Here is a 288,358-nt window from a genome sequence, read left to right on the forward strand (position 1 = left end):
AAATTCTTTGAAATTATTAAAAATTATTTTTTATTGAAATATAGTTGATTTACAATATCATATAAATTTTAGGTGTACTACCTACTGATTCACAATTTTTAAAGATTATACTCCAGGGGCTTCCCAGGTGGCGCAGTGGTTGGGAGTCCGTCTGCCGATGCAGGGGACGCAGGTTCGTGCCCCGGTCCGGGAGGATCCCTCATGTCGCGGAGCGGCTGGGCCTGTGAGCCATGGCCGCTGAGCCTGCGCATCCAGAGCCTGTGCTCCGCAACGGGAGAGGCCACAACAGTGAGAGGCCTGCGTACTGCAAAAAAAAAAAAAAAAGATTATACTCCATTTATATTTATTATAAAATACTGACTATATTCCCTGGGCTGTACAATATATCCTTGTAACTTATTTATTTTATACATAGTAGTTTGTATCTGTTAATCCACTGCCCTTACTTTGCCCCTTCCTCTTCCTTCTCCCCGCTGGTAACCACTAGTTTGTTTTCTATATCTGTGAGTCTGTTTCTGTTTTATTATATTCACTAGTTTGTTTTACTTTTTAGATTCCACATATAAGTGATATCATACAGTATTTGTCTTTCTCTGACTTATTTCACTAAGCATAATACCCTCCAAATCCATCCATATTGCTGCAAATGGCATTATTCCATTCTTTTTTATGGCTGAGTAATATTCCATTGTATATGTGTACCACATCTTCTTTATCCATTCCTCTGTTGATGGACACTTAGCTTGTTTCCATGTCTTGGCTATTGTAAACTGTGTTGCTATGAACATTGGGGTTCATGTATCTTTTTGAATTAGTGTTTTTGTTTTCTTGGGATAGATACCCATGAGTGGCATTTTGGGATCACCTTGATGTTCCCAAAGCCTGTGCTTTCCCTACTGTAGAATACATGCTGCTGTCTGACTCATGTCTAACTCACCTCCCACTTTTCTCCAGAAAGTTCAGTTGCCTTAGATTCCTCCAAAGAACTGAAAATAATCACTATCTTTTTGGGTGGTGGTGTTGGTGGTGGTTTTAGTGCAAACACTTTGTTGTGTTTCTGGGGATAGTCAGGTATAATGCTCGGGTGACAGGATGGACACTGGCCCTGAGCACAGTCTGGGGTCACAGAATGTAAAGTGTGATGTCCACATAGAGGGGACACTTTTCCCCTTCAGCACACCCTTCTTCCTCATGGCCAGGTGTTGCTTTGGGCCAAGTCATTTCCCTCAGAGTCACACCATGTGAAGCTCTTTCCCCTTGTTTCTCTAGGCTGTCGGATTTCATTTCCCTCTGCTTGGGTTGACGTCTTTACCCCAGGATGGCTGATGGCTGATGGTGCTAGGAGGTAGGCAGAGGGGCACCTACATCCAGAGTCCAGCAGAAAACCCTCTCCTCGTTTTCAAAATTACCCACTGCCCGGGACTTCCCTGGTGGCGCAGTAGTTAAGAATCCACCTGCCAATGCAGGGAACACGGGCTCCATCGATCCCTGATCCAGGAAGATCCCACATGCCACGGAGCAGCTAAGCCCGTGTGCCACAACTACTGAGCCTACGCTCTAGAGCCCGCGAGCCACAACTACTGAAGCCCACGTGCTTAGAGCCCGTGCTCTGCAACAAGAGAGGCCACTGTGATGAGAAGCCCGCGCACTGCAATGAAGAGTAGCCCCCGCTCGCCACAACTAGAGAAAAGCCCACGTGCAGCAAGGAAGACCCAACGCAGCCAAAACAAAACAAAACAAAACAAAACAAGGAAGATTACCCACTGCCAGAAGGTTTCCTGGTCCCTGTGGTTCTGAGGGAAAGTCTGGTGCTTACATTAGAGGCCGTATCACGTGTGCCTTTGAACTACATTTCCCATCATCCCTGGTGGGTTAGCGCTTCTGGAGGCCAGGAATTGCTGACATTGGGTTTTCTCCTCAGAGCCCCGCAGGCACCGGGCTTGACGTCAGCTGATCCAGCCTGCACGTGGCGGATGGACTTAGGCTGTCCCATGAGAGGTGACTCGAGGGGAAACTCCCAGGACAGAAGTCACCTCTGCAGGGGCCTTCATTCTCCTCACAACCCAGTTGCACAGACGTCTGCGTTATTAGGGGAAAAGGTCCTTTTTCTTGCAGTTGCCACAGCTGTGGAGCAACTTGGGAAAACAAGTGGTGACAGGGGAGGCCAGCTGGCTGCCTGGGGCCTCCAGCACCTTCTAGAGCCTTGTGAGAGGGACGGGCAAGGTCCTCTCACAGAGAGGATGGTGCGGAAATTTCCCTGGAACACCTTTGCCCTCCCACCCCCTCCCCTTCCCTGTCCTTCCTCAGTTCCCCCTACTTGAACTAGAAACACTAAATTGCTTTGGGAACCAGCCAAGCTCTCCCTTTCTGCCCTCAGGGAGGCGGGAATAATGCCAGAAACTTGCTGACATCAATTAGAGCCTGTGCCTGTGCAGTGTTCTCTTGTGTAACCTGCTGTTCATTGTCATGGCATCTTTGTGTGATAAGCAGGGCAAATACGACTGTACCCATTTCCTGGATGGAGAGGCTGAAACTTAGAAAGGTGTTTTCTAAAGTGTTTTCTCCTAGGTTAAAAGAAATGGGATGAAATCACCCCATTTCTCTTTCATAAGGGCCTGGGGAAGGGAGATGCCTTTACAAGCCAAACAGAATAGCCTGAACTCACACTTTTAGTTTTCCCTTTAAAACAAAGACCTACCTGGACACTTTTCCCCTCAGAAGGTTGAAAAGACAGGGTCAGTCCTTCCTGAGAGGTCATCCTCAAACCCCTTCCCCTCAGCCGTGAGGATCCATCCTGCCCGGGCTCTTGGAGTGTACCCACCCCCGCTTCTGCAGCTTCTGACACAGTCCCCACCCAGAGGGAAGCGGGATGCTCATGAAAACCGGGGAGCCGAGGGTGAATGACGGGGAGCATTGCTGCCTTTGCTCGTTAACAGTTTTCACCATTTATCAAAGGAAATGAAAAAGAAACGGCGCAGGATTTTAATTACTCTGCATGGAAGAGGTGATCAAACACCCAGTGACTTTAATTATGGAATCCAGAGGCAGGCAGCTCCCAGGCGGCTGCTGCAGCCCTGCCCTGGGCACCCTCTCCCTCTATGGAACCTGCCTCCACGGCCCCCAGACCTGAGCTTCAGGACCCTGGCTCTCCCTTTGTGTCCTGAAGCACATCTAGAAAGAGGGAGATTTGGTCTTGTTGGGAAGATTGGAGATCGGGATGAGTGGGAGGGTTGGGGCAGCGGTGGGCTGGAGTGAGGAGAGGGAAACAAGTAAAAGGCTGTAAGAAAAAACAAGTGTGAGTGGGGAGCCCTTTTGGAAGAAGCTCACAAAGCAGCAGCATCCCAGGGCTCAGCCAGAACCAGTTGGCGGACAGACTATTCGGTGCACCTTTGGCAGATGGACCGCTTTCTCTGATGCCTCAGGAAGGCTACTGCTGAGCTGATCTCCCTGGGCCTTGAAAGAGGCTGAAGTCCAAATGTTGGAATTCCAGGATCCACAGACGAGGAGAGGCCCGCATCTTCCCTGCGTGGAGCCCATATGCCAGTTGGCTTCTCCCTCCTTTTGACACCTTGCCTCCTTGGGAGCTGGTCCTAATTGATGCTCAGCTCTTTGTTCAACACATCTTCACCCTCAGTGGACCCCTCCAACCTTTTTTTTTTTTTTTTTTTAAACTAGCAAGTGCATTTAGCCTGGGAGGTTGAATCATTTCCTAACAGGTTTTTTGAGATTCCCTGGACAGTGAACACGGCTTTTCACCATGTTCTCGCGGCGGTCTCTTGGGGTTCTCACCGTGTCAGGACTCTTGCCTGAACACGAGCAACTGTCTTGCCTGCAATCAAATTACAGGAGGCGGCTATGTTTGCGGAAGTTGTCACAACCTGCAGGTCTGATCGAACATTCACCAACTTTAGCAGAGGCTGCGTTATCTTCCAGAAGCAGCAGAGTCGCCAACTGGCAGGCGGGAGACACCAGAAACCCGAGGGCAGGGTGTCTGTAATTGCCTGGAGATACCCATTAATAACTTTCAACTTGCTGTCCTCTTCCGAGGGCAGTCTGCAGAGTGGTGGATCTCGAAACGAGACTATTTTCTCTGGAGAAGCCAAGCTTTTGAAATTAATAATGATGCTGCAAATGTTCTCTTTGATGCTGTTTGGCTGTATTGATCTGGGCACAGGTCCAGGACGTCCGCACACTTCTTTCCCGAGATGATCCAAGTCCCAGGGAGATGGGGGAACGTTGAAAGGTGAAGCTATGAAGGGCTGAGGATGCGATATTTATTGGTGAATGATATTCAGCTCAGAGCCTCGCTCAGCACCTGCAGTCATGTTATCTGGCACTGAATCTAAGGCAGCCTCTCTCCCACTGCGCGAGCATTCGGTGTCTTTGCTTTTGTCTCATTGATGCACTGAGGTCACCCCTTGGACCTTCCCCTGGGAGAAGCGTTATTTCTGCTCACAGCAATGCCACAGGTGCCCGAGTCCCGACCCTGACCCTGCCACGGACAATGTGACCCAAGGCAAGTCCCTTTATTTCTCAGACCCTCAGTTTCTGCTCTGTCAGGTGTGAGATAAAGACACTCTTACTACCTCAAGAATGTTTAAAATGTGATGTTGCTCTGTGGGGTCACTTCCAAAAGTTAAAAGTTTTGTTGTTAATGCAAGGTCAGCCATTATTTCATTTAACTGCGATGTTTTCTTTCTCAGTTTCTCCTTCTTCATCACTTTGCCCTTGTCACTTCTGCTGGTTGTATCCTTGGGCATTTTTCAGAGGCCCCTGGGCTGGGCTGAAGATGTTCAGTGTCACTGGTTGGGCTTTTGCTAAATTGCATCAGTGCCAGTTGTGTGAGTCCTGGTTTTCCGGATGCTGTGTCTACACAGCCCATAAACTCTGGGGGAGGAAAGAGGGGACCAGGTCCTGAAAGTTAGTGCAAGGTCCTGCTGGGTTTGTTTTCCAGTCATGCCCCCAGTTGCCCCACCAACCAGAAATCATAATTGGCAGCAAGTCCATTCAACCGATTTTTTACTTCACTGGTAGACCAAGAGCCTCTTGTGTCACCAGGAAGTGGTGGTGACTTGCCTGCAGGCACAGATTCCACAGAAGGAAGACAAAGAACAGGCTCAGGGGTGACCCTTGAGTCTGTGGAGCTGGCAGGCTGTCGGAGCTGCAGGCTGGTGAAGTATCAGTGTTGAAGGCTGGAGCCTTGCTGCTTGCTGCTGCTGCTTCAGAAAGATCGGAGGAGCGGTTTTAGCCCAGCGGGTGGAGGGGATGTCTGGGCCACGGGCAAGCCTCCTCTCCCTGGGAAGATGGGGATCACGTTGGTCTGTTCCTCAGCTCTGGCCCAGTTCTACTCTCCTTTCCCACTTGCAAATGCAGCCTAGCTGGACACAGCGGTTCGTGACATCGAGCTGGGTCTCTGATCCCGCAGCACTTGGTAAATTATACTTTCGGGGCCTGTGTCAGGGAGCTGTGGAGTTCAGCGGTGACTGGAGAGGTGGCCCATGTGGATGTAATGGAATGAGGGGTATAGTTCCAATGTACAAGCCCGATCCCAGCAGTGGAGGGCTCTGAGGCAGTTTGGCTCCCAGTTTGGGAAGAGTCAGAGGGAAACCCAGAGTGTTTCCTGACTTTGCCTTTCTGTACAAAACTCCCACTTCAGGGCTGCAGCTGTTTGGGAGGAGTCTTTAAAAGTGTGTAATTTATAATATTCTGTTGGACTCTAGGTGCCTGAAGACCAGCCAAGGACTAGCCAGATTGGAGCTGCATAATGATTCCCTTCCTCTTGCAGAGATTTTAAAGTGGATTAAGTGATTACAAGTGCCTAATTACTATGGACTCCCTTTATGGCAATGACACTGGCAGGTGAAGACAGCTTGTAAATTACTGCTTTCTCCTGACCCCCCAAATCAAGTGCAGCAACCCAGGCAGGTCTGTGACAAAACCAGGCAGATGGCAGCTGTGGCTGTCTGGGCCTTTCCTGACCATGAGATCTGGAATTCCATCAGAGCCTCAAATTCTCTCTCCTTTTGGCAAGTGCAAAGAAAGGAAGGTTTTAACAAGGATCAGGAGACCCCTAAAGCAAAAGCTGAAACAACAGTTGATTTCAAAGCTCTGGAAAGCTCTGGAAAGCTCTGGAAAGATGGCTGGACTTGCAGTCAGGAGACACGGATTCGAGTCCCTGGGACATGAATTTGAGTTCCTGCTCTGTCTGTGTTAGTTATGCTGACCTTCCCTTGGGGCTGTCATGTGGGCTTTCTGGGCCTCAGTAAGCACCTCCCAGGGCTGTTGTCATTATGCGTGTGGCATGAAATTCCTGCTCAGTGTGTTAGATTCCCAGAAATCAAGGTGTGAGCAGGATGCTGCTGTCTCTGAAGGCTCTAGGGGAGGATGCTTCCTTGTTTCTTCCAGCTCTGGTGGTTTCTGGCATCCTTGGTTTGTAGACGCTTCGCTCCCATCTCTGCTTCTGGTTTCACGTGGTCGTCTCCCCATTTGTCCAAGTTCCTTCTTAAAAGGACACTAGATATTGGATTAGAACCCACCCAGATTCTTTTGTTTTTTTAACATCTTTATTGGAGTATAATTGCTTTACAATGTTGCGTTACTTTCTTCTGTACAGCAAAGTGAATCAGCTATATGCATACGTATATCCCCATATCTCTTCCCTCTTGCATCTCCCTCCCACCCTCCCTATCCCACCCCTCTACCTGGTCACAAAGCACCGAGCTGATCTCCCTGTGCTATGCGGCTGTTTCCCACTAGCTATCTGTTTTACATTTGGTAGTGTATATATGTCCATGCCACTCTCTCACTTCGTCCCAGCTTACCCTTCCCCCTCCCCGTGTCCTCAAGTCCATTCTCTACGTCTGCGTCTTTATTCCTGTCCTGCCCCTAGGTTCATCAGAACATTTTTTTTTTAGATTCCTCCAGCTCACTACAAAAAACTCAATTTCGTTTCTTTTTATGGCTGAATTGCTTTACAATGGTGTGTTAGTTTCTGCTTTATAACAAAGTGAATCAGTTATACATATACATATGTTCCCGTATCCCCTCCCTCTTGCGTCTCCCTCCCACCCTCCCTAACCCACCCCTCTAGGTGGTCACAAAGCACTGAGCTGATCTCCCTGTGCTATGCAGCTGCTTCCCGCTAGCTATCTATTTTACATTTGGTAGTATTTATAAGCTCATGCCACTCTCTCACTTCGTCCCAGCTTACCCTTCCCCCTCCCCATGTCCTCAAGTCCATTCCCTACATCTGCGCCTTTATTCCTGTCCTACTCTAGGTTCTTCAGAACCTTTTTTTTTTTTTTTTTAGATTCCGTATGTATGTGTTAGCATATGGTATTTGTTTTTCTCTTTCTGACTTCACTCTGTATGACAGACTCTAGGTCCATCCACCTCACTACAAATAACTCAATTTCATTTCTTTTTATGACTGAGTAATATTCCATTGTATATATGTGCCACATCTTCTTTATCCATTCATCTGTTGATGGACACTTAGGTTGCTTCCATGTCCTGGCTATTGTAAATAGAGCTGCAATGAACATTGCGGTTCATGACTCTTTTTGAATTACAGTTTTCTCAGGGTATATGCCCAGGAGTGGGATTGCTGGGTGGTATGGTAGCTCTATTTTTAGTTTTTTACGGAACCTCCATACTATTCTCCATAGTGGCTCTATCAATTTACATTCCCACCAACAGTGCAAGAGGGTTCCCTTTTCTCCACACCCTCTCCAGCATTTATTGTTTGTAGATTTTTTGATGATGGCCATTCTGACCCGTGTGAGGTGATACCTCATTGTAGTTTTGATTTGCATTTCTCTCATGATTAGTGATGTTGAGCATCCTTTCATGTGTTTGTTGGCTGTCTGTATATCTTCTTTGGAGAAATGTCTGTTTAGGTCTTCTGCCCATTTTTGGATTGGGTTGTTTATTTTTTTGATATTGAGCTGCATGAGCTGTTTGTATATTTTGGAGATTAATCCTTTGTCAGTTGCTTTGTTTGCAAATATTTTCTCCCATTCTGAGGGCTGTCTTTTAGTCTTGTTTATGGTTTCCTTTGCTGTGCAAAAGCTTTTAAGTTTCATTAGGTCCCATTTGTTTATTTTTGTTTTTATTTCCATTTCTCTAGGAGGTGGGTCAAAAAGGATCTTGTGATTTGTGTCATAGAGTGTTCTGCCTATGTTTTCCTCTGAGAGTTTTATAGTGTCTGGCCTTACATTTAGGTCTTTAATCCATTTTGAGTTTATTTTTGTGTATGGTGTTAGGAAGTGATCTAATTTCATTCTTTTACATGTAGCTGTCCAGTTTTCCCAGCACCACTTATTGAAGAGGCTGTTTTCTCTCCACTGTATACTCTTGCCTCCTTTATCAAAGATAAGGTGACCATATGTGTATGGGTTTATCTCTGGGCTTTCTATCCTGTTCCATTGATCTATATTTCTGTTTTTGTGCCAGTACCATACTGTCTTGATTACTGTAGCTTTGTAGTATAGTCTGAAGTCCAGGAATCTGATTCCTCCAGCTCCATTTTTCTTTCTCAAGATTGCTTTGAGAAAGCTATTCGGGGCTCACCCTGATTCTATATGACCTCATTTTAACTTCCTTACATCTGCAAAGACCTTATTTCCAAATAAGGTCACTTCCCAAGTCCTGGGAGTTAGGAATTCAACATACCTTCTTTAGGGACATGATTCAACCCATAATAGTCAGTTAGCAGTGACTATGGTGACGAGTATCTAGTAGCATTTTCCCAGATGTCCCACAGATGTGGTCTGAACAGTGGATGAGGCTAAATCCAGGCCGTGGGAGGGTGTGGCTCAGAACAGAGTTGCCCTGCCTGGGCAGAGGCAGAGTTGGTGAACTCACTTGGTCCTCCTGGGATGTTGCAGTGCATGAAGGGACATTTATTCCTCTTTAGTGTTATCTCCGGTTCCAGCAGAGACCCATTGTGCAGCTGGGAGGTGAGGCAGGAGGAGGGGAGGCTGTACTCACCACTTCTTCCAGACCAGATCACAGAGGCCTCGTTTTCTAGTTAGAGGGTGGAGCCCCTCTGTGGGCTCTGAGAAACTGACACATCTGCACTGGTAGGTGGGCTGCCTGGCTCTCCCTGGAGAAGACCTGCCCAGGGTAGCCCAGGGATGTCCCAGGGATGCTCTTGGAGTTGTTTTCTTTGGGACCATCCTCTGGGCTCTGCTTAATAGTTTTCAGGATAACACTCAAAGAATAGAAACAACAAGTTCTCTTTAGACATCTCTTTAGATGGCCACACCAGTGCATTTTAGTTTTGCTGTTTCAACCCAAGCTGACATGCTTAGAACGGCTTCCAGTCCGTGGGGGAGCACAGCACACCAGGGGTGCAGCATATATTATATCTGTTATGTATATGTGTACACCGGGAGCTGGGAGGACCTAGAAAAGGGTCCCTAACCCAGCTTGGGTGAGAAGAAGAGGAAGCACGTCCCAGGGAGGTGACGCCTAAACACCTGGATCAGTGGGGTGTTGGAGAGGCGAGAACACAGCCTAGCAAAATGGGGGGACGAGCGTGCAGGGCACACTGTTTGTGATGCGTGGCGCGCCTTTGGGATGGCTGGGATTTGTTGGCTAGTGCAGCGTTAGGAGCCTTGTCTGCTCCCTGAATGCATTTACATTTCAGTGGGAGTTAACACTTGTTCAGGTTTCAAACTGGTTCTTATCAGAAACTGTAAAAGCAGCTAAGGTCCTGGAGGAAAACCAATCAGTAACAGCGGCCAGCACCTCTTCTGGTGTGTTGTACCACGTTTTACCCGAGGGTCACCCTGACTGTGGGTCTAATGACATCTCCAGGGGACATCTCTTACTGTAGGACAAAAGAACCCGTGCAGTCTCTTCCTGCCCCGTGACACCAGCATCCAATGGGTTCTATTGTATACAGTTCCCATTTCATAGGGCGCCATCGAAGATGAGCCAGGGATCTCCCCCAGGTGCCAGGTGGCTTGAAATATCTCATTAGGAATAGCTGTGTGGGAAGAAACAATATTTTTAGCCGTGGGTAGGCAGTGTTACTGAAGTATGAGTTATTTGACATTATGGAACTTAGAAGCATCAGTTCAAGTCAGATGGTGTGATAACTGTAACCACAGTGGAGACCATAGATCAAAGGGCTGGGAAATGGGATTCAGCTCTGGCATATTTCTCTGTTTTGCATATTATTACATAGTACTGAGCCAATCTCAGGATACAGCGTTACCAGAGGCAATTCTTGCCTCAGGTTGTCTGAAGTTTACTCTGAGGATGACTTGCTGGGCTCCCAGAGGAGTTCTAGGGCTTCGGGAACTGATCAGGTCTCTGAATTTCTGATGAGGTGGGGTCCACAGTGGGGCTACGGTGTGAGGTTTGCCTCCTGGGGAGAGAAGCAAGGTCCATTTGCGGGTTTGCCAGGAGGTAGACCCTGCAGGGTTTAGTGCTTGGGATGTTTACCAAAAGTGGCACCTGGGATGGACATCGTGGAAGGGAGGGGCACAAGCAGGGTCGGGAAGCGGATGCCACAGCCTCTCCACCTGCGAAAGAGGGTCCAGGTTGAGACCGTGTGTGCGACTTGTCCCATCCTAAGCCTCAGTGGCTGGTCTTTTCACCCTGCGTCCATCAGCGGCTGGGTGTGGGCCACCCTGGCTGCGAGTGTGACATTGGACGGGGTGACTGCAGCAGAAGCCATTCCCAAAGGGCAGACAGCTGAGCCCCAGAGCCAACCCCACTCCCAGCAGTTGGGGCAAGAAGGTCTTCCCTGAAAGGGCATCTGGACCTCTCGTCTCCCTGTCCACCCCAGGAGGCTCCAAGTACTTATTTCAGTGTGGGTCCAGACCACTGAGTCAGTAAGCACGTCATGGCCCATCGACTTGGGAGGATGGCCTATTATTCTGGATGGTGAGAAATCAGAATTGCTGCTCGTGATGTGAATGCACGGCTAGCGTAGGTGAAATCGATACTTAAATCTCCTTCCCTCTCTGACCTGACATCTGCACGACTCACAGGTCCCTGGGCAGGGCGTTCTCATTCCTGACCAAAAGGGTCAGTCACCACAATCTGCGAGCCTGGTGGGGGAGGCGAGGCCCCCAACCCAATGCCCCTCCCCTCCTCACAGCCCCTCCCACCTACCTCCCAGAGGCCGACCCAGAAGGTGGTCTTTGTTGGGCATCCCTGATTTGCCAGGTCCCGCACGTGTCTGGTTCTCCCTCCTAATTTAAAAGGGTGGCTTTGGTTCCTCTTTGCCCAAAATGCTTCCTAAAAGGAAAACAGTGAACATTCTGGACGGGCAGGGAGATGTAGGAAAAGGATGTTACTGTACGAGGGTGGGGATCCCCAGTTTGTGTTTGCTCACAGGGGTCACCTAGGGGTAAGTCACATCATCTTCCTGCGTGTCTTCTCTGTTCTCTCTGAGTATGGAGAAGAGGGCAAGTGGTCCCTAAGGTCTTTTCTACAGCTGTGATTTACCTTATTCCTGTCTCCACCGTGGGATGTGGTCTTATTCTGTCTCCAGTCCCCTCAGTTCTGGGCGGCGAGTCCCATGTCCCCTGACTTTGGCAGCCCAGTGTTCACACTGCCCTGTTTCCTTGCAGCCCTTCCAGACACTGATGTGCTCTTCCGCTGGGCAGCCCTACCTTCCTCCCAGCAGGTGGGGAAGGTGGGTAGGAGGGAGGCTGGGTAGGGGCACTGATTTAAGGTCAATCCAGTCTGGGTAGGTGAGCAGGAGAGGTGGAGGGGCTGACAGTTCACTGCCAGGCTTGGGGCAGGGGTACGACTACAGCGATGCAGGGGGAGGGGACATGGCCTTAGGAGGGCATCCCTCCGCCCATAGTAGATTCGCCCCTCTTTTCCCCAAAGCCACAAACTGCTCAGCCAGGTGATGCATCTATATTTAATATCGTTTCATTTTCTGGAAACTGCCCAACCCCAGCTCAACTCAGCTGAAAAGGCAAGAAACACTGATTCAGGGCAAGAATTTGAAAGTGCAACTACATTAGGAGCTGGAGTGGTGAGATGGGAGCTTCTTCCCAACATCAGGGCTGATGCCAGACGGCCAAGCTGTCGTTTCTGGCGAGGTGACAAGGCCCCGATGCTCTGACGTGAGGCACTTGCTCATTACCTGGCATCCCTGTGGCCATGGCCATCTGCTTGGTTCTCCTCCCTCACAAGACAGCAAAGCAGATCGCACAAGACACCAGTGCCAGCATGCCGGGCATGAGGAGGGTGAATGCGCTCAAAGCCGGACAGAAACAGAGTGGCCTTCCTAGAAGGTGCCACTGGTATTTGAAAAGGGCTCTTAGTTAAAATACATGAAAAGGCCCTTCTAGTCAATGTACCAGTACATAGGCTTTGTCCTCAAATGGTGTGATACTTTTTCATAAATTGCTTAGTTTTTAGATGCCATAAAAGCACCACATCTCTTCAAATGAGGAAGTGATTGGTACCGGCCCGAATAAGCATTCTCGGGGAGACCTGGGCTGCTTAATGCCGTCACCCAGAGCACACAAGGGACAACGTAGAGTTGAATCTCTCAAGTTTAAGACCCTTGAAAGTCTGGCTTTTTCCAGCTCCCTCAAAAGCACGTAAGAGGTTTAACTGGTAAAAAGTATGCTTCTGGGTAACTGTTTTCCAGCCATGTCATGGTGCTTGTGTTTGAGTTGAGTTCGCTAAGGTCATGCTAGGTAAACCCTGGGGTTGTAGTGACTTAGCGCATCAGAAGTGTATTTCTCAATCCCATAACGTCCAGTGGGCACCAGGGGTTAGGGCCGTGGGGCTGCACTCCATGTGGTCACTCAGGATCCCAGGCTTTCAGAAGTTTCACTTCTTTAACACGTGGCTTCCAATGGACTAAGGCATGAGCATCCAACCCTCAGGAAGGAGAGCAGATAGAAGATCGTGCAGCCGGCTTTCCAGGCCCGCCTACAAGAGTGCAGTTTGTTTTTGCCCAGATTGCATTGGCCGGAACTAGTAGAAGGCAAACTAACTGTGAGAGAGGATGAGAAATGCAGATTATCTTTTGTGGCTGGGGAGAAGGAAAACAATATAACGGTGTCTCTGTTATAGAGGGTGTGGAGGATTTGTTTCCAGAAAATTCTCTCTCATCATTGGTGCATAGATGGTATCTATCTATTTGTCATCAATCTATCCATCTGGCATCTATCTAACCTCTATCTATCTATCATCTATCATCATTATCACTATCATTTACCGTCTTTAATAACAATGAGCCCCTGTATAACACCTTTCAAAGCAAAGTTAAGATCTGGCAACAGCTTGCATCCAGTCATGTGTCTCCCTCATCCTGCCCGTCTGCACTAATCACCATCCTAAATCCTGTCCTCATTTTTTTGCTAAACATTTTCAGAGTTGTATCTTCTCTACATGTATCCTAAAGATGTATCTTTTTTTTTTTTTTTTGCGGTTCGCGGGCCTCTCAATATTGTGGCCTCTCCCATTGCGGAGCACAGGCTCCGGACGCGCAGGCTCAGCGGCCATGGCTCACGGGCCCAGCCGCTCCGCGGCATGTGGGATCCTCCCGGACCGGGGCATGAACCTGTGTCCCCTGCATCGGCAGGCGGACTCTCAACCACTGCGCCACCAGGGAAGCCCAAGATGTATCTATTTGTATTTCAGTTTTTTACTCGTAGAAAGGATCTCGTGTACATGCTCTTTGACTTACTTTTTCCATGTAAACATTCGACTGCCACGGTTCATCCATATTCTGGTGGGTTGCGGGACAACACTCATATTGTGATTCTCCCTCAATTTATTCATCCCGCCTCCGGCAGATGTGCATTGGGCTGATTGCAGGTTTTGCTGTTTGAACAATGCTACCATCCTCATCCTTTACACGCCTCGTGTTGTGCATGGAGCAAGAATATTTCTTGCCTGTCAACTGGAGTGCTTAGCTTGATGAGATAATGCTTAACTTTCAAACTGCTCTTCCTATCAAAAGTGTGTGAAAGACCCTGTGTGTCCATACCTTCACCCACACTTGAGATAGTCAGATATTTTCATTTTTACTAATCCCTTCATTGTTTATTAATGTGCATACCACACACAGCTTTTTTTGCTTAGCTTCCCCTGGTAGCTGGATTCCCTAAGCTGTCATTATATTTCCTACTTCTTGCTGCATCCCAAAGCAAGAGGTGGTACACGATCTCAAACCAGCTCTCAGATGGGAAAGAAGCTCTGATTGAAAGATTTCATGGAAGGGGCGGACCTGCAGGCAGGTTGTTGTCACCTTGCGGATGGGCGGCCCCTACCTTTGCAACATTTAATTCCTGCGTCTTTTCATCTTGGCCACTCCAGATACTATTACACAGCTCTACAATTTTGCTGATGTTATGAAAAGCGGCACAGAAATCGCGACCAAAGAGGAATCTCCTGTGGAGCTAAGGCAAGTTAGCAGGCTGGAGTAGGGAACAGGGCTGAGAATGTCTGCTGGCTGAGGGACCGCCACACAGCGTCCTCGGAGTATAGATTGGAGTAAAAGTGATCGTTTTCCCCGCAGCGGCTCGGTCTGGCTCATCTGCGCTTGGTTACAAGTGCAGAGCTATGCCCCCAAGCCCTGGATGTGATACCCGCATTCACATATGCCCTCAATCTGCCTGGTTCAGTAGGGGCAGCCTTGTGAAGATAAATCATGTAAACAAGTTGCAGTAATGGAATATTTACTTACAAACTGTATTTGCAAAGGCTTGTATCCACTGTTGTGTTGTCTTGCAGCTTGTTAAGAAAATCCACCTGTTTTAAGGGTGCACCTGCTCCACCCAGGCAGCTGGCACCCTGGGAAGTGAGGAACCCACATCGGCTTTCTTCCTTCACGTCGGGGTGGGCAGGTGGTGGTGGTGGGAGGGCGGGAACCTAGTGTTTAAGATGCGAGTGGCTTTTCCATCTGGGTGCCCAGCCCTTCAGTTTGGAGCAACAGAAAACATAAGGGGCGTGTTCTCCTCGCCCATATTTTCTCCTGCCCTCTCCTCCTCTTTGTGGCTTAGTCATTTATTTTTTTCTATCTGCCTCTGGCTTTCCTCCTGAGATGGGGGCTCTGTGTTGGTGCCGACGGAAGGGATAAACAAAGGGAAAATCTGAGTTCTCCATCCACCACCCCTGTCTCCCCTCTGATGTGGCAGAAAGCCAAAGAAAATGCCTCTGACCCACTGTGACTGGCAGAGGTGCTGGAGTGTACCCATCCATATCCCACGGAAGGAAATGGTGCTTCTCCTGACAAAAGTGCTCCGTCAGGCCACTCAGACCCATCAGCTGGGGGCAGTTGGGCTCATTGCCTGTTACTGCCGGCCACCTTGGGCCCTCCCCACAGCTGTCTCCCGTAGGGCCTTTGGGAAACCCAGACGGAAGGGCTCTCACCGTTTGGAAACCTGTTCGCCCCCTGCCTCTGCCCACATCTCCCATCTCTACTGTTCGCTGGAGACAAAAGGTCCAACCCTGAAATCTTAGCAGGGACTGTTAAGCCACAGAACACGCAGAGATTCTAGAATGACATGAGAGAGAGATAGAGCCACTGCCTACTAGCTAGTATGAATATTTTATTAATGTGTGGAAGGAGATAGGGATTCTGTGTGTGTTTCTGCAGAATGGTGTGTACCGAGTCCAGTGTGTGAGCCTTCTCGTGAGATCAGAACCTTGGAGGAGTTGTTCACTGCAGCAAACCTAGTGCCTAGAGGGGCACCAGCACAGAGTAAATGCTCAGTAAACCCCGGGTGATGAGTAAAAGGGGGATGCGAGCGAGGCTGTAGGATATGCTGGACTTGGGCAGAGGCCGTTTTGTAAAGGCCATAGAAAATCTGAGGCGCTGGGGTTCCTGGAAGCCTTGGGCTCCACTCAGCCCCCTGGTGTCTACAATCCAGACTCACACATCCTGACAAGGCACAAGGGGCCGGAGAGGGAGAAGTGGCCAGGGACCAGGAGCACACATGTGTGCCCTCAGAGGCTGGCCCAGGCTGGGGGCATGTTTGCTTCTCTCCGCCCCAGATGTCATCGGCCAGCCCGAGCCATATGTGGACAAGACTGACAGATATGGTTCCACAGCCCAGGGCCTGGGATGAGGCGTGTGTGCCCAGCAGAGGCAGATGCCTCTGAGTCAGGATCACAGTGCCCGGTTTTACAAGTGAGGAAAATGGTGCCATTAAAAGACAGTTATTCGAGTGGTGTAAGTCAGCTTTGCAGCTCCTGGCGATGCCAAGCAGAAGAGAGAGAAGATAGTGGTGTGGGGAGTTCTCTCTCTCTCTCAAGCTCAGGCTGGAAAGCAGAGCTTGCGCCTGCATGTGGATAATCTATGGTGAGGGGCCTGGACTGCCAGATTCCTTTACCTGAGCATCATCAGGAAAGGGGGGAGGCAGCATCCGATCAGCAGAAAAGGCTTCATCCCAAGAAACAGGGAACCCGAAGTTGCTTCAAGCTGGTTGTATATCTGACGTTCGTCCGGATCTCAGCCACTTCATGGAGGTTCCAGGTCCCCTGTCTGGCCACCTGGGGGTGTGCGGTGAATTAAAGGAGGACACGTTGGGTCTGTGGCCCCGAGAGCTGGGTTCGGGCATCACTTCATTTGTGTGCTCCCGGCCCCCTTTCTCTCTCGGGTGCGATTTCATGGAAGTCCAGTGTGCTTCCATTTCTGGAGCACTTTCCACGGTGGTTTTCGCTCAGGCTGCTTGGTCTGCTGCCATGGCAACCAGCCCTGGGTCCCCCGCCATCACATGGAGGGAGATGTGAAGGGACAAGACAGACCCAGCTCATCTGTAGGATTGTTGGTCCCTAGAGGCAGGGGTTAGGGTGAGGGGTCTCTGTGGAGATGTTTCCAAAGTCACGTGTTTGTCTCCAAATCTTTGTCTGCTGATGCCAGGAAGGCTCCCGGGGGAGGCGGTTTATGTGCCCCAGAAGGACAGTGGCAGGGCCTGAAAGGGGAAGGGAGCACAGATCAGGCCACAGACACGACAACACCAAAAGAGGGCTCCAGTTCAGGGCCCTTTCGCACGTAGAATAAGAACTCAAAGTACCACAGAGAAGCAGACCAAGGCTTATTTGTTTTGCCCCGAAAATGAACCAGCCCCAATTCTCATAGCTTTCCTCCTTCTGAGTAGAACTTGATGCCCTCCAGTATTGGTAAGAACAAAACAGGAACCATTTCAATATTCTTTTTGATGTTAATAATTTTAATTTTAGAATGTGGCTGATTGTAAACAGCAGCAGGCTTCCTCCTGTCAGTTTCGATTTCATAAACCAGGGGAAAGTTCATTTTCATTGGTGGCATTTTCAGTCAACCATTCAGCTTGTCAAAATTGAAAGAGACAGGGCTTCCCTGGTGGCACAGTGGTTGAGGGTCCGTCTGCCGGTGCAGGGGACGCGGGTTCGTGCCCCGGTCCGGGAAGATCCCACATGCCGCGGAGCGGCTGGGCCCGTGAGGCATGGTCGCTGAGCTTGCGCGTCCGGAGCCTGTGCTCCGCAAGGGAGAGGCCACAGCAGTGAGAGGCCCGCGTACCGCAAAAAAAAAAAAAAAAAAAAGCGATAAAAAAAAAAAATTGAAAGAGACAGAAGTCTAGCCTCTCCGCACAGGGCACTGTGGCCGCGGGAGTCCAGCCCTTTGCTGGGGTGGGCACGGGGCATAGAGTGGAGGGTCCCAGCCGGATGAAGAGGAGCCAGCCAGGCTAGACAGAAGGGTGGGCTGGTTTTGCAGGGTGTCAGGCCAAATGGGAGAAGTAGGTGCTGAATCTGAGGGTGAGTCAGGCTACCGATGTGCAGGCAGAACAGAGGTAGAAGGTGCGGGAAGACGGTATCACCTCCCAGTTTGATAGATAAACGCAGGTAAAAGCGTCTGGACCCTGAGGTCAGTTCCAGCTTCCAAGGTTCCACCTGAACAGTTGGGGCTCCCCAAGCCACAACGTATGAGTTCTGGGCAGGATGTCTGCCCGACACTTTCATTTTCATATATATATATATATTTTTTTTTGTTGTTGTTTTGCGGTACGCGGGCCTCTCACTGTTGTGGCCTCTCCCGTTGCGGAGCACAGGCTCAGGACGCGCAGGCTCAGCGGCCATGGCTCACGGGCCCAGCCGCTCCGCAGCATGTGGGATCTTCCCAGACCGGGGCACGAACCCGTGTCCCCTGCCTCGGCAGGCGGACTCTCAACCACTGCGCCACCAGGGAAGCCCCATTTTCATATTTTTAATGCTGCTCCCTAGACGGGCGATAGGAGAACAGACTGAAAGGCTCACCGCGCTGAATTCCACCACAGGGAGGGAGCCAGGGTGAGGGCTGAGCGGATGCGCACAGAGTCAGCCCCAGCTTGGTACCCCACGGCCACTTACAAACTTGTTACTCAATCCAAAGCCTTAGTTACTCATCCGGAAAATGAGGCTGATGACGCTACCTGCCTCTTGGAGGAACTGAATCAGGTGGTAAGGCCCTTAGCCCTACGCCCGACTCAGGAGCACCACTTAGTATGTTTATAGTAGTAAAATAAAATCTTCATTCCTTCTGGGTCTAGAGTTTTCACAAGAGTCAAACGCTATTGAGAGTACTTTTTTTTTTTTTTTAATTTTGGCTGCGCCGTGCAGCATGTGGGATCTTAGTTCCCTGACCAGGGGTCGAGCCCATATGCCCCCTGCAGTGGAAGCGCGGAGTCCTAACCACCGGATGCCAGGGAAGTCCCATGTTGGGAGTATTTTTAGATGCAGTCCCTGATACTGATGAGTGCACAAATTCAGATGGAGTGGCAGTTTAGAGATGCAGAAATATGCCCCTAAAGGTAAGAGTAAATAACACTTTGGTTAAAATTGCCATGAGTCTTAAATCGTATTTTTTTTTTTAGAAGATGTTGGGGGTAGGAGTTAATTAATTAATTAATTTATTTTTGCTGTGTTGGGTCTTCGTTTCTGTGCGAGGGCTTTCTCTAGTTGTGGCAAGCAGGGGCCACTCTTCATCGCAGTGCGCAGGCCTCTCACTATCGCGGCCCCTCTTGTTGCGGAGCACAGGCTCCAGACGCGCAGGCTCAGTAGCTGTGGCTCATGGGCCTAGTTGCTCTGCGGCATGTGGGATCTTCCCAGACCAGGGCTCGAACCTGTGTCCCCTGCATTAGCAGGCAGATTCTCAACCACTGCACCACCAGGGAAACCCCTTAAACCCTATGCTTAAAGGGCTAGTGAGGGGAGAGAGTGACTGAAGAGTAGGTTAGGTTATTAGATCTTATAGATGACCTTCGGAAGGAAAATGCCAAAATCTGTGACAGGATACCCAGCGGTGGGGATCACCGAGCCGAGGGCTTCTCTCTCCAAGGGATGGGAGCCGAGATGCCACCCTGGGGAGTGTGACAGCTGTGGCCACCGCAGGGCCACCACAGTGAGTGGCTATGGGTGCAGAGAACTGGTCTACCCCCAGACTTTGGGTGGAGTGTGCTTTTCCTTTGCGTCCCCCCGGGAAGCAGTTCTCAGCGAGAAGAGCACACGTGGGCAAGACAGAGGGTAGGGCATAGTTCTCATCAAACTGCTCCATCTGCAAGTATTAGCACCTCCCAACAACAAAAATAGATTTTAAACATTCATGAAGTATGGGGTCTTCACAAGCATAAGACCTGAGTGTCAGCTGGCAGTGGAATCAGTAGAAATAAGACATTTTTGTAGATGAGATTGTTAATACAAAAGAGAAAGCCTGTGAAGGCAATAAGAGCTATGATTTCAGCGCACCGACTGTGTTATCTTCCCCCTTAGTCTTGAATATGGTTCTATTTATTTCTCTGCTTAAATATTTACAGCATCCCTCCTGAAAATAAGAATAATGATAATGTAAAATTAATAATATTCATACCAGTGGCGGTAACATCTGTCTTTGGAGCATCTGCCACACGCCACAGTCTTTGTTAGATGCTTTCAATCTTCACCTTCTCTTATCACCGCAATAACCCTGTGAGAATGTTTACCCCATTTCACAAATGAGGAAAGCAGGGCTCAAGGAGGATATGTAACTTGCTCAAAAACCTAGTTGACAAGTGACCAAACCTGGATTTGAACTAATGTCTTGTTTTCCTCTGAAGAGTCCTGCATGGGTTTTGGGATCTTTCAGTCAGAAGCTGTTTTAGCATTATTAGAAATGGAATGAAGAATATTCATCTCGGCTACGAAGCCTCAGGTTTCTTTGAATTTTCAGCCAGTATTCCTGAAATCTACTCTTGGGGGGCAGAAAGAAGCAGAAAGGAAGGCTTCACATCTGCATTTGAAGGTCCTGAGAAACGCCATTCCTTGCACCTTGAGAAATGTGTTGGGACCTGGCTCTCTTGCTTCCATCTGGACCTTGAAGTTTGGGTACCCCTCTCTTCCTTGCATTTTGCTGCCTTTCCCCCTCATGTTGCATAATCCCAAATAAGCCCACCAGTGCCCTTCTTTTTTTTTTTTTTTTTTGCGGTACGCGGGCCTCTCACTGTTGTGGCCTCTCCCGTGGCGGAGCACAGGCTCCGGACGCGCAGGCTCAGCGGCCATGGCTCACGGGCCCAGCCGCTCCGCGGCATGTGGGATCTTCCTGGACCGGGACACGAACCCGTGTCCCCTGCATCGGCAGGCAGACTCTCAACCACTGCGCCACCAGTGAAGCCCCATATACATCTTCTTATACTACTGATAGTAGGATTTTCTCCTGTGCCAGGGAAAAGAATTAGCTCCCGAGTTGGAACCCGTTTCTCTCCACTCCAATTCTGTCCATCCTTAAGTTTCAACTTTTATAGAACCTCCTTGAAGAGTTCCCTGTAATACCTCTTGTCTCTTCAAATCCTGTAGCACTTTTTACCAGCCAATTACACTTGCTGCCTGTATTTGGTGGGTATCTCTCTTCTCACTCAATAGCTTATAAAGATTTGGAAGACAGAATCTGTGCCTTCTGTTATCCTGATGCCTCACACATAATAGATGGTCAATAACCATTATTGAATGAACAAAATCTCTCCCCTCCAAATTTTCTTTATTTATTTTACTGGACTACACCTCTGAGTCTTACCGTGTCACCGCTACACATTTAAATAGGTCTGTTGCTGTATAGAGACCTAGGACGGCCAATGAGAATCTGACCATGTTCCTGTTCTAATACTGCCTCCAATTCTACTCTGGGCCTTTACTTTCCTACAATACAGGCCAGCCCTTTCCTCTGTGAATACTGAAGAGTGATAGAGAGGTTATTCAAGTCTTCAGTGTTTGCTCTGGAATGTGCCAGGGTGGGGAATAGTGAGGAAGCTTTCCTTCAGATCAGTTTCAAATTCAGGACATCAAACTGCTTCCCTTACTCTTGTCTCCCTCCTCACAGTGCCCCAGTGCCTGGTCAGAGTTCAGTACAATCAGCATGTTCTTAGCGTCTGGGGGTGGGGGGGGTGGGGGCGTGTCACCACACATTGGCCCTGATGGACAGTATGACTGACCAATAAGTGATCAGTGGCCTAGCCCCGTCTCAGCTCTAGCCAATGATTCAGCGCCATGGACAAGGTTAAGGAAAGACAGTCAAGTCTTCCTTTTTCTTCCCAGCTCTCCTGTGCTTCTGAGGGCCAGCGAAGCTGGGAATCCTCTTCTACACAAGCTGGAGGAGAGGCTCAAGTGGCAGCCTCCCCTCTTGGGACATCCACTCTTTGAATCATAAATCAGACCCTCTGCTTGTCTAACGTGACCTACGCAGAAAGAGTTCTCTTTTCTTGGAGTAAAGGTCTCATGCACAAACCAGGCTGACACTTGTCCACTGATAGCCTCCCACTGGAATTTAACTCGTGCAGGCATTCTACTCGGGCCGTGTCGATTTCAGAGGGGTCTTTATTACCATTGTACTGTATGTGGGCTTGTTCAAGTCAATATTCTTATATAAAACAGTGGAAAAAGCCAGGATATTCTCTTCTTCTTCCTTTGAATTTTTTTTTTTTTTTTTTTTTTTTTAGGATACACATTTTATATTCTGCCTTTAAAGCTATTTCTGCTGCACAGCTGCTTTACCGAGACTCAGACTCCTACGGGCCCTGCTTGGTCCGACATGTACCTTGAATATCCTTTCACACTGTTTGATTTCTGCAGTCAGTTGTATAATGAGGAGGGAGTGTGCATTGAGTTTGGAGATTCCTATTAACCGGGTCACCCATGAATCTATTTTCGTGCTTTTCTTTATTAGAAATAGCAGGGAACACGATAATATTTAAACACAACTACTTATAGGAGCTTGGCTTCAAAAATACACCTTACCGAGTTTTCTTTTCCCATTTGACATTTCAAAACGTTGTACTACATTTTCACATCATCAAAGCACTTCTTCTCCATTTGCGCTCTAGGCTGTGAATACAGACCATTGCAAATGACAGTGGATGTTGGAGGGTCATTTGGATTTGCGATCCTCTGCCGACCTATTTGGAGTGTTTCATTCTGCTCTTGGCATTGCCTTTGAAGATGGTCCATAAAAAGACAGACACAGACCAAGATGCTAAGGCAGAACAGGTGTTGGGAATAGATAGACGAGAGCTATCTTCAATACTTGAGGGAGGGGATCTCAAGAGAAAGGGGAGTAGAATGATTCTGTGTCGTTCCCAAAGAGAATCAATGAGTGAAATCTATAGGGGGACAGATTTTGAATCAACCTAAAAAGTACCTAAATTCTAGAGCTGCCAGGCTCTCTGGAACAGGCTGCCATGGGAGGTCATGAGCCTCCAGGCACTGCAGGTGCTGTCCTCCAAGTTGACCGGGCTGTCTGCCCGGAACGATCCTTCCAGAAATAACAGGTCCATTTCAGCTGTGAGAATCACTGGTCCTTACTCGTTGGCATTACTGTTGGGACTCAGGGCATTGGAAACCATAGGTACTCTTGTCTCCTGGGAGCAGAAACTGTGAATACTTTTGAACTGCTTAATACAAATGCCCTAACAGGCCAAGATAGCCAAAGAGAAGGTAGAAAGTGAGTTTGGAATTGTTGAGGCAGGCAGCCTTTTATTTCAGGTGGATACTTTACTCTCATGACCGAGCTATTTAGATGAATTTTTTGCATGTCTTAAAATGGACCACAATCCTTCATCTTGTTGCATTAATCAAGACTTGCCCACTGTCTTACCAACATCGGGATGTCAGTAAAAATGGGATAGTGATTCCCATTCAAATAAAAGGAGCTTTACAGTTTATACAGTACCTTCTTCTAGATTTCTCCTTTTGCTATTCCCCACAGTTCTCTAAGGAGGCCTGGAAAATGTTGTTTTCTCAACTTTTTTAGGGAGAGAACTGAGACCTAGAGCGTTTAGTGACTTAGCATGTCATGCAGCTTGCAGGTTGTGCTCGATCTGGGCTGGAGACTGGGAATTGGGATCAGGGAAACTGGGCAGTATCTGTGGCCATGCCAAACGTCAGCAGTGTGACTCTGGACAGTTTCACATGTACGGTGAGGGTGTTGGAGTAGGATGAACTCCAGGGTGCCCACCCTACCCTGCTGTCTCGGCTTTTCAGGCCTCTTCATACGCATGGCCTCTGGCACAGTCCTTATTCTTTGCTTGGCAGGAGGAGGTAAGATGAAATGAATTTTTGGGTTAGAGAAAAGCATACTGATGTGCTGGGGTGTGTTTCCAGGGTGGTGACATTACATTTCAGCTGCTGTAAGACACCTCTGTGTTAGCTCACTTTCACAAGCTTGAGAACTTTGGCTGCATTTTGGTTTGGGGTTTGGAATTTGAGGATATGTTTGTTTACCTTTGTGGGCTCACTTGTGGTGTGGAGCGGTGGAAGTGGCCTTTATGAATTTCCTCTACCCTACATGTAGAAAAGTCAGCAGGAATCATGAGGGCTCCTCACTTTACAAGGTATAGACTTGCAAAGAAAGTGATACTTTAGTCTGATTTTACTTTTTAACTGTCTAAGTAAAGCCATTGAACTCAAAAATCAATTGGATATTGCTTATAAGTCTTTTTACAAAACTAACCTGTTTCCATGTACTGCAAAAGCAATCCATGTTCATTGCAGAAAATGTAAAAATAAGGAAAATTACATGATTACCTATAATTTCCCAAAGACAACTGCTATTAACATTTTGTTAAAATTTCCTGGAATGGTTTTCTGCACACCTACACCTGTTTTAAAAGAAATTAGTATAATACTGTAATACTGATTTGTAAACCTTTTTTGTTAATGGTAAACTTTTTCCTATTTTACTAAATATTTTCTTGAAGGATTTGATCGGAGTTTGGATTTGGGAGCCATGTAGTATTCTAGTGTGTGGTTGTATCAAAATTTCATTTAACCTATTTCCTACTGTTGGCTATATTGGGTGCTTACAATATTTTGCTAATATGAATCTTTTTTTTTACATCTTTATTGGAGTATAATTGCTTTACAATGGTGTGTTAGTTTCTGCTTTATAACAAAGTGAATCAGCTATACGTATACATATATCCCCATATCCCCTCCCTCTTGCGTCTCCCTCCCACCCTCCCTATCCCACCCCTCCAGGCCGTCACAAAGCACCGAGCTGATCTCCCTGTGCTATGCGGCTGCTTCCCACTAGCTATCTACCTTTACGTTTGGTAGTGTATATGAGAGAGGCATGAATCATTTTTGAAGATGTCTTTTCACATAAATTCCTGACAATGGAGTAGATGTAGTTCTGATTTGTCAAATAAAGAAAACTAAAGCTGGATTTCCGTTTTTCAGGGTATCAGCCACGCTGTCGAGCATTTATGAGAAAATGGTCACCTATACGCTTTCTAAGGTCGATTGACATGGTCACCCCAAAGTTTTGGGGAGATCTCCCCCACTGTCACCATCACTGGATCTGGTACCGGGCTGCTGGCTTTTTCACACACTTAGTGTCCTGCTTAAAAACCAAAGCAGTGGATTCATCTTGTCTTTCTCTTCTCTTGATTCTCTTTTAGCCTGATGAAGTCCTCCGATATCGATCAGGATTTATTTACAGACAGTTACTGCAAGGTGTGCAGTGCACAGCTGATATCGGAATCTCAGCGCGTGGCCCACTACGAGGTAAGAAAGCTTCTCCCACTTAGTGTGTCAAATGGAAGCAGGAGAAGCCTGGGTCCAGGCTGTGGGACTTGAGGGTGCTGCTTTCTGGACCTGGGGCAGATCTCGAGAAGCACAGGGCTTGAGCCGGCGAGTCTGAGATCAGGCCAGGACAGATGTGCACGCGTGGGGTTGGAGAGAGCGCTGGGGATGTCACTCTCAGGCCCCTGGCTGCTCCCCAAATTCTGCTTTTTTCTTTGTCCCTCAGCCCCTGGGGACCCAGTGGGCTTTCTCTACTGGTTAAATCTGTCATTGCTCATCCCTGAAGTCCCTTTCAGGGACACAGCCCAGGTTTCATTAGTGCCAGCTTCTCTTTCCTTCTCTGACCCCGAAGAAAAGCTCAGAGGCCCTTTCTTCATCACTGGAGGGAAACATAGCAGCATCAGTGGTTCAGCACCAAATTCCTTCCACCTTCTGGCTGCTGCCCCCAAAAGTGTTTATTAGCGAGAAGACATCCCCCCGCAGGGGGATGCCCAAGTTTTAAAGCCCGAATACTCTTGAAGGACATAATTCATCGGCTTTGGCTTTTTAGGATGGAAGTTCAAGTGGCTGCTTTTTGATCTTTTATTGGGAAGAGAGGAGAGAGGTCGACCAGTTTCTGAGGAGGGAAAGGTTGGGGGGGTCACGCGTGGAGAAAAGGGGAGCCTGGGCCCCCAGATGCTTCTCAGGGCCGTTAGCTTTGCAAGAGAACATATACCAGCGAGAACGTGAGCTTTCAAGGGCAATAATTTGTAAGTAATTTTAGCTTAGAGGGCTTAGCCAGCAATTTTCTTTTTGTCTGACAAATGCCAGTTGTCCCTGTCACTCACCAAACTCCTCTGAGCCTCAGATTCCTCCGCACACGAGGAAAATAATAATAATCACATGCACACGCCGAGCGACGCATTCATCGGGTCATGTGTAATCCTCAGGGTTCTGTGGTGACCAGAGAGACCCCTTGAAATAGCATTTGTGAAAACACTTCAGAAGCTGTACAGTGTGGCAAACGTGCAACATTACATTATTGCTCGTTATTAACTCCGTGGCGTCAATATTTGGATGAAGGCAAAGAAAACTTGCTCTTCAGAGAAAACTTTTAAAAATCAGCCTCTGTGAAAAAAGTCAGCATGTTCTTTTGTCAGTAGGGGGCTGAGTGGAAGAGGAAGGAAATGTGGATGCAGAAGAATGATCAAAATGGAAGATAGCCATCTTTTGAAATTAAGAATTTCTAGGGCTTCCCTGGTGGCGCAGTGGTTGAGAGTCCTCCTGCCGATGCAGGGGACACGGGTTCGTGTCCCGGTCTGGGAAGATCCCACATGCTGCGGAGCGGCTGGGCCCGTGAGCCATGGCTGCTGAGCCTGCGCGTCCGGAGCCTGTGCTCCGCAACGGGAGAGGCCACAGCAGTGAGAGGCCCGCATACTGCAAAAAAAAAAAAAAAAAAGAATTTCTAAATTCTGTAGATGTTGCTTTGTAAACATATATGGTTTTTATTAATTCCATTTCCCCAGTGAAGGAAAATCAGGGAATTTGTTCCTGCTCTGAAATTCCACAGCCTCCTCTTATGTCCTCCCTTTATTAGACTTTTTGGGTTCCATTTTTAATCATCTTACTAGATTCTTGAGACCAGAAAGAGAGTTTTATTCATTTGATCTTCCATAATTCCTGGGACAGCATGTGCCCATCAGAGCTGTTCAGTGAGCTTTTGTTTACAAAAATAACCTGGTGACACTGTCCAAACACTGCTTTGTTGTTACCTGAGTTAGAAAAGTAATGTCAGAAAATCGAAAACAACAAAAAAATTTTCTTAAAGGAAAAACATCTTAGCTGCTCAGTTACGGGTTTAGTTATTTGAACTCAAGTCTTCCTGTTACCACACTGGACCAGCTGTGGCATAACTTAATTGTTTAGAGGATGCGTTAAGATTTGTTGCGTGTAGCGTAGATGAGAGGGAGAAGAGAAAGCAATCAGAGCAGATTTGCAGTTAACCCAGTTACATATCATCAGAACAACATGAAATGTGTCCCTGTTAACCAGGGATGGGAACTCTGGGCAAGGGTTCATCCCCTGCTTCCAGGTAGAGGTGGGTACTTGCTTCGGGGGAAACACACATGCAGAGCCGCTGCGAGTGCGGAAAGGGTGTAGCTGGGACTGAGCACACCTTGTGTGGTCTCTGGTCTTCCAGCTTCGGGTGGAGACGTTCTTCATCTCTAGGAGGATGGCTCCTATCAGATGATCTCAAAGGCCATCTGAGAACTGGTATTTTCATGCCATTCATCCCTCCCCCCACACCCCCACACCCCCTCTGCTGAAATTGCACATAGATTGGGTCTCTGTGAGTCCTGTTGCCAAAATCTGACCACTATACACCGCGGCCGGATTAAATCTCGGAGACAGAGTTTTGGGGGAAGTAGAAAGAAATAGTTTTATTGCTTTGCCAGGCAAAGGGGGCCTAATGCCCTCAAGACTGTGTGTCCCACCCTGGTGCGGGTAGTGAGGGGTCTTACGGTGTTCAAGGAGCAGGGTGTGGTGAGCACGTGGACATCCTTCTGATTGGTCGGTGGTGAGGTGGGTGGGAATCAGCATCCTCAGCCTTCTGGCTCCAGCCGGCCTAGGGTCTGTGTGTTTGTGGGCAGCACACAGTTAACTTCTCCCACCTGTTGAGGGTTTCAGTATCTGCAAAACAGCTCGAAGGACATGGCTCAGAATATTATTTATAGTCCTGGAGGAAGAACTAAAGGTCCTTGACTTTGTTTAATGGTTAAAGTATTGTTATTTGTCTTGCTTGACCATTTTCCTTTCTTTCTGCATTTTCTTGCTTCTCTGATTAAATTTATTCTTTGACTAACATTCTCCTACAGACAAAGAGGCAGGCGGAGGACATGGGTGGGTGTCCATTCTGGGAAGGTCTCATAGGGTCCAGCTCCGTTACGGTCCCAAGACCAGTCAGTTCATTGAAAATAGGGCTACGGTTATTCTCAGTGCTCTTTCACTGATTTATTGCTGGAGTATGATTTTACTCTCAGTTTGACCAGATCATATTCCCAGCCTCCCTACAGGGCAAATCAGTGGGAATCTTCGGTGTATTTTCTGCATGCCCAGCACTATTAGCGTTTGATATTGCAGGCGGTTCTGGGTTATGTGAGGAATAGTCCCTGCCTCCAAGAGGCTCATAAACTTCCTTGGAAAGGAAAAGCCATGGCTAGTTCAGTGTGGTATCTATGTGTGTGATACCGAGAACAGGCTCTGTAGATTCTGCTCCTAAAAAGAGGCTGATCTAACTTGATATAAACAGAATGTTCATTCTTCTGCCCATTGGACTGTCTGATGTATATGCTATGTGGTGCTGTTAATTTTTTAGATCTTTGCATATTCCAAATTCAAAAGGGTGAGTCATCACCAAGAGCTATTATGGTCAAGAGAGATTTTTGGGGATGACATGAGTTTTCGAGGTTTCAGTGGATGGGTTAAATTTAGAGGTTACTAGAATAAGAAGCCTTGGAATCTCCAAGGAGGCTGGCCTGGCTGGACTGGAAGATTTGTGTTGGAGAAGAGAGGCTGGCAGCACCTACAGGTAGGGTGGGATCAAGGGGTAAGGAAAGGGGAGTCTGGACTCTTGTGAGGCTCTTAAGTATTTGAGAGTGTAAAAAATCATTGTGCATTTCTGAGTGACAGCCCATCGATGGTGGTCAAGATGTATTGTTGGGAAAAGAACAGCTCTTGATATGACTTTTGCCCAGAAACTAATGTGCCAGTCCGCTGAAGTTGGAGGAAAAAAAACAAAGCAGACGTGTAATGGCTAATAGCTTCATGTCCCATTTAAAAGCCTGAACCTTTGTACAGGAGGACACAACCTAATATATGTCTAATGGACCAAACCCTTCCATGCTATACTTTTAAGATCTCTTTTTACATATGAAGTCCTGGGCTGAAAAAAAGGGGAAACATAAAGACATTATTGTTTTTCTTACTTGCTAAGCATTAGTAACATGTAATGTTTCGGTGGAAAATATAATTAGATGTTGTCTCTGCTCACTGGTTGAATAGTCTGAATCAATAGAACAAGTAGACACAGACACAGAAGGGAAGAGAAACTTTTCAAATGGATATGCCTGAATGTTACAGAGGTTAGAACTTGTTTCCCCTTGAGGCCATGAGGGAAGGGCTACTTTTCTAAGTGTAGGAAGAAGAGGATTGGAAGACTATGAGAACTGAAACCAAAAGGACAGAAAGATTATTTTCTGGAGTAAAACTAAAGGAAAAAGATGAATGATCAGATCTAGCAGGGGAGAAGAAACCCTTGTTAGGCAGACCCAAGGGAGCCAGCCATCAACGGGCCAGCCCCGATTCCTTGCCCGTTTTGTGTTACTTTGCCGGCTGTGTAGTTAATCACTGCTTGTGAAATCCGTGTCTCAGAGGCACCTCCAAACAAGATTGCAAGCTTCCTGAGGGCAGGCCAGAGTCATGCACTGTGTTTCTCATTTATTTCCACAGCTTGGCCCCTGGTTGTTGCTCATTGGCACTTCGAGGGTGATGAGGAGGTTGCGGTGGGGACTGGCAGGGGGAAGCCATGGGGCAGGTGTAATGGAAGCGTTTGTGGGTGCACCAGACGACGCGATGGTGTACGTTCGGAGTCGCTCTGTACTCTCGGAGCAGCCTTCAATGTAGAGGAGACAGTTCTGCAGTTATAGGAAAGGCGGTTCTCTAAACTGATGGGGAGCTCTTCAGACATCTCTGAATCTTGTAGTAATGTCAGTCCTGGCCCTATCAGTCCCCCCGGGAATGTCAGAATCTAGCGGCAGGTGCATTGGGCCTGCAGGGGCATGCTGAAATGGATTTTTCAGTTTCACCTGTTTTGATGGCCTTCCAACAGAACTCTGCCTTCCTTAGCTTCTGTTTAAAGTGGGGAATAGCTGAAGGGCACTCTCTTAGCCTCTATAGGTCCAATAGTGAATGGGGCATAAGTGTTTCCTGGGTAGAGACAACAAGGTAAACATGAGGTCTCCAGTATATGCTGATTAGTGTCTTGACTTTTTGGTGTTACCAATGTCTTTATTGCCTTCTCCCCTTAGTCCCTCACACCTTCTTCTCCACTTTGCTTCTTCCTTTTGCTAATTGCCTGAGTAAGCATGCAAGCTGGACAACTCCTGGCATATGTGTGAGAGTTGGGGGTCAATGTTGTGTTGTGTTTCTGCATCAGTCCTGCCAGGTACCACACTAACTGGGCTTGAATATCGGCAGGGCTCACTGTATCCTCACACCATTCGCTTCTTTCCTGGGTACCACCAGTGATGTGCTCCTGGAGATGCAAGTACTAACTGTGTGAGGACAATAAAGGATCCTTATTGCAGGGTCCTGTGGAGATGCCTCCTTTGCACTGTACGCTGAGATTTGCTGTTTTCGTCTCTTCAGATCTCTTATAGTTATGACATGCTTAATTTCTCCCAGATGCTCTTACTACAATTATTGGTGCATCTGCCCAGGCTAAAGCAATTCTTACTGCCTTTCCTCATGTCCCTGATTGCCTGATACTCTTCAATGTCTGTTTCTTGACTAATTCCTGAAGACTCTTGAGCTTCTGTGAAATTTGTTCCTATTATGTTTTTCTATTGTTTATTCCAGCAGGTCTGGCCAGTTTACCTTTTATCACTTATTATTAGTCAATACAGTTTACTGGAACATAAAATAAATGATTAATAGAGAAGCTACAGTGAAGTAGACAATACCAGGCAGAAGAACACACTCGACTCGGGACAACACAGACATTGACCAAGAGCAGTTGTCAGACGCTGTGCTTACTGCTCTTTGGTTAAGATCAGGTGGTTAATGAGTTCTCATTTGCTGAGAGCATATGACATCACACAGAGGACTTTAGGAGCCAGGCCACACTCCATTGGCTGGAACTCAGTCACATGGTGGTCCCACTTAACTACAGGGGAAGTTGGGAAATGCTCTTTCAATGTTTAAGGAGATGAAAGGGGTGCAGTGAACACACAGGATCATCTCTGCCGTGTCAACCCCTTTGGTCACCATTACATTCTCCCTGAGGCACGTGGAACACATGCATCCCATCTCCATGGGAACAGCCTCCAGGTGCTACCCAGTCACTGCCTACAGCTCAAATGTCAGGATCTCCAGTAGGGGAGTGGCTTTCTCTATCAGTTGTGGATGTGAGTCCTTTTGGTTCAGCCACCAACGAACAAAAGAGAAATGTCATCTCTCCCCCTCTTACACTTTAGAGTGGTGATGACAGCAGTAATGTTTTTCATCTGAAAAAGGAAGAAAAGAAGGCAAAGAGTAACCACTAGCCCATAGCAAAGTCGACATCCTGCAGGGCAGGCATTGGGAAGTTTCTCTTTCTCTTTACCCAAATAGATTCTGATCTTCCCCTCTGGGAGGGACTTTTTGTTCATTTTCCCCAGTGATCCCTGGCTCTGCCCCCAGAGTTCTTCCCTGTCCGTCCATGGTCCTCCTTGACACACGTGAAACGGATCCTGGGTCTTCCATCCTCCTTGGGGACCACCAGCACTCACAGCCCACTTTCTGCCTGAGATTGATTTAAGGTTTGGAGACTATTCAAAGCTTTTCTAATTCCAGATCATAACAGCTTTAGTAATACAATTCTCTCAGTAATATAGAAGGCTTCTGATTTGTTTCCTTTCAGAAAGCTCCTCATGTCACAACCATACAATGTTTCCCAGACATAATTTCAAGGCTGTTTATTATATTGCTTCCTCACTTCTGTGCCTCTATTTTTCAGTTTCATCGTGGCTACCTTGAGGTTATCTAAAATGGGTGGAAACGCGGGCCTCTCACTGTTGTGGCATCTCCCGTTGCGGAGCACAGGCTCCAGACGCGCAGGCTCAGCGGCCATGGCTCAGCGGCCATGGCTCATGGACCCAGCCACTCCGTGGCATGTGGGATCTTCCCAGACCGGGGCACGAACCCGTGTCCCCTGCATCGGCAGGCGGACTCTCAACCACTGCGCCACCAGGGAAGCCCCTTTCTTAGAATTTTAACCACTTCCTCGTGCAGAACCATCCAGTTCTAGCACCATAAGCTATGGAGGCAGGTCTGCCCTCCAGGGTACTATAGGCAGTAGCTTTGCCCATATTTTGTCACTGTGTATCCCGGATCTGCTGTATCTGTACCCTCCCCACCTAACTCTCCACCTGCTAAGCCAATGCCAAATATTTGGTGTCTTGTTATGGGAGAACCCCCATTTCTATCTTAGACCAGGTAGGCTAACTGCAGTCACAAAAATCTCAGCATCTTAGAAATAAAAATTTCTTTACTGCCTGCGTTATAGCCCATTGTGGGTTAGCAGATGGGGTTTTGTACCACGTAATTATTTAGGACAAAAGTTGACAGAGGCTCCACTGTCTTTGCTCCTGACAAAGATGATAGAGCCATCAGTTGCTCTGAGTATCAAAGTCCAGCTGACATTTTAGGGACCGATGGGCAATGTGGGTGACTGTGCAGGACATTTTAGGGGCCAGGTCTGCAAGTGACAACACCATATTCACCCACATTCCGCTGACCAGACCTCACGCCTATGTTTTCTTCTGACTTCATGAGGAGCTGGGCAACCAGTGTGGCTTAGCTGGGTTCCCTGGAGGAAAATGGAGCCTGTTTGGTGAACATACAGCACTGCCTCTGTGCACTGCATGTGTGTGACACCAGAGGGACATTGTGACTAGGACCTGCTGTGGGTTCGTTGGGGATGGAGGGGGGCACGTGGAGAAGAAAGAGGAAGAGAGGAAAGGCTGTACATCCCCAAGGGAGTGCTCTTGACAAACAAACATGTAAAAAACAACTCTGGGAACTTCCCTGGTGGCGCAGTGGTGAAGAATCCGCCTGCCAATGCAGGGGACACGGGTTCGAGCCCGTGTCCGGGAAGATCCCACATGCCATGGAGCAACTAAGCCCCTGCGCCACAACTACTGAGCCTGCACTCTAGAGCCTGTGAGCCACAACTACTGAGCCCACGAGCCACAACTACTGAAGCCCGTGCGCCTAGAGCCCATGCTCCACAGCAAGAGAAGCCACTGCTCGCCGCAACTAGAGAAAGCCCGCGCGCAGTAATGAAGACCCAGCACAGCCAAAAATAACTAAATGTATTAAAAACAAACAGACAAACAACTCTGGCAATCACGTGTCTGGGTGCCCCTGTGAAGTTGATGCCTATTTCATTTCCATGATGTGTGGAAAACTGAAGCCAACATGTGTTGTTTGTCTGAGACAAAGAAATACAATGCTATCAAATGAGGATTTTCTCTCCAACTCCTCCGACTTAATTGGTCAAGCCCAGAGATTTTCCATTTGGAATTTGGAGCCTGTGTTCTGAGCGGCATGTCTAACTGGGAGGATCCCCCTCTGCTCTGCCTTTTTGGGCCCCGCCATCCGGTCTCCCAGGCTCTGAGCTCTGGGGGGCCCAGGTGGTGAGTGGCCTGCCTACCCCACACTCAGGGGCTCTCCATCTGTGGGCAGAAGCTGGGGATCTGTCCTTGGTATCTCAGCATCTTCTAAAGATGGATGTTTGGGAGAAATTTCTCTTTGCTCTCCCTTATAAGAAAAGGTGTTCTTCTGCTTGAGAGGCTGCTTTATCACAGGCCCTTGACTCTGATCTCGTTTCCTGCTTTGCTTTATCCACCAGATTTATGGCCACATCCAGCAACAGGATTTTGTGTGCACATTTTTTGCGCTCACTTTACCTCTGGATGTTATTTTCTTTCCCCTTGTTTTAATTTAAATCTGTACCTCTCAATTATTTATTTCATCCTTTTGCGTTAGAGGTGGATGTATTTTGATATGTCTTCTTAAAGTCTTTGAAGAAAAGAGCAGGGGATAAACATATCAATATTTAATCTTTTTATTTTTAACATTTTATTCATTTTTTTTTGACGAGGGGGTAAATTTATATGACTCAAAATTCAAAAAGGGTGGAAGAGTGTATAATGTGAAAATTCTTCCACTTACTCCTGTTTCTCAGCTACGCAGTTCTCCTTCTCAGAAGAATCCTGGGTGACCGATTTTCTTTGAAATGATCTATGCATATTGATGCAGCTTAATTTTTTAAAAAAAATTTATTAGAGTTGATTTACAATGTTGTGTTACTTTCTGCTGAACAGCAAAGTGTAACAGTTATACATGTACATATATCCACTCTTATTTAGTTTCTTTTCCCATAGAGCTCATTACAAAGTATGGTGTAGAGTTCCCTGTGCTATACAGTAGGTCCTGATTAGTTACCTGTTTTATATATAGTTGTGTAAATATGTCAGTCGCAATCTCCCAGTTTATCCCTCCCCACCACCACTTTCCCCCCGGTAACCATAAGTTTGTTTTCTACATCTATGACTCTATTTCCGTTTTGTAAATAAGTTCATTTTTTTTTAGAGTCCATATATAAGTGATATCATATGATTTTTGTCTTTCTCTGTCTGACTTATTTCACCCAGTATGACAATCTCTAGGTCCACCCATGTTGCTACAACTTAATTTTTCCTTTTCTTTATTTTTCACAAACGGCAGCAAGCTAGCCCCTCCACTTTTTTTTTTTTTTTTTGCGATACGCGGGCCTCTCACTGCTGTGGCCTCTCCCGTTGCGGAGCACAGGCTCCAGACGTGCAGGCTCAGCGGCCATGGCTCACGTGCCCAGCCGCTCCATGGCATGTGGGATCCTCCCGGACCAGGGCACGAACCCATGTCCCCTGCATCGGCAGGCAGACTCTCAACCACTGCGCCACCAGGGATGCCCCGACCCTCCACTTTTTGTTTGTTTTAATTGTGGCTTAGATTCTCATGATATGAATATACCACAGTTTGTAAAGAAAAAAATTACTGAATTGACTGATGACTCCTTGGCAGGCTCGATAAAACTCTGGTAGCAGGAAGATGCTCCTGGCTCCTACTGAATGGTTATTGACAGTGACAATTTTTCTTCCAGTTTTCCGTTCCCGGCATTCCCTTGAAAGCATACGCATTTCCGACTTCCGAGTCATTGAGCCATCTGGGCTTGTTGATTTTTTTAAGATGTTAGCAGACAGGGGAATCTTGAAGGCTAATGACCTAAGGAAGTGGGTTGGAGTGTTGCTGTCAGCTGTGGTGTCTTGCCCACGTTTCTTCTGATGCTTGGAGAAGATGTTGAGGGCATCATATTTCCCTCCCTCTCTGTGATGTGAGCATTTAATTCGTTCCTTTTAGCTTTTACTAAGATGCTTTAATTTTTTTTTTTTATTATTTTTTTTTTATTTTTTTTTTTTTTTGTGGTACGCGGGCCTCTCACTGTTGTGGCCTCTCCCGTTGCGGAGCACAGGCTCCGGATGCGCAAGGCTCAGCGGCCATGGCTCACGGACCCAGCCACTCCGCGGCATGTGGGATCCTCCCAGACCGGGACACGAACCCGTGTCCCCTGCATCGGCAGGCGGACTCTCAACCACTGCGCCACCAGGGAAGCCCAGATGCTTTAATTTTGAGTGGAATGTTTCTAGCTTTGAATTCCATCCCTTTCCCTGAGGATCATACAAAGGCATAACTGTATGTACTCAGGCAGGATCCCTACCACCTTCAAATTGCCCCCTCCTGCCTGCAGCCCCCTTCTCCCTGCCCCATCCTTCAGGTTTCCTGGCCTCTGGGCACATCTGTGCCACCACGATGCTAGCTGCTGGGAAGACTCTCCTGTCCACACACTCTACCGACTCAACTATAGAAACAGTCCCGCCCTCACCTTGTAAAACCTACAGGCAGATGGAAAGTTTTAGATTTTACTGAGAAAATAGGAAAAATAGAGCAAAACTCTCTTCTATCTCTGCCCCAAATATTCCTCCTTCTGCTCTGGCCTTGCAGTCCCAGATGTTGCCTTTGACTTGGGATGTTTCTCCACCTTCCGGTTCCAGAAATCCAACCCATCCCTGTTTTCATTAATTCCTTGTAGCTCTTGACTTACTGGGTTTGGCCCTAAATGATACCTCTCATCTTACTCCCCAGTTTTCTGTGGCCCTAAAGCAGCCCCTGTGTTTAACCTGGGGAATTCTATGGGATTCCGTCACTTACTTTAAAGCAGCAAAGCAGCATCTTCTTTTTCCGCTTTGTGGAAACATTCATACTCCTTCTTGGCCCACCTGCTAAATTCCCCAGTTTGTAGCTGTGGAGTGAATTCACTCAGTTTATCCTCAGAGCAGGCAGAGTTTGCCTGAGGTAGGAAAAGAGCCTCCAGTGTTCTCAAGGTCAGAGACCTGCGTTGTAAATATAATCCTAGCGATGTCACTTCACCCGTCCAGAATTTAGTTCCCCCTTCTGTACTCTGAGAAAGTTAGGGGTCTTCTTTCTTTTACCCCCATTCCTTATGCCCATCTCCCCTGCATCTGCACAGGTAACCATTTTATTAGGGTTGACGTATTTTTTTATTTGTATATGGTCTTTGAAATGTATGTTGCTTTGTGGGCATGTATATTTTATTTATTTAATTTTTTGTTTATTTTTAAAATTAATTTTTATTGGAGTATAGTTGCTTTACACTGTTGTGTTAGTTTTTGCTGTACAGCAAAGTGAATCAGTTATATGTATACACGTATCCTCACTTTTTTAGATTTCCTTCCCATTTATGTCACCACAGAGCACTGAGTAGAGTTCCCTGTGCTATACAGTAGGTCCTTATTAGTTACCTATTTTATACATAGTAGTGTATGTATGTCAATCCCAATCTCTCACTTCATCCCACTCCCCCTTGTAATAAAAAGCCAAAATATGCAATCTTTTTTCCCTCCAATCCTTAAGCTTCATTTTCATTACCACATCTTCTTTACAAAGTGCTCTAACATTCGTTATGGAAACTTTTATTGTTTTAGGTGCTCCCATGGTAGTCTTCTTTGATCTAAAGAAAAACAACATTTTATTTTCGTAAAAGAAAAGTCATAGTAGATCCTCCTTATTTTGTTAGTGACATGTCTAATCCCTGCCCTATTGGCTGTTTTGCTTCGTGTCTCCTTTTCAATCTATACGGTGAGCCAGAAATGTGATTTGACTTGCACCCTATCCAAATCCATATAATAAATTTATATGATAATGAAGTTCTCCATGTTGAAAAGCTGCTTTAATCTGTGTCAGTGTGCAAAGAATTCATCAAGTTATTTGGCTTAGGAACTGGGTGTAGTGGAAATAATTCAAAGCTGGATAAAACTGAGGGCACTAAAAACGCATGGTATCCCTTGGCTCTGGTACTTAAAAAACCCAGGTGTCTTTGGAATGGCTTGGCGTGCCTCAGATGAGACATGGGTGTGTGGTATTTATGTGCTGGTTTTGTTGAAACAAAGTTTGGAAGTTAATCTGATGTCACTGGGCTTCTATGACATTTAGAAATTTTCTTGAAATGTTTTCTGGGTGAAGGAATAAGAAGTGATGTTTACTACCTTAGCATCTTAGAGACCAAAATGTGTTTGCCCAGGAAAGCGGTCTTGTAGCTAAAATATTAATGTGGCAGAGCTACACGTTCTCTGTTTAATAAAAATGAAGGGCCACTCCGGGTGGTAAGGACCAGGGCTATCCCTTCAGTCTCTGGAAGACGTGAAACACCAAGTGCATAACTGGTTTCATCCCCGCTTAGCCCGCCCAGCGTTTTAGGGTTGACTCCAGAATTCAAGAGGGTCTTATCCTCTGGAAACATTCATCTGGGAAACTGCAAGTCTCTTAAGCTTGTTTCTGTGACAGCGGTGGACAGAAGGCACACTGGTTTGTGTTCTGATATTTAGGTCAGCCAAGTAGTGTAGGATTTAAGAGGTGGCTGACTCACTGCAATTTCTGAACATTTTCTTCTAAGTCTAGAACCTGGTGATGAACCCCCTGATGTTTGTCTGCATTTATGCTCCCAATATATTTTTTGAACATCTACACTGTATAAATGCACCATAATTGATTCCATTTTCTTCCTCTTCGGGGATCCCTAGATGAAAAAGACAAAGCTCTTGCACTCATTTGGATAGAGCGGGAATGACACCCGTACAAATGAGAAGGTGTAAGGAGCATTAGGGAAGCGCAGGTGTGTGTTATTCATTACAGAGATTAGGGTGACTTGGTTAGAAAGAAGATTCAGTTGGACTTGTCCTCTATTTTTTTTTTAATTAAAAAAATTTTATTATTATTTTTTTTTACATCTTTATTGGAGTATAATTGCTTTACAATGGTGTGTTAGCTTCTGCTTTATAACAAAGTGAATCAGTTATACATATACATATGTTCCCATATCTCTTCCCTGTCCTCTATTTAATGAAGTGTGAAAACTAAAAAACTTCCTGTGTCTTTTCTGTGGACTAGATTTGTACATATAATATATTTAATAATTAAAAGGGGAAAATATGGTTGCTTAATAGAAGAACAAAGCCCTGATTATGGCAGCACATCTCTGAAAATTAAGGTCACTCAAAGTCACATTCAGGGAACCTTGCTTTTCTGTCCTTGGATACTTGTCGTGTGTGATCATGAGGAAGTACATATCCATGTCTTTAGGAAATAAAGTAAATTCAAATGCCCTGAATTAAAAAAAAAAGAAAGAAAGAAAGCAAAACCCTGACAGTGGTGCCCTGTGTCTGCTTCCCTGGAGGTTGAGGTTTGTAATTCTGAGATTCCAGGGAGTGTTGACACACTGTTGACTGAACCGTCCGGATGCAAGACGTTTAATGTTCCTCACATTTGGCACATAGATGTAACCCTGGGGTTCTACAAATTCTTTCACTTTTCAAAATTTTTTTAATAATTTTTTTTTTTTTTTTTTTTTTGCGGTACGCCAGCCTCTCACTGTTGTGGCCTCTCCCGTTGCGGAGCACAGGCTCCGGACGTGCAGGCTCAGCGGCCATGGCTCACGGGCCCAGCCGCCCCGCGGCATGTGGGATCTTCCCGGACCGGGGCACGAACCCATGTCCCCTGCATCGGTAGGCAGACTCTCAACCACTGTGCCACCAGGGAAGCCCTTAATAATCATTTTTAATGCATCTATTTTGGCAGGTATAAAGATGAACCATTCCCCTTTTCTGTGTTAATAAAAGATATTTTTATGGAATAAGACTTTAGATCATTAAATTACTGTTTCTCAGACAGGAGTCATCAGATCCTTAAGAATTTTGTTCTTGTGGACACTTGAGAATTTCTTCTTTTACTTGTCTTTGAGACACATTGCATCTTAGAGCCCACTCTTCGATTACTCTTTTGGGGGCTTAATAATTTTAAATTGCTTTTGTGTCAATGATCTCCAGATTTGGTGAGCCAATGATTTAGATTATTAAGATGATCACTAGATTGACGGATTTAACAATTGATTTTACCTATTTTCCAAGTACGTTGGTGGTGTTTTTCTTTTATACTTTAACATTTTGATTAGCTGACTTTCTTTTGTGTATTCAAAGTGAAAATCACTTAGGGACTTCCCTGGTGGCACAGTGGTTAAGCATCTGCCTGTCAATTCAGGGGACGCAGGTTCGATCCCTGGCCCGGGAAGATCCCACATGCTGCGGAGCGACTAAGCCCGTGTGCTACAACTACTGAGCCCGCGCGCCTAGAGCTTGTGCTGCGCAGCAAGAGAAGCCACTGCAATGAGAAGCCCACGCACCGCAACGAAGAGTAGCCCCAGCTCGCGGCAACTAGAGAAAAGCCACATGCAGCAACAAAGACCCAACACAGCCAAAAATAAATAAATAAATTTATTTTTTAAAAAAACCAAACCGCTTAGGAGAGCCTTCAGAGACCTCAGGAGAAAGCTCCAATAGTGAAGGGAACAGATCTGTGAATCTGGAATAAAGAAAAAAACACTTTGTTTCCATTCTTATCTGACTCTGTTTCTCTCTTTCCCCTAGATATGTCTCTGCCCGTATATAAGAGAGAGAAACAGAAACAGGGTTTGATGATCTGTTTCCTATCATCTATCTATCTATCTATCTATCATCTATTGAGGGACAGAAACAGACAGACACAGAAAGGGAGAAGCTAGACTAGATGGTAACAAAGGTAATTGAGCCAACTGAAGAGAGTTTGGTTTGAAAAAAATCCTTCGAAATGGTAGAAACAGTTTAGAAACACGGAGTGGGGAAGGAGGTAGGGGGTAGAGGTGGTCTGTGCAATAAGGTGCCTCTAATTTTAGCCGCTATTTTATTCACTGATAAAACACTGTGTTGGCCCAGGATGAAACCCTAGGAAGCAAAGTTGAGGAATAGCAGCAAGGCAGTAAAGATAAGGGAAAATTAATCTCAGCAGAGTGCTGCTTTGGTAGCGCAAGTACGAATTACCTTCTTTGTCAATGAAGTTTTCCTGTCAGAGCCAAGAGAAGCTGGGAGGGACTGGGACTACGAGGGACATCCACGGGCGCCTCTGTGGCTCTAAAACAGCCCAGGTTTATGCCGCATGTGGAAACTCAAGGCAGCTCTTAGAGGTAGAATCAGTCAAGGTATAGAGATGCTGATTAGTTTCTAAGTGTTCTCTTCTGCTTTTCAGCAACGTCTTTTTTCAGATAGTTGCAACAGGGCTTGAGAAATAAGATGTCCTGCCCTCTGTGGGTTCTCATGCATTAACAGCTGGGGACCAGGACCTTGGAACCGAGCCCTACAGGTTGGCAAGACCACATCCCACTGCGGGGCTGCATGAATATTTGCCAGGGGAGAAGAAGGAGGAGAACAGCGGAAAGTTCTGTCTGAGATGTGTGGGGGGCATTACGTGCAGATCAGGCTCTGAGCGGACCTGCCCCGGTTCATGCTTGGATTTAAAGTTTTTTTTGCACAGATTCAGAGGAGGCAGGGGAATGAGCCATGGACGGATCCCTCAACCTGTTGTAGAACCCCCTTCCCAGATGGTAGCTGAGCCCTCCTGTCTCCCTGCTCTGAAACTGAGGGGGGCAGTCGAGACCGGGGAGGGGGAGAAAGGCTTGGACCACTGACACCTTCCCTTAGGAGCTCACCCAAGGGACCTGCCAGTCTTCCTCACATCCTTGCCTGTTGCAGACCTGGCTCACCCCTTGGAGGGCTTTGGCCTGGACTTCGAGGTCTTAGCCTGTGTCCCAAGGCTGCCTGTTCTCATGTAGTTGCCACAGACCCGTCTCACCATGGAGGAGGCTGCAGGTGAAAAGTGTGGGCTGGCCGACCACTCCCTGCCTGATATGCTTCCCTACCCAGGCTCTTTTTTTTCCCCGATACGCGGGCCTCTCACTGCTGTGGCCTCTCCCATTGCGGAGCACAGGCTCCGGACGCGCAAGCTCAGCAGCCATGACTCACGGGCCCAGCCGCTCCGTGGCATGTGGGATCTTCCCGGACCAGGGCACGAACCCGCGTCCCCTGCATTGGCAGGTGGACTCTCAACCACTGCGCCACCAGGGAAGCTCCTGTTGTTTTCTTTTTTTTAAACACTAAAGCTGATTTTGTTGTTTGTTTTTGTCGTTGTTGTTTATTTATTTATTTATTTGGCTGTGCCGAGTCTTAGTTGCAGCATGCGGGATCTAGTTTCCTGACCAGGGATCGTACCCCGGGCCCCGTGCATTGAGAGCGTGGAGTCTTAACCACCGGACCACCAGGGAAGTCCCTTGTATTGTTCTTTTAAGGACTATCAAGTGGTAGATATGGTGATTTTTCCCTAGTCCTTTGAGGAAATTGCAGTTCAGAGAGGTTAGGTAATTTGCCCAGGTGCAGTAACTGGACTCTGTTATGTAGGAAATTCCGCAAATACCACCTTCCTTGGTCCTGTCACGCTGTCTCCTTTCTCTGTCTGAGAAAAGTCAGGTGACAATGCAGTTGAGTCCAACTGTGTTTTCTTCAATTCAACAAGCATGTACTGTGCTCTTAGAAAATGCTGGGCACTGAGCCTGGGGCCCAAGAATACAAGGATGAATGGTGGTGTCTCTGTGATTGCCTGGGGGCTCCCAGAGAGCAGGGATGGATGTGTGAGTGATTGTTATACATGTTAGGTCGCCCCAAGGGTTAGGTCAGACCCACCCTGACCCCTGGACAGGTGCTGGGCTGTGTTTTGGTGGGTGGGACATGATGGATGGGGTGGGATTCGCAGAGGAGAGGTGAGCAGGCTCTGAAGCTTTCAGCAGTTATAGACATGGGAAAAAGGAGGCTCCAGGCTGTTGGCACAAAGCTCCAAAGTCAGAGTGAATACGAAAGGCGTGCAGCCTGGCTTTGCTGGAGAGAGGACCAAGCCCAGTGAGCCTGGAGGTAGAGGTCAGGGGACTGGCTGACCCCAGAGGTGAGGGGACCCTGTGTGGGACTGGAAGACTTGGTGCTGTTGTGAATCCTGCCTGGGGCCAGTGAGTTCTCCAAGCACAGCAGGTGGCTATTTGGCCTAGAACTTCATGCAGCTTCCCAGACACCCAAAAGGAAGAGAAAAAACCAAGATGGCCTTTGACTGAAATGGGCAAGAATTCCAGACTGGATTCGATGAAGAAGCAAAGGCGATACTGTGAAGACTGTGTCAGGCGTGCACATCTAGGCACCTTCTCCCGTCTGGGCGGCAGCTGTGTGGGGCAGCCTGGAACTGAAGGAGACACCATTCTCGCTAGTGCTTTGGAGGCAGCACTGCAGCTCTGAAAGTTTTCTTTCTGTCTTTTTCTAAATACCACGGAGACAGTGATAAACAGCGAGGTGAAATTCAAGGGCGGTGGTTAGCAGACAGCATTGTGAATTGCTCTGTGAATTGCTGATTTAAGCACTTGCTCTTTACCTTCTCCTGAGCTAAACGGCACACAAAGAAACATCCTGAGATGGAATATCAGTGTTCTCATTTTCATTTCTGCGCTGATCTGAGTAAATCCTGCAGGACCATTCCTTTAAAGGGAAAGGTGGGGGAGGGTGGAGGCTGCTGTAGAGTTTGGGCGGGACGGGCAGCGGTGTTGCCATCCCCTCTCACTGCGTGCATCTTGGAGCCCCCCAGGTGCATGCACCACGGCAGGGGCGCGCTCCACGGTGGTGCACGCTGCCTGCCTTGACCCCGTTTCCAAGGCAGGGTTACATATGGCGTGAAAACTTCCCCTTTCTTTATAGCCTTGCCCGCCTCTGCCAGCCAGAGAGAGTGAGGTCATTCTGGGGAGAGGGATCACAGCATAAACCTCTCCATCCCCTCACGCATGCTATTTGAGACTCAAAGTGCAAAGAAAGGGGGGAAAAACAAAGAAAAAGAAAATGTGGGAAAGTCATAGCCATATTTTTAAGTACTTCTTTTGCTTCTCAGGTCCATTTTGTAATAGGAAGGGATGAGATCCTGTGTAAGCGGTGTCTTGTAAGGTACTTGTCGTGATGGTGATTGGAATATAAAGCATCACTTTGGATGCTCAAGAATGCCATTTGTTTGCAATTTGCAGAATGGAGAATGCTCATTATAAAGTATGGGGAGATTTTTATATACAACATTAATGCCATGGATTGTATCCAGTAAATCTGGGGAGAAAGTCTGAGCCCCAGAGCCTCAGCCCTTTAAATCAATACCGCACTCCACTGCTGAGAACAGTTTCCCAATTGATGTATTATCAGTGCAGCCAGTGAAAGCAAAAAGGAAGCCCCTGAGGAGGAAGCAGGTGTGACACTAAATTCTCCCCTCAGCTTAGGGACAGCCGAGGCTCTGAATGGCATCTCTGTAAGTTCTAGAGTTAACTAAGTTGGCTAGAAATTGCACTAAAGAGCCGTCTCTTGGTCTAGTGACCATGGTGTGTCATAAGGGTAGCTTGTACCTTTCAAATGCCTGATGGGTTGATGCAGTGGGCTTTCTATTTGTGTCTTTAGGATTCAGGTGCAGAAGTGCCTCTTCGCAGGAGGGCAGTGCAGGGACATTCACACCATTGGCCACAGCTGCCCAAGAGGTCTGCCCCCAGGTCAGGTACTGTGATGGGGTGCACAGCCATCAATATGGCCCAAGGTTAGGGCTTGCAAGGCAAGGGCCGGGTCCAGAGTAGATTCTTGATTGGACGGTCTGAGGGTGACGATGACGGCAGGATCATGAGCTAGGACTGCTCAGGAGTCCGTAATGAGCAGATCTGGAAAAAGAAGCATGGAGGACTCCTGGTGGCTCTGTCTGGGTTTCCAAGACGATACAAAGTGTTTCTGCATCTGTTCCTTTCTGTTTTCTGAGCTTCCTCCTCTCTGTCAGGATGATGACATTACATTGGCCACTGTCACCCAATCTCCCTCCTGCCCCATCTACAAGTTCTTGTTTTCCCATTAACGTAACCATTGTCACGCTAGAGCCCAACACGTCTGTGATGACAGCTGTCCATCTGGGAAACCAGCTGAGACACACCCAAGGAGAGAGAACAGAGGCTGCAGGGAAGGGAGGTCCCTGGGGCTGGAGACACCCGTGTCCATAGGAAAGGGAGGGTCAGAAGGCCCCAGGGACAGTGCAGATCTGTTTTGTGCCACCGTGTGGTGTCCTGATCCAAACAGCATACACCCCTTAATGAGGCAATAAAAGCCCAAGCAAAGTCCTTAAGAAGAAGCCTGATGTAGAAACCTGACTGTTGCCTCCCAGCAGATAGTGCCTGGGTCACTGGGCTGGTGAAATACTTTGTGAACTGCAGCACAGTATGTGTATATTTCCTCTCTAGGTGCCCCAAGTTTGAGTTAATATCCACAATGGAGGCGGGTCCTGCACTCTAGCGTGTTGAGTAAACACAGTCCTACATTGTGAATCAGGGCAGATCCCAATGCCTCTCTTCAGCTGTTGGTGCAGACAAGCTATTTCCCATCCAGGCTCTTGAGGGCAGTTTCTTCCTTAATGTGTCCTGACCTCCTGATCAAGCTGCTGAGTTTTGTCAGCCCAGGACTGTGTCATGTTACAGACCCACATGAACAGATCAATGGATTTTATTTAATGATATTTATGTTTCAGTTCAAAACAATTCTGTTAAAGGTAAAAATAAAAATGGCCTTTTGACCTCTCCTGAATCAGCCCACAGATAACTAATTCCAGGGAACTTCTCTTCGGTGAAATTGGCCATTCTGTTCAACCGAATGAGAATATAGGAGAATGGGGAGAAATAAGCATGTTTTGTTTTCCATGGATGGAAGACCTTGAGGAATGTACAGATCTGGGGCAGAAAATACACAAATATGTGCTTCTATTATGATCGCAAAAAGAGGGGCAGGGGCTTCCCTGGCGGCGCAGTGGTTGAGAGTCCGCCTGCCGATGCAGGGGACACGGGATCGTGCCCCGGTCCGGGAAGATCCCACATGCCACGGAGCGGCTGGTCCCGTGAGCCATGGCCGCTGAGCCTGTGTGTACGGAGCGTGTGCTCCGCAATGGAAGAGGCCACAACAGTGAGAGGCCTGCGTACCACAAAAAAAAAAAAAAAAAAAAGAGGGGCAAGTCTGTCACACTTTTCCTAAAGGAGGTGACAAGAGGAATCCAGATGGATTGTAATGACAGATGTCACATCTCAGGGGACCCCTCAACCTTGGGGGAAACCTCAGGGCAAGAAAAATGACCCAGATAAAATGGGGTGGTCCCTGTCTTCCCTGACGTGCAGGTTTGAAAACACTGGGGACATTGCTTGTCACAAGCTATTCATTTTACTTGGAAATGTTTGCAAGTGTTGGACTTTTTGTCATGACTTGGAGATGAGATTAAACACTACCAGAGCTTTAGAAACACCCCCCAATGGAAAATTTGTGATGCTTGAAAGGAAGCAGCAAATTTGAAAAAGGATTTCCAGGCTGCTGTGAAGTCATGCTGTCAGGAAAGGAAGGTCAGCCTTAGGCAGATTGGAAAGTCGTTGGAGCGTGTCTTTGGGACTGGTCTGAACTCCTTTAGGGCCCCTTCTGCAGACATGAGGGCTGCCTCCCCACCAGGTGCACATAGCCTGTCCCAGGATTTTTCTCCCTGAGCTCATCTGTCCTTAATGTCTGTACTTGGCCATGAAAGGCAAGGTGTTTTTTTTTTTCTTTTTAAATTAATTGACTTAATTTTTTAGAGCAGTTTTAGATTTACCCAAAGAATTGAGCAGAAAGTGCAGCGGGTTCCTGTATATTCCCTAACCTCTGTGTTTCTCCTACGGTTCACATCCTGAATTGGTATGGTCATTTGTTATAATCCATGAACCTATGATGACACATTATCACCCCAAGTTTGTAATTTACTTTGGGTTTCACTGTTTGTGTTATTCATTCTATGGGTTTTATGTCTACCATTACAGTACCACACAGAATAGTTTCACTGCCCTAAATACCTCTTGTGCTCCACCTGTTCATTCCTCCCTGCATGTAAGCCCTGGGCATCTACTGAGCTTTTTAACCATCACCATAGTTTTGCCTCTTCCAGAATGTCATATAGTTGGAATCACACAGTATGTAGACTTCTCACGTTGGCTTCTTTCACTTATTAATATGCGTTTCAATTCCCTTCATCTCTTTTCATGGATGTATACTATTCCATTTCCTAGATGTACCACATTTATTTATCCATTCACTTACTTGGCAAATTTTGTTGACATCTTGGTTGCTTCCAACTGCTGACAATTATGAATAAATCTGGTGTAAACATCTATGTGCAGGTTTTTGTGTGGACATAGTTTTCAATTTAAAAAAAATCAAGATGTATTTTTTCTGATTATCAAAGTAATATAAGGTTGAAATTGCCAATATATGATCTTCTTCACTTACAAATAAAGTTATATATGGTTCAACATAATATATGCTCATAGTATATAACTCAAATACCAAACTGTAGAAAATTGAAATGGGATTTTTATTATAGGTGAAATTAACATAAGACTATGTTATGCCTCAGGATCCATCCAGACTTGTTTTGCCCTCATACCTAGTCGTAGCTGGAACTTTGTCCACAATCCCAGAGAAGGTGAGCTTTCACTGCTTGTCTTGGTTGGGCAGCAAAACAGCCCTCCTCACCCTGGAGACATCACTGCCCAGCTGTGCAGTGACACTCTTAGCTAGGCCAGTAATGCTTACAGACTTCTAGTTTCCAGAATTGTGAGAAAATAAATTTATGTTGTTTAAGCCCACCGGTCTGTGGTTATGGCATCCCTAACAAACTGATACAGTAAGTGGATGTTTGACTTTTAAGGAAATTCCCAAACTGTTTTCCAAAGTCATTGTACCACTTGACATTCCCCCAGCAGTGTATGAAAGTTCCAGTTGCTCCAAATCCTTATCAACACTCGGTATGGTCAGACATCATTATCTTAGTATTCCAGTAGGTATGTAGTGGTATCTCATTGTGGTTTTAATTGGAATTTTCCTAATAGCAAATGATATTGAGGCATCTTTTCATGTACTTATTTGAGATTTGTAGAAATGTCTGTTAAAATCCTTTGATTATTTTAAAAAATCTTATTGTGTGTTTTCTTATAATTGAGTTTTGAAAATTCTTTATATATTTGCATACAAGTCCCTTATCAAATATGCGATTTCCAAATATATATTTTTTCAGGTGGTGGCTTATCTTTTAATTCTCTTAACTATAGATTTTGCAAAGCAGTACTTCTTGATTTTAATTAAGTCCAAATGGTCCATTTGTTCACACTCTATGGATTGTGCTTTTCATGTCATATCTATAAAATCTTTTTCTGATCCATGATTTCAAAAATTTTCTATTTTTTCCCAGAAATTTTATTGTTTTAGGTTTCACAATTGACCATTGGACCATTTTGAGTTAATTTTTTAAATTAAGTTATTTTTTAAATTGAACTGTAGTTGATTTACAATGTTGTGTTAGTTTCTGGTGTACAGTGAAGTGATTCAGTTTTTTATACATATATGTGTGTGTATATATATATATGTATATATGTACACATACATATACATATATGTACACATATATACACACACACATATATATATCTGAAAAAGTATATACTTTTCAGATTCTTTTCCATTATTGCAACATATTGAATATAGTTCCCTGTGCCATACACTAGGAACTTGTTTTTTATTTATTTTATAAATAGTAGTTTGTATCTGCTAATCCAACCTCCTAATTTATCCCTCCCCTATTTCCCCTTTGGTAACCATATGTTTGTTTTCTATGTCTGTTGACTCTGTTTCTGTTTCTTAAATAAGTTTATTTGTATCAATTTTTAGATTCCGTGTATAAGTGATATATGATATTTGTCTTTCTCTATCTGACTTACTTCACTTAGTGTGATAATGTCTATGTCCATCCATGTTGCTGCAAATGGCATTATTTCATTCTTTTCTTATGGCTAAGTAATATTCCATTTTGTGTGTGTGTGTGTGTGTGTGTGTGTATATATATATATCTATATCTCTTACATATTCTTTATCCATTCATCTGTCGATAGACATTTAGGTTGCTCCATGTCTCGGCTACTGTAAATAGTGCTGCTATGAACATTGCATGTATCTTTTTGAATTAGAGTTTTCTCTGGATATATGCCCAGGAGTGAGATTGCTGAATCATATGGTAGCTATATTTTTCGTTTTTTAAAGGAACCTCCATACTGTTCTCCATAGTGACTGCACCAATTTACATTCTCACCAGCAGTGTAGGAGGGTTCCCTTTTCTCCATACCCTCTCCAGCATTTATTATTTGTAGACTTTTTGATGATGGCTATTTTACCTGGTATGAGGTGATTGAATTAATTTTTATATGGTGTTAGTTGTGGATCAAAGTTCATTGTTTTGTATGAATATCCAATTTTTCCAGCACTTCTTGTTGAAAAGACTGTTCTTTCTCCACTGAATTTCTTTTGCATATTTGTTAAAAATCCAATTGACCATGTATGTGTGAGTCTATTTCTGCCCACTCTATTCTGTCCTGTATTTTTCTATATTAATGCCAAATCCACAGTCTCTTGATTACTGTAGCTTTATAGTCTCAATCAGGTAGTACAAGTCTAAATCTGTTCTTTGTTTTCAAAGTTGTTTTGATTATTCTAAGTACATTGCATATTCATATGCATTTTATAATCAGTTCATCGATTCATACAAATAAAAAGGCTACACAGATTTTTTATTGGAAGTTTATAAATAACTTACAGGAGGAATAGACATCTTAACAATGTTGAGTCTTATAATTCCTGAATGCAGTACGTCTTTTCATTTACTTACTTTTTCTTTAATTTCTCTCAGCAATCTATTATAGTTTTTAGTGCATAGGTCTTGCACATAATTTGTCAGATTTATCTCTAAGCATTTAAATTTTGATCTATTATAAATAGTGAATTAAAAAATCAATTTCTGATTGTCACTAGTACATATGCAATTGATTTTTGAATATCAATCTTGTATCCCGAAACATTACTAACATAGTACCCAGTTCTAAGAGCTTTTAAGACAGATTCTGTAGTCTTTTCTACACATAACTCTTGTTGTTTGTAAGTAAAAACAGGTTTATTTCTTTCTTTTTTAGAAATAAATGAAGACCAACCAAAAGAGAACAAGCAAATGCTGTTTATTCAGAGATTGCTATAGCAAGGGAGTCAGTCACCATCACTTGTGTTTGGCAGAAACTCAAAGACAGGCAGAGGGGTGATAAAACTTTATAGCTGCAAAAAAGAGACTCAGACATATCCTGATTAGAGGCTCTTAGCAATGGGGAGGCTATAGGTGGGTTAACTATGTGATTGATTTGGGACATATATTTGTCTTTCTCCAGTTGGTCCTAAATTGGAAGCATGGGAAAAATTAGAGAGACTTCAGTTATTAATTATGTTCTTGCAGTTTGGGTCTATTGCTACAGGCATTACTATTTGGCTTCTCGGACTGGTTGCCATGAAGACTAGTTTGATTTTCTGGATTGGTTACTGCAGATAGTAGGTTGACTTCTAGGACTGGTTGCTATAGCTATGGGTCAGAGTTCTATAGTTATACATGGTTTGGCCATTGTCCATTTGTATATTTAGTCTTTTACTTTATAACTTGGATACATTTTCTTTTTCATGCTATATTGCACTGGCTAGAACCACTAGTACAATATTGCATAGCAGCAGTGAGAGTGGACATCATTGCCTAATTCATCTTGGGGAAAACATTCAATCTTCCACCATTAAGTATCATGGTAGCTTTTGTTTTTTTATAGATGTCTTTGATCAATTTGAGGGCATTCCCTTCTATTCCTAATTTGCTTTCAGTTTTTATCAGGAATTGATGTCAGATTTTCTCAAATGCATTTTTTTCATCTATTGTGATGTTCACATAAGTTTTCTTCTTTTCTTTTTTCCCCCTCCTTCTATTTATTTTTTTATTTTTTTATTATTATTATAAATTTTTTTTTTTTTTTTGCTGGTAGGTATAGTGAATTCTATTGACTGGTTTTTAAAATATTAAACCTACCTTACATTACTGGGGTAAACTCCACTTGGTCATGATGCATTATCTTTTTTATACATTGTAGGATTTCACTTGCTGAAAATTTGTTAACAATTCTTACATCTGTGTTCATGAGGAATACTAATCTGTGGTTTTCTTTCCTTGTAATATCTTTATTTTTGGTGTGAGAATAATGCTGGTCTCATAGAATGAGCTGGAAAATATTCTTTCCTCTTCAACTTCTGGAAACGTTTGTGTACAACTGATGTTATTTCTTCCTTAAATGTTTGGTAGAATTTCCCAGTGAAACCATCTGAGTGTGGTGTTTCCTTTGTGGAAGGTTTTAAACTACAAGTTCAATTTCTTTAATAGATATGCTATTTGGGTTATATTTTCTTGAGTGAGCTTCAGTAGTTTGTATTTTTCAAGGAATTTTTCCTTTCATCTAAGTTGTAGAATTAATTGGCCTAAAGTTGTTCATAATATTCTTATTAATATTTTAATATCTGTAGTACCTGTACTGATGTTAGCTCCCTCATCTTTGATATTGGTGATTTGTGTCTTTTATGGGTTTTTTTTTTTGGCTGATCAGTCTGACTAGAGGCTTATCAATTTTACTGATCTCAAAGAACCAGCTTCTGCTTTCATTGATTTTTCTCTATTTTTTTGTTTTCTTTCTTGATTTCCACTTTGATATTTATTTTTTTATCATTTTTACTTTCATTAGGATTAATTTACTTTTTTTTTCTGATTTTTTTTTTTTTTTTTGCGGTACGCGGGCCTCTCACTCTTGTGGCCTCTCCCATTGCAGAGCACAGGCTCCGGACGCGCAGGCTCAGCAGCCATGGCTCATAGGCCTAGCCGCTCTGCGGCATGTGGGATCCTCCTGGACCGGGGCACGAACCCGTGTCCCCTGCATCAGCAGGCGGACTCTCAACCACTGCGCCACCAGGGAAGCCCTCTGATTTTTTTTTTAAGGTAGAAACTGAAGTCATTGACTTGAGACCTTCCTCCTGTTCTAACATAAGCATTTACTGCTCTAAATTTGCAATGGCATTTTCAATGTGTGTATATCATGAATCACAGAGTGTTACCATTGATTGGGACATTAAAAATTGTCATGTTCTACCTTTGCATTTTATAGTTAAGAGACCATAAATTAGTCAACATCTTACAGTTAATGTATGTTCCTTCACTGGCCTTTAAACAACTTCTCTCATGAACCCAATTTTGGAAGGTTAATGTATCTTTATACTCACCATCTAGCTTTCTGTTCTGTTTTAATCTTTGTAACAGATTTCAAAATTGCATTCTACCTATTCATCCTATTTGAACCAAGAATAGTCTTTGGCAAAATGCAACTCCAATTTTCTTCTGTTAGCACAGCCTGTATTTGTATACATCTATTCTAGGCCCCAGACTCTTGAGGAAGGGGAGTGCTATTAGACATACCAAGTCAAAAGAAGATCAAGAAGTGTCAGGCTGCCGAAGGATAGCTGAGTGAATTCCAGCCAGTAAGTTGGGAAGCACAAGGACTGAGTAGATGTTCATGGAAGGTGATGCTGAGATTTCACAAGAGAATAACTAGATAGCGTATGCTGGATCATCTTCCTTTCGGCAGCATCTCTTTTTATAGCAATAACTCAACCCAGAATAATCCACATGCCACGTGACTTGTGGAGGTGGGTTTTGACCCTAGCCTGTACGTATTACACATCAAGAGTTTGGAAAATAAATGAGTGAATGAATAATTGTTGTGTAATTGTTGGTACTGTTTACCTGCCACAGTCCATATAACTCTTCTCATAGCTGAACTATCATGGGAATTTTTTGTACAGTTGGTTGAATCCAGTAAAAGGAAACTAGAAAATTAATGGGGCATGAATATTAGTTAATTTCCTCCCTCATCTTGGCCCAGTTTCATAACTTCACTCTCAGCTGAGATGAATAAGATTTGAAACACCAGGAACTGGATTTAAATGTGTCTTAGCATCAACATATCACCCCTTGTTGAAGTCCAGAAGAAAAGAGTGCATGGAGAACAGATGGTTGTGTTGAAGGCACTAATTTCTGCTGGATTCCTAATTCAGCAAAGAAGAAAGGAACCCGCAGCCGCAGCACCCCGTCCCCCTGCCTTGGCTGCTGTGTTTTGTCATGTAAGCCAGAAACCACTGCAGTGGGCTGTGGGGGAGCTGAAGACAGCTAAACCCTCTATCTTTTAAAAAAAATTATAGTCATAATTTTTCCACCCTTATTCATCAGTTTTCAAAATTTCAGTCCATTTATATGAAACAGCCAGTCACTCAGGAGGTGAAAAGAAGTGGGGAAGGCTTACTTGAAATTTAGTTAAGAGCAGGTGGCAGAGGGAAAGGGCTCCGCATGGTGCTGCATAATCATGGGATGCCCGATAATGTTAGGATGAAGATGTTATTATTTTCCTTGGATGAGAACGTGTCCAGCCTGAATGCATGATTACACTGGTTAAATACTTCTCAGTAGTCTTGCGCTATCTTTATATGTGCATATTTATCTGTGGGCTGACTTTCGGGAAGAGATTCTGAATCAAAATTAGATTGTCAAGAATGATGAGGGGAAGGAAGAAATTATAGAATACTGACCATGTGTTTGAGAAAGACAAGCAGAACTGAATTTGACAGTCAGTTCTGTTTCCTTTGCTTTAACTTGTCTCGAGACAGCGAGACTAATATACTATCTGTAATCTATTCAAATCGAGGGGTGGGTGCTGTTTTGACACCGACTGTACACTCTGCCTTGTTCTAATATAGAAGATTCATACATTGCCCTTTGCCAAAGTAGTTGTGGTTTGGGGCTACATGAGTTATGCTGGATGGATAACTACATATGCATTTGATATTGCTGAGGAATATTTTATGAATTGCTTAACTGAAAATAATAAAAAGGCTAAAATATATGGTAAAGACAATGAGAGCTGTGGGATTTACAAGTAGGATGAAATTAGTTTCTGGAGCAACTGGGGAAGAGTCCTTAGAGGGGTCAGTCTTGGAATAGACATAGAAGGGTTATTATATTCAGTTATGTGATGAGAGGCGTACGTGTATATCAGGAATTGGGAAGAGAATCAACAAATATACAGAGACAGGAATATGCATTTTGTGATCTTAGGATGGTAAGGGGAAAGTATCCTGTGGTACAGCATTGTAGTTAAGACTTTATTTAACCTCTGGAATGAGAAAGCCTGGGTTCAAATACTGGCTCTATACAACCTGCTAGTTGTGTAACCTTGTACACAACCTACTAAGTGTGTAACCTGAATTAGTTAATCGCATTCAGAATGCATAAAGCCTTCTCAAAACCGGGCTATGCAAGGTCCCTCTCCTGGTATTTATTTATGTTCTTTTCTCCACTCACCCTGGGAAGGACCTGGCCTTGGGGATCCCTGAAAGAGTTGACAGCTGAGGACTGGCTGCTGACAATACTCCCAGAGCAGGGGCCACACGTTCTCCATGGAAGGGGATCTGGGCAGTGCCTCTCCACATCCATCAAACCGACTAGACTCTCCTACGAGTTCTAATGGTCTGTCTGTTGACGCTGTCAATTTTCTTCTAGATACATTTTTTATTATTTGCCAACAGTGAGTCTCAGCTCTCCCCTTTCTTTGCCCAGATCTCTTTTTCTTTTACTTTCTTTATGGAGTTGATGAGGCGCTCCAGTGCTGTGTGCAACAGCAAGAGTGACAGTGGTCATAGTCTTTAAAGAAATACAATAAAAATTTCTCCAGGGCTTCTCTGGTGGCGCAGTGGTTGAGAGTCCGCCTGCCGATGCAGGGGACATGGGTTCGTGCCCCGGTCCGGGAGGATCCCACATGCCGCGGAGCGGCTGGGCCCGTGAACCATGGCCGCTGAGCCTGCGTGTCTGGAGCCTGTGCTCCACAACGGGAGAGGCCACAAGAGTGAGAGGCCCGCGTACCGCAAAAAAAAAAAAAAAAAAAAAAAAAAATTTCTCCAATAAGCATACCGGTCGCTATAGATTTTTCATACAACCAGTGTGGAGGCAAGAATGCTCCTGTCTTTCCCTAGTTTACTAAGTTTTTAAAAGAATATAAATAGGTGCTGGATTTTATCATATGATTTTTTTGTATTGGTTGAGATAATGATTTTTCTCTTCCTTTAGTCTATTGGTGTGGTAAATAACATTGAGCTTTTTGAAGCTGCGCCATGCTTGCACTTCTTAGATAATCCAGTATTGATCATGATACATTACTTTTTAAAAAAACCCACAATGTTGTATTCAGTTTGTTAATTTTACTTAAGGGTTTTGGCATCTCCATTAATCTTTTTAATTTAATAGACTTAATTTTTTAGAGCAGTTTTCAGGGTCACAGCAAACTGAGAGGGAGGTACAGAGAGTTCCTATAGACTCCCTACCCCACAACAGGAACAGCCTCCGCCATTTCAACATCCCCCAACAGATGGTACTTTTGTTACAACTAACAAACCTACACTGACATCATCATCATCCAAAGTCCATAGCTTACCTTAGGGTTCATTCACTCTTGCTGTTGTACCTTCGGTGAGTTTGGACAAATGCATAATGACAACCATCCACCCATCTTTTTTTTTTTTTTTTTTTTACGGTACGTGGGCCTCTCACTGTTGTGGCCTCTCCCGTTGCGGAGCACAGGCTCCGGACGCGCAGGCTCAGCAGCCATGGCTCACGGGCCCAGCCGCTCCGCGGCATGTGGGATCCTCCCAAACCGGGGCACGAACTCGTGTCTCCTGCATCGGCAGGCGGACTCTCAACCACTGTGCCACCAGGTAAGCCCCATCCACCCATCTTTATAATATCATATTGAGTAGTTTCCCTGTCCTAAACATCCTCTGTGCTCTGCTTGTTTATCCTTCCCCCTCTGTAACCCCTAGCAACCGCTGATCTTTTTACGGTCTCCATGGTTTTACCTTTCCCAGAATGTCATATAGTTGGAATCATATGGTATGTAGCCTTTTCACATTGACTTCTTTCACTTAGTAATATGCACTTAAGTTTCCTCTAAATTTTTCATGGCTGGACAGGTCATTTATTTTTAGTGCTGAATAACATTCCATTGTCTGTATGCACCACAGTTTATTTTATCCATTCACCTAACTAAATGACTTCTTGGTTGCTTCCAAGTTTTGAAAATTATGGATAAGCCTTCTATAAACATCTGTGTGCAGGTTTTGTGTGAACAAAATTTCCATTTTGTAAAAAAGATGTATTTTTTGTCGATTATCAAAGAAAACTGAAGTTGAACCATATGAAATTTCCAATATTTGATTGTTTTTCACTTAGAGAAATAACAGATTCACATAGTTCAACAATCATGGTTGCGGTATATTACACTGATGGATTTTCATCTGTTAAAGCAATAAACTGCATACAGTCATGCTGTGTAATCCTATTACCTAGTGTTTCTGCTTTTTTATGATTTCATGTTTTTGTTTCATATTGGTAATATCTTCTCAACTCCTTAAATATATTTAGCATCCTTATTTAACAATTTCGGTTGGTATTTTCCAATATTTTTGCTTCACTTGGTTTTGTGCCTGGTTGCCTGCACGAACACTTGTATTCCAGACAAAGACAGAGACACTGAAAAGGGGACTAGACAAGGAAGAAAGATAATGACTTCTCTTTGGAAGTACTGGGTTTGAGCAAGACACTGGCTGGACCTACAGGGGATGTTCTGAAGGCCCTTAGGAAGAGGTAAATGGAGGTCGGGAGGAGATGGTGAGAAGTGGAGTCTCAGAGTCTGAGAGCTGAGAGATGTCAGAGCAGCATCTCTGTGCCACGCAGCAGCCTCTTTCGAGCTCTGCACTTCTCAGCCTGCTCTTTGCAGGTCCCTGGGAGGTTGGCTGAGACCGGCTCTTCCAGATTTTGCTTCACACTGAAGTGCAATCTAGCTAAAGCTGGAGGTAGCTCTCCCAGTCTGTTTTCTTTTTCTTTCAATCTGGGCTTGGCAGCCACAGAAGGGAAGGGGAGAGGAGCTGATTAGAAAGGAGGGAAAATAGAACCGGGTTTTCAAAAATCCACTTGCCTTCTAAGCACTTGGGGAGCTGCAAAAAACCTAATTCCTGGTCCCTTGGCCCCTAGCAATTCTTGTGATGAGGTCTGAAACCTTCCTTTAAAAAAAAAAAAACAACCCTATGATTCTGAAACAGGTGGTCCAGGGACCAAACTTTGGGAGAGATTGGAAGGAAAAGAACTACTCCAGGTCTGGTCTGTATGCAGAGGGGTGGGCGGTTGGGTGGAAACTAGGGATTCCTGCGCCCCTCCCTGCTGTCCCCGAGAGGCAGCACGTTGCAGTCTGTGGCAGATGGATGTGCAAACCTCTGCTTGCTTTAGATTGTGTGTCCCTCTGGTCCCTCCAGCTGAGGGAAAGGAGTGACATAGGGACTCTGGAGCATCTGGGGAGTATTTATTGAATACAACCATCTTCCACTGACCAAGTCTATCTCTCTGAACCACCTGGCTAGAGAGAATGGATTATTTCAGAATTCCCTATTTTTCTTTAATCATGCTATCAGTTCAGAGCAACCTGCAAACAGATTAAAATCTGGGACTTTGAATAGGCAAATAGATAAGCTGAAATGCAGCTGGTGGTGAGCTGGTGGTGGTGAGCTGGAGGTGACAGCAGATTTGCAGCTGGCAGCCATGTGCATGTGTGCCCTGAAGGTCTGGAGAGCAGTATTAAGCAAAACAGGTATTTCTGGAAAAATAAAATATGCTTCCAGATACTTGACTCTAGGGATTCAAGGGAAAAAAATTTCTGTTTCCCTGTCATTCAGTGAAACCAAGTTATTAACCTATTTTTCGACTAGTGGCACGGCTGGACCCTCAGGATTTCAGCAGTGCTGAGGCTTCCCAGCCCTGCCCCACTTCAGCCGGCTAACTTGGTGTGCAAAAATCTAGCTAAACATGGAGGGGGGGACACTAGGGTGGGAAGAAATAGACAGTCCACTCTTTGCACATTATTTTACAGTGAAAAATATTCCTAATAAATTTGCTGATTACTTTTCTCAGATCATAAAAGTTATATGTACCTACAAGTATTCTTGAAAATAGGATGAATGCACAATCTGTGAAAATAAAATCACCTTTCAAGTGTACCAGAGGAAACTGACTTTAAAAATTTAAATTTTCTTGTACGTGGAAGAATCTCTTTGTTAGGCAGATACTCTGTTTTGTTTGTTAGTCCAATTAAAAATTATTATTATTTACTATCGCTGCATTCAAAGTGAGGTCTGTTGGAGTTATGTTCTACAGTAAAAGTCATCTGGCCATTTATTTATTTATTTCAGCTTTATTAAGGTATAACTCACAAATACATTTGTAATATATTTAAAGTGTACATCATGGTGATTTGACATATGTACACATTTATGTGCACATTGTGAAAGGAGTCTCTCCATGGAGTTAATTAACACATCGATCACGTCACATATTTATCATATTTATCTATTGTTTATGAGATCGACTAAGTTCTACTCTCCTAGCAATTTTTAATTATACAGTACAGTGTTATCAACTATAGTCACCATGTTTTACGTTAGATCCTCAGACCTTATTCATCTAACAGTTGAAAGTTTGTACCCTTTTACCAACCTCTCCTTATTTCCTTCACCCTGCAGCCCCTGGCAACTACTTCTCTACTGGTTCCGTGAGTTCAGCTTTTTACTGATTGATTGATTCCACATATAAGTGATTTCACGTGGTATTTCTCTTTCTGTGTCTGGTTCATCTCACTTAGTGTAATGTCCTCAAGGGCCATGATTGCGTCTCAAATTGTAGGATTTCCTTCATTCTCGTGACTGAATAATATTCCTTTGTCTGTAAATACCACATCTTCTTTAGCCATTCATTCATTGATGGACATTTAGGTTGTTCCATATCTTATGATTTATGAATATTGTAAATAATTGTGAATAATGCTGCAATGAACATGAGAGTGCAGTTACCTTTTTGATATCCTGTTTTCATTTCCTTGGGATATACGCCCAGAAGTGGAATTGCTGGATCATATGGTAGATCTATCTTTAATTTTTTTGAGGAACCTCCATTCTGTTTTCCAAAGGGCTGTGCCAGTTTACCTTCCCACCAACAGTGCACAAGGGTTCCCTTTTTCTAAATCTTTGCCAACACTTGTTATTTCTTGTCTTTTTGATGATGGCCATTCTGAATGGTGTGAAGTGGTACGTCAGTGTGGTTTTCATTTGCATTTTCCTGATGGTTAGTGATGTTGAGCATCTTTTCACATGCCCACTGGCTACTTGTATATCTTCTCTGGAAAAATGTCTGTGTAATTCCTCTTCCCATTTTTAATCAAATTGTTCTTTTTTTCTTATTGAGTTACATGAGTTCTTTACATATCGTGGCTGTTAAGCTTTATCAGCAATATGATTTGCAAATATTTTCTCCCGTTCCATAGGTTACCTTTTCATTTTGTTGGTGGTTTTGTTTTGTTTTTGCTGTGCAGAAGCTTTTAGTAGAAGGAAAGAAATATCAAAGATCAGAGTGGAAATACATGAAATAGAGACTAAACAGACAATAAAAAAAGATTGATGAAATTCAAAGCTGGTATTTTGAAAGAGTAAACAAAATAGACAAATTTTTAGCCAGACTTACCAAGAAAAAAAGAGACAGCACTCAAAACCAAAATTATAAATGAAAGAGGAGACATTACAACTGATAGCACAGAAATACAAAGGATCACAGAGACTACTGTAAACAAACAATGCCAGAAAACTGGCCAGTCTAGAAGAAATGGATGAATTCCTAGAGGAGTACAACCTACAAAGGCTGAACCATGAAGAAACAGAAAATCTGAGCAGACTACAGAAATTGAGTCAGTAATCGAAAACCTCCCAGCATAGAAAAGTTCAGAACTAGATGGCTTCTCTGGTGAATTCCACCAAATATTTAAAGAAGAATTAATACTAATCCTTTGGAAACTCTTTCAAAAATTAGAAGAGGAGGGAACACTTCCAAACATACTTTACGAGGCCAGCATTACCCTAATACCAAAATCAGGCAAGGACACTACAAGAAAGAAAATTACAGCCTAATATTTCTCGTGAACATAAATGCAAAAATCCTCAACAAATATTAGCAAACCTAATTCAATAATACATTAAAAGGATGATATACCATGATCAAGTGGGATTAATTCCAGGGATGTAAGGAAGGTTGAAAATCTGCAAATCAATCAGTGTGATACACCACATGAACAAAATGAATGTTAAAGTCATTTGATCATCTCAGTAGATGCAGAAAAAGCATTTGATGAAATTAAACATCTATTCATAATAAAACTTTCAACAAACTGGGTGTAGAGGGAATGTACCTCAACATAAGAAAGACCATATATGCTAAGCCCACATCTTAACATTATACTCAACGGTGAAACACTGAAAGCTTTTTCTGTAAGATCAGGAATACGATAAAGATGCCCACTCTCACCACTTTTATTCAACATAGTATTGGAAGTCCTAGCCAGAGCAATTAGGCAAAACAAAGAAATAAAAGGTATCAGATCACAGAAGAAGAAGTAACACTGTCTCTATTTGCAGATGGTCTGATATTATATGTAGAGAACCCTAAAGACTCTGCCAAAAATACTGTTAGAACTGATATGCAAATTCATTAAAGTTGCAGGATACAAATCAATGTACAAAACCCAGTTGGTTTCTATACACTAACAATGAACTATCAGAAAGAGAAATTAAGAAAGTAATCCCAGTTACAATTGCATCAAAGAGAGTAAAATACTTAGGAATACATTTAAACAAGGAGGTAAAAGATCTGGACACTGAAAGTGACAAAACATTGATGAAAAAAATTGAAGAAAACACACAAAAATGGAAAGATATTCCATGTTTATGGATTGGGAGAATTAATATTGTTAAAATGTCCATTTTACCCAAAGCAATCTACAGGTTCAGTTCAAGCCCTATCAAAATTCCTATGCATTATTCACTGAAATAGAACAATTTCAAAATTTGTATGAAAGCACAAAAGACCCCAGGTAACTGAAGTGATCTTGAGAAAGAAGAATAAAGCTGGAGGCATCACACTTCCTGATTTCAAAGTATATTTCAAATCTTTGGTAATATGTATACATATAGCTGATTCACTTTGTTATAAAGCAGAAACCAACACACCATTGTAAAGCAATAATACTCCAGTAAAGATGTTTAAAAAAACCAAAAAAACAGTATGATATAGGCATAAAAACAAACATACAGATCAATGGAATACATAGATCATAAATAAACCTTTACATGCATATGTGATCAAGTAATTTACGACAAAAGAGCCAAGAATAAAGGAAAGGATAGCCTCTTCAATTAATGGTGTTCAGAAAACTGGACAGTCACATGCAAAAGAATGCAACTGGACCACTATCTTATTCCCCACACAAAAATTAACTCAAAATGGGTTAAAGACTTAAACATAAAATCTGAAACCATAAAATTCCCAGAAGAAAGTATAGGGAGTAAACTCCTTGAGACTGGTTTTGGCAATGATTTTTTTTTGGGGGGGTGGGGGTTGACACCAAAAGCAAAGCCAACCAAAGCAAAAATAAGCAAGTGGGACTATAAAAACAAAAGCAGACTACAGAACAAAAAAGCTTCTGTTCACCTGAGTATTTAAGTAAGTAACATGCTTTTATAGAAGAACCAATCTGTGCAGAACTTTTTTTTTGGGGGGGGGGCGGTACACGGGCCTCTCACTGTTGTGGCCTCTCCCGTTGCGGAGCACAGGCTCCAGACGCGCAGGCTCAGTGGCCATGGCTCACAGGCCCAGCCACTCCACGGCATGTGGGATCTTCCCGGACCAGAGCACGAACCCGTGTCCCCTGCATCGGCAGGCGGACTCTCAACCACTGTGCCACCAGGGAAGCCCTGTGCAGAACTTTTAAAGGTACATAGTGGGAATGGATCAGGACTATAAAAACAACGAAAATTGAGGATTCAGTCATAACAACAGAGTTCAGTTTGAGAATAATTGTATGGTACATGCCAAGGAGTATAAAATAATAGGGTAAAAAGAGAATCAAATGTAAAAATGTTACACAGGGTAATGAGGCCACATTAAACCTGCTCCTGCTGCCTTGCTTGTTGGGTTTTCTCGGTGACTGTCATCTATTTCAGAAGACCAGGGACTCGGTTTTATCTTGGTTTCTCCACCACCTTAAACCTCACTCCAAACAAATAGATGGAGACAAGTGTTTGCCCTTGGCAGTGGTTGGGTTAATCTTGGCAGACCTCATAAAGCCATGTTTTTATAAAGTGCTAACCTTTTTCTTATTCCAGGCATGAATTTTATAAGAGAAACCAAGAGACCTTGGGAAATGATTGCGCAGGATTGGCTTGTGTTTAAGCTTTCACACTGCAGAAGGCTTTGGTAGCTTTGTTGCTTCAAATCACCCTGTCTTCTCTGACTTTAATCACTGATCTCACTGGCTTTATTTTTTCTCTCATCTCTAACTTTAACTTCTTTACAGGAGCTTCTGGAGGGGAAAAAAAAATCATTTTTTGTTTTATTTTCCCAAACAGCAAAAGTGAGGCCTAGGTGAGGTATAATGCATTTTTTATCCTCCAGTGTTCTCTTATTTCTCCTGTGATTCTGCTTGAAATGTGCAGACATCTTGGAGAAATATTTAGCTCTGCCCTCACGCAACAGAAAAATTGTTCCTCTGTACTTTGGTGGTAATGTAATTTTTTGAGTTGCAAGACTTTGATTTAAAATTGTAATGCACTGATGTAGGCACTTGAGTAGGCAGACGGAAGTAACAGATTTAGTGCGAACGTGTTTACACAATCATGAATGCTGCCCAGCCCACCCTATATGGTTTTCTCCAACAAAAATTCACTTTTCTCAAAACTTGTTTAAGATAAGCATTTCTCATTTCAAATGCTCTTTTAAAAATATTTCAGAAACATAATAAAATGACCTAATTCTAGAAACTTTAAGGCTATCCTATTTGCTTTTGGGAAAGGGACTGATTCCTGTGTACAAGAAGAAAGACCCCCAAAGAGCACCTGGTGTGGATAGATGGCATGTGTCTTAGTCACCTCAGGCTGCGAGACAAAATAGCATCGCGTGGGGGCTTACACAATAGACATTTGCTTTCTCACGGTTCTGGAGCTGGAAGGCTAAAATCAAGGTGCTGGCGTGGTTTCTGGTGAAGTTTCTCTTCCTGGCTTGCAGAACTGTCAGCTCCTTGCTGTGTCCTCACATGGCCTTTCCTCTGTGCACGTGTCCTCGTCTTAGAAGGATGCCAGTTCTACTGGATTAGGGCCCCACCCTTCTGTCCCCTTTCAATGTTAATTACCTATCTCAAAATACAATAATGCTGGGGCGTGGGAGAGGGTGGTTGGTGAGGGCTTCCACATATGAATTTGGGGGGTGGGTAATACAATTCAGTCCATAGCAGCACAAATGCCCGGGATCCTATGATTAAAAACTAAGTGACATATCACCCTAGGCCACAGCCTGTGTCTGACCACAGGTTAAATGAGATTTACTAAACCAACGTCTGGTGGATTGGGATTCTTGGAAACAGTGGAGGAGTTGGCTCTGCCAGTCCCAAACATCATCTTGCTCAACCACCTGGATCTGCATGTGTCACGATGGCTGCAGCAAGAGGGCTCGCTCTGGATCTGGACTTCTGTACCAGCTGCAGCAATTCCTCGGTTTCCTTGGAGTTTTTCTTCAAGCTCAGCTGTCCTCAGGTCCCCTTGAGAGTTTTCCTCTAATGTGTACAGTCTGCAAAATGCCTGCAGGAGCTGTTGCCAGAACTCTCTCTGGTCTGCACGCTCCCTTCTCCTCTTGGACCTGCCCTGCCCGTGGGGTTCAGGGATGGTAAGAACGGGGAGGTGGGTTTGATTTCATTTTCAGAGTGGAAGGGAATCTATAGCAATGATGTACAGACACTTCCACACAATCATGGAAGTGTGTGTACATCAGGAGTCTTGGGCTCTGGTTCTGGATCATTTCTTTCTTCCATGCATGCGTTCAGTCCCTCAATCAACAAACCTTTCTTGAACGCCGACTGTGTGTCATGATGCTAAATGATGGGGATGCAAATGAACAAAATAGGTGTAATCCGTCTTCTCTGAGGATTTAGAAGTTGTGATATCATTGTCCTCATCTTAAGGTAAAACAGAATGGTAAATCATCAAAACTGGAATGAACCTATAAATTGTGATTTTTTTCCCCTCTAATTACTGGAATGACTAGTTTCCTTAAGGAATTTGGAAAATTCAAAAATAAGCATACATTGAAGTCACCTGTGACCCATGGTAAAGAATATTAATCTTTTGGTGTGTTTCTTCGTAGACTTTGGCCATGTCTATGCACACAAACGTGTATAGTACACATAGATATTTTTGTTTAAAAAATTTGGCATCTTTTATTTTCTGGTTTGAAACAGACTTTTTCTTAGTGTTATTGCATAGATATTTTTCATGTCATTAAATATTATTAATATGCTTGTTAGTGGCAGTTTTGGTGATCTATCATATATATGTCATAACATTTATCTCTCTCATTCAGGACATTTAAATTATTTTCTCATTTTCACTATTATAAATAAATGACAGTACATGTCTCCGATTGCTTTCTTAAAATGAACTTGTAGGAGTAGCATTTTGGATCAAACAAGTTTTTGCCTTTTGAATATATATTGCAAAATTTCCATCCAGGAAGATTGTATCAATTCACATGCCTATTAGCTATGTACAAGAGTCTTAGTTTTCTTGTATCCTCACTGATATGGATATGTATATTTTATAAACCTTTGCCAATTTAATGGGTGAAAATACATATGTATTTTAAAGTAAGTAATATGAGGTAGAATTTGGATGAACTTCTCTTTATGTATCTTTTAGCTATTTTCATTTCTACAATTCCTATTTATATCTTTTGCTTATTTTAATATTATTTTTTCTTATAAATTTGTTAGAACACTCTTTATCTTAAAGGTATTAGACCACTTTCTTTTACATATTGCAGATATTTTCCTACTTTGTGGTTTGCCTCTTACATTTATGTATTTCAGATTACAAACATATATATATATGTATATGTATATATTTAGCTGTATCTATCAGTACTGCTTCTTTTGCTTTGTTGTTTAGAAAACTTTCCAATCACAAAGTTAGATATATTTTCCTAGTTTTCTTTTTGGTCCCAAACTATTGGGTCTATTTTGGGAGTCTTTTCCTATTCCATTTTTTTGTCTTATTTTTTCTACGGCTAAAGCTGCACTATATTTGTCCTGGTCTTTCATATGTCAGATCTCCAATATCATTTTTTTCCTACTTCTTTATCCTATTCTTCTGCATTCTAGGAAGTGACTCTATCTGGACTTCACACTGACCTGCAGTATTGATTCTGCTCTTGCCCTGCTGTGAAAGGTCTTCCAAATTAAGCTGTGATATTTTTAATAGCTTTATTTTATTAACTCAGATAGTACATCTTCATCTTAATCAGTTGTCTTATCTCATCTTTGAGCTTTAATCCTCAGTCCATATTTTCTGAAATTAAATGGCCCAATACATCATGCCGCTTAAAACTTACTTCTATTTATTGTGGTAAATATTTTGCAAAGAAAAAATTCCTTGATGTCTCTTCCTTGAGAGTTCTGTCAATGTCTTCTTTTGAGTCATGTAATTTTTTTCTGTATGCCACTCATCAGTTTAAGGCCTGCCACACGTCCCCAGTGTGTGTGGATCAGCCTTGGATCCTTTCATAGTCCACCCAAAACTTCTTAGGATCTTCTGATCCAATTTCAGCTGTAGGACTGGATGACAGACCATTTCAGTAACCCAGCAGCCTGGGTAGAACATCTTGCCTTGGGGCCTTGGGCAGAGGAGTTTTATTTCTTCCTTCTCTGTGTTGGTAAAGCCTTTCTCTAGGGGGTCAGTCTTCTCTTCCTAGATTTCCAGTTGGTCCGTCTTTCACTATAGGTTTCTGTATCCAACCAATCCGGATGCACCAATCTGGGAAAGAGCCCTACTCATCAGAGGGAATCTCCGAGACTCCTGGTTTCTCTTGGTTTATCTGCATTTAACCTTGACTTCCTAGTGGAGTTGCCCCCCAGTTTTTCTGGGGCTCAGCCCTGGGACCTCAACTTCAGAATGTTAAGTGGGGATCTGCCAGGGCAACCTCTCCTCCTTCCTGAGAGATGGAACCCCCATCTCACATCGGGCAGACATTCTTGGGCAGCTGGGGAGTTAAACCTTTGGTATGTTTTGTCTCTGCTCTAATCAGCTGCTCTTTACCCTAGAATGAGTGGAAATACTTCAAAAATTGGTGGCTTGTGAGAATCACTCTTCTGTAATGATCAATCCGTTCCAGGTTTTCTTTTTTTCTTGTAGTTCTTGGCTTATGTTAGCTGGTTTCTGGAAGAGGTATAATTAGATACCTATGATGAAATAAGATGGTAAAGATTTAACTAGGAAATCAGCAATGGATCTTAAAGCTTATTTGAAATAACACATCTCCTGCCAGCCTCACAGCGGTGATTGGAGGATAAAATGAGAGGATAAATGTGAAAGGACTTTGAAGGCTGTTAGGAACATTATGCAAATACAAAGTTGCTTTGCTACCGCCACATTTTATGAGACCAGAAATCAGTAGCCCTGTTGGAAGCAAATGTGAGTTGCCAGTTTTTTAAGGAATGTGTGATAATGGAAGATGGTTATTTAGGTGAAGCAGAGAGCCGTTCTATTTCTATGTGTTTCGCCCTCTCCTTTCACAGCGATAGATCTGAAATAGAGGTTGGTCTCGTTCTTTATCCCTGCAAAGAGAAGGCTGGCCTGAATTTCCACTTTAGACTATTTCTTACAGTGCCAAGAGATTGTTTCAGCCAAAGAAACTAATCTGCAGATAGGTCTGCCCACGCACAATGCCCAGCAATGGGGGCAAAGGCTTTAATTAAAATGGAAGAGTTGGTCATTTCTGTCCTACCTGGGAAGCTTAAAGTTGATGTGGTTTGAATGAAAGTAATGACTTTCGCTTAAAATGCGAATATTAATGCAAGAAAGAACCTGGGTTTGACTCTGAGTGCAACTGAAAGAGACTGCAATTCCTTTTTCATGTTTTTTTCCCCCTGAAAGGAATGGTCCTTTTCCCTCTTGGAACTCCGTAAGGTATACATTTAACATATAAGGTATATATTTTTTTCTTTTAAGTTCCTTTCAGTTGGCTTTTTAAGCTCTTAAAAGCAGTGTAAATTTTAGATATTAATGCATCTTTGAAAAAGTCCTAACGACTTGCTATTGTTCGTGTTTATTTGGATGACATAAGTCAGTTTCAGAAGTAGCTTTCTTCCAGGGCTTCTCAGTTTGGTTGTCTGGACAGCACTTACCATCCCATAATCCAGCGCTCCACAGCCTGCTAGGGACAGGGCCGCACAGCAGGAGGTGAGCGGTGGGCGAGCCAGCCAAGCTGCATCTGCGGCTCCCCAACGCTCCCATTACCGCCGGAACTGTCCCATTTCTCCCACCCCCACCCCGACCCCAGTCCGTGGAAAAATTGTCTTCCACGAAACCGGTCTCTGGTGCCAAAAAGGCTGGGGACCGCTGCCATAATCTCCATTCACACACACAGAAAGCTAAAGAGACCACACTGTGAAAAGTACACATATTTACCATTGAATTTGTACGTACCAAAATCGAGTTTTCAGTTTTGAAGTAGCACGTGCTACCCTTGGGTTAAGTCGGCTCCACTAAATAACAATTATTGCAATGAAAAAAATATGCATTTTGAATGTTGATAAGGGTAGATGGAAACGTGGTCCGTTATATCAGTATATGTTAAACGCATTCCAGATCAGTGATGCTTTTTACTAATTACAATTATTTTGCATATAAAGTAGACTTAATGAGGAATTACAAAGGCTTGAGCATTGTGAAGTTGTTATTATTTTTATGTTAAAGATGAATCTGTTATAAAAATTAAGAAGGAAAACCATCCAGCCTCCTTCTACCCTAATAAATCATGCTTTTTTTCCTTTTCCCTTGCCACTTCTTCTTGGTATACTTACGAATTTTTATTTAATTGTCATCATCGTATACAAGCCATTTTGAGTTTAGCATTTTCCATCCAACATTCATTACGTAGAAAGCATTTTTTCCATTTCCAACCGAACATAAGGGCATTGACGGCGGCTTGAACCCATCCCCTGTTGTCAAAAATGTAGCTGTCTCGGGCTTCCCTGGTGGCGCAGTGGTTGAGAGTCCGCCTGCCCATGCAGGGGACATGGGTTCGTGCCCCGGTCCGGGAGGATCCCACATGCCGCAGAGCGGCTGGGCCCGTGAGCCATGGCCGCTGAGCCTGCGCGTCCGGAGCCTGTGCTCCGCAACGGGAGAGGCCACAACAGTGAGAGGCCTGCGTACAGCAAAAACAAAAACAAAACTTAAGATACAACCTAGAAAGGACTACAGATATATTTTAAAATCACACTTCAGTACTTTTTAATGTCTCTAGTATTTCTCATGTTCCAATAGCACTTTTAAACCCATTTAAAGACAGTCCAGGGACTGTTTGGAAGCACAGTCTTTGTGCTCCAGGAAAAATGAAGGAATTAAAAAAGTGATAAATGAGGAAAACCAGACAGAAAGGATTTATACTACGTCCTGTAAACAAGATGCAATTTGCTGTGTATTCTCTGAAAATCACTTTGCCTTTGTGGCTAATGCATGAAGGCAAACCATTATTCAGGAGGTCGGCTAGAACCCAATTGTAAAGAATGACAAGTGGAACCAAGGACTGGAAAAGAAGGAAAAAAATCTCTGAGTAAAGGAAGGGGATGGGGGACTTGGAATCAGGTAGCAAAGGATTCAAGGAGAGTTCATATCATGGAGATCACATAGAACTCGAAGTTAGGACCGATGCAGTCTACAGTGAGCGATGTTTAGCATTATGTGGATTACAGTGTTTCCTATACAATGTCTCTTTTTTTTTTTTTTTTTTTGAGGTACGCGGGCCTCTCACCTTTGTGGCCTCTCCCATTGCGGAGCACAGGCTCCGGACGTGCAGGCTCAGCGGCCATGGCTCACAGGCCCAGCCGCTCCGCGGCATGTGGGATCCTCCCAGACCGGGGCACGAACCCGTGTCCCCTGCATCGGCAGGCGGACTCTCAACCCCTGCGCCACCAGGGAAGCCCCGGTCACATTGTTTTAAGCTGTCTCTCTCTTTTTTAAAAATTTATTTATTTATTTATTTATTATTTTTGGCTGTGTTGGCTCTTCGTTTCTCTGCGAGGGCTTTCTCTAGTTGCGGCGAACTTCTGACTCTTTCATTGGTGTTTTCAGCCCACCATCCTGCCTCAGGTAGCAACTGGGAAGTTAGAACTGCAATGTTGTCTAGAGGTGAGGGGGGTTTGGATGGGCTCTCAGTTCAGCAAAGGAGGAAAGATGGAAAGAAGAACGGCAGGAATAGAGACGCAGACATAGAGAACGGACGTGTGGACGTGGGGGTGGGATGAGCTGGGAGATTGGGATTGACATATATGCACTACCATGTGTAAAACAGCTAGTAGGAACTTGCTGTATAGCACAGGGAGCTCAGCTCGGTGCTCTGTGGTGACCTAGATGTGTGGGATGGGGGATGGGAGGGAGGTCCAAGAGGGAGGGGATATATGTATACATAGAGCTGATTCACTTCGTTGTACAACAGAAACTAACACAACATTGTAAAGCAACTATACCCCAATAAAAATAAATAAATAAGAAAAAAAACCCAGAAAAGGCAAAAAATAAAGAAAGAAAGAAAGAAAGAAAGAAAGAAAGAAAGAAAGAAAGAAGGGGTCAGTTTGTCCACACTGGACACGGAGCAGTCAGGACAGATGGAAATTCATAGTCCTGCTAGTCTGCAGGAGGTGGGGCTTGATTTGTTCAGTTGCATCTGCCTGCTGGCGTGTAGCTTGGCTCTGATCAGGCTTTGGTTGGAGGTGCCGTGTGCGTGTCACCATCCCAGGACGGCGTTGTCCCTGGCTGCTTAGGGCTGGGCAGCTGCAGTGAGAGAGGGGCTGGGGACCTAGCTCTTCATCACAGTTGGTCCTTGTATTATTCCCTCTGCTGACCTGGTCTTACCTTTGAAGACAATTAAACATTCACTCCAGGCTAAAAGATCCCAGTGGTTTCACCTTTCTTCATTAACTCTGTTTTCTTATCCTGAAATTATATTGGCTTGATGACCTTGGGCAAGTCACTTAACCTATCTGAAACTTCACCCCATGGGACCCATAGGAACGTGCTCAGGTGTTTTCTTTTTTTTCAGTTTTAATATTTTTTAATTGAAGTATAGTTGATTTATAAAGTGTTAATTTCTGCTGTGTAGCAAAGTGATTCAGTTACACATATATATACCTTCTTTTTAAAATATTCTTTTCCATTATGGTTTACCATAGGATATTGAATGTAGTTCTCTGTGCTCTGCAGTGAGGACCTTGTTGTTTCAAGTGTTTTCTAAGCAAAGTCCTTTTGGGCATTTGCAGTCACTGGCTATGTGTCCAAGGATTCAGAATGCCTTCTCTTTCACAGTATCTGCTTCTTCTGCTTTTTCTTCCCAGAGTCGAAAACATGCCAGTAAAGTCCGACTATATTACATGCTTCACCCCAGGGACGGTGGGTGTCCCGCAAAGAGGCTCCGATCAGAGAATGTGAGTATCTGATGCCACATGTTATCCTTGGATAATTTGTTCTGTTTGCTAAAAACTTTGCAGGTCTGGGAATTGCAGTTATGTCCAGCTAAGTGAGTTGAAATCTTTCGCATTAAATATTACAGAAAATATGACATGTAAGCAAGTCTTCTCCTTTTTTCCTGCCAGAACTTGCCAGTATCGGGTTGGGAGACTTTTTGATGGTACTGTGCTGGGACCTCACAGAGAAAAGAACAGACAGAGGTGCTGAGACAGACAGAGGCTGGCTGAGGGGAGGCGGGCACCTTCAGAAGACGTGACCTAAGGGCAAACCTGTCAGAAAGATCAGATGCTTTGCTTGCTACATAATGTATGTTTCCTTTGGTGTGTAAAACAGAATGCCGTTTGTTCATTTATAATGAAAGCTGTGCACATCTTGCAAATAAAAATATTCAGGGCTTTGATCAGCGTCACTTTTCCCTGAGGGAATGTTTACTTAGGAAGACAAATGACAATTAGAAAGTTGCTTTGAGGGTTTAATGTCAGAGCAAAGGGGTTCCCTTAGCCAGGCCAAGGCCAAGACTGATGAGAGAAATATTGCTTCCTCCCAGCAGGGGACCCTTTTCCTAATAAGTGGAATATTCTTACCCACCCGCGGCAGAGACCCTCCATGATAAAAACTGCCGATGAAACACAGAAACTCCTCTCACCCTTTGAGGGCTGAGAGGCTGAGGATGTAGCATTCACACCCCACGCTCTCACCGTGCTTGTGATCCTGTTTTCTTTCTGCTGCCATATCAGTGCCAGTCTTATTAAAAATTAATACATGATCATCAAAGAGACTGGACAGAAACCATACTTGTTTGTTGTCACAGAAGAAACAGAGAGAGAAAGGTAACTGCATATGACCAAAGGTAGCAAGCAGTGTGGCTGGCAGGGTCCACAGATTCCAAGCCCGTGTCTCAGCATCACAAAATGAGGTGCTCACGTATAGACTCATCTGGATGCTGTGGATTTTTCTTTACTGCCCGCTGAGGAAACAGAGACACATAAGCCACAGACCTGTGGCTTTAAAGAGACTTAAATATAGTGAGAGAGGTTAACGTTGTATAAAAAATAGCTCTGATGCCACAGTGTGGGTGTTTGTTAACATTTGTACAAAGCCCCACGGAGACAAAGGGCGGGTGAGTCGTGCCAGGGCCATCTGAGCAGGGAAGGTGTTACTGCAGGGTTGGCCTGTGAGCTGGGGTCTTTGGGCTTGAATGGGTGGTACCGGATGGAGGCATGAGAGTGAGGGGAGGACAGGTGTTTTCTTGGGTGCATCCTTAGCCAAAGAACCTGTTAAGACACAGGAAAGTTGGCCTAAGTCAGCTTTTATGTGATCTCAGAATCCTGGGACCACGTTGGAGTCCCGCCCTCCATCAGCTGTCTATTACAGAGAGAACAGAATTAGGTTTTTTATTTCCTCTTGAAATTATTCAGCGATGTATCCCTTTATTCAATAGCCATTTAGCGTCTAATCCTAAGAGTCAGAAACAATAGGATTCACGGACACTTGACAGTTAGCTCTTGGAACACAGATTATTTTCTATCCAGTCAAATTCTAATCATGAACGTTGCACTTATATCTGCGCTCCTAGCGAGTCATCCATCAGGTGTAGGGGAGGAAAACCTTTCCTTTCTAGGTTCCTTGGCTGGTCTGATGATTAACATGACATAGAACACATGAACAGAGGAAGAACAAATTTCATTTCATACATGTGGGAGCCCCAAAGATAGGAGACTCAAGGAGATGACCGAAACAGGCAACTTTGATGCTTTTTAGACAAAGAAGCAAAGCAATACATTCGTGAGGAATTGACACGACAAAGGCTTTTGGGCTTGGGGTAGCAAAATAGTGAAGGAATAACAAGGTTGGTTTATACAGGCTTCTCCCCGCCATGAATTCCGTATCTTTGGTGATACGCATGTCTGTCTACCTCCTGGTACAGGGAAGGTGCCTTTTCCATGGGAGATTTATTTCCTGCTTTCAGGGGGACAAAGGATGGTCAGAGTATCCTTCTTGGACCTTGCTGTTTCTTAAGTAACTTCATTAAAAAAAATCAATATGCCAAAGTGGCTTATTTTGGGGTGGGCTTATTTCTGTTTCCCTTCACAAGCAAACAGAAAGGGGCACTGTGACTCCAGCTGTGACCTTGAGGACACGATCTTTGCTGCTCTGGTCAGATCCATGTTTCACCCCACTCAGGCTGCGGTTCTGCCAGACTCCTCGGTGTCAGTTGATAGAGGGGAAAAGGTTCAGATTTTACAGAAGGAAGTGTTTGCAAGGGTACTTTACCAAAGGCCCCTTTGAGACCTTTTTCCTGGATTTTGAAAACTTAGCTCTACCAGTGATTTGTTGATTGCATCATTTTCTGTGACTTGTTAATCATTGTCTGGAAGCAAATAAGTAAGTAGGAAAAGCAACATAATGATCTTACTTTTTAAAAGAGATGGTTGATGCCTTAATAGGCTGTATGGACATTTCACAGGAGGAATAGATCATTTCCATTAGGCGTCTTGATGCGTTGGATGCTGTGTGGAAGGTACGCCCAGCCCCTCTCCAGGGCCCTGAGCGTTGATGTGGGTAACTATTTGGGCCAATTTTCTCTGGTACAGACTCACACCTAAGGGTTGAAAGACTAAATACACAAATCAACAATGGCCAGAACATATCTAAAAGTAGAACTTTGACCCACAACCTGCAGCAACCAGTCCAGAAAACCAACCCATTGAGATCCAGTAACTGGCCCAGAAGCCTGCCTGCTGTGAGTCGGACTTGTAGGAAGTCAGACCACCGTCTCTAGTGACAATCCAGGAAGTCAAAAAATAGCCCTGTAACAATAGGCCTCGAATGGCCAGGCTTGATGAATAGCTGACAGCTTCCCTAATTTCTGTCCCTGTTTCCAACTTAGGACCAACCAGAAAAAGCCAAATATGTACCCCTAACCAATCACATAGGCTGTCCCATTCTAGGTGGCCCACCTGCAGTTTCCCCAGGCCAACAGCCTCCAATCAGGGCATGGGTGAAACCTACCCCTTTTCCATTATGAAGCTCCTCTCCACTTCTCTGCTTGCCTTTGAGTCTCCTCCAAATGCAGGTGATGTTGGCTGGCTGTCTTGCTACAGCAAGCTCTACGTAAATAGCCTTTCTTGTTCCCATTTGGTTGTTGTTTATTTCCACAGGGTGGTAAAATGGGGACGAGGATAAGAATCTCTAAAGTACAGGTTCATCCTAAGACTCAACTGAACTAACCCGTTTATAAAGCACTTTGTTTTCAAAGTGCTTTCTGCAGGCATTATTATTTTTTACTTATTTATTTATTTGGCTGTGTCGGGTCTTCGTTGTGCTTGCGGTGCACGGGCTTCTCTCTAGTTATGGCACGTGAGCTCTCTAGTTGCAGCGCCTGGGCTTAGTTGCCCCGTGGCATGAGGGATCCTAGTTCCCCGACCAGGGGTCAAACCCGCGTCCCCTGCATTGGAAGGCGGACTCTTAACCACTGGACCACCAGGGAAGTCCCTCTGCAGGCATTATTATTACTGATCCTCTCTCTACCAGCACCTGTGCTCTTGGGAAGATGTAATACTTTGGTCCACTTGCCTCTCCAGTCTTGCCCATTCTCCCACCTCCCCTGCTCCCAGGGTCTATGGTTTGCATCCTAGTGTTACTCGATGGAGAACACTTTTATGGCTGCCCCGAATATCCAACAAAAGGAGTGTTTCTGAAAATAGAAAACTTGTTGTTGATTTTCCAAACCCTGACCACACATGAACCTTGGGCCTACAGTGATCCCTAAAATTGATGGGTAATGGCAGCCTGGGAATACACAGTAACTCTGAATTTACCTACAGATGAACAGAAGTGCCTGATATTTTTCCCAGGGCCATTGCCACTTCTATTCCAGGTCATTTGACCTTTTGTTGTCGTTGCTTTTTAAAAACTGAAATTCATTTCTGTCCTCTGGCCTTTCCAGCATTTTAAATGCCCTGCTTTACTCTTTAGAATCCTCATTTGGGTCTTCTGTGTTTTTTCCCTGAAATTTTAGAGCAGAACATTTTCCCCTTGAGGCCACAGAGTAAAATTAAATGCGAAATAAATGGTTAGAGTTGATTGCCTTAGAGAAATGTTCAGGAATCCCACCGGCATTAGAGCCAAAAAGGACCGAGAGCCTCGGTTTTCTACCAATGGTCCTTTTTATTATCTTCTCACTCATGGGTCACATGCTTTGAAAAAAAAAATTGTCTGCTTGGGAAATAGCACTTTTAAGTTAAAAAGGTGATTTAATTTTACTTTTATTTTCATTCTGTAAAGATAAGTAACTGCCAACCCAAATTGCCAGTTGGTATTAAATACGCAGTGTTTTTACATGGAATTAATGTAATTTCTTCTAAGTGGGGAAACTTGACATTTGGTTAGTGTGATTGAACTTATCACTCCTAAATATTTATATGGTTTCCCTTAGGTCTGAAATATTCAGCGCAGCTTGAGGACCTCCATGATCACGTTCACAGGTCCCTAAATATCCTGGGTTTCAGGTTGGGAGGACTTGATATAACCTCCCTCCCACCCTGTAAATACAAAGGTGAAAATAAGGCCCAAATAAGTACCATGACTTGTCCAAATTTGTCAGGCCTGAGAATAAGACCCTCCCGGCTTCCCTAAATCTTATTCCTGGGCTTCTTCCACGTATCTTGAAATTGTATCTTATTTGGAGTCATGGAAGCCATTGCTGGGTCCATAGCCAGAGAATATTGCTGTTCTGGGGCAAAGTAATAATAGTAACCGGTACTTATCAGGTGCTTCCCACTTCAGTTCTAAATGCTTTATATACATCAACACATTTAATCCTCACACCTCCTGTATAAAGGCAAGAGCTAGCATTATCCCCACAGAGAAGCAAACTGAAATCGAGATTAAGGCATTTGACTCTGGTCCTACAGCTTGTGAGTGGCAGAGACAAGGCTGGGAAAACATAAAACACGACAAAATAAAATTCCCTCTGGCTCTGCAAACTAGCTAACCATGCCACTCCCAGAGACAGGTGGTGAGCATCTACTAAGTTCTGGGGGCACAAAGATGGAAGGGCATGGAACCTTCCTCAACAGAAATCAGGATCTAGTCGGGGCTTCAATGTGCAAATCATATCTTTTCATAACAGTGTGCTAGGCACCACCCTAAACATATGTCCAGGCTGCCATCAACAAAAATAATCAATAAATGATCTATAATAGGAAGAGCAAAGAGTTTTATGTGAGCCCAGAAGACAGCCTCTCAGACAACTCTGAGGAATTGCTCCAGAGAAACTTGGTTTTCAGCACTTTTTTTTTTTTTCCGCGTTACGCGGGCCTCTCACTGTTGTGGCCTCTCCCGTTACGGAGCACAGGCTCCGGACGTGCAGGCTCAGCGGCCACGGTTCACGGGCCCAGCCGCTCCGCGGCATGTGGGATCCTCCTGGACCGGGGCACGAACCCGCGTCCCCTGCATCGGCAGGCGGACTCTCAACCACTGCGCCACCAGGGAAACCCTCATCTTTATTTTTAACATGGACATTCTTTACTTTTGGTCACTGTGCCCTTTTCTTTAATAATTAAAGCAGATGGGGCTTCCCTGGTGGCGCAGTGGTTGAGAGTCCGCCTGCCGATGCAGGGGATGCGGGTTCGAGCCCTGGTCTGGAGGATCCCACATGCCGCGGAGCAGCTAGGCCCGTGAGCCATGGCCGCTGAGCCTGCGCGTCTGGAGCCTGTGCTCTGCAACAAGAGAGGCCGCGATAGTGAGAGGCCTGCGCACCGCGTTGAAGAGCGGCCCCCATTTGCCGCAACTAGAGAAAGCCCTCGCGCAAAAACGAAGACCCAACACAGCTAAAATAAATAAATTAATTAATAAACTCCTACCCCCAACATCTAAAAAAGAAAAAAAAAAAAAAAGCAGATGTACAGTGTAGGTTTGATAGGCCACAGACAGGCTGTTTTAGTTAGCATAAAATTCAAGTTAACTCCTGTATAAGCCAGAATGACTTTCCCATACCTCAATATGTGAAAATTTCTTTTCTCACTGACATCTGGGCACAGGGGAGGGGTCCCCGATCTCTCCTGGCAGGATGGGGCAGGACAGTGTTTCCTGGAGAAAGTGACCCTGAGCTGATTCTTGAAGGGTGGGATGTGGATGATGCTAATGAAGAAGGGTGGGAAAGGCCTCTTCTGAGTGTGGCCTCCACATGAGTGATGTCTTCAGGGAAACAAAATTCAAAGGTATTTCTAGATACAAAGTGCTAGTGGGTGGCTGTGTTCCTCTCCTTGGGCTGCTGTAACAGATGACCACAAACTGCTTGGCTTACAACAATAGAAATTTATTCTCTCACAGTTCTGGAGGCTACAAATCTGAAGTCAAGGTGTAGGCAGGACCTCCCTCTGGAGGCTCTGATTGAAAGTCAGGTCCACGCTTCTCTTCTAGCTGCTGGTGGTTGCTGAGAACGCTTGGTGTTCCCTGACTTGCAGCTGAGTCACACCAGTCTGCTTTCTTCTCTGTGTGTATCTCTGGGTGTCCTCTCCTCTTCGAAAAAAGACCCCAGTCATTAGATTTAGCGCTCATTATAATCCGGTGTGACATCATCATAATTACCTATGAAAAGACCCTTATTTCCAAATAAGGCCACATGTCCGAGGTGGACCTGAATTTGGGGGGACAGTATTCTCCCAGCACAGCAGTAGAGACAAAAGTGGAGATTGGATGGTAGACAAAGGTACAGACCCATACTGTGCAGAATACTGACATTTACTTTGTCAACATTTTCCGTTTTCTCGACTGGTCTGCTGCTGAATTCATGGGGAATTCTCCAAGAGGGGTGCATCTCCTGAGGATGCTGTGTCTTGGCTTCCAGTTGCACATTGAGAGCTAGAAGTGGGGATTATTTCCCTGGCTCAGCAACCTATTAGTTTTACAGCATTGCTTTGAACTTTCTAAACCTTCACTGCCATGGCTTTATAATCAGGGATTACAATCACTGCCCTGCTTGTTTCGAAGCTTCCTGTTTGCGAAGCTGTGTAATAAACTGTAAAGTGTGTGTAAAATGTTCCTTCCTGGGATTTAAAAAAATTATTTGTCTATTAGTTCCATTCTTTCTTCTCTGCAGTGCAATATACGACCTGCTATCTTCCAGTTAGGGGCAGGCCTGCTGTTCACATCTGGAAGACTCGAAGAGCAATTAGGAAATCCATAGGTGTGGCTTAATATTTATGTGTCTTAAAAGCCAGGGGTCAGAACATAGCCACCGCCCAAATGCAGCCACTACTTATTTTGTAAGGTCTGCAAGCGAAGAATGGTTTTTACGTTTTTAAATGTTTGGAAAAAATCAAAAGAAGAATAATACATCGTGACATGAAAATTACATGGAGTTCAAAAATTAATGCTCATAAATAAAGCCTTATTGGAACACAGCCATACTCAATCCTCTCCATACTGTCTAGAGCTCTCTTCACATCACACAGCAGAACTGAGTAGTTGCAGTGGAGGACTCTTTGTCCCACAAAGCCTGCAATGTTTACTCTCTGGCCGCCACACAGGAAATGTTTGCCCACCCCTGTGTGAAGTGGATGATTATGGCGAAGGAGGAGGTGAGTTGTCATCCCTCTGGGTGGCTGTCTCACTACTCATAGGAATGATCCCTTTGGAACATTCCAGACTCTAAAGCTGCCTTGTCTTCTGTTCATTTCCAGAGTTTCGTTTTTTTTAGGGCCCAGCAGGTTGAAGGTTGTAGGGAATAAGAAGTATCATTCCCAACCCCTGAACAGGAACTTTGTTGCTGTTTTGCTTTGTTTCTTTCAGTAGGATAGATTGAAATTTATGAACAGGTTATGTTGTAAGAATCAATTTGAAGTCTGCCACACTGTGGAAACAATGAGGAAGGTTTGTTTCTTCTGCCATCTTCCCACCAAACTGAATTTATGGTAACCAGGACTCGTGAGTTTTCTGAGACGGCCCTGATGTAGAATATTTTTTCTTGTCGCTACAGATCAATGATATGTCCTGAAAAATCTAGTATTTCCTCTCCAAACTGTACCCAGCAGGGGAGTAACACTTTTGTTATACAAACAGACAGATGATAATTTAAATGAAAAAACAGATGTGAATGTGTAGTATGGCACCTGAGCTGTGTACAACTTCCTAGGCCTGTGACAAGATCTGTAGCTTGGGACTCTGGTACTGAAGCTCATTTATACTAAAATATGTAAATCATAGTTATTACTTCCATCTAGAATCTGATTCAGAGGAGAGGAGAGAATTCCCCAAAATGACAGCTGTGAAAGTAATTTTTTTAAGGTGGAGGTAGTGTGTCATGGGTGTTTGATTACTGTAAGTCTTGTGGCCTCCTCCTGTACTCTGTAATCCCATTATTATATTGTTATCATTGGATATATCCTCTCCTTATCAGATGACTTATTAAGCCCTTTTTATGTGTCAGGCCCTTTACTAAATACTTGGTATTTATTTCATTTGAACTTTACAATTGCAAGTAGGAATCTTCATTGCCTCCATCTTAAAAAGATGTGAAAGCTGAAGCTTTGGTCAAGTATCTCATCTAAAATCGTACGCCTTGTAAGTGATACAGACAAGGTTCAAACACAGTACAGTTTAGCTCTCGAACCTGAGCTCTGAATTACTATATATTTTTCATTTACTTAATCTTTCATATTAATTGGCTGTCTACCAAGAGTCAGATGCTGTGTTAATTACAGAGAATTTAATAGCAAATGAAACAGATACAGTTTCGGTTTACAGTGTTTACAGGATAGTGTGGGAAATGGATACTAATGTAAAAAGTCATACAAATATCTAAATGAAGGAACGTAATGGAAAAGTAGAGAATGGGAAAATCACAAGGTCTTTGGCATCAGGGAGGTCTTCTCTGAGTAAGGATTAGTCAGAGCAGAGAGGGGAGACAGGAGAATTCCAGGCAGATGGAACAGCCTATGCAAAGCGTCTGCAGTCAGAGAAATCACAGCGTTTAAGGAATAACAAGAAAGCCAGCATGGCTAGAAGCCGTGCGGTGAGGTGCAGAGAATGGATTCATGGAAAGAAGAATCTTGTCTACTTTGAACTGTCAAGTGTCAGATTTTCAACTGTTTCCTGTGTCGATGAAAATCATCCATAAACAGTCTATAATAGGAGTAGAAAAGAGTTTTGTTTGAGCCAAACTGAGGGCTATAGCCCAGAAGACAGCTTCTTAGATTACTCTGAGAAACTGCTCTGGAGAAGCATGGTTTTCAGCACAGTTTTATGTCTTGTCAGAACAAAGAACATCAAACAAGTCAGGGATACATTCCTTTAGGTTTTCAAAAAACCAGATCAGCACGCACACAGCGAGTCAGTATGACCTTGGCACCTGGGAAGGGGGTCTTATCATGGAAGGAGCACCAGCAGTGGCGTCCCAGGAAGGGGGGGCATTTCATCTTTATTTTTAACATGGACATTCTTTACTTCTGGTCAGTGCACCCTTTTCTTTAATAACTAAAGCGGATGTATAAAGTAGGTTTGATAGCCACAAACGGGCTGTTCTAGTTAGCATAAAATTCAAATTAAGCCAGAATGACTGCCCCATACCTCAGTATGTGAACATTTCTTTTATCAATGGAAAGAGTATGGCTTTGGATGAGGGTGAAGGCAGTGGAGAAAAATGAGCAATAAATAGATCTGAGGGACAGTGAAGTAGGTAAAAATGGATGAAGTGGGTAATGGATGTGAAAGAGAAGGTGGTTTCTGAATGACTTCCAAGTTTAGAACTTAAACCACTGGATGGTTGCCGCTCCCACCCACCTTCACCCTACCCACCTGCCACAATAACCTTGAGGTTGTGACTCAGAGAGCAGAAAGATCTGAGAAGCAGGGAAGAACGTGACGAAACCCTTTGTCCATGTTGCTCCAGGCTGAGCAGGGCTAAAGTGGCATAGAGGTGAATTTGCCCCCAGCCAAGGGGTATGGGGCAGCAAAGGAGAGGGACGGTGGGTGGGGGGCTTTGTCCTCAGAGCTTCTTCCCAATCAAGCCTTTCTACCTCTCTGATGGAGGGTGAGGACACCCAGGGCCAGCCCAGGGGGTGGAGCCCAGAGAGGCATGGGCTAGAGGTGCCCTCCTGGTGTGCTGATATCCAAAGGCAGGACAGTGCGTTGAGTGAGTTCAAGACAGTCACCAAGGGAGGGGTGGGGGAGAGGACACTTACCAGAACCCTGGTACCCTGAATAAAGGACACCAGCAGGAAGTTATTGCAGGCGTCTAGAGGGGACACGGGAGTTGGCAGTAGTTAGGTAATACACCTCTAGCAGGAGGACTGGATTATTTAAAAGGTGGGAACAGTTTAGGTGTGGTCTCGGGACCTAGGTCCAGTGATTCCCAGGGGGTCCATCCCGTTCTTCCTTTGTTTAAAAGGCAGGGATGGTAGAACCCAGAGAGCATGATTTTAGACTTCTTGAGTGCATGGGCTTTGCTTACTCACCTTTGTACCTTAGCACTTAGTTCCATAAATGATTGTTCATATCTTCATAATAAGCTATTGCCCCACTGTTTTTTCTTTAAAACAATTAAGAGTTTAAATAATAGTTTTAATAAAAAGATGATCAATTGTATAGGAAGTCTTCTAGAACATTTCCATGAAATCATAGTTTAGTTATATACCTATCAAAGTGGCCTTGTTAAAAGAATATTTTGTGAAATTGGCTTTGTTCAAGAAAATCTGAGGGTTATGGACAGTTTCCACAAGAATCTTGACCAGGTTCTTGGTCCCATGGGGGTCGTATTCAAATAGGAAAAACCCAAAGAAAGGGAGAGGCAGGTCCTTGGAGGGCGTGGTCTCATAGCACAAGCTGGTCCCGATATAAGTTGCCTCTGATAACCACCTACACGTCCTGACTCCATCCTCCCCCTTGGCAAACCCTCCTGCCCTCTCACTGGACACCTCTGCTGCTACGCATTGCCTGCCTTCACCTGTCTGCTTTTGGAGGCTTGATCCTATTGTACCAGAAATCAAGGCTGTGTGAGCAGGAGTTGGTGTGCAGCTCACAGAGGTAGATGTCCTTCCCAGATCCCAACCCCCTTTCAGCCATAAGACAAAAGAGACCTGACAGTCAGGATGTCCTTCTCTGGAGGACAATCTGGTGCTGCCTCAGGGGTGAAGAGATTGAGAATGCCTCCTGGGTGACCTTAAGACTTGGAAGGGTATGGATCAAATTCCCTAGTGTGTGTCTTCTCACTTTGCACACCACTTGGGCCCTTGAAAATGAATCGAAAGATATTTTTGTTTAGGGTAGCTTGAATAAAAGAATTCTGGTGACCACAGATTGCCAGAGAGCTGTTTGACCTGTGATAGTCTCTCTCCAGCTGATTTCAGCTCTGAAATGTTAGTTCCTGTGTTGCTCTGAAATGTTAGTTTCTATGTTGGCTTTTTTGGGGGTAGGTATCATGGGTTCACAGGAGCCTCCAGGCACCTCCAGGCACAGGTGACTTGCTGGCACGTGACAGCTGGGATCTGCAGCTCTCTCCTCCCTTTCTGCTGTGTTTCCTTTTTTTAGGTGTCTGTATCTCAAACGTATCTTCCCTGTCTCAATTATGTTTTCCCCTGGTAGACAGATTTCCTTGGTTAACATTCTAGAATCTCGTAAAACATCAGTTTGTTTTTCTCTGAAATCCCAACTCTATCCTGAAAATGTTATCACTCATGTTTAATCAGATTTCTTTCCTTCTGTGTCTGGGTCCATTTATCGTCATCTCTTCCCTGGCTGCAGGGAGGGGTGTGAGGGCATCTTGCCTCCCTTCCCTGCTTTGTCCTACAAAGCCCCGTGAGTCTGTACCCTTGTGCAGCCGTATCATAAATCACGCCTGCTGTCACCCTGTTACATGACCCCCAGTGCCCGTTCTGTTTCTCCTTTGTCACCTCTGGGCATTCCTCATGCTCAGAATATTATTCTTGCAGAACAAAGAAATCCGTTTCCTTCACTACCTTCTGGCTTGCGACCGTTTGGCTCTGTTTAGGTTGATGTGTTCATTTAGGAATATTTGTATATTTTTCTTCTTGCCTTAGAACCGGACAAGGGGTTGTGACATTGGAATACAAGATACATTTTAACTTCATGTGACCTAGATTTGCTGCAGGTCATGCTGAGACAGTGATGAATGTCTCCTGATAAATACCAGAAAGCCTTGCAAAATACATTTTGAAAATAGGGATGATGTGCTGAGTTCTACTAATTTGCAGTAAAATGGCTTTTTGGACTTGGATCCAGCAAACCTCACTCATGCACGTGCCCCATGTCACAGACTGAGCTGGGAGCTCTGCATGTGTGAGCTTATGTCAGGCTCAGAACATTTTCTCAACGTGAGCATTTACTGTGCCCGTTTTACAAATGAGATAAAGAAGGTTCGGGGCAGGTCATCTAATTCTTTCTCGTTCTCCCACTTCCCGGTGGCAGGCTTTGATGCATTGACTTTCTTCATTTTTAAGAACACACTTTCACTCCTGGCTCAGCCATTTCATATATCGGTGACATCGGTAGTGCTAGGTTCCCATAGAACATTCATTATGGGAGTGACTCAAGGAAATCTTCCACTCAGAGCCTGCCGTGGGCTGGAGCAATGTTTGGTGGAGCATCCCAGTCACGTTCTTTTTTCCGCCAGGTCCCTACTAAGGGTTGATGGCCTTACAGACCTATAGAAAATCTGAGGTTTTAGATGCTGAAGTGCCACCTGATTCAGTGTAATATAAAGGAAAAGTCATAGGCTTTGGGAACTTCCCTGGCATTGAATCTGGCTTCCAACTTCTGCTAGCTGGGTGACCATGGTCAAGTTTTTAAATTTTTCTAAGACTTAGCTTCCTCATCTGAGAAATGCTGCCAACAGCCCATATGTTCCAGGACTACTGAGAAGAATACATGTGATAATGTAGACGTGAAGTAGGGAGCCCCCCAGAGCCTGGTGGGGGAGAGATGCTCTACACCTGTTACCTTCTTCTCCTTTCTAATAGCCCAGATGATGCTGAGTGTCTTTCTGCTGCTACATTTGATGGGGGAGAAACACATACAGACTGGTTAGAATGACCTAGTGGTGAAATTCAGTGGTCTGTATCCAGAACTAAACACTGCTGAGAGATACATTTTCTGTAGAAGCCCTAAGTGATGGCCAAGGAACTAGACAAACTGAGAAGAAATATTGCAGTGTCCAATAATATTCTTGTCCGAAGGAACCTAAACTAATTCAAAGAGTGAAAAATATGGTGTTGGTATTTGCACATCAGATCTTTGCTTGGAGGAACACTTTCATCTTGTCCTGACTTGGCCGCTATCCAGTCCCCATTGTTGAGTCTAAGCAGGAGAGAGTGAGATGTTTGGAACAGCTGCACTGACAGCAAGCACACCCCTTGGTCACACACGTGGTGTGGTTGGTTGGACTGTATTCCCTTTCCTCCTGCTCACGGGTGGCATTATTCAGTCATGGCACAGCGACTTTAATAGATATTAAAAATGCAGCTGTTTAAGCATGTCATTCTTGAAACCCCATCGAAACTCTCTCTGGAAGCATATGTGAGCGAATGGTGTAGGACTATTTCCTACTTGCAACAGGGATTGTTCCTCTTGATCTGTGACATTGTATAGCCAAATAGCCCTGTAATTATTTATAATTCCTCTATTAGCTTTGTCTTTTTGCCAAGTATAGTTAAAAGAAAAATTGTGTAGAAAAGGACATGATTTTTATTGTAAATTCCTGATGGAAAAAGGCATTTTCCTTCAAAGTTATTAACTGGGTTTTACAGCTGACCTTTCAAGGAATGTCTATGGCTTCAGATACTCAAGAACTCAGCAAATATTGTCCTCTGTATAATTTAAATAGTCATTATAGTTTGGGCTATAAGCACTGAATATGTGTTGTAAGACACAATGTTGGTTTTTTTACATTTTTGATATTTTATTGTAAAAGAAAAAAGTCTGTTTCCTTTCTACACTGAGTGTTGGTTGACCTTTTCTTATTAAATTTCCTCATCACAGCTGTACATAATCCTAGAAGGTCACTGGTTGGCATTAGGAATCCCAGAAATGAATGGTCATGATGTCACATCCTAGAATTGACAACTTAGTTTGTTTGATCTCTCATTACCCTTCTATCCATTGCTGTAATAGAGAATGGAAAAATTCAAGATGGAATTAAGGCCTGAAATTTCCTCAACACCAAGAAATAAGAGTTGTGAGTGTGTCTCTCCTGTCCTTCCTTCACTCCATACAGACTTGGCTTTTTTTTTTTTTTTTGAGAATTGTGACATACTGTCCTGGGCAGTAGTTCTTTGCTTTCATGGCTAATGATGCAAAAAGGAGAAGGAAAGGGGAGAGAAAGAGAAAAAAAACAGAACGCTATCAGGACAAAAGTAAAGTTAAATCATAACGAAAGAATATCTGAGTTTGGAAGGGATTTCAAGGCTTCTCCTTGGAAGCCTTGTCACTTAGAAATAAAAGAGAAAACCTATAGTCCTGTGTGCATTTCACTTGGACTTCAAGAAAGGCTGAGAGATCTTGGACAAGTCACTAAACATTCCTGGACTGTTTCCTTGTCTGGATTAAATGATCACTTGTTGCTTTCCGATCTTCATTCAATGTGATTTAAATATTCTCTGGAAACCAATATTATGATTCATAAATAAACTGGTTCATAAATAAATTGTTTATCATTAGAAATATTTCTTTCATTTTCTAAGGCAATAATTATTTATCTATATAATCCAGTAATAAGCGCCAATTCCAGATAGAGAGTCAGTGGTGAGCAAAGCCAGACCCAGACAAGATCCCCCACCCCTTGGCTGAAAATGGCAACCCTGATGGATGCTGTGGTGAGTGGGCATGGTGCCAGGGGAGCTCATTAGGGGAGATGGCCTGTCTGGGAGCTGGCAGGAGGTCTCTCTGAGCAGTGATTCCTAAGTGACATGTGAAGGGTGCATAGGTATTCACAGGTAAGGAGGTAAGGGAAGATCATTCCAGGGAGCAGGAATCACATTTATGAACATTTGGGGAGGGATGGAGAGAAGGCGAGCCTGGCAAGAGCAGAGCAATGCAAGGTATGGTGGTAAAAGAGGCTGGGACAGGCACTACGTAGGAGCCAGACCGCTGATGCTTTTAGGGGAAGGCTGACAACGTTATGGACCCTCCCAGCCCATCCCAGCTGCGACACGTGTGCAAGTGAAAGGGCACTATTCATAATGAAACTGGAAAAATAGGTGTAACCCACTATGTGTGATCAAGGGCTCTCTTTAAAATCTATCGAAAGAAGATTTCTTTTTACTTTACATGGAATGAGACTCATCAATGGATTTTAAGCCATAAGGCTGAAATGATCGGATGTGGCTTTTGAAAATCAGTCTGTTGCAAAGTGGAAGAAAGGTTGAAGAGGGCCTCAGAGGGGAGCAAGGGGACCTGCCAGGAGCCTGTTGTAGAGGTTTAGGGGAGCTTGGACTGGGACAGAGCAGGTGGAGACCAGAAGTGAATAATATGAGAGACTTTAACGTTAACATCTTCAGTGATGGAGGGTTGATTGCAGTAAGGGTTCTAAGTTGTTTCCACCTCCTTGTATACACGCCCTTTGGCATCATTCTCCCAACCTGAACCGGGACTAAACTAGGCAATTTGCTTTGGTAGTGGAATAGTAGCAAATGCATTGCAAGTAGAGTCCACTGCCCCGAGACTTGTGATGCGCTTGGATTCTGGCAACCCATCTAGGCCAGCTGGCTGGAGGATGGGAGGGCACGGGGAAGGAGGTGTGGGCATCCCAGGGGAGGCTGCCAGAAACCTGAGACCCAGCCTAACAGCCGACTGCCAACGTGGACAGCAGGCAAGCCTGGCTCACACAAGGAGAACCGCTCGGCTGAGCCCTGCCCGAATTGCCCACCTGTGGAATCTTAGACTAGGGCAATCGTTGTTGTTTCAAGCCATTACGTTTTGGTTTGGTTTGTTACATAGCAGTAGATGCAGAAGTTGTTACTGAGAGAAAACTCTGGAGGAAGACCAGATTTGCATAAACCCATTTGTTTAGACATGTTGATTTTTTTTTTTTTTTTTTTTTTGGCCGTATGCAGGCCTCTCACTGTTGTGGCCTCTCCCGTTGCGGAGCACAGGCTCCGGACGCGCAGGCTCAGCGGCCATGGCTCACGGGCCCAGCCGCTCCGCGGCATGTGGGATCTTCCCGGACCGGGGCACGAACCCGTGTCCCCTGCATCGGCAGGCGGACTCTCAACCACTTGCGCCACCAGGGAAGCCCTAGACATGTTGATTCTGAGGAGCCATTGAGATATTTTGGAGGTAATGCCAACCAGGAGTGGGGAGAGCGGAGGAGAGGAGGGGAGAGCGGGGGAGGGCAGGGGAGGGCTGGGGCAGGAGCCTGGAAACCTGCTGCTGGGAAGACAGTGAGGCCTCAGAGGACATGTGGAGGAAGATGGGAGTGTGTTGTGTGTGGGAGGCTTAGCTGGTTACTATCAAAGTCATGGTAGAGGATAAAATCAGCTATAGAACAATCTCTTTTTGCATTTTACTATTTCAATATTCCATAAAACAATACCAAATTGTCCATTTTCTGTTTCCTTAAAGAGGGCAAGTTGAATGATAGCCACTAAAAAATATGAAATGTCCCCTTGCTTTCTTCCCCTCTGGCACATGAGGTGGAGGGGCAGAGGTTTTGATGACCTACGAGTGTAGGGTAAACATTCTCTGGCTGGAAATGGAGGAGCATTGCCTGGCAGCTCTGGCTCTGGGCACCGTGTGTAGCAAGGGATAGGCTGCCTGTAATCCTTCTTCTGCACCTTTGTTCCCTCCCAGGGCCACTGTGCTTGACTCTCAGATACCCTCCTCCAAGCCTTGGCTCGGGAAAAGCGCTTATTCGCTCATTTATACTAAGGTGCAAATGACTGATATGCCCGAGTCATTTGTTTTGCTCAGAAAACCAAATTTTAAACATGAAGAAATCTCTCTCTATTCTGGGAAATGCAGTTATGTGAATGTGGGAAAAATGTTTTCGTATACCACTTCCTTGCATTACTGCCCTGCGGTTTGGTTTTATATATTGAAAATAGAGCCCCATGTTCTCAGATTGTGGACTTTTGGGTGTTTTCAGTCTAGAACAAGCATGCCTCATGGACTTATCTTTTCTCCCCACAGAAACCTGCTTCCCCTCCTATATGTCCTTTTACGATTTAATGATACCAAACGTCTTCCATTTTCTCAGGCTGCAAACTATTGAAATACATTCAGCCCCACTCACCTGCCACATTCCGATCCTGTGATTCTTCCCTGTCTGACCCTGCTCACCCCATCTCGGTCCCTTCCTGCTGTTTCAGAATGAGATCAAGCCGTCATCAACTCCCACTCGGCCTAATGCCTCTGTCTCCTTACCCTTCTTTATGTCTGTCTTTGCTTCTATCCAGCCTAGAAATTTTGTTACAAGAATTGCCTTTCTTGTGTCTTGGTCTGATCTTGTCCCATCTTCTTTATCTACCTTTGATGCATTTTCTTGTAGGATAAAACCTAAACTTCTCAACAGGGCACCCGTAGCCCCTCCTAATTTAGCTGCCTAACTAGGGCTTGCCTCAGTCATTATTTTAGTTCGAAGTTAGGTAGGAATTGCAAGATACCAAGGGCAAGTCCGTCCAAAGGATTTCACTCTCCCTTCATTCCCCATTCCCAGTTTACCTTTGTGAAGATGCAATTCTTTTTTTTTTTTTTTTTTTTTGCGGTATGTGGGCCTCTCACTGTTGTGGCCTCTCCCATTGCGGAGCACAGGCTCCGGACGCACAGGCTCAGCGGCCATGGCTCACGGGCCCAGCCGCTCCGCGGCATGTGGGATCTTCCCGTACCGGGGCACGAACCGGCGTCCCCTATATCGGCAGGCGGACTCTCTACCACTGCGCCACCAGGGAAGCCCGAAGATGCAATTCTTGAACTGTGCCGGGGGTACTATATCCAAGGTGGGTTTGCTCAGTCACTCATATGGAGGGACACTGGTGAGTTACAGCTGGGTGGAGCCCAGTGACTACATTCAGTAGAGGTGCTCCAGGTGACAGGGTCTGACGGCATGTGTTTTTTCACCTAAGAAATGAGGGACCACTGGATACATCTTTTCTTTCACATTTCTTTCACCTCATTTGGGACACTGATGAGCAGGGCCTCCCTGATAGTTCATGGAAACATACAAGGAACAAAACACACAAGCCTGATGACTAAACCAGCTGCGGTTCTGCAGCAGGGTCATGCCCCTTGGCCTCTGCTCACCCTCACACGACTTCCCAGCTCCCCGTCTCCAGCAGGCTTGCCTTCTATCTCTACTGGCCAGGGACCCAGAGTCCTTGGTGTGTTTCGATATAGAAATGGAGCTGGCAGATGCCTTCTGTGCACCAACCCCTCCTGCTTCCTGCGAAAAAGAAACATCCAAACATGCAGTGCCAGGGAGCCTGGGCCCCATGTAGGAGATTGTCTCCAAGGGGTCCCTTAACAAGACCTTATTATCCCACCCCGTCACCCTTGTGGACTCAGCTCCTGGCGTTGACCCAAGGGAACTCTAAGATCATGTCAGGTCAGATTCTCCTCGTTCCTGGAAGTGGTTACCATGCATCTTCTTTCTTTTTTTAAAGCTGGTCACCCACCTAGAAATGAGTGCCCGTTCCCCCCGCTTCTTTGCCTGAAGAACCCCATTTCTCACTCATGGTCCAGCTCAGAAAGCACCTGCACCTCGAAGACCACCATCACCTGGAGCCCCTCTGCATTTTGTTTGGTTTGTCTGTGTGTTTCTTTTTGTACTAAGGACTTCCCTCTCTATGGTAAGGTCCAGAAGACCAGGGAGTATGTTATTTCCTTTTACATCCAAGATACTTAGCACATGGGTGGTGAGTGAATAAATGAACAAGAAAGTAACACTTGGGTTTGAACCAGACCTCTGTCAGTGCAAAACATCGTTTCTTTGCAAATGGATTACTTGGCCCTTAGGAAATGCTTAGTGGGACCCTCGACCAGGGCAACCTTGGATCAGCTGTCTGGGGTGTCCGCCTGACACCTTGGGGCCATTAGGAAATAGGAAGGAAGCTCCCTGTTCAGATGTCATCACAAATTACTGCTTTCAGGTGTTAACTGAAATGACCCAATTAAGCAAATGTTTTAAAGCCTTGAATTCTTGTTGAGTAGAGAAAAAGATCAATTATTCAAAGCCTCCTTTTAAAGAAGTAGGCCTTTGGAGGACACAGGAACCATGTTACATTTTGCCAAACGGGAATAGCTGTGTTATTTCCCTTTCTGATTATAAAATGAGATACAGTGATTCTTGTTTTCTACATGGTTTTATTTATTTACTTAGTTTAGTTGCAAACTAAAGTCCCACCCTGAGAGATGTCGTCAGTTAACTGTATGATAGAGATCTTTTCTGGTTTCTTTACTTTGATACACCTGGAAATATATGTATATATAGAAAATATTTTGATAGTTGCATTTCTGTATACATATATACATCTGTATATATGCATACATAATATTCATATATAAGCTATATATAATATTTACATATGAATTGTATGTTAACTATGTTATATATGTATTTTGGGGGCAAAAATGGGCTAACACTATAGATAATGTCTGTGTCCCGCTTTTTTATGTAATAAAATAGTTTAGTCAAATTCCTATGGCAACACAACACATATATCTGATTTTTAATGCTTTCTTTTAAATGTTATATTGAATGAATATTCTGAAATTTAGTTAATCAATTTCTTATTAATGGATATTTATGCTATATCAAAATTTTAACTATATTTCGGTCCACTTGTACAAGTATTTATTTTATATTCTCCTAGCAGCATTTCTATGTTACAGCCTTTTGATATGTAGTCTAAGGCTAAGGCTATTGCCTGCCGGGAAGATTGTACTGACTTGTATTCCCACTCTCAGTGTATGAAAGTGTCCATTTTACTTCATCCTCACAAACACTAGATGTTAGTAATGCTTTTAATCTTTGCTAATTTGTTAGATAAAAATGAGAGATTTCATTATTTGGTTGATGGAGCTTTAGTTACTAGTGAGGTTTGATTATCATGTGGTTATGTCCATCTTTTCTAAACATTCATAACTTTTTCTGAATTCATAGTATGTCATTTATCCTTTACTCACTTTTACATTTTGTTCTATATTATCCCCCTACCCATTTGTGAAATCGTTTTCTAGCTTTGAGTCCAGTACTGTTCAAATGAGGTTTTGCTAAAGGAGATGACACGCCAAACCAACAGAAGTAGATTCTGCCAGAGTGTATGAAGTAGTTTAGAAAGAGGAAATGAAACTATGGGGGAGCACCTTTGAATGTGGTGTCCCTGTAAGTCAGCTAGAAATTTCTGCCCCTGCTTCTCATTCCTTTAACGTTTCCCCCAGTCTGTTCATTTTATCTGCACAGAAGCTACAGCATGATTTTTTAACCACGGAGCCATGAACTTTAAAGGGAATCTGTGGATAGAATTCTAGAGATTTGTGAACTTTGATGGGAAAAAAATTACATTTTTATGTGCACTGACATCTTGAGATCTAGTATTTCTTTCAATTATACATGTGAGCAACAAACCGTAGTAATAGGAGCAATTCCTGACACCAGTAAAAACCATCAATATTTTGAAATCACATCACTGATGTTGAAAGCATCCTCTCTTTATTACAAAAACGTGAAATATTTTGTTGGTTGTATTTCACTAGAATTGGGTTATTCTGTAATCTTGTGCATTTTGCTTTATGCACTTAAAAAGATTATTTTGAGAAGGGGTCTGTAGGTGTCAAGGCACACATAGGTTAAGAATCCCTGAGCTGGAGAAAGTGTCAAGGTTACTGGAATATTCTTACTTGTTCCTGGTTAAGGTTCCTCCTTTGCCCTGACCTGTCCTTTCCCTATATCATTCCTCACTCTCCTGGATCCCTGTCTTAGGCCCCTGGAAACTTCTCAAGTGTTATATCAAATATATTAACATCTACCCTTGTTCCCATTAAATACATTTTATTATAAAAATTTGAAATAATTATACGAATAGTATTTTTTAAATCACTTGGTTATGAGAAAGGTATTTCATTTACAACTGACAGCGCTTTCTTGACCACTATTGTACTTACTCAGGGGTTCTTGCAAAGCAGGCAAATCTAACATACAAATTGTTTTCTAAATGTAATGAAATTTTTATGAGCACTAAATTTAACAATTAATGAAGTTGACATAATGATACATTTTTGTACATTTAATTAAACATTTAGCAATAGCAATTGTGCAGTTTGCTTTCCATATTTTGGAGCCAATTTTTTTTTTTTTTTTTTTTTTGCTGTACGCGGGCCTCTCACTGTTGTGGCCTCTCCCGTTGCGGAGCACAGGCTCCAGACGCGCAGGCTCAGCGGCCATGGCTCACGGGCCCAGCCACTCCGCGGCATGTGGGATCTTCCCAGACTGCGGCACGAACCCGTTTCCCCTGCATCTGCAGGCGGACTCTCAACCACGGCGCCACCAGGGAAGCCCCTGGAGCCAATTTTTTAGAAGTATGTTTTGTAGGTTCTGGAAAGCCCCTGGTGCCTGTAGTGCCTAAAGGGATATGGTACCGCCTGGGGGTGTAAATCAACAGCCTTTGTACTCAGACTTTTCTCAGACCATGTCCCCTCACCTCCTGCCCTTAACTGAAAATTCCCCACGTGGTGGGCACTTTCCTGCCACCCTCTACTTCCAGCCTCATTCCGTCCACACACGTCACCCTGCAGCTCTCCTTTAGCTGATGCCCATGGTCTGACGCTGTGAGGTCTTGGATCGCTGAGTCTACCGTCCAGACACTGCCAAGAACAACTTTCACATCCTTGGAGACAAGCCGTCCTGCATCCTGACCTCCTCTAGGCTCCTTTGCAGCCAGGTTTCAACCTTGTTTCAAGGTGTGGCCCCAGCTCCCCAAACAACATCGTCATTTCTCAAGAAGTTTTTACTTCTTGGGAATGAATGAATGATCTTTGTCTTCTCATTGCCTTAGTCATATTCCTTCATTATTACATAGCACTTAACCTTTTCTGAAGTATTAAAATGCAACATAGAAACTTCTAATCACATAGGGGAACTTCCTATTCCCCCAGTTCTCCAAGTCCTAACTCCTAGGATACCTTGTCTTTACTGCATCCGTATCTCCAACACCTTAACTCTTTCCTTTTCAACCCATCCAGCGGGCACCTCTTTGCTTTACTTTTTTCAGTGCTCTTTTTGTGTGTGTGTGTGTGTGTGTGTGGCCTCTCCCTCTGCGGAGCACAGGCTCCAGACGCACAGGCCCAGCGGCCATGGCTCACAGGCTCAGCCGCTCCGCGGCATGTGGGATCTTCCCGGATCGGGGCACGAACCCACGTCCCCTGCATCGGCAGGCGGACTCCCAACCACTGCGCCACCAGGGAAGCCCTTTCAGTGCTCTTTTGCCAGAACCTTCATTGCCCAGCTAGAGCAGCAACCGTGGTACTTATATTAATGACTAGCGTCACCCAGGGCATCCCCTGCGCCAGACTCTAAGCTGAATGTTTCACGTGCATTGTTTCATGTAACTCTTTTGTGGGTACTGTTACTCTTTTCATTAAAAAAAAGCAGCTGAGGATAAGATAGATTAAATAACTTGTTTAATAGCATATAGTTTGAAAGGTACAGAGCAGAGACTTTATGTCATTTTCCATAATCTATATTTATATATAGAGATATATCTGGATAAATCTGTATCTCTGTCTATATTTATAGATAGAGATGGATAATCAGACCTCCCTCAAATTCACTTACTTTCCTTGAGCACATTTATGCCGATTCCTCATCTTATTTACTTCCCACCCACCTGGCCAATGGCCCTGATCAAGGTCACTAATGATTGACCTGCTAGTGACCAGTGTCAGGGGGATTTTTAGTCCTTTCTCTTCTGATCTGAGCATATGACACCAATGCTATTATTTTAAGAACTTTAGTTTCCTTGGATTCTATGACATTTCTTCCTTCTCCTATATCTCTGGCTTCTTTTCATTCTCCTTTCATGGCTTTTGCTTCCATTAAATCCTTAACTTCTCACATGCTTAGCCGTCCCATCCTTGACCCCATCACTTTTTTTCTAAATGTTCTCTCGGTATCTTCCATTCACTGCCATGGCTCCATCACCACCCCATCTCCCCACGTTCCGTCCCACTTCTAGACCTGTATCTGAATGCTTTACCGATCTCTCCCTCTGGAAGTCCCATGGGTGCTATGTCCTGTTGGAACTAAACCAATTCCCTGTCTTTCCAGTCTTGGCAAATAAGACCCCAAGCCAGACAACCTGGAGTCATTGGAGTCATTGGTGTTTTCAGCCCCCGCTTTCATTCCCTAAGGAAGTCCCACCTGTTGTAGTTCGGGGCCCTCTCTGACCTCCGTTTTCTCCCATCACTCCCTCTCTGGTTTCCATGTCCCGTTTGCTTCACTCTCCCCGTCTCTCACTCAGCTGGAGAGGGTCCTTCTAGAATGCAAAACCCACCCCTTCGTGATCTTTCCCTTGTTCATGCTGTGATCTCCAGTCTCCCTGTCCTTCTTGTGAGCTGCATCTTTTTGCTTCTTACTTTTAAACTTGCTGTGAACTTGTAAAATACTCCCAGCAATTTTGGACACTTTTGGTGTTTACTGTTTTCCTCAACCTTGACTGTGTGTTCCTCTAAGGCAGGCATCAGGCCTCTTTTTTGTGTGTGTCCCCAGCGCTTGTGCTGTACTTTCCTCACAATTGGTGCTCAATGAGTATTTACTGAATGAATGAGAATCATGGGATGCTACTCTGAGACTGTCAGATAAAACTTACCGCTGAAAGATAAAAAAAATAGCAAAGCCAGGAAAGCAAATGTTTCTGGGTGATATCCACATTTTTTTTTCTTTTTCTTTTTTTTTTTTTTTTTTGTGGTACGCGGGCCTCTCACTGTTGTGGCCTCTCCCGTTGCGGAGCACAGGCTCCAGACGCACAGGCTCAGCGGCCATGGCTCACAGGCCCAGCCGTTCCGCGGCATGTGGGATCTTCCCGGACCGGGGCATGAACCCGTGTCCCCTGCATTGGCAGGCGGACTATCAACCACTGCGCCACCAGGGAAGTCCTCATTAGGTCCTATTTTTTATTTTTGTTTTTATTTCCATTTCTCTTAGAGGTGGGTCAAAAAGGATCTTACTGTGATTTATGTCATAGAGTGTTCTGCCTATGTTTTCCTCTAAGAGTTTTATAGTGTCTGGCCTTAGATTGAGGTCTTTAATTCATTTTGAGTTTATTTTTGGGTATGGTGTTTGGAAGTGTTCTAATTTCATTCTTTTACATGTAGCTGTCCAGTTTTCCCAGCACCACTTATTGAAGAGGCTGTCTTTCCTCCACTCTATACTCTTGCCTCCTTTATCAAAGAGAAGGTGACCATATGTGCTTGGGTTTATCTCTGGGCTTTCTATCCTGTTCCATTGATCTATATTTCTGTTTTTGTGCCAGTACCATACTGTTTTGATTACTGTAGCTTTGTAATATAGTCTGAAGCCAGGGAGCCTGATTCCTCCAGCTCTGTTTTTCTTTCTCCAGATTACTTTGGCTATTCAGGGTCTTTTGTGTCTCCATACAAACTGTGGAATTTTTTGTTCTAGTTCTATGAAAAATGCCATTGGTAGTTTGATAGGGATTGCATTGAATTTGTAGATTGCTTTGGGTAGTATAGTCATTTTCACAATGTTGATTCTTCCAATCCAAGAAAATGGTGTATCTCTCCATCTGTTTGTATCATCTTTAATTTCTTTCATCAGTGTCTTATATTTTTCTGCATACAGGTCTTTTGTCTCCTTAGGTAGGTTTATTCCTAGGTGTTTTATTCTTTTTGTTGCAGTGGTAAATGGGAGTGTTTCCTTAATTTCTCTTTCAGATTTTTCATCATTAATGTATAGGAATGCAAGAGATTTCTGTGCATTAATTTTGTATCCTGCAACTTTACCAAATTCATTGATTTGCTCTAGTAGTTTTCTGGTAGCATGTTTAGGATTGCATATAGTATAATGTCATCTGCAAACAGTGACAGTTTTACTTCTTCTTTTCCAATTGCGATTCCTTTTACTTCTTCTTCTCTGATTGCTGTCACTAAAACTTCCAAAACTGTAGTGGTGAGAGTGGGCAACCTTGTCTTTTTCCTGATCTTAGTGGAAATGCTTTCAGTTTTTCACCATTGAGAATGATGTTGGCATACGGGTTTGTCATATATGGCCTTTATTATGGTGAGGTATGTTCCCTCTATGCCTACTTTCTGGAGGATTTTAATCATAAATGGGTGTTGAATTTTATTGAAAGCTTTTTCTGCATTTATTGAGATTATCATATGGTTTTTATCCTTCAATTTGTTAATATGGTGTAGCACATTGATTGATTTGCGTATATTCCTTTATGCCTGTCTAGATGGTTCCTCTTTTCTACTTACAATCACTAACTGCTAAAACCCTGCTAGCTCTGAGTCTCAGCTAGGCTACCATCTTCTTTGAGAAGCTTTCCTTAAATTCCCTGCTGGAAATGGCATCTTCATCATTTTAATGTTCATAGCATCTTGTTTTCACCTGTCACCTCCTAGAACTAGCTAATTATTAATATGTGTCTTCAGGGGTGTCAGCTCCTCCAGGTCAAGTATCGCGAGTTACTGATAGTCCAGAGTTTCCCACTCATGGGGAGGCTTGGGAAACGTTTTCTGAATGAGTGAATGAATGAATGAATGAATAAATGAATGAATAATAGCTGATGAGTAAATAGAAAATTCTTTATCAAAATGAATAACTTCCTCCTCATGTAGACACAGTCTCAGATTGCTTTTCACAACTAATAGTTTTTCAAATGGAGCCCACCTGTAATAGTTATCTGCAATCCATGTATATGTCATTGTTAATGAAAACTGAAAGTTGTGCCTAAGGCTCCCCAGAAAGTAGCAATCCTTTTTTGCCTGCCCCTGAAATTGCCCTGACACAGCTTGTAATAAGCTTTGACTGCCCAACAAACCCCAAAGCTTCTGCATTTCAGCAACTTGTTAACAGGCCCCTGAACAATTCTAGTTAATTCTGTAGAATACACAGGATGCACTTTCAAGTGTCTCTTATTAACACAAGTTCTGTGAATTAACATGATGCCTAGGCATGCATTGCAAATTAGATGCAGTCACCCTCTTTCCTGGCAACAAGTTTAAAATGTGGAACATAGTAGCGTTTCAAGGTATTTTTAAGTTGGAAGTGAAATACACCAGAGTTCTGATTTTTTCAAAGACAGTAGTGAACCTACTGAAGGTCCAAAAATGGGGTCTATTTTGCCCATTGACCCCCTTGTAATAATTTTCCCTCAAAGGTGCGTTGGGGACTCTTCTAAAAGAATGTCAATGTACTTCAACTCTGGGAAGAATTTTTTTTTTAAGTTAAGAGCATGAATGTCATGCTCAGCCTCTGCCTGCCAGCTGTCCCTGGTCCCCGAATTCTGCATCCCTCTTCTTCCCACAGCGCAAGGCAGCTGGAGCCCATTTTGGGAAGAGATGGTAAAGATCCATCCCACAACTCTTTTCTTTTTTTTTTTTACAAGTTAATATTTTCTTTTTTTTTTTTTTATACAGCAGGATCTTATTAGTTATCTATTTTATGCAAGTTAGTGTATATATGTCAATCCCAATCTCCCAGTTCATCCCACCACCACCACCACCACCCCCTCCCCACCCCACCCCAATACTTTTGAAACCAGCCTCAGTCATGCTTGCTTCAAGACTTATCCTGGCATCATGGACCACTGGCTACTTTGGCTAGGTGTTAAACTCCCCTCTTGTCCTTTGCCTGAGTCCCATTGTGGTGACTTAGTTGCCATCTAGGGCACTCTTGGCATGAGTCCTGGACATGAATCCAGCTCAGTGGCCTGGGCCCTGCTCCCTGCTGGCCGACTGTCCGACTGTCCTAATGCCCAGTGCCTCCTTTCTGCTTGGGCTTCTGAGGGCCGCAGCCCCAGGACCCTCACTCTGTGTTCCCGGCTCCATTTTTTTTTAAAATTTATTTATTTATTTATTTATTTAGGGCTGTGTTGGGTCTTCGTTTCTGTGTGAGGGCTTTCTCTAGTTGTGGCAAGCATGGGCCACTCTTCATTGCGGTGCGCAGGCCTCTCACTATCGCGGCCTCTCTTGTTGCGGAGCACAGGCTCCAGATGCGCAGGCTCAGTAGTTGTGGCTCACGGGCCTAGTCGCTCTGCGGCATGTGGGATCTTCCCAGACCAGGGCTCGAACCCCTGTCCCCTGCATTGGCAGGCAGACTCTCAACCACTGTGCCACCAGGGAAGCCCCCGGCTCTATTTGATGCCAACTGTATGTCTCTTGCTTGGTGTATGTCACCTGCCCCAGTACCTCCTACTGGCTTTGACCTTCCTGTTTTGGGTCCTCTTATTGCGACCCTTTGTATATAAGCCAGATCTGTTTGTCCTTCCTTCAAGGGGAGCTGTTTCACTGGTGTTTCCCTAGATGCTTATGATGAGACCCCCGACAGAACTACACCAATCAGACGCTCCATGTACACACTTGGGTCTGAACCCTTTCAGGGAGAGCAGGTTGGAAACCCATATACACAGAAATATACAATGTATACAAATCAAGTATTGTAAGATTATTTTATTTATTTATTTATTTATTTTGCGGTACGCGGGCCTCTCACTGTTGCGGCCTCTCCCGTTGCGGAGCACAGGCTCCGGACGCGCAGGCTCAGCGGCCATAACTGACGGACCCAGCCGCTCCGCAGCACGTGGGATCCTCCCGGACCGGGGCACGAACCCGTCCCGGACCGGGGCACGAGCCCGTGTCCCCTGCATCGGCAGGCGGACTCTCAACCACTGCGCCACCAGGGAAGCCCCTATCTTAAGTCTTATTATCAAGCAAAGCTATGCTTCCTTTAAATAATTGTTGTGATTTTATCTCAAGGGCATTGTCCGTTTTGTAACTTACCGTGTTTCCTTTCTTGTTTCCTATTGTAGAGAGCTTAGAACTCAATTTTTAGGTGGTTCTTAGAAGCAACTCTCCGGGAACATGTGGTTTGCTTTTCTACATGCTCCCCTAGCCTCTATCTTTAATGTTTTCCTTCCCTTATTTTCCACTAGCACCTATTCTGATGGCTACTTACTTACCCTTTTGGTATTTAGATTTAAGGTTAGCTCATATTCTTTGTATAAAAATGCAGCTTGTAACTATAAAAACATATGAATAAAATATTTATCCAAATACCAATGTTCCTTTACTTAAGGTTTTGAATTAATAATGATTTTTGTATCCCTGACCTTGAAGGGAGTTTCATTTTGTCTTAACTTCTTAAGGTCCAGAGAGATAAAATGATGTGTTCAGGTTCCAAGTTCATGGAAGTATTTTAATCTTTAAAATAGAAAGTATTCTCTACTGTATCAAGTTCTGTGTGTGTGCATGTATACATATACATGTATATATAATATATATAACTTGCTCATCACTAATTGGACATGGCTTGTGAATTATTCTAGTGGTGAAAGGGGATCTGTGTTAATCTACAACAGACATTGTTGTTTGTCTGCTTAGCATACCTCTTTACTCTTTTTCCTTTTGATAGAGCCCCAATTTTTTTTACAGACCCACCCTTCTCAGCTAAAGCATAAGCTCAGGGGAGAGAGGTGTCCGTTCCAGGACCAAAGGCTGCATCATGACTAGAGGAAGCTGGTCCTGTGACTTGTCAGTCATTGATTTAACACAGGAGCGTGTACTGTTGTTCTGGCTACTGAGATATAGGGTAAGACAGCTGAGGGTGGGTGTGGCAGTTATGGGAACAGTTTGATGCAATCTTAAAGACAGACATAAGGAGAGATTGTTCTGTTGCTGGACACTGTTGTGTCAGTGTGAGATGACTGGAATTCTGCAGCCATCTTAGTGCCACGAGGAGAGTTCGCCTGAAGCACACATCAGGCTAAGCACGGCCGGCCAGGAAGAGCAAAAAGAACCTTGAGCTGCCAGGCCACTAACAAAACTAACCCTGGGGCTAAATTATCTCTCAACTTACGAAGTGAGAAAATAAATTCCTCAGGCCAGTTTGATTTGGTGTTTTCTTTTACTTGCAGTTAAAAGCAAACTTTCAAATGATCTTTTTCTGCATTGGGTGACCTAGGGTGTCCTTCACATTTATACTATTCTTAGAGGTGACATCTGGGCTCATGAGCTAGAGAATGTGAGTCCTTCACCTCAATCAGAGCTTGCCCTAAAGAAGCTGATCTCACTAGCCCAAGCACCTAACATAGGGGTCAGCAAGCTTCCTCTGTAAAGGGCCAGATGTCGGTGTTTGAGGCTTTGCGAGCCATGTGGTTTCTGTTGCAACTACTCAACTCTGCTGCTGAGTGCGGGAGCACCACAGGCAACACATAAGCAAATGAGTGGCTGTGTTCCAATAACGCTTTGTTTTCAGAAAGCAGGCAGTGAGCCAGACCTGGGGAGTGGGTCATAGTTTGACTTCTGACCTAAAATACATGCTCAGCCAAGTGTGGGTGATCAAGGTTCATGGGGACAGGGCGGCCACTTGCCTGACTCCCATTTTCTCCCCTTTCACTGGCACCGTCTGTCCTCTGGGGAAAGAGCTATCTGCAGTGAGATGGTGGGAAGAGCAGAAGTCAAGGGAGAGAAAATTGAGAAACAGCAGATTTATATAATTGACAGTCGACTTAATCAATTACTGAATAATTGATGGTTGGCTGCATTTTTTGGAAACCACTTGTCTAGAAAAGCCCATGAACTTGATGCTGCTCGATGAAAGAGAAAATCACATCTGGCGAAGCTTTCCTCCCGTCCATCTGCTTTAACTCAAAGCATCTTTGACCAAAGAAAGGCAATGTGATCAGCCTTCAGAGTTCACACGAAGGCAGGTGCATCTGGGGAGTCTGTGCAGGAATGTTGTTCTAATTAGGGAAACAGGAACGACTTTAATTCCGAAAGTGCCTGTCTGTCACATTTAGCCAGCGTGCTGTTTGAGATAATCATGAACTCTGGCAAAAACAACATGGGGTAATGGAAATCAGGTAAAAGATTGATCTAGGCAAGTACCAATGATGAGTATCTGTTGAGAAAAAAAGAGAGGAAAGGCAGAGTGGAAATTGGAGGATCCTGGTTACATGATCTAATGAGTAACAGTGCAAAAATTATATGTTGTGTACAACACATATTCAGAAGAATGTTCATTCATCTTACAAGTCCTTCTCTTATCTCTCATTCTCCCTGTTTCTTCAAATGCAACGCTGTCTCTGACAGTAGGTGGAAATGAAATGACGATTTTGAAGGAGCTCCTCAGTGCACGTAGCCGTGGAGCGAGAGCTTCCCGGTGGCTCTTTGATGGGTCCTGCTCTGTGACCACCAGGCAGGGTCAGAAAAGCTGCTGCATCCCTGACTCAGCATCATGCTTTCAAGCAGCTGCCCCTTGCACCCTGTGTAGAAGAGAAGTATATGTCGTATCACCCTCATACATGCTTATATCCAGTGCCTTGGTGGATTCTGATGAATACAGACACACACAAAGAGAAAACAGAACAAAAGAACCTCCCCTTAAGAGGCACCCCAGGAAAGATGTTACATTAGCTTAGTTTCTAATGAGGTTCTCCTTCTCTTTGGGGAAAGAGTAACCACAGCCCCGCGAGACATGAATTCCTCTACTGGTTCCCTATCGCTCTCCCCGCAGCCTGACTGCCACTTGACAATTAATTGAAGAGCCTATGCTTTTGAGTTGCTGCCAGGTGACTGAGCAGGAATTAACGCACTTACAAGTGTCTCGGGAAGCGCAGCTCTGCTGCCTGGGACTCCTGAGACGACTCCCCCCTGTGGGCCCCCTCACAGAGAGGCCCCTGGGAGGCAGCCGATGATCACAAAGTGTCCACTTGCAATCATGCAGTGATGGAAAGGAGTCATCGTTTCAGCTTCATTGGTGGAAGTGCAGACAGATTCAACAAGACTTCTGATGCTTCGTCAGTAAAACTGTTTTGTAGATGAACACGGGGAGCTAGGAGTATCCTGTTACCTCTTCCTCCTGGGACCTGAGCCTCTTGTTGTCCTGGGTCCTGCCTCCCTGTCCACTTCATCTTCTCCCTCAAGTGCCTTACTCTGCATGCCTTCCCGTTTCCAGATTGCACCATCTCCTTTCTCATCTCTACATTCATATATGCTTGGCAAAGTCTTACTCAGCCTTCAAAACTGAGCTTAAATATTTCTTCCTGTAGGAAGGTCCCAGCTCTCTCCAGAAGAGTTATTCTGTCTGCTGTGCCTCCCCTTGTCTGTGATAGAACACAGCAGAGCGTAGTGAAATCAACTGACCTGATTATGGTCATTCTCTCTCCTTCCACTGGAAGTTCTTGAAGGTCAGAGTCTATATCTTATTCCTCTCTGACGCCTGCATATAGTAGATGATTAATAAGTATCTGTGCATATGAGTCAGTCCATGAAAAGCTAGATACCATCTTAAGACATCGTCCAATGATTTACTGAGCCACAAAACAGGTTAGAACAAAATCAAACACTGACAGAGCACATCACCTCTGTGCAAGCTAAAAGCCAAGAAAGTAATTTTACATCCTGACTTCCCTTGAGACTTGGAACCACCACAGATATACCATATCCAGCTCCTTGAATGGTTTTGTCTCTCCTTCCCTTCCCCATCCTATTTGGATCATATTATCGAGGGTCAGCCTACGTGAATTCACCTGGGCTTCCCGAGACACCTATAAGTGTGTTAATTCCTGCTCAGTCACCTGGCACCAACTCAAAAGCATAGGTTTTTCAGTTAATTGCCAAGTGGCAATCGGGCTGTGGGGAGAGCGACAGGGAAGGCTTAGGGGGATTCGTGTTTATCCCAGGGCGACTTGCTGGGCAGAGAGTCGAAGGAGAGCATGGCAAGTGGCTTTCACGTCGAGACAGCAAAGGCACAGGAAACGTCAACCCACAGGACGGGAAAAAGCTGAAATGTAGACTAGGCAGGGCAGCTACCTGGCTCTCAGGGGCACAGCCAGGTTCAAGGGCAAGGGTGCTTAGCACAGGACTTCAGGAGGCAGCTTTGCACATGGGATGGCAGTAGCAGTCATTGTCAGACTGCATTTTCAGATGTGACACTTGCAGGACAATCTGCCACCCCCATGGAGCACAGCCCCCATCCACCGGCTGTGTCCTTCAAGATGAGAAGAAAGGCAAAAAGCTAGTCTCTGCCCCTCCCCAGAAGGCACCAAAGCACAAATGTATGGTGTTCTAACAATTCACTTGTGAATCTCTGCCTGGAGTGTGGAACCCTTTTTCCATAGAAATAATACTGTAGAGGCTGGTTTGATTTCCACCTGGTCCACTAATCCTCATCAGCCCATGAAGTACCTGACGTGGAGCATGGATAGAACCTTCCAGCTACACCTAACCAATCTTAACGATATGCCTTCCAGAAGGTGACTGTGGCCTCAGATATAGATGCTCATGCTCCCCGGCTCTCTGTCCTGACTCGGGGGCTTCTGGGCCCTTGGTACCCACAGGCTCCAGTCTGGAGCATCGGTTCGTACTTCTGTGACCGCCTTGTCGCCTCCATCTCCAGCTTCTTCCTGAGGGAAGGTGTGCTTGCAGGTTCAGTCAGGTGGGGAAGAAATGGCCTCGTCCTGGCTGTGTGGTGGGGTCTCGGACTCCTTGGGAAACCATTTCTTGTATGTGGGTTATTGTTGTGTTGAGAGTGTGAATGTCGCGGACTGGGAAGACTAGCTCGTGAGTGAGTAAGTGTGTGTGCGTGTACGTGTGCATGGGCCTGCGTGCGCGCGTGCGTGTACCTGCATTGCGTGCGTGTGTGCGCATGCGCCTGCTGTCTGTGCTGTGAGTGCGCATGCGCTCATAGGAAGCGATGGACGAAAACCGTGTTCTTCCGTTCACCAAGTCCCTTCTGCGCGTGGATTCCCGTCACTTCCCTGGTGCTTTGTGCAGCCTGTATGTACATCTCCTTCGTTTACTACTGCTCATGGACAGGAGGGTTGTGTTCCAAGTCTGGCTTTTCCCCTTGGGGTTTCATCACAGTTTTATTTTTGTGGCTCACAGGAAAAAAGGGAATCGTTATTCACTTTTTGGAGAATAATTTGAATATGATTTTGTTATATTTGATGCCATTTTATGTGTGACCACGTTTAGCTGTTTGTAAAGAAAAGCAGAAAGTGCTACCCAAAAAAACATTCCAGGCATAGATAGAGAGGTGGCTGTACATTGTTTATGATCAGACTATGTACTTATCTGGTTATAAATATAAATTCCCTACCCGCTAAGATGCTTCTAGCTGATAGTTCTAAAATGCAGACACATGGTTGGCTTTAAGATGCAGCTCTGCGGTTCAAGAAACCTCTACCCTCAGTGTCACCTGAAGGCTTAAAAATAGCTTTCTCATGGCCTTTGCTATTTTGCCTCTGATCCTATCTCTCTCTCCCCTCATCCCCTCATTCAGATCGTGCTATCAGGAGACAGGGGCTTCTGAAAGAGTCTACCTGATGATTCTGAAATTGTACCTGGCCTTTGATGTCACACTCCCTGTCATCCTTTTGCTGTAATTTGGATGAGGGCAGCAGGGAGAAGGGATGATGCAAATGCTTCTGACCTCAGACCAAGACTTGTATTGTATTTATCCAAAGCAATCATAAGACTTCTTAGAAAATTAGAAACTCGATTAAGAAAAGTTTGGGGATACTTGCCGTGAATGGCAGGCTAATCTTAGGACCTTTTGTACTGAACAGTGCTGATTGTCACAATCAATAGTGACAACAATCACCTGAATGATTCCTCTGGATCATTAAGGATGCTGGTGTTTTCCAGACAAATCTCTGAGGCTTAAATAACACGAGCAAGAAGTTGATAAGAATCTTCGGATGCAGAGATTCATTATGAATTTGGAATTAGGGAAAGGTGAGTCCACTGTGGACCAATGATGGTGTAAATGGTGGCTTGGTCCTCTGCGGTGGGCATGCCGAAACTGTCTCCAGGTCTCAGTTCCAGTCCAGAATCAGCCTTGAGGAAGGACGGGCTGCTGGGGGGACAGGGCTTGTGTCCTCGGGCTCGTGGAGAGCAGTACATGGGGGGGCCCTCACCCTGGGCCTCACCGTCTGTCCAGGCCCACATTCCCACTGCTTTCTCTAGTGTGTTCCTCAAAGTCGTAACAACTCTTGTGCCAACTTCTTCATTGAAAAAAGAAAAAGAAGAAACATCCCCGTGGTATAACGCATTTAGGGAGAGAGCCCTCAGGCTTATTTCTGGGCCTGACCCATTTCCCATCTGGGAGGTGCCTCAAGAATCAAACATGATTATTTGTTTCTTCCTCATCTGAGCTTCCGGGTCGATGCCACAGTTGAACCTTAGGAACGTTTGTGTGTCAGAGATTTAGAGGAAGAATATCGTGAGAAATTGGAACTTGAATTCACAGGGATATGAGAGACGATTGCTTCCACTCAGGAAACCATTTTCCTGCACCGGCAGAAACCTTATTACAGAGCAGGGCTGAGAACCATGATCTAGATGGGCAGTTTGCAAACTTCGCTTTTGGCCAAAGGTTTTTGTTTGTTTTGCTCTGTGTGTCTCTCTCTTTCTCTCACTGTTGTGGAGGTGAGTTGGGTGGGGAGAGAGTGTGGGAGACCGGTGAGCTGATAAAGACACAGTAACTGTTGTCAGGAGGATGCTCTCCAAGGGATCATGGGTGATTTCTGTTTTTTCTGTTGCCCAGATCTTCTTCATACTGTAGCCTTTGAATGAACTGGTAATTTAAAAAAATAAATAACTGCAGTTTCCTAAACCATTTGTTTAGCCATCCTGAAGATATCGTTACAAAGGGCTGCCCTCATGACACGCTGGCTTACTTTTATCTTCAGAAATAGGAATCAGCAGGGTTTGGTTAGCTTGTCCAGTCCAGATAGATTTCGTGCTCTGACCCCAGGCCTACCTAAGAAGTTGCCCAAGTTTGAGTCAGGCCAGTCTAACCCTTGAGGCGGGCTGGTGGCAGGGCATGATGGGTTGCTTGATGTTTAGAGCAGAATAGCTACCAGTTATGAAACACAGGATGCTGTGTTAGTTAATTAATTTATAAGCGGATCTTCTATACGAAGTTCTAATCCAGAAGCTGGCAGGAAGGAGTAAAAGCTGAGAAACAGAATGCCAAATGCAGCGTGGTGTCCTGGATTGGATCCTGGAACAGAAAAAGAATCTGAGTGGAAAAACTGGTGAAATCTGAATAAAGCCTATGGTTTAGGTAATAGTAATGTACAGATATTAATTCCGTAGCATTGAAGAATATATCATGGTTATGTACGATGTTATCATTAGGGAAAGCTGAGTGCGCAGTATATGGGCCCTTTCTCTACTATCCTTGTAACTTTTCTGTATATTTAAAATTATTCCAAAATAAAGTTTGTTTAAAAATAAAATACAAAGGAACATACCACCAAAACTTCCAGTAACCTTACTTTACTAAATTCAGTCCCTGCTTGAGGCTGAAAGATTCTCTGAAGTTATAACTCTCTGAAGTTTTTTCAAGAAATGCACATTTTTAACTGAATGTTTTAGTTTGCATATTTCCTATTAGAAAGTGTTCCTTTGGTCTGGCTTGCTTAGTTGAACTGACACAGAAAGGCTAGTGAATATGTGATTTGTTCTGACCTTTCTGTACAGCCTGCATCAGAGACAAGCACATAGTAAATGGTAAATGAAATTCTCAGAATACCTTCCATCTGGCCCCATCAGACTGGGACTTAAGGGCCTTCGGTGTGTTCAAGGTTTAGTAGCAAAAGGATGATTCCAACCTACTGGGAAAAGACGGTATTACTGAACAATTGAAGATAAACTTACGGGATTATAAAAGAGATGCAGAATGTTTCAGCTAGTCTCGCCGTTAAAAGTTCTCAGAACTTTTCATAGGAGGACAGTATTTTATATCCAGAGAGATTAACTCACCAGTGAAACAATTTCACAAGGATAGGACTGCTGGCAGTTGAGGAAATAAGGGGGGAAAGCAGATGGGCGTGTGGTCTCCAAACCAGTCTAGAGAAAGTGTTCATGTCCCAACTCCTACCCAGTCTAACCAGCTGGAAACTGGGTAGGTGTTGATATCTTGAGGAGACCTTGCTTTTTAAAACCTCCATAGAACACAAAGCATGAATGAAGAGCTCCTTTAAAGGGTAGACATTTGACCCCCTATCCAACCGACTCTCCCTTAAGTAAAGGGATGCAGAGTCTGAGGAACGACTCCTGCAGTAGATTTAGGACATTCTTTTTTTCTTAAATTTAATATTTATTTTATATTGGAGTCTAGTTGATTTATTATGTTGTGTTAGTTTCAGGTGTACAGCAAAGTGATTCAGTTATACATATACATATATCCATTCTTTTTCAGATTCTTTCCCCAGATAGGTTATTACAGAATATTGAGTAGAGTTCCCTGTGCGATACAGTAGGTCCTTGTTGGTTATCTATGTAATATGTAGTAATGTGTATATGTTAATCCCAAGCTCCAATTTATCCCTCTCCCCCCCACCTTTCCCCTTTGGTAACCATAAATTTGTGTTTGAAGTCTGTGAGTTTGTTTCTGTTTCGTATACAAGTTCATTTGTATCATTTTTTTAGATACCACATATAAGTGATATCATATGATATTTGTCTTTGTGTGTCTGACTTCATTGAGTATGAAAATTTCTAGGTCCATCCATCTTGCTGCAAATGGCATTATTTTATTCTTTTTTATGGCTGAGTAATATTCCATTGAATATATGTACTGCATCTTCTTTATCCACTCCTTTGTCGATGGACATTTAGGTTGCTTCCATGTCTTGGTTATTGTAAATAGTGCTGCAGTGAACATTGGGGTGCATGTATCTTTTTGAATTATGATTTTCTTTGGTTATATGCCCAAGAGTGGGATTGCTGGATCATATGGTAGTTCTATTTTTAGTTTTGTAAGGAACCTCCATACTGTTCTCCACAGTGGTTGAACAATAAATGCTGGAGAGGGTGTGGAGAAAAGGTAACTGTTGTTGGGAATGTAAATTGGTAGGGCGTTCTTTCAATGGAACAGAATCACCTTGAGCTTGGTCCCATGGACAGCATCACCGATGCTGCAGGTCTGGGATGGGCTCCCGGGAATTCACATTTCCAGCAAGTTCTCAGGTGATCCTGATGCTGCAGAGCCGGGTGCCACAATTTGAAGATCTAGACTTTCTTTTCTGAGTATTCATGGTGAATCCAGTGGAGATATTTATATATTTTTCCTTTAAAACTGTCCATAAATTTTTTTCTTTAGGTCTGATCCTTTGATTTCCTTTCCCCAAGGCTGTGGTGATACCAGTGGGAACTGGGGTATAATGTCTGCTTCTGACTGTCCTCTCTGTGGACAGTTGAGACCCGGAAGTGGCATGTGTGTGGGGGGGTAAAGACATAAAATCACAGGTGTTTGTAGATTTGCATCCCACATCTTGCCTCCTTGACAGTTTTCCTTCATGACTTGTAGGGTCAGGGAGTTCCTGGACCTTAAGCTTATTCAGAAGTCTGCAGAGGTAAGTGACTTGACCCCCATGGGAACATGTGGAAAAAGAGGTCATGGACAGGGGACCCGGATACTGAGGTGGGTCATGCTAATTAGAGACATTCGTGTAGATCTGCCCCATCTATTGCTGAAAGAGTATCTCATCTACAAATGCATGATCTCTCCCCTTTTAACTGAAAATTTCCAAGATAGTGGGAATCATGATTTGCTCACATTTTATTTAAAAAATTATTTTTTAAAAATTTTACTTCTTTTCCTACTGTATAGCACAGCTAACTGTATTCAGTGTCTTTTAATAAGCTATAATGGAAAAGAATATGAAAAAGAATATATAGATATGCATAACTTAATCACTTCGCTGTACACCAAAAACTAACACAACAGTGTAAATCAACTACAATTAAAAAAATTTAAAAGCAATTTCACTTCTTTTTTAAAACAAGAAAGGAACATATAGTCAATATGGAATGTTTAGACAATTTACGAAGGACAAAGAAAGAAATTTTATGAAACTATATACAGAAAATCTTTTTAACATTCAGAGGCATGTCTTTCTAGTTTTTGTTTTCACTTGTCCCTTTTCTCCCTTGTCTTATGTCTATATGAATAAATAAAATGTATGCATACATATGCAAATATTGCTTTTTGTATGTGGTAGACCATGCTGGTTGTTGCCTGTAGATGACTTTCCATTGCATACAGCATAAAAGCCAATGTCTTTATTATAACCTACCGTTTGCACCATGTCCCCTTCCTGGTCATCTCCCCTACCTCATTCCCACTCCTTTCACTCTGCTCCAGCTATGCCAGTCTCCTTGCTAACCTGTGAGCACTGTGGTCACCTCATGCTCAGGACCCTATTACTTGCTGTTCCCTCCACTTAGAACACTCTTCCTCCTTGTATCTATCTGCACGACCAATCATCACTTCTTTCAGGCCTTTATTCCACAGTGAATAAGTCCCTTCCACAGTGAAGTCTCTTCCACAGTGAAGTCTTCTAGGACCACTTTATTATTTTGTTTGTTTGTTTTTAATTTTATTGAAGTATAGTTGATTTACAATGTTGTGTTAATTTCTGCTGTACAGCAAAGTGATTCAGTTATATTGATGCATATATATATTCTTTTTCATATTCGTTTCCATTATGGTTTATCACAGGATATGGAATATAATTCCCTGTGCTTTACAGTAGGACCTTGTTGTTTATCCTTCTTATATATAATAATTTGCATCTGCTAATCTCAAACTCCCAATCCTTCCCTTCCCCACCCCTAGGACCACTTTAAAATTTCACATCTCCTCTCATTATTTTATCCTCCTTAGGAATCATGACTAACATATGATGTATTTTACTTATTTATCTTAATTATTATCAGCTTCCCCAGCTAGGATATAAACTCCATGACAGGGCTTGTCACCTGGGTTGTTTCCTGCACTATCCCCAATGCAGAGATGACACTCCATAAATACTTGTTGAAAAATCTCTAATGAATGGGATTAGTAATGCATCAGGAATCATATTCCATGTCTGTAAATATCTTCTATCATGACTTTAATAGCTTTGCTTTCACTTAATAACTTTGTATTCCATCACACCCTTATATAAACATGCCACAGTTTATTAAACATTAGTTCAATAACAAATATACCACCATTTGTTCAAAAATTGTCCTCTTAATTTCAGTATATAAATTTTTGCATTTAGCTATTATAATCAGTGCTTTAGCAAATAACCTTGTATGTATTCACTCAGACTCTCATGATTTCCTTAGGATAAATTTCCAGAAAAGAAATTTCTGGTCAAGAAGAATATGTCATTAAGATTTTTAATGTTGAACTGTTTTTTTTATTTTATGCTTAAAAAGTTTAATCCATCCTAAGATTATATGAATATTTCTGTATATTTCTTCTCATTTTATGGCTTTATTATTTTTCCCAAATTATTATTCAATCTTCCAATTCCATTTATTTAATAATGTCACTTTTCTCACTGACTTGAAATTTCCCCTTATTTTATCCTAATTTGAATTTATTCTTTAGTTGTTTCTGCATTTATTTTGTTTCGTTAGCCTTTCTGTAACAGAAACCCACCTTAAAAACTCGTAGAGTTTTATGTTTTTCATATTTGAAGCTAGATCACTCCTAATTTTTAACGTTCAAAATTGTCTAAGCTTTCTACTGGTTTTCTCTTGCAGAAGAAATTCAGATTTCTTTTTCCCCAACGTCCAGTGGTTAAACTTGTGTTGAATTTGTAAATTAATCTGAGAAGAAATAACTTCTCTTGGTGTCCAACTTGCTAAGTGTCTAATTCCTTTCTTAGAGCCATGATGAAACGTGGCTTGATGGGCACAGCTCCTGGCCCATCCCTAATTTCTGCAAGATCTTCAACTACAGTTAAGCCTTGCTTTCTGAGTAGCATCTTTTCTTATCCTTGCTGGTTTTCTAACAGTAGGAGTGGCTGCCTCAGTTTAAAGCTGTGAGTCCCAAGATTCTGAGCCCCTGCAGCTGTCCCTGCCTCTGTCCCTATAGCTCATCTTTTTGGCTGCTGGGATGGGAAGCTACACCCACCAATATATAATGGATTAGTCACGTTTCCTTACCCAGCTGATAATTATGAATGAGTGTCACACAATGGATGCAGATAAGTGACAACTAGTAAATGATTTGTCAGTTCAAGAAACCATATGATAAAGTATAGCGGTTCAGTTTTTGTTGTGGTTGGTACAGGTCTGAATTTTGGGGAAGGACAGTGAGATGTAGACAGTATATTTTTATCTTTTGTTTTATGGAACTCATGAGATGTGACCGTGGGTAGGTGTATAATAAAAACAGTAGCTTAGGGCTTCCCTGGTGGCGCAGTGGTTGAGAGTCCGCCTGCCGATGCAGGGGACATGGGTTCGTGCCCCGGTCCGGGAAGATCCCACATGCCGCGGAGTGGCTGGGCCCGTGAGCCATGGCCACTGAGCCTGCGCGTCTGGAGCCTGTGCTCCGCGACAGGAGAGGCCACAACAGTGAGAAGCCCGCGTACCACCAAAAAAATAATAATAATAAATAAAAACAGTAGCTTATTCTTAAATATAGCCTTGTTCTGGGTCAGGCCCCATTTTAAGTACTTTGCGCCTACAAATTCATTTAATCCTCACTACTGCCCTACGAGGGAAATTCTATTATTATTCCAGTTTCACAGCTTATCTCAGTTGAACTCCTTATGCCTTATGGCAAGTGGAAATTCAGTTTAAGTCCTGGTATCAGGTGGTCTGTCAAGTTAATTTTTAGTGTGCATTTCATCTCTTTCACTCTTCGTTAGTATTTTAGAGTTATACTCAGGGAGACACTTAGGGCTGCTAGCCAGGTGCATTTTAAACTGGAATCCATCTTTTCAAACCATTCATTAGAAATAAAACACAGATACAAAATTCTGCCAAAAAAAAAAAAAGATGTTTCACTTAATGAATTTTCAGGCAAACACCCTGTAACCACGACCCAGGTCACTCATCCCAGGAGAACCTCAATTTGCTCCTTCCCTATCTTTTTCTTTTTTTTCTTTTTTTGCGGTACGCGGGCCTGTCACTGTTGTGGCCTCTCCTGTTGTGGAGCACAGGCTCCGGACGCGCAGGCTCAGCGGCCATGGCTCACGGGCCCAGCCGCTCCGTGGCATGTGGGATCTTCCCGGACCGGGGCATGAACCCGTGTCCTCTGCATCGGCAGGCAGACTCTCAACCACTGCGCCACCAGGGAAGCCCCATGGTCATCTTTGATGGCTTTCTTGTTATCTAGTATGGCAAGATAGTCCAGGCTCATCTTGTCCACTTCCTGGAATCAGCTTCTTTTCTCCCAAAAGACTGAGTTTCTTTTAGTGGGAATGGTATTTCAAGATTGCTAGGATTCTGAGTGCTAGGGATATTGTACTGGGTTTGTGATTGTTTCTAGGTCTGTTCAGTGGATAGAACTAAGAAAGATGTGTGTTTCCACAAGACCTCACCAGTAAAGACTGATTCTTCCAATTCAGTCCTGATTTCAGCATTTGTACTCACCCTCCTCTATTCTTCTGTTTACGTTTTCTTCTGTTTACCTTTCTTCTTGATTCCCAGAGACACAGGAAATGACAAAATTTGAATGTCCCATGATTATTCATTTACTCTCTCCAATATCATAGACATAACATGCTGCAAATAACCATACTATTACTACATCACTAATATATTAACTGATAAATATTTTCTGCAGCACATATTCTCCCCAGTTTAAATAGTTATAATATATCCACAGTATCTGAGCATATAGACACTGCATACTATACTTTCTCCCTATTAACCCCCTTTTGTCTTAATTTCATAAGTAACCATATATACTACACAACCACTAGTCTTCTATTGATGTCTCTCTAGTCATTTCAGCATATACAGTAGGAAAGGCTCATGAGAACAAAGTTACCTGAGTTCATCCCTGTTAGCACTTTGGACCCTTTCTATTGAAATGTCAGGTTTGCTGGATATAAAAAAAAAATTGGGCTCACCTTTTTTTCTTGAGAATGTAAAATATGTTAGTCCATTTATTTTTGGAATAAAACACTGAAGTTGAAAAGTCTGATCATGATCTAATATTGTTTTCCTTATAAATAAGTCATTTTCTTAGAGGCTCAAATACTTTTTAAAAATGTTACTCTCAAGTTCAGTAGTTTTCCTGGAATATATTTTAGTATTGGCTGCTCTGAATTGACATTCAGAGTATGCTCTTTTAATATATATTATTTAATTTTAATTTTAGAAAATACCAACATTTGCTTTCTTTTATTTCACTTTCTTTTCCAAGGTCTCTTATTATTCATATATTGGATCATCCTTGTCTTTCTTCAATTTGTCACTTACTATTGAATCTCTTTATATCTCTACTTCCTTAGGATTTTAAATGTTTTCCTTAATTTTACCTTCTATTTTTCTTAGAGAATTATTCGTTGTGTTTATTCATCTTCTGTTTCTTCTAGTTTAATCTTCATTTCTCAAGTGATTTATTCATTTCCACTTATTTTTGTAGTTCTTACACCTAATTTGTGAATTTTCTCATTTTTATGTTGTCCTTTCATGCCTTGTATCATTTTCTTAAAGTGTCTTAGTTTGCTTTGAAATAGAAGGTTACCATTTTGATTTGTTTTGAAAGCATTTGTTTCTGATATGTTTTCATTTTCTGTAAGCTTGCTATTTTGCTCCTTTTGAAAATAACTCTTATGGAATATGATTTTCATAGTTTTCTCTTGCTTATTATCATGTATTTGTCTCTTGAACTTTTAGAAGGAGGTGTGATTCAAGGTTGCTTTTCTAACTTAACAGAGCTCCTTTCTTTTTACATTTTTGGCATGAGCATGTTTGTGTTTAGTGTTTAAAAATACGGTAGCTTGTTTACTGAATATTATTGACTCTGTTTCACTCCTGCATGTTTGTCTGAACCTCTCTTTTCTTTGTCTCCATTGTCCTTGTTCTGATCGATTTTTAAAATTTTTTAATTTTATATTGGACTGTAGTTAATTTACAGTGTTGTGTACAGCAAAGTGATTCAGTTATACATATAAATATATGTTCTTTTTCAATTTTTTTTCCCCATTTAGGTTATTACAGAATGTTGAGCAGAGTTCCCTGTGCTATACAATAGGTCCTTGTTGGTTATCTATTTTCAAAACAGTAGTGTGGGGCTTCCCTGGTGGCACAGTGGTTGAGAGTCTGCCTGCTGATGCAGGGGACACGGGTTCGTGCCCCGGTCCGGGAAGATCCCACATGCCGTGGAGTGGCTGGACCTGTGAGCCATGGCCGCTGAGCCTGCGCGTCCCGGGCCTGTGCTCCGCAACGGGAGAGGCCACAACAGTGAGAGGCCCGCGTACCGCAAAAAAAATAATAATAATAAAAAATATATAGTAGTGTGTATATGGCAACCCCAAGATTTTGATTCTGTCTTCAGCAGTGTCTTTTCAGTATAAAGTTCTGTCCCGGTAAGAATTCTGATGCATTGCCTTGAAAGTTCCAAGGGGCAAGACTGGCTTGCCTCTCCTGACCTTACATAGACCCTTGTACCTACCTGCTGTCAGGATGGAGCAGGCCCTCCTAATTGCAGCTGCTGTTCTCACATGCATCTGCCATGCTTTCTCTTGAGGACTTACTGGCAGCTGAGGGCCCTCCTGCTCTGAGGTCCATCAGGTGCCCCATGCCTTCACTCTGTTTTCCTGCACAGAGACTTACACCTACAGGCCTTCTAGATCTTGTTGTTTATTTTTATTCACTTGTATTTTGAAGTTCCTGGGACTACCTTGTCATTTAGTTTTGTTAGAAGTATTGTCTTTGGTTTTTTTTTTTTTGTTTGGCTTTTGAGTTCTGTGTTTATTTGGGGATTTAGAGAAAATTTAAAACTGTACCACTGTTGCCAGCATCTTCTCAGAATCTTCATTTTATTTTGTGTGCATGTATTTTTTCATTCATCAGCAGATGTTTATTGAATGGACTATAGCAGGCCCTCTTATAGACACTGGGGGTAGAGCTGTGAATAAAACAGAGTTCCTGGCCTCAAGAAGCATACATTACAACGATAGAAGACAGGGATTAAACATGAACCCCCGTAAATAAGTGAGAAAAAGTCAGGTATAAATAAATGCCATGATAAAGATAAAATAAGATAATATGCATCCATCCCCCAGTCTATTTGAATATGTATGTATATATGAATAATATAATTATAATATTATAATTATGTTATATATGTATATACATAAATATGTGTATATACACATATGTGTGTGTGTGTGTGTGTGTGTATATATATATATATATATATATATATATATATAAACTTTGAAAAGTACTTTCCAAACAAAACATGTTTCCATATATTGTATTCTTTTATCCTGACTTTTACCTCATGAAGAGACAGACAGGGCAGATTTTATTTCATACATAACAGGGGAGAAATTTCAGACTCAATAATTATGTGACATCTCGAACATTTAAAGCCAGGACTTAAACCAGCATCTTTTGAATGCAGATCTGCTCCTCTTTAATTCAGTATTCTGTGTTTTTTTCAGGATGTCACACAAAAACACCATGCTGGGCACTGGGGATGATACCTTTTTAGACCAAAGAATGAACGATTCAGTAGAGATAGTGAGATATTTGCTTTGTGGTGTTAAGTGTGTGGGGAGAGACCTAAATGAAGTTATACAGCAGTGAGGGAAGCATGAGATCCTTTGGTGGTGGGCTGACTTGGGGAAGCCTTGATGAGGGACATGGTAGCTGAGTGACCCTTGTATGTAGAGAGACTGGGGAAATTCTAGGTGGAAGGAGCCATGTGAACAAGGACATGCAGGAATGTACTCAGGGTGGTTGTAGGGTGGGGGGGTTATTCCTCCATTTAAGCTGCCGTGTTCCGGGCACTCTGCTGGGGCAGAGACAGAAAGATGGACAAGATAGGGGCTTCCTCTTCTGGGGAGTCTGCTGTTCTCCAACCTGATACAGAAATGGGACCAAAAGCACTGGATCCTCACTCACCTGCAGCATCCGACAAGGGCAGGCGGCCAGGCTATGAAGAGCAGAGACATTGAGAACTGGGAGTTCAGGCCATCTCCTGGCAGGTTCCTTTGTGTTCCTGACCTTGAAAAAATCAGTTTGCCTGGGGCACATTATGTGTGAAAAGCAGTGGAAAAGTGTGTTGAGAGTTACGTGGTAGCAGGCTTTAAATGTCATGATAAGGAATTTATTTTTAGGTAGTAAAGGACCCTTGAAAGCTTTTGATGAGACAACTGACCTAAGATGCCAGTGCCATATCATGGAGATAGCACTGCCTTGAATTCAGTGAGTCAAGGATTCAAAAATCAGTTCCCCCACGTTCTAAACATATGACACATTGGAGAATTTATGTAAACACTCTGGTTTCACTTTCCTGATCTGTGAAAATGGGAATTCATTTATTTATTTATTCACTGAGTCCTTCATTCATTTATTCATTCATTTTTTAGTTCAACTAGTATTTAACAATTACTCATTATGATCTAGGACTATGCCATCCAACCCGGTAGCCACTGGCCCATGGAGCCACTGGACACCTGAAGTACGGGTAACCTGAATTGAGATGTGCTGTAAATGTAAACACCAGATTTCAAAGTTTTGGTAGGAGAATAAGAATATAAAATGGCTCCTTAATAATCTACGTTGAATATATGTGGAAAGGAAACTAGTTTGAATATACTGGGCTCAATAAAGTATGTATTTAAAAATTCATTTCACAGATTCTTTTAATTCTTTTAATATAACTATTAAAAATTTTAAAGTGGCCATATTTGTGGCTTGTCGTACAGACTCTAGGCCAGTGCTGCTGCTCTGGATACTGGGCACACAGGATTGAATAATTTAGTGGTAGGGGACAGGTAAGAAATAAGTTGATTTAAATAGCTAAACCGTATAATTTTAGAATGTGAAGTTCTATGAAGAGTATAAAAGAGAGGCATGCAGTGGAGAAGGACTCAGGCTTGAATGGTGGGAGTGATCAGAGAAAAGACTCTACAAGTGGATTGAGAGACAGAGAGAAACAGTTTGGGGGTGTAATTGGAGGACAAGTCGACAGGATGTGCTGATGGCTTGTGTTTGGGGGATGAGGCAAAAGGGAAGACAGAGATAAATCCTAAGCCTGTTTTAGACTTATTATGAAAACTAAGTGTGGGAAAATACATAAGGGCCTCCTATGGCTCAGAAAAGGCAGCTGTGTGGGTACGTGGGGGCTGGGAGTTTGGATGGTAAAGGTGAATAGGGCTGTCTGAAGGAGGGCCTCTCTGGCATGGGTGGCATTCAAATTTTAAGGCCACCTCAGCTCTGTCCAGTCTTCAAGTGGTGTCTCAGACAGGACATACAGCTTTCCCTTTGGAAGGTTCTAGATTTTCAGAGCTTTTAGCCCTTGGTCTCCCCCTCTTCCCTCCTGCCTCTCCCACCGCCTTTGTTCTCTGTGGCACATCTATTCAATGGTGACAGTTTTGTTTGCCCCTTCTCTTTGTTAGTGGGGCTTATCTGACTTATGTGCTTGTCCTGTCTCAGGGGCTCTGGCTAATTTCTCCCTTTGGGGGTCTCGTAAGTACTGTTACCATCTGTTTAAATATTTCTTCAGTGACTGCAGAAACAAACCAGTGCCTTCCAAACACCAAAGGCACACAGACAATTCTGCATCTCTCCCGGGGAGACATCTTCTTTCTCTCTTTCCTTTAGTGTCAAAAGGACCACTTTCCCCAATCCTATGGAAATGGAGGGATGGTTTCCATCCAAAGGACGGGTTGTGTATCTCTGTAGTCAACTCTGGGACACGAGGCTCATGCCAGCTTTCTTGCAGACACTGTAGCTTCCTCTTGAGATATCTGGTCACCATCCACTTTCCTGGCCAGCAGGACACATCCTTGTTGTGTGGGCAAACTCCCATGATAACATACCATTGCCACTATGTCCATTTCAGTATTGAGTATGAACTCCATGCCCACTGACCTTTTCCTGAGACACAGCAATAATGCTGGGAAGAGAGCAGGGGAGAGATGATTTTATGCGGAAAACAGATGTACATGACCAAGTTAGAACTGGTTCATGGATGGCCACTTCACATCATTCATTCAGCAACTATTTATTCCATGTTTATTGAGTCTCTTCTATGTAATTAGACCCACAGCAGGCTCTGGAGATGGGGTGGGGTGGGGAGGGAGGATCACTCCTATAGTTCTTGCCTTAAAGATGGTTTTGGAGAGATGATCCTAATAAAAAAATGGACATGGGGCTTCCCTGGTGGCCCAGTGGTTGAGAGTCCGCCTGCCGATGCAGGGGACACGGGTTCATGCCCTGGTCCGGGAAGATCCCACGTGCCGCGGAGCGGCTGGGCCCGTGAGCCATGGCCGCTGAGCCTGCGCATCTGGAGCCTGTGCTCCGCAACGGGAGAAGCCACAACGGTGAGAGGCCCGTGTACCACAAAAAAAAAAAGAAAAAAAAATGCAGATGAAACAATTAAAGAAATATACCTAATCAAAACTTAAGGTACAGATATTCAGGACGGGGAGAGATCAGCCATGAAGAAGTAGCTGAAGTTCACAGGAGTCCTGGAGAAAATGGACCGGCATCTGGGTGTGATTTGAATAGCCTGGGAGGAGAGAAGACAGCGTGACCTAAATGGAGGGGGACAGGATGCATGAGAGAGAACAGTGGGAGAAAGATTGCTCAGGGCCCTGCTGTCAGTCAGGAAGCATCTTCTAGGTCTTTTGGTCCCAATAAAGTAGGAGAGAAGGAGAAAGAACATTCTTTCTTGCTTACTGCCTCTTTTCAAAGTTAAATACAGATGATAAGCAACGACATGCATAACTCTGGAAATAGGTGCATTTATTGGACATTTCCTCTTACTGCATGGTATGTGCTGGGAGATACAGTTATTTCTGGCTCTAGCAGGGGGTGTCAGGTTGCTCTTGCCTTTGGGTGTAGGTTAATAGCAGCTGCAGTTAGAGTTCCATGGTAGCCACGAAATGTCTAGCTAAAATGGACACCAGTGATCAGAATTCCAAGGACTTCCAGCTAGTTCTGAGACATATACTACAAGGCAGACCACACGAACAAAATATTTTTTATTTTTCCCTTTCTCAGTGGATTTGCCTCCAAGCCGAAGATGCCCAGAAAAGAAAAGTTATGCTTCAAATGTAGTATTCCTTTGGGCTTTTGGAATACTTAAATGCATCTATTAGGCTTTTTTTCCTTTAACAGTTTTATTGAGATATAATTCAGATATCTTAACAATTCACCTATTTAAAGTGTACAATTCAAGGGTTTTTAGTGCATTCACAGAGTTGTGGAACTATTACCATAGTAAACCATAGAATATTATCCTCACCAGAAAGAAACCTTGTACCCATTAGGAGTTGCTCCCATTTCCCCTCACTCTCTCTCCCCTTTTCCTACTGTGTGGCAATCACTAAGCTACTTTCTGTTTTTATAGATTTTCCTATTCTGAAAATTTCATACAAATGGAATCATACAATATACGGTCTTTTGTGACTGCCTTCTTTGACTTAGCGTAGTGTTTTCAAGGTTCATCTGGGCCATAGCATGTATCAGTACTTTATTCTTTTTATTGCTGATAATGGGCCATTGTATGGATTATGGCACATTTTATTTACCAGTTCTTCAGGTGATGGGCATGTGGGTTATTTCCACTTCTGGGCTATTATGAAGTATACTGTTATGAATATTTATGTACATGTTTTTATGTGGACATATATTTTTATTTCTCTTGAATGAAATATACATTCAATTCTCATTTTTCATGTAGTTATGTTCTGTAAAGTTACCAGCTCTGAGTTAGCAAATGCTGAGCCATTACTTCTAGGGGAAATACAGGGTTAAGTTCCTGCAAGCCGCTGGTCCCAAGACTTTTGTCAATCTATCAATACATAACCTCGTTTTATGTGTTTCTCTTTAAAGATGCCTTATTTAATATACATTTCTTACAAATAATTGATAATACATAGTTCTTTTTATGATAAAATTAGCTGAGGGACGTTTAATATTTTCCTGACTCTGGGTAATGTGATACATTTCATTGACTTTTAGCCTCACAACAATGCTGTCCATTATGCTTTTTTATCGGCTGTTATCTTGTGAATCCACACATTTAGCCACTTTTCCAGATTTTCCACACCTTCATCATGCACTGCAGATATGACTTTAGCACTTTCTGGATAACATAAGGATCAGTGAATTTTCTCTTCCTTATTCCAGATGTAAAGTATTGTTTATGGATTAACACCAAACTCAAACAGCCAACATCACTATGAGTCACTCCTGAATGAAGCTGATCTAACACGTGTATTTCTTCTGTGGTTGAGAACACTGTCCAGCCCTTCAGCATTACTCTTGGGGATCATTAGAAGCGGTGAAATCACCAAGTAAAAGCACAAAGATGCAAAAAAAATGTGGAACTGAATGGGCCATAAAAAGAACACTTGTTTACAGCATGAGAGGTGAAACAAGAAGGCAGCGTTGCCTTGTTCAAGCTCAGCTGGGAACGTGTGTGTCAGGTGACTCATTTTTTGCCACTGTGCACGAGTCTGCGAATTACCACAATAGCACCACAAGTGTGGATTTGGGGGTTACAAATAAATATTTGCAAGTAGGTAAATTTGCAAATGCAGGTTCCCCCCACTATCTGAAAATAGAGCGTTCCTATGAAACCTTTCGTAAGCTGAAATGGCGTAAAGCGAAGAAGCGATTGCCTTAGGACACACCTTGCTAACGGAGGCACAGATGCTCACAGGGTGTGCAAAGCTATGGCAGCTTGATGCTGAGATGCTGTGTAGTTCCTGGGGAGGGAGCCTGTGGTGCTCCTCTGGCTGCTGCGGCTGTGTGCTGCCCCTGTAACAGCTCAGTGCAAAACAAAAGCTCAATGCTGTTTTCACTTTTCTCCCCAAAAGTCAAAATCCTCTTGGGATTTCTTTCAGTTAGTGAAACAGGTACTAATTGGAGATCTTCCTGTGAAAGCGAACTTCCGAAAAGCGGGGGATACCTGTACGTGCCTGTAAATGAGGAGGACTGATTGTATCTAGAACCGGAATTGCTGGGTTGTACGGTAGCTCCACGTTTCAACTTTTGAGGAGCTGCCAGATGGTTTTCCAATGTGGGGCGGTGACATTTTACACTCTTTCCAGCAGTATATGAGGGTCCCTAATTCTCCACATCCTTGCTCGTGCCTTTTATTACCTATCTTTTAAACTCTAGCCAGCCTAGTGGTTATGAAGTGGTATCCCACGGTGGTTTATTTGCATTTTCCTGATAGTGATTCAAGCATCTTTTCATGTTCTTATTGGCCATTTGTATATCTTCTTTGTAAAATTGTCTATTCAGATCCTTTGCCCAATTTTTTCCTTTCAGTTTTATTATGAGATAATTGACATACAGAACCGTATAAGGTTAAGGCGTACAGCATAATGATTTGACTTACATGCATCATGAAATGATGACCACAGTAAGTTTAATGAACATCATCCATTTCATATAGATACAAAATCAAAGAAATAGAACAGATATTTCTTGTGATGAGAACTCAGGATTTACTCTTTTAATCACTTTCATTATACCATACACCGGTGTTAATTATATTAATCGTGTTGTACCTTATACCCATAGTACTTATTTAGCTTATCACTGGAAGTTTGTACCTTTTGACCTCCTTTGTCACCATACAAAGATATCACATTATTATTAATTTTCCCCCACTACACATTTTATCCCCTGACTCATTTATTTTGTAACTGGACGTTTGTACCCCTTAATTTCTTTCATCTATTTCACTCATCCCCCTACCTCCCTGCCCTCTGGCAACCACCTGTTTGTTCTCTGTACTTATGACTCTGTTTCTATTTTGTTATATTTGTTCACTTGTTTTGTTTTTGTTCATTTGTCTTATTTCTTTGATTCAACATATAAGTAAAATCATACTGCATTTGTCTTCGTCTGACTTTATCATATAGCATACCTTCTAGTTCTATCCATGTTGTCACAAATGGCAAAATTTCATTTTTTATGACCAACATTCCATTATGTGTGTGTGTGTGTGTGTACATATGTATATATATATATATATATATATATATATATATATATATATATATAAATGTCTTCTTTATCCATCCATTCATCTGTTGATGGGTACTTAGGTTTCTTCCATATCTTGGCTATTGTAAATAATGCTGCAATGAACATAGGGGTGCATGTATTTTTTCAAATTAGTGCTTTTGTTTTCTTTGGAAACCCAGAAATGGAATTGCTGGATCATATGGTAGTTGTATTTTTAATTTTTTGAGGAACCTCAGTACTGTTTTTCATAGTGGCTGCACCAATTTACACTCCCAACAACAGTGCACAAGGTTCCCTTTTCTCTACTTTCTTGCGAACACTTGTTATTTATTTTCTTTTTGAAAGTAGCCATTCTGACAGGTGTGAGGTGATATCTCCTTGTGGTTTTGATTTGTATTTCTCTGATGATCAGTGATGCTGAGCAGCTTTTCATCTGTTTGTTGGACATCTGTATGTCTTCTTTGGGAAAAAATGTCTCTTCAACTCCTGTGCTCATTTTTTAATCAGTTTTATTTTTTAATTGTGAGTTGTATGAATTCTTTATATATTTTGGATATTAACCTCTTATCAGATATATGATTTGCAAACATCTTCTCCCACTTGGTAGGTTGTCTTTTTGTTTTGTTGATAGTTTTCTCTGCTGTGCAGAAGTATTTTGCTTGATATAGTCCCATTTGGTTATTTTTGTTTTTTGTTTCCCTTGCCTGAGAATACATATCTAAAAAGAGATTGCTCAGACTGATGTTAAAAAGTATACTGCCTAAGTCTTTTCCTAGGAGTCACTACAGATTCGTTATGTATGCTGTTTGCCTGATATATCTTTTAATTATTTTATTTTATTTTTTAAAACTATGCTCATTTTATTTTATTTTTTGGCCACGCCCTGTGGCATGTGGGATCTTAGTTCCCTGACCAGGGATTGAACCCACGCCCCCCTGCAGTGGAATCATGGTGTCTTAACCACTGGACCACCAAGGAAGTCCCGTCTTTTCATTCTTGTCATTTCACCCATTTGTATCACTGAATCCAAAGTGTGTGTCCTCCAGACAGCATGTAGATTGGTCATGTTTTCTATTTATCCAGTCTTATCATCTCTCTTTAGATTAGACTGTATAATACTGCCACAGTTTAGTGTTATTGTTGCTATAGTTGGATTTATGTTTACCATTTTAGTTTTTATTTTCTGTACGAATTATGTCTTTTTTATTCCCTTATTTCTCCTATACCACTTTCTTTTGCATTAAGAGAATATTTTGTACTATACCACTTTAATTCCTTTAGTGATTTTTCACTGTATTATTCGAAATTATTTATTTAGTGGTTGCTCTAGGGCTTACACATACATCCCAACTTATCAGAATCTACTTAAGATTTATACTGACTTAATTTTAGCCTAATATAGAAATATTACTCTTGTAGAGCAGTCTTCTCTCTTTCCATTTTTTTGTGCTATTATTTATATATATATATATATATATATATATATATATATATATTACATCTATGCATGTCACAAACCCAATGATATATTGCCATAATTACTATTTTATGTAATTTTATATCCTTAAGGAAGCTGAGAAATTAAAGGAGAACAGTATATATTTTAGTGCTTGTTGTATTAACCTTCTTATTCACTCTTTATGGTTCTTAACATTAGTTCCTGTGGATTTGAGTTACAACCTGGTGTCATTTCCTTACTGTATTACAGGTTTGCTCCCACCTACCTCCTTTGTGCTATTATTGTCAAGCACATTATATTTCTATATATTATTGGCCCAACTATACAAATATATACATGTGACTCTATATACTTTTTTTTTTTTTTTTTTTTTGTGGTATGCGGGCCTCTCAATGTTGTGGCCTCTCCCGCTGCGGAGCACAGGCTCCGGACGCGCCCGCTCAGCGGCCATGGCTCAGAGGCCCAGCCGCTCCGTGGCATGTGGGATCCTCCCAGACCGGGGCACAAACCCGTGTCCCCTGCATCGGCAGGCGGACTCTCAACCACTGCGCCACCAGGGAAGCCCCTATATACTTTTTAAATTAGTTAAGAGAAGAAAGAAGACATGCATTTATGTTGTCTTTTATAATTACATAGTTACCTTTACTGGTGCTCTTTGTTTATTGGTTCTTTTTATGAGATTCAACTTTTTGTCTGATGTAATTTGCTTTCAGCCTCAAGAACTTCCTTTAGTATTTCTTATAGTGTGGATCTGCTAGGAAAAAATTCTCTCACTTTTAAAAAATCTATGAATACCTTTATTTAACCTTAAATTTTGAAAAAAAAGTTTTGCTGGATATAAGATTCTTGGTTGATGGATTTTTTTCTTTCAGCCTTTTGAGTATGTCATCCCACTGTCTTCTGACCTTCATTGCTTCTGATGAGAAGTCAACTGTTTATCTTATTTTGGTTCTCTTGTCTGTGATGACCTGTGTTTCTTTGCTGCTTCAAAAATTTCCCCTTGTCTTTGGTTTTCAGTGTTTTTACTATGAAGCATTTGGATGTAGATCATTTTGCACTTATTCTATTTGAGTTTTGTTGAACGTCTTGGATGTGTAGATGAATGTTTTTCTTCAGATTTGGGACGTTTTCAGTCATTATTTTTTTGAATATGTTTTCCTGCTCCTTTCTCTTTCTTTTCTTCTTCTGGTATTACAATTTTAGGCATATGTTGTTGTGCTTAATGGTGTTCCACATTTCTCTGAGTCTCTGTTCAATTTTCTTCATTCTTTTTTTTCTCTCTTTTCTGAATTGCACAGTCTCTATCTTGGTCTATCTTCAAGTTCACTGATTCTTTCTTCTGCAAGCTCAAAACTACTGATGAGCCCCTCCAGTGAATTTTTAATTTCAATTACTGCACTTTTTAACTCCAGAATATCCATTTTATTCTTTTTCATTATTTCTATTTCTTTATTGATATTCTCTACTTAATAGCATATTGGCATCATACATTCCATTATTTAAGCATGATTTCCTTTAATTCTTTGAACACATTTGTAATCATTTTAAGTCTTTGATGTTGCTTTGAAGTCTTTGCCAGATAAACCTAACATCTGGGCCCTCTTTTTTTTTTTTTTCTCTGTATGGGTTACACTTTTCTGGGTTTTTTTTTTTTAATGTTTTTTAATTTTGTTGTTGAAAACTTGATATTTTAGGTAATATATTGTAGCAATTCTGGAAACTTATTCCCCCACCCTCTTGGGTGTGTTTTTGTTCTTGATTGCTTATTTATTTGTCCATTGTCTTTGCTAGATTATTTTAATTATATCTCTTCCTCCCCCATGATATGCAGCCACAAATGTCATTGCTCAGAGGAACAGCCTTAGGAAAGTGCACAGTCATTGTGGGGTGACAGTGTTTTTGCAGGACTCTATTTGACTGTCTCTTTCCCTGATCTTCTCTGTTAAGCTGTCTGCCTCTGCTAGAATCATACCTAGCTCTTAGGCTCTGCTAATTGCTGGACGATTGCTCTTCTGTTTTTGCCAGTGTGCAGTATAAATTCTGATCTGATTAAATTCACTCCTTTTTGTAGCATTAGTTTTTGAGGCAAGTCTTTGAAGTTTTTTTTTTTTTTTTTTTTTTTTTTGCGGTATGCAGGCCTCTCACTGTTGTGGCCTCTCCCGTTGTGGAGCACAGGCTCCGGACGTGCTGGCTCAGCGGCCATGGCTCACAGGCCCAGCTGCTCCACGGCATGTGGGATCCTCCCGGACCAGGGCACGAGCCCAAGTCCCCTGCATCGGCAGGCAGACTCTCAACCACTGCGCCACCAGGGAAGCCCAAGTCTTTGAAGTTTGTTCTCACTCCGGGAAGGCTCTCCTTCGCTGGTTCTTTCTGATAACTAGCTGGGCTGTGGTTTAGCTTATGGGTCTGATGGAGCTCTCAGCTTTCTCTTAATTGCTTACCACCAAAACCTCCATTGTTTTTGAGAGCATCCTTTAGCATAAACCTTCCCACACTATTTCAAACACAGTCAGTTCCTCTGGGGAGAGTTTAGGAGCTCTCTGTTCTTACAGCCGCCCTCTTCCCCCTCTGTTCTTATGGAAAAATCTCTGAGCCACTGCTTTTCTCAGAGTGACAGCTCTGCTTTATTATCTGGGCAGAGATGGCAGCCTCTGGTCTTCTTAGCTTGTTTTCCCTGGCACAGAACCTCTGTCCTCCAAGCAAACTGGGGCATGGCCAATCATGGTTCCAATATTCTTGGCCTGCTATGCCAGGGAAAGAGCTTCTGTCCTATGAATAAGAGTGAGGAAGAGAGTACTTGATCTCTGTCTGGGCTACATTGCCAGGAATTTAGTTTCTACAGCTTGGAGCTAAAGAGGATGTGTTGGTGATCTGTTCTTCCTGATATCTCTTAATGGGGAGCTGATGGGAGAGGGAACACTAATTTCTTGACCACACACAGCAGAGTGGACTTTTTTTTATGTTGAACTGGGGGGTCAGTAGGGAGGGAGAGGTTGTCTCTGAAGTGCCGTAGACTCTCACTCTTCTTACTGAGAGTTAGTATATTTTCTTAAATAGATATATATTTTTTAAGTTGGTGTTTGCTCTTAGGATAATTTTCAGAGACTTCAAAGGTTTTTTTTTTTTTTAAAAAGAATTTTCACTGGTTATGGTTATTTTGCCAGGGAACAAATTCACAGGATTCCTCACTCTGATATTCTGAAATAAAAGTCTCTCTCTCAGGCTTTTTACACTCACTTAAAGTAAAGGAGAATGAAGACAGTTATTTGAATTAAGTAAAAAAAGAAAAAAAATACAAAAAAAGAAAACAGAATTTTGGGACTAGATTTCTGGCCTAGTCAGCCAGCGTTTTTTCACCTAGATGGAATTCCTCTGAAACGTTCTTAACTTTGCAGAGTGCTTTGACGAGGCAGCCTTAGGACCCTCCACAAACTTCTTTTTCTTTCAGCCATATGGACACTGCATTGAAAAAGTCCCACTGAATGTTTACCTCCAGTTTGAAACCCATATTTTAAGACAATCTTGGATTCCCCTTAATTTACTTGGTAGTTTGGGGCCATTCTCAATTCTTTAAGCCAGAAACCTTAAATGTGTTCATTGAGGTCAGTTCATCAACTTTTATGGAATTTCTCCCCTGAGCCATAGAAGAGCAGGGCTCTGGGGGGCAGTAGGAGACTCCAGGAACAATGCTATGATCTGTAGTTGCAAGGAGCTATGAATTTAGGATGTAGATAGCCAGGAACACACAATTAAATTCCGGCAGTTTCCGGGCTTCCCTGGTGGCGCAGTGGTTGAGAGTCCGCCTGCCGATGCAGGGGACATGGGTTTGTGCCCTGGTCTGGGAGGATCCCACGTGCCGCGGAGCGGCTGGGCCCGTGGGCCATGGCCGCTGAGCCTGCGTGTCCGGAGCCTGTGCTCCGCAGTGGGAGAGGCCACAGTGGTGAGAAGCCTGCGAACTGCAGAAAAAAAAAAAAAAAATTCCGGCAGTTTCCAGGCCCTTGGTTAATATTGAGATTCTTTCTGGGTAGTTGCATCTCCACCAGGCTGATTAGAGGAATCAGAGATGGTGGCATCATGTGAGTTACACTGACCTCTTTAGTAAAATATCCTATAAAAGATGTCCTATGGGCCTCAAAATCTGCCTAACTTCTCAGGGCATCCCAGCCCCTCTCTTGTCAGACAGCTAAACTTTCTTCGACCCTCTTCTGCAATGATGGCATAATTACATCCCATGATATATTTTTGCATAACAATTGGTTCTCTGCTTCTATTATTCTTTGACTCTTCTATATCAGGGGTCCACGGTACCGGTCCATGGCCTGTTAGAAATGGTGCCGCACAGCAGGAGGTGAGCAGCGGTTGAGCCAGCGAAGCTCCATCTGTATTTACAGCCGCTCCCCATCGCTTGCATTACTGCCTGAGCTCCGCCTCCTGTCAGATCAGCGGCGGCATCAGATTCTCATAGGAGCGCGAACCCTACTGTGAAATGTGCATGCGAGGGATCTAGGTTGCGCGCTCCTTATGAGAATCTAATGCCTGATGATCTGAGGAGGAGCTGAGGCGGTGATGCTAGCGCTGGGGAGTGGCTGAAAATACAGATTATCATTAGCAGAGAGGTTTGACAGCACAGAGATCATCATAAATCAATTGCTTGCAGACTCATACCAAAACCCTGTCAGTGAGTGGTAAGTGAAAACAAGCTCAGGGCTCCCACTGATTCTACATTCTGGGGAATTGTATAATTATTTCATTATATACTACAATGTAATAATAATAGAAATAAACTGCACAATAAATGCAATGCCCTTGAACCATCCCACAACCATCCCCCCCCCACAACCCCGGTCCATGGAAAAATTGTCTTCCATGAAACCAGTCCTTGGTGCCAAAAAGGTTGGGGACCGCTGTTCTATATTGTGATGTGAATGAGATTGCCCAGAAGAGCAGAAATCTAAGAATATATATTAAAACCATGATGAAACAAACATAAATTTTCGGAAAATGTTGCCCTAGTTGAACCCTCAAGTTAGTTTATAAATTGTTCAAAATTCTGGTTCTTTTTCTGGCCAGTTTCCTGTTAGTCTGAGAGATTTGGGCTGCCCATAGACCTCCTTGCATTGCCTGTCTCCTCTTTTGACTTTTTATGGCATGCAATTTACTAAACTCACAAAGCAACCCTCAACTCCTCCATTCATTCAGTAAATATCTGTAGGTCCCACTGTGTGGCAAGCATTGTGCTAAAAGCTGTGGCCTCAGTATCCATTTCCTTGACCTTAGCAATGTCCTTCTTCCTCACAAGGGGAACAAATATGAAAACAAATATCATGACTCAGTGCTCTATTATAAGAGAAGTATGTACAGGACACACAGAGGGCCCTAAGATCAGTGCCCACTTCTGCAGGGCAGTAGAGGGAGACAGAAGAAGCTTCATCTCAAGAAGTGATGGTTAACCTGGGCCATGAAAACAGGTTCTGGAAAGAGAAGATTAGACAAGAAATGATGAGGAAGGACATTCCAGGCACAAGAAAGGCTTGAAGATGAAAATCCACAGAAATAGGCTCATTTACATTGCTAGTCTTTTTACCTTACACTTGGGAGAGCGTGGGTCCAATAGGAGACTATATGTCTTTGATTACAATATGTTCCTTTCATTCTATACCTGCCTTCTCCAATTCTCCTGGCCCCAACCTCCTTAATAACAAGGAGGAGGGTTATATTCATCTAACACAGCATCTCACACATTTAGGAGGTCCTTAAAAATGTGTTGGGTGAATGAATACCATAAACCCACTGGTCAGTATCCAGTTTAAGGGCTGTCCGTTGCCCTGGAAACTAGTTCTGAATAGACTTCATATAAAGACAGCAACCACTTTCCGTAGAAATGTCTCCACCTTAGAACTCCAGGGAGAGACGGGCAGGCTGGGCCGGCAATTTTGCTCGAAAGAGGCAGGAGGGATGCACATGATCTAAATAGGTGTAGGTTGTGAGTTAAGCTTTGGCTTATGACCTTCTGCCTAATTTTAAGAAAAAAATTAGGTGCTTTGACCCATATTATGCATAAGTAGGTGAAAACGGGTAATTCAAGCAACCACTTTCACCTTGACAACCTTCCTTTCTCCCCGCCGCCCCCCGCCAAATGTAGGACAGATATCCTCTCACACAGAGTGGGAAAGTGCCCGTGTGTGTCTCTCAGTCCTCCCGAGCTGTCCGCTCCTCATTTATCGGGCTCAAAGCCTTCAGTAACTCCCTGATTTGTATTTCCCGGTATTCCTAGCTCTACCCCATACATAGATCTGGGGCATCTCCTGGGCTTGGCTGGTGAGGTCGATGCAGGGAAGCCAACTCTTCTCGTATTTCCTGCCTGGTCCAGTCAGCTCCACAGTAGACCAGACAAAGGGGTACAAGTATTTATGACTTCATTTTGGTTTTTAATTTTTTTTATTTTTTTAAATTAAAAAAATTTTTTTTTGGCTGTGCCACAAGGCATACAGAATCTTAGTTCCCCGACCAGGGATTGAACCCGCACCCCCTGCAGTAGAATCTCAGAGCCTTAACCACTGGACCGCCAGGGAATTCCCTTTTTGGTTTTTTTATTGAGGAGAAAACCTCGGCTTGAAACCCTCAGCAAGGGTACACTCGGTGAGTCCAGCCTCGATGTCTACCCAGACGTCCTGCCCTGAGGTTTGTGCCTCTCTAGGAGACCCCTTTCGGGAAGCCCCTCCCCTCTCCATAGAATCCACCTCCTTTCACCGACCCCCACTCCAGCCCCTAGCAGTACATTTCTTTCAATCTCACTCATTAGCTGTGGTAAGGGGGCTGGGGAGATGCTAAGACTTAAATGCTAAGGTCAAGAGAATAAATGGCTGTAGGTGGGACTCCAAATCTCAGAGACTCTTACGGCGTCTCTCCCTTTCCCTGATCCCCGAACTGCAGGCCAGCCTCCTGGTACATTCACACACACAACCACACACTCACACACACACAACCACACACTCACACACAACCACACACTCACACACACACACAACCACACCCACCCACCCACCCACTCACACACAACCACACCCACACACTCACACACACACACACACACACACACACACACACACACACACACACACCCCGCTCCTCCCAAGATCGACTGCCAATTGTCAGCCATATTACCAACGAATGCCTTAAGAAGGAAGGAGTTAGTTTTCTAACTGCCACATAATTTGCAAGGCAACACTCTCCAGCAGTCTGGACAGCTTATCATTATGCAGAAAAATACAGAATTCCCTTTCTCAGTCCCATCCCCACCCTCATCCTTGTCCCCATGCTATTTTATTAAAAAAATTTTTTTACTGGAGTATAGTTGCTTTACAATGTTGTGTTAGTTTCTACTGTACAGCAAAGTGAATCAGCGATATGTATACATATATGCCCTCTTTTTTGGATTTCCTTCCCATTTAGGTCACCACAGAGCATTGAGTAGAGTTCCCTGTGCTATACAGTATGTTCTTGTTAGTTACCTATTTTATACATAGTATCAATAGTGTATATATGTCAATCCCTGTCTCCCAATTCATCCCACCCCGCCTTCCCCCCTTGGTAGCCATACGTTTGTTCTCTACGTCTGTGTCTCTATTTCTGCTTTGCAAATAAGATCATCTCTACCATTTTTCTAAATTCCACACGTATGCGTTAATATACGATATTTGTTTTTCTTTTTCTGACTTACTTCACTTCTGTGTGACAGTCTCTAGGTCCATCCATGTCTCTACAAATGACCCAATTTCATTCCTTTTTATTTTAAATTGCACTCTTTGGGCCTGCCGGGAATAGGAGAAGGGGCTATTGTGGGGCCAGATACTCAACCAAGGCTGCTGTTTTAATAAAGAGATGCTTTGCTTCTGCCGTTCCATTAAGGAATAGATTAACTCCTTATCTGAGTGCCTTCTTTACCCTCAATTTCTAACTAGGCAGGAGGGGATCCCATGGATTAATCTTCCCCTCACAGAATATAGGTAATTGATGAACTGTGAGCACAATAGCCAGGTCACATGGTCTGACAAAGGATTTATTTTCTCCAAATCATTATTCATTTTCGTGAAGTCTTACAAAGGAATAAAAATCAAGCTGGATTTAAGTATTTTGTGCAGCAGTTAATGAATCCCCTGTCCTGAAGAAAAGGAAAATGACACAAACTCTCTTGGAAAATTCAGCCAGCATCGTCACCATAGCTTTATGATATAGACTCAAGTTAATTATGAAAAACATTCAATTCCTTAAAGAAATCTTTAAAAAAATCTTGAACATGGGACCACATATCCTGGTGAGACCAAAGTGGGTCAAAGGCAGAGCTGAATGCCAAATGATAATTTTTGCTAAATAATTCAGGCCATGTGAACTCTGATATTCTACTTACTTTGATGCATATAATGGAGGAAGTGAGAGACCCTCTTCCTCCCGGTGCCAGATCCAATGTGTTGACACCTATTGTGGGCCTTGGTTTTCTGCCGGTAGTTCATATCCACCCCTTTGTCCAGTGTTCCCAGTGCCTGGCAGTAGTGGTCCCTATTAAATATAGGTTGAAGTTAGTAACTGAGAAAGTTTTGATGATGATTATCCTGGAGAAGAAAAGAGAGATTGCAGAGCAAAGACAATACAGACATTTCAAGAAGAAAGTCTATGGTAGGTTTCACGTGCAACAGAACGGAACGGGACAAAAACATCAGAGGCCTTGGGGCTCTCTCTAATGTTCTTTTCATCTCTCTCCCTCACAGGGAAGTGATGCCGACATGGTGGATAAAAACAAGTGCTGCACCCTCTGTAACATGTCCTTCACCTCCGCGGTGGTGGCTGACTCCCATTATCAAGGCAAAATCCATGCCAAAAGGTTAAAACTGTTGCTAGGAGAGAAAACCCCATTAACGACCACAGGTAGGTGTCTGAACAGTGATGGCGGGGAGACACTGAAATCCAGTGCCCGTCCCGTTCATCAGGCTCCCTCTTCATGGGTGGCTGCCAGGATGAGAGTGGCTGAGAGGAAAACCTAAAGGGATGAGCAGGTAGCCCAGCGGAACCTGTGCTGTCATAAGACTGTTAAATCCAAGTGCTGGTTCTCTCAACCTGGCCCCTTCAGATTCGTAATTCGGCAGTTTGCATCTTCTGGATGGCTGTTTCCATCCTGCAAGATGTTGTCTGTCATATTTATCGTATATTATGTAAGATAATCTATCTATTATGTAAGGAACACTGTCCTTTCTAGTTTTGGTCTGTAATCAGGAGGGGTGATGGATAGTGTATTGTATACATATTGCTTCCCTGCTTACTCCTGGAGAATGTTTTTGTCTTCATGGGGATACGGAGGAGGAAAATGGGAGTCTTTAAAAACACTTTCGGGCTTCCCTGGTGGCGCAGTGGTTAAGAACCCGCCTGCCGATTCAGGGGACACGGGTTCATGCCCCGGGAGGATCCCACATGCTGCGGAGCGGCTGGGCCCGTGAGCCATGGCCACTGAGCCTGCGCGTCCGGAGCCTGTGCTCCACAATGGGAGAGGCCACAGCAGTGAGAGGCCCGCGTACTGCAAAAAAAAAACAAACAAAAAAAACCACTTTCATGTGCTGACACCCGAGGTGCACCCACCCCCTCCCCCCAGATGACATTTCAGTCATCTTTGTAGGGAATCTTGTGATTCAAGCCTATTAACTTTCACAATAAAAATCTTAAACATTGGGCTTCCCTGGTGGCGCAGTGGTTGAGAGTCCACCTGCCGATGCAGGGGACACGGGTTCGTGCCCCGGTCCGGGAAGATCCCACGTGCCGCGGAGCGCCTGGGCCTGTGAGCCATGGCCGCTGAGCCTGCGTGTCCGGAACCTGTGCTCCGCAACGGGAGAGGCCACAACAGTGAGAGGCCCGCGTACCCCCCCCCAAAAAAAGCTTAAACATTGATAACAGATCATTTGACCCTCTAGTTCTTCAGAAGTAACCCCCCAAAAAATTCTTCAGAAGTCTATTAAGTCATAGAACTAAATTACTACTGTTATCATTTAATCAAGATAGATTATTTGGACAAGATTTACATTGTGGCACAGATGTTACTAGACTAGGTGATAATCCCAAGAAGTTGAGGGTATATGTCATGATGTTGACTTTTTCAGTGCAATTACAAGGTAGCAGTGCATTGTATCTGGCTGCCTAATGCATCATGCATAAATCGTGGGTGTAATTATTTTTTCAGTGGTATTCTTGAAATTGAAGAGCGTCTAAAACAATACTTGGCTTTTATCCTCACTGGTGTTTTTCTTAAGAAAAATATCTACTTTTACCTGGAGACGAGCAAGGAATCTTTTCACTGGATTTTTCTACTTAGTTGAACTAAAGACTATTGTTTTTGTCAAGGTGGCTATGACATTCAGATAGAGGATGGCGTTGCAAAACACATTGAATTTGGAGACAACCTCAGCTTGATTTAGGCACATTCTGTGTGTTGACATTTGATAAGCAGGCATTTGGTCGAAACTCTTGATTTTTGCCCTCTAAAAGGTTGGATATCACCTTGTAACCTACTCCCTCTCAAACCTCTTAAAATAGACACCTCAAGGAAACAACCACTGGAAAGTTTTTACCTGTTCTCCACGAATGTGTAACCGGCCCATTTATTCTCTCTGCCTAAGCTTAGTATTGCTGTTAAAATTAATTTTGGAGGTGGTGATGGACGAGAAGAGGCTATATCTTTGTTTATCACATTAATTAGCAAATGGGAGTTATTATTTCTGTAAAAAAAATCACCACCAGGCAAAAAAAAAAAGTTCTTTGTGAATTTCAATACATCCTTAAGATAACCAAGCATCAGTTTGTTTTTCTGAGTTATCCTGAGCTGTTAGTTGCCATCAATATATTCCAAAGGAAAAGAATCTAAAATACTTGAACTGCAGTGTTTCCTTAATGACTTAGTCTTGGTGTCCACGGAGCTGGCCCAGTCCTCACTGTGACAGGCATCAAGTTGCTGGGTGGGTGAGGAGGGAATGGGGGTGGGCAGGAGGAAGGTAGCACTAACAGCTCGTGGCTTGGGCTATGGAAACAGATGCTGGTTGTCTTTTCCCAGCATCTCCCTTTCTGTACCTTAATCTCTCATTCATTCTCCTCCAAAGCTGCTTTGAGCAGAAAGGATCTTAGAACATGGTAACTTCAGACAGGACTGGAGAGCCTGGGAAGCTACATTGGTCCCTGGGCTGGTGCTGTTGTCAAGCCAGCTGCGGGCAGGGAGCAAAGGAAGCAATGTGTCCTCCTACAGGGAGGTGAGTCATTAGGTCCAAGTGTAAGCAGAGGGTAGGCATTATGTCCTGAGGCACAGGACAGGGGTGGAGGGCCTGATAGGAGGGTGGAATCCAGCAACGGACATTCTGGGTACCGAGATCATGCTGAGACTCAAGCAGGGTACCAGCATCAAGAAAAGTCAGGCATGTGGTAGCAGGGTGCTGGCTGCAGTCCTGGGGCTCTAGGGAAAGAAAAGGCTGTTCAGAGCATGGCAGGGCACCGTCATTTTAGACCAGAGTGCTGGGCTGGAAACCAAGTATACGACACATCAGGAACCCGGTTTGCCAGACCTAGGATAGAGGTTGAGGCTTGGTCTCCAGCAAAATGCAGTTACTGCAAATGCAGGATAAGGGCCAAGAGGCAGCAGAAAAGAATACCCAGGCCACAGGCTTCCTGAACCCCCAAGTGCAGCCCTTTCTGCTCCTTGAGTGGAGTTGGGATTGCCTGCCATCCACCCATGCTGCCTGCAGCCGAACCCAGCAGTGGTGCCCGAAGGTTCACTGTCCTCTGCCCATCTAGGAACTGCTCTGCCTAATCAACCAGATTGGCTTGACATTACTTCTATCATGAAAACAAAAGGAAGAAACAGAACATAAAAATCATAAACAACTGAATTCAGAAGCAATCTCCCTGCTCAGGTGTGCTGCTGAAGCCTCCCCTCCGTGAATAATAGGCCCTTGAACGGTGGCGATTTCTGGGTAGGAATAATTGAAGCACAACTCATTGCTTCTCCGAGCTTCTCCATCTGATGAGGGCGAGCAGTTGGTATCTGGGAATCATTACCTTTCCTCCTACTCAAGATGTGCTTTGATCAGGCATCAGCTGGGGATCCTGCTGAATTACATGGTTTAGGTTTGGGTTGCCTTTCCAGATGGACGTGTATGTACTAGAATTTCTGAAATGCTTGGCAGGGCCACTAGAACAAAACCCAGTTCCGGATCTCGTTTGTTAGTGTGTTGTGGAATCTCTGCTCCAGTTCACGCTTTTCTAGATCCTTCTGTAAGATGAGAGCGTGATGAGGACTCGGGACCCACCACGTTCTCCAAGCCTTGGCAGACTTCAGCGTGGAGGTCTTGCCCAGATCGGAGGCTAGATTGAGGCTGCCGTGGTCGTGTCACTGCCACACTGTGGGAAGCGTTTCGAGGTGACTCGGAGGCCAGAGGCCAGAATGGCGAAGGGCATGGAAATCCTCTCACTGGAGGGAGAGGAAAGGGAGCGGGGTTGTTTAGCACAGAAAAGAGATTACTCACAAGGCTGTCATGGGACAGAGTCATGCTGTGTGTGTGTTACCGAGTCCAAGTTCGCTCTGCTCGCCGCACGACAGGCCAATAAATCGGAGACAAGGTGTTGAGGCAGGGAATATGACTATTCGGAAAGCCGCCAGACCGAGATTATGGAAGACTAAAGTCTCAAAATAACCATCTTATCGGGGTTTGGATGCCAGTTTATTTTATAGCACAGAGAAAGGGAGGAGATGAGGAAGTAATGTAAAAAGGCTGTAAGTTATGCAAATATCCCCTGAAATGGCCAGCCTCCAGGAGGGGATGTGTTAACTTCTTCTTTCTTGCAGCCATCTACAGGTGGAACAGGGTCCAGAGTTTCCCTAAACAAAGGCACTTTGGTTTAACATTCAGGCAAAGGGGCAGGGTTCCCCAAGGCAGGCAATTATGTATAGACAGTACCCTTTTCATGGACAAAAGCAGCGGAAAGCAAAGGTTAAGGTAAAAGAAACAGATCCAGCAGGTAATCCAGTTTGGCTCTTCTCTATTATGTGTGTGTGTGTGTGTGTGTGCATATGTGTGTGTGCACACATGCATGTGTGTGCCTGGCTACAACAGATTCAACCAATGAGTAGGTAGACATTAGGGGATTAGATCTGAGCTCAAGATAAGGAAGGCTTTATTAATGTTCAGAGACACTTAAAGGTGAGCTGTGTGTTTGGGGGCTGCTTTTGAAGCAGAGGCTGGCTGACCACTTGGCAGGGCATTTCCTGAGGGGCTGCCACCATCATGACATTAGCCCAGAGGACAATTTAATGGCCCTAGAGTACATGGTTAGCCTAGATGACATTTAAAGACCTTCCAACACTGAGATTCTCAGCGGATGCTACCTACAGCCTTGACCCACTGACATAATATGGCAGAAAAAATCCTAACCTGGGAGTCAGGAGACAGGAAGTGAGGCCCTGGCTCCGTCTTGTAGCATCTCCTTTAGTGGCTCCACGTACTTTTCAACCTCAGTTTTCCCATCAGTTGTCTATTTCTTATACTGGATGCATTTACCTCACTGGCCCTTTTACAGAGCAAATGATAGATTGAAAAGTGCTTTGAAAAGTAGAAGGTCTTGTGCTCTTCCCAGGTGAGCCTTTGGTGAGTTGATGGGGGGTAGTAGGCAGCCTGACCCCTTTCGTCTATCAGAGCCTCTGACGTCCGGATTATGATTAACATGGGTTATTCAAACTCTGCCTTGGGAGGAACACAAGGGTGCCCGGGACTGGGTCTCCTTGGAGACGGACCTTTCTGGGATGAGTTCTGTGAACCAAGGCAGGGCCTGGCTCCGGAGAGGGGGGCAGCGCTGGTGCTGGTGGACCGGGGGGGCAGGGAGTGTGAACTCACGGGCAGGGGGTGGCCACGGAGCCGAGGACACAAACAGGCTCTGGCGTTTAGGAAACCTGTCAGGAGGAGAGAGACGCAGCCACCACGCCGAGGGCAGGACTCTGCATCTGGGACTGAGGACTGGCAAGCAAACAGAGGCGACAGTAAATCTTTTTCAAGACAAGAACTCGGGCTTCCCTGGTGGCGCAGTGGTTAAGAATCTGCCTGCCAATGCAGGGGACACGGGTTCGAGCCCTGGTCCGGGAACATCCCACATGCCACGGAGCAGCTAAGCCCGTGCGCCACAACTCCTGAGCCTGCGAGCCACAACTCCTGAAGCCCGTGCACCTGGAGCCCGTGCTCTACAACAGGAGAAGCCACCGCAGTGAGAAGCCCGCGCACCGCAACAAAGAGTGGCCCCTGCTCACTGCAACTAGAGAAAGCCCGTGCGCAGCAACAAAGACCCAACACAGCCAAAAATAAATAAATAAAATAAATAAATTTATATTAAAAAAAAAGACAAGAACTCAACATCTCTGAAGGATCAAATAAGGAACCAGACACCAGAATGAAGGCCCAGAAGAGAGTGCCAATCTCAGGTATATGGAAGGAGCTGTGCGATCAGAGTGGAAACACAAAGAGCTAGAAGATTGATGTAAACCTGCTCGCAGGAGGCAGGGATTGGCCCTGGAGGCCCCTCACAGGAGCCGAGTCTGTAGGTGAAGGAGAGCACTTCCCACAGAGCAGGGGAGGATGAGGAACCAGCTGGATGGCTCCATTCTGGGCTCCTGTGCCGTAAGCTGTGCTGGATTTTCCCCGTGGCTGCCTGGGTGCCCTGTAGGGGTATATGTTCAATGGCTGCAGGTCTGCCATTGGTGGTGCCCCAAGGGCACTGTTACTGCCTGGAGGAGACCAAATAGTGTATCCAAATGTGCCCACTTCCTAATCCCCAGAACCTGTGAATATGTGTTACAGGGAATGGGGCAACTGAGGTGGCCTATGGAATTAAGTTTTCTGACCGCCGGAATGTTGATATAGTAAAACTGTGCTGCTTTAAACCACTGATTTTGTGGTACTTTGTGACAGCAGCCAGAGGAAACTAACACACCTGGGCTAAGTAAATACTTAGCTAAACAGGGCACTCCTTTATGTATATTTTACTTATTTCACCTTGGGGAGCCTCAAATTCAACATAGGGAACACTGACGTGACTGGTTTCAGAGACTTGCCTGGGGGAAGGAGGTATATCTTTGTATCAGGGCCTTACCCCCAAGTATAACTTATTACTTCGTTGTGCAAAACCACGGCTGACTTTGTCCTGTGGTATTAAGCAGGTCAGTCAGACCCCACCCTTTACTGGCTGAGGACTTCACCTGCCCGGACTGCCCTTTCCCAATCTGTACAATGGGTCTAATGCTGTTACTTATATCAAAGGCTTTCCACAATGATTATAGGATCTGATTAATAAATGCAAAGTGCTAATCACAGGGCCACGTAGAGCTCAGGAAATGTTTTGCTCTGTTTGCTTAGGAAATGAAGCTGTTTTTATTTACCCTGTTCTGAGCTCCGGGCCATATAATTTTGCTCTTGAAATACTTTATTGTCTTGTCATCCAAGGCTGCTTCCGTTGGGTGAACCTACGTTACCAAGAGCACCTCCTGGAGGGAACAGGGCTCCACGCTTGTTCTCCCGCATCCTCCCCAGACACAAGCTTGCCTGTCTCCCGTGTCCTTGAAACAGAGAGTGACAGCCAGTGTCACCTGGCGTTCTGTCCCTGCTTGAGGACAAGTACGAGTGCAGGTGTAGGGGTCAGGGTACAGGTCACAGGAACCTGGGGAGAAGATGAATCAAAACAGCCAGGGAGGGCTTCCCTGGTGGCGCAGCGGTTGAGAGTCCGCCTGCCGATGCAGGGGACACGGGTTCGTGCCCCGGTCCGGGAAGATCCCACATGCCGCGGAGCGGCTGGGCCCGTGAGCCATGGCCGCTGAGCCTGCGCGTCCGGAGCCTGTGCTCTGCAACGGGAGAGGCCACAGCAGTGAGAGGCCCGCGTACTGCAAAAAAAAAAAAAAAAAAACAAAAAAAACAGCCAGGGAAATCTGCCAAAGGAGACATAATCCAGCGTGACTGGGTAGAGAGGGAGGATGGACAGGAGCTAATAGGACCGCGCAGGAGACCGGATTTTTTTTTTTTTTTCTTTTTTGTGCGGTATGTGGGCCTCTCCCATTCTGGAGCACAGGCTCCGGACGCACAGGCTCAGCAGCCATGGCTCACGGGCCCAGCCGCTCCGCGGCATGTGGGATCTTCCCAGACCGGGGCATGAACCCGTGTCCCCTGCATCGGCAGGCGGACTCTCAACCACTGCGCCACCAGGGAAGCCCAGGAGACCGGATTTGAGCAGAGGGCAAGTCGGAGGGTGGGAGAAGTGGGGCTCTGTGCTGTGTGCAGGGAGGGAGCCATTGGTGGTGTTGGCCTGGGACGTCCAGGCTGTGGACTAGCCGAGCCCAGAAATCATAGGAGGAAGAGGCATAGTCAGTGCAGAAGCTTGGGGTGGGGCAGAGGTGGGCTGTGAGATGGGGAGAGCAAAGCAGGGTCCGGGCGAGAGAAACTCAGAGGCGAGGAGGAGGGGCTGAGTCAGGGATCCAAGGGCCGTCGGGTGCACTGGGTGGGAGCAGGGAAGGGCAAACCCAGAGCTGCGGGATTCTGCAAATCCATTGCTGGCTCTGTGGTCCCACCTGCTCCAGCCTCATGTGATGCCACAGGACACCAAGCTCAACGGGTAATTGAAGATTCCACCGATGCCATAAGAGGGGCTGCAGGAAGCCCTACTGGCTCTTCTCAACCAGCTCCAGGCCCACTGACTTTCTGGCCAAAGGTAGTTCCTGCTGCATCAAGCATGGGCCTTGTTTGGCCATCGATTCACCCAGCAGCTCTGGCATTCTGGGACAGAAAATTCTACTCTAAGGGCTCATAGAAGTGGCTTCTCTACAGAAGCTGGAATTCCCTCACCTGGTACCTGCCTCAAGTGAGTTCATAACTTGGAGGTTTTAGTTCATTGTTTTCCTCGCTCAGTTCCTGCCGCCCTTGGTTGTGGGAACGTAAAGGTGGGTAGGACACCACACGCCCTTCTGAGGCTCGCCATGGAGGAAACGTGGGCCCTTGGCTACAATGAACAACACACCGTGAAGATCTATGGATACACAGGATCTATTGAAGAACAGTTAGAATCATTGCAGTTGGAGAGATCTGAGAAGAATTTAGGCTGAGAGTTGTCCAATTAGGGCCTTAATAACTATATAACCTATGGCGTGGGGTGTTAAGGAGGGTTCTCACAGGAGCCCTTTATCTAGCTCAGAGTTTCTAATCTGAGTGGCGCTGACTTTTTTCTTTTTTTGTGGTACACGGGCCTCTCACTGTTGTGGCCTCTCCCGCTGCGGAGCACAGGCTCCGGACGCGCAGGCTCAGCGGCCATGGCTCACGGGCCCAGCCACTCCGTGGCATGTGGGATCTTCCCGGACTGGGGCACGAACCCATGTCCCCTGCATCGGCAGGTGGACTCTCAACCACTGCGCCACCAGGGAAGCCCTCACTGACATTTTTAACTGGCTAATTCTTGGTTAGGGGAGGGGTGCTGTCCTGTGCGTTGTACGATGTTTAGCAGCGTCGTCCCTGGTCTCCACCCACTAGATGACAAAAGAGCCCCACTAGACATGTGACAATAGGAAATGTCTCTAGACATTGCCGGATGTTTCCTGGGGGGCAAAGTTGACCCCAGTTGAGAACCGCTGAGCTAGATCAGGTTTAGCAAACTTTGGCCCAAGAACCACATCTGACCTCTTATTGCCCATTCTGTGTGGTCTGCAAGCCCCAAATGGTGTTTATGTTTTTAAGCGGTTTAAAAAAGATCAAAAGAAGAATATTTTGTGACACACGGAAAATATAGAAAATTCATATTTCAGTGGTCCGTACATAAAGTTTGATTGGAACACGACCGTGCTCATTCACCTGCGCTCTGTCTAGGCCGCTGTTGTGCCACGATGGCAGAGCTGAATCCATAGAATCCACAAAGCCTAAAATATTTGCTCCGAGGTCCTTTATGTGGAAGGTTTGCCCACCTCTGATCTAGACAATGAATGATCTCGGGGGGAGAGGTGGCAAGGAGAGAGAGTGGTGGTATTATAGGTGTGTGTGTATAAAATGAAACATTCCCCAGGACCACACACCTTTGAGAAGCTGGGGAGACACCGGATGGGGGTTAGTGGAGAGATCAGGACAGATGGGGGGAAGTTAGAGAGACGAGCCTTGGGGAGGTACCTTGAGAGTAGAGAATGAGGGGAGGCCAGTGGCTCCCTCTTGCTGAGAGCAAGGAATTCTCCAGAGAAGCTGCGAGATGTGAGTGATAGCAAATATCTCCACTAGGCCTGAACTTCAAAGACATTTAGAAAACGAAAGAGGTGAGATTATAACCAGATTTTATCAAAACCTTCATATACTTATACCTCCTGATTTTAAATTCTTATTTGAAATCTGAGGTCTGATCTGTATAGTTTCCCAGGGATGCTGTAACAACTTCTCATAAACTGGGCGGCTTAAAATGATAGAAATTTATGCTCACAGTTCTGGAGGCTAGAAGTCTGAGATCAAGGTGTGGGCAGGGCCTCGCTCACACTGAGGCTCTGGGGAAAAATCCTTGCCTTCCTTCTGGAGGCTCCTGGTGGTCCTTGGCTTTCTGGATCCATCATCCCAATCTCTGCTTCCATTGTCACATGACCTTCCTCCCTGTGCATCTGTGTGTCCTTTCCTCTTCTCATAAAGATACCAATTATTGGATCTATGGCTCATCCTAATACAGTCTGGTCCATCTTAGTCTAAATAATTTTATCTGCAAAAACCCTATTTCCGAATGAGTTCCCATTCTGAAATTCTGAGTGGACATGAATTTGAGGGGAGACACTGTTCAACACAGGATACAACCACCTTCATTTAACTGAAGTCACTGGCCCCGATATTATGCTTGCTAGCTAGTGATTTTCCCCCTTTCTTTTTATGACCAACCCGTACAAACAAGATAATTGAAATAAGAATGAGACTGAGTTCAGACTCAAAATCTTAAAGAAAATCCTAAAAGAAAGCATCCTTTAACTGTCCTTTAAAAAGTTTTCTTGAAGAAAATGTAAACGATTTAGAAGAAATTTGAAGCTTAGAATAAAAACTTTAAACTACAGGTATTTCCCGTTGTCTACCATTAATCAAAGTGAGATTTAAGATTACCCATAGTCTATATGGTTAGGTATTATATTTAGGATTAACGGGAAAATTTATTTGTGTTTGTGGCAGAGACATTGCTCATCCAAACACCCTTTGCTTCCTACCTTCCCCAGACTTTCAATTGGTTGAGAGTAGATGTCTTAAGACCGGGCTACAGGATGGAGGAGGGCCATTCAACCTACACTAGACTTTTCAAGAGCAAAAAAGAGGCCTTTATTGTGATGCATGGGGGCTATTTGTTACTGCAGAAGAGCCTAATCCATCCTGCTTGATACATTGTCCCTGAAAGTTACTGTTTCACATATAAGCTTTTATGAATACATCCATCATTCTTAGCCAGAATGGATACTGAGCACTTTCTTTTATATAGTTCTCAGACATCACTGGCTTGACAGGTAATGGCATCACATTTAGCAATAACCTTTCTTTCATTTGCCTGTAAGAGTTTGAAGTTGCTGTAGTGTGTGTATATCTTAACCCTAGAAGATGGATGGAGAACAGTTCTGACGTGCTCCAGAGGCATCCTGGCATTACCTCTGTGTTGATGACTGCACATACAACACTTACTGGCACATAGTAGGCATTTAATAACTGAACATAGATGACTGAAAATTGGAAGCATGGATTAGAATAAGGATAGGCATTTAAATGTCTATAGCTTGGTTTTCAAATTGTTACCTTGGTCATTTAAATTTGAGTTCAGTATGATGATCAAAGGCAGTGGTTTGCCAATTTGACAAGATGTGGCATGCCTGGCCACTTGCTTGAGTTAAAAAAACAAAATTGGTGAAACACAGAATAAAGTAGAGGGCAAACATAGGCTCGGAAATCAGACTCAGCTTTAAATTCTGGTTCTATCTGTGTGAATTTTACAAGTGATTTTAAGTTCTCAGCCCTCAATTTCATATTGGTAAGATTATGGGGATACTGAGATTATATAATTATTATAATAAAGGAGGAAGAAAATATATCTAAAATACTTACTATAGTGCCTGCCACATGATTAAGTATTAAATGAATATATGATTGTGTATAAATACTTACATAAGTATACACAAACACACAATCCTCATTATTTGTGGGATTTTGTATCTGTGAACTCACCTACTCACTAAAATTTATTTTTAACCACAAAATCAGCAGTTTTGGCATTTCATGGGCACTCACAGATGTATGCAAAGTGGTGAAACATTTGAGTTGCCCCATGTGTATGTTCTCAGCTGAAGGCAACCCTCTATCTTCGAAATTTCAACCCTCATACTGCAAACAAGTGCCTTTTTTTGCTATCTATTTCTTGCCAGGTGTTTTGCATTTTTGTGCTTTTTGTTGAAAATTTTGCCATTTAAAATGGCTCCCCGGGACGGCCCTGGAGTGCTGTCTAGTTTTCCTAAGTGCAAGAAGGCTGTGATGTGCCTTACGGGGAAAATGTGTGTGTTTAGATAAGCTTTGTTCAGGCATGAGTTGTAATGTGTTGGCTTTGAGTTAAATGTTAGTGAATCAAAAATATATATTAAAGAAGGTGTCTTTAAACAGAAGCACACGTAAAACAAGATTCTATATTGACCAGTTGATCAGAATGTGACCACAAGCTCACAGGAACCTAACTCTATTTCCCCAAGGAATACTCGGTCAGTATTTACTAATTCAGTATTCTTGGAGAGTTCCTAGGATATAACTACCACGGATAACAAGAATCAACTGTCTACATGACAAAAGTTACTTTATATTCATTACATTTATAAACTGTAGCTTTCAAAAAGCCTTTTCATCTCTCAACAATGAAGCAAAAATATATTGTATTTTAAAAGATCCTGCCCTGTGGTAAAACTGTAGTAGAGCAGGCTGAATCTAACCTAATGATATATATATATATATATATATTTTTTTTTTAACCTAATGATAAAATCAGTGATCATAACTGATAAGTGTTAAGATATTATCTCACCCTGGATTTCCCACCCCTGGAAAAAAAAGATACTATCTCAGAAATATTACCTTCATTGTTTCATTTAATCTTCATAATAAATACAAAGTATTATTAGCTCCATTTTGTTGATGAAGAAACTGAGGCTGTATAGGGTAAGGTGACTTGCCTGGTGTCACATAGTGAAATATATAATCAGAACTTGAACCCAGGATTTCTGATTGCATTTTCTAAGGCTTTTCCCTTGATCTCTAGGCGAGGATAAGTAATTCTTTGTAAAATGATCTACAGACATTTGCTTACCTAACGAACAGCACAGTTCAGCCCCCAAGACTCTCACTAAGATGACTGGAAGCAATAAAGCCATAAAGACAGATATTTATACACCTTCAATCAAGAATGTCTCTCAATTTAAAAAAATGAAGCTCAAAAAAAAAAGAATTTCTCATTTGTGGGAACAGTGAACCACTGTGTGGGGAAAGAAATAGACAAGCAATGATCTTGTCCACTCTGCTTGTCCCGTGTGTGGGTGTATTTATCGTATATTCCTCTTCTGAAATCTTGTTGCTTCTCTCCTTTTTTCCCCTTATTTCCTATTGAAAACGAGACAGAGATTTAGAACTTTTCCATAAATTTCTATGGCTGATACCCAGTTGCTTATTTGAGTTCTCTGTTGAATGAATAAAGAAAGGGGTATTCTGGATCTGTTTGAAACTTAAATAAATTCACGTTTTGAATAATATATGCATTTCAGGGCTTCCCTGGTGGCGCAGTGGTTGAGAGTCCGCCTGCCGATGCAGGGGACACGGGTTCGTGCCCCGGTCCGGGAAGATCCCACATGCCGCGGAGCAGCTGGGCCCGTGAGCCATGGCCACTGAGCCTGCGCGTCCGGAGCCTGTGCTCCGCAACGGGAGAGGCCACAGCAGTGAGAGGCCCGCGTACCGCAAAAAAAAAAAAAAAAAAAAAAAAAAAAAAAAAAAAAAATATATATATATATATATATATATATATATATATATATATATGCATTTCAGATCCAATCAGTGCCTCACATTTGCATTGAAGGTTTTCTCCACCCCAGCAGTTCTATCATCTGAATCAGGTTATTTGGTGTGCCTGGCATAACCTGTCTAGGTACTTGTTTTAATAGATGCAAACAGTAGTTTGTCAAACAGGCAGATCTTCGTAGTGGTGTGTTTTCTTTTAAATTAGGAAAGCTGGCTTGTTCTAAGGCATTGTCCTCACATCAGTGCACTTGTTCTGATGATGACTGTGGTTTTTCTGATGCTTGTAAATGCAACAAGTAATAGATTCATAGAGTTGCAGAACTGGAAGGCTCTTAGCAGTTATTATTTCAACCACCTCATTTTCCCGATGAGGACACTGAAGTCTAGAGAGATGACATTATTTGTCCCAAGTGATAAAACTGGTTGATGGCAAAGAGACTTCTCTTCTCTTGCAGTGATCTTTCCCTGGTGTCACACTGTCAGGAGAAAACACACATGTCAGGCCGCTGACTACCCTATAGGGAATCAGGTTTTAAATGAATTAGCATGAGAGGTAAGCCAGATTCTTTTGGTCATGCTTTTGTACAGTGGATCATAAGAGGCTTGGAACAATGATTAGATCAAGGCTACTGTCTTTTTATTTTATATTTGATGACCAATAAAGCAATGCATCAGTGATTGGGCAGAATTAAATATTTCATCAATGAGGCTACCTCCCAGCTGATTTTCACAAATCTTTTAAAATACCGCAAGCTCACTTTTCTCCTCTGGGTGATCCAACAGCAGTAGAAGATAGCTGATGATTTCGGCAGCTTTTATGATGCAGTTATACCTTTATTCCAGAAAGTATTCTTTGACACATTTTTAGGAAGGAATAGAGTAGACCAATAAAACAATCAATTTCCTGCGCTTATTCTGAAACTGTCAGTAAGAGGCATGGTCAGGACTTGGCATCCACACAATGCATTATGATTCAGAAAACTGTGAGTGAGAGATTTTCTGGCAACAACTCTTAAATTATTGACTAAAGACAAGAACCCTAAAACTGTCTAGTTTATGAAGTCGAGAAGGCACTTGTAAAGTAGCCATTCCACCTAAAATAATTGGTAGTCAATGTCCCAGACTGTATTCTCATCCTCTGAAACATCTATGTATTTTAAACATCAGCCTTAAAAGTCTTGCTTAACACTCAGTTTGGTTTCTTCAATAATCAGGTGCAGTAAGTGTGAATTACTGGATAATACTTGAGTGCCACACATATTAAATTTCTTTATATTTAACAAGTCAATTTACAAGACTTCTGTCCTCTGGCCTTGAAGCTTAGTGAGAAGGCCAGTCTTGGTCATTCTTTGGGGTACCCTCTCCGTCTTCAGGGCCACACAGGGGCCTAGAAGCATGTGGGTACCCCCAAAGTGGTCCCTCAGCCTGTAGGCGCTGGCTACTTTCTGATCACCCAGGAGGCTGCTGGGTGCTGGGCTTCCACAGGTTCAAGGTGAAGACCCAGGACTTCCTCAGAAGTGGGTCTCACTTTCCTCTCTGCCTGTGCAGACTGGCCTATTCCTCAAGGTCAGTGACTTTCCTTGGTGGTTTCAACCCCTCTGTGCCAAGCTAGGCTTTCAAAGAGAAGGCTGTGTCCCATTGTAGACATTCCCGGGACATCCTGCCACCTTGGACACACAGGCCTCTATCCATACGTACAATCCTCTTTTTTCCTAGTCCCTAGCAATCCCTTTCCTGACATCAGTCACACGCCTCTGACACTCAGATCCCTTTGCCTCTCAGCCAGCCCGGAACAAATGCATGGGTTCCTTCTCTCGTGGAGGTGAGGAAAACCACAGCTTCAAGGGTCTCATGTTGGAATGCGATAGAAAAGCATCTTTCCTCTTCATGAAGTGAGTCTACAGGAAAACACAATTTCTCCAGGGGTTATCCTGCATTATAAATTGTCATGTGATCCAGACACCAAGCAAGTTTCCCTGTCCGAAAACAGGTAGATGACATTTCATGCTTTCTTACTGTATGATCAGCCTTCAGAGGAGCTGCTTCTCCTGTGTAGGATTTCCTGCTGAGTGACTCTCTTCACTTGTCTCATGGGCACACACTCGTTTATGGCTTTAATGGAAAATCCATCTAGGTTTTCTTTTTTTTTTTTTTTTTTTGCGGTATGCGGGCCTCTTACTGTTGTGGCCTCTCCTGTTGCGGGGCACAGGCTCTGGACGCACAGGCTCAGCGGCCATGGCTCACGGGCCCAGCCGCTCCGTGACATGTGGGATCCTCCCAGACCGGGGCACGAACCCATGTCCCCTGCATCGGCAGGCGGACTCTCAACCACTGCGCCACCAGGGAAGCCCCATCTAGGTTTTCAAGAGGATGTTGTCGACTGTGACGGGGCAGGAGTTGCAGCCACTCTTATAATTAGTGATACTGGCTAAAGACACCACCTGGGACTTCCAAGTGCAGCCCTCAAAACCGAAAGCTACAAAGGTCTTTGGAAGCCAGGAGCCCTCGGTCACGGGAAGGCATGATGGCCACTCTGTCCCACCTGCTGGAATCAGTTACCCGGGCAGCAGGAGTCTGGGGTTAAAGGCCTCCTCATGAATTCTCACCGTAATTACATCTCGATTAGTGCAAAGTGCTAATCGTGACATCTTCATTTTGCTTTTCAGTCAATAGAGCGGATGAAATATTAATACTTGAATTTTCATTTTCAGATAGTAGAACTAATAGATCAAGAATGCTGATGGGCAAGGGAGGCGAAAACTAACTCTGGCAATGTTTTCCTTGATCTTCCTTAATACCAAGGGGAGGGGATTTTTAGTCAAAATAAGTCAGAAAGAAAGATGTCCATATATCTGTTTAACCCTCATGATTTAATATTCAAGAATTTTGCTTTTTGGAAAAAAAATGTTATGTTTCATCCAGAGACTAGTTATACCTAGGAATTCACAGAATCTGGACTTAGGATCTTATCTATCTATCTGTTGCCAGTAAGGTTCCATTTCATTCTAAGTCCCAGTATGTGGTGTGATTGAAACCCTCTTCCCCCCCGCCACTGGGTATTAATAATGCTCACATTCTGTAAACCTCCCTCAGGTCCCCGTCCCAGGGCCAGGAAGCCTGCTTCACATCAGGCGTGAAGTCCCTGAAGCTACCTGTCTTCCAAAGGCCTCCTGTTCCAGACTCAGTCTGTTTCCCTCTTTGAGCAGCTTTGGAAAACAGCTGGCCATTGGTCCAAATGCCATAGTCCTCTATGAATCTCAAGATTTATAAGTCTGCAGCCTCCTTTATTCTGGTGCAGCCATTCCAAATCCTTTAACCATCACTAACGCACCGTTCTTCCATGAGCCATCTCTCTGGATCTTATGTATCATTCTACAACGTGTACCCTTTACTTTGGTAACCAGACACTTAAGAGAAGCTACCTGAACATTTCATTACCACTACGTCAGCTTATTGTCACCCAACACTGCCCTTTCGCATGCTCACCACGTTCCCGGTCTTTGCTGGGCCAGCCTCTGGGCCCACTTTTGGCAGGACTAAAATCAGCTCAGCAGGGAGCTCAGCTCGATGCTCTGTGGCCACCTAGAGGGATGGATTGAGGAGGGTGGGAGGGAGGCTCAAGAGGGAGGGGATATGGGGACATATGTATACGTATAGCTGATTCACTTTGTTGTACAGCAGAAACTAACACACGATTGTAGAGCAATTATATTCCAATAAACATGTAAAAAAATAATAAAGTCAGTGTGGGACAGTGGAAAAACATGGAGCTGGAGTTAGGAGATCTGAGTTCCAGTCATAGTTTCCTCTGTGGCCAGGATGCTTGGGAACTAACGTTCACCAAGCAGGTACTTTGAATCCTCACAGCAACGATATGAGGTTGAACAATTAGCCCCATTTTATTGTCTAATTAGAAACCCCAGCCTGAGTTGTGGTTGGATTTCATTTAAAAACCATGTTATTTTTTTTATTCCCATTGTCTCTTTTGATTAGATTTTTTAAGAAATCTTCTGTAGAATTAATGCAATGTAGTAAAATAGTTCTAAATTTTTTAAATTTATTTTTTACTTTTTATTTTTTTAAAGCCTACTGCAGCCGGTATTCCCAGGTGGTCTCCCATCCAAGTACTCACCCGACCCTGCTTAGCTTCCGAGATCAGATGAGATCGGGCGCATTCAGGGTGGTATGGCCATAGACCTAAAGCAGTTTTAGTATTTATTAAATAAGAAAGCTGTCAATTGGAATAGGAGGGAAAAAGGAAGTGTTTATTTAAAAACTAACAGCTGCAGGAAAACAGCCAAAAAGGTGTCTGGAGCTTGTTACACCTTCCTTCTGACAGGAGGGGGTTGGAAACGTGCTCTGGGAGACCTCGTGCTCACCCGCGAGACTCTGCCTAGGCTCCAGGTTCTAAATTCTATGCATCATTGTACAAGATGCCACTTGAAATTAAAGATGTTTCCATTCCAAGAGGGCCGGAGTGGTGCTGGACGTCTCATGGGGAAGACGGTGCCAGTTATAGTTGAATGGATGAGACAAGGAATCACAGATGCTTGGTAAGGTCAAGGTGAATGTGGGGTCCCAGCCAGATGGTGTTCCTTCAGTCCCATGGTTCCCAGCCCTGGCCGCACACCAGAAGCACCTTGCAAAAGTGCTACTGATGCTACTGATGCTCAGCCCTGAACCAAGGGATCCTGATTTAATTGGTCTGGCTTGTGGCCTAGAGTCCATAAGTATTCAACTCCTCCCAGGTGATTCTAACCCTTAGCCAGGGATGGGAACCACTGAATCCTAATTCAGTGCTTTCCAAATTTAATTTGCGTATGAGTCATCTGAAGCTCTCATAAATGTAGGTTCTCATCCAGTGGTCCAGGAGTGGACCTGAAATTTGCATCGCCAGTAAACTGCCAGGCGATGTTGATGTTCTTGGTCCTTGGAGCACACTCAGAGTAACAAGTTTTAAGAGGCTTCACACTCCTTGGCTGTTAATGGCACTCTTGTCCTAAAAAAATTCTTCAGCTGAGAGCTTTTCTATTCTCTCTTACGCACTCCCTTTTGGCTGTGTCTGCCTGGCAATGCACTGTGCAATTTACGGCCAAAACCATAGTTAAAGGAATGATTATAGATGATACATCTAAACAATTCGGGCTCTGAGTAGCCTTCTGTTTCCCCAGGAACTGGATTGCCTAATGATTTTCTGGCATTTATCTTCAAAGTCTTATGTAGCCTAAAACCTCTTCCTTATGTACAATCATCCTCTACTCAGCAACCTCACTGCTCAAGATCAGAATCGGTGGTGTAAGGCTGTGGTCCTTAAACTCTTTGGGGCTGGAGAACCTTCTTGCTTTAGCTTTTAATATTCTGGATTCTCTTGATCCAGGTATTAGGGGGCAGCTCGCATGATGGGGCCGGGTAACCCCAGCTGTTTCACAGTCTGACCTCTGGAAGTTTTGGGTTGCTTTGAGGTTTATAGAGCTGAATACCAAGAGTACCAAATCTTAAGACTTAGAGGTTTCTAAGTGGCAGTTAATACAAAAGACTTTATTTCTAGATTATTTGGATTAACCAAATAGATACATGCAAGATATATGCAGAGCTAATATTCATAGTTTTAAATACAAAGTAGAGGCAAATTTCATAACTTGCAAACTCTGGGTTATTGAGGTCAGTGTCACTTTTAGGGATGTGTGCTTAAGGTACCTCAAAGCTGAGGTTGGATGGAGAAGCCAGGAGATCGCTTTGGGGCCGCGGGGGCTGCTGCCTAAGGGTAAAGAAGAAAAGTGTAGATGCACGTGTTCTACTCAGGGGACAGTATCAGCGCTGACTTCCCTAAAATTACTTCTAAAGTTTCAGCTTCCCTCCAGCCCAGGCCAAAAGGCCACCCACCCTCTTTCTCTGTCTTCCTCCAAACTTAGCTTGCACTTGATCTCCGCTGTGTTTCTGGCACTGATCACTTTTCCCATCTTTGAATCCTCTGTACATATTCATAGGCTATAAGAAACGAGCCAGGAAGCTGGCTCCCTGGTTGAATAGCTGATGCCGCTGGATAAGTAAATCATTCCCATCCCTGAGCATGGCGTATGGATTAGGTGACGCCGGAGAACCATGGCAGAATGAAAAGAGCAGGAGTTAGTATCCGTTCCCAGGGGTCAGCTCATCGGCCCTCCCTCGCCCTCCAACAATACTGGCTGTGGTCTGGGTGATGCCCTCCTGCTCACCACTCTAAGGATGGCACCTGCTGGGGGCAGGCATGGGGGTGGCAGTGAGTCGAGTCTCTCTCCCAGAAGCTGACTTTCTGCCTCTCATCTGAGATTTGTGAGGAGAGGCACTTCGAGCAGTGCCCAGTTAGCAGGTCATTAATTCTTGCTCAAGCAATAAGCAAAGTATACAGTAGGATGTCATAACTCTTTGTGTCCATACAACTTAATGAGTATTTATGTCCTAATGACTTAGCAGCCGTGTGCAAAAATAATGCACGTGTATTGAAAGAAGTCTTAATTTTGTACTTAATCCTTAAATAACCACACTGCCTAATGCATGCGCTTGCCTGTTGGGCACTGGGTAACTTCTCAAATCTTTGAATTAGACTGGACTTTGTCAACTTCATTTCCTGTTCCTCATTGATGGGTTGGATGGATTGGAGGTACACAGCAGCTTCTGGAAGTCCAGCTTCAAGGGAATATGAGCTCACAGAAAGGACTGTAGCATCTCATGCTGAAACTGGGAATTACCTGGAGATAGTGGTTCCCATGGGGTCTGATGGATTCACGATGCTTTCTCAGGATTTTAAAAGATCGTATGGGCTCTTCTGTGTGTTCACTGCACCATCCAGGGCACCTCTGCACAGAGTTTGAGAACAGAGGCGAAAACCGAAGATTTTGAGACTGAACTCAGAGGGACTAAAGCACCTTAACTGAATACTGTTTGAAAACCGAATGCCATGAGTGTATTGTACCCACAACACAGCAGGGCTTTTTAAGATCACTCTGGACAGAGAGGATGCTATCACATCATCTTATCAGAATGTCCTAAGGCAAAACCATGATTCCTTCTCTTACATAGATAGCTTGATGGAGAAAAAACTAGGCCCCTTATTCCACAAGCCTTGATATAACACGCACTGGTTCTGGGCACCTGGGATATGTCAGCGGATGAAATTGATAAAGATTCTATCTTCCTGAAACTTACATTCTGTCCTTTTGTTTCCAATGTGTAAAAGAATGTGCAGTACTACAGCCTTAGGATTCTTTTGTCAAACAACCTGAGAAAGTTATAAAAGGGCTTTTATCTCCTCTGAAGTTCTATTTAATGGCTTATTCTCAAAGATTAAGATTCCGCAGAAAACAGGCGTACTTAAGATATTTAGAACCTAATCAGTGACTGAACCAGAGGGAATTATTCTATATTAATGAAAATCAATAATCTATGAATAGGATATTAATGAAGACTGATGATCTATGAATGCAGTATGGGTGAGGAAGCAATTCTCACTAATAGGCTGATTATACTTAGACTGTTGATACAAAATTGAATTGGAATGATGGCTCTGGTAAGTCACCCTCATCTTTGTTTATTCTCAGGAAGTATTTAATGGTACATACTTTGGAACTTGGGATATTTGATAGTGTTCTTTAATTGCCTTCCTGGCATCGAAGAAATAGCACCTGGATTTTTCTATCTTGCAGCTTCAGGTAGCAGTATTCACTTCCAAACATATCAGATGAGAAGGAAGAGAGATACTTCCTTTTATCTAAATCATTAGAGCCATTTCAGGGTCGGCTGTGGTGGGAAAGGAGTTGCCCCATATCTTTTGGAGAAATAGGAGAAGCTGGAGCTTTTATATGATATTCTGACTGAGTTAGCTTTCTCCCAACCTATCCCACCCCCATCAAAAATAAATTAATAAATAAATCAGTGCAAAGAAAATCTTGTGAGATTTAATCTGAGACTTCGTTGTGGCACCAAAAGTCCCTTAAGCAGTGTTTTCTAGACTTTGCACTATAAGAAGTTCGCATGAAATGTGACCTCTATATAAGATGAAAAATAGAAATGTTTTTCCCCTGCATCAAGGGTTGTATGAGTATAAACCACATCACTCATCATCCACAACTTAAAAATTACCAGTGCTAAGATTTTTATTTATAGCCTTCTAGCCTTTATATATAGTTTTATATGTCTGTGTGTATAATTTAATAAGTAATTGGGTTTACATCCCACATGCAACCTCCATCTTTTAATTTATATTATATCCTGAATGTTTCTCCAGGTCACTAAATCTCAGAGTATAGCGATCCACAGTTTATTTAATTCATCCCCACGTACGAACATCTAACTTGTTTTTAATCCAATGAAGTAAGTTTAATGAAACCATCAAAGATTTTAAATTCAGCTATCACAAGCCATTATTAAAACATGAAAATCCCCCGAGTTGATATTAACTGAAATTTACTAGTTCTTTTCTTCATTTATTCATCACATGTTCATTGAGCATTTATCCTCTACACAAGAGGCACTCTCCTCTGTGAGAAGTACAGAGGAAGTCTACGTTTTGAGCTCTAACTTTGCACAGTTTGCATGGAGTTGAGGCATTTACCTTCAGAAGAGGCTGGACTGTTTGGAGGCTGAGCTGTCAATGTGCAGGTGACAGCCACTCCTCAGCCAGGCGCTAAATGGTCCAGTCACATTGAAGTGTCAACTGCATTTGCAAAAAAACAGTGATACTTGCCGAAAAATTCCTCCCATCTTTAATTTGATTTAGGATAGGAAGAAAGGCAGTTTATCATAGGGACTGGAAATCAGAAAAATTATTTTAGAGAACATGCATATTTCCAAAGAATCCCTACTGAGAACAGATGCTGAAACCTAGGAAGTGTGTCCTGACTCTGTGCTTAATTTGCTTGTTTATTTGAACTGTTGCTCCCTTGGCATCACTGGGAACCGGTTGACATTGAAATATGGTGTTGGGCCTCAAGTCAGAAGGTCTGGTCTTTGCTATTTCCTTTGCTGTTTATTAATTAGGGGCCCTACGCTGGTTGATTTATCTCCCTGAGCTTCAAGCTGCCCCATTAGTCAAACTGAATTTGGGGGCAACTCAAATTTTAAAAAATACATGGAACAGATGAAATAGAATAAACTGCATGATATCACAAAACTTGGAAGAATTAGTAATGTAGATAAGAACCCTTAGGTGAGAAAAACACATGCTTTTTTTTAATGTATTATGGACTTTTATTTTTTTAATGTTTTATACAATTTTTAAAGGTTAGTTTCCATTTAGTTATTACAAAATATTGGCTATTTTCCCCGTGTTGTATAATACATGCTTGAGCCTTTCTTACATCCAATAGTTTGTAACTCCCACGCCCTCCCCGCCATATTGCACCTCCCCCCTCCCCACTGGGAACCACTAGTTTGCTCTCTATATCTGTGAGTCTGCTGCTTTTTTGTTATATTCACTAGTTTGTTTTATTTTTTAGATTGCACATATAAGTGATATCATACGGTATTTGGCTTTCTCTGTCTGACTTATTTCACTTAGTATAATGCCCTCCAAGTCTATCCATGTTGCTGCAAATGACAAAATTCTGTTCTTTTTTGATGGCTGAGTAGTATTCCACTGTGTGTGTGTGCGCATGTGTGTATATATATATATATATATATACACACACACACACACATATGCATGTATATATGTATGTAGACCACATCTTCTTTATCTGTTCATCTGTTGATGGACACTTAAGTTGCTTCCATATCTTGCCAACTGTAAATAATGCTGCTATGAACATTGGGATACATGTATCTTTTTGAATGAGTAGAAAACCACTCATTTTAAAATGAGTCCATTTACGGGATTATTTTGAAAGCCCCCAGATCCTTTGCAAAAATGAATGAAAGAGGGGGAGAGAAAAGGAGGAACAAAGAAGAAAGGAGAGAGAGAGAGAAAGTGTAGGAGATAGAAGATGTTATTGGAAGTCTCACTTGTGGAGGTGTGAGAGTTGAAGGGCGCCCTGTGACTGTGGACTGGAAGGCAGACAGGCAAGTGAGAACACCATTTCCTGGAGGTTGTGGTACCCCCTTCTCTGGCAAAGGACACCCACTTGGTGAGCTAACAAGTAAACCTTTGAGATCTATCAGTGGATCCTGTCTGCTTGGTTGAAAGAGAACCTGCTCTGGTCTCCTGAACAGTTATTTCCATACTTTTTCCTAATTCTTTTCTCCAGTGGGATGTTAAATCAGGTCTGATCCCAGAGGTTAGGGTGACCAACTCATCCCAGTTTGCCCACAACTTTCCCTGTTTTAACACTGAAAATCTCATGTCCTGGGAACCCTCTTGGTCCCAGGCACACTGGGATTGTTGGTACCCTGTCAAAAGCTGAAGTGAGGATTTGGATGCTATATTCAGTGAATCAGAGCACATGGTTTCCTGTTTGAAAGTAAAGTTTCCAGAATGAGATGCATAATTTGTACTCTCTGAAATGTATAAAGATAACCTTGTGGAAACCAGAGGCATCAGAGATTTGCCAAAGGTCACACAGTTCAGGGGTGGTAGAGTCCAACCCAACCTTGATTTTCAATTTTGATTCAAAGCTATTTCCATTCCCTTTATACTACTACCTTTGTTTGCCTTTATAGGAAATATAAACTGGGTTTTAATTGGTGAAGACAGTTGGAAACAGAAGCATAGGAAAAATTAAACTTTGGTGCTGCACCAGGATAGTAGGATTACTAAAGAGGAAAAGCTACCATGCAAATGCAGGATCAAACTACTTTCTTATGTGCAAGATAAGATTATCTTATCTGATGAATATTCTATAGTGTATTGCTCCTGCCAGAATATGATGTATAAGCTATCCATTGATGAAATCAACTCTGAAATGTTTTTTAGGGCCCAGTTTAGAGAAAAGTGAATTATGCTTCAAGACAACATTCATTCAGACTGCAAATGTTTGATATGTTTTCCATTTCTATCAAAAACAATAGATGGCTATAAATCCTCAGAAATTGATAAGGATGCAGGAAACTTTGGAAGAAAGATTCAATTTCCTTCAGAAAAGTAAATAGAAGTCCTTTCACGTTACAGGTCAACTGCATATTTGTAGCTTTTATTAGCATTTCTAAGTCATAGCAGAATGATCTGGGTGGCTGCCAGGATGGTACAGCCCCAGTTTGAGTTTTATCATCACACGGTGATGTATTATTGAATTCGGCAATGAGGTTCTTAAGAGACCTCTTGTTTTTCTAAGTCCCTATAGAAATAATACCATTTGGTTTCATCCAAAGTAGCTAAAAACTTCCCTTTCTGATGAAATCTCTGGGTAGGTAGGAAAAGGCTTTCTAGATATTGTGACAATTCATTTCCTGAATTAAAATGTCATTTAGCAAGTATTTATTTGTATATCAGTTATTTATTTTTTATTGAGGTATGGTTGATTTACAATATTGTGTCAGTTTTGGCTGTACAGCATAATGATTCAGTATTTCTGAAGATTATATTCCATTTTAGGTGATTACAACATATTCGGTATAATTCCCTGTGCTGTACAGTAACTTATGTATTACTGTTGCTTATCTATTTTATGTGTAGTAATTTGTATCTGTTAATCCCATACCCTTAATTTGTCCTTCCACCCCTTTCTGATAATGACAAGTTTCTTTTCTACGTCTGTGAGTCAGTTTCTGTTTGGTATAAACATTCATTTGTATTATTTTTAGATTCCACATATAAGTGATATATAGTATTTGTTGTTCTCTGTCTGACTTACTTCACTAAGTATAATACACTCTTCACTAAGTTTAATAGGTCTTTCCATATTGCTGCCAATGACAATATTTCATTCTTTCTATGGCTGAGTAATATTCCATTTTATATATATATATATATAAAATATACACGAGTGTGTATTTACATGTGTGTGTGTGTGTGTGTGTGTGTATATATATATATATATATATATAGAGAGAGAGAGAGAGAGAGAGAGAGAGAGTTGTGTTCATGTCTTGACTATTGTAAACAATGCTGCTGTGAACACAGGGGTGCATGTGTCTATTTGATGTAGTGATTTTTGTTTTTTCTGGATATACACCCAGAGTGGAATTGCTGGATCATATAGCAGCCCTGTTTTTAGTTTTTTAAGGAACTCCATATGTTTTCCATAGTGGCTACACAAATTTACATTCCACCAACAGTGTACGAGCTTCCCTTTTCTCCAACATTTGTTGATGAAGGCCATTCTGCCAGGTGTGAGGTGATACCTCATTCTGGTTTTGATTTGCATTTCTCTAATAATCAGTGACGTTGAGCATCTTTTCATGTGCCTGTTGGCCATCAGTATGTCTTCTCTGGAAAAATATCTATTTAGGTCTTCTGCCAATTTTTTGATTGGGCTTTTTTTTTTTGATATTGAGTTGTATCAGCTGTTTGTATATTTCGGATAACCACTCCTTATTGGTTGCATCATTTGCAAATATTTTCTCCCATCCCATAGGTTGTCTTTTCATTTTGTTGATGGTTTCCTTTGCAATGCAAAACTTTTAATTAGGTACCCTTTGTTTATTTTTGCTTTTATTTCTTCTGCTTTGGGAGACTGATCCAAGAAAATATTGCTACAACTTATGTCAAAGAGTGTTTCACCTATGTTCTCTTCTAGGAGTTGTTTGGTTTCATGTCTTACATTTAGGTCTTTAAACCACTTTGAGTACATTTTTACATATGGTGTGAGTGAATATTCTAATTTTCATTGTTTTACGTGTAGCTGTCCAGCTTTCCCAACACTACATGCTGAAGAGACTGTCTTTTCTCCATTGTATATTCCTGCCTTCTCTGTCATAGATTAATTGACTGTAGGTGTGTGGGTTTTTTTCTGGTCTCTCTGTTGTGTTCCACTGATCTTCATGTCTGTTTTTGTGCTAATACCATGCAGCTTTGATTACTGTAGCTTTGTAGTGTAGTCTGAAGTCTGGGAGGGTTATACCTCCAGCTTTGTTCTTTTTTCTCAGAATTGCTTTGGCAAATTGGGGTCTTTTGTGCTTCCATATAAATGTTACGATTATTTGCTCAAGTTCAGTGAAAAATGTCCTGGGTATTTTGATAGAGATTGCATTAAATATGTAGATTGTTTTCAGCAATATGGCCATTTTAATAATCTTGATTCTTCTAAGCCAAAAGCATGGGATATCTTTTCATTTCTTTACATCATCTTTGACTTCCTTCATTAATGTCTTATAGTTTTCAGCATATTGGTCTTTCACTTCCTTGGTTAAGTTTATTCCCAAGTATTTTTTTGATGTGATTTTATTTTATATATTTTTTACTTTTCTTTTTGATATTTCATTATTGGTGTACAGAAATGCAACAGATTTCTGTATATTAATTTTGTATCCTGCAACCTTGCTGAATTCATTTATTAGTTCTAATAGTTTTGGGGTGGAAACTTTAGGGTTCTCTATATAGAGTATCATGTCATCTGCAAATAGTGACAGTTTTACCTCTTCCCTTACAATTTGGATACCTTCTATTTCCTTTTCTTGTCTAATTGCTGTGTCTAGGACTTCCAATACCATGTTAAATAGAAGCAGTGAGAGTGGGCATCCTTGTCTTGCTCCAGATTTTAGTGGGAAGGCTTTCAGCTTTTCACCATGGAGTATTGTGTTGGCTGTGGGTATATCAGTTATTCAATCTAAAAATAAAATCCACATAAAAGTGATTTGAAAGCTTAGTGAGTTGATCAGATGGTTCATTAATTTGTTATTGAGGTTCCAGATCTCAGCTTTTCCTTGGAATAACCCTAATTTTCATAGTGTTGCCAGCTGCACTCCACATCACAGAGGCAAAGAAAGAAACAGAAGGCATTGCTATATTGCGTGATGACTAATGGGCCATGTGAGAGTTTAAATTTGTTTTCTTCTCCGGAAGTTTTGGAGCAGAAATTTTTTCTAAAATTAAATTATGTCCCATATAAAATACAAAGATAATTGAGGTCTAGAAAAAAATCCCTTGGCTTATTAAGAAGTATGACAAGAGTTCTTAGGGGTATTGAAAGGAATATTGGTTTTGGAAATTAAGGATTTGCTTGGAGTCCTGCATTTACCATAACTAGTTACCTTACCTTCAGTAAAACTTTGGCATCTCTGAAGTCCATCATCTGAGAAACAGGATAATAATCCAACTCATAGTTATTGAAAAGATGAAAGCAACTTGTATGTTGTAATGCATTAAAAAGGTTATTTTTGTTTTCTGTTAGTAAACTCTTCCAAGTTAGATTCTCTTTTTTTTCCTGGACCCAAAATAACTGTAAGCTCACAATGAAATGTGTTAATAGCTGAGGCTGTGCAATCTCAAAATAGTGATAGTATGTCTTTTTCATTTAGATAACAACATCTGCTCTATAGTGTTTGTCTTTTGGTCTTTTAAAAAAATATTGTATTTTCAATGTCAATTTTAGCAGGTATGGGTTGACAGTAACCTCTCACAATAAACAGAAATAACTGAAAATAAAATTAGCATGATTTCGTCAGTTGGTACAATCCATGCAACTGACAGATCAGCTTCTATCACTTTGGCAAATCCTTTACTTACTAGTTTAATTCATTCATTCAGAATCTTTCAAGTCGTGATTGTTCAATGTTTACTTCAAGTTTTAGCTTTGATTAATAAATCACTCCCTTACCTCCGAGATTTGTGTGTGTGTGTGTGTGTGTGGTACGCGGGCCTCTCACTGTTGTGGCCTCTCCCGTTGCGGAGCACAGGCTCCGGACGCACAGGCTCAGCGGCCATGGCTCACGGGCCCAGCCGCTCCGTGGCACGTGGGATCTTCCCGGACCGGGGCACGAACCCGTGCGCCCTGCATCGGCAGGCAGACTCTCAATCACTGCGCCACCAGGGAAGCCCCGAGATTTTATTTTTAAAAAGCTTTCTTTCCTCCTAAAGGATGGTTTCCTGACCTATCAGATGGAACCATAACAAATTGCAAACTTTGATCGCAATAAGTTAGGAATTTTTAATTGCAGCCCGACTTCAAAAACAAAGGCTGGCAAAGATCATTTTTCCTGATCTCAGTAAATTCTTGGATTTTTGAGCTCTAGAATGAATGGGAGACCCTTTCATCTTCAGCTGTTGAGGACACGTGCACTCAGGAAGGGACTAATGTGGCTTGTGGTTCTATCTGGTTGTTTTTCTCCCCAGCAACGCCTCTGAACTCACTTAAACCTCCAAGAGTGGACACTGCTCCAGTGGTCTCATCTCCCTATCAAAGAAGAGATTCAGACAGATACTGTGGGCTCTGTGCAGCCTGGTTTAACAATCCTCTGATGGCCCAGCAGCATTATGACGGCAAGAAACATAAAAAGAATGCAGCAAGAGTTGCTTTGTTAGAACAACTTGGGACAACTCTGGATACAGGGGAATTAAGAGGTAAGAGAAACTCTTCTGATTTCTGCCACAGAACTGGGCTTTCAGAGAAAGGACTGTGTTTTCATAAACTGGGATGATTCTTCCTATTGCTTTGCTTTCTAAGGACAATTCTAGGATCCTCCAAAAGGAATAGAAGAAAAAGGAATGAACAGAAAACTAATTTTTTCCATCTCCTTTCTTTCAGAGTATTTGTGATTGCCATATTTTTATTGACTATGTTTCAGATCAAAACCACCCATTCATGAATCAGAGTTTTTCCTTCTGCTTTACCTTTAAACACCTTCTGGAATGAATGCTTTTGTACATGAGCAGTACAAGAGCAGATGCAAAAAAGGCCACATGGTGTGATCTTAATTTTAAACTTTTGTGCTTTTATGAATTCAGCCAAAACAAAGCAACACTTTGGCTCCATTTCATGGATTAAATTAAGCCCAAGGCCTTTTCATGGGCGTATCTAGGAAGCTGAGGTAAGACAGTGCTGTGGACCACTATAGAATCAATACCTGGCTCCCCCCATCCGCCATCTGATATGTATTTCTCGGTTGATGGAAACTATGGAGCATTTGAAGTTCATGGGAGGTTTTACAGAAGTTGCTGAGTGGGGACTTGGAAGTCATAGGGTGAGGATCAGTCCTATGGATTCCTGAGGAAGCCACATACCATTCTGTGGAACCTAATAGAATATTTCATCATCAACAACCATTTAAACATTTTTTGATCATCTAAACAGTTTTGATCAACTGATGTTGGCCGTGTAGAAGTAGAAATGCATTTTCTCAGAAAAATAATTCTGCAAAGGGTGCTCGACTATTCCTCAGATATTTTATGGTTTAGATATACTTTTAGGAGTTGGCCAGGACATCATCCATCATAAGAGCTGTAATAACAAAATTTACAAGTCAGTTCTGAGAACACAACCTGGGTTTGAGCTGGGTTTGGTATGTGGAGCCTGCGATTCTTATTACCCTTACCAGGCTATGAGCCTCCAAGGGAAAATAACCTGGTATAATTCTAGACCAAATAAATGGGACAGAAAATCTTGCTGTGTGACCTGAGAGGAGGGACGGTCACTTCTGATTATGTTGGTTGAGGAAGACTTCACCAAAGAAAAGGACTGGAGTTGGGACTAGAAAGGTGGGTGGTCTTTTAGCAGGTGAGAAGGCATCCCATGTGAGCAGAATCATATATGTTTAGGCAAAAGAGAGGAGAACATAAGCTGTCGCTGGTGAATAAACATTATCATGGAAGAATCCTATTGTACAGCATAGATTTAAGACTGCAGGTCCATTAGGAGATCTATGGAGCTTGATGAGAGACTGATTTTTCCAAGATAATGATTAAAAACAGCAAATGAGAGCAAAGAGCAAAAAACACTATTTTTGTGTAGGTTTTCTAGCTATAGAGAAACAACATGGAGCTTAATATTTCAGTATGTTGGATAATCATGTTGCAAATGCTTTTGAATTGTTGGTACTATTGCTGTCTGCTGGGGAATTTCTTGTGTTCACAGTCTCTGTCTTGTTAAAAATACAGGAGGAGTATTTTTTAGCTGAAGGCCTCCCCATGTCTTGCTGTTCCTGGCAGATAACAAGTCTGCTCAGTGACTCCTTCATGGCAGGCACTGAAGGAGAAAAATAGGGCTTTATTTATGTTTTGTGCCAGATATTATGACTTGTAGAAGAATTATTCCTAGAGCACATTCTTCTTGTCTGTTTTGAATTATCGGTGCTGCATCTTTTAGGTACAACCACATCTTAATGACTTGGGAGTCTGAATTCTGTAACATTTGAGTGGTTTGTCTTTTATCCCGAAGACAAAAAAGGCTGCTCTTGGACTTGATAACTCAATGTGATTCTGACTCAGTAGCACATGAAACGCGATTAGCATTGAACACAGCGTCCTTGAAACCGACCTTTTCACCCACCCCAGGTGACATCTTGTATATGTATTCAGGCATTAAATATTGCAAAAGTTTAGGGAATAAAGCAATGATGATAACCTAGCATGTTTTAAAACACGCTCACGCGCGTGCACACACACACACACACACACACAGTCTCCTGTTTCTGGAACGCTTCTAGTGCATGGTCCATCAATTAATAAAGGCAAAAATGCTAACCAGTAAATACAGGCATAACCATAACTTTTAAAAAACTGGTGTCAAGCAGCTGGAGGATGGCAGTGTCACAGGCTTCCTCTCCTTCTTAGCACTTCTCAGTTTTTTATTTTTTTATTTTATTTTATTTTTTTGGCCGTGCAGCACGTGGGGTCTTAATTCCCCGACCAGGGATCGAACCTGTGTCCCCTGCAGTGGAAGCATGGAGTTTTAACCACTGGACCGCCAGGGAAGTCCCAGCACTTCTCAGTAAAGCACTACATCATTTACCGGTTTATTATGGTTTTCCTGATTTCTCCCTACTCACCCTATATACTGTTAGCAACTTGAAAGCAGGAATCTATGTCTGCTTTGCCCATTGATGTGTTCAAAAACACCTAGAACAGTGATAGACACAGAGTAGGTACTCAGTAAAATTGCTGAATGAATGAATAAACAGAGAAATCAGAATTTTAAAATCACCTAAAATCCTGCATTTTTTAACATGGCAATCCTTTTCATTTCCAAAAGGATCCTGATTGAATAATTTTTACAAGAAATTATTTATGATTTTTTCTTCTAATTTAAAAAGACGATGTATATTTTATATATTGTGAAAGGCAGAGATATTAAGTGATATATAGTTCACTGAGTGTAACCCACACTCCTATCAAGATCCATAACTTTTCCATCATGACGTCATTCCCACATGCCCCCTCCCAGTCAATCCTAACTTCCCATTCCAGGGAACCACTTTTCTTATTTCTTTTCACCAAAATTTAGTTTTGCCTGCTCTAAAATTTCATATAATTGGCACAGAAAGTATGTATTTTTCTGTATCTAGCTTCTCATATTGTTTTTGAAATGTATCCATTTGTTGCATAAAAAGCAGAGTAGCCCCTTTCCCTTTATCACTGAGTGGTTTTCTTCTAGACAGAAATCCCACAATATGTCTAGCCATTCTCCTCTTGACTTTTTTGGTGCTATTTTTTTTTTTTGGCGGTACGCGGGCCTCTCACTGTTGTGGCCTCTCCCGTTGCGCAGCACAGGCTCCGGACGCACAGGCTCAGAGGCCATGGCTCACGGGCCCAGCCGCTCCGCAGCATGTGGGATCTTCCCGGACCGGGGCACGAACCCGTGTCCCCTGCATCGGCAGGTGGACTCTCAACCACTGCACCACCAGGGAAGCCCTTTGGTGGTATTTTGAATAAGGCTTTATGAACATTCTTTTTGTTGTTGTTGTTGACAGATGTTTTTACTTCTCTTGTTAAATACCTCAGAGTAGAATTGCTGGGCCATAGTCATAAGTTGCGTGTGTTTTTAACTGAACAAGAAACTGCCAAAATGTTTTCCAAAGTAGCTGCATTATTTTGCACACCCTAAAGCAACATATATGAATTCCATATCCTCACCAACATTTGTTTTTATCAGTCTTTCAAATATTAGTCATTCTAGTGGGTATAGGAGAGTATTTCGTTATGGCTATAATTTGTGTTTCCATGTTGACTAATTATGTCACACACTTTAAAATGTTGGTCATATCTTCCTTTGTGGAATGTCTGTTCATGTCTTTTGCCTACTTAAAAAAATTACATGTCTGCCTCTTTATTTAATTACTTTTTTTAAACATCCTATTGGAGTATAATTGCTTTACAATGGTGTGTTAGTTTCTGCTTTATAACAAAGTGAATCAGCTATATGTATACATATATCCCCATATCTCCTCCCTCTTGCGTCTCCCTCCCACCCTCCCTATCCCACCCCTCTACGTGGTCACAAAGCACCAAGCTGATCTCCCTGTGCTATGTGGCTGCTTCCCACTAGCTATCTATTTTACATTAGGGAGTGTATATATGTCCATGCCACTCTCTCACTTCGTCCCAGCTTACCCTTCCCCTTCCCGGTATCCTCAAGTCCATTCTCTACATCTGCATCTTTATTCCTGTCGTGCCCCTAGGTTTTTCAGAACCATTTCTTTTTTTTTTTTAGATTCCATATATATGTGTTAGCATACGGTATTTGTTTTTCTCTTTCTGACTTACTTCACTCTGTATGACAGACTCTAGGTCCATCCACCTCACTACAAATAACTCAATTTCATTCCTTTTTATGGCTGAGTAATATTCCATTGTATATATGTGCCACATCTTCTTTATCCATTCATCTGTTGATGGACATTTAACGTTGTTTCCATGTCCTGGCTATTGTAAATAGAGCTGCAGTGAACATTGTGGTACATGACTCTTTTTGAATTATGTTTTCTCAGGGTATATACCCAGTAGTGGGATTGCTGGGTTATATGGCAGTTCTATTTTTAGTTTTTTAAGGAACCTCTATACTGTTCTCCACAGTGGCTGTATCAGTTTACATTCCCACCAACAGTACAAGAGGGTTCCTTTTTCTCCACACCCTCCCCAGCATTTATTATAGATTTTTTCATGATGGCCATTCTGACCGGTGTGAGGTGATACCTCATTGTAGCTTTGATTTGCGCTTCTCTAATGATTAGTGATGATGAGCATCCTTTCATGTGTTTGTTGGCAATCTGTATATCTTCTTTGGAGAAATGTCTGTTTAGGTCTTCTACCCATTTTTGGATTGGGTTGTTTGTTTTTTTGATATTGAGCTGCATGAGCTGCTTGTAAATTTTGGAGATTTATCCTTTGTCAGTTGCTTCATTTGCAAATATTTTCTCCCATTCTGAGGGTTGTCTGTTCATCTTGTTTATGGTTTCCTTTGCTGTGCAAAAGCTTTGAAGTTTCGTTAGGTCCCATTTGTTTATTTCTGTTTTTATGTCTGTTTCTCTAGGAGGTGGGTCAGAAAGGATCTTGCTGTGATTTATGTCATACAGTGTTCTGCCTATGTTTTCCTCTAAGAGTTTGATAGTGTCTGGCCTTACATTTAGGTCTCTAATCCATTTTGAGTTTATTTTTGTGGATGGTGTTAAGGAGTGTTCTAATTTCATTCTTTTACATGTAGCTGTCCAGTTTTCCCAGCACCACTTATTGAAGAGGCTGTCTTTTCTCCATTGTATACTCTTGCCTCCTTTATCAAAGATAAGGTGACCATATGTGTGTGGGTTTATCTCTGGGCTTTCTATCCTGTTCCATTGATCTATATTTCTGTTTTTGTGCCAGTACCATACTTTATTGTTGAGTAATAGGTAGAAGGTTTTCATATATTATAGATACAAATCCTTTGTCAGGTATACCCATTGTGAATATTTTCTCCTAGACTATGACTTGGCTCTTCATTTTCTTAAATAATGTCTGGTAAGCAGACACTATTGAATTATGAAAGTATAATTTCTCTTTATTTTCTTTCATAATCATTGCTTTTTGTGTCCCGTCTAAAAAATCTTTGCCTACACTCATGATCAAAGATAATCTTGTATATTTTCTTCTACAAGTTTCATAATTTTAGCTTTTATATCTAGAATTATGATGTATCTCAAATTAATTTTTGTGTATGGTGTGAGGAAGGGGTTGAAATTCATTTTGTTTTTAGATATTTACCCAGTTGTTGCAGCAAATTTGTTGAAATTATTTTTCTTTCCTCATTGGATTTTCTTGGCGCCTCTTTTGAAAATCTATTGATTGTGTGTAAGTCTATTTCTATACAATCTATTGTATTCCATTGATTTATTTGTCTATCTTTATGCCAGCACCACACTGTGTTTATTTATAGCATTAGAGAAGTTTTGATATTAGGTAGTGCAAGTTCTTCAGCTTTGTTCTTTTTTCTCAAGATTGTTTGGCTGTTCTATATCCTTCACATTTCTATATAAATGTTAGAATCAGTTTTTCAGTCTCTACATAGAAAGTTTGGTGGAATACTGAATGGGACTTCATTTAATCTAAAGATCAATTTGGGGAGATTTATTTAAATGACTCACAGTATTGAATCTTACAATCCATGAACATCATATATCTCCCTATTTACTTGTTTCTTTAAGTTCTATCAGCACTATCACATAGTTTTCAGTATAACGATTTTACACATTATTAGTTGAATGTATCCTTGAGTACTTTGTGCTCTTTAACAGTATTATAAATTATATTTTTTGAAATTTCATTTTTATGTGTTTCTTACTGACATATAGAAAATACAATTAATTTTTATACATTGACCTTGATTCCTGTGACCTACACATAACTTTCTACCTATTATTTGTATATAATTTAATAGCACAAAAAAACCTTGTACCTTTTGTATTTTTTTGGTATCCACACTATTTAGTCATTGGGAACTCTACAGAACCGTATTAGCTTTCTGGCCTTCCTTTGCTTCAAGTGGCAAATCAAAGTTTTAAAAAGGAAATTATTCTTGTAGATTAACAAGGGATTTTAAATGGGATTGGCCTAAATAGTTATTAATATGAATAACCTGCTTACTGACTCAAGTTTAGTGATATTTGTTCCAGAAAATAGATGACATCTGTCTCTATCTACTTCCAAGTTTTAGCTTAATAAGAAAAATGGCCACCTCTTTCTGAACATGGAGTCCAATGTAGAAAGCAAAGGAAGTTATTGAATTATGGAAGTATAAAATCCAACGGACAGAAAGTGCTTTAGAGGTTTTCTTTGTAGTTTAATTTCTTCTTGCTAGCATAAAACACAGATATAAGGCAATTTCTTATGTAGAGACAGGGAGAGTATAAATTATGAATTTAGAGCTCAGTGAAAATAGAATATTCATCTTGCAGACATTTATTATTTATTCTTTTAAAAGTGTTAGGATGAGAAAATGCACAGTTATTTCATTGTTTCGGAGGAAACGAAAACAGAGCAAAAGAATTCATTTGAAAATTTCATAATGTTTCTGAGCATCAGATGCAGACAGTGCTGGAAAGGACATCAAACATCATGAATTATGCCCCTTGTTTTTACAGAGCAGGGTTCTGGGGCCCAGAGAAGTGGGGTAACTAAGTTATGGCTCCTGATTGGAGGTGCATCCATTTCCAATGACTCCTCATTGACTAACTAGAACTCTGATGATTAACTCTTTTGTTTCAAAACAGTTAAGTTTGGGAACTTACATATATTTTAGTATAAAACTCTTTTTGAATTCAAGTATAGAATGGGCACAGTTCAACTCTCAGCTTTCTGGGAATGAATGATTTACAGGGTACATCCTATACTTTAATAAAAGAGTTTTCTCCACCTTCATGACTCCATCTCAGTTAGAGAGAATCTAGAAAAGCCAAAGAAATCATATTCACTTTTCCCAGGGGCCTGGGATTGAGAAGCAAAATTCTGTGAAGAGAAAGCTATTTCTAGAGAGTCTGCTAGAATTGATGACTCCCTCTGTAATGCAGCTTCTGCCTTTATTGGAGGGAATGGGGAATCATTTCCAGGGGTTACAGGAAGTTTACCTAGGACTTCAAATCATAAAAGTGGTATGTGCGTGAGAATGAACAGACTTTCCTCAAAACAGGCAGAACACTGGAGTGAGAGAGATTTACTTTTTGAATTATTTCAGATGATAGTGGATTCCTCTTAATATTAGTTCGGCCTTTGCCCACGTGGCAGGCAGTAGACAGTTTGGTCCTATCATTCAGTGACCCTCCTCCACCTTCAGGTCACCTAAGGTACCTGTGCAGGGGACTTGGGCACTGGGGCTTCTCCAAGACCAGGGAAGGAAAGGTAGTCTAGGTTAAAAAATGAACAGTTTCCAAAGGCAACAGGTGCAACTATTGCTGTGTGACAATTACCCCAAAACTTAGTGGCTTAAAAAATGGTAAACATTTATTATCTCTCAAAGTTCAGGGAGGAATTTGGGAGTGTCTTGGCTAGGTGATTCTGGCTTGAGGTTTCTTATCACTTTGCACCTGAGATGTCAGCCTGGGCTGCAGTTCTACTTCTAAAGGTGGCTCATTCCATTCTGGAAAACAGAGTAGTGGTGGCCGGTCATTGGTGGTGAGGGGAAGGGGTTGGCTACAGTGGGGCCATAAGAGGGCATTTGGGGATTGTGGAACTTGTCTGGACCTTGATATGGCTTCCTGGCTGTATGTGTTTGTCAAAACTCACGTAACTGTATCCAAGGAGAGAGTGAGGAGAGTGGCATGTCAATTTCAAAAGCCAAATAAAAGAAGAAAGAAAATGTGGGGCTTCCCTGGTGGCACAGTGGTTGAGAGTCTGCCTGCCAATGCGGGGGACACGGGTTCGTGCCCCAGTCCGGAAAGATCCCACATGCCGTGGAGCGGCTGGGCCCGTGAGCCATGGCTGCTGAGCCTGCGCGTCCGGAGCCTGTGCTCCGCAACAGGAGAGGCCACAACAGTGAGAGGCCCGCATACCAAAAAAAAAAAAAAAAAAAAAAAAGTGAGTCACTCATATGTTGGTAGGAGGCCTCTGTTTTTCTCCTCGTGGGCCTCTCCCAGGAGTTTTGAAGGTGCTCGTGCTGTGGCCCTGGCTTCCTGCAGAGCCTCAGGTGAAAGCCATCTTTTTTAGGATGCTCCAAGGTCACATGGCCTTGCTTCCATCACCTTCTGTTGGTTAGAAGTCAATGCCAGTCCCTATTCAAGGGGTGGTTGGGAATTCAACTCCACCTTTGAAGAGGAGACCACCAGAGAACACGTGGACATTTTTAAACCACCACAATCAGAATGCAGGTGGACACCTGACCCATGTGACAAATACTGTGCTGTCATACCCTTTGTAGACTTTGGAGTGGAAAACATCTCATCCACAGGAGGCATTGATATATGCAATAAACACAAGTCAAGGATTTCATTTTAAAAATCTGATTGAGGTTTCTGCCTATTCTCATGAGAACCAGGTCAACAGAAAATAGTTTCTCTGAGGTCCTCTGCCCAAGACTTGATGGATGTGACAGCGGGAATCAGCAAAGACAGGGCACACTTTCCCAGCTGAAGGTTGCTTGAGAATCTCCATTTGAGTTTTCAACAATCCTTCCTTCATCCGACAATCATTTTCCCTTAGGACATGGCCACTCCAATACGCTTGGGGATTCCAAAGTTTTGGGGAGCAAATTAATTGGAGTTAACAGTTTGCTCGTGGGCTCCTAATCTCCCTGTGAGATGATAGAAACAAATTCTGATCAGGTGACTCGAGATCAAGATTTTAGAAACAGAAAGCTTGTTATGTGTTGATTTATTTCCTCTTTGATGCCTTCTTTGATTTTTTCATTTATTTTCCACTTCATTCCACTAACATTGAACTCCTACCTGGTACCAAGCGCAAAGTGCTGGAGATTCTACAGTGAATGAGAAGAGAAGTTTCCTATCGAGAAGAAGCAGGAAATAAACAAGCAAAATACATTTAGCCTGTGACAAGTGCTAATGGGAGGTGTGTTCCTTTAAATGGGAAAGTTAGTGACAACCACTCAGAGAAGCTGACATTTTGAACTGTGACCTGAAGGATCCTGACACGAAGCACCTGCCCCTTCGAGTAGAGGTGCTGGCAGGTGCAAAGGCCCTGTGGTGGGCAGAGGGCCTGAAGCTAATGAGAGGAGAGGGGTGAAAAGTGAGAGTGTGATCTAGATGAGGTCACACTGCATAGATCCAAATAGGTCATGGGAAGAAGTTGTGACTTATTCTTGGGAAGAAGTTGTGACTTATTCGAAGTGCACCCAGGTGTTTGCATCTCATTTTATTTGTGAATCCAAATGTTCCACCTTTTCCCTACTTTAGGGCTTAGTTCATTTCCATTCTGGGTCACCAGCTCTTCCCTCTGTCCAAGAGCAGGTCCTGCTTCTGTCATTCCTGGGGACACACCCTTTACCTGCTTCCTTTGTTCAGGGCTACATTTCTCAAATCACAAGCAGGTTTTTATGGTAGCAGCCCATTCTGGTCGGAGGTCCATCATTCATTCATAGTTTTCAGGACTAAGAAAAAGCTCTGGAGTTCCTCTAGTATGAAAGTCATACTGACCAAGGTCTCTTTAATAGTTTTGGGGGAGTGGGGGGCATGGGGGGAGAACTGAAATTTCTTGACAGTCTTGGGGAGGAAACCAAGCTCGGGAGGAGCATGTTGGTTCCTGAAAAACAGCAGGGGAGTTAGAAAGAGATGCATTAGGTGCATCCAGGCATGTTGGGGCAGCTTATTCACAGGAAAATGGACCTAACAAATCCCCATTGAAGTCTTCATTTCAGAACAGAGGATTCTGGCCACTGATTGAGCCTTGTTTAAGTGAGCAAGTAAAAGAGCCCTGTGAAGGTGACAGTGGGCATGGGAATGGAGGTGGAACTCCCAGATGGTGCGATCCGAGGCGTCAGGTGAACCCTGAAGGACACTGGAAGATGTGCAGGTCAGGCAGCTGAGTGGGACCACACTGCAGGCTGAGGACGGACTTCACGCAAAGGCCTGCGAGCTGGAGGGACAGCAGCGCCCCCTGGGGGAACTGTGTGGGATGGCTGGAGCTTAAGGCCACTTTGGGGTTAATGGGAGAAGCACCTCGAGAAACAGATCATGGCGCCAGTTGAATACTTCCACTGAACCCTGAAGGTTATGGGGAGTAACTTAAAGATTTTTGGCAGGAAAGTTACATGTTGATATTTGTATTTATTTATTTATTTATTTATTTATTTATTTTGCGGTACGCAACCTCTCACTGCTGTGGCCTCTCCCGTTGCGGAGCACAGGCTCCGGACGCGCGGGCTCAGCGGCCATGGCTCACGGGCCCAGCCGCTCCGCGCCCATGTGGGATCTTCCTGGACCGGGGCACGAACCCGCGTCCCCTGCGTCGGCAGGCGGACTCTCAACCACTGCACCACCAGGGAAGCCCTGATATTTGTATTTTTGAAAGAGATGTTTACAGACAGCAATGTGGAGCCTGGATTAGAAGGGAACTGGATGGGAAGCAGGGAGATTTATTGGGAGGCTACTAATTTAATCCAGTGAGAAATTATGCCAACTTGATCTAAAGAAAGTAGTAGCAGCAGGAATATCAGTAAAGGGAAAAAATGAGGAACAAATTGGATGTGAATTCAACAGAATTTGGTGGACAGTTGGTCCTCCAGAGCCCTTGACAGTTGCACCTTCCATGTACAGGCAGGGCCTGCCCATGACTGACTCTTAACTGCATACCCAGATACCGTCAGAACCTTCTGCTGAAGCACGAATCCCAGGGCTGGGCATTTGGTGTTATCTGTCCTGATACTTTTAACCCAGTCGTGGTCTTGTCAAAGTTTCTGGAGGGCAGGGTCCATACCTTCTTATTCTTTGTATCACCTACAGTATGCAGAACAACATATCATTGATGGAAGGTCCTGAATGGATGCCCAGGATTTGAGTGGTCTCACTCCTGTTAACCAACTCCAGTTTTTCTGGTGCACTCAGAACCCTGGGTCTCAAACGGATGATTGAACATTTCCCAGTGCTGAATACTTGATAATAAATTACTATGTAACTAAGATGTATTTTTATTCCATTTAGTAAGTTAAAACAAAAGCCTTAGTTCATTCCTTATAGGAATATTTTCAATCTCTGAAAGCTGTATGTATTTTATCTAGTTGAGAATCAGCAGAAAATAGGACCTTGAAGCAGAGATGATAATTATAGAACAATTGAATGGTAGGGAAAGAGGTGCCAGAAGAAAATGCTCAGCTTAGCTTACACCTGGTTCTTTTTGCATTATTAGTTTTAATGTGTTTTGACACCTCAGCTGTTGCATCTAGACTTGCTCTGATGTTCAGAGCCCATATTCTGGGTTAGATAATTAAACTGCTTAAATGGCTCGTGTTCCTGTCCTATTATTGGAATGGGAAAATAGGGTGACATGGAAGAGATCATTTTCATTCATTCCTTCATTCATTCCTTCATTCACTCACTCGTACTTACTAAGTATCTATTATGTACCAGGCTCTGTGCCTAAAGATTTATGGAATATTGAAATGTCTGTGACTCATCATCCCATCTCAAAGCATTTAAAGTCTTGAGAAGAGCAGGGAGAGCAAAATAATACATTTATTGAAATAAATAGAACACAAAATATGAAAAACTAAAATCAGAGCTTAAAAGCCACTCCAGCATGATGCGTTGGGAATTGAAAGTAGGGAAACAATGACTTCCAACCTGCAGTTAGCATCAGGACACATGGAAACTGATGACCAGTTTCTTTAGAGCAGAGGGTCGGCATGACTAAAAGTGTAGAGAGACGGCAGAAGTATGAGCACGATTAGCAACCCAGTTCCCTGGAGTTAGTGAGATAAAACTGAGAAGACAGATCAGAACCAAATTATAAATAGCCTTACGTGTCAGGCAAAGCTGAACTTTATTTGATAGCCGCTGACATTTTTTGTTCTTTTTTCTTTTTGAGTAGGATGATGACCGGTCTTATCTGTGCTTTAGGGGGATAGCTCTGTGATGGATTGTAATAGGGGGATTCAGGAGGCCAGGAGACTGGATAGAATGGATGCAGAGGCCTGTGTGAAGGCCTGGAGGGGCCCAAGGTCCAGCAGGGGGAGGGAAGAAATGGGACCAGTGAAAGATACACGTATTTCTCTTTGCTCTGTTCAGCAGACTTCCCCACGTCAGCCAAATGAAGAGAAGTTAGAGCATTAGAATTCTCAAAGACACCTTGGCGAGGCCTTGGGAACACTCATAGGAAAAATAGAAATTTAATGAGTAATATGGGTAATGACTTAAATTTCTGTTCACTCTCAAGTCCAACAAGAAATGTAGTTGATGAACATTCATGGCAGTCTGTTTACATGCTGTAGGGCCATTTTTTCTTCAGCCGAGACAGATTTTGGTCCATTATTGCTCTTCATGAAGCTAATGAATGGAACACTGTCTGAAGAAGCTGGGTTAACTCTTCATCGTCACTGACTAGGTTCCAGAATGGACAAGCTTGGCTTTTCAAACGGAATCATTCTGTCTCCATTTATGCGTTTGTGGGCAAACCCATCAAACAGAGAACTACAAAGCCACTTGGATTTCTAATTTCAGAGTGGGCTAATACATTGGAAACAGCCTTGAGTTTGACACATGGAGACAGTGTCCTTGGTTTTGAGATGCTGACCAAGAAAAGGGCAAAAGCAACATCAAAACACACCCACCAAAAATCCAGGTTACTTAAGTGTTCCTTAGTTGCCAATTTTGGCTACATTGAGGAAGCTGACAGTATCATGTGAAGATGCTTTCCTTCCTCAGTGCTCTAAGGCTTTTCCTCAGTATTGATTGAAGGTCTCTATTGTTTAGTTTAAGCTCCTGTAACAGAGGTCATATTTTACAAGAGCTCAGCACGGTGTTTTCCTAAGGTTCTGGGAACAGATATCTGCCATGCTGGCTCTTAAATAGATGTGGGCTTTGGTAGTGGCTCTGTTAGTTGGGCTTTGTGTTCAACAAAATAAGGGATGCTTTGGGAAAAGATGCAAAATCAGGAGAAACCTGTCTTTTAACAAGTGGGTAACTTTTCTTTGTTTCTAAAATTATAGCTTTAACTCCACGCAAAAGAGTAATCATAAGTGTCCATTTTTTTAAAAGCTGCTACCGATAGACCTAATTTTCTGCAATAGATGGGATTCTATAAAGTGGATTGTGAACTGAGATTAAGGTATACAAATGTCAGGTTTACTCAAAGGAGAGCCTGCTGACTGATGTTTTTGTTCACTATCTTATTTTGACTAATATTTAATGAGCACTTAGCGTATAACAAGCATTGTGATAAACCCTGGCGTATAAAGATGGCATTGCCCTGAAATATAAAAGACATCCTCCCATCTTCAAGAAGTCCACAGCAATATTTTGAAAAGCTGTTTACCTGAAAATCTCTGGTGTATCCTGCGTACATAAACATATAGAGATACAGGAAGGAAAACACACCCACAAAAGCATAGTGCGTTCTACACATTCAATCTGTTTTTCTTTTTTTTTTTTTTTTTTTGCGGTACGCGGGCCTCCCACTGTTGTGGCCTCTCCCGTTGCGGAGCACAGGCTCCGGACGCGCAGGCTCAGCGGCCATGGCTCACAGGCCTATCCACTCCGCGGCATGTGGGATCTTCCCGGACCGGGGCACGAACCCATGTCCCCTGCATCGGCAGGCGGACTCACAACCACTGCGCCACCAGGGAAGCCCAATCTGTTTTTCAAACAGCTTCTGCTACTGGCAATTATCATCTCATGTGAACAGTTCCCCAAGAAAATGGGGATTTTATAGTTGACGTTGATGTAAGGGAAGAAGCATTAGTCATCCTGGTAAATTGTGTCTGGAACCTTTGTATGGCTCTATGCCCAGGGTGGAAACTGCTACATGCAAATGGAGACAGTCAATCCTATAGATGCTTTGCTCTAATGGAATCACTTGAAAGAAAGATCTCTTCATTTATTCATCCACTGGTTGTTCAATGAATCCTTATTAAGTGATTATTATATTTGTGTTATATGTTATCATGCTGGATATTGTGATGCAATAATGAACAAGACACAGTCCTTGACTTGAGGCAATTTCCACACTTAGTAGGAAAAGCAAGCATTTTAACTTTTTTTTTTTTTTTTTTTGCGATACGCAGGCCTCTCACTGCTGTGGCCCCTCCTGCTGAGGAGCACAGGCTCTGGACGCACAGGCTCAGCGGCCATGGCTCACGGGCCCAGCTGCTCCGCGGCATGTGGGATCTTCCCGGACCGGGGCACGAACCCGTGTCCCTTGCATCAGCAAGTGGACTCTCAACCACTGTGCCACCAGGGAAGCCCCCATTTTAACATTATTTTTAAAATGTATTTAAAATTCCCAAATGATTTACATGTCCTTACTGTATGAAATGGGAAAATTTTCCTTAAAATCTTGGAGAAAACATTTTCATTTAAACATATACAATAGTAAAACTAAAGATTTCCTTAGAAATATGGAGGCTGGTGGTGTGCTGCCTGTAGAAACGCTATTTACCAAAACAGATCTTTTATTTGAAAGGTATGTACGATGCCTCCATTAGCTAAGTGGGTTCTTAGACCTGGGTGATGAACAAAAATATGCCATATTGGACTTCACTGGTGGCGCAGTGGTTGAGAGTCCGCCTGCCGATGCAGGGGACGCGGGTTTGTGCCCCGGTCCAGGAAGATCCCACATGCTGCGGAGCGGCTGGGCCCGTGAGCCATGGCCACTGAGCCTGCGCGTCCGGAGCCTGTGCTCCGCAACGGGAGAGGCCACAACAGTGAGAGGCCCGCATACCGCAAAAAAAACCGCCATAACTTGAGTTTGGAGTCTATTTTTGCAAAGTATGCCAATGTTACATTTACTAAAATAGCTAATGGACCAGTGGAGTGGCAGCATTACTTTTCACTGATACCAGCTGGCTAACGGTGAACGGCTTTGAAATGAGTTATCAAGCACTGCTGTTTTGTAAATAAGAGTCTTGAGATTTTATGCCGTCACGTGTGAAAGAGGGGCATCTATCGCTCACACGAGCCCTTTTTTTTGGTGGGAGCTGTGGTTTCACAAAGTCCTGGTGACTCATTAAGGTTTGGTATAATGGACTCAGAGACAGAAACCCTGGAGTTGGGTCCTGTCTGTTAAGTAGCTGGGAGATCTTGATGGGCCGCTTCACCTCTCTGGGCCTCAGTCTCCTCTCTTATACAATGAAGGTGTGGGGCTGGTCATCCACAATGTCTCTTTAGCATCACCTTCCATCTAGTTTCCATCCCATCCATCTGAACCACAGAGGAACACTTTATTGTAAGTCCACGTGCTTGGGGTGTGGACAGCTGAACCTCTGGAATAGGATCTGTTACAGATTGTCTAAGACCGGTTTTCATGTTGAACTGACCCTACCTTGGACCCATAAGGAAGAGCTTTATTTTGCTCCCTCTCTTCTTGTTGACCACCCATGGGCTTCTGCACTTGGGCCACAATGTAAAGACTTGATTCAGGTATGTAGTCTTAGCAAATACCTTTTTCTTACTATTTGGCTTGAGTCTGAACAAACTATATCTCTACTTGAAGTGCTAAGCAAACCAACACAGTTAGAACTCTGGAGGCACCCTGACTTATTCCCCTAAAACCTGAGATTTTCTGTCAACCCCTAAGGGTCAATGCCAACTTCATCTTCTTACTCATCCCCTCATCTCATCTCTGTTCGGTAGCCTTCCCTCAATTTCAAGTGCACATCTGTAAGTTTCCAATTTTCAGCCCTTAGACATAAAAGTTCTTCAGTGGAGTCAGTGGTCATTGGCCTGTACAACACACGTGCACCCACACGTCCCCACACACACATACGTGATTACTGATCACATATATTGTTTCTGATTGTCTCTCATTTTCTCCCAGTGTGGTTACTATTTGAATGGAATTCATGATTGTTGTACCCAATCATGGGGGTCCAATTCTATTAATAGTGGGATAACTCTTATCAGATCAACCCTCCCACTGATAAAGACTATAAACTCTGGACAGTATATAAAACTCATGTAACTGAAGGCAATGAAGGACAAACATTCAGAAACAGGTAAGAACTTGAGGGAATTGAATACTTGGAAGAAACAAACAACATTGAGTGAGTTTCCCAGTTTTCTTGGCTTTTTCCCTCAGGGCTGACCTCAGTCAGCATCAAGCTGATTGGCTACAGCTCAGATAAAAGCCCACACAGTCTTAACGGCCTGAAGAACCAGAGCAAAGAGCTCGTGAGGACAAGGGCACTAGAAAGTGGAGGAAAAATTCAAGAAAGAAAAGCCGTAGAGCGGAAGCTTCAAATTCTGTGTTTATACTCTGCCTAAACTTCTTCCTGACCCCTAAGCAACACCTCCAAGAGGCCAGCTCCAAATAACCTAGCAAAGGCGAAAAGGCCTGAGCACCCATTTCAGCTGCTACTCCCCACACTCTGCTGCAACACACACACAACTGGGGAGCGTTTGAGTTCAGCTAAGTTCACTGCCTTCTTTAAAAATCAGTACTCTCTGGAGGAATATAAGAGAATCCAGAGTTTACACAGTGTATCATTTCACAATGTCAAGATAAGATACCAAGTTAATACACATGCCTATGAAGAAATAGGAAAATATGACGCATTTTTAAGAGAAAAAGCAGTCAGTGCAGACTAACACTGAGCTGATGCAGCTAATGGACATGCTTGAGGATGTGGAGGGAAATACAGTCATAGTGAGACAGGAAATAGAAAATCTACTCAGCCACAGGAACAAAAGAGAATCAAGTGGAAAATTTAGATCTGAAAAAACAAACTATTCAAAATTAAAAAAATTACTGGAGGCGGGTCTGGCGGAGCGCGGCTGTGCGCCCCTCAGCCGTCCCAGAGCTGCGCCAGTCGGTGCCCCAAGCCGAGCGCGGTCCGCCTCCCTCCCAGCGATCAGCCGTCCGGAGGGGGACTAGAGGGCATGCGGCATCCACCAGGGATGCTGCCGCCTCCTGCGATCGCAGCCCGCGGGTGAGGAAGAAAGCACGGCCTCCCTCGGCCCGGAGCGAGGAAAAGGCAGCAGCCGGGCTCCGCGTGACCGGCACCCACAGCAATGAGAAGCACGATCTGGGGGCTTCCCTGGTGGCGCAGTGGTTGAGAGTCCGCCTGCCGATGCAGGGGACACGGATTCGTGCCCCGGTCTGGGAAGATCCCACATGCCACGGAGCGGCTGGGCCCGTGAGCCATGGCCGCTGAGCCTGCGCGTCCAGAGCCTGTGCTCCGCAGCGGGAGAGGCCACAACAGTGAGAGGCCTGCGTACCGCAAAAAAAAAAAAAAAAAAAAAAAGCATGATCTGCAAGTTACCCCGCAAGAGGACTATAGTGAACCAATGGTCCAAGACCTGGTCCACGTTGTTGCAGAGGCCACAGGGGTCCTGCGGCCTTTTCAGAAACTCATATTGAAGGGGAAATCTCTGAAGGAAATGGAGACGCCATTGTCAGCACTTGGAATACCAAACGGTGGCCGGGTCATGTGAACTGGGAAAAGGAACAATCCCGAGGAAGAAGTTGAACTAAAGAAGTTAAAAGACTTGCAGAAGTCTGTGGAGAAGATGGCTGACCGACTGGAGGCATTGAGTAAAGAGCTTACTGGAATTCAGTAGGCTTTTGTGGCCAAGGATTTGCAAGCTGAAGCTCTCTGCAAACTCCATAGGCGAGCAGTGTATGAAGATCTTGGAAGAGATTGACACACTGATTCTGCCCGAAAATCGCAAAGACAATAGAATGAAAAAGGAAGGGTTTGGTGAAAAGGATTCAGGCGTTCCTGGCTGAGTGCGGCGCAGGAGAGCGGAACATCTGCCAGGAGACGGAGCGACTGCAGTCCATAAACTTGGCCCTGACTCACCGAGGTGAAGCAGAGAAGGCGGGGCTGCCCCGAAGAACAGCTCCACCAGCTCTGTCCTCTCTGGAACACCAGTTACGCGCCTTCTCTGGGGCTGCTGGGGACAACTGGACGATTGCCAGTTTTCCTTCTCTTATACCCGCTCTCAGTGAACAAGTATTGTCTGTACGATCTTAGCGCCCCTGTCAGTTTCTCGTTCCGTCTCTGTATATCTGTGCTGTCCAGCAGCCCACCTTGTCAGGAGGGGACCTCCCCTGCCCAAGTCTTCCCGGCTTTTTTTTTTTTTTTTTTTTTTTGCAGTACACGGGCCTCTCACTGTTGTGGCCTCTCCTGTTGCGGAGCACAGGCTCCGGACGCGCAGGCTCAGCGGCCATGGCTCATGGGCCCAGCCGCTCCACGGCAAGTGGGATCCTCCAGGACCGGGGCACGAACCCGCGTCCCTTGCATCGGCAGGCGGACTCTCAACCACTGTGCCACCAGGGAAGCCCCTTACTGCTATCTTTTTACCAACACACACACACACACGCACACACTTCACTGGGTAGATACCTACTGAATTTTCAGATCTCGCCTTTGATGAGCATCTTCTAGGAAGCTGTCACAAGAATGCTTCCAGGCTGGGCATCCTTCCTCAGCTCCCCATAGGACCCTGCACTATGGTTTCACTTCACAGCACTCCTCACAATGGTTGGCAATCACCTTTGCACATGTCTCTTTCCTCTAGGCTGAGAGCTATGTGATGGCAGAGACTTTGTACATAGTTTCATCACTGCAGTGTTAACACGTAACCCAGTGTTAACTGGCACTTGACATGCACTAAAGAAGTATTTGTTTAGTGAGTCAGTAAGTGCCCCCTGGGGTATTCCCCATTATGCTTGTCTCATGGATATAAAGGGCCCTGACATACTTCCAAAAGAATATGGTTTTCCAAGTGTTATTATAAATTGATTTTTACAGGCAGAGACTCCCTTGGTATGTGAACAGGTAATGTCACCCATCTATCGTCACTCATTATAAGGCAGCGTTACTGGCCTCTTTTTTTTTTTCATTTCTAAATGAACACAGAAGGCAGAGTGCAGCTTCTGAACTGCTTGAGCCTAGTCCTAATGTAGCATGTGGCAAGTGCTTGGTTAAACAGACTGGGAAACCAGCCACAGAGAAATGGACAGGGATTCTAAAGCTGCCAGGAAATGTCTACCTGTGCCTCACGGCTCAGAATAGAGTGTAACCTCAAAGGCATTTCCAAACAAGTTCCAAAACTTCCCCCCAGACAGTGACACACTCACCAAGACTCTTAACAGGAGAACAAGTATATAAGTTTTGACTTTGCTCATCCACGCCTTTATTTTCTCCAGAGAAAACTGTGGTGTCTCTCAAATATCTTTCCTTGGGAAACTAAGTCAGTCATCTTACTTTCGTGAAATACGGCCCGGATGTGAGGTTTCAGACCCACCAGAATGGAAATGGATCTTTACTTCTTCCAAACAGCAATGCTCTTCCTCTAAACCTGATAGTGTAGAGACGTCGCCTCCAATCCTCCTTCCTTAGATAAGGAAATGGAGACAATATTAATAGTCCTTCTCTCACAGATAGCTTTTACAGGAGAGAGGCTAAAACTGCCACAGCATTGCCAGATTTTTCTCCTGAAGGAAGGACATGCTCGTGTATCAGGTTTAGAAGGAAAGTCTTTTATTTTCATACTGAATGGAGTGAGCTGGAAATATTTGTCCTGAAAAGATGACCCTTTTTGGCCAAGTGAGGGAAGTAGGAAAGCTGAATACACTGAAGTATTGATATGTGTTTTCTCTAGTCTTCTGGAAGCCACATTGATTGTGTATATGTACTACTTCTCAGCCATACTAATGAGGATGACTAAATGTTTAATATTTTTCCTACTCTGATATCCCAGGATAATTATTTTTGAATACCCTATATTATTTAATGCTCACCCACCATAACTGTAGGCTATATGGTGTAGGTATGATTTTTTAATGGCCCCTTGGTTTGCCAGATAAAATATAAGATGATCAGATAAATCTGAATTCCAGATAAACAACAAATAATTTTTAGTAGAAGTATGCAATGAGTATGCAGTATTTGGGACATGCTGATCCTGAAAAATTATTTGTTGTTTATCCAAAATTCAAATTTAACCAAGCATCCTATATTTTCATTTGCTAAATTTGGTAAACTTAATGTCATGCCTAATTCTTCAGGCCAAAATATCTTTAAAAGTTTGAATTTCAATGAAATAAAGAGAAAAAGACATCTTAGAAGAAGAAAATGGTTTCGCTGCCATTTGGCAACATCAGCTTTGGTTGTCAGGGATCGTCAAATTTGCAAAGTCATTTAAAAAAAATGACTAAAAGTCACCAACGCTTTTTTTAAAATAATTCATTTCTGTGCATATTATTGAGACATTTAAAGTATGTAAACATTTCTGAGCTTTTACTTTTCCTGTTCCTCTAACAAGATTTGAAAGTCACCTGAGCAAAATAAATGTAAATGTAAATGGGTATAAGGGAAAGACAGAGGACAGGGGAGGGGAGTGACTTGTGTTAGCTTGAAATTTTTTCTTTTTTTTTAGAACTCCTTTCTCACTTGAGTCCTTCCTTGCATCTTTCTCTTGTATAATAATGTGTATATATATATATGCACACAAACATATACATAATATTACATATAGATTTATATAATATATACACTACATATATTTATAAATATATGCAAAAATAAACAATACATTTATATATATTTGTACATTGTTACATATGTATTATTACATATATATTTATTTATGATAAAGATCTTTTGCTTGTTTGAGACAAGCACCTGCCCTCAAAACTATGAGGATTAGGGCTTCCCTGGTGGCGCAGTGGTTGGGAGTCCGCCTGCCGGTGCAGGGGACGCGGGTTCGTGCCCTGGTCCAGGAGGATCCCACATGCCACAGAGCGGCTGGGCCCGTGAGCTATGGCCGCTGATCCTGCACGTCCGGAGCCTGTGCTCCGTAACGGGAGAGGCCACAACAGTGAGAGGCCCGCGTACCGCAAAAAAAAAAAAACTATGAGGACTAGACCCAGGCAAGCAGGAACTCAGATACTGTTTTTCCGTGATTTCATCTGTGCGTGTGTGTTCTTGCCTTGCCTCACTCTTCCCCTCCCTCTTTTTATTTTCCGTATAAATGTTATTTAGGAAAATCCAGCCTTATCTTGGCTGAACCTCAGAGAAACAGCGTTGTGTCTTTCCATTCCACCTCTTTGGAGGATTGTTAGAAAAATCCTACGAACTGAGAATGGTGGACGTTCTGAAGCTTAAGAGTTACTCCCCGCCCTTGATCCCTGTGCGAGTGTGGGAATTCCCTTGTGGGCATGGGGTCCCCGTGTGGGCGTGGGAATCCCAGTGTGGACCTGGGGGCCTTATGGAGGGCTGGGGATTCAGAGCCTGCCTGGGTATATTAGCCCCAACTGGGCCTTCCCAGCTCCCAAACTATCTCCATGCTCATTCAAAACCCTGTAGAAAACTTTACCAGTGTAGAATTTTCATATCCCCAATTTCCACATCTATATCTGAGCAGTCATGGATGAGAAATACCGTTCAAGAGAAGAGTCAAGCTGAAGGCATGGATCCTTTTAAAGAGTGGCCAGCCAGTATTTCTCCATGACTCTGTCAGTGGCTTGCGACCTTCCTATCTCTGGGCTTTGCTCAGCTAAGAAGCAGCAGTCATAGGCCTGGAGGTTTGGGTGAAGGAGGGGGTACCCTGCCATCACCAGCATCAAGTCACTGAAGGCATAGACTGAGCTTCCCGTGACGGAGGGTAATTATTCATTGCTATGTAATGACGTCATGCTTCCCTATCAGACTGAAGACAACCACGTAATAGACTGAACTCAAAAGCTTTTCTGTTGCACTTCATGTTTATAATGTGCTTTCTATTCATGAGCATCTTTTTAATTCTTCCGGATACAACCTTGTACACTGACTCAGAGTTCCCCCGTTTAATAGAAATCTGAACGGCGTGTATGTTCGTTGCTGACCTTGTTTATGTTCCATTTTCCCCAAAGCACCAGAAGCTTTTCCTGGGGCCTTTCACGCCCAGGCACAGCCTGAAAACTGCACAATTGAGAAGTGGGTGAAGTTTGACCCGAACGCTCACCCTTGTTTCTTGGGATGCCTCTCCTGCCCTCTCAGGGCCTCTCCCGCAGCGCCCCTCTTGCTGCTCCGAGGCCTCTACCTCGCCATCCTTAATTGTTCTTCATAACACAAATATTCTCCTGTCTGATAAGCACTTATTTACCCTGGAGAGGGGACTTCAGTGGAGCTCCTCCTAAGCAGAGGAGCCTTTTAACCTTCACATCAGCTGTGCAATGGAAGACTCCATCCCTCATTAAATGACTGTGAAGTAAAGACAGACTGAAGATTTGGTGGTGGTGGCCTGACTGTCTTCCCAACATCCCCAAATTCCAGCATCCTGGCACACCCTGCTCCATTCCCTGACCTGGTACCTAGTGTCCTGGTGAGTCTGGAAAGCAAGGACCTTTCCATCCAACAGTCACATGAGTGGTTCAGGGGTTCTTTTTTTTTTTTATAAAGTACCTGTTCAAGTCTTTTTTTTTTTTTTTTGAAAGGAAGTTCTTTTTTTAAAATTTATTTAATTTATTTATTTTTGGCTGCATTGGGTCATCGTTGCTGTGCGCGGGCCTTCTCTAGCTGCAGCGAGTGGGGGCTACTCTTCATTGCGGTGCACGGGCTTCTCATTGCAGTGGCTTCTCTTGTTGCAGAGCATGGGCTCTAGGCACGCGGGCTCCATAGTTGTGGCTCGTGGGCTCAGTAGTTGTGGCGCACGGGCTTAGTTGCTCCGCGGCATGTGGGATCTTCCAGGACCAGGGCTCGAACCCATGTCCCCTGCATTGGCAGGCAGATTCTTAATCACTGTGCCACAGAGAAGTCCCTCAGGGGTTCTTAAAAGCAGACATTTGTCCAGGACTTCATCATGATAGGAATTGTCTCGTGGCTATTTCTGTACACAGCTTCTATTACTGCAGAGGACCCACCTAATAACTATTTTAATATGGCATTGGAGGGATTTCTGTTTCTAAAGTTTAATTTTAATAATTCTCTTAGTCTCATTAATTTCTCTTTTGGGAGAGACAGGAAGTGGCGGGTGCCGAACCATAAGGAACTGCATGTTGACCTCTTGTTTTAAGTCACTTTATCCAGATCTTGGTGGATTCAGACTTGAAGGGAGGAATCACACAGTTACTGGGGTGTCAGCCTCTTCAAGTCTGACTCAGCCTCTTTGCCATTAATTCTGATTTGGCACTAAGCAATTCCCACGATAACTGCTGCCTTTTGTTGCCTCTCTGAAAGGGCTTCCGTTCTGAGGATAATCTGAAAATAATTTCATGTTATTTTATTTTGGTCATATGACTGTAGTGTTCCTTCTGACCCCGTCTCCAACACCTGCAGTTTGTCTTAGAAATGTCACTTTGAGACAGAGGAGACATTTAAAGTGTTCTGTGTACCCTCCTGGGAATCACAGAGTTGTGTCCCATTTTTTTCAGTCTATTTCATTACTTTTTTATATTTGAGATTCAGACTGCCTTCCTCTCTCTGGAACTTTTGAAGATGGTTATTTTTCAGGAACTACACACTAGAGCCTCGGCTAAAGAAGCAATTACTTTTTCAGGATACCTAACTCTGCATTTGGCAGCTCTCACATCAGAAAAAGGCATGGGGACTCCCTCTGGAGGTAGGTGTTTTTTTTAAAAAATGAAAGTTTTTCATTAAAAAAAAAACTTGACAATTGCGTCTTAGGAACTCAGTGAAATTAAAATTGATCCTAGGGCCCCAATCCCTCATAAAACATTCCTTAGTGCCCCCAAATATACGTGTTAGACTGAGACTTGATTGTCTGGGACAAAAACTCTCCCCAAGCAATTGATCCATCATCAGTGCTTTCTGGTAGGTACTCAAAGCGCCACTATTTAATTACAAACTCCCCTAGACTATGCCACTGGTGACTGCCACCTGTTTATAACTTATAGCTCCAGAAGCTTTGGCAGGCATAGCAAATTATCTTTCTCTTCTAAGTTGTTGTTTGTTTTCCTGAAAGAAGAATAGAAGGCAGCCGAAGAAATGTGAAGGCATTTAAAGCTGACCTTCGAAACACCAAAGAAAGCAAAAAAACAAAAAACATTGTGAGGCCTTTTTGATTGTGTTTGGCAGAATAAATTGAGCACTGGCTTAAAAAAAAAAGGATGCGGACGTGCAGGACTTGAAGCCACTGTTTGGCTTTATGTCAGAGATCCTGGTTTTTCCCAGAGTGAAAGCTTTTGTGTACCATACTTCAACCCCGGCTGCTTGGCCAAGTCTGTTTTTCAACTTCAATCAGTTCTGTGAGTGCAAGCCTGTTTCTCAAGAAGAAAAGGCATACAAAATGTGTATGTGTGTGTGTTTACACCCTCAGCTGTCTACTAAGAAATATTCTCACATCCATTAAATGAAAAGGCGATGACATATTGAAAAGTGCCAGGGACTAGTCACAGGTTCTTCTGGAAATGTCCTTAATTTTGATTGCTGGACTTCCTTACAGTTCTTCACGGCATCTCTTGTAACATTGACTAAGAAGCTTACTCAGATATCTGGAACCTTTAGAAAAGGGCCCGGGTCGCTGACACTTATTCTGGCAGGTGGTGATGGAGGCCCCCAGAAGATGTCAGAACTCAGCCATTCCTGCTCTCAAACTTTACTAATTAAATTACAGTTTCTTTGACTTAGTAAGCTCTTTTTATTTTATTTTTAACTTTTTAAACTTTTTTTTTAATTGAAATATAGTTGATTTATAATCTTGTGTTAGTTTCAGGTGTACAGCAAAGTGATTCGGTTATCCATATACATATGTGTATCTATCTGTACTCTTTAAGCTCTCCTTTTTTTTTTTTGCTGTATGCGGGCCTCTCACTGTTGTGGCCTCTCCTGTTGCGGAGCACAGGCTCCGGACGCGCAGGCTCAGCGGCCACGGCTCATGGGCCTAGCCGCTCCGTGGCAGGCGGGATCCTCCTGGACCGGGGCACGAACCTGTGTCCCCTGCATCAGCAGGCGGACTCTCAACCACTGCACCACCAGGGAAGCCCTAAGCTCTCCTTTTAAACATTGCTTTTCAGAACACATGCACAAAGGCCATGTCTGTTAGCCACTTACACACCATAGTGAGTATTTTCATGGCTGTGACACCAAAGCTAATGAGGGGAATCACTGAAGAGGCAGGGGAATTTTTCAAATTAGTAAGTGATAGAACAAGGGGGCAAACCCAAGACTTCCAAATTAAAGTCTGGGGACTCTTTCTGGAACGTTGTAGCCACTCTTTCCATGGGAATCATTTTATTTTTTTTACTTATTATTTTTTAAATCGTTGTATATTTTTATTTATTTATTTATTTATTATTTATTTATTTATTTATTTTTGGCTGTGCCGTGCGTGAAGCATGCAGGATCCTAGTTCCCCGACCAGGGATCGAACCTGTGCCCCCTGCAGTGGAAGCTCAGAATCCTAACCACTGGAACTCCAGGGAAGTCCAGGGAATCACTTTAAATGAATATTTAGTGTACGACTTCCTAGTCTACTACCAGGGAATGGGAGTTTGATTGCTTGGCCAGGGGATGGGCTATCTTGGAACACATGTACGCCCGGGTGCTGGGCTGCAGTGTGTGTGAGTGTGTCTGCATGTGGTGGGCTGGGGTGTCCTTTAGAGAGAAGGAAGTCGCAGAGAGGTGAGGACGCAGCAGGGCACTGTCTGGGGAAGGAAACGGAGACAGAAGGAAGCAGTGACCAAATTTTCCTGAGTCCTTCTCACCACTGTGTTTAGGTCTCTGGAGAAAGTAATGATCAAGATTTACTGAGCATCATTTCCCGGGCCACCTTTTATTTGTCGGCGCCTTGGCTAAGTGGACCTCTCGGAAATCACACGAATGGAAATGCTTTGTACAGGTTTGGGAGAGAAAACCTAGGAACGCTATCCGTTCATCAGATTTGGGGGAATTTCGTTCTCTGTACTAGTAGCCGAGCAGTTTACACAAGGGCCGCTGGGAAATTGCTGCTCTTCCCTTCGAAAAGATCATCCACCATCTAAAAGGGCAGACGGAATAGAGCCATATGACTAGCCTCTAGATATATCTCCATGAAACTCCTACAAATGTGTATAAATTAATATACTGCAAATGATCGCAGGGTGCTGAAGGGATGTGGGTAATGGAATCCTGCCTCTGTATCTTTTCTCTGTGTGGATGGCTCCATCCTTAGATGCTTTTACACACAGGTGGATTGTGGGAGATTACTGATGTTTGAATAGTTTTTTGTAAAGTGATCAGAGGTATTATGAATGCAAAGAAGGTAACTGAGCTTAAGAAACCCGTCTTGAATGATGCCCCCAGAAAGGAAACTTTTACCTGCAAACAGTTCACATTTCCTGCCCAACTCCCCGTGTATAGAACCAGAGCTTCTGGAGCATCTTCTTTACATGTAGAATAACTGCTTGATGCATGACATTACTGCCTTGACTTACTTTTACATTTCTGGGTGAAATTAAGGATGTGGAAATAATCTTTCTTTAGAACTGGTGGTGTAAGGAGTGTTTCTGAGCTGTGAAAGATAATTTCTTAGACGGCAAAGAGAAAATATTTTTCCCAGATATTTAAGGGAACAAACCTGGGATAAACATGAATTCATTTGCACTGTACTTGGATGCTTTTTTGTTTGTCTAAACAAATAGGGTCTTTTTCGTGCACCTCTAGCTGCTGGGCCAAAAAGAAAGAAACTTTATTGCGTCCAATGACGTTTAAAGCTTAGTTGTATCTGATACTTAAACAAACCTTTTAGGTAATGTCCATCTATGGGGTACTTGCTCATTCCTCTTCTTTCGCCCCTGCTCATAGCAAGAAATCATCCTAGTCCAAGAGTTTTATAGATTTTTTTTGGCAAGCCATGCTATTTTCTCTCCTGCTTGTTACCAATTGATAATGTAAAAACAATGCTATCGCAGAAATAAGAAAATAATAAAAGAGAACTTTTTTTTAACTTTACTTATTTTTGGAAAAAAAAGTATATGCCATTGACAGGTTGTGCATCGGTAAGGTATTAAGGAGTGAAATAAGAAAAATAAAGTAAAATTTTTAAAAAGAAAAATCAAACTCTTAAAGGTAAGAAAATGACTTCGTGGACATATGCACAAGTACACTGACACAACATGTGTGTGTTAACAGTGACTGGGGTTAGTGGGGCTACTGTAGCTCTGGCATGGCTCAGGTCCTGATACATATCTCACTGTAGCCCCATTTTCCCCCTACACTGCCAACTATTCCTCACTTTTTTTTATTCGGCACACGGGCCTCTCACTACTGCAGCCTCTCCCGCCATGGAGCACAGGCTCCGGACGTGCAGGCCCAGCGGCCATGGCTCACGGGCCCAGCTGCTACGTGGCATGTGGGATCTTCCCGGACCGGGGCACGAACCTGTGTCCACTGCATTGGCAGCAGACTCTCAACCACTGCGCCACCAGGGAAGCCCTATTCCTCACTTTTTAAGCCCTTTTCTTCTGATAATTTACCCTCTCCCACAATTATTTAAATGCTCAGAAACAAAGTTTTCCCTTATTAACTATCACTAGCCCGATTCATTTATCCCCTCACTCAGTATCTTTGCACAGCCTATTATGGGCAAAGCACTGTCATGGCACTCCAGGAAGTACAAAGATCATTTATACTCAGATCTTAAGCTGTACCTACTCTTCAGGATTTATAGAATGTGAGTCTGTATGTGTAGAATACTACAGGGGTTGGGCCCGAGACTAATAATAGACATCACTGTGTCTGAATATTGGTCCCTTCCTATTTGGTGGTGTGAGCTTGGACAAGTAACTTGCCTCTCTGAACCTCAGTTTCTTCATCTGTAAAATGGAACTGATACCGATTATACTCTACATAAGAGATGTGTGAGGTTTAGAGAAAATCTATTTCAAGGGACCCATGTTAGGCCCCACAGGGAATATGATGTTCTCAATGAATGTGAGCTGTTGTTTTACTGATTATGGATGTAACTGTGAAAGGCAGCAGAGGCATTTGAAGTACAAACAAATGTGCTGGGGATTTTGGAGCACAAGTAGCATATACAATTGTTGTTAGGAATCTGGGGAAGGTTGGTTCCAGACCCCCTCCCCATACCCAAATCCACAGATGCTCAAGTCCCTTATATTGTATAAAGTGGCATAGTATAGTCAGCCCTCTGCGTTCTTGGGCTCTGTCTGTGAATTCAACCACTCTCAGATACGGTGGACCAACTATACGTCTGTTTGGAGAAGGAAGAAAAACTTTGTGTAGAATGTGGAATTTGGTCCAGACAAGAGAGAGTTTGCACGAACGCCACTGACGGATGGACATCCCAGATGGAGGAAGCCACATGAGTGACGTGAAACTTTTCACATGGAGCAGCAAGTCATTAAGTAAGAATTGAAAATAAGTTTTTTTTGGTTTTTGTTTGTTTGTTTTTTGTTTTGCCAGGAAGTAGAATTCGAAGAGAAAAGGAAGACTGAAAGTAAGGCTTTCTCAAGTAGACATTATAATATGCTTCCACATGATCTGTCATACAAATACAATCATTTTTGCCATTGTGTGATGGATCTTTATCACTATGTATTTAGATTCGAAGTAGTAGTGATTCTGTATTGCATAGATTTGTGTTGGCATTTTCCCTCGTGGTTACTCCTTGTTTTCATTCTAAGTTACAAATAACCCAGAAGCAGTGTTGACATCCTTGTAGATTATTAGTGACATTTTCAAATTTCCATCTCTCTGCTCCAAATTAGTGCTCATGTTCCTCTGAGGCTCATGCCACCCAGCTACCAACTTCTAGACCTTCAGCCCTCCGGTAATTCCTCCTTGCTATCCAAAATTTCATGCCCGGACCACAGCTTTCTAAGCTCAAAACAGTTTCTTAATTTCACTATAACTATTCACCATGTGGTCTCGTCATATAATAGATGAGAGGGCTGAGTCCTTCTATCATTTATTAGCAGTATGACCTTGGATAACTTACCTAGCCTCTCTCATAGTCATAGTGCAGACTTCATAGTTATTATGAAATGAAATAATGTATGTGAAATGCTTCACACAATAGTCGGCGCATCATAAACCTTCCAGAATCTTACTGTTCAGTGTTACGACCTTTAGTCCCTTGATCCATATATACCATATTATCGACTTTTTTCTGACTTCATTTCTTTGATAACCTAGACATCAGCCTGCCTCCCCCTTATTAGTACCCTCAGGTCCCTTTCCCTCTTGTGTTTACACCCGCTCAGACAGGCTGTAACCTGGAATCATCCACACATCTTCACATCCCTTCCTGTGATCAGGATGTGGAGACACCAATGGGAAAAATCACCTAAACCTTGGGCTGTGATAAATTGACACAATCCTTCCTCAGCTCTTGACTCAGAGCTCAGTCCTCCTGTGTATCTCTGTGTAACTTTCTTTCCCATTCCCTGTGGACGGTTCAAAGCTGACAACTTATTTCAAGCCTCTTCCTAACCTTCCATCACCTTCACTCTCAGTGATGGCTTCCCCTCCCACCACAGAGACAGAAGTGAGACCTTCCAGCAGTCAATCCCTTGGCCTCCTGCCTCTGCATCTGTAGACTAATCCTCACTTCCTTCCCTATCCTCTCCAAGGACTCCCTAAGAAATAGGGCTGTATCAATTACAAAGCCTTATTAACATACCTATTTGTGAACACAGAGACTGCTTAGTACCATATAAGAAAAGAGATGATGCTCTCATTAGATTTAAAGTTGAAGAAGCAAGTTGAAATAATTTGAATATGAAAATCAACCTAGAAAATATTGAAATCTCACAGGTATAAGATGTTTTAATTCTATTCCGGGCTTATACATAGCAGAAAAAATTGTAATGGTAGAAATATTATAATTCAAATGATAAGTTGAATTACAATAGTGTTAATAAATGTTCATGACTATTAATTTTAGGAGTGTGAATGTCTTCCTGGTCCATAAAGTCAGTAAAACAATGAATATTTTCTCTCTCTTTCTCTGTGTGTGTATATATACTTACACACATATAAAGACAAACATATATGTATGTATATACAGACTTTTGAGTATATATGTGTGTATGGGTTTGTATTTGTGTATATATTCTTATATTCTTTTATTTATCTATGCATTAGATTCTAATGCCTAACTCTACTGCAGATATATCTAAAATGTTCTAGTTACATAATGAGGTGATACATTCTCAGTGTGCTTAATGCCCTTGAAAATCTCAGCCTTTCTGGTAGACTATTCCGCAGCAATATTCTTAAGGCAAATACATATCTCAGATTTTCAAGGACAAACCAAATGTCAAATCTCCTGATCCATTCATTGTTTGATTATTGAGTGGTTCAATAATCACTTACTGACAGTCTTCCAGACCAGGCACAGTTCAGTGGGGGAGACAGGTACAAAGGTAGAGAAGAACAATGTGATTTTATACACAGAATCATTTGGGAAAACTGCAGAGGGAACACATAATTCAGAGTGGGGTGATCAGGAAGAGCTTCACAGGGTCAGCTGTGCTGAACTTTGTTTTGGAAATGTGGGTCATCCAATGGATAATTCCACAGCTCCTTGTTCTATTCTCCTTTTACCCAAACTCCAAACCCAGCTTCTCCTGCAGAGGGCTGCAGTTGTAAATGGCTCTCTCCAGCCTACCCCCATCTTCTCCATGCTTTCTTTTACCTCCCCAGTTGAATCCTAACTGGTGCCTGTCCACCCAGCATCTCCCGTTAGCAATCAATGGCTTTGCTTCCTCTTAATTCTAAAGACCCAGGGGTTCCTTCTTATAGTCACAGAAGCCTACCTTCACACCAGTGGGATAAAGATCTGGTCTGTCCTCCCAGACAGTGTGCTGGATACAGCGCTCAATCACAAAGAGATATTAACCAGCTTTGCCATTCCCCAGACACCCTGCATGTTTACTGCTCATGGCAGGGCATCAGGGAGGGCGGCATGCAATGGGGCAGGTGACACAGGTCAAGATCGCGGGGCTGGCGGTTAGCAGGCTAGTTTAGTGTTGGAGACTAGTCTTGGCCCTTTACACAGACAAGCTGTATATCCTTGGGGACTTTTTTTCCTTTAGTTTCCTCATTTGAGAGGTAAAGGCAGTGTGAGTGCGGTGAGCAGACCCACGCACTTCCCCAAGGGTATTGATATTGGGCCGATGATAAGAGTCTGGCAAACTGGTGTTTCTCCTAAGCCTTGAGTGTTTGTAGGATACAGGGGACAAAGGGCCACCAATCACAGAAGCCTCTCCCATTGGAGTCAAACACATTAGCACTGTAGCTGCTTGGATGAGGCAGGCTGTGGTTTTGTTAGTTCTGGGGTTTGTTATGGCGGGGTGAAACTTGGAGGAAGAAGAGTTGTTTATTTCATCTTAGAATTGATGTGACCTGACCGGGGTCGCTGTGGTTTTAGAACTCAACCTATCTCATGCCCCTGTGAGATAGATTTCCCACAACCAAGAGCACTGTTGTTTTCTGGCTATTGCTGGAATGCTAGATGCCATCCCTTGTCCCCTTGTACCGTGATATACCCTGGCGGTCTTGGAAAAGAGAGATCTGGGGTCTGCAGGCTAGGGATGACCACTTCCTCCAGCCAGGCTAAGCAAGGCCAAGCTGAGGCAAAACTGACACATCTGTCTTCTTGGCCTCTTGGTTCCTCTTCTGAGTAACTTGCATATTAGTAAAAATGAAAATCACCGAAATAATATTACCGAGTCCAAACTCATCCTGCTCACCACATGACAGGCCAATAAATCAGGAGACGAATTGTTGGGACAAGGAATAATGACTTTATTTGGAAAGCCAGCAGACTGAGAAGATGTCGGACTCATGTCCCAAAGAACCATCTTGCCTGAGTTAGAATTCAGGCTCCTTTTATACTAAAAGGGGAGGGGGTGAGGTTGGTTATTGCAAACTTTTTGCTGTCAGAATCCTTTGTTCTTGCATCTGCCCACATCTGGTTAGGTCATGATGTTCTTGTAAAACCTCCAACAAGACAAATGTTATTCTCTGTTCTGCAACTTTTTATCTCTATATGAATGGAGGACTGTTATACCTTTAAAGGTCAGAGCCTTGAGAATGGGCTACCCTGTATAATTCAGGCTATAGGCGACATTTTTTTGTGGGGGGAGGGGGTACGCGGGCCTCTCACTGTTGTGGCCTCTCCCATTGCGGAGCACAGGCTCCAGACGCGCAGGCTCAGCGGCCATGGCTCATGGGCCCAGCCGCTCTGCGGCATGTGGGATCTTCCCGGACCGGGGCATGAACCTGTGTCCCCTGTATTGGCAGGCGGACTCTCAACCACTGCGCCACCAGAGAAGCCCTAGGCAACATTCTTTTACAAAAGGTGCAGAGCCAGCGTGACTAAGCACAGGCAACAGAGCATAAAAGTTAAAGTAAAAGGAGCAGACTAATATGGTGTCAGATTTGTCCTTCCCTATTACAATTATGCTATGCATTTACTAGCATTTTCTTATGCATTATCTCACTTTTATCCTCACACCCACCCTGCAAGGGAAATAATATTAGTCTTGTTTTTCAGATTCACAGAGGAGCACTTAGAGTTACAGTATTTGCCTTGAGAGGCCTCCAAGTCTGCCATCTTGTCACTATGTCACATTGTCCTAGTGCTGCATGCTGCCCCACTGTGCCGCCATGAGGCCAGGCACTCAAGTGACAGCTACTAATCTCCAGCTAGCTTCTTCTGTTATGTCGGGGGACCCTCCCTCTGTCTGTGTAGCATCCCGTGGTTATGAAACCGAGCAGGACCCTATGGACCCTTCCCAGAAGAGACCCCACTATCCCCCCCACCAAGTCCTCAGCCTACTTTTTGTCTATAGGAAAACTTTAATAAAAGAATAAATTTAGTCAGAGACGTGAGAAAAGACAGAAACAAAGGAAAATCAGTCAAATAAGACCAATTAACAATGCTTAGTTATTAAATAAAGTCAAGGACCTTTAGTTCCTCAAGAACTATAGATAATATTCTCAGCCATGTCCTATGAGCTGTCTTGTAGATACTGAAACCCCCGCCAGGTGGAAGAAGTTAACTACACGATGACCAGACTGTAGCTATGACATAAGTGGCCACAATTCCAAGAACTGGCCTCAGAGAAATGGGAACAAACCAACTCCGGAACTGAAGTTTAACTGGACTTAAAGCAATCAAGATGATGCTGATCAGACCACGGCATGACCAATTTCAAGATGACTGTCAGAGCTGACTGTGCTGTTTCTACACGTAATCCCCTCCCTCCACCTATACACCCCTGAAGCTCCCCTTTAAAAGCTCTTGCCCACTGACTGGCAGTGAGGAGTTGGCCTTTGGACATCAGTCCACCTTCTCCCTGGTTGCCAGCCTCTAGAATAAAGCCAACTTTCCTTTCCACCAATCTTGCCTCTCGAATATTGGCTTTTGAGCAGCTAGACCCGACTTCAGTAACAGTTAGAGTGTCCTTGGTGGTCCCCCAGCCAGACGGACGGCTCCCTGAAGCCACATGTGCTGTTTTATTTGTCTTGCTTCCCAGCCCTTAACACAAGAGTCCAACACATTGGTGAGGGAAGCGGTAAATGTTTGTCAAATGAAGTGTTAATGCTAAGTAACCTCTTAGAATCATAACATTTGAGCTGGCCTTAAATACCCTCTTTAGCAAATGAGACAGAAAACTTGGAAAAGTGAAGGATTTGTGCAAAGCCGCCCAGTTAGTGCCACTATTTAGAATAGAACTGATTCTTGGCCCAGTGTGCTTTCCTCTTTGTAAGCATGCATCAGCCGTGCCAGGTTCCTGGAAGTCTACAGCCTCAGCCTTGGAGGGGCCTCCTTGTAAGTGGTTGAGAAGACAGGTGTTTGGGTCCATGGGCCGTCCCAGTATCCTTCAATGGTGTACCTTACACACATATTCACTCTCTTCACCATTTTCTTTGGGCAGATACAAGTGTAAACTCTGGATGTCTGAAATAAACTATTGTGTTTCTTCTGCATTTCATATGCTTAAATTATAAACCATAGTGATTGGTTAGTGAAAAGAATTAGCAGCTCATTTATCAATTGAACTTTCTTTTGTGTTTTCATGTATTGGTGATGGGCAGTTTAAACAGGTTAAATGCTTTGAACTGACTCTTATTACTAAGCTTCTGATAACTGTTATTTTAGTAAACAGGAGTAGAGTTTCTATTTTTACTAAAACTATACAAAATATTCCATATTTATAGTGCCTTTAAAATAAATCCCCTGACCTTGTAACTGGTGTGTTGCCTCCGACACGACTGAAATTGAAAAGCTTTGGGTAAGCTTTTACCAAACATGATTTGACCTGCTTTGAACAATTCATAGATGGTGCAAAGAATCATTAGAATAATTAAACTTAGACACCGAGTGACACTTAGAGATGTGGTCCAAGTTGTTCACTTTACAGAAGGGAAAATCCAAAGAGACACATGCCATGTTTTCCTGATTACACACCCCCACCATCACCACCATTTCCCATTGACCTTGAAAGCAGAGGCCTCTGGACCACTTACGAATGTGTTACAAAACATGCCCAAGGTCAGGGCCTGAGGAGTCAATGCCATTAGCTCAGGGAAGTCACATCATGATAGGCAACAATAGTGATATTGTTGCCTATTCCTTCAGCTCTAACCTTGTGACTTGAAATTCCCAGCCCTGCCTGGTACCACTTGGGTGACTCTCTCTTCTTTCCTCTGTCCTTATTATCTGCTCCAAATTCTGAATCCCTGAGTCTTTGCAGATTACCAGCTGCTCAGACCTGGACCCACTTCAAAGCACCAGCTAGCGGAATTACAGCCTCTTCCAGCCATTTTCCTCCAGATTAGAGTAGGGGTTTAGGGCTATCTTCAGGCTCTTGTATCTGCATTCATCCTTTAATGCAGCAAGTTCTGGCCTTGCCTGCACCTTCCAACATCTTCCCGTCTTTCCACCTGCTGCCTTTCCACAGGTGGTCCTGGTGTGCGCAGGCCTGTCTCATGGGCACAAGCCCTGTGTCTGACACTGAGTCATTTTCCCATGCACCCCACCCCCAAGTCCCTTCCCAGTAGGGCTGAGACTAGAATCACAGTGTCTCCCAACCAGCCCACTATCCTTGCAGGGCATCACCCACTCTTATTAGGTTATAAAGATGGAGCTCAGTAACAGTGGATGTCATTTCTCTAATAAAATGACTCAGGCCTCAATTTTGTGAAACAGAACATTGCTAATGTTAGAATATATATAATTCCATCAAGAATTTACTAGAATTCCAAATGGTCTAGGAGGCATTAGAAATGAATAAGCAGCAGGGGTTATATAATCAAATGCTTTTGCTGCAAAATAAATGTACGGCACAGGCTTGAAAGCAGCTTGAGCGGCAAAAAGGCTTGCCTGAGAAAACCACTAAGAGAGAAACATATTTGTGCACATTCACATACAGATTGTATTAGGCACTGTAATTGCAGAATTATAACCTATCAGGGCCGTTTGTTATGGGATGACACAAATAGAAGCAACGGCAAACCCCAGTGGCTGGATCAAGAACTTAATAAAATCTGTAAACAAGTGATAGGAGTGAGGAATCGTTGGTTGGATAATTTGTGTTATAATAACATATGGTCGACTTTACATTGGGAGCATCTCAAAATCTGAAACAAACACGTCTTCCTTTGACCTAAGTCCTTGCTTGGCTATTATTAAACAGGATTCCTAGATCTTGTAGGAAGGATCCTACAAAAATGGTCTTTAACAGTGGAATAAACTACAAAACAGAAACAGACTCAGAGACATAGAGCGCAGACTTGTGGTTGCCAAGGGGGGAGGAGGGAGGGAGAGGGATGGACTGGGAGTTCGGGCTTGGTAGATGCAAACTCTTACATTTGGAATGGATAAACACAGGGTCCTACTGTAGAGCACAGGGAACTAGATTCAGTATCCTGTGATAACCCATAATGGATAAGAATATGTAAAAAGAATGTCTGTATGTGTATAACTGAGTCACTTTGCTGTACAGCAGAAATTAACACAACATTGTAAATCAACTATACTTCAATTAAAAAAAAATCCAAAAAAAAAAAAGTAATGTTAGTCAGGTGGCAGATCCCCTATCCCCGGGCAGGAAAGGCCTTGCTTTCTCCTGGTTCTGTGCCCTGTGGCCACCAGCCCTGCTGTGCTCTGGGGAAGGACAGAGTAGGAGGGGGCTTCTGACAGTTCCCACATCAACCTTAGCTCCAGCTTCGACTCTCTTGTTGCTCTAAACACCCAGACTTTTGTCACTTTAAAGTGTGTCTCTGCCACGACCCTTCAGCATAGAGAGTGGCAGGATGGGTCAGGGCTCCTGCCCTATAGCAGTTCTCAGCCTGCTACCTTCCTGAACACACCACGAGCCCAAACACTTCCATATCTTGGGATCTCTTGGAACACACTAAGTCCCCTACATACGAACAAGTTCTGTTCCGAGGGTGCATTCATAAGTCCAGTTTGTTCATAAGTCCAACAAAGTTAGCCTAGGTACCCAACTAATGCAATCGGCTATAGTACTGTACCATAATAGGTTTATAATACTTTTCACACAAATAATACATAAAAAACAAACACCACAAATAAAGAAAACATTTTTAATCTCAACAGTACAGTACCTTGAAAAGTACAGTAGTCCAGTACAACAGCTGGCACACAGGGGCTGGCATCAAGTGAACAGGCAAGAAGAGTTACTGACTGGAGGAGGGAGAGGAGGTGGGAGACGGTAGAGCTGAAGGGTCGTCAGCAATAGGAGATGGAGGGCAAGCGGCCATTTTCCTCACGCCTGATGATGATGGAACGGAACGCACGATCGCTTCTTTGAAAGCTCGCAACTTGAAGGTTCATATGTAGGGGACAATGTATTCAGCTAGTGAGAAAAATCTAGATTTCTGTGTTATGACAAATAGCCTCCAATCGCTGGGATTTTATTTGGCTGATGGCCTATTGTGTTTCTACTGTGTGTTTTCCTTGTAAGTGATTTCACTCTGAGAAACTAGATGGACGTTTCTTGGGCTGTTGGTAATGGGCTGGGCTTCAAGTCTGAAAAAGACACGACCGACCCACAATTACAGGGCATGCACTTGGGATGTTTGTGGTGGATGTGGTCTCCCTTGATCCCTCTGCTCTCTGCCAGGGCATGTTTCTTCCTTCCTGGGGTGGAGAGGTGCCCGATTCACCCTCCGTGCTCCGCTTTACCTGTCAGCAGTGCAGAGCTGATGCTAAAAGATGAGTGAGATAGAATCGTTGCCTGGCTAGGGCTCTGCTCTAGATGTTGCTGGTGTCTCCCTGGCCCTGCATCTCTCGGGCACCTGCTTCCTTGGACCTTGCCGATGCCAGCTTCCCTGTCTCCCCCTCTGTTACCCCAGGGACTGAGCAAAAGCTTCTGTCTCTGCTTCTCTCCCCGCTTACCTCTCCTGTGGTCCCCATCTGGGCTCACGCGCGCCCCCCATCCGTGTCTGCCTTACGGGCACCTGTGTGAGCTCTGCCTGCTTCCAGCCTGCATCCCGCCCAGCACGGCATAAACACTGAAGGTGCCGAGTGTGCCCCATCCAAGTACAGAAGACCAAATTGTCTGCTTTTATTATTTTATGACCTTTTCTCTTCTACCCGCCCCCCTGCCCCCGCCATCTTCCTGACTACAGAGAGTTTGAATGGGCGCATGAGGTCAAGTCCACTTGGGGCCAGCCCTGTTGACGCTCTTCCCATATCACCCCCCACCTACGGCGCCTCAGTGCACGTCACCTTGACCTCAGGCTGTTGCCACCAGCATCTCTTTGTCTAAGGGCTTTCTCTGGTCACCAGAGTCCACTTCGCTGTCCCTGTGGCAGAGGCTGAAATCATCAGAGGATTAATACTCCTGCCCCTTCCCCCAGCAGCCTGTCCTCAATGACTGACCAGGTGTTGGTGTATCCTCACCCCTCAGGTGGGATTACTCTCTGACAGACACTTTGGACACTCACTCCTAGAGGCCCCAGTGGGGTTCAACCTTCTTCTCAGACCTCACTTAACTGGGGAACAAATCCTTCATTAACCAGTTTCCTTACCCCTGTCCCTACTGCCTCATTAGTGTTTCCTGGAATTGTCTTCAGAATACAATTCTTGCACTTGATTCCTTGAATCAGCCAGAGAAACCCAAGCTCAGATGCCACTTCATAGCAGGTCGGGGCATGAGGCAGGAAGCTGTGTCGTTCAGGCTAATGCATGGTCAGCCTGAGTGAGCTAGACCCTCACGTCTCCTTTCCATCTTTAGTGTGGCTCTGACCATTAAAACTTGTAATGATTTTTTTTTCTAGTCTCAGGAAAAATGGAATGTGCTCAATCAAAATGACCACACAATTTCAGTTTTTACATTAAACAAATGAGTTAGGAGCTTGGATTTAAAAGTCTCAAAAGACAATTAAAACCCTCGTACTCAAGAGTATCTGATTTTCTGTCCACACGAACTGCATCCCCTTAAAAGATATTTAAGCCATGGTTTCCTTTTTAAAATCTGGAGTATCTGTTAGACACTATGAAATGTATTTGGTGTCAGGAAGTATTATTTATAAGTGCTTTTTATCCTCAGACCCTCTGATAGAATTGTTTGTGAGTGTTTAGCCTCTTAGAGCAGTGATGTAGAAGGTAAATACCAATAGGCCCTGCAGGACTCTGTTATAAATGAAAACACTGCCTCATATTGTCCTTGTCCTGGATACTCCAGGACAAAGAATTTTTTTTTCTTTGTTAGAATTGGACTGATGTTTAAAAATACCTCTAAATATTGAATCTGAAGTCATATTAACATGGTACTGTTCCTCATGGTGTGTAAGCTCATTGCCACACACCCAGATCGTGGAAACCTAGAGCCTGGAGGTTAATGTGTAGAAAACAATGGTGATTCTTTGGAGAAATGTCTATTTAGGTCTTCCACCCATTTTTTGATTGGGTTGTTTGGTTTTTTTTTTGATGTTGAGCTGCATGAGCTGTTTGTATATTCTGGAGTTTAATTCTTTGTCAGTTGCTTTGTTTGCAAATATTTTCTCCCATTCTGAGGGTTGTCTTTTCATCTTGTTTTTTGTTTCCTTGGCTGTGCAAAAGCTTTTAAGTTTAATTAGGTCACATTTGTTTATTTTTGTTTTTATTCTCATTACTCTAGAAGACATACAGATGGCAAAAAACACATGAAAAAATGCTCAACATCACTAAGTATTAGAGAAATGCAAATTGAAACTACAATGAGGTATCACCTCACACTGGTCAGAATGGCCATCATCACAAAATCTACAAACAACAAATGCTGGAGAGGGCGTGGAGAAAAGGGGACCCTCTTAGACTGTTGGTGGGAATGTAAATTGATACAGCCACTATGGAGAGCAGTATGGAGGTTCCTTAAAAAAAAATAAACATAGGACTACCAGATGACCCAGCAATCCCACTACTGGGCATATATCCTGAGAAAACCATAATTCAAAGAGACACATGCACCCCAATGTTCATTGCAGCACTATTTACAATAGTCAGGACATGGAAGCAACCTAAATGCCCATCGACAGATGAATGGATAAAGATGTGGTACGTATATACAATGGAGTATTACTCAGCCATTAAAAGGAAGAAAATAGGGTCATTTGTAGAGACATGGATGGACCTAGAGACTGTCATACAGAGTGAAGTAAGTCAGAAGGAGAAAAAAAAATATGGTATGTTAATGCACCTATGTGGAATCTGAAAAAAATTGGTATAGACAATCTTATTTACAAAGCAGAAATAGAGACACAGACATAGAGAGCAAATGTATGGATACCAAGGGGGAAGCGGGGTGTGGGATGAATTGGGAGATTGGGATTGACATTTATACACTATTGATACTATGTATATAATAGATAACTAATGAGAACTTACTGTATAGCTCAGGGAACTCTACCCATAGTGCTCTGTGGTGACCTAAATGGGAAGGAAATCCAAAAAAGAGGGGATCTATGTTTACATATAGCTGATTCACTTTGCTCTACAGCAGAAACTAACACAACATTGTAAACCAACTATACTCCAATAAAAATTTTTTTAAAAAAGAAAGAAAACAATGGTGATTCAACTCTGACCAGCCAGGCTGTCTCAGTCATGCTTTCTAAAAGTGGAGAGTGAGGTAGAATTTCTGAGAACATTCTAGTGCTCTGATCTGTGCCATGTGCCTTATTTGTTGTATTTTTAATCTCACATCAGTTGTCAGCAGCAAAGCTATCTATGGGACAAAAGCTTCCTTTTGGAAAAGACAAAACATTTGGCTGGTCTTGGGTTTCCTCAGTGGCTGACATATTCAGGAGACAGTTTGCATCTGTGGACATAATTCATGGTACATCATCTCGTCCTGAGTGATATAACCTTTTGTTGTGTGGCACTTCTTCTGAATTATCCTGTAAGCTTATGGATGGTTGGGACCCTGCCTCTGCTTTTAAGAATCCTACATTGCATGTCCCATGCCATTTACTTAGCTAAGGCATTGTAACCACAGAGGATGTGTCACAGATATTTGTTCAAAGAACACACATCATATTCTTGATCCATAATTTGCCATTTCATTTTAGCTTTATACACATTTCGTAATTCCTCAAATCCAAATGATGGTGTCTTTTTCTGTAGTGATCCCCCATTCTAGGATAACATTTAGACTGTATTCTTTTTTTTTTTTTTTTTTTTTTTTTGCAGTACGCGGGCTTCTCACTGCCGTGGCCTCTCCCGTTGCGGAGCACAGGCTCCGGACGCGCAGGCTCAGCGGCCACGGCCCACGGGCCCAGCCGCTCTGCGGCATGCGGGATCTTCCCGGACCAGAGCACGAAACCGTATCCCCTGCATCGGCAGGCAGACTCTCAACCACTGAGCCACCAGGGAAGCCCCTAGACTGTATTCTTAGAAGCTGTGTCTGCTACCAAAGTTGTACCATTTTTCTAGATAACATTTAGATTGAACAATTGGAATTGCCAGTATTCAACCTTTCATGTGCATTGGCTTCATCCTGTCCAAAATACATATCTCTAGTCCCAGGAATTCTGATTCATGAGTCTGGAATGAGGCCCTGAAATGTGTATTTTAAAGAAACTTCTTGTGTAGATCAAGAGTTTTACAACTATTGTCCTAAAATCTTGCATTGCCTTTCCCTGAATTCTAGTATAAGAAAAATTCACATGGGGAGCATTCTGTGTATATTTTTAAATTTTGTAAAAAATATATAATATAAAGGATATGATTCATTGCATTACTTTATGACTCTTATGTAAAGATCGTCATGACATCATGACAAATTCCTCCCAAAGCTCAGGGTCTATTCAGAGTTGAGATACTTTTCTTGATAAATATATTTCCAATTGTTATTAACTTATGAAACCTATTATGTTTCTTTCTTCATTCTGGCTGCTAGAAAACCTAAGGCAAAATTTTGTAAAATGAATGTAGCATTCCTCCAGCAGACTCTTAAACTACTACTTTTTCTTTTAATACTTGCTGCAGAAAAAGGAAAGCCAAGCCTTCTTATCTTATTGAACATGGCCTTTTATTTAAAGTTGTGCAAAATCTTTTTTAGAAGTTTTCTTAGTCCTGGGTTCCCTAGAAAACAGAGCTCAAGGCAAGGATTAAATGTCAATGCTTTGTTTGTCGGGTAAAAGCCCAGGGTAGCAGAAACGAGGAACCATGGAGGGGATGCAGAGAAGGATATGATGTAATGAAACGTGATGCATTTCTGCGTGAGCTGCTGCTTCATGATGGGCTGTGAGGAGATACAGAGGTGACCCAGCAGGGCTGTCAATCAGTATGTGGAATGCCACTGGACTGTCTATCAAGGAAGCTTACCTTAAAAGAGCCCAGGAGCAAGGGGGAATTCCTTTGTCCAGACCTATCCCATCTCTGATTTTCTTTGGGGGACATTGGCCGTATAGAAAGCTGACTCTCTCATGCTATCAGGTTGCGTCACCCAAGCTTTCAGAGGCTGCTCTGGGATGCCAGATTCCATGCCCTGCAGCGTGATGTTTCTTTCAAGTCCAGAAGTGGCTGAAGAAACCAGTCACCCAGTGCACGTGCCTGGCCTGGTGCTCTCAGTAAGACCAAGTGACTTCCTGGCCCCCAGTGGTGGCATCAAGTCCAGGAAACTGGCCAGTTGAGGAAATCCAAGGTTCCAGATAAGATTTGCCTTTGCTACATGAGTAGATAAGGAAGTCAGGAGCAGGTTACAGGTGTGGGGTGGGAAGAGGCGAGGAGGGAATGAACATCCATAGCTGAATAGGGTAGTGCATGTAGGAATCTTGGGAAGAGGGTAAAGCTTATTTAACCAATTTAAATGGGCAGGTGAAGAATTTCTAGTTCAGAGAATGATTGGGTAGGAATACAATAAACCAGAATATAGGAGATCAGAGAAACAGGTTTATTGGGGGGTAAGAGGATTGAGTGGGTTGAGGGAGTGAAGACTGTTTGGGACGTGAGATTGAGGTGCCTGGGGGTCACTCAGGTGAAGATGCCAGTCAGCCATGAGGTACATGGGTCTGGAGCTAAGGCGTGAAGCCAGGACTGACCGTATGGACTTCAGATCATCAGCACAGAGGTAGAAGCTGGAGCCCTTGAGTGGGTAAGATCAGTGATAAGTGAAGATCAAGGAGAAAAGCCAAGCCCAGAAGCTTGAGGAATATCAATGTATAAGGAACAACTATTGTGTGTACATGGGAAGGGCTAGCAATAAAGGAAACTGAGAAAGAGTTGCCAGGAATATGGAATTAGAAATTTTCTGTGGGTGTCACAAGTGGCTTCTTTGACGTAGAACCTGCATTTCCTACCCTCTAGTTGCGTTGACACACAAATGAATCTTTGGGCTGCAATATTGCCCCAGAGCGCTAGTGGCTATTATTTAGCGTAATAGACTCGTGGGAGAGAGAAAAGGAGAGATTAGGAATGAGAGCTGATTGAGTATCTGTAATATACCATGAACTGTGCTGGGTCCTTTATATATGTTGCCAATTCATTCCTTCACAATAACCCTCCAGAGTGAATGAAATGATCTTTATTCTTGCAAAGCAGGAAACTGAGCCTCAGTGCGTCACGACAGTAAGTCGTGGGACTGGGAGTGAAACCTCAGGTTTGTTTGAACCCAAAGCCCGTGAACTTGCCCTCCTCTGGACTACCTCTGCCTTTCAACCGTGATAGTGCAGGTCTGACCATTAAAAACGCTTGCTGAAAAATCAGCTCTCTAGGTTATAGGGAGAGTTTCAGACCTTACTTCCCCAGTTTACTGTGGCACTTAAGCTGCTTGTCTGTAAAACTAAAATAGATGATAGTAAAATTTTATTTTTAACCTCTCTTGAGAAACCATTTGAACATTTGAACTTTTCATCTTTACTGGTCTCCCTTACTAGTGCCCAGAATAATGAACATCCTACGGTTTTTTTTTTTTTCCAGAAGGAAATCCTACATTGATTTGGTGTAGAAAGGAATAATGGTTTTCTCAATGTGATTACATGCACCAGACAATAAGTTGAAGTGTGAATTTCAGAGATCAGATATATCCCACAGATAATACATACAAATTCTAGGCAGACACCATGAATGGTGACACATCGTTGTCCTTTAAATGGACCACAACCCAAAGAGTGTTGTAGCTGATGCACTAGGCTGGTATTTTTGCCTTGAATAGATTTTCTGCATTTGAATGGAATATTTATGCTTTTATGCTAAAATAAAAGGGCACAGTCAAATAAGCTATGACATGGTCCATTAAAACTACTTTTACATGACGCTCTATAGCAAAAGATTCCACAACTTGTGTATTTGCCAAAGGAACTTTTCAGTTAAGCACAGACCACTTGTTCTTAGAACTCAAAGGAAAGTGCAGATGCCACCTTGGTTCTTTTTGAAAATGATAATTGTCTATTTATGTGGTGATGAAGAGAAATTTCCATAACAGCCGTCACACACATAAGCTGAGACCAGCCGAGTAATATAATACAAAGGGTAAATCTGGTTACTCAGTTTGAAAATAAGAGAAAGCCTAGTCTAGGACCAGCCTGGGTTTCACACACAACCTCCTTTTCTTATTGCCCTGTCTTTATCTTTCCTTTCTGCTGTTACAGAGCCTGCACATTTGAATCCAAGACATACCAATGATTCAGAAATGCACAAGACACCATCTCTTTCTTATTTACAGTCTCAAGAAAACATGGCAAATGTGCCAACATCGAATTCTTATTTCTGTGTAAAATCCAGGCACTTTTCCCAAGCAGAAAAGATAACAGAATTAAATTGTATGCATGTCATTTATGAAAGAAATGCTTCCTGCTTTCATCCACATGAAGCAGACGACCCATCTTCCCTTAAGTGGTTCAACTGGCAGTCAAGCTTTCCAGACAGATGCAAAGAAAAAAAAATGTATATGATTTGGTGGATCATCCACTTGATTAGGATATTTTTTGTGTGATTTTCTTTGGATATCTCCTCGTGGGATGAATTCCAACCCTGCATCACTGCTTCACCCAACCCATTTTTGCTTTGTAGTGTTGTGTCTACCTAAGGCATGATGTGCTCACAAAGATTTGCCTGTTTGATCCAAGATAAAAGTAGGTAGACACCCAGGTGGTCTTTGTACATGTGAACAGTATTTTGGGTATTCTTTAAATTTAGTCCTGTGTGCTTCTGTGAATAATCTCTCAGTTTCCTGGATTTATTGTATACAACGCACGCTCTCCACACTCTGGATTCAATAATGAGTGGGGATTTATTTGTGGATTCTTTGTAGTTTTGTTTGTTTTCAAGGATTGACATTATTGGAAGATACTTTTATTTCTTAAAAAAAATCTTTAAACAGACTATGTCGAGTTCACCAATTGGAATCTGTTCAAATTGCTGGGCATTAATTAATCTTCTAATAACTATAAAGGTTGGAGTTGCTGCCTTACCTTGGGACTGGTTGACTATGTTGGGACAGAGTAAAGGGACTAGGACTTGGATCTGGCCATTAACACAGCAAATTCTGTGACCTGACTCCTCTGAATTGGGGCTCTGCTGGCTCAGCTAGAACCTGGGACATCTTCTCAAAGGGAGCTGAGGGAACAGAAAGGACATGAAACTTGGGGGAAACCATGGTCCAAAGCTACAAGAAAAGTTTGGAGGGATGGCACACCAAAGTGTGTTGAATCAGTTATCCATCAAGGAATCGAGAAAGTGAGGGGAGGTAAGAAGAAAATTGAGAAGAATGCAGAATAAAAGGTCTGGCTTTGCTATTTTGTCACAGTGAGGTGTCTCTGGGGTTTGGCCACATTCCAAGTGTTGGTAGTTGATCAGATTGGCCAATGTTAGTGCCTAACTGTGGGTTTGGGGTGTAACTTCTCACTGAAAACAAGAGCATGGGGGCCACCTGTGGGCAGTGGTCAGCAGGTTGCTGTCAGGAAAGTACTCGCCAGCCACAGGGATGCCTGCTGTGAAGCGGGGGATGTTCCCGTGGGCAGGTGGGGCTTTGAGATCTAGAGGCACTGAAGAAACTCCACTAAATTAAAGCAATTCTGCTCAAAAAGTAGTTCATGGCTGGTGATGCTCTGAGAACCAGTTTTTACTGGTCTGCAATGAGATAAGCATAGACATTGAGAGTAAACGTTGAGAAACTTTTCCCCCTAACTTTATAGAGTCATTTTAAGTATGTTGAAGCTGATAATAAAACTCTGAGCTGGTGTTTTACATGCCTTTGCTTTCATTTTATTTTCCTACTAATTTAATTTTTATTGGATTTCACAAAAGTGCGGTCTGCAACATATCGAAAATTAAAAGTCAATAAAAACAAAAAATTATGGTTCTTTATCACAGATATTTTGAGAAGCACTGAGCACGTAAGGGGAATAAAACAGACCTCAGAGGCCCCAGTTTCCCCCTTGCCTTTCACCTTTGCCCCCTCTCTTGCTTCTCTGCTATTTACCTCCCCACTTCCTGGGAACTTTGGAGAACTGCTAAATTACAAGGCTTATTAAACCTGTCTCGGTAAACGCTATGCTGCTGGTTTTTGGTACCCGGACTGCAAGTTTTGGTTCAAGTGGAAAAGGGCTGCCTCAGTCCAAACCACTGAGGAACCATCCTCAGCTTTCCCTTGCCCTATAATCCTGACCCTGTTTCAACCAGGTGTCACCTGATCTTCGGTTCTGCCTGATGGCACATCAGATGAATAAAGCCTTTCCTTCAACAACTGAAAATATTCAAGCAATAAAAGTTGCTGGGAGTGAGAGCCATTTTCAAGTCGAGGGATGGAGGACAGTCTTATCCTGCTGCCTGTCTATATTACGTGCTTGACATTTAGGTGCTCAGCTATAGATTAAATAGATTTTTTTCCAAACCCACCTGGTCAGAGGGACAAAAGTTTTACTTAACTTCCACCCTGCTGGAGTTCTGGAACTGACAGGAAGGATCGAATGGCTTGCTGGTCTTTTTTGTGGGCAGTTGGAAGGGGACTGGGACAGCAGGGGGACCGACACGAGGAAATAGCACTTCTCCGATGTGCTCAGGCATCACGACCAAGCCGGGAATCTAGTCTCCACACTTGGGGTGAGATGGAGTTACACAGCCTAGATGTTGAGAGCCCTTCAGAAGCGCAATTACCGGGATCAGAACTTCCTTGCTTCCTCCTGCCTAAGGTTGGCTGGCAGGGGCTCTTGGGACTGCCAAAGGTGCGGCTAGGTGTTAGGTGTATGTGTGTGTATTTGTCCGTTGTTAAGGGCAGCCGGGTCCACCGTGTTGGAGAAAGAAGGATCTGTGGGCTGGTACCCAGGCAGGACCCTCTGGCATCCTGTACTGAGCTGTGTAGGAATGTTTTAATTGGTTCATTGTTATCTTGGGAGAAGTTAGAGATAAGAGTTAGCACAGCTTAGGCCAGAAAGGAGGTCGGAATAACAGAATATCTGAATGTGATGGAAACTTTACTTTCCTTATGGTTGACTTTTGTCCTAGCAGGAATGACAGATGTCCAATTTATGGAAATAAGGCAAAAAAGAGCTTTATCCATCACCTTCATTCTCCCTTCCAACATCCCTCCCCCAACACACATACACACCTGTTGGAGTGCACAGCTATTTTGTGAGCAGCCCTGTGAGCAGAACTCTGCAGGTGCAGATGTAGGTAAAAGGATGACCGTCCTGAGATGCCACCGTTGCTTCAAAGTGGTTTTTAGTTTAAATGGGGAGATGAAAACATCGAAAAAAATAGTGTGCTAGTTTGAATAGTTCAAGACCAAGAACATTTGCAAACTCTGCATGACCAGGAGAGACCATCACGGTCCAAGGAGTCCCGAGGGTGACTCGGGCACTGAGTGTGGTGAGGGAGGGCAGGCAGAAGAATTGTGCTGGGAACTGAGGGCTCAGTTGGACTGAGTGATGCCTCCCCATGCTGCTCCTTAGACAGCGTATGCTCAAGCAGTCTCCATCCTCCTCCCAGATGTCTCCACCCCACCTTCCCACCTGCCTCGAGGCACAGCCCTGGGAGAGGAAGCCATGCCCCAGCACAGACAGCTGCACACTAAGGCAGATGCCAACTCTTAGGTTCAAAGCAAGCGGATGGGGCTTCCCTGGTGGCGCAGTGGTTGAGAGTCCGCCTCCTGATGCAGGGGACATGGGTTCGTGCCCCGGTCCGGGAGGATCCCACATGCCGCGGAGCGGCTGGGCCCGTGAGCCATGGCCGCTGAGCCTGCGCGTCCAGAGCCTGTGCTCCACAACGGTAGAGGCCACAGCAGTGAGAGGCCCGCGTACCACAAAAAAAAAAAAAAAAAGCAAGCTGATGATTCCCCGAATGGTATGTCGCCAGACGAGGTGTGCCCCTATTTTTACCAAAGGGAAGAGAATCTTAGCTCTTTTAACGGTGAAGACCTGCTATATTAGGGAAGCCCTTCTTTGGTAGAGTTTTTCCCAATTTTACCTTGGAAATCAAATTCTTCAACTTCCTGAAAGTCAGTGTGGAAACATTTAAGTCTATATGTGTATGTATATGTATGTATACATGTTTATGTGTATGTGTGTGTGCATTTGTGTATGTATGTGTGTGTATTTGACAGAGTCCTACTGATTAACTGTAATTATAGACCTCAATTGAATACCTACTATGTGCTAGACCCTATGTTGGAAATACATAAATGAATCAGACATTTCCCGTTCTCCGTGGCTATAACCAAGTAATAGAGGAAGCCGGAGTGTTATAAAATTAAAGTGCAATGGGGTAAAAAGAGGAGAAACGATAAAATAAATTGCAATGAAATGAGTGAATCTGGGGCCTTAAGAATTCGTTTTAGAAATACTTTGGAGTAGGTCAGTGTCAGACGTTTGTAAGATTTCAGGAAATCTCAAATTTACAACTTTTGATTGATTTGCCTATGTCTACTGACCTTATTGAATTAACTCTTTTCCAGTCAAAATTTCCCACCAGATTGTAACTATTGACTAAAGAATAGTCATTTGTATTGGCTGATCAGAAAAAATCCTGTAACAATTCACATACCTGGTAACAGTTAATCCTGGAAACTGTCAGTTGGAGTATCAAAGCAGTATTTTATAGCTGTTGGGATTTTATCTCACTGGATTGTAGGCCTAATGTTTTATTTCTTTTCCTATACACATTCACATAGAATTCCAAAATCAATTCACTCATATACATGGTACCTTACTTTCATGTTCAAATTATGCATATAACATACTGGCATGTAAAAACATGAATTGCATGTGTTTTTTTTTAAATCTGTGGTATAATCTTATATCATAAAACTCAGGGAATTTTAAAAATATACTCTCTGCATCTTCAAATACTTCCTTTTGGAGAGGCACATTAGAATCTTGATGGGAGGGAGAGAGCAGCATAGTTTCTGTTGAAACTCTCTCCCTTCCACAAACATTGGTTTTAAATAGCCATGAAACTCAAATAATAGGTCAATGAATTTTCCCATCCAGGTAACCTAAAGAAAGGACTGTTTTGGATATTTCTCTAAAGATTAAACATATCTTCATGTTCAGCTTCTCTGAATTACCTTTGAATGATTGTACATTTCATTCGTTCATCCATGTATCTATTCCAATATTTACTGAGTGCTTCTATGTCAGGCACTTCTCTGTGCTTGGAACAGAAAGACAAAGATATGTGCCTTTTTGAATGTTAAATTTTAAAGCAGCATTGCAGAAAATTGTTTTAAGAAGTAAAGTCAATAATCTGATGGATGGTGTAAGTGCTATGGAGAAAGATGAGAGGAAAACAGACAGGAGTGGGGCAGGAGGTTTGCAGTTTCATTAGGGCAGTCAAGGAGGGCCTCACGGAGAAGGTGACCTTTGAATGAAGCTCCGAAGAAGCTGAGGGAGAGCCACACACAGCCCTGGGGATGAGCAGACAGAGGGGGTAGCAAGGGTAGGGGAGGCCAAGACAGGAGTGTGCAAGGCAGAGAGCAGTGGGAGGTGAGGCAGAGACAGTGGGGGAGGTCCGGCCAGAGTGACAGTGTGATGCCACTGTGATGGGAGCTATTGGACTGAAACATTAACAGGATCCTTCTGACTGCTGTGCTGAGAATGGTCTAAAGTTAGGGAAGAGGAGAGAAGCAGGGAGACAGGTGTGGGGACCAATTGGAATCATTCAGATGGGAGATTATGGGGGCTTAGACTAGGGTGGTAGCAGCAGAGGTGTCAGGGATGGATTCTGGATCTATTTTATCCAGAAATTCCACCTCAGGCTAGGGCCACAAAAGAACTGAAAGCCAGGACTCAAACAGATAAGTATGTGTACAGCAGGCTCATAGCAGCGATATTCACAATAGGCAAAAGGTAGAATCAACGTGTCCAAGGACAAATGGATAAACAAAGTTTAGTATGTCCATACAAATGGAATATTGTGCAGCCTTAAAAGGATGTTCTGACACATGCTACAACTTGGATGAACCTTGAAGACATGATGCTAAAGCCAGACACAAAAGGACAAAATCCCATATGATTCCACCCATGTGAGGTACCTAGAATAGTCATATTCACAGAGACAAAGTAGATGGTGGTTGCCAGCGGGGGAGAGAGGAAAAAGTTGTTGTTTCCTGGGTACAGAGTTTCAGGTTTGCTAAATGAAACAAGTTCTGAGGATGGATGGTGGTGATGGCCTCTCAGTGATATGAATGTACTGAATGCCACTGAAGTGTACACCTCAAAATGGTTAAGATGGCAAATTTTTTGTTACGTGTAAATAAATTTTACCACAATTGAAACAATTTCTTAAATGTCAGATTACGCTCTGGATCTGTTTTGAAGACAGAGCCAACCCAGTGTACCAGGGATCAGAAGGGTGGGTCTGAGAGTTCTAAGCCTCTAATCACAAGGTTGGTTCTCCTGACAACCAGCCCCATCCTCATTAACATAACAAAAGAAAACTTTCTGCCCTCACTTTGGAAATTCCAAGGGTTTTAGGAGCTCTGTGCCAGAAACAGGGGTGAAGACCAAATATATGTTTCTTATTATAAATCACAATATAACAGCGCCTATCATTTTATCTGTATACATATCTCACATAGATTAGAATCTTAACAAACAACTCAGACCGGTAAAGGCTATTTTCCTTTTATTCAAAAAGGGAAAATGAGCTTTAGAAGTGGTAAGCAACGTGCCTGAAGCTGCCCCATGAATAGGGGCTAGAGTTGAGTTTCAAATTCCATCAATGGGCCCCGAAGCTGGAGCTTGTTGCCTTACATTGGTTGTTCCCCATCACCTCTATCCTCTGTTCATCTCTGTGTGAGAGCTGAAACTAGGAAATGGAGTATCACCTGTTCAACCTCATCAAGGAATGTGCATGTGGGCTGTTCTGTACATGTCTGAGAATGACCACAGAGCATCACCAGTATTGATTTTGGGGATTACAGATAAATTTTAGTAGGTAAGTGAATTCACAAATTCAGATCCATGCATTATAATATAATATAATGTAATGATGAGGAGATATATCTATACATCTATTTATCTGTATATATATTCTATTCAGGTACATCAAAGTCTCCTGGGAAGTCAGTTTGAGCATTTGGAAAGGAATTGCTGCTCTCACCAGAGCTGCTGCCTGCTCAGTGTTTATAAGGGCCCAAGAAAACAAATAGTATTGTTAACAAAAGCTACTAATGGAAGAATTAAAACAGGTCTTCAGATGGATCCTTGAGTGCATGCCTTAAGAATAAAAAAGATGAAATTACACAACTTCCAATATACCCTTCCAAGTTTTCCTTTTTATCTAATTTATGAACTTGGCTAATTACCTATTCAGTAGCCTCAATCACTCAATTTGAGAACTAAGCAGGCAAAATATATTGAGATCCACTGTCAACAGCTTCCTAAGAAGTAGTTCATATAACGTCATATCTTCCATGTTTTCAAAAAAATTTTTTAAAAGAATAGAGATAATTTTTCATTCAACTCTATGCCAAGCAAATATATAGGATGATCAGTGTATAAGGAAACTTTTGACCTGTCAAAAAAGATGTGTATAAATAGCATCTGTAGAGAAGGCAGCTTGCCAGAATAATTTGAATATGCCTCAGGATGCTAAGAAAGAGAACTCTTTCTAGAATATTAAATTTCTATTAAATCTCACACTCATGAGTTAGGTCTTTATTTTTGTTCAAAGCAAAGGCTCATTGTGGTTAAAAATAGCAATTGCAGCTTACATTTATTGAGCTGTTTGGTTCTTTTCTAAGTTGTTCACCTACATCAACAGTTTTAATTTTCATATAATCTTTCTGAGGTAGGTACAATTATTATCTCCCTTTTATAGTTTATGAAATAGAGATTCCTAAGGGTTAAATAACAAGCTTAGGTTGAAAGAGAGAAAAATATGTAATTCCTCCTCCTGAAAATGATTGGTACTTTATTCTCATGCCCACTGTTTCCCATATCCGCAGGCCCCGATATATTTGAGAATTACTGAGTCGCAGGCATTTTCTAGATTTTTTTTACAATGTTTTCTTTTTCTAAAATCAACATTTATCTATAAATTGTGAATTTTGCTATTCTCCATTACCTTGTAAATCAAACAAGATCGGGTGTGCTTCTGTAATTAGGTGAGGCTACTGTGATAATGGTATTGAATGGGGATGTCTCTTGCCATGTGTCCTAGAGAAAAGTCACTTATTCAAGGCACAGTGGGGCCATGTGTGTCAAGGCGTTGGTGTCAGGCTGGCCCAGGGGAAGGCAGGGCACACACTCAGGTGGCTGCAGAGATTTGAAGGCTACTGTCTTCATAAAGGTCTCTCCTACCCATCTGGTGAGGCCTGAAATTCTACCTTTCATATTGTTTTCTTCAAGTGTTGAAGGCTTTTTAATTTCAAACATCCCTATTAAAAGGCCAATACTGCAGGAAGCAGCAGACAGCTGTGACTTAACACAGGGTCTGGCAGGCTGTCTGCTGAAAGCAAGATAAAGACCCAGCCATGTGAGATAGATGTTTATGAGCAGGCCAAGAGAGATTAACAAAGAATCAGAGGACACCAAAGATAATATTCATGTACCAGACAGCCAACTTGTGTGTGAACGATAATGAGAGAAAGAGGGAGAGAGAACAATTTCATTTATAATGTGAGTCAAAGGAGATACTGACAATTAGGACTTCTTTTTCATTCATATTTCACCTTTGAATCCTTCTTGGACTAGGTCCCTTGAAAATGATCACAAGTGCTCCTACTGCTTCCTGGAGCCTTTTGGTTGACCAGGGTAGTCGGGACAGCTCCAAAGCAAAGGTCGCTAAGGATGCATTCGGACCTCTAGCCAATAACAAAAGAGTTGACAATCACTGTGCCTCAGCTGATGCAGCTAAAAAGCCAATGCCATGATCCTTTGACAGCTGTGGACCTATCAGGACTACTGACAGTTCTTCAGGGAAATCACAGGGCCTGTGATTCCCTAGCCCTCAGGAAGAAATGAGAGATGGCTTGGAAGACACATCTCCACAGGGCAGAGAGAGAAGGAAAGAGACACGTGTTTCCTTTCCTGTGCACCCTTTCCACCAGCCCTCATGAGTTTAATTTAACCCATTTGAGTTTAATGTAACCCATTGTTGAACTTGATGCCATAATTCACAACTTCACCTTAGGAGTACAGTTTACTTTATGCATGAAAAAATCTGTAATCAAAAATTATATTGTAGAAAAAAACACATTTATGACAACACTTTACATGAAAAACATAGCCCAGCTAAGTTGTTAGTTGCCTGTATAAGTTGAGATCTATGGCAATGTCATGGGACCAAAAGGAAAAACACATTTCATGTTCCATAAATTTCCATTTGTATCACATCAACATCCAGACCAGGACAAAGCTATTTCACCCATATGTTGTTATTTAATATATGGTTACAGATCCCTTGAGTACCTTTCAAATAACAGATTACTTCAGAGTAGGTTTACTTACTTCTGTATCCTTTGCATTTAATTCAAATCACAAAAACAAAAATGAGTTCAATTCTTTGGGTTGCTTGCAGTTTGCTAATAGCCATCATAATACTAGTGATCCCCTCCAAAGCTAAAAACAAGGTTGTCTGGGGGCTGCCTTGCTCAAAGTATGAAAATATATCAGGACTTCCCTGGTGGTCCAGTGGTTAAGACTCCACGCTCCCGGTGGAGGTGGCATGGGTCCAATCCCTGGTCGGGGAACTGAGATCTCACATGCCTCACAGTGCGGCCAAAAAAAAAAAAAAGTATCATCTATCCTCTGCCACATAGAATACATGTGAATCTTCTTCTGATCAAGCAGCTCTTTAAATACTTAGAATGAACTACTCTGTCAATTCTGAATCTTCACAGTAGGGTGACAATTTTCTAGTCCTTTCTTGGGTCAGGCATCCAACATGGCTAAAATTGTCTTTTAATTATGGGGAATACATTTAGCCCATAGCTTTAGGTTTTGTTTGTTTGGAAAGAGCTTATGAAGACGTAAAGCCATTTGCTTCCTGATTCCATTTTCAAGGCTTCACATAAATACTATTTAAATAGAGAAAGAATTGTTTTAGGAAATGTGTGTTCTTCGTTTAATTGACTGTCAGATATCTTGTAGTCTGTGCCAGCAAACAGTGGGATGAATTCAAAAGATTAAGCATTTAAATGTTCTGAAGGTCATAATGATTCTTGTTTGGAGTAATACTGCGCTTCTCTATCTGGTGCTGCAGCCAGCCCTGATCCTAGGAGGTTTCCTTAGCTGACACTCACAGGGAAGAGATACTCCACAGCGCAAGTCTAAGATTGGACATGGCAACACTTGTGTTATCCCATGATGGGTGGCATGACAAAATGCAGTGGTTTTCACATTCTTCCCCCCAAAGCCCAAGGTCCCTTACTTGGGGCACCCTAAGTGCTATGCTTGAAGTTTGATGGTCTCACTGATGTTTAAAAACCCTAACCCCCCTTTCAACTAGAGCAACTGTGCTTTGTCTATTTTATGCATTATTTTCAAATTAAGTTGTTGTTCTTTTTAAACAGGATTCTTCCGCTTTTCTTCCTTCACTCCTATGTTTCATTTAAAAGCCCTAATGTCGTTATTAAGGTCACTAGCGTTGAATTCAGAAATAAGTAGATTCAGGTCTCATTGTGCACTTGCTAGTTGTATGACTTTGATGTCTTTGAACCATGGTTTTCTTATCTGGAAAATGGGCTAATAACGTTCATAAAGTGGTTTTAAGGATTAAATATGATAATAATGTCTCCTTGGGCGTCCCTGGTGGCGCAGGGGTTGAGAGTCTGCCTGGCGATGCAGGGGACATGGGTTCGTGCCCCGGTCCGGGAGGATCCCACATGCTGCGGAGCGGCTGGGCCCGTGAGCCATGGCCGCTGAGCCTGCACGTCCGGAGCCTGTGCTCTGCAATGGGAGAGGCCACAACAGTGAGAGGCCTGCATACCGAAAAAAAAAAAAAAAAATGTCTCCTTCATCCTTCTAGCAAAGCTTTCTTCTCTCTGGTTCCTTGATAACCCCTCTATCCGTCGGGGTTTGATCAGAGGAGTACAACCACCAAGAGTGAGGAACTTATTGTAAGGATTATGGGAACTGGTAAGACAGTCTTTTCTTCTGTTGGTTCTTCTGCATCTAGTCTTGGGCCTGAAGTCCGTAGGGCCGGCAGTCAGGAAGGAAAGGTGGCCGTGAAGTAGGGAAGAGCAAAGACAAACTGGAACCCACGAGTGCAAACTGGAGGCTGTGTCTGATGTGGGTGACCTGCAGGATAGGCTGGGGCTTTGTACCATGTTGTACCACGTCCTGCCTAGGATTCAGCAACCTGGAAGGTGGAGGTCTGATGGGAGCCAGAGATGCCCGTGGGTCTGGCTCCACCGCATGCATCACGGTGAGCATCTCTGATATCAAGGGGTACTAAATGCTTCTCCACCCTCCTCCACTCTCTTCTCTTTACCTACATTGTCTCCATAGATGATCTCACCAGCCCTACAGTTTTAACTACCACCTATATGTCAATGACTCCCTGGTTTACCAGAACATTGCTTGTCCTGACTTTTCTATGATTGATGTTGATATGCTAGAGCTGGAATCTCACAGACAGGCCAAGTACACCACTGGCCAATGACAGACTGGCTAATAGATGGTGGCCGTCTTTCACTGTCATCTGGAATGAGGGCTCATAATCTTCTCATAGCACTCTGGCTGCCTCTCCTTCCTAACTAATCAAAATGGATACATGAGCTGCCTTGTATTTGCAGCTATATTCCCTAAAGGAATAGGTGGAATTCACTGAGCTAGAACTTAATGGGGATAAACAGTATAAAAAGTAGAGGAAATGAAGATTTGGCTTAGCAGAAATCTGGGTACAAAAGACTTAGAATTGATTGCTAGCAGCTTCCTTATGAGTATAGATTACAGTGGGTCAGGGTTGCCAGACTCACATACATACTTAAAGCTTTAAAGGTATTGATAGAATTAATGGTGCACGAGAGCTGTGAAAGTCTTGCTCTGCTTTGTACCGATGAAACCACACCAGGGGCTTGGCCTTCAGTTCAAGGGTCATAGTTTAAGAATGTCATCCACAAAGAGGAAATGCCATCCATAAGGTAATAAGGGATGATATGGGGAACTTGAACCTATGTTTTAGTGAAGAACGCTGTCAAAGTGCCAATGGACTTTCAGCCTGGTAAACAGAGCCTTGGGGATGTGATAACTTTCCTCAAGTATTTGATGTATTTGAAGAGATGGGAATAAGCTTGTGCACAAAGCAGAATTCAGAACAGTGGGTGTTTGAAAAAGGACAGCCTCCAAATGCAAGCAGACACAAACCATTCTGCTTGTAAACCTTCATGCGACCCCCATGGGGTTCTGGACTAGACCGATGGTTTCTCTTAAACTTGCCCCCTGGGGAGCTTTCCAAAATATAGATTTCCAGGTCCCACTCTAGATGTACTGAATCACAGTCATCTGGGGTGAGGCCTGGGATTTGTGCTGTTAATAACTCCCACCTGATTCTCTAGTCACCAGTGTGGGAACTCCTGGACCAGATGAGCTCCAAAGAACCTTACATATTTCTGTGACTCTATTCCTCCTGTCCCAGGAGGGCCCCATGCATGGTGTCAGGAGCAGCTTGAGCAGAAGGGATGGGTTCAAACCCAGCTGTGTCTCCACCTAGCTCTGTGATTTTGACTAAGTCTCTGTACCTCAATTTCCTCATCTGCTAAAGAAGGATAACCGTCGTGTCTGCTCCTAGAATGTTGCCAAGAGTAAATGAGTAGGTGGGTAAAGTAAGCACAGCAATGCTTCTATATGGCATATATAAGATACGGATTAGCTATGATTTTTTTTTAATAAATGTATTTATTTTATTCATTTATTTTTGGCTGTGTTGGGTCTTCATTGCTGCGTGCGGACTTTCTCTAGTTGTGGCGAGTGGGGCCTACTCTTCGTTACGGTGTACAGGCTTCTCATTGCGGTGGCTTCTCTTGTTGTGGAGCACGGTCTCTAGGCACGTGGGCTTCAGTACTTGTGGCGCACGGGCTCAGTAGTTGTGGCACAGGGGTTTAGTTGCTCTGCGGCGTGTGAGATCTTCCCGGACCAGGGCTCGAACCCGTGTCCCCTGCACTGGCAGGCGGATTCTTAACCACCACTGTGCCACCAGGGAAGCCCTAGATATGACTTTTTATACTGGAAGATGACACATCCATTTACTAGACAGTCTGATTCATGAATGTTTAGGAAGTCGAGGAGAAAGAAATAACTCAAAACCAAAGACTTTACTTTTTTAACTTTCATATTAATCATCTTTCAAAATGTTTCCAGCTTTAGCAAGCATTATAATGCAGAACATGGGCAAACATTTCTTGGAGAGTTGCAAGGTTATCAAAGCATAAGTAGGAATATAAAGTTTACTTTCTAGGAATGTAAAACAATAGAAGTTATGTAGGGAGTACATGAGGATAAACTGAAGTCTCGGGTTTGCTGAGATTTCTGTCTGGAACTACATCCTTCTGGCTTTTTTTTCTAATAAAACGAAATATGCAGATCTTGGGTATATAATCTGATGACTTTTGGTAAATGAATATACCCTGTAACTACCCTCCCAAGATACAGAACAGTTACATTACTCTGGAAAATTCTCTTGTGTCTCCTGCCGGACCTTCCCCATCCCAGAAGGCAACGTTGCTCTGAATTCTATCATTACAGCATAGCTGTGCTGTTGTGCTATTTTCTGTCTGACTTCTTTACCTACACATTATGTTTTTGATGCTAATTTATGTTGTTGCATAAATCAGTAGGGTTTGTTTTGGTTTGGTTTGGTTTTTAGTTTCCATGTATTATTCCGTTATATAAATACACCATAATTTGCTTATCAATTCTTGCATGGATGAACATTTAGATTATTTTGAGTTTTTGGCTATTATGAATAAAGCTGCTATAAGCATTTTTGCAGAAGCCATTTTTTAGTCCTAAGTTTTTGTTCCTTTTGGGTAAATGTCTAGGAGTAGAATTTCTGAGTTATAGGGTAAGTCTATCTTTATAAGAAACTGACAGTTTTCCCATTTTACATTCTTCTGTATGTGAATTCCAGCTGTTCTATGTGGTTATTTACATTTGGTAAATAACCAAATGTTATTTATGGTTTTTTTTTTTTTTTTTTCGGTATGCGGGCCTCTCACTGTTGTGGCCTCTCCCGTTGCGGAGCACAGGCTCCAGACGCGCAGGCTCAGCGGCCATGGCTCACGGGCCCAGTCGCTCCGCGGCATGTGGGATCCTCCCGGACCGGGGCACGAACCCGTGTCCCCTGCATCGGCAGGCAGACTCTCAACCACTGCACCACCAGGGAAGCCCCTATGTTGTTTTATTTGATGTTAGCACTTGTAGTGGGTATGAGATAGTGTTTAACTGTTCTTTTAATTTACATTTCCTGGTGACAAACGATGTTGAGCATCTTTTCATGTGTTTATTAATCATTTTTATGTCTTCTTTTATAACATATCTGATCAAATATTTTGTCCTTTGAAAAACTTCGACTGTTTGTCTTTTATTTATTGATCTGTAGGAGTAAATTATATATTCTGGACAGAAGTCCTGAACAAGATATATGAATTACAATTATTTTTTCCCTGGATGTGGCTTACTGTTTGGTTTTCTTGATTGGTCTCTTTATAAGCAGGAGCTTTTGATTTTTGTAAAATCCAATTTATCTATTTTTCTTTTTTATGTTCACCGTGTTTTAATTCCTAAGAAATCTGTGCCTATACCAAGTTCATAGACGTATTCCTCCATATTTTTCTAGAAGCTTTATAGTTTTAGCTTTTTATTTATTTATTTATTTATTTATTTTTGGCTGTGTTGGGTCTTCATTTCTGTGCGAGGGCTTTTCTCTAGTTGCGGCAAGTGGGGGCCACTCTTCATCGCGGTGCGCAGGCGTCTCACTATCGCGGCCTCTCTTGTTGCGGAGCACAGGCTCCAGACGCGCAGGCTCAGTAGTTGTGGCTCACGGGCCTAGTTGCTCCACGGCATGTGGGATCTCCCCAGACCAGGGCTCGAACCCGTGTTCCCTGCATTGGCAGGCAGATTCTCAACCGCTGTGCCACCAGGGAAGCCCCTAGTTTTAGCTTTTACATTTAAGTCTGTAATCAATCTTACTTTTAATGTGTGTTGTGAGGTAGAGATTGATGTTCATTTTTTTGTTTCATGCATTTATTCAGTTATTCCATAACCATTTGCTGAAAAAGCTTTCTTTCCCCCATTGAATTGCTCTGACACCTTTGTTGAAATCAATGAAAGTGGTCAAAAGGTACAAAATTCCATTTATTAGATAAATAAGTACTGGGGATGTAATGTACAACACATTGGCCATAGTTAACACGGCTGTATGATATATTTGAAAGTTGCTAAGAGTAGATCTTAAAATTTTTCATAGCAAAGAAAATTTTTTTTCTTTTTTTAAATCTATGTGAGATGATGGATATTAACTAAACTTATCGTGATAATCATGTAGCAGTATACATATGTCAAGTCATTACAGGGTATACCTTAAACTTAAACTTACACAGAGCGGTATGTCAATTGTATCTCAATGAAAGTGAAAAAAATCAATTGATTCTTTGGGTGTGGTCTAGTTCTGGGCTCTCTATTCTGTTCCTTTGATGCATTTTGTCCATTCTTATGCTTATGTAACACTATTGTGATTGATGGACTTTTATAAGCAAATCTTGAAATCCTCAAGTGTGAGTCCTCAAACTTTTTTCTTTTTCAAAATTATTTTAGGTACTTTGATTTCCACATAAATTTTAGAATCCACTTATCTCTGTAATCCTTTAGTGTTTGATAGAATTCTCCAGTGAAGCCCTCTGGAAGAGACTGTTGGAATTTTGATTGAGTTTTCATTGAATCTATAGGAGAACTGATATCTTAAAAGTATTGATTCTTTTAGTTGATAAGTATGGTCTATATATCTCTGTATCTATTTAGGTTCCTCTTAATTTCTTTCAGCAATGTTTTGTAGTTTTCAGTCTTGTACATCTTTTATTAAATTCATCCCTAAGTGTTTTAAAATATTTCTGATACTGTTACAATGGTATTTTTACAAATGTATTTATCAGTGGTTTGCAGCTATTTTAAGCATGCAATTTTTTCTATTGGCCTTGTGTATTGTGACCTTATTAAATTCACTTATTCTAGTAGTTATTTTGTAGATCCTTTAGGATCTTCTATATAAACAATCATGTCTTCTACAAATAAAGACAGTTTTACTTTTTCATTTCCAATCTGCAAGCCTTTCATTTCTTTTACTTATCCTATTGCACTGCCTAGAATCCACAGTGCAATGTTGAATATAAATAAGAAAGACATTCTTGGCTTTTTCCTGGTCTTAGGAAACTTCAGTATTTCACTGCTTAATATAATATTAGCTGTAGGTTTTGATAGGTGCTCTTTATTATTAATTATTAATTAAGGATGTTCTTTTCTAGTAGGCTGAGAATTTTGAATATGAATGGATGTTGAAATTTGTCATATGCTCTTTTCTGCATCTATTAAGCTTATATTATTTTCTCATTTTGTCTGTTAACAAAGTGAATTATATGATTTGATTTTTAAATGTTAAACCAGTCTTACTTCCTGTAACAAACAAACTTGTTTATGATGGAACTGTTATATGTCTGTATGTATACATACATACAGAAATATCTTTATCTATAATGTGATTCTTACTAGTTTTTAAAGGATTTTTCTGTCATGTTCATGACAGATATTGGCTTGCAATTTTATTTTCTTTTATATTCTATCAATTTAAAAAAAAATAGTGTTATGTTACCTCAAAAACAAGTGTGGAAGTGTTTCTTTCTCATCTGTTTGCTAAAAGAGTTTGTATAAGTTGATACTATGCAACTGTTTAATGTTTGTTTGAACTCTCTAGTGAAATCCTCTGGGTCTTTCTTTGTGTGAAAACTTTGGACAATAAATTCAGTTTCATTAATAGATAATAGCTACCCTAATTTTCTATTTCATCTTGTGTTAGTTTTGGTAAGTTGAATTCTTAAAGACATTTGCCCATCTCATATACTTTGTCAAATTTATTGGCATAAAATTATTCATAATGTTCTCTTATTATCCATTTAAAACTGTCTGTAGCATCTGCATTAGAAACAATTCTTTTATTTTAGTAATTTGTTGCTTTTCTTTAAACCTCCATGAAACTTTCTAATGGTTAATAGTTGCATTAATCCTTTCTAAGAGCGGATTTCGGTTTTATTATTTTTTCTGTACTCTGTTTTTTATTTCATTGACTTCTCTTTATTATTTCTTTCCTTCTACCTGACTTCGTTTTAATTTTCTTGTCTTTTTCTACTTTCATAGCATTTAAACTTTGAACATTGATTTTAAACCTTTCATTCTTTCTAATATAAAGCTATATATTTTCCTTTAAAAACTGATTAATATAAACTTGTTGGTATGTAGTATTTTCATTATCATTCAGTTCAAAATATTTTCTAATTTCCCTTCGGATTTTTCCCTTTGATAATAGGTCACTTGGAAGTATTTAGGTATTTTTATAAATGCTATTAATATTTATTTCTTATTAATTTCAGTGATAGTCAAAGAAACCACTGTACAAAATGTAAATATTTGAAATTTAGTAAGAATTTTCAATGGCTTAGCACATTCCCTAACTTAGTTTACTTGCTATATACATGTGAAAAGATTGTATATTCTCCACTTGTTGAGTGTACTGTTCTATAAATATCAGTTGGTACAATATGGTTGATAGTTTCATTTAGATACTATTTGTTTTGTTGTACTGTTCTGTTCTTACTGAGAGAGGAGTGTTAAATCTCTTATAATTATGGTGTCTGTTTCTGCCTGTAGTTCCATCAGTTTTTGCTTCATGTTCTTTATGCTTTATTGGCTAAATTGCATTTACAATTGCTAGGTTCTCCTAATGAGTTTCTCCCTGTATTATTACAAGACATCCTCTTTATCTCTGGAAATATTTCTTGTCTTGAAGTCTATTTTGTCTGATATTCATATAGGAACTTCCACTTCTGGGTTATCAAATACTGTTTATTATCCTACTTAATTTTCTCTATAGTCTCCTTAGGTTTATATCTTTGTATTTGTTTCTAGGGGATTAGGACGCATCCTTAAATGACCACTGTCATTTAGAGTTAATATTGGTAGATTTATTATTTATTAATTAGATTTTATACACAATATCATGAGCTCTCAAACTCCTACCCATTCTTGGGCTATTGTTGTCACATATTTTACATCTATATACAGTATAAGCACCACAATACACAGCACACTGTTATAGTTTTGCTTTAAATTGCTCTCTATCTTCAAATAAATTTAGATCAATAAAAAAGACACCAACATATTAATCATTTATGGTGTTCTTTATTTTTTCCTGTAGATCTGAGTTTACATCTGGTGTCATTTACCTTCCACCTGAAGAACTTTATAAGCATTTCTCTAGCGCAGGTCTGTTGGTAGACTGTTCTTTTAGGTTTTGTTTATTGAAAATGTCCTTATTCTACTTGAAAGTTTGAAGGATATTTTTGCTGGATATAGAATTCTGATTGTTTTGTTTTGTTCGTTTGCTTGTTTCACCACTTTTTCTTCCTTAAACGACCCAACTCCACTTCACCCTCGTCTCTCTGTTTGCTCTTTTCTCTCCCTAGACAACTCTTTAACCAATTCCTCATATCACAGGCTAATTCTCATCTCTCTGGTTTCATTTCACGCTTCTCAGAGACCTCTGTTGACCATGCTATCCAAAACCAGCCTTCTTCTCTGTGACTTTCTCATTTTCCTCTTTACATCTTGTGCAATACTTCCACAATGTTTTTATTTGTTTCCTTGCTTCTTGTCTTTCTACCTGAGTAGCTCCATATGAAAATTTATTTTATATTCTCCTACATTCTTGGCATTTGGCAAAATGCCTGGCATCATGATAAAGGCACAGTGATGTTTCCCTAATGTAGAATGAATACAACTGAAGTTACAGGGGCATCTGAAGTCTAGCTTTGCTAGAATTGAAAAGACACATTGAGTAGTCACACTGATAAACTCTCCAGGACCATCTGTTTTACACACTGTGCTAGGGAATATAAATGCATAAGTGAAGCTTCTTCAAGAAACTTTTCCAGATTCTCTGAGTTAGAAACAATCGCCTCCTCTCATTCCCCTAGCATTCCACTTCATCCTGACTGTGGTACTTTTTGTGATTGACCTTGTACCATTGCTCTTTCTATACGTATCTTCCCTCTCCAACTGGATTGTCAGGTCCTTGCCAGCAGGGGAGATATTTCTGAACACACACTGGCAATCCTGCAGAAATAACCTTTATGTCTGCAGACATTTCGGGATACTCATAAAATGGTATTGCATTGAAAATGAATTGAATGAGAAAGTTAGCGTTTTTGTTTAATAGGATTCTCTATTTCTCTGTGGAAAAAGGAGCTGTATAATTCCAAAGTCATTAGAATTTCAACTCAGCATTAATAAAGCCCTAAGTTCCCACCAAGGACACTGTGTCACGTGTGGAGGAGGACTCCTCTGCCCAGTCTCTCCCTTTGTTCATGTTTATATGCACTGCCTTCATAGTTTATGCTTCCTGCAGTTTGCATCACAATAACGTGCCAAATATTTCCTGCCCATGCTTCTGTTTGGCTGCAGAGCAGGAGAATTGTAATGGAAAAGCAACAGATCAGAATAGTTTTTAGATTTGTTGGTGCTCTTAAAAAGGCCCACTTTTAAACATAAATATTTATGCCTGTTGCCGTGCTCAACCTCCATTCGTTATGAGGAGACCTTTGATGAGTCTGTAGTGTGAAGAGGACCCATATAAATACTGGTTTCCATTTATTATGACAAGGCTGATGGAGAGCTCTGGAGGTAGGAAGGCTGAAGCTAGCTTTCATGTTCTGTGCATAACAGAGGAGAATGGCTCAGCCCCAGACAAGCATTCAAACAACTCACATGTAGGTTGTGATAACTTATTGCCTCTGGGTTTGAGGACTATGGTAATCTTCCTGAGTCACGCACACCTGCGAGTGAAATGGAAGAGCCTTGGAAGCACAGCTCTTCTTTGTAACTTTTTTCTTTAAGACCCAGTATTGTTCTGACAAGTTCAAGTTAACGAAAGGACCATGGTACTAGAGGGCGGTACTCTGTAAGGTAGGTGTGTATGTGTGTTGGAGGTGAGGGTTACAAGTCTGAAACTTCTTGTAGGTTCCCAGGCCCCATCCAAAGCTTATAGAATCTGAACCTGCAGATGCTGGGCCTGGGAATCTGCATTTGAGCACCATCCCCAGAGGATGCACTGCGACGTTTTGGAGCCACTGCTTGAAGGAATAGAGAGACAAGAGTTGTCTCTTTTGTCTCTGAACTGTCCATCTGTGCCTGGAAAATTGTGAGTCCCTTAGATTGCTCACCAAGAAGATCCTGTGGTCTCATTGTTTTTTCCCATAACTGAATTGACTCTTAATTGAGCAATTAGGTCAGTCAGTGTCCGATTATCATGTACTTGAAACTAAAACAAAATAAGTTCATCCTTACACTGGCCAAACCAACTTACCCTGTCATGTCTAACAGTTTTCTCAGACGCATGCATTGGGCTCTAGGAATTTGAAAGTCCACAGGAAGTTCTGCCCTTTGTCACATTATCTACATAAGAGCAATTCTGATGACACTGCAGTATTCAGTAAGCAGGGCTCATTGGATGTAATCAGAAGTAACTTCTTGCCATCCACTGCCCTTTCATGCCATCTCTGTGGGGTTAATTTTTTCCTACCCCTTGGTAAAAACTAGGGTAAGTGTCATGAATTTTTGCTCACTTTTAAGTAGTAAAGAGTTCTTTACTTTCCTTCTTAGATACACAAAATTCTATGGCATTAACTGATATATCCAAGTTTTTTTCAGTAGTTTTTATCTACTGAAAAAAGCTGCACAGGTTCAAGGTTGAGAATTATGCTTTATTCAGTGAACTTACTGAGGACTTTAGCCTGGGATACAGCCTTTCAGATAGCTCTGAGGGGGTGTTCTAAAAAGGTAAGGGAGAAGCCAGGATATATAGGAGTTTTTGCTGAGAAAAAAAAAACATGTGTTTAAACATCACAAGATTACTGCTAATCATAAGAACAAAACAGTTCAAGTTAATGATTTTAGGTGCTTTTCTATGTATGGCAAGAGTCTTGGGCCCAGTGAAGTCATTCCTTTGACGTGCATCTTTTTTTTTTTTTTTTTTGCGGTACGCGGGTCTCTTACTGTTGTGGCCTCTCCCATTGCGGAGCACAGGCTCCGGACGCGCAGGCTCAGCGGCCATGGCTCACAGGCCCAGCTGCTCCGCGGCATGTGGGATCTTCCCAGACTGGGGCACGAACCCGTGTCCCCTGCATCGGCAGGCGGACTCAACCACTGCGCCACCAGGGAAGCCCTGATATGCATCTTAACTATCCCGGTCCAATATCTTGTTTTTCTGCATCCTGAATCCCCTCGGGGAGCCCCATTGTCAGGAGGCCTGCAGTGGCTGATGACTCCTTTGTCTACTGAAATGGCAGGTGACATTCGTAGTTCCCACAGGGTAGAAAATAATTTTTAAACAGCTCCAAACTTTATTGGAAGTGAGTTTTCCCCCTCCCTTAGCTCAGTTCTGCTTGGGTGGCCTATTTGCCATGGGAAAAGGGTGCATAGGCTCTTCTCTTCCTCTCTGCCTGTGGCTTTTGCTTTTCTGCCTTTATCTCTGCCTCAGGTTCCTCCAGGGCTGAGGGATGCAGGGTATCAGGTTAGAAAGGCGAGGGAGATAAAGGTTTATTTGATACATACCTATACAAAACTCGCATAGACACTGCCTGACTCTTTCTCATGGGGTGATTTCATGGCTTTTTCAAGAACTCAGCATTACTTGATACTTAGCCTATAGGCTATGTACCTCCTCTGGGGTCACTTTAAGGCCCTAGATATCCAGTTGAACCTGCTAGCATCCTTCCGCTGAGGTCACATTGCCCCCACCGTTCATACACGGCACACACGTGGTCTGTGGGAAACTTCAGATCGTTTGCTCTGACAAGCTCTGAGAATATAGGTCAGGCCTAGTCCTTCCACCTCGCTTACTTCGCCATCAGAGTAGCTAAGTAGACACAGACTCCAGACTTTGGATCTTGCCAGTGTTGTCGAGTCCAGGACACTGGGCTCCAAGCACAATAAGGCATTCCTCAAGCTCTCTGAGTATTCCACTGAATCCTTTTCCCATGGGTTCGAGGTGAGAGAGAAGGAATCCCCCATCTCACATGGAAGAGGGTTAAGTCAAATTCATAGTATGATAGAGATCCCTTTAAGAAATTCTCTATTTCTTTCTTTCTTCTCCAATCTCTTTTTCAGATTGGTGATGAGGGATCAGCTTTAGTTGGAAAATGGCTCTTGACCACTTCTGTTGGATGCCCTGAACTGGGGCTCTCATACTCCACTTTAGTCATGGAGGTGTAGCTAGCATCTGTGTCTTAGAACTTCAACCGGGGGCTTCATCCAAGATACTGGGAAATAAAGATTCCCTTGTAATATCTCTTTGCCGTCATAATACCAGCTAGTTTATGTTTATCACTTGTTGTATACCAGACGCTCCTTCATACATGCCTTATCTTACTCAGTCCTTCCCACAATCCTATAAGGAAACAGAAGGTCAGAGAAGTCAAATAATTTGTGTCAAGTCACCCAGATAGCAGGTTGCAAAATTCTTCCCAACACTGTGCATTATTTTCTTTTTAGGAAAATAAGAATGATTTTTGTGTCTTAGAAAGAAAATACTATGCATTCATCAGGGGGAAAAAAAATGTTAAAGCTGTTTACTCTCCTGGCTTTGACAATGGGAAGATATGGAATTTTGGAGCAAAATTAAGAACACCGAGTCTCAGTTGCTAAGCCTTTGAATAGACTCATTCGCTTAATTCTTATAAAACCTTGTGATGTGGATGGGCTCGTCTTCATCTTATAGATGAAGAAACTGAGGCCAGGGGGATATGATTGGCCTCCCCTACATTACAGAACGAGGAATATTTGGAGCCAGGATTTAAAATCCAAAGTCTCAGACCATGACCCTGAATCTACTTTTCCTCTCCACTCTGATGGGACATAGCAGGAATATGAGCTGTGGAAGTTGTTTGGTTGATGCTTCTTTCAAACACATCTGACTCTAGATGAGGAGTGACAGAGGAGTCAAGGTTTTCACTAAACTCCTTGGAAACAAAGAACATCTTATTCCTCTTGGAATCCCTAGTGCCTGGTCCAAAGTTGACACTCTATTAATGAATGAGTGAAATGGGTAAACAGTCAATAACTTTCTTTTCAACTCTCTGGTGGAAAGTAAATTTACATGTGGGTTAAATTAAGACAGCCTCCTCCTCCTGGGTATTTACATTTTATAAGATGGTCTTGGGAGAAGAGCTCCGATGAATGATATATAAACTTGAATTTCTGATTCAGTCCTTGGAATAGAGGTGGAAGAGGAATTGAGACTAAGTTTTTCTCTGGAGTCTCAAGTTTCACTGCAGAAATGACAGCTTACATGTCTCTCTGCCGTAAGGAAAAAATAGATTGCTTCTTTGTTTGGGTTATGAAGTATCTGGAAACGTTTTACCTCAAAGAAGTATGTTCTAATAATTTCAGTCATCCAGCAATGGGGCAGGCGACTTCCAAAGTATTGACAGTCATACTTCTGCAGAGGAACCTGTTGGCTGGGCTCTTGGAAGGAAGGATTGAACTGTTATTGGTGGGGTAGACCAGATGGCTTCTAAGAGGCTCTGTCCCTGACCTTTTGGAGATCTAGGATTCGTTCAGGTGGTTGATGACAAGGATGCAGCTAACCAGGTCTGTGTGTCTGTCGTCCACAGGTCTGAGGCGCAATTACAGATGTACCATCTGCAGTGTCTCTCTAAACTCAATAGAACAGTATCATGCCCATCTGAAAGGATCTAAACATCAGACCAAGTAGGTACTTTCATGCTTTCACTCTTCAGCCCTTTTGTATGTAACTTTTAGCGTGATGAATCAAGGCTAACCATTTTACTTATTTCAAAATAAGTAGATGAAAACTGTATCTCTTATCTCCAAGGTTCCCTTGATATTTAGGCTGCTCAAGCCTCCAGAGTCTGCCTAGCACCGCTTGAAGAATGACTTCTTGCCTTTTTTGGACACAGTAATGACAATTTTTTTTTTCATTTTTTCCTTCTTTTCAAGGCTAGTCAGCACATTTGTATGAACCTCAGGAAACTTTTAGATCTATATTAAGTGTTTTTAAATAAGCAATGTAGTCTCTACTTGGAGGATGGGCCAGACCTCCGTGTTGTGAAGTCAAATTCTGTGAATGTCTTCGACCACTTTCTATTTCTAGAAGCATATTGTTACTTAGTCTGGAAACCTAACAAATCCCCTGGAATTTTAAGTCATTCACGTACATAGCTATTTTCAATTCAATGGAAGCTCATTCCATTCCCCCTCCCCCAAATTCTCATGATTGTAAGCCAGAAAAGTCTAATCAGGCATCATTTCCCCTGTATTTATATTGCTCATCTTTTTAGAAAACCAATGACATTAGCTTTTAGGTATTTTTAAAGTAGCTGCTAGGACTGCTAATAAAATCTAATAAAATAGGAAAAAACAAAGAATATCTCAAAGATATGTAATTTTCCTGAATAGAATTGTTTTCATTTCTCTCATATTCATTAGCAGAATCATTGAACAGATTCGACTGTATCAGGGCCTCATAAATAATGAATGATTCATTTAACAAAGGTTTATGGAGCGCCCACTGTGTGCCAGACCCCGAGTGTGCCCTGGGGAAGAAAAGATGAATGGATTTAGGCCTTCCTCTTGGGGAGCTCCCTGCCAGGCTGGGGAAACAGTCATGTAAACACATAGATTGTTCTCTGTTACTATAATGTGGGCACCCCGAGCTTTGAGGACCAGGACGGGAGCATCCAGGGGAAGCTTTCCAGGGACATCAGTGCAGAGGCTGAGCTCATAAGGATGAAGTCAGGGTCTGATTTTGTTTTCCATTATCACCCAGCCCCCAGCACAACACTTGATACGTAGTAAGGGCTTCATAAACATTCCTGATGGAGTGAATGCGTGATTTTTAAAAGATGATAACGACAGCAGAAACTAACACAACACAGTAAAGCAATTATACTCCAATAAAGATGTCCAAAAAAAAAAAGAAGAAAAGATGAGTAATGATTTTCCAAGCACGGATAGGAAGGTACATTCCAGGCAGGGAAATTTCTTGGCAAAGATACTGTAAAGACATAGATTCACAGGGGTTTCTGGCTTCATGGGAGAAGTTTAGGCCCAGAGTGCCTACCGACTCTCAGTTTTTCCACGATATTGTGCGGTTCAGTGAGTCAAAGCTGCTTTCATCACTTTCTTTACTCTGATCCACCCCCAAAGGGCTTTTATCAAGGAAGTTCTTCAGAAACAAGACTGTCTCTGATACTGAGCACCTAGAACACTTGTATTGATTATTGGAAGCCGCTGCCCCAATCCCATCCCCAACCCCCAAAACGGTCCCTTCAGCATCTCTCTGACTCTCCCGTTGTGAGCCATACCGTATGCATCCTAACGAGCATGCATCTGATGTACGCACAGACACCTTACAAGGAGCTGCAACAGTAAATGATCATCTTTTAGGGGCATGTATTTATTGCTCTTCATAAACAGAAAAGGGTAGACAGCAGTGATTTTAGGTGGCAAGAATCATGTCAATAACTGATGCAGATGGATAGCATCTCCAGCTTCAGGAAAATACCTACCTCTCCACGTGTACCTATAAAACTTCACGTGACAGAATTTGTGCTAGGCATAGTCACACCTGATACCTTGTTTATTTCCCTTAACTACCTTGAGATACATATTACTGACCCATTATTTGATCTGAGAAACTAAGGCTCAGAGAGGCAAAGTGACTTTCGCAGCACCACCTTGCCAAAAAAAATGGCAGAACCAGGACTGGACCCAGCAGCGTCAGACTCTCGCTTTTAATTCATTCGTGTCACTCAGCCACCACAGACAGGCTTTGGACACAGGACTGCAGGGACTGCCAGTAGAGTCCTATGATGAATTTTGAAAAAGGACATCGCTTCCCTGGTGTAATTTAATAAGTATATGTGACTTCAGAAGGGTACGTCTCCTGCTGTGCTGCCTTCTTTCCAATAAACAAGACAGTTTGCTTTTTTTTTTAACCACAAAAGCACAAGGTTGAAGAAACCTTGAAGAAAATAATTGTCATAGCTGTGTCGCGCAGGCCATTTCATCTGTCCTTATACCAGATTTGAGTATCCTGGGTGTGTATATGAGTCTGTCTTTGTTTACGAGACAGACGGTTCCATAATTTTCTTGTAATATCCTTGTTAGGTTTGGTTTCAAGTGTGTGAGGGCCTCGATAAACAGATTCTATTTCTAATCCCTGAATGAGTTTGTGGTAGACTGCTGCTATTTCTTACCTTAAAAAAGAGGAAGAATTCATTAGTGAAGCCATCTAGGCCTAAAAATTTATGCTATGGGAGTATTTTTCTTAGAAATTTAGTTTCTTTAGTACAGCATTCTTCATATCTTCTATTCTTATATCAGCTTAAATAAGCTGCCTTTCAATTAATTTGTCCATTTCATTTTAAAATATATTGGTTTAAAATTGTTCATTTTATCCCCTAATTTTATTTTTAATGCTTGTGGAATATTTTTCTTTCCAGACACTGTTTACTTGTGTCTCTTCCTTTTTTTTTTTTTTTGATCACTTTTCTTGTTAGAAGTTTATCCATCTTTATTAGTTGTTTTTTTTTGTTTGATGAACAAACGTTGGGGATTTGTTGATTTTCTTTATGTACAGTTATTTTATGACATTTAAAATATTATTTCCTTCTTTCTACTTCCTTTGAATTTAATTTGCATTTTCCCCTGGCTTCTTAACATAAAAGTATAGGTTCTATAATGAAAAAGAATCTGAAAAAGAATATATATAAATATAAATATAAATAAATGGTCCTATCTATCAATTAGGCCAAGTTTCTTAATCTTGTTCAAATCAGTGTATTCTTACTGATTTTCTTGTCTGCTTTTTATATCCATGAGAAGCAGACATAATTAAAAACCTCCAGCTGTACATATGATTTGCCTATGTGTCTTCTTAATTCTATCTTTTCTTTTTTGTTTTATATATTTAAAGGTATATTATTAGATGCTTACAAATTTAGGATTTTTTAATGTATTCTTATTGTATGGGCCCCTTTTTTTTTTGTCACTTTTTGCCATCATGAAATATCCTTCTTTGTTACTAGTAGTATTTTCCTTGAAGTATACCAACATCAACTACAGCAACTCTTCAAGGCTTTCAAAACTTTTTCCTTTAAATTGTATCCAGCTTTTATTTTGTTCTCAGGTGGAAGTTTAGTGTGGTGGAAGTCAGCCAAATGGTTCTTAACTGTTTTAATCTAAGTCAACATAAGTATTAAAGTGTCTGTAATTTTCAAGGTCTTATATTTATATTTTTGCAGTCATTTCTGGAGGAGCGTTGAGATGAGCAGAGATGATTCAGTTGTGTAGTGGAAAGGACACTGAATTTTATTTCTAGTGCAATTTTGCCACTGAGTGACCCTGGGCACTGACAAACCTTCTTTAAGTCTCACTTCCCTCAAAGATCAGTGTTTAATGATGACAAGAACACAACAAATATGCTTCCACTTCCCATGCTTTGCTCATGATCCTGGTATTCTTTTCTACGAATCCTGAATTCAGACCTAAATTTTTTCCTGAAACATGTCCCAGTCAGCCTTGAGCATTTATTGAAGTTAGCAATGACCCTCCTCTGCCCCAATTATGTCCACCCAGAACCTCAAAATATGACCTTATTTGTAAATAGGGTCTTTGCAGATATAAAAGTTAAGAATCTCAAGATGAAATCTTTCTGGATTTATGAGAATGATTTATGGTGTCTTTATGAGAGAAAGGAAAGGGAGATTTGAACACACAGAGAAGGTGGCCCTTTGAAGACAGATGCAGAGATTGGGGTTCTGTTTCCTCAAGCCAAGGAACACCAGGAGACAGCAGCGTCTGGAGGAGGCAAAAAGGAATCTCCTCCAGAGCTTTTGGAGGGAGTGTGCCCTGCTGACTCCTTGATTCCAGACTTTCATCTTCTAGAACCTTGAGAGAATAAATTTCTGTTATTTGAAGACACTCAGTTTTGGGTACTTTTTTAAGGGCAGCCCTAGGAAATTAATATAGTGTGAAACCTACATGCCTTGTTCCATCAGTAATCCTTCAGTCATATTTTCTGGGCAACTGCTTACAATGCCAATCCCGATAATGACAACGATGATGGTCATAATGATGCGGGTGGAGAAGATGGTGATGATGATGACGCCACCACTGATAACCAAAGTGGGACTTGTCTGAGACTGGGATACAGCCACAGACTAAAATGCTTTGGAAGTGTTACATCTAATACACACAGCAGTCCTGTAATTGACCAGAGGCTCCACTTTATAGGTTAGAAAATTGAGTCTCAGAGAAGTTCAGTGACTTGCCCAAGGTCCCCAAAAAATTGGTCAGCAGAGTCAAGAACAGAAGTCAGGTTATTGGCAACCTTTACTCTAACTGTTTTAACAGTACTTAAATAACATTATTATTATTATATTGCTCTTTACTAGTAGTAAAAAGCCTTTTTCTTTTTTTGGCAAATGTCATAAACAGCAAAATGACTGTCAAATTTGCTCTATGGTTAAATTGCAAGAGAAATATTCAATAGCTAATGAGAGTAAAGGTTTCGAAATGCAAATGATCATACCGGCATATAAAGCAATTGCCTATTGGTAGATTTTTCAGCATTTCCGGGGGATCTAGTCTGTCAATTAGTACAAATGTTTAAAATGAAATTTAAAGGCAGATGAGTACATACCATAGACTAATGAACAATGCCCCCATAATGTACTTAAATTTGAGTTTAGGGAACACTTCAAGCCTCAGGACATTGTATTACCTAGAATTAAAGGTTATAAAATTTGTCATTACTTACTTTGATATTTCATTTGGTTGAAAATGAGGTACAAGTGTTTATAAGAATAAATCAGACTGACCAAAAGTTAGTAGTAATTTCTATATGTGCTGCTTCCTTTGAGAAGAATCCTGAAGTGGTGATATCCATTGCTTTTTCTGCAATTTTTCCCAATTAGTATGAATCCTCCAGACAATAATCCTTCATATTATTCATTTCCCCATTATATTCATTTATTTATGAAGTGATTGAGTGGATGTTCAGTCTAATTTTCAGAGCTAGAATATATTTGCTTTAAATACCTTGGAATTCAGTTCCTGCCTTCAGGATAATAGTTAGTTGTGTGTGTGTGGGAGGAGGGTGGAATAATAAATTATAATAATAAAAATAAATAGTTTTGCAAGAGATGTTCAGCATGAAGAAGCTTCTGTACTTATAATAAATAAAAATAGCTTAATATACCAAGGAGATGTTCTCTTTGGAAACAAGCAAACAAAAACCAAATCAAGGCATGGACTTCTTCGAAGGCTAAAAGTATAGAATTTTTTTTTGTAGAATTTTCAATGTGATTTACTGGCATTAACCAAGAATTTCAATAACCTAAGGGGTTGGGACTTTGGTTCTGAGTTCTGAGATAGGCAGGACATAAGACAGTGTTGAAAACAGAGCTGTCCTTTCCCAAAGAGGGTCAAGTTATTTCTCTTCAGCTGATAATTATTCATAAGCTGCTTGAAAAGGCTTGGAATAAAGGGCGAAATCTAGAATCCAAGGCAAAAGAGCTCCTGCAGGAAGTGGAGCTTGTGGAATATCACCAAGTCTTTCTAGCCAAAGGGCTAGATTTACATCCTAGGCACTGTAAATAGGGTGCCTCAAGCAGCACAAGGATGGGGATGAGGCAGGGCCTGTGGGTCAAAGGGCATTCTCTATTTAGCCCTGTTTTTTTTAATTTATTTATTACACTATAGTTGATATACAATATGGAGTTAGCTTTAGGTGTACAGCTTCAGATTCTATTCCATTTTAGGTCATTACAAGATATTGAATACAGTTCCCTGTGCTACACAGTAAATACTTGTTGTTTACCTATTTTATATATAGTAGTGTGTATCTATTAATCCCATAATCCTAATTTATCCCTCACCCTCCCCTTTTCCCTTTGGTAAGCATAAATTTATTTTCTATGTCTGTGAATCTGTTTCTGTTTTGTAAATAAGTTCATTTGTATCATTTTTTTAGACTCCACATATAAGTGATATCATATGATATTTGTCTTTCTTGATCTAACTTACTTCACTTAGTATGATAATCTCTGAGTCCACCCGTGTTACTGCAGATGGCTAAATTTCATTCTTTTTATGGCTGAGTAATATTCCATTATATATATATATATATATATATATATATACACCACATCTTTTTTATCCATTCCTCTGTTGATGGACACTTAGGTTGCTTCCATGTCTTGCTTATGTAAATAATACTTCTGTGAACACTGGGGAGCATGTCTCTTTTTGAATTAGAGTTTTCATCTTTTCTGGACATATGCCCAGCAGTGGGATTGCTGGATCATATGGTAACTCTAGTTTTCGTTTTTTAAGGAAACTCCAGATTGTTTTTCACAGTTAGCCCTGTTCTTTACAGAACATTCGAGTTCACTACTGTCACAAGCCCTCCCTTCTCTGAGGAAGGCCTCAGAGCCCAACTTCTCAAACGGAAGAGACAATAGCTTATAGATAGAGGGATTCCAGAGAAGCCAGAAAAAACTAGATCTGTCTCTCTCTACGGCACTAATGCACAGGCAATTCTAACAGCTGTACTTTTTCCTAAGTCTCACTTGCATGCTTTTGCTCTACATGCCATATCTAGGGATACATTACAGTTACAGTCTGTGAATAGATTAGGCCTTTTGTGGGCTTGACAAGTACTAAATGGGAAATATTTTCAATCTTCCATATTATTTATAGAATGACTGATGACCCCTAGTGCTCTTTAGCTCACTCACTCCCCCCACCCCGCCTTCTGGACAGACTTGTAATTATCATTTTGTCTAGCTTGAAATTTTTGTGAGTCATGGCTGTCTCCAGAGTGGTTCTGAGCCGATGCTTTCAAGTCTCTGCTTTAATTGTGGGTCCCATTGCCCACCTCTCATGTTCTTTGTCAGGCTGCTTCAGAGAGTCACCTAGTACCAGTCTCCAAGGGTGCAAGACCGTTACCTGATTTGGTTCTGAAAAGTGCATCTGTGTCAAGAGAGAAAAGAACCACCAGAAGTATGTGATGGAGCCCAACAGGGCTGGCCTGGGAGGTGGACAGCAAGTCCCAGAGTCACTGCTTCTCAAATCATGTCCCCTCACTGAGTTTCAAAGCCCTCATTGAATATAGGGTAGTCAAGGTCTCTATCCAACATTCTCTAATTTTATGCTTCAAGACTGAGCTTTTAAAACTTTTTAGTATTTTCCAGCGGCAGAAGAGGGTCTGTAAAGTCATCCTGCCTTCGTGTTTACCTCTCTCCTGCTGGGTGGCCCAGAAATTGACCAGCCCCCTCACGCTCAGGTCCTGCTAGAGGAAAAGTGTCCTCCGGGCCTGTTTATCCTGTTCTTGAACAAAAGGCGGAGGGGCTTTTTCCAAAGCTATGACTTGGGGCAAAAGAAGTGAAGTTGGTCATATCAGGAGAAAGTAGAGAAAGAAGCTTATTTTCACTTCATTCCATGCTATGAATACCAAGCACACATTCTGGTGGTTTCTCAGGCAAACGGGATGAGTGAGAGGGGGTGAGGAAGGCTCGAAAGGGAGCCTGGACCCATCACCTGAGTAGTCCAGGCTTCTGTCCTTACACTCATTCTGGGTCTTTTGTAAGTTACTGTAACCCCTTCTCACACATCTCCCCAGAGTTCATTAGACATTAGAGTATGTCCAGTTGTAAGCTATCTTTAGCTGCTCTTGACTTTTACTCCAACCAGACTTTGGTAAAATGTTGAATTTGGCCAGCGTTTGTCTCATCTCCTAAAAGTTGTCATGGAACATGGAATGCCAGGGAATTGAATTAAAATAAATGACGGACCTTGCTTCATTTAGGTCAATGTTGACAGGGGAGTAGGCGGAGGAGATAAGATGGGGATGGACACGTGCCTTGGTTGTGTTGCTGAGTCCAGCTCTCCATCTCTGCCCTTTGGCTGGAGAAGAGGATGAAGTCCATTCTGGCTGGGATTTTCATAGTGTAAATGGGGTAGTGGTTTGAGTGATTGGACAAATCAACCCCTCACCCCATTGAATTCACTCCCATGACCCAAATCTGTTGAGTGCCTGCTATGTTTCAGGCATTGAAACAGGCCTTGGGGACAACAGAAGGAGCTCCTTTTACCTCTCAACAAGTATATAATCTAGTTGAGAGGAAGCAACAGGTAGTCAAGTAAATACAGTTAAAATCAACATAGGATATATTGGCACAAAATGCTGCTGGAATTCAGAAGTAGTTGCATCTGGTTGGGGGCCAGCAGGAAAGGTGGTCATGGAGTGAGTACAGGAAAGTGGCTTGGGAAGGAGACCATCTGGGTTCAATCCTGGCTCTACGTCTACTGATTGGGTGGCCTTGAGCTTGTTACTTAAAGACCTGTCTAGAGCTTAGTTTCCACACCTGTAAAATATGACAGATTTTAAAAAGTTTTAGCAGAACTGTGGTGAGGACTGAGGTTTTTTTTTTTTTAAGTCGTTATGCAATCTGTTACAATATTGCTCCTGCTTTCTTATGTTTTGGATTTTGGGCCTGGAGGCATGTGGGATCTTAGCTCCCTGACGAGGAAGACATTGGAAGGCAAAGTCTTAACCCCTGGACTGCCAGGGAAGTTCCTAGGATTGAGTTTTAAGAACAACAAAAAACAAAAATAACAAAAAATACAAAACTTCTTAGACAGTACTTGGCATGCATGGCATGAACTTTTTTCTCATGTGTTAATTATCATTCTGTAATAATGAAATTACATTTGAAATGGACTTTGGGGAACAGGCAGATGAATACTGAGGGATCCGTCAGTACTTCTTTATCCCAAGTACTTCTGTAAGATTGGTCCAGAATTCTTCATAGCAAACTCTAGTTGCTTGCCCAAAGTTGGGGTTTTGGACTCACAAAAAGTTCAGACCCGTACAGGGTTTAGAACCCAAACTGACCTAAATCAGACAGGTATAAAGAATTATCTAGGACAATCCTCCAAAGACTATTCTCATTCTGAGTTTCTTGTGGTCTAATGCCTTCCACCTGCTCCAAGTCTTCATTTTATACAACAGTTTCAACCTTGGTATTCAATCTTGCAACATCAGAAAGAGCATTTTTTTTTAGAATTTATTTTATTGGAGTATAGTTGGTTCACAATGTTGTGTTAATTTCTGCTGTACAGCAAAGTGATTCAGTTATACATATATGTATACTTTCTTTTTCATATCTTTTCCGTGATGGTTTATTATAGGATATTGAATATAGTTCTGTGTGCTACACAGTAGGACCTTGTTGTTTATCCATTCTATATATAACAGTTTGTTACCAGTTACATTTTTCAGCCGTCTATAATTAGCACATTATTCTCCAAAGACCATGGATAATAATCCTTGAAAGTAAATAAAATAAATTGAACTATGCTCCTGGCTACATTTCCCAAAATCATTTTCCCAATATTCTTTGAGACTCCCTGGAGAGATTTTCTTTACCATTCTGATAATATGGAGCTCATTTTTCTTCTCTATTTGCATTTTTAATTCACCATTAAAAAATAATATGTATCATTTTTACGCAGGCATCTGTCTGCTGCAGCACATACTAGATCCTTAGCTAATCTCAACATTAACTTATTAAATTCGATTTTGATTCACAGCATTTGATAAATCCTCTATATTTCAGAATTAGAAGGGTTTTCTCAAAAACAAATGATCTCCCTGTATGAGGGAGACACCTCTTTAAGTGTTAACCACTGTTATTTAAGTTATAACTTAATGATAAATATTTTGAAGATTTTTTTCTTCTTTGAGTTAATATTATCTAGACCATTCAATATTGTGTTAAGTATAGCCAGATGCAGCCAAAATCTGGACCTCAGTCCGAATATGCAGTTTTGAGCATCGTTAGAGTATATACGTGTCACTTTGAATAGTCCCGAACAGAAAATAGGAAATGTGTATATTTTTCTATAGCTTTTAGAGTCACAAAGAAATCTCAGACCATTTCATGCTGAATAGTCAAATATACATCAAAATCTATATAGCTAGCTTTCAGAAATGTTGGTGATATTTCAAGCTCAGGACACAATTACTTCAAAGTTCTCCCCACAGCTTCTGGTCCTGTTATACTTTCCAGAGATATATCTGTCTTTTCTCTTCCTTATTTAAGTGCTGTTTCTTCTAAAGACACCCAACAGGCTAACATGTGCTCTTTACTCTTTTTGATTTCCAAAACCGTCACCACTGAATTTATTCCTGTTCTAACAAAAAAGATCTTGTAATTGCCTCACATAGAGGAGTTTCAGACCTCTGATTTTCTTTCCTTGATAATAGATAAAGTTCAAACAATAGATTCTGTTTTCTAACATCTTTCCAGTGCTAAAGATAAACTTACTAATAGCTAAGATTTTCACGGTCAGGCATCTTACCTAAATTAGAAGCTAGTTGCCCTGGAGTATCTATATTGGAAAGGACCCTTTTAGACCAACTACACAGGTTTCTATCTCTTACTCTTAGAACCAGATGTTATGATTGTGTTATTCCGTATTTTATAAGAGTCCTGCAGGTAAAAAGTGTGCTTTCTGTGGAAAAGAGAGACCTGATCAGAATGTATTCTGAGAGATTCATTACTGCCAGGAAATTTAGTGAATTAGAAGGAGGCTATTTAAAAGCGACAGGAAAGGGGTCAGGCTCCCTCACTCCAGTATTTTAGGAAAACAAGTACAAGTGAAAACAAGTACAAGTAAAAGATCTACCAGCACATTTCACTGTGTATGTACACTGGAGTGGCATCTTTCATTTCAAATTTAACTCTCAAGAAATCCAGTAACAAGCCACTAATTCGTCTTCTAGAACATGCAAATGATAGTTCTACAGTGAATCTAGAAAGTTCATTCTGCAGATGGAATTTAGTCCACTGATGATCTGTTTTCGGTGACACAACATGTCATGATGAAAGAATTCCAGGATATCCATTGATTGGGTCAGTAGTTGAGTCAGTTATTACAGAGCAATCCACTGCATGCTAGGGTCCAAGGCACTTACCAGAGAATGACAAATTAACAAGTTGCCTTCCCTATCCTTAAAGCACTGGTGTAATTTTTAAAGCGCCTCAACAATAAAGCTTTGTGATCCCAGAGAGTAACCCCTCCTTCTCGGGTCTCTCTGGAGGGAGAGAGGGCTGGTGGCCCATCTCAGCGATGGAGGCTGGTGAGCTCTCTGAGCAGCTGTCAGCGCAGTGGAGCTGGGTGAGCAGATGCAGCATCCCCAGCTGTGCCTCCAAGCAGCTGCCACCAGGAATGTAGGTCCTAGGTACAGCTTTCAGGATCCAGAGCAGCCTGGAACCTGAGTTGGGAAGGGAGGAGAGAAGATGATCTGAGTATGCAGGAGGGATGTCAAGTATGAACAAGATGAAGCATCAAGAAAGCACTTGCTGTTTTGTTGTCTTGGCCATCCCAGAAGCTCTGCCTTCTAAGGCTTTCCCAAAAAAGCCTTTGCTTTCTTCAGTCAAAACTTCATATTTTCTGGGTTTTCTTTGAAGAGCCCTCATGACTTATATAGGATGATTTAAATCTTATAACACCTGATTGGATATTTCATTGCTATTCCTGGGAAGAAACCAGGAATGAAAATTACATTAAGAAAAAGTGACATTTGTGATCAAAGAAGGATGATGAGAGGCATTCATCTGTCCAACTTGGGTTGAAAATCAATTCGAATTATTTGGTTTCTCTTCATGCTTACAACATGTTCTCTAGGGTGTGGTTCTAGGAATTGGTAGCAAATGATTAGCTTCTATAAGATAGCACGCAGATAAAAGCGTCAGCCTGAGTCAGATATTCATAACAAGAACTGCTTTATGTGCCAAAGCAGATCTTTTTACTATCCATGCAGCTAATTTTTCTTTTAACCTTAAAGGGGAATTGTTCTTGGATCTTTTGATTAAAATATCTCATCCTGTGCTCACAGTGGATGCACAGCAGTTAATAGTCTTTCTTTTCTCAACCGTCTAATTAGGGTTGAGGCCAACAGAGCATACAATGACTAAAGCCAAGGAATATCGTGAATATCATTCCAAGATGTTCTCTGCTAATTGTGAGTAATTTCTTCATTCCCCTGAGAGGATGTGACAGCCTGGACCATTGGACCTGCCTTAGGATGTGATATCAGAGAGTGGCTTTCTTCTCTCAAAGTGATACCCTTCCCCCCATACACACCTGCTAGCTAACTGGGGAAGAAGAAAAACAATTGCTTCTGTCTACTTTCCCATAGAAGTCCCAGGGTTAGTTGTACGATGGGGCGTGTAAATGACAAATCTGAGAATCTTATCCATGAGAAGTTAGACGGGAGGGCCTGAGGTAGACATTTAAAGGGTGTCGTTGAGTGGGGCAGAGAGGGCAGAAGGGGTGCTGGGACAGGCAAGGTCCAGCTTGGCCGCTTTGGGCCCAGGGCCAGGCGAGCATGAAGAAATAACATCTGCTTCCATGTACTCTGGATTTATCAAAAGGCAAGTGAGAAATGTAAAACTCAAGGAGACGATAACTATTTCTTCTACACACTATTTCCAGACCTCCTCCCCGTCATGGCTGTGTCCATGGTTATTTCTTTGGCCCCTCTAGCTTACTGCCCATAAAGCAAAGATTTCAAATATTCTGGAACAACTGTAGATGTACTGAGCTCATGACTCACCCACCCCATTTTTATCCTTTTGGAGGACAGGCGGGGAATAAGTAGCTTCATTACCATTTTCAGTCAGAGAAGTGTTGGTGGATAGCAGATGTGTGGCCTCCGAGAGTCTGGGGAGCCTGGCATGAGAAAATGGGGAAGGCCTCTCCTCCTGCCACCACGGGGTGAAAGGTCAGAGGCTGTCCCTGCAGGGGACTGACCACGGGAAGCAAAGGTAGGGGCTGGAAGGGGCTGAGATGACCCACTTCTGTTTCCCAGCCTCCCCACAACTCTTCCAGTTTCTGACTGGTTTTCAGAGTTAAGGATTGGCCATCTTTAGGGACAGAGCCCCTGCAGCCTAATAAACCATGTGCTTCTCATCTGTCTTCATCTGTACTGGTCCAATCCGAAGGTCAGAGGTGGGGAGATGGATTATCAAGTCATGGAAGATCATGCAGGTGGAAACGTTTAAGACATAGTTCTAAGTCAGATTTCAAAATCTAGTTTCGAACATTTCTTTTTCTTACATATTCTTCACTTTAAAATTATTTCTCCTACTAATAGTACTCAAAGAAGATGAATTGCATCTGTTACTTTTGGATTTAGAGAGCGGATGTAGTTATGATTTCCTGGCATGTTCCTCCATTGGTAGAGCCAAAGACTTGAGAATAATTCCATTCGGTTCCATGTATTTATGTGTAGCTAAATGTCACATATTGTAAGGCTAGAAGACCAGCCAACAGTGTGATCCCTGCCTTCAAGAAGCCTAAATTTTACATGAGGAGATGAAATTAACAGGTGAACATAATAAAAGAACATCTAAATGCTAATATCTGAGAGTGATCTTACATAACATCATGCAAGGAATCAAGAGAAGGGAGAATAAATGAATAAATGAGAGAAATATGCTTGGGTGCGATGAACCTGGGCTGGGGAACAAGGATAGATTCAGTTTGGGGTGGGATGAGTTTAAGGGTCTAGGAGCATTCAGGTGGAGATTCCAGTGGATATTTAGGTTTATGAGACTGGAATGCAGATCACAGATGACAGTTGAGATACAGATTCGGGGGTCATCAGCTCGTAGGAGATTGTTGAAGTGGATGAGATGGAAAAAGATGAGATTATTCAAAGAGAGTGTATGGAGAAGAACAGGGACACACACACATTCGTGCACACACACACAGGGTGACAAAGGAAGTGACGTCATCACTTTTTCCCATAATAATGCATTTTATATTTCTTTTCAAGTAGGAGGAGAACAGGACAGATTAATGCTTCAGAAGCCAAGGAAGAAAAGCATTTCGAGAAGGAGGGTGCAAAACAGAGTCACCTCATACCAGAGAGAGTCAAGTAGGAAGGAGACGAAAAATCCAGAGGGTTTGTCAATGAGGCAGCGGTGGTTGATTTTTGCCAGGGACATCTTGCTGAAATTTGGAGACCGTGTTGCCCACGTTGTCTGGGGTGTGGACGAAGTGAGGGTGTCCCTCACCAGTGTTCTCACTGGATGAGCAATACTGACCAGCAACCCCACAGATCATAAGCAGTGAGGAGGGCAGAGGGTGACGTGCAGAGGAAAGGGCCTTGAGTGTGTACGCCACAGTAAATAGCAGAGCCCTCATTTAAAATAATTGTGTGTGGAATTTCATGAAAACAGAACTCTGTTTATTGGAACTGGACAGGTAGGGTCAAAAGTGCCACCCACTGGACTTCTTCCCTGGCCCCAGCTGTCCTCTAGAACGCCAAGGGAGCATTCAATAATCGCTGCTGAATGGACCACAGGAGGAAAGAATCAAAGGTGCCTGCCTTTATCCAGCCTGGAAGATGGAAGGGATGCTGATGGAGGCTGGCAGGGACTTCAGTCATCTAAGCTTTAGACACATTGCTTTTGAAGTGATGGTACCTTATCAGAGTGGGGATGTCCTGTAGGTAGCTGGAAACAGGCAAGGTGTGCAGATACAAGCCAGGGCTTAAAACGGAGATGATGGAGTCAGCTAGATAGGATTAAGTTAAAGTCTGGAGAGTGGAGGTGTCATTTGGCCTACAGACAGGGGTAGAGAGAAAACGCCTCACCTTGGACAGCTCCCCCCCACCGCCTGACCCCTTACACACAGGGATTCGCAACAGAGATTTGACTTTGGGCAGCGTGGCCGCTGGTTAGACACTGTCTAAGGCTGTCGCCTTTGCATCTGATGCTGGAGCTTGGAGGATGCAGTGCAGGCTGTTGGAAAGAGAAATGGATTGAAAGTGGGGAAGAGCCAGGACAAGCGCGAATTCGTGAGCACCAGCTGGAACCTGTGAGGATGGACGGAGCCCCTTGTTACTGCTCACTGGTTATCACCACCCACCTCGGTGAAGGGTGCATTCTACAGGAGAATCAGGTGTGGACCTGTGTGAACCGCAGAAGCGCCGACCTTCAAGTGTAAAAAGACAAAACTGGAACGAGACAGGGAAGGGAATTCTAGAAAACGTTCAGCCTAGCCATGTTAGCATGCTACAAAATGACCACAGCACACTAATAGAGCAGCTGGATAACGATAGAAGGAAAAAGAGTTAAACACCAGATGAAAGTCCAAGGCATTAAGTGCTGAGTCATTTGGTCCTTCTTTGAAAAAAATTAAAGAGGAACTTTAGAGGCCTCCAATTTTCTCAGGAAAATGAACTTGTTTTATTAATGAATGGCATTCTGAATCTCTTTGCTTTAGGTACATATAAAAATTATAAATGAAAGACCATCTTTTTAAATTTTTTTTAACATCTTTATTGGAGTATAATTGCCTTACAATGGTGTGTTAGTTTCTGCTTTATAACAAAGTGAATCAGCTATACATATACATATATCCCCATATCTCTTCCCTCTTGCGTCTCCTTCCCTCCCACCCTCCCTATCCCACCCCTCTAGGTGGTTGGAGAAGACCACCTTTTTTTAAAGGAACCATATGGCTTTAATGAAAATATTCTAGAATCACATGTGTAAGATAATTAATATCCACCTAGAAGTGAACTGAACCCAGAATACTAAAGAACTGAAATACAACCTGGAGAATACATGGTTTCCTCTGAAATTAATTTAAATTACTGAAATTTATTTGAGGGGAAAGATACAATGATTTGTTTTCTCACTGGTAAGTAGAAAAAGAGAAAAAACATTTTATGCTGGCGCTATAGCTTGGGGATTTATTACAGAGCTTTCCTGGAAAATAGAACATCTGTGGTTGCAAGTATTATTATTTATATAATTTGTTCAGGACGAGTTATGATAGAAGGTCCAATTTCCCTCAGTGAAATTGTCTATTTTATTTTGAATGTGTATATTTAAAGTTTGACAGGGTTATAGAAGATCATTCCAAAGAAAATAGGTTAGCCATGTTGTGAATGGGTGTAGTTGGAAACTTGCTAGGTGTCAGAAATGATGGCAATGGCAGGGTCACCTCCTGAAGCTGATGTGAGGACAAGAGTTAGGGGACAGACCTCAGGGGACAAAAAGGTGAAAAACTTACAACAGACAACACCTGCTCTGTAATTCCTGCCAAGGAGATTGTCAAAACAGTTTGGTCACAAAGGGGCTTATAGAGACCATTCCTGGGTGCTCTCTTCTTTTCTATCAGCACACTTGCCAGAAGAGATCTAATCCAACTACACACACACATTATTTATTTATCTATATGAGTATTTATATATAAATACACACACACACATATATCTATGGAGATATGGATTTGATTATATGTATATACACACACACATACTATCATATATACATTTGATGGTGTATGTATGTATATACATATATGTGTGTGTATATGTATATAAACACTTTCCCCTGGAACTCCAGACTCTATTCAGATCTCAAACTTAACATGGTTAAAAAGAGAAATCTTGATAATGTACAATATTTGTCTTTCTCTGTCTGACTTGTTTCACTAAGCATAATACCCTCCAGCTCCATCCATGTTGCTGCAAATGGCATTACTGCATTCTTTTTTATGGCTGAGTAATATTCCATTGTATATAGGTACCACGTCTGTTTTATCCACTCATCTGTTGACATTTAGGTTGCTTCCATATTGTGGCTATTGTAAATAGTGCTGCTATGAACACTGAGGTGAATGTATCTTTTTGAATTCGTGTTTTTGTTTTCTTTGGATATATATCCAGAAATGGAATTGCTGGATCATATGGTAGCTCTGTTTTTGGTTTTTTGAGGAACCTCCATGGTGTTTTCCATAATGGCAGCACCAATTTACATTCCCACCAACAGTGTACTGGGGTTCCTTGATCCCCACATTCTTGCCAACACTTGTTATTTGCTGTCTTTTTGATGACAGCCATTCTGACAGGTATGAGGTGGCATCTCATTTGTGGTTTTGATTTACATTTCCCTGTTGTTGAGCATTTTTTCATATGTCTATTGGCCATCTGTATGTCATCTTTGGAAAAAAATATGTTATCTCATATATGTTGAATCTAAGAAATAAAACAAATGAATATAACAAAACAGAAACAGAGCACAGATAATAGAGTACAAATTAGTGGTTGCCAGTGGGGCAGGATGAGGATAGGGGAATAAGAGGTACAAACTATTATGTATAAAGTAGATAAGCTGCAAGGACATATTGCACAGCACAGGGAATATAGCCAATATTATATAATAACTTTAAATGGGTTATAATCTATAAAATTATTGAATCACTGTGTTGCATACCTGAAACTAATATAATATTGTAAATCAACTAGACTTCAATTAAAAATAAAAATAAATAAATAAAAATTTAAAAACACCCTTTGGCAATACCAAAAAATAGAAAATAAAATAAGAAAGAGAAACAAAAAGAAGGAACCGTTGACTTCTCTCTATAACCTCCTACCTCCTCCCCTGATCTCCAAATATCTCTAAGCATCACTACCATTTATCCAGTTTCTCAAGGCACAACTCTAGAAATTGACCTTGATCCTTTTCTCTCCCTCCAGTTCCACATCTAATCTATCAGCAAGTCCTGGGACTCTGCTTCCCCACATCTCAAATCAGTCTGCATCTCTCCAGATCTTATTCTCTTTTACTAAAAATCCACTGAAGGCTACCCATTGTACCCAGAGGAGAATCCAAGCTCCTCATCCGGGTTCATGGAGCCCCATGTGATCTGACCTCCACCCACCTCTCTGTGTCAGCTCAGACCTCTCTCCCCCTGCCCACTTGGATCCAGGCATACTGGCTGGCCTTCATTCTGATTTTGAAACAGCCAAACCTTTTTTCTGCCTGAACTGGTATCCCCTACACAATCTGGATTTCTCCTTGATGTGCTTTTCCACCAATCATCCCATGACTAGCTCTTCTTGTCAACCAGCTCTCAGCTTAAATGACTCTAAAATATTCTCTGTCACATCAACCTATTTTGATTCTCTACCTAGCACTTATTCCTCTCTGATATTTCTATCTATCTATCCATCCATCCATCCCTCCATCTATACTTTCACAAATAAAAATTCCAGCGGAACAGGGATTTTCTCAGTCATGTTCACTGCTATATCCCCAGTACCTGGAAGGGACCAGCCCACAGAAAGCATGCATTGCATTCTTGTTTTAAAGACAGTCAGAGAGAGAAAATTTTAAAATGATATGGAAAATGCCATGTCAAAGGAAAGCAGAGGGTACTATGGGAGCACAAAAGAGGCTCAGCCAACACAGCCTGGGAGAAGACTTCCTGGAAGAGGTGGTACTTACGTTGTTGATGAGTAGGTGTGCAGGAAATAAGCAAGTTGGTCTTACAGGTAGCAGAGTCACATTGAAGTGATTTTTAGAATATCACTCCAACATTGGATTGAAAAAGCTGCATATTGGAAAATTCGAGAAACAGAGACAACAATTAAGTGATTATTAAGGTAGTCCAGGCCAGAACTAGGACTGTGATTGCAGGACTGCATGGAGTAAGAGACAGGGACACTATCTTAGACAATAATAGTATTAGGAGCTGAAGAAAAGGATGAGTGAAAGTGAGCTTTATGAGATAACTCCAGACTTCAGAGTCAAGAACTAGAAGGATGGGGGTGGCATCACTTGAAGAAAGGAGGAGGAGCTGACTTGAGACAAAGAGGAAAATGATGAGTTCAGCTTTAGTCATGTTAAGTTTGAGATGTGTGTGTGGAGCATTCAGAAAGATTCTCCACTAAAACATTGGATATAAGAGTTGGCAGTGAGGGTTGGTGGTACAAAATCAGTTAGGAGTGTTTCCACACCTGTGGACTTGGGAACCCTCATATAGGTGGTTGTTAAAATGAAGAACATGAGTGAGTGCTGTTGAATAAAAAGGAAAAAGGGTGAAAAGAGAGGCAAGCAAGCACGAAACCCTGGAAATAGCAAAATTTAAGTGTGGGTAAAAGATATTATATGAAGGACAGCCAAAAGGAATAGTTATAGAGGTGGGAGGATCGCATGGCTGGTATCTTGGAACACTGGATGGATTTTTAAGAAGGAGGGAGTCCTGGGCAGAGTCAAATGCAGGAGAGAAGTCTGGTAAGGTAAAGTCTAAATGCTATCTGGATAGTCTAGAAGTGGGCTCTTTCAAAGACCTCAGTAAACGCAGTTTGTGGAGTGGTCGGGAGAGAAGATGGATTGCGGGGTGTTGAAGGAAGAAGAGGGGAGGAAGGGACGATGATGGTGTGGACTGTTCCTTGAATAAATTCACCTTGCATAGAAAAGGGAGAGATCCGGGAGGAAATGATCCTCTGCTGAGGATGACGGGGTGGGGACTGGAGGAGAGACCGTGCCCCTTGGCAGTGAAGAACATGGGCTCTGACATGAGTTAGTGGGCACACAACTCACTAGTTGTTTGACATTGAGAAAGTAACTTAACCTTTCTGGGTTTTGGTTTCTTCATCTGTAAAATGGGGATACCAGGACCTAACTCATGGGGTTATGAGAATCAAATAAGATCATTACCATAAAGCTAAGCACTGCGCTTAGCTTGGGCAGGCACTCTAGTGTGTTAGCTGCTACTTTTGTTGTTGTTGTTTTTAATCTTGAAGACTGTGATATCTGAAGATATCTGGGATTGTGACTAAGAAGTATTGATGGGCTTCCCTGGTGGCGCAGTGGTTGAGAGTCCGCCTGCCGATGCAGGGGACACAGGTTCGTGCCCCGGTCCGGGAGGATCCCACATACTGCTCCCGGCTGGGCCCGTGAGCCATGACCGTTGAGCCTGTGCATCCAGAGCCTGTGCTCCGCAACGGGAGAGGCCACAACAGTGAGAGGCCCACATACCGCAAAAAAAAAAAAAAAAAAAAAAAAGTATTGATACTTGCGAGGTGGTTGAGGAAGAACAAATAAAAAGACTGGTGAATTCTATTGATGACCCAGCTGGGATGGATGAGGAAGTGGCATGGGGAAGAATGACATTTCCCACAAAGATGTTTACTTGATTTCCATGTTGTGTAGGACTGTTTGACACTTTCCAGGGAGCTCTGTGAGGGAAGAAGTTTATACCTAGTTTTTTCACTGATGTATTTCCAGAACGTAGATTACTTTGTTTTGTTAATTTTTTGTTTTTGTGTTTGCTTGTTTTAAAGATGGTGATAGGTTTGTAATTCATCAAAAACAGAAGCAGAAATTTGTGGTAATCTTGACATTGGTGGTAATCTTGACATTGGTGGTTGTAGTTGAAGCCTGCTCTAGTCTTGCCTTTTACCCAAATACGAAAGCCTTTAAGTGCCAAAAATTACACAGGGGTGACCAACCTTGACCTTATATCATGTCAGGTTAGAGCTACAAGGAATTTTAGGGACAGAAATACTAAGATAACAAGAGCTATGCCAATGGATATGATGATTAATTGAAATCGTGTGTAAAATAGCTGTTGTACTTCTTGACACAGAATGAATAATCAGAAAGTGTTTATTTCTTTCCTCTCCCCTAATAACTAACACAGTCACTGGCTTGGGAATAGATTCTTGCAGAGAGTATAATATGGAAGAAATTATGCTGGATTGAAATTCAGGGGTCCTGAATTCTCATACTACCCATATCACTCATTATCTGTGAAACTTAGGCATTCACTTTATGTCATCTACAAAATACATAATAATTTTCCTACATTCCCAGGGGGATTATTGTGAGGATCAAATGACATCAGGCATGAAATGCTATGTGAATGTAAGGTGCCATTATTTTGGTCCTCAAAGCCACCTGTGACCCAGACAGACATTTCTATCGTGGGATGAGAGTCAACCATGCCTTTGGAATTTTTTTTTAGCATTTTTAGGCCCCGTGTTCTTGTGTTGGCACAAGAAACCCAGCTGCTACCTTGAAACACAATATACCACCTGTTACTTCTAACTAACTCTAAAACATTAGAATGTCTAAGTTTCCCCTGTATTAACTCTCTATTGCTGCGTAACAAAGTATCCCCAAACTAAGTAGCTTCAAACAACACATATTTGCTATCTCACAGTTTCTGGGAACCAGGAATGATGCCTGACATAGGCATCCGAAGGCTTGACTGGGACTGAGGGATGCGCTTTCAAGATGGTGCATGGACCTGGCTATTGGCAGGAGGCTTCTTTTCTCACCACATGGCTCTCTCTCCATGAGATGGCAGCTAAGTTCTTCCAGAGTGAGAAATCCAGGAGGAAGAGCAAGGAGGAAGATACAGTGCCTTGCGTAACCAAGCCTCTAAGGTCACATACCATTTATTCTACTCTTTTTTCTATTTGTTAGGAATGAGTCTGGCCCCACTGAAGGGGAGTTGGGATGGAGACCAGGCTCCTCCTCTTGAAGGGAGGTGTGTGAACGAATCTGGGGACATATTTTAAAGCCACCACCATTCCCTAGAGTCAAAGTCAATTCGCAATCTCTTTGGACGTCACCTGCCACCGATGGTGATCCACTTAGCACGGGGACCTCATCTTCCTTCTCACTTCTCAGTCAACTTCACCTGCTTGCTCAAGTTCTCCCAGTAGAGTTTGATTTATGTTTATCCGTATGTCCTAATACCATCTCCTTTAAAACCGAACATCTCTGGAAAGATGGAACATAGTGCCTGGCACAGAAAAGAGTTCAAGGAACATTTGTTCAATGTATTGAAAGATCCCTCATGGAAGTAGTTTATCTGATCCTTTCCAGGACACAAGTTTTAGTAAGTGGACGTGAGGATTTGGAGAGTAGGAATGGGATCCGGGAAAGGGGTCCAGTGGGAAAAGGAAGAGAATCAGGCACTCAGATCCCAGCTTTACAACTGCACGTGTTTATGGAAGGCAAGGCTGGGAGGTCTGGAGGTGGCCTGCAGTCTCTGGCAGTGGGAGCAGCAGCAGCAGCTTGATGGGTGGGAAGATGACCTTGAGAGTGGGAACCACCCTGGGGAAAGCTCCCAGATGCAGCCAAAGAAGAGGTCTCTTCAGAACTGGAGAGCCCGAAGGAGTGAGTGAGTCCAGCGAGTTTCAGAGAGGGTTATTATGTGGACCCTTTCCAAGTAGATTTGAATTTTGGAGAAACACCAAGCTGTAAATTCATCTCAGACCTTTTCAAATGCATTTGATGCCACGATAGCCCTGGCTGTCGACTCAGCCAGTATTTATTGAGCCGCAGTTGTGTGTCAAGTGCTGTTCCTTTGGCATTCACATTTATTATCTCATTCGATCCTCACAAACACTGTATGGGAAGTTTTATTAGTATTCTCCTTTTATAGAACATTAGTGCTTAGAGAGGTTATGTTCTTTGTTCAAAGTCACCAGATTAGCAAGGGGGAAAAATGGGGCTTTGAATCCAAGTTTTTACATTTGATTATATCACAACCTTCCTCTCTTAAAATGAGAAATTGCAAATGCAGATACATCCTGGAATAACGAACATTTCTTAAAACATAGCATCTCTCCCTAAATAAAAGACTGGTGTAGGGTAAGGTCTAGGCTTATCTCATTCCATGAAAAGTACCTTGCTCTTGATGACATGGTTTTACCGCAGTGACGTTTAAAATGGGGTGATGATTTTCTTTCGGGATCTCTTCTGCAAATCCATGTCTTTCCCCACAACAAATTGCCCATCTTTCACAAACATCCAGGCTATACCTAATCTATCCTCTACTACATAACAACTAATAACAGTCTAACTACCAAAATAGTCCAACAAAACAAAATTACAAAATGTCAAATACTTGACTTTTAGTTATACTTTAAATTGAAAGGTCATTAGGACAATTCGATATCTTTCTTACTGTCCTTACCTGTTAGAATTTGCTCATCCTCCATTATTCCTTCAAGGAAGCAAAACATTTTCTCTCTCTCCCTTGAGTTTCTCTAGGATCTCTGGTTTCCACCCCTGCCGTCCAGGCTTGTGTGCCATCCATTCATAGGTTCGTTCATGTAGGCAGAAAGCATCACTCATTCACTCTTTCACCATGTATTTATTAGCATCTACTCTGTGCTGAGCACTTTTCTAGTCACTGATGAACCATTTCTGGTTGTGGGCCAATCCCTGTGCTCAGCTCTCTGGACACAGATGTTGTGTAAGATGCCACGACTGTGATGAGGCCCTGTAGTATAGTATGAGGCATGATGGCATTTCAGCGGGGATGCCATGGAGACGTGTGAATATTTACTTCTCTAATATGAGCAGTGCTATGATTAGTTATAACATATAATATGCTGTTATTATATATGATGCATTGTTTTACCCAGGGGTCATGAGACACCTTGGAGAGGACGTGTCGGATAAAAAGCAGGCTTTCCTGTCATGGCCATTGTGTTAGTCTGGGACCAGCTCCTCTGGGAAACAGATGCTAAGAGGATTAAATGTGCAAGAATATTATTGGGGGAACAACGGTGAGAGAAAATGCGGCGTGATCCAGGAGAAACTGGGAAAGCTGTCAGACCACACGGCTGACCCGGGGTGAAGGAGAGAAGGAGGAAAGATGGGTGGAAGTGTCCCAGATTCCTGTCATCCAAGGAAATCAGGGCCATTGGAAGACAGAGAGGAAGGCTGTCTCAGAGGATCTCCTGCCTTCAGGGAAAGGATCCTCCTTGACCTCTCGGCTGCCCTCTGTCTTGGTCCGGTAGAAGCAGTCAGAGGACTCTGCACTTGGGTCCATTGGTCCGAAACCACCCTCCCTGTGGAAGCAGGTCCCTGAGGCATGTTCTCGGGAACCCATAGTGGCTGTGAGGCCAGCTCTCCAGGCTGAGAGGGCGGATTAAGCAAAGCATTTGCTTAAAGTGTTTTGGTAAATTTTAGGAGAACTCCAACCTCAATCTGGCTAAGTTGCATTTTGGTGGAAATGAGAATGGATGAGGGCAGGTATTGAGAAATAATAAGCAGAGATGTTCCGTAGCTAAATCACAGAGTCTGATATGTACATCTAAGGGGTTTAGGCAGTGAGGAGACACTGGAGAGTTTTAAGTAGGGAAGGGACCTAATAAGGTTATTGTTTTGTTTTTTTTCTCCAAATAAATCAGTGGATGGATTAGAAGACGTGATAAGAAACAGGGAGAGCAGGTAAAACAGGTTATGTTCTGACTATCGCAGTAATACCGGAAATGTGGAAGCTTGGAAAGGTGTTTGGAAACTAGAATTAGCAACACTTGGTCACCAGTTGTGTGTGAGGCGTCTTTGATTTCCAGGTTTCTGGCTCGGGCACTAGACAGTGGGGTCATTTCCTCAGCTAGGGAGAGACTGCATGTAGAGACACTGGTTTGGGGAAAAAAAGAATGCTTTTTGGACAGTGTGGCATTTTAGATCCCTCAGCACTGATTTACCCAGAGCTCAAACGATGACTCAAGGCTTCAGATGCAGACTGGGAGTTGTGAATCTTTTTTCCTGGGAGGCATTTTAACAACCCCGGCATGGTCAGCGGCTGCCTTGAATCTTGTAAAGTGAGGAGTTTAGTGAGCGTGCTTCCCTTGCATCTCAGTATCGATTTTGACCTTTGTCTACTCAGCAGAAGTCAGTAAAGAGAACAACAGCCATGAATTTCTCATCACATGGACAAGGTACTCAATCAGCCCGTCCCTGCTTCTGTCTTTCTCTGTCCCTTTGGGAGGATGCGTCCTTGCTTTCTCCAGACAGGTGTGTGGGGTGAACCTGCAGACACTGGTTACGAGCACCCTCATCTCTTGACAGCTGATGATGGATGGATGGAGGGGAAAACATTACCTGGCTTCCTTGACCCAGCAAGGCAGAAATCACCAGAATCTCTAGTAAAACAGTGTGCTTTGGTTCCAAACTTCATTTCCATTCTTTAAGTTTCATGACATTCATTCAGGCAACATAAAAATTTCCAAGCAAAATTGTATGCATAAATCACACCATCTTGGGGCAAAGGAGAAAAGAAAGAAAGATTGCTGTGATTCTCTGGGGAATGTGAAGAGCGTTTCAAAACAGCATTTTTAAAGCACTTACCTGTCCCAGGAGGCATCTAAGTGCTTTCGTTACGGGGTGCAAACTCCTTCTGCTTTACCGCACGGTGGGCCAGTAAATCAGGGCACAAGGTGTAGGGGCAAGGAATAAAGACGTTATTTGGAAAGCCAGCAGACCAAGAAGAGGATGGACTACTGTCCTAGAGACCCTTCTGGCTGGGGTCTGGATGCTAGTTTCTTTTATGGAGCAAAGATCGGGGGAGGTGAGGAGGTAAAGTAAAAAGGCCAAAAGTTGTTGCAGTATCTCCTGGTTTGGGCCAGACTCTGGGAGGGTGTGTGTTAATTTCTTCTTTCCTGCAGCCATTCACAGGTGGACCCGGTCAGAATGTTTCCTGTGAGCTAAACAAAGGTATTTTAGCTTAAGGCTTAGGACAAGAAGCGGGGTTCCCAGAGATGGACCATTATGTACACTTTAAGCTATAGGCACCATCCCTTTAGTGATTAACTTGTAGCAAAAGCAATAGAACACAAGGTTAAAGTGAAATAAACAGCTCCAATATGGAGTCAAATTTGTTCTTCCTTAATTGCACTTGGTATCATTTTTCCTTCACCTTCCCTGTCCTCCTCCTCCTCTCTCTCCTCCTCTTGTCTTTGTCTTTATCTTGTTTTAATTCACTACATCCTAAAAGATGAGGTCACTCCTAGGTCCAGAACACACGGATGGTTTTCCATCTTGCTCACCATAAAAGCCTCAGCCCGTACCAGCCTACAAGGCCTGCACTCACCTCACCGTCGTGCCCACAGCTGTCTTGTCCTCCTCCAGACACACTCCCCTCTTCGTTACTCCTTGGGCACCTCAAGAGAGCTCTGTCTCAGAGCTTTTGCCCTTGCTGATGCCCTGCCTGCTCTTCCTGACAACCACTGGCAATTTCCCAGCACATGCAAATGGCAAGTCTCCTGACCACTCTTAAAAATTCCAACTCTAGGGCTGCCCTGGTGGCGCAGTGGTTGAGAGTCCGCCTGCCAATGCAGGGGACACAGGTTCGTGGCCCGGTCTGGGAAGATCCCACATGCCGCGGAGTGGCTGGACCCGTGAGCCATGGCCGCTGGGCCTGTGCGTCCGGAGCCTGTGCCCCACAACGGGAGAGGCCACAACAGTGAGAGGCCCGCGTACCGCAAAAAAAAAAAAAAAATTCCAACTCTAATTCCTGCCTTGCTTTATTTTTCTTCATAGTCCCTATTGCCTTCCGTTATACTGTATAATTAGCTTATTTTCATCCAACACCAGCCTCTCCCTACCAAAATATAAGGCATGGATTTTTGCCACTTTGATTTCCTGCTGTGTCCTCAAGCACATTACAACAGTGCCTGGCTCTAAAAGGGCAACTATTAAAATTCCCTTTCATTTTCATTAATTACTAAATATTAATAATTAATAGTAATTAGTGGATATTAATAGGACTGGGCTGAAAAGCTAGAATGGTTTCCCCAAGTCGCTTATTTAGTAAATGGCAAGGCTTTAATTCAAACCCAGATCTGTGTCTGGCCCATGATCCATGTCCTTTTGACTACACAGTGGTTTCCTTCCTCTCCGAATAGCCAGCTAAATACCTTCCTATATTCAGGAGGTGGCTTCTGCACAGGGGTTCCTGCTTTCTAGACTGAACTGTGCTCAGGGATCCGATTGGGCAAAGGCAGGAAAGGAGAGAAAGGTGCTCGGCCACGAGCCTGCGGGGGCTTTTGCTGCTTACAGGAGTTCAATGCAGGTGCCTGGGGAGATCACTGGAAATCTTCTTCCTGAAGCCCGGGCTGGATCGTCTGCACACAGACTCAGGGAAAACCAGTGCCACACGCGAGCCAGCCAAAGGCTCCACTTTGACTGCAGGCACAGATGTCTAATTGGAGTTTGCTGTTTATTAACATAAGTTGCTTTGCCATTCGGAAATGGGAGTTAATCAAAATATTGCAAATGCTGCACCTTGAGAAATGTCACCCCTGGTCGTGTTTGCATTTCCATATTTGTTCCTTGTTAGTTTGGTGTGTGTGCGTGTGTGTGTGTGTGTGTGAAATGCTTTAAAAAAAAATTACGCTCTACTCAGACCTGCCCCTGGTAGCAGGATATGTCGGAGTCTGTTCAGAGGATCTGGAAGAAGCATCATTGAGACATATTTTGGTGCAGCTTGATGAGCTGCACATAACCTACATCTCTGTAGCAGTCGGTTAGAGCAGAGTGCTTTCTGACCCTGGGCAGCTCACAGGGAGCCTTGGAGAGCCGGGCTCCCCACCCCCTTCCCTACCTGCCAGTCATCAAGGAGTAAAGGTCATGGGCTGGAAGGGATAATTATGCTGCCTCAGGAACCAGTGCTTCCCCCTGAGGACCACTGCAATGTAATTCATTTCTTCACTCTTTCTTCTCAAGTATTAACAAAAAGTCAACAAAAAAGGTTTTTCTTCTCCACCAGGACTTGCCAGCCCTGGATGAGAGCAGTCAGCATGAATTTTAATCAGAGAGTCTGTTTTTCAGCCCTGAATTTTCCATAATCCATTTTTTTTGGTCTATTAATTGAAAGCGAATATGCGTAGAGTTTGAGAACTGATGGATTTGGACGCCTGGGAGCCCAGTGGCTCACATGCAGAGCTGGGCTGGCGTGCGCCTGTCGGCAGAGCCCAGGCTTATATAAGAGGTCCTTTAGAAGATGATGTCATTCTTGTTAAAGTGATTCACCCTGTGGTTCTTTAAGTGGGTCAGCCAGTGCTGTAAATTAATTTACACAAAAGGGAATCACATTTTCTCTTTATTTATTTTTATTCTCTTAGTAATGAACCTATAGAGGGGGTGAGATGCGTGCCCTGGGTAAGCGGGGGTGTCTCCTTACCCAGATCTTTTTTACTGTATCTGGGCTTTTGCTCTGCTTTGTTAGCTTCCAGCTACTCTACCCCGCTTACCTTTTCCAGGTGTGTGACTGCCATGATGCACGGACCATGCCCACCTGCCTCAGAATGGTCCTCTAACTTGGTCCTCTAACTTCTCCTGTGATCAGAAGGGCCCTGGAGTGATGGCGTTTGAACAGGGACACATAGATCTTTTTTTGTTTTTTGGCCAAGATTTAGTGAGGGGGTATCGTGTTTCAGAGGATTACTGGAACCAGAGCAAATCATGCCTTGGTTGTGCTTTTCCCACTTGATATTCTATAACATTTTTCTTCTACATACTGACTGTATTAGTTTCCTAGGGCTGCCGTAACAAAGTACCACAAACTGAGTGGTTCGACAACAGAAATTGATTGTCTCCAAGTTCTGGAGGCCAGAAGTCTGAGGTCATGGTGTTGGCAGGACCCTCTGAAGGCTCTAGGGAAGAATCTGTTCCAAACCTCTCTCCTAGGCCCCGGTAGTTCTTTGGCTTACGGCAGCATAGTTCCAGTTTCCACATGGCATTCTCCCTATATCTGTGTCCAACTTTCCCCTTTCCCAGCATCTAAGGATGCTGCTCATATTGGAATTGAGGCCCATCCTACTGCAGGATTACCTCGTCTTAACTAGTTACATCTGCAGTGACTATTTCCAAATAAGGCCATATCCTGAGGTTTTCCAGGTTAGAACCTCAGCATATGCATTGTGAGGGCAGAGGGTGGGGGACAGAATTCAGTTCATAACACTGGTCATTAGTTATCTGTTGTTGCCTAACAAATTACCCCTAAACTTGGTGCCTTATAAGAATCCAGGCCTGACTTACCTGGGTTCTCTGGCTCTGGGTTTCTCCTAAGGCTTCCATCAAGGCTGCACTAGGGGTGCATCTACTTCCAATCTCCCTCAAGTGGTCGTGGGCAGGATCTAATTGCTTGTGAAGTGTTGAGATGAGGGTCTCTATTCCTCACTAAATACTGACCAGAGGCATTTCTGGGCATGGGCATCTCACAACCATCTGAACAAGAGAGAGAGAGAGTGTGAGATGAGATGGAAATCACAGTCATTTATAACCTAATCTTGCCATAATACTGTCCATATCCTATTTGCTAGAAACAAGTCGTGAGATCCAGCCCGCACTCAAGGCGAGGCCATCACACCAGGACATTGGTACCAGAATCCAGGGACCGTTGGAAGCTCTATTAGAAGCCACTTACCACGGTCTGTCCTCTGAGTCATCCTCCTTTTTCATGAAAGCTAATACATACTTGCTCCCAAGTAGTTTGCTTGGCCTGCTTCTTGCCAGGAGAAAGTCTGGGGTCTACTGGCCTCTTTTCATTTTTTACTGTGTCTACTCCTTTTAGTCCAAAATGACAGTGTTTCTGCTGATATCATTTTCTCAAAAACTCTGGGATTTCTGTGAATCCAGTAGGGGTTCACTGTACTAGAACAAGGTCACATCCACAAATCTCTTTGAGAAAAGCCTTCCTCTAGCTTTGGGTCCTGTTGAGAATACCGAGAGTCAATGCCCAATTGTCTCATTGAGACAACCCGTAAGGCACACCTTCAGTCTCTTTACAGACTGCTGTGCAGGACCCAGTAACAGCCCATGCTTTGATCTTTTTAGAGTCTTAACCCAGGGTTCTGCAGTCTTATTCAGCTCTGTCTCTAGACCACATTTTTCTGACAGTGCTTGGAAGCCATTTCTTAATTTTAGTATCATTTTCTCTCTGGAGAGGCTGAGAATTTTCAAAATCATCAAGTCTTGCTTCCTTTTCTTTTAACAGTTCTTCAGTTTCTTACTCTTGCAATTTACTATAAGCAGCAAGATGAGGCCAGCTGGCACCTTCAACCCAGCTTAAAAATCTCCTCTGCTGGATCACCAAGTTCATTAGTGCTGGTCAAGACCACTTTGTGAGGGGGAAACTGTATTTTAACAGCCCCTCCCATGCATAATTGCAACCCACCCCCCATGCCATCTCCCTGCTCTTCCATTCTTGCTCCACCATTGGCTTCATTGCCCTTTGCAGTCCCTGACTACTTAGGCCAAGGTTTTCAGGATCCCCAGGCTGACAAACATCTTGTTTCCAATAGCTCAAATCTGTTAGATTCAAGTCCTTGGACACCCGGAAGTCCAAAGTGATAGAGGTTCATCATATAAGCAAAACACTGATGATGCTGTAGTTGGCTAATATGTTATTCCCACAACACTATCTCAATTAAAATGTATAAAATAGTCTTTAAGGAGCAGTAAAGACACATTATTGCATAAAGCTATAATTCTAATGATTTACATTTGAAAAGCTTTTCCCACCCATTTTACCATTTACAAAGGGTTTTCATTCACCTACTTATTCCTCACAAACATCCTTTGCAGAAGATATCTTTTCCCCAGTTTCGAGCTTTGGGAACTGGGGCTCAGAGAGGTCAAGTCATTTTCTATCAGTTACATGATGTAGAGGATGTCCCGTGACATTGGAATTTCAGACTCCACACCTGCATGCCCTACTCTGCATCGTAGATGTCCTCTGGGGACAATATGGAGGGTAGAGTCATTTGGAGTCAGGGATCAGGGTGGATATTTTTATTAGGATGATTTCTAGCTGTGGCTGAATTGTTTCCGCATCTTTGAGTTTCCCTATCACAGACACTGCAGACACCACTGCCCTCTCTTTGTAGTGTGTGTTTTGTTTTGTTTTGGTCCAGACCTGGGTGCCCTGGAGGGTGCTGTACCAGACCCCGGTCCTCCAGAGGTTCTCTGTGAGCACATGCTGGCTTTCTTGGTCCTCTTCCTCGGCCTTTTGGCACATTTATAAGATAGAGTTTGGCTCTATTGGAAAAATGTCCTGACAGCTTTCCGTAGTGAATTTGGACATCTGCTGAAAGGTTTGGCTGTGTTTATAGCTAGTGCTGATTAGCAAATAAACTGAGTCTGAAGGGAAAATAAATTAAAAAGGAAAGGAAAAGGTTGGTATAGAATCTTCTCTGTCTGTGGATTTGTCATTTTGGAGATTGTGATCATTTAGATGGGGCTGAACCTGGAGCTGGATGACTTAAAGTGTTGAGTCTGTCTGCACTACAGTGACCTTGGCCGGGCCACAGGATTCCAGCATGATGGAGGTTAAAGCACCTAGAGAATATATCTGTCCATCTCTTGATTGAATAGTTGAGAAAATTGAGGCTTGGGGAGATGAAGCTATACTTGCAGTGTAGCCATTAAGTGGTAAATCCAGGCCTAGATCTTAATTGAATGCTCTTTCTGAGGTCACTTGTTCCGTCACACAATGTTTTGGTGTTTTGATAAGAATGTAAGAATTGTCAAATAACTTGTTATAAAAATTGCATTGTTATGTTCATCCAGCAGGCTGGCTCAGGGTACCAGGGTCCTCCGTGACCCCTCCGTGGCCCATGTGTTGGTACAGACCCCCATGTTGCCTCCAGCAGCTTCCTGCCCTCTTACTCTCTATCTTGGCATCTTCCCCCTTGCAAGCTGGCTCTATCCCATCCCACCAGATTTCCCAGTTACCATCTTAGCAATCAGTGTTGCTTTCCAGCTTTTATCACTTCTGTTCCCAGTCCTTCCCTTCCCTCTGACCTCACCACGAACCCCATCAACACATGCGTCTGCCAATGTGTTCCTTTGCTTCCACTACTCCATTTCATTGGCCTTCGACCCATCTCTGCCCAAGGGCCAGCTTTGGGGAGTGGTTTTCCCCTTCTAAAATTGCTGACCTGAGCATACCAGGAATTAGCGGGAATTGCTAGCCTCCAGGTTGACAAAAGACAGGTGCCCCAGGATGTTAGCATGAGAGCTGAAGGAGAAGAAGATAGTATATCAGAAGTTCGGATATTTCCCCTTTCCTGATCCCAAACTTAGAGCCACTGAAGTGTTTGAGAGAAGAGTGTAGATTATTTGAACATAGTGATGGTCAGTCTGTCCATGAAATGCATCCATTGTTTTTCTTCATTTTATTTTACATTTGAGGGGAAATTGATGGTTTTTAAATGGTTACAGAACTATTTAAAAAAGAACTCTGGGGTTCCCTGGTGGCGCAGTGGTTGAGAGTCCGCCTGCCGATGCAGGGGACACGGGTTCATGCCCCGGTCTGGGAGGATCCCACATGCCATGGAGCGGCTGGGCCCATGAGCCATGGCCGCTGGGCCTGTGCATCCGGAGCCTGTGCTCCGCAACGGGAGAGGCCACAACAGTGAGAGGCCCACGTACCGACAAAAAAAAAAAAAAAAAAGAACTCTGATTTATGTTTCAAAACATCTCTGATTGCAGACACTTTGATGGTTCTAGACCATCACTGTCCAATAGAAGATCCTGTGGTGATAGAAATGTTCTGTATCTACTCTATACAATGCAGTAGCCACCAGGTACAGTGGCTTCGGAGAGCTTGAAATGTGGCCTTTGTGACTGAGGAAATAAATTTTTAATTTTATTTAATTTTAATTATTTTACATTTAAATACCACATATAGATACTGGGTACCACAGTGTAGTCTAGACCACTTTAGACCTTTTTTTTCTTCTTTTCCTGCCGGAGGGGACATGGTAAACCCATCAAATATTAGCATTCCTCCTACCCCCAGTATCTTTATGTTATACTCTGTGGTTTCCCATGACCTTTCACGACTCTGGAAACACATAGAAGCAGAGATGCCCTTGGGTTCTAGAAGGCATGTCTCTCTTCCACACCCTGCCTCTGTTCCTGCCAGTTACGTCAGCCACAGTAATCGACTTCACCTAAAGCAGGGGCCCATGCAGCAGAGTAGATAATACCAGTACTAATAATGATAATGAGAGACCACATGTATTCCTTGTTCCATGTGCACAAGATACATAATACTTACAGGTGTTAACTCATTTAATCTTTTAATTAATTTATTTATTTTTGGCTGTGTTGGGTCTTCGTTGCTGCACACGGGCTTCCTCTAGTTGCGGCAAGCGTTGGCTACTCTTCGTTGCGGTGCGTGGGCTTCTCATTGCGGTGGCTTCCCTTGTTGCGGAGCACAGGCTCTAGGCGTGCAGGCTTCAGTAGTTGTGGCTCGTGGGTTCTAGAGCTCAGGCTCAGTAGTTGTGGTGCACGGGCTTAGTCACTCTGCGGCATGTGGGATCTTCCCAGACTAGGGATCAAACCCGTGTCCCCTGCATTGGAAGGCGGATTCTTAACCACTGCACCACCAGGGAAGCCCAGCTCATTTAATCTGGAAACAGCCCTGTGAGCTGTTATGCTATTATTATATCATCCCCATCTTATGGATCAGGAAACAGAGGTAAAGGCCACAGAGCCCATGAGTGCCGGCTCTGGGATTTGAAGTCCAGCGTTCGATGGTGGCACTCACTCTCTGACAACTACAGAGCTGCCTCTGCCTTATGCGCCACTGCAGAGAAGCTCCCGGCCTGCCCCCTGCCCCGTGCCTATCCCACATGGAAGTGGGGTTGGGTGCTGTCTGCTAAACCAGAAGCAGAGCCAGAGAGGTTTGCTACTGCGGTGCTGCAGTGCAGTTGTGGCACTAGTTACCTGGGATCAGCAAAGCCTTCACGAGGCGAGGGCATAATCCTCCGTCAGGCCACCTTCACTTCTGACACCAGCCGCAAGTGTGGGGGATCCCCAGACTATCTGTGCTTCTGACCAAGGGCTTACAGACCCCGGGGTCCCTCCCCCGCCTCAGGTTCGACAGTTCACTAGAAGGGACTGCAGAACTCAGGACAGCACTAGACTTATGATTACAGTTTTATTATAAAGGACAGAAATCAGGGGCAGACAAGATGCACAGGGTGAGTTCTGGGAGGGTCCCAAATGCAGAGCTCCTATGCCCTCTCCTTGTGGAATTGGGGGCACCCCCCACCCTCCCAGCACATTGATGTGCTCACCAACAAGGAAGCTTAACTGAGCTTCAGTGTCCAGAGTTGTTATTGGGGTTTTGTTTCTTTCAGTATGATGGATTGAATCACTGGACGCATGACTGACCTCTATCTCCAGCCTCCCTCCCCTCCCCTGCGGTCGGTGTAGCATCATTTGGCTGAGAGCCTCAACCCTCTAATCACATGGCTGGTCTTTCTGGCATGGCCAGCACCCATCCTGAAATTATCCTGCGACTCACCATGAGTCACCTTATTAGGATAAACTATCAGGGCCCACCATGAATACCAAAGACACTCCTATCACTTAGGGAATTCTAAGGCTTTAGGACCTCCACCCAAACCCTGGGATGAAACCCAGCTAAATTCCTTATTATACAGCACCTGCCTCAGAAATGTTTCTTTCAAGTGGCTAAGATCAAGGATAAGGACCTTCGAATTTCTAACTTTTAGTGGTTACTAGACATATTCATACATGTTATCTCCTTTAATCCTCCTGAAACCCCCATGTGGAAGATATTCTTGGTGTCTTTGTATTACAGATGGATAAACTGAGACTATATAAAGTTGAAAATGCGGTACACGAATATCCAGGTAGTAGAAATTGGTGTTGGAATTTAAAACCAAGTTTCCTAACTTTAGACCAGAAGTCCCTTGAACCTATAAGAAGAGGGGAAGAAGAAGATAAGAATAGAGATAGAGATGCTTTGAATTCTTAATTGTGTTTCTTGTCTGAAAATGCAGGATGGAAGTGGACTTGACCAGGACAGGACAGGAAATGAGGACTGTGTGAATCTGAGTTAGGTTCCTTCCCAAGGAGATGATGATTCCCTCTCTGGTTTTTCTTCATGGGTTTATTTGGAGAAGCTCACGCATCAGTAAGTCCTGTGTCAGGCCTTATCCCAAGCATTGAAAATACATAAATGGACAGAGTCCCAGGCTTCTTTGCAGGGGGTCAGAAAGTAAATGCGAGATGGCTATAGGATGTGGTTAGAAAAACAATAGAGGAGGGCTTCCCTGGTGGTGCAGCGGTTGAGAGTCCGCCTGCCGATGCAGGGGACGTGGGTTCGTGCCCCGGTCCGGGAAGATCCCACATGCCGCGGAGCGGCTGGGCCCGTGAGCCATGGCCGCTGAGCCTGCGCGTCCGGAGCCTGTGCTCCACAACGGGAGAGGCCACAACAGTGAGAAGCCCACGTAATGCAAAAAGAACAAAAAACAAACAAACAAAAAACAATAGAGGAAAGCACTTAGGGTGGACACCTAATCAGGATGGGGTAGGGGGAAGAGAGTCAGGAAGGATTTCCTGCGGGAGATAAAGTAGGAGCTGGGGCTTAGAAACAAACAGGGATTAACAAGGCCTAGAGTTCTATAAGGAAATGGTACTGGAATCTCTTGCCTCAGTCTAGGAGGCTGATGGGTCCTGGTGATGCCCCCAAAGCTAGTGCTTTGCAGGTTTCTTGCTCTGTTTGCATCTGCCTGAGCTGTGGCTTGGACCCCAGCATTGGGGGAATGGGGGCTTGGGGTGTGGGGTACGGGGTGCAGACCTCGGGAATGCTGAGGGTATATGGGTGTGCCCGGGGCTCCATGGAGTTTCTCTTCTGTACAACGAGGACTTTGGACTTTCAGACATGTTCCCTGAGAAATGTTAGATGCCTCCAACATTTCATCATTTTGTGATTTTATGAAAAGTGTTTTGCAAAGCAAAGGAACAGAGTAAACAGGATTATAAAGAGAATATTTGCCTTCTTCAGGGAATAAATTGTTCTCAAACACATCCGGAGCATTCATTTGCATACAAACAATGCAAATTCTATATGAGCGGAGGAGGCTTGTTTTCTTAGGTGTTTTGGTAAGTTAATTGCAGATCGTTCTTGTCAATTGTGCTTCGCTAGGTATATTAGGCAGTGGTAGAGCTGCATCCATTTTAAATATTGTATACTTCTTAATATTTGCAATTCCTTGCATGTTCAGAATATTTGGGTTTTCTCTGATCTAGCCTGAATTTTCTTAAATTATTTCTGTATTTAATGGATCATACATATACTGGATTTGCATTTCCAAGAGGGTTTGGAGAAGTCCATCTTGTGTAGCCCAGCTGAACCCCATCCACTTTTAGTTATCTGGGGTTGGCTCAGGACCACCCAACAAAGTTCATACAATCGGTTAGGATGCAAAGCCCTATCTGTACTTTTAACTTCCAATGTCTTGTGGTCTTTCTGCATCTTTCTCCCCCTGTAACTATGGAGTGCCCCCCATATCAATCAGACTACATAGACTTCCACTAATAATTAACACTTTGCAAGTATTTTATTTGTTTAGACAACTCTTGAAGATTTGGGCATCATGGAGTTGGTGCCGTGCACAGAACAAAGCTGCCTTCTTGGTTCTGCTCTCTCCGTGCTTTATCCCCTTCCCCCTTCCCCCTCATTTTCTTTCTCTTCTCCCCTTTTCTCCCCACCCCACTCATTCCCTGCCATTCACCCCTCTCAGAAGCAAAACACACTGCACCCCTTGTCTTAAGCGTAGCAGTTTACCAGTCACTTCCTGTCGCTTGGGCATTTTCTTGGGGTTTTGTTCTCTACTCCTAAGTGGTTGCTCAAAAGATTCCAGATACACTTCTTATTGTGTTACATCTTGCCAGGGTTATTTCGTGAAAGCATATCTTGAGGAAATATGCTTCCACTAAGTGGGATGAGAGCAGCTGTGGGGGATGAGTTCCTGGGCAAGAAGAAGAGCCTGTGCAGACTGTAGAAGCATGTGGGAGTCTGGCCGGTTCAGAAACCTCAGGTAGTTCTCTGTAATCAGAGTGTAGGGTGATTAGGAAGGCGACCGACAAAAAGGTGGAGCTGGAGAAGCAGGCAGCAGTCACATTGCAGAGGAGCCTTGTGATTGTATTTTTCTCCAGTGGGTGATGGAAACTTAGTGAGTCAGTACCCCAGTGCAAGGAAGCAGCACAGCTGGTTGCAAAGCTGCCGGATAGAAGACCGTGCAATGTCCAAGTCCTGGAATAGGGCACGGGTGGATAGGGGATGCCGAGGAAATACATGTTCATGAGCGAATCAGGAAGCCAATGAGATTTGTGGTTGATTGGTTAGGGGGTGAGGGAGAGAAAGAAACAAGTCAGGGAAAACCCCGAATTTCTGCCCTTGATTCTTATTTGCCAAGTTAGGGAATGCAGGAAAAGAAAGACTAGAGATTGGGAGATGTTCAACTATAGAAACATAATTTAATCTGGAAACATAATTTTAATAACATTGTAACTATCTTAATAAATTGGGCAAAGATGACAAACCCTTGGACATCGTTCAAGACACAGACAGCAGGCTGAATAAGTTCAAAGTCACAACTGTCCAGCAACATGTTGGTGGAAGACTCTGGAACATAACTGCTCATCTGATGAATCCTGGCCATATCATTTCATAAAAGCCACGGCTCACGACTTCGTGGTTCATGTCACTGTAAACTTGCTGCCTGGCTGTCAGAAACTGGGCTTGACAGGGCTGAGGATGTTCACTTTGCTTTTTAATTGGTTTATCAAACAGCGTAAATTCAGCCTGGGATTAATGATTCATTACATTTTTCTCTAGTCACCACTTTAAACACACTTTGTCTGAGCACTTTCTTTCCTCCTATCTCTCTCCTTGATAATATCTAAAAAAGACTGTGTACATTTCTGGTCATTTTCAAACGTGAGAACAGTTTAATTTCAGTATTTAAGACTCCTTTTCAGGTATTAAGTCCTTATCAGATGACATAAGACCTATCTCGCAGCCCATTCCAGCATCCTTGCACTCTGGACCTTCCTGGTCAGATCTGTGAAAGGCGTGATTAGTGGAAAGAAAAGCTTTTTTCACTAACCGGTCCTGCACATGTGATTTTCATCTGGTTAGGACCCTGGAATCCAAGACCTGCCTGCAAGGTCATCACATCCCTCCTAAGGCAGGAACTCCAACAGGGAAGAAGGTAGATGGAACCCCAAACCCCCTGACGTGGGAACTTCTCTTCCTGAAGATCAGAGATATCCATCCCGAATTGTTCTAAGCTTTTCTCAGTGCATTCTAAGACCCTGAGAAAAGTCCCAGTAATCTTTAGTTACAGGGTTTGGGGGGCTTTTTTAGATAATGACACAAAGCCCACATTGTCATCATTTTTACCATGATATAAGTCGAAAATAAAGTGAGCTCTGTGAGTATGATTGGTATGAATACCATGCAATGGAAATTGTCTCTTCAAACAGAATCACACTGAAGACTCAGAAAACAAAGACCGTCCCTCCCCACAAATGGAAGCTATGTAATGAATTCTTTTTTCCCTATGCCTTTCTTCAATTTTCTATTTAAAGAAATTTCTGAAAATACATGAATTATGCAGCTTATCTCTTGGATGGAAAAGAATTTTCTCCTTGGATTGGATGACTGCATATTTATTAATAGCAGTAAAAATGTCCATGTTCTTTTGTATCAAATGGGATGCTGACTAAAATATGAAAGAGCCTTTCCAGAAATAATAACAGTAACCAGTAATGGCTGAGTAATTATAAAAGCTGTATGGAACTGAAAGACATTTTAATTTGTCATTACTTCTATGTGTTTAGGAAGGATCTGAATAGTTATTCTGACCATAAAAAAGAAGAGTGTACTATTTTTCCTCATTATGGGATTATGTTGTTAATGTACCACTTTTACTATAAGTTAAAAAAAAAAGCAAAAAAAAAAACCTCTCTTGTGGTTTCTTCTAACAATGTAATCATGATTAAAGTCTGCTCAGCTGGGAATATATTTGGTTTTCTTACTGTTATGTAGAGATACTGCACTTCAAACTCATTTTCATTTGAAAAGTGTTCATCTTTGCAGATTTTAAAAATGAGATTATGCTTGTTTGCTTAGTGAGAACTTCCAACCTTTATGTCACATTAATTCATGAAGATGACAGGGACTATAGAATTTCCTTAGGTCATGACCGGATGGTAGCAGAAACTGAATATGAGATTCTAAAACAGGATTTTTCTTTTTATAACAACTATTAAAAAGCATCAGTGTTTACCAGGGTCATTCCAAGGCGAAATTTCAAAACTATTTTTACCCCCAAAATGCAGGTAGTCTCCATTTTCTTTTGGTCTGCATATCCCAACAGCGTTCAGTTCTTACTCAGGTCCTAAGAATATTTTATGACAGCAGTGTTTTTTGGAAAATAAAATGTCAAGATATGCTGTGTGCTTCTAGGTGAGTGAGAGAGTATTCCCTTGTGGCATGTGAGTTTTCATTTACCAGATTTCCACTAAGATATTTAGATCTTAGTGTTGAGGGATAGGAAAATCTATGCAAGGATTTTGACATGCTCCAGCACTTTGCCGCCCTCCCCACTAAAATATAGCTTTAGGGTCAATGGCAATTGTTAGAAGATACTCTTTTGGCAGCCTCGTTGCAGCCAGAGGATACCTTCAATACTGTGAGAAACATGCCCTTCACATCATGCCAACAAGCTCTTTTGCCTTTGATTCTGATCTTTCCCGGGGTTCAGCTCCCACCCTTGACAGCTGATGACCTTGTGCCATTAACTTAGCCAATTTCGGCCTCAGTGCTCTCACCTTTAAAATGGGGAGAAATGACATACATATTAAAGGTGGATGAGGGGATTAAATTATCATGTAAAATAAATGTGAACGTTTTGACACATGGTAGGCATGTAATACATGGAGGTATCTTCTTACCATAAAGGAAAACACAACTAAAAACCCGTTAAAAATTCGTTATCTATTTGATTTAAATCTATACTTTTGAGTAAAACCAGAAACAATTTCTTCCTATTTATCCAACTGAAAATTTGAATGAATTGAAGAGGGCTTATACTTCTTTGAAATCTAAATGCTATAATGTTATTCTTCCCTCCCCAAAAGAGGGTTTGGCAAAGAGTGACACCTGAAACTTAAAGATGGGTGTTTGCAATATGCCATATATAAAATTCAATTTATTATTTTAATTTTAAAGAACTTTCAGAGTGAATTTAGTGTCTGGATTGCCAGTGTAGAGGTATCTGTTTTCTTCTACATACACTGAAGTGACATTGGTAATTGAATTATTGGTAATTGAATTATTATATATGCATGTTATCTAGAACTTAAAAGTTTCATCGTTATCAATTCAGCTTTATTTTAATTTGATGGCTAAAGTGGTATGGGGGATGGGAAGAGCTTAAGAGAGAGAGAGAGAAAGGGGGGTGGGGGGATAGATGGGAATATGTAATTATGAAAGAAGGTAAGACTGTATTTCCTTCTGTTTTATAGCCTGAAGAATAAGTAGTGAAAACATCAATCAAGAGATGAGAAAAAATAAGTTAGGATTTCTGTGCCGTGGAGAATTGCTTACCAACCACCAGAAGAAGATTCTTTCTGGAACAATGAACATTTCTTATGAGGATTCACAGATTAACATATGACTAATTTAAGTTTTGGAGAGTGAATGAGCTTTCTTTCTTTTTTTTAATTTTGTGGTAAGTTATGATATTTGGATGGTTTTTTAAAATTCTTTCCTGATAATATATTTAGCACATGTTCTCAATTATAATCCTATAGCAAACAGCGGGAGCATCATTCAAACTTAAAGACAGTGGAAAATCTCAATTTCCAATTTATTCTCAGATTTCTTCAACATATAATTATTCTGTTAAATCCTTGCTGATTGAGATGTAAACCACTTCAATCATGAAATAAACTTTATTTTTTCATCTTGTTGACATGATTGGTGGCAACGTGCACAGAACCAGACAAATCACTATTAGTAGAAAATATATAATGGACACAAATTCTCATTTCACCTTCAGAAATGTGAGCCATCTTTGCCATCTGAACAAGAATGAAGAGGGTAATCAAGGAGGAATCCTCGTCTTTTTTCTTCTGATCATTCAAACAACAGTTTCTCAAGGTTAAGCCAAGTCTTCTTTTGCAAGCTGCCAAAATAATAGCTTAGGAAAAGAATTAGTTTGCCTGCATGATGATCCTCTTAGGCAAAAATGTCTTAATAGCAGTTGACCTTGATGAAATGTTTTCCCAAAGGCACTCAAAAGAAGAATGATCAACCCCATATGAGAGGGAAATAAATGAAGGATTTTTATGAAGTTGGCCTGAATTGTGGGCTTTCGTGTAGGGCACTGATGATTTGGAAAGAAGTGAGTGAATTCTGAACAAATGACCGCCTTGGGTATTGAGGTCACCTATTCCTCTGTTTCTCACTGAAGTCCTTTTGCTGAACTGAGATTCAACCACTTCTTTAGAGAGAACGCCATTGGCCAATATGGCAGACTGGAAAACCATTACTCTCTGATGGGGACTGTCTCGGAGGTTTACATTTCTAGGTTGAAATCTTCTCCATGGCGAGTGGATTTGGAGTCCTACAGGCTGGCTGCAAAGCTGGGCATTTAAATGCTTCTATTCTGGATGCTTCTTAGGGCCTGGCTGGGGTTGCCCTCTGTGCATTGTGACTCCAGCCAATTGATCTCCTGGTGTCAGGATTTTCTGTATGTCTGTGATTTTTCCACAGAGAGCTGAGGTGGTTAAAACTCAGTGAGCAATAAATGAAATGACTTAAGCATCACAGTGTGGTTATGGAGGTGTTTGCAATTTGGCACCGTTCTCTTGAGAAGGGTCCACTCAGGAGAGACCAGGCTTGTCAGTTTCCGTGTCTGCAGAGAGAAGAGGCCACGCCAGTCATGGGCCATCCCTTGAGAAGGAAGGTGGCTTTGAAAGGAAGCAATCTATTTTTCTGTTTTGGAAAGCACACAAAAGAGGTACAAACCTCCAATGATGACTTTTCTTCGAGTGTGTAAAATAAGGCTTTCTTTGTCAATTCTGCTGTAGAATAAGCATTGTCCAAGTAAAAAAAAAAAAAAGAAAGAAAAACAGTCTGTTTCTGTTTGTGAGTGAGCTCATATCCTTAAGTGTTTTTTGTTGTTGTTATTGCTGTTAATAACAATATAGACACGCCTATGAACGTAGATCTCTTTTGCTTTTCAGAAAGGCTGGGCCACACCCTTTATAGATAAGCTCCCAGATGTAATAATCAGATTATTTCAGAATTCCTCATCTAAATACCATTGCTCTTTGGCACCCTGTCCAGTGCAAGTGAATACCCTGCCAGAGGTCTGTGGTTTGTTTTCAAATTTCTTTTTTTCTGCCCCTGCAGATAAAGGGAATTGTCATTCCAGTATACCATGGAGGTGATGATGAATGTGATTTATATTTGGGGAAGTCTTGAATGGAAGCATCTCTGCTGGGGAAGCTAGCTACTTGTTGTTGTTTCTGTTCCTTTTTGGGGGGGTATGGTTATATTTGTTTAATTAGGTCGTGTCTTACCTTCCAATTTCATTAGGAACAACGGGACTGAGATGTAAGGGAACTAGTTTCAAATAGCCAAGTTAATTCTGGTGGAGAGGAAGAGCCCCCTGCAGACCTGCTGCTCTGGAAGGACCTTCTGATTACATCAGAGATTCTGGGAAAGAGAAGAGTCCAGGAATTTCCTGTAAAATCTCAATTCAAGGGAACTGGGGGAGAACACTATCTATTTGAAAGAGAGAGACTATCCAGATTATCAATATTTAAAGTATTTGTACTGTTCCAGAGTATTTGTAGCCATGTCCACTAGATGAACCAGCGAATGCCCATTTGAAGTTTGACTCCCAGGAGAGAAAAATGGTTTGGAGTTAACACACAAGCCTAATGGTGTTCTTACATTAATGTGAAATATTCGTATTTAAAAGGATCCTTGCTAAGTGATTGAAATAGTGTATGTCTTCTCACAGAGACAGAATCTCCTCCAGTGTTGGGCATGTAGTGCACTTGCTCTGCAGAGTTTTCTTCTTTAACTACAGAGGAAACCTTCAGGCTGGCTCCTGGGCCATTGGCTACAAATGCTACAAGAATGAGAACCAGGTTAATGAGCTTTCATTGCACATAGTCTCCGCAGCCCAACACACTCATAAATATGATCATAAAGCAATCTGCTAAGTAGAGAGGACTCCAGTGAGCCCTTTGGCTGATAAAAGTAGTAACAAAACTCATCAGCAGTTGCTTGACTACAAAGACAAATAGAATTTGTTTTTCCTTTAACTTTTTGATGACATATAAACATACACGGGAACTGCAGGAGTCTTTATACCTTTCCATTGACCTGAGTTTATTAGACCAATCAGACCAAGAGAAGAAAAACATGAGATAGATGAAAAAATGCTAATACTCCCACTGGGAAATTTGAGCCCCGGGGTCATTGGGGTGGGCAGGTCTCACACCTCTTCTGAAGCTGATCTTTGAGTGAGGAGTTTCTGACAGGTCACATGAGCACAGCATATTGGAACTCCAATAAGAAAATAACTTTTCTTAACTGTCAGGTAATGAAATAATTACCCTTTCTATGTTCCATCCAAGCTAAATATTCATCGTTCATTTGATCAGATCGTACAAAGAATTGATGGTTGTTCTTTTGTCACCAGAATGAGAATGGTCTGATCAACATACTATTGTGGGGATGGATTTTCTTCTTTTCCTGCTTCTTACCTAATTTATTCATCCTAAAGTCATGCGAAACTACCTCATAGGTTTGTGGTGTGGATTAGCTAATTAATACATGTCAAGTGCTTAAAAATATAAATCTCTGGATAAATGTTGCCTTAGTTTTCTAGTTTAAGAGATGCATGTCAAATGAACTATCTGGTTATTTCATTGTTATCGTCATGTTGATAAATTTGACTTGAAATTTCAAATACAAATATTTTGATGTGAAATGAAATTTTGAGAGTCCCAGCATGGACTGAGAACATCTAACTCAAGTCTGGCAAACGTAGCCCCTAAGGAAACAAAAAGTACCTAGAAGCAAAACCAAAATGTTTTCTTAAGCAAATTTTAAAGCAGGTGTTCTCCAAGGTGGGGTGGAGAGGAGATCAACACTTACTTTAAAGAGTGTATGAAGTCATTTGCACTATAATAGTTTAAATGCCAAAAATGGTCAGTGATTTATGTTTAAAAATTAATTAGAATGGGGTGAAGGTTACGCCTATATAATGTAACGCTTAATTCCTTCACATGTTGAGTTAAAGAGGGAGAAGTCATGATTAGTCCATATATTTTGGAACACCTCCCTGCCATAGAGACTGGGCAGAAAAATGTCTACCTTGGTTTGTTTCTTCCTAGAAAAATGGTGAACACTGGTTGCTTTTTTTTTTTAAAAGGATATAGCCTAAGAGAAAGGAAAGGAATTAAAATCTGACACCTTCTTCGTAATGTCATTTGAAGGCTCAATGGCAATGAGTTAAAAAAAAAATTTCCTGCTGGCTCTACTTGGTTACCATTTTTCCCTTATGATTAATTACTCCTTAGTCACCATTCTGAGGAACAGTTTTATTTGCTAATTTTCAATGTCTCAACTTCATTAGCAATTCATTCTGACCTTGAAAAACCACATTCTATAATCTTCAAATTATATGAGTGAAGGAAAAAACAAAACCTAATTTTCCCTGTCCCCCGACCTCCAGCTGTCATGCATAGGTTACCGTTGTGAAGAACAGTCAAACTATTTGTTATGTGCTAAACTGTCACATCAACGGTGGTTCTTTGAAGTCCAAGCTCAAGTTCTCTCATCCCACAGGTGGTCACCAGGATCAGCAAGGGCTGATTCAACTTCAGAAAGTTGAAGTAATGTACAGGTAGTGCATTTGGCTGCTAAATTTATTCATTTCTTAATTAAAGGGAAAAAAGTGAAATTGCTATACACAGTCATGGACTCCTCTCTTGCATCCTTGCTATTTTGAGAACTCTGAGTGCATTTTCTACTTGAAATGATTAAAAGTCTGACTGTTAGACCACCAGTGATGGGCAAGATAAGGTTTCCTGTTGGCGGCCAACTCAGTGACCAAATGTCCTACCTTAAAATCAGTTTCTTATTGTATATTCTCATATTTCTTGATTTTGTCTTCATAGCTGGATGGAGTGTTAATCAGTATTCATAACAGCATCAGTACGAATGATTTTATCACTCAGACTCAAAGAGTTGCCATGCTGGGTCAACCCCATGTCCCATCCGTTTACTACTCTGGCTGTAAATGGTCCGAAGAAGCTCAGAATGGAAGGATGTGAGTGGCCTCCCTAGTATTAGTTCCAAGAAAATTATGAGTGCTGCATAGGTACAAGCAAGGTAGTAGGGGTGTTTTTCTCTTTTGTCAAAAAGATCATCTCTTTGGTGGCGCTTGAGAATAATGGACAGAAGGGATGTCATCTTGCGAGGCAGGCTACCTGCAGAAACTCTGAGAACGGTCAGAGCATGAGGAAGATCACACCCAGTAGAGAAAAGACATCCTCTGGCCTCCAGGGGTCCACAGTCAGCTGGAGGAGCATTAATGAATGGTTTGAGTTTTCCTTCCTTTCTTCTTCCACATTCATTCTTCTTTTCTCTTTCGCCTTTCATGTTGATTGGCAAGGACCACACCTTCAGAACTCCTCAGTGGTGTGTACTTTTCTCCACCCCTCTTGCTTACGTAGAGCACGTTGCTGTTAAAAAAAAGTGATTAGTAAAAGGAAATACAGTCAGTATATATGGAGAATACTTGGCATTTTGGAGACATATTTTTTTAAAAGCCAACAAGTTTCTACTTTTGACTAGGTATCTTTTTTAAAGCCTCTGTCTTCTTTATCTTGTTCTTTACCACTTAATTTAAGGCCAGTTACAAGCTCCTCTCCTACCTCTTTATATAAGCTACCATCTCTCAGTGTCCTTTAGGTATAGAGAGTTTAATTGTGATGAAAGCTAACCAGGTACCCTTTGCAAGCCTCCCATGGGGGTTTATAATAAACTGAGTGTTCCACCCAGGGATTCCATCAGCCATTTACTTCTTTGATGGTACTGAGATGCAAATGAACTAAATACTTGAGTTATTTTCCAGTGACCCCCTGGTTCAGAAATTGCCCATCTTCCCAGATGAATGGTGAGCTCTCTCTGAGTGGATTTGGACTCAATCCTTATCCATTTTTGTACAGTAACACATGTCTTGGTTACTATAGGGCCTTATCTCTGCAGATGTTGAATGCAAGACAGAGTACAGTTCCTACTTTTAGGAAATATCTGATATTATCTGACATTGATGGGATTTGAAGAGAACAAACCAGTTTTCCTTTGCAATCATTCTTCTTTAGCCAAAGCTCTATTTTTTGAGAATAGAGATGGGTACCCGAGGAGGGAAAAACCAAAACCAAAATCTCTTTATCTTTTTTGCAAACTCTAGTAATTCAGTTTATAACACGGACTAAAGGGGTTGTATGGGTTGTGTTTATCATATGTGCATATATTGATTTAGCAATTATTTATTGAATAAAAAATTCTAGACAAAGGGGACACTATAAAAGAAATGATACAGGAGTTAAAAATAACTTGAATTTAGAATACAGTTCTGCCATTCATTTGCTCTATGATCTTGGGCAAGTTATGTAAGTTTTCTGAGCTTCAGTTTCTCAATGTTTAAGGCGGAGCTAATGATACTTTTATTATAGGGTTGTAAAAATTGAACAAATTAACTATATGCATTTCTTTTTCTCCCCTCCTCCTATCATCCAACTAGCTAATAATTGTTTAATGTAAGACAGAGCCATTCAGTGTGAGTTGGAAAAGGCCTTTAAGACTATCTTGCCTATCTCTCTCATTTTGACCATTCTTGTTTTTAAAAACACATGATGGGATAGAACCTGGTATAGAGGAAGGTTGCAGCTAGTATAACTCCAGTAGGAAAGAGCTTCCCAGAAGAGCAGAGCCCAAAGCTTTCCAGAAGCTGTAAAAGTGAATTCCCCAGAGGCACCTTCATCTGTCTCACTCCCACTGCACCCCTCCCCCATCCCCAGGTTCAAGTATCTCTGCCAGCCACCCCACCCCCACCCCAAGCATCTCTTCCAGTAGCTCTGTCTGCCTGCTGGGCTTTTACCTTGAACCAGGACCCACACTTGCAGCTACCAAGGATTGCTCGTGATCAGTTTGGCTCTAAACACAGAGAGATAAGACACGCATCTCCTCAACATATTTCCATAGGCAGAGCAGAGGTTAGCATACGTTTTTATACAGTATTTGTAATATAGTGTACATGCGTGTATGCACACAAATATGAATCTGTTACAACATGACCTATTCATTTCTATACTTTTTTCTGTTTTTGATAAGATGCAGGATGAATTGCACAGCTGTGGATTATACCCCTTTGTTCCTTTGTCTCATGAGAGGAGCCATTTGACTGTAAAAATGAAGCTGGATTTATGACTGCCAGTCTGAGTGGTAATAAATGTCAGGCAGACATTGCTGAGTCATAAACTTTGTGAGCTTGAGCCTAACCCACTGCATCAATCAGCTCATTACACATGAGCCCCCAACTCCAGAAAGTCAGCTGACTAGGCATGGACATAAGATCAAAGGACCCAGCTCTGTAAATATGTCTACCCCTTGGCACCCTAAATTTGTAATTGTTAGACGACTAGAATTCCTTATGTGTTTGCTCAGAAATCTGCCCTCTGGTTCAAGTTCACAGCACAGATGCTAGAGAAGCATGGCCCGAATCCTCATCACTGTGGGTGGGTGAGTGCTTGCTTGCGGGGTTGGAGATGGCTTGGTTCTGCTCAGTCCTGTTAGGGACACAGTGGGTTTAGGAGTCCCACCCGACCCAGTCCCCTGAGCCAATGAGAGCCCTACCCGGCAGTCAGTGTGGTTTGGACGTGTACTATAGCCTTCTGCCTGGAGCCTGCTGGACTTGAACTTTTCAGACTAAATATTCCAACCGTATCAGGCTGCAGTGTCTCTGGACAGCCCTCGATTCGTGTCTAGCTGCTGACTGCTCTGCGCAGAACCCAGCTCCTTGGTCCCCATTTCTGGCGCCTGACCCCAACAGAGAAGGTGTGTTCATTTCACCAGCTCCCTCGATCTTGATGACGTGTCCTACTGACTCCTTCCTTGAAGACAGGGGTCCCGCTCTCCTGTTCGTTCTCAGCACCAGCCATCCTGAGCTTACAACCCTCTTCCTGATATTCTTCTCATCTTCAGTGGATGGGGCCTTGATAGTCCTGACAAGTGGGGGGAAAAACAGCCATGCCTTTATAAGATCCACACACATTTTATATATAGATACATCTTCACTGCTTCAATGATGTGAAGTTAAATACTTAACAGAAATGATCGTGAATTTAGTTTGAAACTCTATGAATTAGGCGGCATTAAGGTGCAAGAAGGGAGTTGAAATGTAGGAAATTTAGGAGTTTTAGCCAGGCTCTGCCAGGAGAGAAATTGGGGCTTTTATAAAGCAAGCCGCTTTGCTCTCTCTAAGCCCAAATTTCTTGGGTAAAACAGTAGGGGAGTTATGGACAGGATGGTCTCAATTTCCGTGTAAAATAGGAAGTCGATGGAATAGTAAATAAAGTGATAATGCCTTTTACTGTGGTACGGTGTGCTGAAGGAAGACCTCCTTCGTTAGGGTTACTTCAGTTTTCAGGAATGTGAATTAAAGCAACTCAGAAAAATTAATACGACCAGATCACAGGAGGGCAACACCGATGCCACCTGCATCCTAAATGAAGTTTGCAATTACTTTGCCCACAATATTACACTATCAGAAACTCCCAAAGATGTCCAGAGGGTTTCTGGCATTTTCCTCTGTGCACTTGGCGGTGACAGGAGGATGCCTTGGTGTTGTCCCCATTCACCTCTCCTACGACAAGGCTCCGACTCACGGCTTCTTCATTTTCGTGACCCCGCAATTGTCCGGTGCGTCCCAGGTCTCAACTGACAGTGAGAAAGCACTTTAATTTTATAATCAAGTATGTCAAACAGTTTAGCAATAACTAAAGAAAGAGCATGGACTCCAGGATCAAATCAACGTGGAGCTCAAGGGCAGCAGGTGGAAAAGTGGCATCCCAGCCACAGTGACAGTCTGTAGACTGTTCTGCAGCCTAGGTGTCCTCAAAAACTCAGGTGCGTGGCCACCATCAATCATTTTCAAGCGTCAGCCCATGACCACCTGCCGCAGCCCAAGCAGCACGTCCTGTTGCTGCTCCCAGGCTTGAGTCAGAGGAAAACAGCACGCGCCAGAGAGCCCTTTGAGAAGCAAGGAGGCAGCATCCTCCAGCCTGGTTTTAGGCGTGTTAGGAAACGTCTGTATGAGGGACAGAAGAGGCGGGGTGTGCATTCCTCAGATCAGAAGCAGCAGGGAGAGGAGGGCAGGGGACTCGAGCTTTCCCACCCTGGGGCCCGGTGCCCAGCAGCTTTCAGTCTCTGGCTCCCCCCAGTCCATCCCCTTGGAATCAGGCTGATTATTGAGAGATGGAAATCACTGTCTGCTGCTGTGGAGAACGCCCACTTGGCGCCGGATGGGACAAAGGGAACAATAGAGATAAGGCTTCGGAACACAGCCTACAGGAGACAAGAATCGCTCAGGTAATCACACCAGCCCCACGTGGCCTGAAAGCTCTCAGCAGGGACAAAATTTTCTTGGGTAATCATCGTTTTTAGGATGGAGGATGTAAATAACGGGGAGAGTTTAAACGGAGTATTTGACAACACTGAAATCCTCTGAGCGTGCATTGAATTTTTACTTAAAAAAAAAAAAAGCTTTATTTACATGGAAGGCCTGCAAAGGCTTCAAACAAATCCCTTGTATCATTTAGGGGGAGAAATATTTTCTCTGTCCCTCACACTTGGAAATGACAGGTGCTGTCTCCTATGTAGGGCGGGGGAAAAAGTCCCTTGGAAGAGGCTTAGGTGATTACTTAAGCCAATTTGCTTCTAAAATGACAAGATTGGCAAACTGCCCATTAGCACATTGGCATATCAAATGATAATGATGTTCCCCAGGAAGATGAAAGCACTATATTGGCTGCCACTTCCTGGGCAGAGGGAGCGGGGGTGGGGGGGGAGGGAAGAAGGGGAGGCCTGGCTTCTGCAAAACGGCTGTAGCTACTCGAAGGTTCTAGACTGTTGGACAGGGGAGGAAAAGCAGGGAGATGGGAAAGTAGAATTCAGGCAAAATCAGGGCTTAAGAAGGAAAGGAGAGGGCTTCCCTGGTGGTGCCGTGGTTGAGAGTCCGCCTGCCGATGCAGGGGACACGGGTTCGTGCCCCGGCCTGGGAAGATCCCACATGCCGCGGAGCGGCTGGGCCCGTGAGCCATGGCCGCTGAGCCTGCGTGTCTGGAGCCCGTGCTCCGCAACGGGAGAGGCCACAGCAGTGAGAGGCCCGCGTACCGCAAAAAAAAAAAAAAAAGAAAGAAAGAAAGGAGAAAAGTATGAGTTTTCAGAAATTTCTTTAGCCATTTGATACAGGCTAAAGAGGAAAAGTTGAAACTGAGCTTTCTCTGTATCACCTACACTGGGACAGGTACACGGTTTGCAGGGTGCTTGTGGATCATCCTCTGAGGTACCCCGACTGCAAGGTCTATAAAAGGCTCAGGTGTCAGTGTGCTAATTGCAGGTCTGTCACCACCTCTGAGAATCTGGAAAGGCCTTCTCTGTTCTTGCCCATCCAATGCAGAATGTGTAGGAGAGGACCCAGAAGTTCACCCCAGCCCACGCTGCATCCTGTTCTCTGGATGCGTCCAAAAAAAAAAAAAAATCAAATGGAGCCCCCACCCCCACCTTCTGCAAAACAAACTGAGAGGGACAGCACGCTCTGCTTGAGGCTTTCTGTCCCTTGTATGCACATTTTTTGACACAAGCCCTTTTAGAGAAGGAGATGCGGAGGGAACCTTCTGGCTGCCTGTCATTACTGGCCATGTACCGCAGTGCATCCCTGCCTTGTTACATCTCAGGTGTCCTCTCATGTGAGGCACCCAGGGACCCCAGCATCCTGTGTCAGCAGGGCTAAGGAAGCAGCTGAGTCCGGGCAGAGACCCAGGGGACTGAGCAGACAGCCAGGGCTCGCACGGAAAGAATTGCTCATATGGACGTTACACGATTATCAGACAACCTTGCAAAGCCAGGTGTCATTCAGAAAAGTGTTCCTATCCAGCGACAGGGCATGGTCTGAACACGGATTTGTGGAAAAGACTGAGCAGCAAGTCAGAAGTTGCCAGGGAAGAGACTGGAAAGAGAGGGGCTGGGTCCCAGCCATCCGGGTGAAAAACACATCAAGAGCTGGTCCAGGTAACACTGGTGTGCTGTCTGTGGCTGGCCGGGGCTCCTCAGCTGGCAGGGCAGGTGGCTACAGCCTGCTGACCCCAGATTGAGCAGGGCCCCCAAGCAGGGGGTGAGAGCCAAGAGAGGCCACAGAATTGAAGACGATGCACAGTCAAAGGCAGAACAAAGGATGGAGCGCAGAACCTCATGGGAGGCGCCTGGAAGCAGCACCACTGAGACCAAGCCTGCCACCCCTAGGGCTAGGGCTTCCCAGAGGGGACCCAGCTTCTCCCGACATCCACAAAATTCTACCAGATAGCTGGATGCTGCTCCAACATTATTTCAGATTTCTCTACGTGTTCCTGAGCACTTCTGCCCCTGGGATGTTGAGGGGCTCTGCCCACAACTGCTGGGGATAGAGTAAATGGCAGATTTCTGCACCAGCCCATTATTGGTGGGTGGTCAGCTTAGCCGAGATATTCAGAAGCCAAGACACATGGATGACGCAGGTCCTTCAGGGTCTGCCTCAGTGGGCACGAGGCTGCTAGTAAACATCTCCCTAGTAAGAGACAGCCTTGGGGAATTAAGGCAGCCGAGAGGGGCAGATGGGTTAACGTCTGCCTGTAGGTGGTAACTTAGGGTCCTTTGTCCACTCTCAAATCGGCATTGAAAAACAGACCTATTTTGTGGGTGACATTCTGTGCTGCTGTAGGTCTTATTTCAATGCATTTCAGATGCTAAGAATACAGTACAGACATTCTCATAGGTTAAGGAGAAAGCTGTGTTTAACTGTCACAAACTTAAAGCTCTAATTAGAACTGCATTTGCTAATTACATAATTCGTATTTAAATGGATAAACCTAGAAAAATGTAACTGCTTATTGTACTGAGGGACCAACAGAACTGTGTAAGAGTAATGGGAAGCTCTCAAACACATAAACAGAATGCTTTCCATTTGATTAAAGACCAAGGTGTTCCTCTATTCACAAAAAAGTAACTTGTCATGTCATTTTCCTATGATAGTTTGAGAAGTATTCCAGGCCAGTTCAAGCCATCCATAGAGTCAGTGTCTTATGGCTTTAACTATGTTTTGGGAACATCTACGCTCTGTCCTTCTGAAAATCTCCCCCCTCCCGAAATCTGGGGAAAGAGATGAAGTCAAATCACTCTATCGGGTGGGACAACACGTTGGTTCTTTATACATGTGCAGAAAGCTATAGATCATCCTTGGGCTCTTTCAATAAGGAAAGTCTGTTAAATATAGTAACTTTGGCAAAAGAAGATTAGATAGACCTCATTAATCCTCTACAAGTGAGCGAAAATGACTTCTGTGAGAAGCTGAAGGTAGAAAACTGGTTATTTCCATCCGTGTGCTGTTGGAGTGATTGTTGTCTTGGAAACACGAAGGCCATCACACATGGAAACAGATGATAGATCGTGAGAAGGAACTGACAAAACCATAGCTAACACGTGCCTGTTGAACTTGGGCAGAGTCTCTTAAAATGAATCAGAGGGAAGTGGAGGCTTGCTGGCAGACATGTCCTCACGTAGGGCCTATAGCATCCTTCTCTAAGACAAGGTCCTTGTGACATCCCTACTCCCTTATCGCTGTATAGTTCTTGGAATATGTACCAACCTCCAGCTGAGTGAAATGAGGCAAAGAATCGTAGAGGATTCACCCAAAGTCCCGGCTGACTGGTGGCAGAATTAAGGCCAGAGCCCAGGTGGTGTGATCACTCCCTAAACTAGGGTACTTGGTGTTTCCTGAACCAGAGCTTGGGCAGGGGCTTGCCCAGATAACAACCTTGGTCTCTTTGCCAGATCAGGCCCCCAGAATGCCTTATGCACCCCTGAGGTTTGAGAACTCAGGAAAAGAGCCCCAAAGAGAAACCCAGACTCTACAAGGCTCCAAAATATCTGTGATCCCTAACTGATAATGAGAGGACTTAACCTACAACCCCAGGTATATTCCCAACCGAAAGGCGAGACCACCCTTCACAACCGGACACACAGAGACTTCTTCCCTGATGAAGTTCCCAGGAGAACTAGTCAGTTTCCATTGGCCTTAAACCAATGGGCTACCAGGGCGGGGCTCTCACACGTGTTTTGTTTCTGTGGCCCTTCCCACATTTGCCCTGCCCCTCTCCTGAGCTGACCACACAGAGGCCAATGCTGCTTTTGGTCAATCACTTCTTCCCTATGTTTCTGGGTTATCACTGATACACAGTTTCCTCTTTCAGAATCCTTGTAACAGTCCAATGGCTCATTTCCACAAGCACAAGCACACGCGGTATTTGTCATTTAAAAAAAATCCACTTTTAATTTATTCATGCATCATCTTTACTTTTCTCCCCATTCCTAACCAAATGTCTCTTCTTACTGGTGTTTTCAACACCTTCTCCTCTGAGTAGTCACTGGACATGTTAAGCTGAATCATGTTCGTAAGACACTTGAATACAAAGTCCAAACATAACCAAACCAATCAACCAACCAAAGACAGTGGCTTGGGCTACTGTGTAAGAACATAAGGTGGCTTCTTTTTTTTTTTTTGTGGTGCGTGGGCCTCTCACTGCTGTGGCCTCTCCCGTTGCGGAGCACAGGCTCCAGACGCGCGGGCTCAGCGGCCATGGCTCACGGGCCCAGCTGCTCTGTGGCATGTGGGATCTTCCTGGACCGGGGCACGAACCCATGTCCCCTGCATGGGCAGGCGGACTCTCAACCACTGTGCCACCAGGGAAGCCCAAGGTGGCTTCTTCTGAAGGCAAACCAAATGGATGCTCTTTTGCTCTGGAATGTAGCCCTGCTTATTCTGAATGTTATTATTTGACAGTGTGTAAGCAGAAAAGCATCCATAGCTGAGTAGTAACAAGCAATAAACAGGCCCGGAACTGTTTCCTAGATGTTGAAAGAGTGAGCAAAGCTGTTCCAGTCTGGGGCCAGGGTCCCTCCAATGTGTATAGGGTGTGTCCTGAACGCTTTCAGTTTTCCATCTGCCTGAGCACCAGTTTTTCTCATGAGCAAAGCCCGACTCTGCCCTGCAACCAATAAGATGATAGAAGGTCAGAACAACAGTGCCCTTCCATTCATCCCCAGCTAAGTCCTCCTCCTGTGGGCCTCTCGGGCAGCCTGGGAATCTCTGTCACCCTCCCCAGCATGGGATCTGAGGAGGGGAGGGAATGCTCCCTAGCAGCCTTCTGAAAGGAAGGCCAGCTCTGGCTTTTATTCCTGCCAACTCCTCTCTTTGGAGCAGAATTCAAACACGACCCCGGCTCTGCCCATCTTTTTTTCCATCTGTCATTTGCGCTTTCAAAGCTTCACCCCCATACTCTTATCTAAGACTGGATCCTTGATTTCCACATCTGTCATTTAGGTATAATAATACCTACTCTAAAGTACAGTGGTGAGGATTTAATAAGACAATATTTGTTAATGTGATTAGCGCTAATTCTTACCCAAAGTATTTCAGAATGGTTTGGGGTATAAGTGTCGCAGCTATTATATATTTATTATAGATTATATATCTAACATTGTGAACTAACCTTCCTTATCTGGGTTAAGACTTTATATTTTATTTCCTATTGTTAAGATTGTCCCACTCTTCTTACTTTAAATTTTAATTTTTTCTGCTTTGTTTTTGCTCACTCTAACCCACCCCACTACCCCTGTCTTTTAGCTTCTTGCGTCATTTTATTTTATATGTGGGTTTGGTTTCTTTCTTTCTTTCTTTTTAATCACTACTGGGAGTCTTTGTCTTTTACCAAGAGAATTAAACCATTACCTATTTTGGCATTTCAGAAAATTTAGTCTGAGGTCATTTTGCTTTACATTTTGTATGTTTCCTTTGTGTTCTCTAAGTTAAATGCACTGTTTCTTTTCTTCTAGTCATTTGTAATTTAAATAAAATTTAAATTTTGTAATGGTCACCTTTAAGTTTCTCTAAGCATATACTCAAATCTATAGTTCCTTAATTCTTGATGCAAAAAAAAAGTCAATTTCCCCTAACTTGACTTTAAAGAAATCAGCATGAGTTAAGTCAAAATTGTTCCATCCTCTTGGCCCCCTCCAAGGAAACCCCACTGTGAATGTTGTTCAGTTGTGTTCTGAGACCTCATGCAGAAGAGGAAGATTAGTCTAGTCTGATTTGTTATTAGCAAGAGTTTAAACACATAATTTTTGTTTGTTTGTGTTTTCATGTATCAAGAAGTTGAGATGTGGGCCATCCAGAGCTGGTACAGCTACTCAGGGATGTGTTCAAGATTCCAGATTCTGTTTGTCCTTCTCTAGCTTTTGTCCTTGTGTTTCTGGCCTGATTTTTGATCTAGGGATGCAAAGATCAATAAGGCACACTTCTTGCTCTCAAGGTACTCACAGAGTAGTAGGTACAGTGGATAAAATAAGCCATAGATTCTTTGACACTGTCCTCTTTTTGGAATCCAGACTGGCTTTGACCATGAGAATATGGCAGATGCGATGCAGTGCCATGTTTGGGTCCAGGCCTTGCAGATCGGTGGTTTCCAGTTCCTTTCTCTCACAGAGCCCTGAGCCACCGGGTAGGAAGTCTGACCACTCTGCTGAGTGGGCCATGTGGAGACCGGGAAGACGAATGGGGTGGATGAGGCACCTGGCAGAGCCCAGCCTTCCAGTCATCCCCACCAAGTGCAGACACGTGACTGAAGCCGTCTGGACTTTCCAGAGGAGACCAGCTGCCAACTGCCTGCTGCCAGGTGACCCCTTGGACACCATGTGGAGTTAACAATTCATGCAGCAAGCCCTGTCTGAATTCTTGACCCATCACATCATGAGATAAGATAAAATGATCATTTGAAGCAAAGTAGTATTGGAATAATTTGCTACACAGAAATAGATTATGAACAGGGATGTGTAAGTAAACAGACAAGTATAAGACAGTATGAAAGGTCAGGAGTAGCTGCTCAGGAGAACAGAGTTCAGTGGTGAATTAAACAAATTTATAGCTTTAGGCTTTTTGTTAGTTAGAAAGAAGTAATAATAGGCACCTCTTTCTAACTAACAGAAAGCCTAAAACTATATGCATGCTGTTGAATGACATGGGTTTGAACTGCCAGATCCACTTACAGGCAGGTTTTGTTCAATGAATACCTACTGCAGTACCTGTGGTTGATTGAATTCCCAGATGCAGAGGAACTCTGGATATGTAAGTCGGTGGACGTAAGTCACACGCGGATTCTCAACTGCACCCCAACCCCCATGTTGTTCAGAGTCAACTGTTTTTTTTTCAATTTCATTTATTTCTGTAATTATGAGTCAGGTCTCTTTTCTGTGGCAGGTGGTAGAAATCTATTTCAAATCAACAGGAGCAAAAGGACTGAGAAAAAGAAATTCCAGGGTAGCATCCAGAGGCCCAGGGAAGCCACAGGGTACAGGCTGCAGGGACCACTCTCCATAACCTTCCCAGCTGTTTCATCTGGATTCCTTTCTGTGTTGCTTCCTACTCAGACTGGTTCTCTGCACAGGGACGAGAAGGGAAGGTGGCCGATGACAGCCGAGCAGAAGGAAAACTCCTTCTCCTGTGTTTTTTTTTTTTTTTTGGCTTCACTGGGACTTCGTTGTTGCACACGGGCTTTCTTTAGTTCCAGTGTGTGGGCTTCTCACTGCGTTGGCCTCTCTTGTTGCGGAGCACGGGCTCCAGGTGCACGGGCTTCGGTAGTTGTGGCTCGTGGGCTCTAGAGCGCAGGCTCAGTAGTTGTGGGACACGGGCTTAGTTGCTCCACGACATGTGGGATCTTCCCGGACCAGGCCTCGAACCCCTGTCTCCTGCATTGGCAGGCAGATTCTTAACCACTGTGCCACCAGGGAAGTACCCTCTGTGTATTTTTATAAACAGTCTTGGGGAGGACTGGCCAGGCTTGGCTCACGCAATCCTGTGCTCTGAGGGTAAGGAATGAAGTCAATGGGAAGAAGGTCCATGGGCACATCACAGACACAGCTGGATACAGCACTGAGACATCATCACTACTGTCAGAAGATGCTGTACCAGAACTTACAAACTCAGAAGAATTTCCAGAAAAGAGATTTTTGAAAATAAACAAAATTCAGTATATTGCAGTGCAGCATTACTTCAAAAATACAGGTTATTAGGGTATATTAAAATGATTATTAAGTTTCTATTAGGTGCAAAGCACACTACAGACACTAAGCAAGATTAAAATGAAGAGTTTGACCTTAAGAATCTTTGGATCCAGTTTTATCACGATCCATTAAACTGTAACAGTTTTAACAGTCATAAAAGATATAACTGTGAAAAATTGTAGCCTACTTTGGACCAATTTCTGAATATTGTTAAAAATGTAGTTTTATGAAGGGTTCAAAATGTAATTACCTTGAGTAAATCTGTGAAAGAAATGCTGGAGAGGCTATACCATCCATATTTTATTTTATTTTATTTTAATTTTTTGGCTGCACGGCTTGTGGGATCTTGGTTACCTGGGCCCCAGGCATTGGAAGCTCGGAGTCCTAACCACTGGACCTCCAGGGAATTCCCAATAGGTTCCTCTTTTTTTCTTTTTTTTTTCTTCTTTTTTAAGAATGAGGCTTGGCCCCATAACTTACACAAAGTTTCTAAAAATTTATTTAATTTATTTATTTTTGGCTGCATTGGGTCCTCATTGCTGTGCGCGGGCTTTCTCTAGTTGTGGCGAGCAGGGGCTACTCTTTGTTGCGGTGCGCGGGCTTCTCATCGTGGTGGCTTCTCTTGTTGTGGAGCACAGGCTCTAGGGCGCATGGGCTTCAGTAGTTGTGGCACATGGGCTCAGTAGTTGTGGCTCACGGGCTCTAGAGCACAGGCTCAGTAGTTGTGGCTCACAGGCTTAGCTGCTGCACGGCATGTGGGATCTTCCCAGATCAGGGCTTGAACCCATGTTCAAATGGATTTTATTGATGGAACATTGAATATTGAGGAAAACATAGACATCCTTTCAAACATATGTTATTTTATTTACTTTATTAAATTATTAGTTTAAAACATTTTTATTATTTTAAGATTGATTCTATTCTATAAAAATCCAGTAAGAGGGCTTCCCTGGTGGCGCAGTGGTTGAGAGTCCGCCTGCCGATGCAGGGGATACGGGTTCGTGCCCCGGTCTGGGAAGATCCCACATGCCGCGGAGCGGCTGGGCCCGTGAGCCATGGCCGCTGGGCCTGCGCGTCCGGAGCCTGTGCTCTGCAGCGGGAGTGGCCACAACAGTGAGAGGCCCGCGTACTGCAAAAAAAAAAAAAAAAAAAAAAAAAATCCAGTAAGAGACTGCAGATGAGTGAAAGCTCTGTGGCTATAGTGTGTGTACATGGTTGACTGTCAAGAGTGATATTAAGGTAGTTTATAGAAATATTAAATTTGTTGTTCGTCATATATCTTCCACTTTTGAGGGCAGTTAGGTGAAGAGAGATAGGTTTGTCTGAAAACTCTTAGAATTTTTGACTAACTCTTTAAAAGCAAACCTCTCATGAAAGACATATCTGCCTCTTGGCTTCTTTTCACTAATTTTACCAGCTTTTAATGGCCTCTTTCAATCTGTGCCTTGTGTCTGTCTTTATATTTATGAATGTTTTTCTCTGATTGTGTGTTTGCTTATTGCTTCTGTTCCATTCATTCCTCTTAACTTTAGTTGTTTGCATCTCTTTGCATTTTTAAAATCTACAGTCAAGTGGAGCTTTGGAAATGCATCTTCCAGATTGCTCTTTTGATTTTTACAGTATTGATTCTGTCTTTTGGGACTTCTGGGACTTCTGATGCAGATGGCAATTCTATGACTACATTTCAATTGTCTATAATCTTTCCTTCCTTCATCTAACAAATTTTTAATCTCTTCCTGATTTTCAGCCCCCTATTTTTCCATCTCAATTTGTTGTCTCAACAGCTAATCTTTCAATTTTCCTTTTATAAACTGTTCCTATCCTTGGGTATTATTGAGAATTTAAGCAACATTAAGCAATAGATTTCAAAAGATATTTTTGTTTCCTGCCCCAGATGATGAAAAATATGTGTTTGCTCTTTTATGTCTCAAAATATATTCTTGGGTCCAATGTTTATTTTCTTTTTATTGCTACTCATCCTTACACGAGCCAAGAGCTCGTTCGGTCTGTTGTTTGCCCTCAAAAAGAATGGAATTTCCGAGCTCCCCTGTTTTTACCTGTTTGAATTTACATGCAGAAGGATATACTGAAGTTTAGAAGCCTTAGCCAAATTTCTGGTGCCTGGTATTTATTTGTCTAATGGGTACCTCTTAGGCCTGCACTGTTCAATACAGTAGCCACTAGCCACATGCAGCTATGACTTAATTAAAATTAAATAAACTTAAAATGTGGTTCCTCATTTGCACTAGCCATATTCCAAGTGTTCAAGAGCCTCTGAGTGCAGACATGGGATGTTTCCATCTTTGCAGAAAGTGCTGTCCAACAGTATGCTTGACTGTGAGATTCGTCTGCTTATACGTTACAGTTACCTGACTGTGGGAAGGAAGTTAAATTTCTTTCTGTAAAATTAAAACATTCTAGTTCTTTTCTCTGGCAAGATACAGAAAATGTGGGCTTCCCTGGTGGCGCAGTGGTTGAGAGTCCGCCTGCCAGTGCAGGGGACACGGGTTCGTGCCCCGGTCCGGGAAGATCCCACATGCCGCGAAGCGGCTGGGCCCGTGAGCCATGGCCGCTGAGCCTGCGCGTCCGGAGCCTGTGCTCCGCAACGGGAGAGGCCGCAACAGTGAGAGGCCCGCGTACCGCAAAAAAAAAAAAAAGATGCAGAAAATGTAAAACTACAGTCGTTGA

The 288,358-nt window shown here is 42.9% G+C and overlaps 1 protein-coding gene across 1 annotated transcript; it reads left to right on the forward strand.

The window, feature by feature from the left end:
* Positions 1 to 24,876: 24,876 nt before the first annotated feature.
* On the forward strand, positions 24,877 to 228,428 carry ZMAT4 (zinc finger matrin-type 4; the record flags this gene model as incomplete). The annotated part of the gene is made up of 5 exons (XM_079726554.1): positions 24,877 to 24,978; positions 69,842 to 69,931; positions 131,367 to 131,523; positions 159,874 to 160,101; positions 228,328 to 228,428. 5 exons carry the CDS (start codon positions 24,877 to 24,879, stop codon positions 228,426 to 228,428), a joined length of 678 nt encoding a protein of 225 aa, XP_079582680.1.
* Positions 228,429 to 288,358: the final 59,930 nt, after the last annotated feature.

Source organism: Hyperoodon ampullatus (genome assembly GCF_949752795.1).
Source record: "Hyperoodon ampullatus genome assembly, chromosome: 20".
Taxonomy (NCBI): domain Eukaryota; kingdom Metazoa; phylum Chordata; class Mammalia; order Artiodactyla; family Ziphiidae; genus Hyperoodon; species Hyperoodon ampullatus.